Source organism: Centruroides vittatus, unplaced genomic scaffold (genome assembly GCF_030686945.1).
Source record: "Centruroides vittatus isolate TY-2023 unplaced genomic scaffold, ASM3068694v2 scaffold_861, whole genome shotgun sequence".
Lineage (NCBI taxonomy): Eukaryota > Metazoa > Arthropoda > Arachnida > Scorpiones > Buthidae > Centruroides > Centruroides vittatus.
Genome location: NW_027122718.1, coordinates 11,467,655 through 11,744,082, shown reverse-complemented (window position 1 = coordinate 11,744,082; position 276,428 = coordinate 11,467,655). Strand labels below are relative to the sequence as shown.

Genomic DNA, 276,428 nt, shown 5'->3' with positions numbered 1-276,428 from the left:
ATGTCAAGTATATAATTATTACATCTTATTAGAGCTTCAGTTGACGTTCACAGCCTAATTATCATGTAATTAATAAAGTGCTCATTTACATTCATACTGATATTAGCATTCTATATATATACTTTCTGAAATGTGAATATATAGTCAACTGAAATTTTTAAAATTTTTTAGTTATATTTCTAGTCAAATTTGTTGAAAACAAATACTATTTGTTATTAATTGCAAAAATATCAATTTTTTTTAATTCTATATGAATTTTTTTTGTTTGTAGCTTACATAACAAAAACAATAAGAATTCATAACAATCTCAGTAGCAATAGAGAAATAATTTCAATAAATTAGAATTTTTGTCATTTTTACATCTTTAAATACCAACAAAAAAAAATCTAGATATATGTATTTAAATTTAAGTCAGAATTAACAGCTCCATAGTTAATTTATATATATCATAGCATTCAATCCGACATTATAACAAGCACAACAGTGCTTCTTGCATGAATACAAAAGTTTTAAAATGAAACATCTCCATAATTTGAAAGGTTATTAATTTGAGAATTAAAATACAAATTTCCAAAACAATTTGATAATATATGTTGGAAATGGCCAATAAGAATTCAAGTCCTGTACATATACATATTTTAAACTGAATACATCACCACTATCACTTAAAAATTCCAATATTAAAATTTCTGAATTTATTTAAAGAGTAAGTTATCCGCATTCCAAAATAGTTGATTATATTAAAGATTAGATTTTCTTTAGCTATCAAATGTTAGAAAAAATATCTGATTTATAAAATTAAGATTTTCTGTCTTTAAATTTTTATAAACAATGGTGAAAATCAGTTTCTTATTTTTATATAAAATTTACAAGTAAATTCATTTATCAACTAAAAAATTTCAGTTCTTTAAAATATAATCACCATAAATAAGCAACTTAATGAATAATTTGAAGTTTATGATAAAATTTATGTAAAATATTTTAAACAATTTCTACAGAATTAAAACTTATAATTTATTTATAATAATAACCACAATAAAATCTGTATACTTTTAAATATTATATGTAATAAATTAAATTATTGCAGTTTTAAATACAAAATCTTTTTTGAAGACAAATATCAAAAAATTAAAAATATATTACAATTTGTTAACATTTAAAATAAATTTGATGTATAAAACAACATTCATACATAAAAAGAAAATTAAAAAAAACAAGGACAGTAAATATGCTGTGTACTTCATATTAGAATATTTCTGAATATTTTATAATGTTTGTGAAACATGATTAAAGTGTAAGACTAAAAGAATTAATACCTTCAGGCACATTAGGAGAAGTTGGACTAGTGTCTTTGGACCACCATGGATCATGGTGAGAACCATTAGTTAATTTCAGAGGTGTCGGTCTTTGCCAAGTGCGTCGTTTTGTAGTGGTGGTAGTTACTGATGATGGTACTGATGTAGCTGAAATTGCAACTGTAGTGGTAACAGATGTTTCAATTACTGGTGTCGAGTTATCCTTTATTTCATTATGACCATTACATATAGATACAGTAGTTGACATACTTTCAAGCTGCTTAATCTTTATCATATATTCTGTAAAACAGGCAAGCATGCAAAAAAAACAGCTACTTCTACAGATAAGAAATAAGAAATGATAGTTAACATTAAGAACAAAAGAACTGCTATTAAATGAGGAAAGTGTGGAAGAATAAACAAACAAAACATAAGAGCAATATATACATACATATATATATTAAAAAAAAACTTTAAAAAATTATTTAAATAATAAAATATAATTTTTTAATACAAAAATTTATACATACAAAATATTTACATAAACTAAGAAAAGATTTTTGAAGCATTATTTTATTAGCTGATATTTTACTTTATGATTAATTAATGTGTAATGTATATCATTTAAATGTGCAAAGCATTGCCTGAATGTACATAAGAATTGTTAGCACAACCAAATCATAGAAACAACAAATTAGTAAAAGCATATAAAGCAGGATTATAATTTCATTAATATTTATAAATCAAAGACCGCATTAAATATTGGCAAATAAAATTAATAGTCAAGATCAAAGTCAGTATATTTCTTAATCCTTTGATGAGTGAGTTTACCAATGGCTCCCTCTCCTCCCAGAGTTTTTAGAAAGGTAACATTTACCAAAAAAAAAAAAAAAATTAATGTCTTGTAATTCATATTTTTTAATAAACCAACCAATATTTTCTTCTTCCAAATCTTGCAAAAACTATGTGGAAAAATTTTCTAGACCCGTCAATAGATGTCCTCATCTATCTGTAAGATTTAACATTGCCCATAAATATACAAGCATATTACAATGCAACAAACTTGAACATATACAAAGTTTTTCATAAGTCACACACCATATGAGATTATGCAGAGAAACATCAGATGATTGTAGTCAAAGCATCAGGCTATACTACTACTACTACCATTACCACCACTACTACCATTAATTAATGCTAAATTAATTAAGTAATTTGGCACTATAGGCAGGTGTTAGGCACATCTCTTGCTAAATTTAATAATTAATTTAAAAGATCCTGGAAGAAAAGAATTGACTTGAAGTGAAACTTCAACCCACAACTTCCATTTACCATGCAGTCACATTGCCAGTTATGCTATCTGGACCTTTATCTTATTCTCATTTCCAGAACCTAATAACTTAGATAAGTAACCAAGTACTGTTATATCTAAATTAATAGATTCTGGAAGCAAGTAATCGGCAACACGACCACACAGTAAGTGGGAATTGCGAGTTCGAGTTCTGCTTTGAGCTGATTAATTTAGAAGGTTCTGAAAGAAAAGTATTATTAAAATATTAATTTAATTATATAATTAAATTTAGCAGAAGATGGCACTTAATGTCTGTCTCTAGTGCCAAATTACTTAGCATTAATTAATAGTAGTAATAGTAATATATCCCAATATAATTCTGCAATCATAATGATTATATGATGCGTCATTCCAGGCCTGCAATACCGACAAGTAATTGTATAAAATTCGTGTGTGTGATCAAATCACTTTCAACTAATGAAGGCTCAGATGCATAGTTCTATAACTCACAAGTAGGTATGTTGTGAGGAATGAACTTGTTCTATTTAATACACAAAACATTGCTGGTTTTTTATTATTGTTATATTTAATTTTATTTAAATAAAACTAAAAATAATATTAAAAACAAGTAATGTGTCATGCTCTCACTATAATCTGTTTTTTTTTTTTTTTTAATAGTAGATATGCAAAGTTCAATCCTCAACATATCTAGTTGTGAGTTACAGAACTATGCAGCTGGGCCTACATTAGTTGAAAGTGATTTGATCACACACGTGAATTCTGTGCAATTAATTTCAGATTGACAGTATTGCAGACCTGACCAGAATGATATATCATACAAACAGTAAACTACACACTTGCTCCCGACACTTTGCATACAATCACTTGATGATTCTCTGCAGAATTTCCTATAGTGCATAACTTATAAAAAACCCTATGGTGTGTGTGTATGTGTGTGTGTATATATATATATATATATATATGCTTAGTCTGTAGAGCCCACCACATGTATCACACATATTTATAGGAGTACTCATCAAAGGGTTAAATGTTATTATTCAAAATAATTTATGCTGCAGTATTTTTCAAACTTAATTTCTGAGTACATTCAAACAAGTAAAAAAAATGACTAGTCACTCTTTAAATCAGTTTATTTTATTAGTTTGAAAAATACTGTAAAAAAGTAACTTATTCTACTTATTTGATAATGCTGATAAAAAAATTATTTTAATTATCCAAACATAGATTCAAGCTAGACTTTTATCTTAATATTTGAAACATTCAGAAAAATACCAAAGTGAATTAATTAAAACTGAACTTCAAAATAAGTACATTTGAATAAATTTAATTAAATTATAATTTAAGTATTTAATAATTCTACCTTAAAGATTAGATTATTATATATCATATAATTCAGTCAAAAATAAAAAATATATAAATTACAATTTTATTGAAACTGAATCAAAGATATACTAATATTTATCATTCATTTAGAATAATAAATTTATTAAAAATTAAATGAATTTGATATGGTGTAAATAAAAAAAAATTCTTTTTAAGAATGACAACATTAAAATTCTAATGTTCTAATATTTTCAAACAAACTGTTCATCATCAAGAACATAGTTCTGTTATTATGGAAACAAAAGAAACAAATGCAAAAAATTAAACAGAAATCACTATAGCAGTTACATCATCACCTTTATATTAAAGAAATTAACAAAAACTAAATAATAATTATTTAAATACATAATGTTATCATCATAATGAAATTATATTCTCTCTTCTTAGCATTTTACAGCTGATTGATATGCTAATCATTTCCATTTCCATGGGACAAGGAAATCCATACATAGGAAGTCCATATGAAAGATTCTATAGTATCTCTTAGCATATACTCTGATCATGTGTCCAAAAATCATCATGAGAATCAGAACCTAACTGGATATCCTTTAATACCAAAACTAAAAAATTCCTTTCCACTTTGCAACAACCTTGCCAACAAGATTCATACAGCAGTTTAAGAAATGTAACAGTTTCTTGATATGGAAGAAAAGCTATTTTATTTTCAACGTCCTTAGGAATGATAACAATACAATTGATTGAACACAGAAAAAGTCTACAGAGTTCTAATCACTGATAAAATGAGAGGCACAAGTCTAGAATACATAGAAGTAACATCTTTGAGTGTAACAAAAATTAAAAAAAAAAAAAAAATCATCATCATAGATGCATACGGCTTAAAACAGATATTACAGTCTTAACACAAATTATTTTAGGTAGAAATATTAGAATATGGAATCAAGCAGAATTATTAGAAAACCTGAAACCAAAAACAATCTATGATGAAAAATTTTTAAAGATGCAAACATTTTTATGTTAAGTCAGTAGTAGTCAACAGAAGAGATGGACAGAATCTCTCAACCCCACAGAAATGGTTAACATGTTAATCAGCTACAAGAACCTAGGAAGAAGGAATATGATTTCATTGGGCTGCAATTTGAAAAAATTGTAGACCTATAAATTCCCACTGTCATTTGTCCATCTGTCTTTCCTTAATTACGAGAATGAAGTTAGATGAAATCTGAAACCAGATATGGAAACCTTAGGGGCAGGAGGCCCTGATTAACTATACACAAACTTCCAATGCAAACCAGAAGTCATGTTATTTCAATTCAAAAATTTCTCCGAAATGTGTTAGATAGATGACTGGCATGACTATTGTTAAAAGAAAAGTATGACATACAGAGTTAAGCCACTACTAATTTGAGGTGGAGAGCATATATTTTAAATTTAATTAATTAAAAATTACAGCTGGGCATTGCGACAATGTCAAAGTAAATAATTGCTCGTTATTATTAAGTTGTTGTTGCTGTTGTTATTTTGTTAAACAAATCATTTTTATTCATTTCTTTAATTTAAAAATGATATAAAAAACAGAAATCTCTATAGCAGCTATTATTTTTCCCCCTTCACTTCCACAGTAACAAAATTGAGTTTCTGACAACAAACAGTTTATGCTCAAAAATATTAGAACATTAAGAATTTCTGTAATTTATGTTATCATCCCATAAAAGTTTTAAGAGCAAACACAGTAATATTAGTATATTTTTATGCCTAAGTTTTAATAATAATTTTCATATTTTCTTGTTGAGCAATTTTCCATTTAACAACGTCCCTTTTGGAAACTTAAAAATATTTTATGAAAATACTTCAGACTAATATCTTACTATAAGTACTGTGTTGTTGCTTTCGGTAACTAGCTAAGCATATAAAATTTCATGCACTAATAATTTACACACAACTTACTCTAATATCTTATCATCTATAATATTAGCATATGAATTACAATGCAAACTAGTAAATTTTAATATAAAATAATCTAAAACTTTTAGCTTAATTTATCTAAACAAACAAGAACTGCTTGATTAAGATTACCAAAATTGTTTAATATGAAATGTTTATGGCTTCAGTTTGTACCACCTTCAGTCAAATGACAAATAATTAAATAAAATATTTACAAAATTAAATTATATTTTTTAAAATTTACAAATTAGGAATAAAGATAAAACCTACATTTTAAATTCACAAAATACAAAAATTTTGAGTTGAGTATTTTTATTTCTATTTCATAAATTTCAAAAATATATTACAATTTCTTTATTCTTCATTTGATTTACAAATGCTGTGAATAGCCTGCAGTGAGGCTAAAAACATTTCATATTAAATTTCCACAATCTCAATCATGTTTTATTTCTTGAACATTATGATGCCAGGTTTAATTTCCATAACCTCTAAGTAGTTTAGTTCAAAAAAGAAATTAATCAATCAAAATTACAAATTATTTTTAAAAATTTCAAATTTTTCATGCCGACAGTACTGTATTTTATTGTTAAATTATTAATTATAATTTCAATGAAATTAAGCAACTGTTTTAGAAATAGCTAATCAATCATAGCTAAAACTTAAAATTATTAGAAAGCCTATTTTAAATATTTATAAAATTAGAAATTAACTACAGGATATTAAATTGAAATATGCAAAATTAATTCAAAATAGAAATATTTTGATATTCATTTTTAATAAGTAAAAAATCAAAATCAATCTTCACATCAAACTCAATAAATTCTAAAATGGAATCACAGATTTTAATTTTATAATCTAAGATAATAAAAATAATTTAAATAGTGATTGTTTCCTATTTAATTTCATTGTTTCAGTAAGTTAAAATATGCACTAATTATTTTACAATTAAATAATAAAATCAGCGTAAACATTTAAATTTTTATACAGGGTCATCAATAACTTTTGATTCACAGCAATAAACTAACAATAAATTAGACTATTCACAACATAAATTTGGAAAATTTATTTTCCAATTGTGAATAGTTATGTTGCGAATAGTCTAAATTTTTTCTTCTAATGCTTTTGATTTATTTAAGTTAAATTTCATTTACGTTCACTAGCAACATAGTAACTATTACTAAAACAACAAAATAAACAGAAATAGTAAATTTTTATGTAAGAAATACTTCAAACTTTCACAATTCATTTTCAAATCACTTAAAAATAATTTTTTTTTTTTTAATTTAAACTTATCTATCTACATACTTGTAAGGATAAAAATTTAAAGATAAACTGAAAATCTTTCTTAATGGCATTAATTATCCATTTAATTTATGACATTATATTGGTATATATTTTTTTGACAAATTTAGATGATTTGCAAATAAAAAGTTATTTGAGAACTTGGAAATTATGGCATGATTTTACAAAAGATCTTTTCTTCACTTAATCAGTCTTTTAATTATTTTTCAAATTTCATCATCAAACTATCCAGATTTAAAGCATTACTTAACATATATAATTTAACTTAAGCATTTATTGATGGAAACAAATCTAAAATTTCTAGTTCATTTAAATATTAGATAAAAAATATCATCAAAAGGGTTTTATAATAAACATAATTGTACATATATTAATGGCCTTCATAAATCAGTATTAAATTTATTAATTTACTTAATTTATTCATATCTAAATTAAAATTATTTTGCTATCAGAATTAAGAACAAATCACCAAATGTATTAATAAAAGAAAGTTATGCATATTTTTAAATACATAAATAGCAAGTTGGAAATCAAATTTATTATTTGCATTAAAACAATTATTAATTGTTAGATTTTTAAAATATTTAGATTTATTCTGTAATCTTATATGCTATATTCTAGCCTATTTATTTTGTTTCAAACTTGCTTTAAAGATAAAATGCTCCTTTTTCCTCTTGAAAATGTTTTAGTTATAATCTTAATCTTAAATTTAAAAAGATAAATGAGTAAATTTGAACTTTTACTTATATTTTATACAGTAGAACCCAGATTATCTGAGGTAACATGGACTGACACTACTTAAGATAATGGAAAACTCTTAAATGGATCAGCATGACAATTTTAGATTAAAAAGTTTTGAATATAAAAAATTTATGATATATCAATTTTAAGCTTCTTTTTACACTTTGGTGAATTTAATTATATATAGAAATATTTTTTACGTCATTTATTATACAGCTAATACATGTACAATAGTATTAAAAATGAAAATGTGTATTACTATAGTTACATTTTAATATGAATGATTTGTCTCACAATGTAGTTAAATGATAAAAAGTAACAAACAAATTTTGTAAGACATGTTATTATTTTAAACTTTCTTTTTTGAATAGAGTATAAAAAAAAAGTAGTGTATTCACTTACAGGTCTGCTTCAGATAATGCAGAAACTTAATTAATCAGGGTTCTGCTGTATTTGTAAAAATAACCATGCAAAATATTTATATACAGGTATCCCTTTTTTAACGTTGTGCTTAACATGGAATTTGATTAAAGTATGAAATTGATTGTGGCAATCTCTTCATATATGTGGCAGAAATTGTAATTAATGTGGCTTTACCAGCTGTCTGTACTTAGCATAGATACCCTATTTGATTAATGCAATTTTGATAAACATGGTAGCATCAAGAGATTAATAAACTGTGTTAATCAAGAGATACCTGTAGTTAACTAGAATAATGAAATTTTCAATCAATAATCATAGTTTATTAAATAAAGTGCTTTATTACAGTGACCGTTGTTCAAAATTTTATAAGTCCTTGTGCTTTTGAGCTTTACTGTCTCATTTTCAGGCAGTACAAATTCTTTAAACAAAGTATTAGTGTATTATTACTAAATTCCAAAAGAAACTTTTAAACAAAAAAATATTTACAATTTAAATAATTAGATGTAAAATGGATCACATATATATATGTAAGTGGTTTCTTTTGTGTGTTTATATGTTAACTGTTTGAAAATAAAGTGCATCATACTTTTATCTGAATCTAATAGATTGTAGTAACAGTTAGTTCATTATGCTATTTATTTTGGGGCATTTTATTTTGTTAAGGATAGACTATTGCACCTCACCCAAGAAAAATTCAAACTTGCGTTACTATGACAACTGCTGGCTGCAACCTATGATGTCATTGAACCCAGAAACAACATCTAGGGGGAGACTTCCACAGGAAGTTAAAAGAGTGATCTCCCACCCAAAATTGTCATCAAAAGCACAACAAAAACTTATAAGATTAAATGTAAGGGTGATGACACAACTTAAAAGGAAGATTAAACAAATTAACAAGATAAATTAACAATTATATATGTAAATAGGGTCAAGTGGGTGTAATAATGTAACATCCCCACCACACACTATAAGGAGGTGAAACAAACAATCAGGCAAGGTGATGCTAAGGATCAAATGAGATTGACAAAAGGCTTTCAAGTTCCATTGAAGTTCTTGGTGATGGTTAGGCAAATTTGTAAGATTTCTTTCTTAATTTTCAATATATTCTCATATTTTGCTTGTCAGATTTTGTGGAGATACAAATTAAATTATAACTATTTCAGAAGTAAGTCCCCAAGTGTTGGGAAAGTTTTGTACATATTTGTTTTTTGAATTGGATAAATTATCTTTATTATACTTTGCAATTTTTTGCTAACTTTATTTCATTATTGTACATATTTGAGCTAAAACTAATAAATAAATTTTTATTTGTATAATGTATAGTAATTATTATTTGGGTTACTTAATAACGATTTCATTCATTTTTATTGCACGCACAAAGTCCAGGCCTGGCACCCTCATTTACATAACACACCATTAGGGTATTATTTGGGTTCACAATCGAATTAAATAAGATGTTACAAGATCACAAGATTAAACTGAAATATACTGGTTTAAAATAAATAAATAAAAAAAATACTAAACTGTACAACAGAAGTGAATTAAGAGAAAAACGCAATGTCATTGAAACAAATGAAATCACTACCTTCCACTTTTACAATTTGGAAGACTTTTAAAAGTTTCATTATACTGAGATTATTTGATTCAGATACGAATGTTACTAAAGAACATTCACTACAACAGGAACAAGATAGAGTTTAGATACTGGAATAAGGCTGTTTTTTAAATTTAGTTTTTTTTGTGATCTGGTGGTTAACACTCATCAATATGAACATACTTGATAATAAAACAAATGTTGTATAAAGAAAAAACTTAAATCCTGTTAGGCTTATAAAATTTAGTTGTAATGGCAATTTATTGTGTTTAAAGTGCTTGTATCTCTGAAAATGAGCTAGAAAAAGTTGAAAGCACTAAGATTTATGTTTTTTTTTTTAATAATAAATATTTCAATAAATTAGAATAATTTGTTATATTTGGAGTTCAAATTGGACTTGAAGTTTTTGAATATTTATATTAAATATCTATTATATAGAGTAACTTGGTATTTATTTATGTAAACATAAATCATACCAACTAACAATAAATTATAATTACATTACCTAAGAAATCAAGTCTATCTTTAGCCATTAAGAGATTAGTTTTCATCTTATCCTGAAGTCGTTGAGCTCTTTCCCAAACTTGACCTTTAAAAATCAGATATTTCATTAATGATCAATACATATTGAACAACTGAGCAGATATCTGCATTCAAACAATTTACATGAATCAAATAAAATAATTTTTAAATATAAACAATTTTCAAATTACATATTTTATAACCATGAAGTTATAATAAAAGTTAAATTGCAAAATTAAAAATTAACTTTTATTGATTTTTCAAGTGTAGAGTAATTCCATTGAAACTAATAAATTATGTCATATTTTTGATTAAGTAATTATAATAAATTTAATAAAATCAAAAACAATGACAAGACCTAGTAACATAATTAATATCAATAACTTATTTATTGGTATATCTGAATCAGTTATAAAAAACTGATCATTGATAGCATCTATTACAAAACATAAATCAAGATCATCAAAAAACTAATAATAATAATAATAATAATTTTAACACAGAATTATGATATATTGCAAAAAGTAGTGATAATTATATAAGAAACCAAGCCTGTATTATAATAATCAAATAATATTCTAATTTAGTACTTAATTTGTCTACAAGGACCTAATTTTATTACTAGGACTTATTATACTGGTGACTTTGTTCTGCAATTTAAGAAAGCATAAGTCCTAGTAATAAAATTAGGTCCTTGTAGACAAAATTAAGTACTAAACATAAGATAAGGACACAAAGGCATATAATTTAATATTCTAATTTATTTAATTCCAACTACAGGAGCTCCACTACTTATAAACATTCAACTTACAAACTTTCAGACTTATAATTTGATCATACATCTAAAATTTAATTTCATGCAGATTCTAAAGTTCTCTTCCAATTTGTGGGGTGGTGTTGAAGTCAGTCTTTAGCCAGTAATAAATAATGTGGATTTATTTCTATTGTAAATCGTCATTTTTTGTTTTCATGCAAATTCTAGAATTGCTGCTAATGAAGTGGCATCAAAATTGGTAATGTTGGAGTAACAGCATTTTTTTCCTGTTGTTTGTAATTTTTCTAAACTTTTACAATTAGTGCTTCAAAAATACAGCCCAAACATAACAGTAAATCTAACAGTGAAGATAAATGCAAGAAGTGTGGCTCTATTTCCATGGAAACTAAACTTGACATTATAAAATGATGTATGTTAGGTGAAAAAACTGTTTGAAACACCTGCTACTAAGCAATAGCAAGCAGATAAACAAGCATAATGTATTCTATTAAGTACATTGAAGGATCAAACACTCACAATAGATGATTATTCTGTGTACAAATGTATTTTCTAAGTTAGTTTTTGACTTATGATAAAACAACAGGAACTTAACCTATTTGTAAACAGGAGAGCACCCATATTCAATTTAATAGATGGCACCTTAATTGCCTACCTTCATTCCAAATTACATAGCATTTAATTAGCAAAAATTTAGCCCAATAATAAATCAAGCTTGATTATTTGAGAGTAAATGCTGGATCAATTGATGTGATTAAACAAAAACATTAACATTGAAAACATTGAAAATTCAGATTATATTCTACATCTAAAATAATTTGATCTAAAAATAATCAAGTTTACGCATTTTTCTTCATTTCTGATAATTTTCAATAGTACAATTGGCCCAAATATTGATGAATATGTAAGGAAGTATAAACAGATTTATTTTCCTAGTGATTTAAATTACATGATAATTTTGTTATATATATATAATAATATAACAGAATTATCATTTAATTTATGTACAGTGTTTCACAAGTCTTGGCAGGCTGCTATAATGTGCAGTAGCAAGGACAAGTCTATGTTAGTATATAGATTATGTGAATTTAACAAAATTTGAAGGATATCTTGATATGCCAATGTATACTAATTTTAAATACCACAGAGTCCTATTTCTCCTTTAAGAAACATCTCCTGGCCAAGATTCACGAAATGACCTGTACAATTCTTAACTATATATATACAGTATATATACACTTTATAAAAATCATTTTTAAAATTTATATAAATTTGAAGAAAAAACAGTATTTAAAAATTTTTACCTTTTCCAGAAGTACAGTCAACAGCAATTCCCATCTCTAGTTGTTCAATTCCTTTTCTATATAAATCAATTGCATGTTCTTTGTGGCCTGATTAAATAAAGAAAATGCATAAGATATATATAAATATTTATTTATTTAATTTAATTTAATTTAATAATATATAAAGAGGTAACTAAGTTTGGTTGTAACAGGTAATCTCTGAAACTACTCATCCGATTTCAAAAATTCTTTCACCAATATTTAGAATGGACCTTCAGGGTGGACATAGGCTATATATTATTCCGTTAAACATTCATATAAGTTAAAAGATATCATCTAGGATTAAGGCTTTTATGTCCAACAGATGGCGCTAACTCCGACGACCTAAGTTTGCTTTTCTGTGAGGCATTATGCTTTTCTGTGAGGATGGACTAAAGCAGATCATTTTCTATCTATCTATATACAGAAAAATGTAACATTCGTTTGTTCCTACCAATTCCTTTGAAATTTTGACACAACGTTGCATTCGAATAGGCACATGATTTTATATAATATACGTGTCGAAATTCCCCACCCACCGGGGGAGATGGACGGGATTAAGGCTTACCGTAAAGAACTCTGCTTCTATTATGCTATTTTAGATGCGGTTTTTTGCGTTTTAATAGGGTACGTCAACAGAATATACACTAAAAAGGTATTTTCCGATATTCCCCCGCGGGGAGAGGGACAGGAATAAGACTTACTATAAAGAACTCTGCTTCTATTTATACTATTTTAGATGCGGTTTTTTGCGGTTTTGATTGCGTTTTAACAGGGTTCGTCAAGAGAATGTACACTAAGAAGGGATTTTTTAAAATTCCCCCCACGGGGGAAGTTTTATACATTTATAATAAATACATTTTGAGCCACAACAACACGTGGCCAGATCTGCTAGTATTTAATAATTGTCAACTAATTAAATAAAATTATAATTTAAACAGTTCTATTTATATTTGATTATTAAATTCCAATTTTATTACAAAATTTCTTCATATTTTAAACCTATTTCCTAATAAATATTTGATTCCATTTTGATATTTTATTAAAAATAAATTCTGTAACAATTATCATTCAAATATTTCAACATTTTCTCATTATAGGAATCTGATCTTATCTAACAACATACACAGAACCAACAACCAGTGTAAAATAGAAAAAACAAACAAAAAACTAAGGAAAACATTTGCAAACCCCTCCCGAGTTCTTCTTCAGATGTTATAACAATTATTCGGAGGAACATCATAAAAGCTTTCTTTGAAGTATAAAAATTAGAACAAGCATTCGTTATAATGCCTGAAGAATTCGGAAGGGGTGTTAAACATATCCCGGTGTAGTGTGTCGTTATTTACTGATTTCATCTATTCAACCAAACTACGACAAAAACCTTGAATATACAGCCTTTTTTTTTTTTTAATTAACTTTTCAAACGTTTCAGGTTATTTGAATGATCTTCTTCAGGAACAAAACATCGAATATTTCTGATTTCTATAAAAATCAGAATCATTTGATTTTTGTTCCTGAAGGTGGTCATTCAAATGGCTGAAAATGTTTGAAAAGTTAATAAAAAAGGCTGCATATTAAAGGTTTTTGTCGAGGTTTGGTTGTTATTTAAGTGCAGTTAGAGAAGAGTGTTTGTTTATTAGATATTAAAAAATAATGATAGTTTTTGATGTTGCATTAATAATTTTGAATAATTAGATACGATTAAAAATAAGTTGCAATTGTCCAAACAGTAAATATCACAGTTGATTTTTTTACTACATAATTATTTTGAGTTTTTACTCTATAGTTGTTTCTGATTCAGTATATATTTTATGTTTAAAACTTTTTCATTAGAATATAATTTTTCATAAAATATAATGTAAAACAAATATTGAAAATCAATGTTTAGTTTCTAAAACTAGCCTATATAACAATTACATAACTAAAGTAAAGCAAAAAATATTTAAAAAAACATTTGTTCATTTCAAATGAACAATGCAGGAAGAATTTTAGTGTTATATTTTTAAATAAGCAAATTTTTTTAAAAGATTTGATTAAAGAAATTTTCTTTAAACATTTGATTTTTCTTTAAATTCAGAACAAGAAACAATTGAAAAAACAACAGAAATGTCCATAAATATTCAATATAATCAGCAAAACTGTTAAATAAAAAGTAGAAATACAGATGTTTACCAAAGAAACTATTTAGTTTTCTTCAGAACAACGATGATAAATATTCATAAGTGAGTGCATGTGCATTCACACAAGCATGCACACAAAAAAAAACTGGTGAAACCAGCTTGAAAAGCAACTCATCAAAAATATCTAAATAAAGAAAACTTTTGAAAGTTTTGATATAAGAATACTGGAATCAGATTTGACAATAAGATTCAATATGTGAATGAAGTGCACAGTACACAGACTGCTTCATTCAAACTTCCAGTAGTTGTAATGTCACCATGATAATAAATCCGGAAAACAAGCATTGCCACAGAAAAAGACTCAGCTTTACTTTGTGCCTACAATAATTTGGCTAAATATTAGAGCATCCTTGATCAATAGTAGTAAAAAAACTTTAAGGCCTTTTTATAAATACTCAATATTTTTAAATAAAACCTTCAAAAAGTCAAACAGGTGGTGGTCAACTCTTGAACGAGCTATTAAACATATGCATATTCCTCTTCTAGATTGTTCAGTAGCTTGGTGTTTCTATTCTCTCTCATTGTAAATCTAAGTGACAGAATGTTGATTGTGTAAGTCCAAAACAATCCAACAAATTTATTCAAATTTATGATGTTCATAATACTCATCATAAACACAAAATATTTTAAATTTCATTCAGATCTGTTTATGTTTATTGGTCATGAAGATATGTAAACAAATGCTTCAAAAGTGCATTTGGTGACTTTTTGCCTCTCATTCTCCTGATTTTTATTAAATTGGTATTAATGCACTTATATTGCTTTAGTAAAAATGTACTTGCACTAATGGAGATTATTTTGATTAAATTACTTTATATTAATCAAATGTTCAAAGTCAAAAATAAAAAAGTCATTTCCTTTGCAATGACCCAATATTTTCTATTGAAAGAATAGCATTTGAGTGCTATTAAAATAAGAACATGGAATGAATCAAAATCTGTCAGTGTTCGCTATAAGAACTAAATTTAATTTTAATATTATATCATTAATGAAACATTATAAAAAATGTGACTAAATAAATAATTCGCAACATTAAATACAAACAAAACATAAAATAGAAAAACATTCTATTTATTTAAGTACATTCTTAACAGTTTCTGATTTGTATTTGAATTAAAATATTTAATATTAAAAATATCAAGTCGTCCTTTTGAAGTTATATTTAAGTTGTAAGTAAAATGAAGAATTAAGGTAACTATTATATTTGTATTTCATATAAAAATTTATGTATTATTATTATTATTATATATTATTATTATTTTATAAAAGTCAGACATGGATTAACAATAATAAAATAGAATTTTATTGTTTTGTTTTATTAATTATTTAAGCAAAATCTTTAATTGCTGGGCCCATATAGCTCCAGATTTATTTCTGTTTTTGAAAATCATGTTGCATTATTTTCAGACAAATGATTTCCTGTTTGCAGACACCATGTGACTATGAAAGAAAAAAAAATAGAGGACAAGGTCATACAACTAAATCATCTGAATACATACTCTACCTACAATTAAACATATGTGATATTATTCCTCAAAAAAATGATATGATTGTTTTGTATTTTTAAAAAATTTAATTAAACTGAAAATTTATAATTAAAAATAATTTATTTATAAAACATTATTAAACAAAACATTTTCTGGCATAAGATATTTTATTTCAGTTAAATATAGAATAATCCTACGTAGTTACTAACAATTTTCCAACAATTAAATAACCAGTTATTTCACATTTACGTAATCATACCATAAAAAAATTGTGATTGCCGTTATCGCTAAAAGACAAAAAAATGCACACATTTAAAAACATAGCATCAAAAAATTAAAAATTATTTATTATAAATGAATAATTTTAACTAACTATATAACAACACAAAAATTATAATTTTATTATTGTGTATATAAACTATCAGATTCAATTTAGTCACTGAATTTTGTTGTGAAAACTGATTTACATGTTTTTCAATCTATAATTTCTAATTTTTATTACTTTTAAATGCATAAGGTATCTACTGTATATAGCAAAATTTCGAATTAATGATGATGATAAACTATATACAAATAATCCTAAAACATTCTAAATGAAGTAAACACTAATGAAATTTTCTATATATATATATATATATATTCTAGCCAACAGATTTAAGAAGTCTACCAGTAGGTCATGACCTGTTAATATTGTTAGATAATATTGTTAATGTGTCAGTCAGCCATTCCGTACATAAAAAGAGGTCAGTAAATAAAATAAAGAACTGAAACCCTAGTGTAAAATGAATATAGTTAATAGTTCATATCATTGTATTTCAGGATACATATTTTTCTTCTTGTATTCGACAAGTTCTTTAGGTCGTTTTAAATAATGTTTTAAGTAAAACTTATTAAATCTGTATCTAGAAAGTGTCTAAAACAAAGAGCATTAGCAAATACAATTCGGCAAACTACAGAAAAACGAATTTACTTAGACAAAACGTGTTTAATTGTAGTCTCATAATTACACAATGGGGATAATTATAAATGACTTAATATCAAATACATTGCTTTATATATTAATAAAATATTAAAAAGTGCACAGAAGACACGCTTCATATTGGTAGAAAACGTACTTAACGTAATTAGAAGTGATGTATCCTAGGCATAATATGATCCTACAATTTGAAAATAAGGTTTCATCGTTTAGTGAATTTCGATTGTAATATTTGCAATTCCAAATTCTAAAACTGAAATGGAGAAACTGGGTTTAGAGAGAGTCGATTTCAATTATTATTATTTTTTAAATGTTAAGATTTATTATACAACTTTAAATAATTAATTAAAAAAACGTTTAATTTCAGAAGAATAGAATTGGTTAAATTCGAATATTTTTCCAGAATTTTAACAAAATCGAATAAAATACAGTAGAGCGTCGATAAGTGGAACGTCGGTAAGTGGAATGGCCAGAAAGTGGAACGATTTTCAGTCGGACTGTGTCGTGCCAGTGGCGTGCCGTCATTGGAAGCGATGGAAGCGCCGATTCCACCTTCCAATGACCTTCCCTTGTATTTTATAAAATATAAATTTTCATATTTTAACGTACTTTGAATTAATTAAAATGAATATTTTATTATAACTGCATTATGTATCTTTTACAAATTTCTATACTACATGTGAAAAAAAACGATAAGATTGCTATTGTATATTCGAATAATTCGGTGGCAGAAGGAATGTTGAAACCGAGTCAGTTTCTAATCAGCCAGATTATATAGGCATTAGCACATGCGGTTTACAGAGCACCAACCTCACCCGGTTTAGCTGGTAGAAGCGACACACGCGTAAAGAGTTCGCAACTTTATATCACGGAGCAGTTGTGGGCTGTTAGCCGCCTGCTAGATATTCGGCCACCCTCGCCCGATTATGTGAATCATAAGCAGACTAGATCAACGGCGGGCAACCCGCGGGCCAGCTACGGCTGACGAAAAGTTTCTATCCGGCCCGCGAGATCTTTAATAGATTATTAAATTGGAAAAATAACTATTAATTAGTTATTTTTCCAATTCTTTGTAATTTTCGAAAACGATAAAAAAAATAAATGTAGTAATTAACTTTTTATTTATTTCTTTCATATTTGCAGACTAAAAAAATTACGAGTCACAAGAAGGCGTCAATTAACTACTACGGTGCGGAAAAAAACGTAAAATTTATTCTGGCCCATGTTATAAAAAGGGTTGCCCACCCTAGACTAGATTTATAACAACCCAACCGATAGGAGTTTACTGGCACGTTTTTATGATAGTTCTGTATAGTTGACAGGAGTTTAAAAAAACTCCATTAAAATATTTGATATATTTATTCTGCGTTTATTCCACTCTCCCATCTTATATTACTTACGGATTTTGATGTTAAACTTAATAGTCATTCGTTTTAATACCAGGTGTACACGGAAATCAGTTTCCCACTGTACTGAGCGAGTGATTGGTTCTGTTAAGCTTTTGTTGAAGTAAAATTCTGGCTCTTTCAACAGGATTTTATTTATGTCCCCATTCCCTAATCTCTTAATTATTTAGTCACTTCTTAAGTAGAAATAAGTCGAAACCAGTTACTTTGTACCTGAATATCTGTAGTCTTGGGAAAACAGTGGAAAGACAAATTTTTATGACAATGGATATATAAATCGTTAATTTAAGGAAAATAAATTCTAGAGCTTTTTTTTGTACCATTGTATGTACTGTACGTCTCATTCATTAAATTTGGTTGTAAATGATGCTGCCAAAGTAACAGTTAATTTTTTAACACTACTAGAATTGTACACATTTTTTCTGCATCCCCTTACAGATGGGACATACTAAATCGTAATATCACCGGTTTAACATAGTTAGATTTTTACAGCTACGGTGAGAAACGTTTAAAATTTACAACAGCCCTGTGGCATCCTTTGAGATATACTAGTGATGCGACAAAAGAGGCATTTGACATTGACCGGTATCGGCACCCTCGGGATTTGGTACGCACACTCACTACACACCTACCTGGACTGTCACTAGTTCCATCCATTAGCTACTGGTATCAAGATATTTGACTAAGTGGATTGTTTTAAGATTTAAAAAGTAAAGAATATTTTATGTTATTTTTATGTACGTTTCTTTACAAAGCTATATTTTAATTATAATTTTCTTTAAAAGTATATTAATACAATCGAACAATACATTGTACCAGGTATGTATATCCACCGCACATTTTATTTCACCAAGTAAGTTTTTATAATTTATTTTTAATTTTAGCCCTTATATCGTGGCTAGCGATTCAGAATGTAATTGTGATATTAAAAATACATTTAGAGAACAGTTTTTACTGGCTTATCGAACAAATGAATACGAATGGACCCTAGACCAGTGATTCTTAACAGGGGGACCGCGGCCCCTGGGGGTCCATAAGAAGTTTGCCGGGGGCCGCCAAATTATGCAAAATTTCCTTCAGAATATAATAAAAAGAAAATTGATGTATAATCCGAATATCGTATTGAAAAGTGAAATAAGAAAGATAAAGTTTTCCTATTTAGTTTTTATTTATTTATTTTGTATTTCTTCCTACATACAACTTTGTTAGTACAGAAGAAATAAATGTAAATATGCTACTTACACCGCAGTATTTACTTCTTTTATTCCAAAGCAATTTTAAGAAACTATTAATGCTTGGAATTTTAAAAATAATTAGGAAAAATAGTAGGCTTTGAAAATTTAAATATTTTTGCAAAAGATATGCAAAATCCTTACAAGTGGACGTTTTAGTTTTAGTTTAGTTTTAGCATCGACATTGGATCGATTTATCGACATGTTTCTTATTTTATTTTCTGTTAAAAATTAATGAGTTTTCATGTTTAATTGTGAAGTTTGAATGTTATTTAAATAGATAATGAAATAATAAAGTTATGATTTACATTTATTATATAAAAATAAAGCAATAATAAAAAAAATCAATTTATTATAGATAAATTATCAAATTATCAAATATAAATTATTAATAAAAAATGGGGGTCACAAAAAAATTATGAAATATTTGGTGGGCCACGAGTATAAAAAGGTTAAGAACCACTGCCCTAGACCATCACTGACGCGCAATTAACTGATTGCCCCTGGAAGTCGGCTTCTTACAGAAACAGAGCTTCCCTGTCATCAAATGTCACGGCACGCCACTGTGTCGTGCTGAATCGAATGTTTTTGATACTAAATTTACTTCTAAAGTATAATTTTCATGTTTTTTATATTCTTTAATATATTTATTTTGTTTGTACAAAATGCAGAAATAATTTTTAACGATACGATTATACGATAGCCTCGATGATTATTATAAAAATTTTCGTTAGGCTTAAAATCGACGAAAATTCAACACGAAGCGACACGCAACGGAGAAAAATTCAACAGGAAGCCATACGCAACGGAGAAAAATTTGAACATCGGACAGGTTAATGTATTTTTTCGTACAAAGTCGGAAACTGGAACAAATCATTAACTGGAAGGACCCCAGTCCCCAATTGGTTCCACTTATCGACGCTCTACTGTAGTTATTTTAATTAATTTTTAAACTTTTATATATGAATCTGATAGATCGATAGATGAAATTAGCATGTATATGTATAAAAATAAAGTAGTATAAAGCAAGTAACTTTTTTCCTTGAGTTATTTTCATTGAATAACGACATCTGAATATCCAAGTAAAATTTATTTATTAATTCAATAATATAATTTCTATATCATTAATATATTTTTTTTTAAAAATCAGTCGTTTATTAACGTTTCCGTATAAGCAATTATATAAAATACAATTTTGTTTTAAATAAAATCATAAAAATAAATAAATGTATATAACAGCATTCACTCGTGATTTTTAACAGGGAAGAAATTTAAATTTTGGAAACTTCCCAATTCTAGACGATCAATGTCAGGCATTATCAAAAGTTTCAGAAAAAAATAATGAAATAAAACTGATAAAAATCGAATATTGAATATGTCAAAGCACAGATTATAACGCTTGATTAGCTTTTCAAACATTAAAAAAAATCGACATTCATTCATATAATTCATATAAGAGAATATAGTCTTGCATGTTTTTGAGATTCCGAATGTAATAGTATAAATTAATTTATACCGTATTAAAATTCAAGTATAAAACGAGTTTTGTAGAATGTAGTGGAAAAAAAATATATATATATATACTATTTCATGTTATTGAAAAGTTTATCGATGTCTATTCAAAAGATTTATATAAAATTAATTTTAACAATAAATTAAGTAAATCTTATTAACAACTTCAATTTTTTCACTTCGTTAATTCGACCCACACTACATTAAACCATTAGTTATTGTAAACCAGATTTAAATATGAACGAAGCGAATTCGAATGCGCATCTTAGAAAAACCATGTATATTTAAACAGATCGTTCTGGCTTTTCTTTACATCACAAATTGTTTTTAAACTACGGAAACAATCATTGAAAAACTTTCAAGAAAAATTCAAAAAACAAATTCAATAATTTTAGGACTATTTTAAGGAAAAAAAGTTGTCCGTATTCGATGTGAATATGAATGAAAATTTAACTGAAGTATTTATATGTTTACATCTTAGACTACCTGGCTAAACTTAAAATCTCAATCTTAAAAAATAAATCCTCGATATTCCCTTAATGCTAAAGTTCAGAATGTAAATCATTATGAACTCAATATATATTCTCATTTAATACATACATCATATTTTTTTTATAATTATCTACTCATTTATAAACTCAACAAATAGAAATTGAAATTTTAAATTAAGATATACTTGTACTGTGTGTACGAACAGTACATATACATTGCGGCCGGATGGCCGAACGGTCAAGGCGGCAGCCTACTGCTCTGGGGGACCCGGGATCGAATCCGAACGGGTCGAATAATCCCCAGGAATTTTTTGGGGGGTGGTCCGTTCGCCCCCCCGAACGGACCACCCCGTCGGGCCCCGTCCCTCACCACCCGGTCGCCCCATTGTGGGCCTGGCTGAACCCATAATGGGCCTACTAAAAGAGGCCCTCTTAGTGCCCACAGGGCGGAAAGAGTTAAAAAAAAAAAAAAGTACATATACATTTATGTTATAATGCGTCGGAATAAATGCGGAAATCAATTTATTTGTTTTGAGTTTAATTTTAATAAAACAATTGTTTTTGGGGAAGGAAGTATTTAGAGTTTAAAACACATTAGTTTTAAACATTTAAACATATGTTGTTATTTAAATGTAAACTTACCTATCTATAATTAGGCTAATAATAATATTCCGAAAGCGAAATCTATCTATTATCCAAAATATCTTCCTAAGCCTTTACACGTTTCCGGTACCCAAGACGAAAACGATGTTCTATCATTTGAATCTCAAAAGCATTCTATTGTCGTTGCATTCCATTTTCAAAACCTGACGAAGATCTCGGAGGAGATTCGAAAACGTTAGTTGGTTATTAATTTTCGTCTTGGGTACCGGAAACGTAAAGACTTAGGAAGATATTTTGGATTTTATATGTACCGGTATGAGGATTGTTTTCTATCTATTATCGATGACAAAATATTGCAGTGAATAAAAATAAAACAGTATTAAATTTTTACTAATTCTTCTAATTTTATTTCAATCTTTAGTAATATAAAATTAATATAGTCTCGCCTAAACAAAATTTCAACGAAAAGAAAAAGAATGAATATATCCGATATTTTTTATACATCTGTAATATATCACCTTACTAACAGTATTAAATCTAAAATAAAATCGTAAATTTATAACTAATCATCGATGCCTAGATAATCATATCGTATTAAATAATTCCCAAATGCAACTTATCTCGAAATTAAACATAACGCACGGTAGAAATTTAACTATAGCAACTATATACGAGATATGCGTATTTATTGATCTTCCTTCCCCCTTTTTTTACTTCAACTAACTAAATATATATAGATAGAACTATAACAAATATGTATATTTAATTAAATTTTACATCTTTATACCCTAAACTATAAATATTTACCATTGTTTATAAATTATTACAGAAATATAGATTATTTATATAAAAATAAATTGAAATCAAAAGCTTTCGCCATTCGCGTACACGTGAAAGTTAAAATAATCAATTCAATAAATGATAAAAGTCACGAATAAATATTCTATGTAAAGAAAACACAACGCCTACTCTCCAGACAAAAGTTGTTGAAGTCGTTTTAAACTAAAACGACTTCCCACTAAGATATACCATAAATAACTGAAAACAAAACTAAAGCTAAAATATCTAAAATGCGGAAGAATATATAGACATTGACTACTTATGATTATTATTACTAAGTTACTAACAAATAAATTACGTATGAAACACGCCAGTACGTTTATCTTTTTCTATAAGTCAAAAAATAATTTATTGAATAAAAAATACGTAGGATCATCGCACAGATTTCTCCATAACGTCTCAACATAAGAGAACTACTGTCTTGAATTTGAATGTGATACTGATGCAATGCGATTGAAAACAGGTGTACAGTACCATACGTTAAAACTCAAATTATAACAGATTAAAAAGTGTTTAAAATATTTTCAATGCTTCTAAAACTGAAAACAAATTTAACTAATTAATTAATTTTGAAAAACCAATGTTTTAAAATATAACAACTGGTAGGATAAAAACGTACGAAGTACATAAAGCTTTAACACGAGAAACTTAATTATTTATTACTGCAATAATTAATATTTGGTTAGTGTATTTCATGGCTACATTTGATTTGTTAACCGATTTGTATATAATCAGTTTTTAATTTATCGAATGTTCGTATTAATTAATTAATGAGATGATTAATTGCTCTAATAAATCGATTAATATTTTCTGTTAAATTTAGGTAATAATTAACTACGTTGAACCAAACGTTTTTGCATTAGATGTTTAAAATAAGATGACAATAATTTTACATAAAACGGCTTTCAAAAGATTCGAGGATTTAATAAACCTGAAAAATTTAAATTTATAATAAATAAAAGACTCGCTTTTCTTAAAATACTACATTAATTGGCATTAACGATTTTCAAAAAATGTCGCAAAATCTCAAGACAGAAAATTCAGAACTAATTAAAGATTGTCTAGTAGCTAACAACGCGGAAAAATATTTTACGTACAGTACATCTAAAATGCTTTAGCCTGTCGGTTAATTTTAATCGTTTGAACTAGAATGAAACACAGTAATTACTTAAAAAGATCGTAAGACATCATCTTGTTTTGAAATGAAACGATTAGGGTAAAAAAAAATTCAAAATTTCTCAAAACATGAGTATCAATCAAATTCTGGACATTACTTTTTCGTATGTCACATATATTATAGAGTATTGTTACGACTTGTATTATTATACAAAACATCTTATCAATTTACGAACAGAAGGAGTATACAGTATTGTCCAATATACCATATAATCTAGATATGACATCAGATTTCTATCTGTTAATGCCATTCTCAAGCAAAACTTTAAAGATAATAAAGTTACTGAAATATGATGCGGCACGGTTTCAATAGACACCAGTAACATTGTACTGAGGGGGAAAAAAACCATTTGTGTTCAGATGGCAAATGTCCATAGAAAAAAAAAAAAGGATTTGTGAATAAGATATGAGACTATTCTTACACTAAATTTCATGTTTTTTTTCGATTATTTTATTCGAGGGATAAAGCATTTTGAGTTACTGTATTAAGAGGCTTCTTTTCTGCATAATCAGTTATAACAATTATACAGATATATAATTTATGTATATAATCTATAGGGAAGAAAATTGTTTATATTATGTTTCCTGTTTAACGCGTTTTATTATAAAATAGATAAATATAACAAAGCAAAGAATAAACAAAAATTTATAAACAAAATTTAATATTTTATCGAAAAAGCCCACTACTGCTACAGAAACAAACATTTCTTTGATAATCTTATAAAGTAACATTGCATTTGTCAGATAAGGAATGTTTCTTAGATCTTTCTGTAATCTAACAATGAAACAGTAACTTTTAATCATATTATCTAACGTAGAAGCCAAAGGGAATAACGTGACAAAACTGTCTACTTTGTTCTAATGTCCTATATTGAATCTATGTCAGAACCATTAAAAAAACGCAACCTGATCCTAATTATTGAATTTTGTGTGTTTAACTATATCGCAATTTCTGACTTGAAAAATTTATGTTTAAAGTAATTCCATAAAATGCAATATATCTCGTCCATTTTCATTTTAAAAAATTAACATTTCACTTCGTTTCGTTTATTTGTTGCTGTAAAAATTATTCGTCTTGTTTTATCCAAAACGAAATTTAATATAAATCATTCCAACAAAAGATTTCGCTTTTATCAATGATGTAAGATAAAAATGAACAATTTTATTTATTATTTATTATATATACTATTTAATATTTTTATATTAAGGCTTATTTCTCTTAATATAATATGGATTATATATTAATTATAATTCATATTAAAATTATTAACGTAATTTTAATCAGAGAAATTTTTATATACAAATGCAAGACAATTTGAATTTGATATATATATATAGTAACAAAATTATAACTAAGTCAAAATATGAATAATTTAATAAGTTAAAAAAAATGACTAAAACATTTTTTTATTCTCAAATAAATTATATTTAATGTACGATGCAGAATCGCTATTAAGTCTTTAAATTCTATTATTTTAAATTAGGTTGCTTAATGTGACCAACAACTCCGTTAATCTTTAATTTGTAAATATATACCCATTACATATATTTAGTGTAAATTAAAAAAATGTAGGTTAACAAATCAGAAAAGAAACAAAATCACAAAAATTAATGAAAATAAAATAATTCATTGCGAACAAAATTTATTTACTTGCGATATTTAAACAACATTGATAAATCGGATCTGAAGAAACTAAGAATATAAATCTTCATTTTTATTTTAAAGTGTAAAGATGAATCATAAAATTAAATTGATGAGTTTATTCAAACGATAAAGTGATTTAAATCCCACTTAAAACCGAACAAATCCCATTTATGGTAATTTTCTGTTTTATTTTTATACATTATATAATTGAAATATTGTACGCCTTTTCATAAACTTTTAAAACCTACAATTTACTAACTAAAAAAAATTAATTGATTAATGAATAAAAATTAAAACAAGTACGCATAAGGCATTGTCCACGCAGCGCCTACTAATATTTCTAATATCTATTTACTCTTTCCTCAATCTTACTTTCGAATTCAAGTCCCAAAATCTACCAACAGATAACTTATAGAAAGAATTAGCAATTTTGTGTTACTGATCATATTATTTTTAATAATATTTTTTACATAAAATAATAACAAAAACAAATATTTACTACATATAATATATTTATCTAATTTTAATACAGAAAAGTTTAATATATTATAAGTAACATATATCAATTAATGGAAACAAAATTAATACTGTAATTTAAAAAATAATAATTCTATTATCTAAAAAAAAAATCTTTATTCATTTTGTTGTTATACTAGTTTCTTTTCAAAGATAAATTTCAGCATATATTATTACATTATTCAAAAATTTTAAACTTATAAAACTCTTATTAGCCTGAGAGATACATTCCTAGATTACAGTGTTCATCGATAAATACACATTCAAGAAAAAAGTACTTATATATAAGACGTTTAAATAATTCTATTAATAAAGGTAAGACTTATTATTTGTAAACTTATTTATATATAATAAGAACAATTCGCGAATAACCATAAAAATACAAAATTTCTTATATCTATATTTAATTAATTCAACAATTAAACACGAGCATTGACGAATGCTTTTAATACTTTTGAAAGCAAAAATACTTTAACTGTAACGGTATTAATTTAATGGATCAGGAAAATTCTTTCCGGTCTACATGATACATATCAAGCCGGAAAACACGTCACGTGTTGAGTCCGTAAAACGCTGTTGTAACAACTATTAATGGAATAATTTCCGTTTTCGTTTAAAAGAGGTAACAAGAAATGAGTTTCTAATATAAAGAAACAATTTGTATTTAATTAAACAAACCTAAATAAGAAAGTGTAGGATGAATAGTTTTGAGACAGTAATTCCATCTTGTATTTGTTTTCATACCAGAATAAAAGACAGTAAATTCGACAACAGGGACAAGCCGAAAATCATAACGATTTAATAAATAAATAAGGAAAAAACGAAAAGCTATGGTGAATTACTGTAATGGACTGCGCAATTGATTTTTCAATTATTTAAATTTTCATTTTCTTTATTTTCCACCATTACTGTTATGCGCACTCAACGTAAGAACGTGAGTAATAAATTTAGATTAATCAGAATCATATTTGCTGGAATCCAAGCTTTCAAACTGATAAAATAATTTTTAACAGTATTAATTCATCACAAGTTCGCTACAACTTTTCATCCACGTATACTTGCTATCAGAGACGTCTCTGCGTTAGTATTAATTCGAAAATAATTTTCGAATTAATTACTTTAACTCGTTTCATTTATTTTTAAACAATTACAGGTTAATTTTTACTAAAAAAATTAACAATATTTTTATTTTCATAAAGTATTACAGTACTAACATTTGATTATTTTCTATCATTTAAAGACAAACCGTTACAATTATTAATCTTATTTCTCTTCTTAAACTTTTCAGTTATTTTAATAAAAAAAATAAATAAATTTTCAAAGTATCCAAAATACTTGGTGTTTTCTTATCATTGATTGTTTGAAGTAATGATGATGATGATAAATAATCATAGGAGATTCTCGTTTTACTACGAGATTCGTCGAGGGAAAAATGACGGACGACCCGCATAACAAGCGTCCTATCAATATGCGTTCCGGCTTTCAGTCAATTAGTAGAATATATCATTTTAGTTCTTTACTTTGTTATAGAACACCACAAAGCAAATTGGGTCGGGTTTATACACGATATATAAAATATTTGCAATGGGATATATTGACAGTTTGAAAATCCATTTGCAGTAAATACAAATTGATATTGATCGCCGATTCAGATTTGGAACAATTATTTAGTTCACGAATTTTATAATTATATTACATATACTGTAAAGATTATTTATGAAATAATTAAAAGGGTTTATCAAGTCGATGCATGTGTGTTTGTTTTTACTGTTGCATGTAAATTTCTCATATAAATGGTTATTTAACGAAGACCTTCACATTTCGGTTAATTTTAATAGATTTTGATATCGCGATTAAATGTTTCACGTCATCAAAACTTCATAGCAATTATTTCAAGTAATTTTTTTCTAAATCATAGTGAAACCACAAGCATATATTTTTTATATTACTTTTATTAGCGAGGTTGAGGCCGAAGTTTTAAACGCGAAAACGTATATGTCGGACGTTCAGCGCTGCCTTCCTGTAAGCCTAGAAGTTTGACAATGGCGTTTGGAAAGTCAGTGGAACCATGCTCGACATTCCAAACGCCATTGTCAAACTTCTAGGCTTACAGGAAGGCAGCGCTGAACGTCCGACATACACGTTTTCGCGTTTAAAACTTCGGCCTCAACCTCGCTAATATTTTTAAATAGTAATTTTTTTAAAATCATATATGCTGAATAAAAAAAATTAATATTTAATAACTACTATGAAGTTCATAATTCGTGAAAATGGAAGAGAACGTCTCTCTTCTGTTTTCTATTATTCTCTTCGAATAAGAGTTCATACTTCACACAAGAACGAAAGAGAATTTCGCATGTATTTTCGGTATTTGCAGTTCAAAATGAATGGTTGAAAGCGTAGCGAAAGTAAACTCGGAGTTGTAAGTTTCTTTTAAAAAATAAACAAATTAAGAGTATATGCGGTTAATTCGAGAAAAGAAAACTATTAAAACCTTATAAAAGAAATTAAGAAAGATTATCCCGAATTTTCGATATTTTTGTAAGTCTTTTAAACTTACAGGCCTATGTGAAGATATCTATTTTGATATATTCAACTTAAAACATATAACTTAAATGATAAATCGAAAACAATTCTGCTCTAATTCTAGTCATTTTAATTTTATCAGGCTCCACGTTGAATGCGTAGTGTTGCGCACAAAACCTATTTAATGTCATTTTCTCTTCTCTTTTCCATTCTCACAAAGTATGAATCGGCGTTATATATTACTCTGTTCATTAGCGTTAGTAAAGGAAAAAAAACCACACTCAAACAACAGTATATTAAATTTTTCATTAGCATAATTTTTTCTTTAAATTTGGCACAAGAAACAACATACGATCGATAATTGCATTAAAAATGTTTGGAAAAAATTAAATAGATTACCTAAAATTATGTATTTAAAATGCTGTCGCGCATTTACTTTATGTGATTTCGAAATAACGAGATCTCCTTCTAAAACATGTTTTGTAGTTAAATAATTTCCTGATATTCGTAAAAATTAGAACAGCACTGAATCGTCGTCCTTCATGCAGCTTGTATATATGTATACGTATGTAGAAATCAATTTTTATACGTGTGTAACTCAAGATATCATGAGTTAAATCATATCGCAATGAGTAATATCCACGGGATATCCCTTTTTTCCATGTTTACTGTGCTTATTTGAATTATTCAACTGAATATTATCTATAAAGAAAATAATTTATAACATATAACAAAACTTTATATCTATTGTGAATTTCATTTTTCTTACGATAGTTATTATAAAATCATCACGAAGATAAACTATTGTAAAATTAAGGGATTTAAGCCAAAAACATGTCAGCAAATAACTGTCCCCCGCAGAACTGTACTTGTATAATTTAATGAATTTCTGTGAACTTAACTGGTAGTAATTTGAGTGAACCTTTCAGATACACCTTTCTCAGAACCCTTCAGAAACTCAATCCCTGCGTAAATGGCGACAGCACTGTATACAGTAATAATTAACGTTAAGATGATCGCAAATCCAAGACAACTGATTCAAGCTATACTCATGAAAAGTTAAGCATGGATCACAAAAAGCTAAATAAAAGCCTAAACAGCATGAAAGCTTAATGAAAATTAGTGTATAGGTATAACTTAGTATGAGAACTAACATTTACCCCCTTAAATTATGCAAAGTATACGTAAATACACAAACGAATAACACTGGGAAAATATCGGCATCTTCCCAGAGAGCGCTATTTTTGCTGAAAGGGTACTATAGACAATAAAAAACAGAAAACAAGATTGTTGCGGTACAAACAGAATCATGTTCCAAGAACACGTTTACAGAATTCAAAAAGATGGAGAGTGTTGAAAGATTGGAGGCTGATCAATCAATTACCGAAGTGAAGAGATTCTTTAATGTTCATCATTCTATTATCTCAAGTCTTTGGAGACAATTCGAAACAACAGGAACCATTATGAAAGACCTCTTTCAGGTCTAGTAACACTAGTAATAACATCTCGGGATGATCATTATATACGGTTCTTAGCCAAAAGAATCAGCAGGGCGTCTGCATCATCTCTGTGTGCTAGCCTCGTTTCATTCATAAAACGGTGAGTATCTGTTCCAACTGTTATCAGAAGGCTTCACAAGACTAGACTCTACGCCCGTCAACCGGCAGTATTTGTGCCTTTAACCTTCAGGCATAGACAGGCTCGCCAGAAGTCCGGCATATAGGCCGGACTTGAGAACAATGGGCTCGTGTCCTTTTCACAGATGAGTCTAGTTTCTCCCTGGAATCTGACAGCAGGCGTATATTGACTGGAGGGACATGGTAACCCGTTATAAATCACATAACATAGCGAAAAGACGTGCTTTTAGTGGTGGTGAAGAGACTATTTGGGTTGAATTTTCATTAGGCGGACGCACCTCCATGTGTTGGATGGAGATGCCATTACAGATTTACAAATACAAGTATCTCATCCCGATACCTGTAGTTCTCACAGGTATCGTGATGAAATACTGAACCACTAGGTCAAACCTTATGCTGGTGAAATCGGAGATGATTTCATTTAAATGGACGATAATGAATGCTCGTTCATATCGAGCAAGACTGGTCGACCAATACCTTTATGAAGAGGGAATAGAAAGAATGCATTGGTCCGCATATTCTGCAGATCTTAATCCCATAGAACATCTATGGGAATCTCTAGGGTGTTTCAGCTGTCATACCCCTCCACAAGCCCTTGGTGACCTCCAAACCACTGCTTTGCGTTAATGGCAATTGCTGCCCTCTCAGTTTTTGCAATTTCTTATTTAAAGGAAAGAATCCACGCTGTCAAGCTTGCATTAATGCTAGAGGAAGTCACATTCCATATTGACCTAAACATTTGTATTTAAACCTCTTTTTTTGTATTCATATTTATTGTTACTTGCATTCATCCTTTATTTTTTCTGTTAACATTCACTCATTTTCTCCAAATGTATGCAGTGTATAGGCCTACCTACTGCATGCATGTACGCATATGAAAGTTTTATAAATTTGTTTAAGTGGTTTTGAAAATATTGTCGTTTTTGTAATCCGTGCTTAACTTTTGACGGTCAGTGTATATCCAGCTTAGTTTAATTTTTACATTTATTTTTCAGTAACAGTTAAGATTACAGGAATTTCAATATTAACAAAGGATAACACTATCTTAACTTCATTTACAAGAAATAAAATTTTAAAATGATGATAAATTTAAGACGTACAGAAAATTTAACATGCAAATATAGATAAACGACAATTTAATTTTCTGTTTAGTAATAAATAAAATCCGTTATAATGTTTAAAAGGCATTCCGACGAATTTCACGCAAATTAATGTAGAACTTGAACGTTTATACTTAAGAAGTTAAAATACGAATTAATTTAAACTATAATCAAGCTAGAAATTATAACTTAAATAATTTATCCACATTTATTTGTTTTTATATACAGGTAATATTGTTCAAATCCGATGAAAAAAGTTGAATTTTTAAAATATCTTGAAAGTAAGACTTTATGTATGTAGTTTTAACGTAATTTTTATTAATTTTTGTATAGATTAATAAAAATTTTAGAAACAGGCACTAGGTTACATTCAACTAACAAATAAGATGAACTTGAAAACGATTTCCTTAAACGATAAGAACACAAACATATTGAATTATTAAATATTTCGTTTCTAAATTTAACGCTAGCACGTGATTTTATCACACATACCAATCTTCGATTTTTGAATCAATCAGTTTTTTTTAAATAATAAGAAACGATCAAGTAAAAATAATTATATAAAAATTCTCAGCTTTCCAAAAGTTAAATATATTATTACAGAAATAAAAATAAAAGTATCAAAATGTTTAATTGAATATGGGGAAAAAAATCTGCAATCTTCTTGATGTAGTTACAGTGACTTTTTTGGTGACGTCAGTAGATGTTATTAATGACTGAAATACTTGGATTAATAATCTTATAATTCGTTAACAAAAATTATTTTTATAATTCTGTCATAAAACATTATACATATATTATTAAATTGAAACAATTATGATGGTTTTTATTGACTTATCTCGTAATATCCGGAAGAAATAAAATGAAGATAACATGTTTTTTAAGGCTTTGTATTAACAATTTGAGTTCACATAATACACGTAAATTCATTTTGTGTTATGAATACAATACTCTTACGTTATACATGTAAGAATATTTTCTGTTTAAATAAAATTTATCTTTTTGCGACACAAAAATTTCAATAGGATTATTTTACATTAATCCTTAATAGAGTACAGTACATATAATTTGATTTTCGTATTAAATTCAGAATACGCTATATACATCAGGGGTGCATGTCCATTGAGGCACGGGGATGCTGCCGCCATCTCCGTATCGATTGCCCTTTTCCTGATCTCCAAGAAGGCCCCAACCAACAGAACATTCGTGACTTCTAGTCTATTCTGCAAGTATAAAAGAAACTAATGAACGATATTTGTCCATTGACTCATGCAACTTTGTCGTATGTTGACCAAAACCCCATTCCTTGTTTTCGAGGCCAAGTTAGCCCCGGTGCAATCAGTGCAACCTTGTGGGAGCACTGATCCGACGTTGAATCAGAGTTTGAAGCTCCTTGCATAATCTATGATGTCCTTTTTGTATATTGTGCTCACTTTTTCACAGTCTGCGGGCGCCGCTGATATACATAGTATACAGACAATAAAAGCCATTCTAAACAGTACTTAAAAATTTTACTAAACACTTACACATCAGAAATACTGATGAAATATTTTATGATTCGACACACATGAAAATGTGTATACAGTGTAAAATTATAAACTAGAAAAATACTTCTGAAAGTGTCATTAAAAATATCAATATTAATAAATATTAACTTATACGTAAAGAAAAATCGATGTAAGTAATTTTTTCACGTATACGTCAATTATCTTCGTAGATACATACTAACAGCATTAAGTTCTTCGATTTTGAAAATTGTCGATAAGATACTAAGCAAGACATTTTCCTAAATCATTAAAAACTTAAATATCAATCATATAGTAACAACAGTAGATACAAAAAAATCACTTTTAAAAAATGAAATTTTATAAAATTCCGAATCTGGTGAATAAATAATTTCACTGCTATCAAAATACCAAAACTAAATAAACCAGAAACGAGTTGCTCAACTTTCCCGGCAACATTTAAAATTTTGGTAGCACCGTCTGCCAAAGTTTTTAATAAAATATGATTATTTTATTAATAACTTTTTTATATTTTTGACTCATAAAATGGCAAAAAGCTTAATTTTGAGCGTAGGGGTGGGTTTTATAAAACATTGTAAATGCTGATAACGAGTAAAATCGCCATCAAGTTTAACCCTACTGAAGATACACACGACCCCCTTCATCTCCCCACCACTTTGACCTTTAATCACCGAAATTTAATAGCATTAATCCCCTAATAAACAAACCTCCCTGCAAAATTTCAGACAAAAAGCACAGGAGTTAATAAGACTTTTTATAAGTTCCCCTCCTCGAAGATTTTTCAATTAAATTACATTCTAAAACTTTTAGGTTTTTTATTCAAACTTGATCAAATTTCGTCAGCTTCAGGCTGGATATCAGAATAAATTTAGGTTTAAATAAATTATTCGTAAATATTTATTTTAGGAATATCTTGGGATCTACTGTATTATATCGATTCGGGACGGGTAAACTAAACAACTTTTGATTCTATAAGTTGTTTAAAATGGGTATTTACCAGTACTGTATAATACGCTAAAAGTGGTTCTCAAATGTCCCTTAGTAAGAGATGAGACTCATTCCCCGGGCCAAAGAAATAATTACAATTTTCTTAAGAATTTAATATTCTATTCATTAATACTATTATATTGTAAGTTATCATTGTGGTTAATCTTATACTATGTTTTCGTAATATTCTATAAATGTTATCCTGTATCAATAAGTCTCAAACTTTTTGAAAGGACGTTCTTCTGTAAAAAAGTTTTTTCTTGTATTCAGTATACTTTTCGTAAAAACACTGGCCTTTAACTTTTAACTACAACAACATATAAAAACTTTAATTTAAAATTTACTGACCCAATGTCATTGTAAAGGAAGGTCCTGAAAAATGATGCATGCTAGAAACAGTAGAACTTGACAGGAGAGAGGGAGAAGAAAACACAGAATATAAATTGTTAGAGAAAATACAAAGATTATCAGGAAAAGTTTGAAAATCTTTAAAATACAAGTGATTTGTCCTATTCTGTAAATTGATTATTAAATAAAAATTTAAAATTTATTTTAAAAAACTTTCAATTTTTTTATATATTATATTATATTGCAATATGAGAGAAATTAAAATTTGGTAATGAATAAAAATTAGTAAGTTTATTGAAATAAAAAGTTCTTAGGAAAATATGTGAAAAACTTGAAACTCTGAAATAAAAACATTGAATTTATATACTCTAATTGTTGATTTTATTTTTTATTTTGTATTTATTGAATTCAATAAAGTTTCTATTCATTGATAACTATAATAAAATATATATTTTTAAAAAAACAGAAGCATAATTTTTAAAGAAGTCTGCTTTTTTCTGATTGTCTTGTAAACTGAAGTTCAAAACTTTGATCTTTCATTAAATGTTCAGATGTAAAAAAAGGTATAAAGCTGCATTGGGTTTGATGAAATTACTATTATTGTTGTTGTTATTTTAGGATGAGTACAATTCATTGACTAGAAGTCTTATAAGACATTTGATGAATTAGAGGAAAAATATATAAAACTACATATAAACTCACTTATTGTGGAGATTTAATAGAAAATAAGCAAAAATCTTTACAAGAAAAATATAGCTACATGTATACAAAGTTCTTAATAGAGTATAAGATATCAGTGTCAATGTGGGTAAATATGAGACAGTTGTGAAATTTGACTTAATCTATGTCCGATCTGTCCTGTACTAATACAAAATAAAGTTTATTTAGTGCTTTTTAACATATAACTTTTCTGAATGAAAATGACTATGGTTTCATTGAGTCTTTTTAATTTTTAAGAAACACTACAAAAATAGGTGCAAAAACTTTTTTGTCAGTTCAACTAACTTTTGCTCTGTATATGTCTGCAAAAGACATGAATAGTTAATTCGAATTTTGTATGTAGTATATAAACATAGCTTTCAGCTGCTAGTTGTTTTTATTGCATATATCATTAGGGTGGTGCTTAGAACAAGGGAAAAATAAATCGCTTACTTTTTTGTGGTACTACCCTCCAGAACTATTCCAACTGATCTCAAATTACTACAGAAGAAATTTGAACTTGATATATGAATATTTAGAGGTAGCTCAATGACCACAAAGTTTATAAAAAGAGCAATTTATGACAAATGAAAACATACAAGACCTGTTTTGGTAAACCAGACTTGTTTCACTTTTTTGGACAATTACAGACAAATTAAATAGTCATGTAGACTCTACAATATTCAAAAACTTGATGGATTACAAACCAAAAATGCAACAAAAAAATTTTTAAACACCACAATTCACAAAATTTGAAATTTTCAGTACTACATTCAATGTAACTTCTTCAGTTTATTTTGGTAAAGGCTGAGAATCTCTTTCTTGCTGTATGGATAATCTGCCTCCAACTACTCCCTCACTAGTTACTTTGTCTCCTTTACAGCTTGCATCTTCTTCTTCAGTATTTGTGCTGCTACTTGAGATATTAGTTCTGCTATTTCTTCACCACTTCTCTTCAAGTCTTCCATTCTATGTTTTCTGTTAAGCATCTGTTCCTGTCTTTGTGCTGGTCTTTCTCCTTCGCAGCTAATTTTGCATCCACACCTACCATTGATCCTTTATGTCTTTTCTCACACTGAGCTAATAAGAACTCATGATCCTCTGGAATTTTTATCATTTCAATGCTCTAAGATGAGAAATGTCAAAAAGTTCATCTAGTTTACTAACAAATTCAGCCTCATTTGTTTGCTGTGTTACAGATTGTCACCTCTTGTTTTTCTTAGCAAACACCATTCTTCAAATGTTTGTTCTAGTTTAGTTATGCAGTTTCTTGGATCCATCATTGTGATCCTGGTCATTTCATAAAATATTGCCAGTTTGTAAAACTGTAGTTTTACAAACTGTTGTACTAAAATGGATACATTGTGGTTGAAGTTTGTGATTGCCATACACTCATCTTTACTATTTGGAACCTATAAAAAAAACTTCAGTGACATTGAGCTACCAGTAAATATTCACCAATGGAGTAGATTTTTGGCACAAATGTTTTCTATATATATTGGAACAGAAATAGATGATAGGTGGTTCACATTTACAAATTGTAAAAATAAGCTCAACTCTAATATATCATCTTTTGTCTGAGTTTTGTACATTTCAAAATGAGATAAAAAATGAGACACCAGATTTTATTCACCAGTTATTACTTTCTGTGAAACCTTTTACTTTAGTTGTGCTGTATCATAGTAAAAATATTTCTTTGTTCTTATAGGTGTGAGTTTTCAATGAAATAATAAAGATACCAAACAATTATCAGAGAAAAACTAAAAAGTAGGGTCAGTGTGGATAAATATGAAACAATTTTGAAAACTGATGAATATTTAATCTTATCTACTTACTTCTAAATATCATGGAGCAATGTTTCATACAAAAATGTCTTGCATTTAACTTGTAATATCTCATTATTAACCTCCCTGTTGGCATAGGCAAGTCCTTATGGGTGTCTCATTTTTCATCTCCCAGTGTCTCATATTTTACCTTCAAAAGGTAAAGGAAAAATAATTTTTTACTCAACATTTCTCATACATACAGAAAAAATGAATACTCCATTAAATTTTAACACCATCTGTAGACCTTGCCATATATTTCTCTTTATAAAATACTGATCTTAACAAATGCTATTATAAAAGTTTTGAAAAGTGTCTCATATTGACCCTAAATTTAGATTGGTAATAAAAGCTAACAGTTTTGTATTCTATTCAAGATTATTTTAAAACAGTTCCAATAACAAAGAGAATTCAAACAAAATATTTATAATTTTAAAAAATTTTATATTTATATTTTAACATAACATGCACTTATGGTGCTCTTCCAATTGGTTTTTACCTTTATGTATGTTAAGGGACATGCGCGTCAGTTTTACATGTTTACAAAAAAAATATTTAATTTAAAATTTATACTTGTTCTTAAAAGGTTTTGTTCCAAAATGGCTAATGTTGTTAATTTTTTAAAATTTTAAATATTTCATTTGAATTCTCTTTGTTATTCAAACTGCCTGAGGACAACATGCGTAAATTACGTCAAAAGCGCTTGCACAAATAAAATATTTCTTTTAATTACTTTAATGCCTCCTTATCTGAAGTTTTTAATTGTTAATACAACTGTTGGCGTGACAGCCAATCTAAATATTTAGTATATCAAACAGATCCAGAATATAGCAAAACAAAATTTTATTTTATCAGATTTTATTTACATTATACAACTTGTATGTACAGTACATTATTATGTATTGCATACTAAAAAAGTACGAAGTATTATACTACAAAATTTTCTTAAGTCTATTAAAATAATAATAATAAAATATATTAAACATAATGTATTATTAACAAAAATAGATATCATCACAATTTCACAATGTACATTTTGTAATTAAATATTAATTGTATAGAAGCTGCTGTCAACTTTTTTAAGAAGTTAAATGACGACAACAGGTTTTTTGTGTATTTTAGAAAGCCTGTGGCTAATTTCTATATATCTAATATTAATGTTATGAGACTTGAAACAGTATCATTTTATATTTTTCATTTAAATTTCAAATATAAATGTGAAATTAACCTAAACATTGTTATAACAGATTTGTAATATATAAACTTTAAAATTTAGTTTCCATAAAAGTTTGTATTTGTTGATTTCTGAAGACCAAAGTTTGTTCAAAAATCAACAACAGTTAAAATGTCTCTAACGTCTATTAAATTTAATACAACTTCAAAACAAAATTTATTGAATTTATATTTCTTTACAATTTTTCACAAGATTCACAAATTCAGCACTAATAACTAGAAAGAATTCATTATGACTTTAAAGTGAAAATAAGAGAATAGTGAAAGCATTATTTTAACAAGTCTTTTGCATCAAGCAGAGATGCAGAATGTTTGATCATGTGAACAAGGTTCAAGTGAAATTAAAGTAGTCTTTGGGAAATTTGCAGGAAAAAATTATGACAACAGCTACAAATAATGTAGTAGTGTCTTGACTATGTCTATAGGTATTATAATTGGGAAAATTTGCCAAAATACAGGGATCTTGTTTTTTAAAAGTGAAATTGAAACATTGTTTACTTTGTTTTTGATTGGTTCAGTCACCTTGTCATATCACTGCCCTACTCACCTGGTTCTGGACTCATACTGAGTAAGTCCATAATATTCCAATTTTTACAAAAAACTGAAACTAAGCTTTTAAAAAGAACTGAAATATAAAATCTGTTTTCATTTCAAAATTCTTTTCATCATCATTTAATGGGTGAAATTTCACGTCAGCATGAATTTTAAAAAAATATTCACTTGTTCCCTACATGGAAAATTTGCAAATCAATAAACTCCATTTAAAATCTTTCAATGCTGTCATTAGGGTATCTGTACCCATGTGAGAATCCTATTTTGAAAAAAATACTCTCGTGGTATATTTGCATTAATTTGTGTGGTCCTGTTTTTGATCACCATCAAAACTCCTTTCAATCAAGTCTGGATGGTATGAATGTCTGGAAATCTTGTTAAATACTATTCTATACAAATTATTCCTCATCAGGCAAGAAACCACCAGGACCACTTAGTGTACACTTGATTGTGCAATACTATATATACATGTAAATATATAATGCACGCATTAACACTTGGAACGTTAGAGGTAATTTTGCTTTTTGAATGTAATGTTTTGTTCCATTTTTGTCATTTTATAATTCAAATCAGGCACTTAATTAGAAATGTCTTTTGATCCCCCTTTGATGACAGCACCCTAAAACCATTTTATGCCCTAAAACAATTTTATGAATTGTCTCAATTAAATAGCTAAATAGAAGCTTTATCATCATTTTGTAAACAGTAATTTCTTTTATTTTTCATATTTTATCATAGATTTTATTATAAAATTTAAAATAGTCATATAAATATGGTCATATTTTCAAATAATAATAATAATAAAGTCAATCAAAAACTAAAAAAGTTTATATTTTTGCAAATTATTAGTGCATTTCTTAAATAATTTTTCAGAAAAAAACTGTATGACTAGTGCCATTTGTTCCCTTTGATGATTTTCATACCCATTATGAAAGCTCTGATATACTTTCAGAACTTAACATCCTCCTCCTCTAGATCTTCAAATAAGTGATGAAACTCCCATAAACTGTCTCTACTAACAATGTCGTACACCTAGCACCTTTTCTTTCATTTTAACACCAAACTTAATGAAAGAAGATATGGGTTGTCCATTTCATCATTTCAATATAATTGATACGCTATAAATTATAAATTTGGTTTACAGAGATGCATATTTATCACTGCCATAATATCACAATGGAATTTATAGTGTCTGGTGTGTACCACCTTTATATATCAAGTTTGAAATTCAAACTTAATTTACTGTAAAAATTAATATTTCCAAGCACACTAATAACAAATACAATAATATATGTTTTTAATCATGTTTTATAATAATATTTTCTTTTTAAAAACAGTACATTAAAAGAAATTCCAGGATATTTTTATGCAAACACAATCATTTTCGATCTGCACAGGAAACAGAAAAGGTTTGTGTTTGCATAAAAATATCCTGGAATTTCTTTTAAGGTTCAGATGTGTACTGTTTTTATGTTAATATGTATTATTCCAGGTTTACAGTGTTGGAGCTATTCTCTTTGTAAACATAAAATCAATAGTGATATAATATATTAATTTATAATCAAAATAAACTTAAGTTAATAAAAAAAAAAGAAAAATTTATATTTTAATTTTTTTATCATCATCTTTTGAACCATGAGACTGATTCACTCTCTCCAATTTCATCTGCAAGTTAAATCAGTATACTAAGTCTTATTAATATAATTATAGTCATAGCAGACTAATATTAATAAAATAATACTTAAAGGATTAGAAACATTAAATAATATAAATTTTTCTTTTAATTAGACAACATTAATTATAACAGTAAATTAAATGATCAAATGATAAAGTTGGATTAACTACTGCACTAAAACTTGGTTAATTAATTACACAGACATGTAATTTGGACTAAAGGCAAGCAGTTTTCAATAAAATTAAATAAAAATGTACACAAATGTAAAAAAAGAAAGTCTAATTGTTTTTATATTTTTAATAAAATATTTTTATTGGTCAATTTTTATTACTAAGTATCTCCCTCCATGATTTGAATTCTTTATTGAGTAAATAGATCTACAAATGATTTATAGAAAAATCTTAGCATGAAAACCAACAACACTAAAATGTCATATATAAACATAAGAAAATTTAAAATTTTTTAATAAAATATTAAATTTATGCAATTTTATAGCAAAAATTTCTTGTTGCACTTAAATATTTGAATTTAAATAATTAATTTATGAATAACCATGTTTAAGTATAAATATTAGTTTCTGATAGTATTAATATATGAACAATCAGATATCTCTCAAAAAACTATAATGTTTTTTTATATACTTGGCATAAATTCTAGCTTAACCATTTTTGATAAGATTCTTCTACAGATTATGTATCAGGCTCTAGAAATATTGCTGTCAGTTCCAGTCTGGTATGTAAAAATGATTTTATTACAAGACAATTTAACATTTAACAGTGTGACACTTAACTTATCTGGTGTAGTTTAAATATATATATATAAAAAACCAAAACCTGTTTAAAACAGAAACCTACCAAAATGAAAAAAATAATTTGATGCAATATGATTCTAGTTATGATTACACAGATTTTACTGTAATACAAGTAATTGACATTATTAGTCTGTTTTATGTTTAATATGTTAAGAAATATGTAAATACTGTATATAAATTTTTCTTGAAATTGAAAAGCTATATTGAAAGCTAAACTTCATTCATAGCTAGTCTAAAAATTATTACAAAACAAATATTTTTTGTTAATTGAATACAAAATTTTAATAATTGCCATCTACAATTAAAAATTTAACCTATAGTTTAAATGAAATTTAAATATAAGGACTAGGTTTCTCAAATGGGATCTTGGATCCTGGCTGTTTTTTTAACCCAGGAAATATTCCAGGAAATTCTTCTCTTTCCGGGAAATCCCGCAAATTTCTTAAAAGTTCACTTTATTTTTTTTGTGTTAAGGTTGAGGAAATTTTGCAAATAAAGTATAATTAACTCAAACTGTCAGAATACATTTGTATTTATTAATTTTAAGCCTGCTTATTAATTTTTTTAAGTTTTTGCTTGTTATGACATCTCACAGATTGTCAATAATCAATATGTATTTGTGGCAAAACTCTGAAAATTCTTTACTTGTCAGAACCTGTAATATCTTGAATAATTGTGCTGATGCTGTCCTGATTTTAATTATGCCCAGTAACTTCAATAACTGCATTACGCCAGGTTGTGCAAATTGGGCAAGGATAGAAACGAGTACGAAGTCTGCAAGTACGAAGTCGAAAAATTTCCATTTTTAACCCCCTACATACAGGAAAGACCCAGGCTTGAAATTATTCAGTCTCTTGAGATCTCTATTCTTTATTCTACAGAAACAACACTTATGTTATAAGATTGTATATTGTGTCATATGTATGTACAGTACATACTGACAGAAACTATAAATCCTGTAAGCACAAAAAGAAGCAAATTATATATGCTCACTAGCATTTCATTTGAGTTTGTAATTTTTTAAAAAACTCATCCATCTAGGTTTGTTTTGATGCCCCTTTTCTGCCTATTAAATACCACTTGATAATAGCAATGTCATGTACTGTACAGCCTGTTCATTTATGCTAAAACTTGTCAGAAAGATCTTCATGGCTTTGAAAGACTATGGCCTTGTTAAATTTCAGCACTATACTTGGACCAATGTCAGAATGTTCACTAGGAAGATTCTCCTCAATCATATCAGCCTGTTGACTCTCTTCACACAATTCTTCAATTGTACATATCCCAGATGTAACAAGTGAATCATCAAAGTCTACGAACTCCCAGAAATACCCAGATATTAATTAAATTTTGAAAAAAATGCAAAGTTCACGTGATACAAACATGATACATGAGCAATCTGCTGAGGAGGATGCATCCTGGAAAGACTTTTACGCAAAACTTGCCCCAATTTAAGTGTTACTAATGCAAAAAAAAAACAAAAACCCAGAAAACTCCATCTGGTCAGTCTGTTGGCCATGCGCAAACCCACAACCAACTACCAGTGTTTGGTGGTTTTATCCACTTGGTTACTGGAGGATACTTATTGGGCTACAATTTTTCAAATTAAATAAATTCCCACTGTCGTCTGTCCGTTCTGTCCTTCCTTAATCTCGATAATGGAGTTAGATAGATGAAAGCTGAGACCAGACATAGAAATTGTAAGCAAAAACAGGACCAGATATATGAACTTTCCATTTGTACCACAAGTCATGTTATTTCAATTCAAAAATTTTTCCCTAAACAAAGTTAGATAAATAACTAGCATGATTATTGCTAACAGGAAAAGTATGATGTACAGTACAGGGGCAAAACACTACTACACTCCACATAAGCAAGTGCTATGTGCTACCTGTTGCAGTAATGGCTTAATGGCACATCTATTTTGTACTATATCATTGTCACAGTAATTCAGTGAATATAATATATATTTTATAAGAATTATACTTAGTTAATTATTTTATTAAATTTTTTTCCAATTGATGGCACTACATGTAAAGCCAGCAATCAAATGTAGACGGCAATTAATTGATATACAGAAATCCAATTAATAATTTGAGGTGGAATGTATGACATGATCTAAGTTAGAAGTATTTGAATGTAACTGCTGAGTTTCATAGCAATCGGTCAAACGATCCAGGTGTATACAGCCAACAAACAAACATCCTCATTTATATATATAGATAAACTAAGACCAAGATTAAAACAATTCACTTTATTTGCCTATTTAACTATGCATTTCAATAGGAGGAGTTGACTTTTCTTTGGAGGCTTCTCACCTGCCTCAATATGTAAAACATTATAAAATTTCTCTGGTGATGGCACAATTATATATATATATGTATGCAGTGGCATAGCTAGGATTCTCCGGGCCCGGTGCAGAACCAGATTTGTGGGCCCCCGAAAATTTTTCGGGTCTTTTTTTTTTGTGATTTTGGGGCCCACATGGGCCTATCATTTTCCAGGGGCCCGGTGCGGACCGCACCTACCGCACCCCCTAGCTACACCACTGTATGTATGTATGTATGTATTTAATAAAATGGCCAGGACAATAAGTATACACTTAGAACAAACAATTATTTATTGTGACATCATTACAATGCCAAGCTAAAAATTTCAGCTTGGCATTGTAATGATGATGTAATTTGAACCACTTCAAATTAGTTCTGTAGTGTCTTGTACAATACATCATACTTTTCCATTAGCAATGAAATAGTGCTAGTCATCTATTAACTGCTTTCAGAGGAAAAGTTTTCAATTGAAATAACATAACTTCTGATTTGCATCAGGAGTTCATATATAGTTAATTGTTACCTTCTGCCCCTAAGGTTTCCATATCTGGTCTTGTCTTTCATCTATCTAACTCTGTTCTTGAGATTAAGGAAAGACAGACTGACAGACAGTTACAGTGAGAATTTATAGACCTATAATTTTTTCAAATTGCAGCCCAATAAATAGTTGTAAATTTTCTAAGTATACCTCCAAGGCAAAGGAATACCTATCAGAAGCCTCATTTCTGTCACACCACGAGAACTGATAATTCAACAACTAGAAAACAACATTCTTCCTTCTTTTGAAAAACATACAACTTTATATTACAGATATGTAAATGTAATGTAAGAGTATTACAGATATGTAATACTCTTATCATCTGACACCACAAAATCTATCCTTCAGCATTTCCCAAACCCCATTAATTCTAACTCTTCTGGCCTTCACCTGTCTACGGAGCAGAAAAATTTATCTGTATGTTTCCCAGACATCAACATCACTTATCCATGGTGGCCATATCTCTACCTTAGTTTACAGGAAACTTAGTTTACATTTAAAATAGCTATGTTTGGAGCCCTTGTCAGAAGAGCATTTATGCACATATCCAATAATTAAAAACTAAACTATATCATACACATCATAGCACAGTATTGCTACCCTTCCAGGATGATTAAGGGACTAATTAACAAATACTCTTCCTATACTATATTCAATATCATGGAAGATAGGCCATACATGTCAGTAAGACACAACCTATTGAAACAAACCATCAAAAAAATAGCAATGACCAATAATGTATCCATCACATTTAGATGAAACCCCTCCATATATTTCTTGCTAAGGAATTCTAAGACCTTATGAAGATCTCCATCTCCCACTATTCTAATTAAAACAAAACAGTCAGCCAACTATTGGAATATCTCAAAGCCATTGGCCTGCCCACTCAAACAACGGTTGAAGGAACATCAATAAAAAAAGGGACACAACACCACCACTGCATTAGCCATCCTAACCATGGAACACCAGATTCAAATGTACCTAGATAAAGCCTGACTTCAACATCCTTCCAGGGACCTCATACATCTCAAACGCCTAGAGAAACTGAAGGTCTATAAAGTAAGAAAAATGTGATTGTCAATTATCAGGACAATAACACCCTATACCAAGTATATGGAGATCCTTATACAAAGTTCTAAAATGATCTCCACCTATGAACACTGCAACACCATCATATAATAAGATGACATTTCCTTCTTTTAAAAACATGGCATTCAAATTCTATTGGTAACCTGAAGATGATTGGTTAATGCAATCGAAAACATTTGTTTTTCATTAAATTTTTGACATTTTGCCGGAGTTTTGATTTTTTTTTTGTTTGTGTTTCTTTAAATGAATATATAGTTATTGTTCTATAGATCATGTTTACTGCATACTATAGTATTACATTAAACACTTAAGTGTTTAATGTAAGTATGATTCATTGATTGATTGTACTCAAAAATAATTTTTAATACGTTAGTTTCAGTCATTATAAATACAGATGGCCAAAACTAATGGTTTGTAAATCAGCAGTTAATAAGTCAAAAACTGACTGTACTTTTATTAGACAGATTTACATACATAGCAAGTAGGGAAAAAATCTCTTTCCACACATTGATATAGTTAGAAATGGCAACAGGAACATAACTGCTTTATCTGCCAATAAGAAATATTCATTTTTAAAAATAAAAATTAATAATTTATTCTTGAAATTTATCTTTAATTAAAAATCACAGGATATTTTTATTCTCTACACTTAAGATATTTATTGAATTTGTTTATTTTGTAAAAAAATTACCATATACAAATATTCACCAGTACATACAATGTAACTATCTGTAAAAGTATTTTTAACAAAAGTTAGCTTAATCACCATATCATTGGAAAGTTTGTTCTAGGAGCAAATCATGATAATAATTATGGATTGTTGTCATTAATAACTATATACAATATTTACACTAATTATCTAATTATCAACACTATCAACAATAACAATTATGGATTGCTACTCGACAATAACTAATTTGTTAATGAACTAGTTGATGTTATGAGTACCAAGTGCTGTTTCTCTAATGCTAATTATACGGTTATATTCAATGTTACGTGGCAATATATGATTAGTTAATATTATGCCAGAATTATATAATAATAGATCTGCAATTTTACCATTATATTCATATGGCTGAAGTGGGTTTTTGTGACCAAAATATATACCAGTAATAAAAGTTGCTTATCAAACGTCAAGGTGTCATTGTGATGTTCCTAATAACAAGTGTGTTAATTAAACTTTCCAATTCTATTCCGTTTTTCAAATATCAATATGTAACCAGAGTTCAAACTCCGTTATTCTCTAGGAATTATCACATCCACAGACTCCAAAAATAATAACCAATCAACAACTTTATTTTATGTGAATGACATTACGTATATATAGCTACCACATCTGACATTGAGAACTTTATTTTACCCAGATGCATTTCTGAAATTACAAAATTTCCCTCTTCAGTGGGCTTTCTTCCAAACAAGGCAAATGAAGCACATACATTTTTTTTGATACTCTTACCATTTTCAATCATTTTTTTCTATTTCCATAATAAAATCATTTTTTTTTTATGGTTAAAGAAAAGAACACAGGATTCAAATCTGGATTGAATAAAATCTATATATAGAAGTTTGAACTAGAATTTTCTCCCTTATTTCCAACATGCCATTACAACCATCGTAAGCATGTTTGAATATACGGAATGTTACCGAACATCTCTTCAAGTCAATTAACGATAGAAAGACTATAATCAAGTTTAATTCAAAAAAGAAAAAAAAAAATCTAATCACTGATAAATAAATATTGTAATAATGTAAAATTGATAATTCTGTCAATAATCATATACTGATAATTTGGTAGAAAAAAAGAATTTTGCAAAGTTTATCTAAGTAGATAAAATTCATATGATCATAATTCATAGTTTTGTACTGGATCATCTTTCAAGTACGTATTTAATTAGTATGATAATCATTTAAAACAAAACAATTTTTAAGAATCTTTTGGAATAATGCATAACTAAATTGTACTTATATCAACATAAATTTGTAAACAGATATAACTTCATATTATAATAGTGTGATCAGTCATAAATGGGTTAATCAAAACAATGATGTCAAAACAAATAATTAGTATGTAACCAACTTATGTATTCATATTTTTTTATTATTTTATTTAATGGGTCAGTTTGTCACATATTTTAATTAATAATATCTACAATTACAAACAACAGCTTTTTCTGAAACAAGAACCTACCTTTACATTTTTTTGAATAATTAAATATAAAACTAGCTTAAGTTACACATAATAATTCACTCTATCGTCCAAAATAACCTCTTTCGGAGATTTTATTTTATATTAATAAAGTAAGGTAAAAGTTTTTAAGCAATACACCATTTCTTTTTCCCTTAATTTCTTTTTAAAAGAAACATATATACACCTATAGTAGTAATAATAATAAATGATTGAATTTGTTGATTATTTCTAAAATACACATTAAGATAAGCAAACAACCTTCAAAAACTGTGTTTAAAGTTAGAAAATTGATAAAATATTAGCTAATTTCATTAAATCATAAGACTAAAAGTAAAAATGAAAAAGTTTGAATGAGGTGAAACTGACAAATTTACATACAGCATGAAGTTTGGATTAATTTCATATTTCATCAATTACATATTTTAACAGTTGAAGGTGTTTTAATTGAAATTGGCCAGATTAACAGAAGAAAATTGGGAAAATTCGAATCGTCTGCTTGGAATTTTAAAAATATTAATAAAACAAATAATAAATGATATTATTTGAGACTTACCTTCGTTTTCTTCGTCAATTTTAAGCGCTCTGGATATATATTCGAAAGCTTTTCGGTGATGTTGTCTCTGTTTAATGAGAGAAGGACTTTTTTCTGGTTCTCTGCTGGTCATCGTGGTATCGACAACAGCGCGACGGAATGCAAGACGGCTTAAGTAACAACAAAAATAGTAAAGTTGATATAACAAACACAAAATAGTTCTGAAGAGCAATATCACAGGGTACGATATAATGTATAAGTTCTTTTGATGTACGGAACATCCTTTGGATTGTTTAGCGACGATAGTTTCACTTTGGGGCGATATCGTACAATTTTTCCGCAGCATCCGTGCGCCATTACTGTTTTGCGAACGGCCTCACGGGAGATAAGGTAGATCGTTCTGACGTCACTACATTTAAACGACTAATATTGACCAATGGTGTCGAATACGTCGCGTTTCAAACGGAATTAATAAATACGTGTAAATTGCGCTCGGTTATTTTAATAAAATTATATTTGCCATCTTATTTATTGCAATTGCGTAACTTAATACCTTTCACTCGTAGCAAAAACGATTCTTCAATTATCTTTTTCTGTTCTACGTTGTCATCTGATAACGAGCTTGAACAGAGTGTCAAACGTAAAAGGTTATAAAGATTCCGATACTTTCTAATAAGAACATCTAATTATACCATGATATTGAGGAAAGGAAGTCGACATATTTGAGCCAATCATAAAATTTCCTTCAGAGCTAATTCGAATCCGAATCCTTCAGAATGTTTGAAACATAAAGCCTCCACGAGTAGAACTTATGTTCTAATGTGATGCAATTTTTAAATTTATTTTCCTAGGCTGTAGCCCAATGTTTTTTAATTTCACCCTACGGACACTAAAACTCTTTAATTTAATTTTTTTGGGGGTCTATCGTGTATTCGGCCTGGTCCACAATGGGGCAGCCGGGTAGTGAGAAACGTGCCCATAAGTCAACATGGCCAGGGAGAGCTGGGAATTTTCCCCATCCCAGAGAAAACGTATAACTCCATAGACATTACTACCACTATAAAATTAACGTTACTTTTACCAAGAAAATATAATCTTTAAGACTAATTTTTATTAAAATATAAAAATATATTTATTTTATTTGTTTTAAAAAAAAAACATTAAAGGGCCTGCCAAAAGGCAAACAGGGTCTTTCGTCTGACTCCATACAAACTCTCAACGACCTGATCATAGCTATAGTTCGTTATGATGTACTGTACATGGTTGCTTTCAATTTTTCTGAAGTAAATCATCTAACTGGTTTTTGGCGTGTTCAAAATCTCCCAATACTTCTCAGTAGACAGACAGCTTTCCTCAAGCTTAATAACTGAACTGCACAAGAACTTGTATGAATGAACAACGCACAGTTTATTTAACACGGCTTCTTGTATCAGCAGACTTGAGTTTCATTGCGGCCGCTGGAGACATTTTGTGCAGTTTCTCAATGAATGCTCATGTGGGTGAGAAATTTTCGGCATAAAAATAAGCTACTCGAATCCATGTACCCAGCGATAAACTGGTCGGATATGATTTTGAGTCTCTCAGCAGCAGGAGTATCGACCCATTTTACTGACTAGTTGTCAGATATTAATACACCAAAAAAGTAAGATAAAATAAAAAATGAAAGGGAAGATAAAATAAAACAAACTGAAAAGTATTCGTATAATCAATAACCAATATTTATATATATAATTGGGCTGCACTTTAAAAAAACTATAGACTTATAAGTTTCCACTGTTGTCTGTCTTTCCTTAACCTCGAGAAATGAGTTCGACAGATGAAAGACGAGACCAGATATGGAAACCATAGGACCTGGAGGATTCGATTAACTATACACAAACTTCCGGTTCGCATTGAAAACCATGTTATTTCAATTCAAAAGTTTTTACCTGAAAAGAGTTACATAGTTGACCGGCACGACTCTATTGGTAACAGAAAAAGTATGATGTACAGGGGCAAGACACTACTAATTTGAGGTGAAGAGCATAAATTTTAAATTAAGAACTTATTTAAAATATGATTAAAATAAATATCACAATAAATAATCGCTCGTTTACATTTTACATTTAAATATAACTAATAAATAATACTTAAAACTTTCGACAACCAGTACTTTTACGTAAACAGTACTAGCCCATTTTGGCACTTGCTTTTCTGACATTTGCCAGAACTGCCATACAGTCAGTCCGCACCTGCATGTGCTCTATCTGGTTATTGCAGGGTATTTTGGCAGTTGCAAGTTAGTTATCTCTTTGCATTGAAATGCATTCGCACGACATTTAATAAAGCCTTTGTCACTTCTAAAATGAAACTGAAATCGTCGGCCGAAGCAAATTCTGTCTTGCTTCGCATAATCTATTAAAGCAATGGGCAAAAGCATTTTGTACATCAATTTGAGCATTTTATCAATCAGTCTAAAAAATATAGTAGTTAGCAGTCACGAAAAGTATGAAAAAGACGCGCCTTATAATCGAGAATATATAGTAGTATCTAACAAGCAAAACTTCCGAAAATTTAGTAGCTCTCTAGTGGAGAAAAAGACACGAATATCAATGAGAATGCGATACGTACTGTACATTATTGAGTTTATATCGTTTCAATGATCCGCTATTAAGAATTATGATGTACTAAAATTTGTCACAGAAAAAATTATATGCCAGACCCAAAACTGTTGTCAAGTGCATACAGAATAAAACCGTGGGTAAAGGACACTTCTAAATAACACACACCTTTACTTTTTTTTTTTGCTTGTTTTGTAACTCTTTCCGCCCTGTGGGCACTAAGTGGGCCTCATATAGCAAGCCCATTATGGGTTCGACCAGGCCCACAATGGGGCGGCCGGATGGTGAGGGACGGGGACCGACATATCCGGAAGGACCACCCCCGGAAAAATTCCTGGGAATTTTTCGACCCATCCGGATTCGATCCCGGGTCCCCCAGGGCTGCTAACCTCGACCGCTCGGCCAGCCGGCCTACACACCTTTACTTAACGAGCAGTTTATATTACGTCACAAAACGTTTACGGATACGAAATTAAAAAGCTTTCGATGGTTTGAGCTTAAATTACATTGAGTATCTATAGTAATATGTATTTTTAACATTTTTACAACATAAAAATATCAGTTTAATGAAGATTTATAAAGAAATGATACACGTACTCTATTACTTTTAGATTATTTTATGTAAATTTCACTAATTGTATTGAAATTAACACAGATTAGAGTTCAATTATCAATTGCTGCTAATGGTAAAAATTGGACTTCTACATCGTCACGACATCTGGCGTATACTCGAGTAAGCTTAACCACTTCGCCAACGTCCTCATCTTACACCACGACTCGAGATAGTAAAATTGTTGCCAACTGTTAAAATAATATTTGGTTGAAAATTTATATTCCAAATAAAGCGAAAAATAAATTAATTTTTGTTAAAAAATGTATTAGGTATATTTTTATAAAATAAAATTACATTTAATTAATACATTCACAAAATTTTATTTGAAATAACTGGCAACGTGTCAGTCACCAGAAACGTGCTTTTAGACAAAAATTGTTGTGGTTACTTCTATGAATTCTTTATGTTTATAATGATTAAATGTCTACTGTATTACGTATATTTACACGTGACATAAGAAATTAATACTGATTTAATTGATTTTTAACTTTAGACTGATACTTTCATAACTGAAAGAGAAATATAAAATGACATCTAATTCAAATCGATTCTCAATTGTTAATGGAAGTGGAATCGGCGAACAAGATCAAGATGCTAATTCTGCTTTAACTGAATTAGATAAAGGTTTCTCAAACTTTATTTTTATTAAATAAGTTTACAATGTATAGAATAATACATAAAATTTTAAATTTCCACTAGTAAAAGTAGGCTTGTCAGTTTCCAGTCATATTTTCTCATAGGTTTTACATATAATATGTCTGTATATCTCATAAATTTTTATATTTTAAAATTTTATACCTTTAGAAATTAATCCAAATGATTGTTGCAATTTGCTACACTCCATTTAATTTTTGGTATAATAAGTTTTCAATTGTCTGTAAATTTGAAAGATAGAATACTATATAGAACATGTATCAGTCTACTGCCTATTCTATACGCTTCGCGTGCAGACGTGCGCCTCGGTGAGGCGAGCCCCCACACTCCCCTAAAACCATATAACGTTGAGTACTTCACAGTCAAGTGGGTTACTCGAAGCTGGCATAGTCATGTGGCCTAAATACAGGTACTCCTCACTTTACGACCGAGTTCCGTTCCAACGATTACGTCGTTAAGCAAATTGGTCGATAAGTGAGGAGCTTGCATCAGGAATAAAGGATCGTTGTAAAATTAAACCCATTTGCTGGAAAAGTGAATGGTTTTGATTTTATAAAGTTAAAGATCGACAATTTAATAGACGTTAATTTATATAGATTATTATAATTTTGTGTCTGTTGTTCGTACGTATATGATAGTCGTTTTGTCAGTTTGTCATTAGTTGTTCGTATGTATACAATAAATATGAATGACTAATGAGAAGAGATTTATTCTAAAAAGAAATTTGATTCAGAATATGAAATGAATAGCTTTTGAATATTATCAACAGATTATATTTATTATTGAATTTTACTAGTAAAAAAATGACAGATTCTTAGGTTATACAGAAGTACAAGACATCATATAAGTAATGATGATTGTTATAAAAAAAAACTAAATGTTCACTTCAGTATTATGTAACTAGGATGACTGCACATGGATTCAAAGCTAAGATTCTGCACATGGAAGTGAATGTTGAAGATTAATAACTGAAAGTTAATTTATTTAGAAAATATTTATATAACCATTACAACTATAAATCAGTTTATAGAGAAGGATTAAAGAAGGCTTTGGAAATGAAAAAGACACTATTTATATTTTGAAGCACAAACATTTTTGGATTTTTTTCACTTTCAGGTACACTCATTAAATTTTTATTAAAATAGAGAAAAAGAACAGTTTAAAAGTTGATTAAAAACATCATTCAGTTTTGTGCAAAGGAAGAATTATTAAGCTGTTTAGTGGAATAAACTTGTAGCACATCAAATACTGTAATTGGAGACAATTATATCCTTGTACATAAAGATGATAGAGAAACTTTGTGATCTGAAAAAAAGAGTTTATTACCATCAAAAAATTGATACACTTTTTAGACCCTTGGATATGGGCCTCTAGCAAACTAGAAAACTAATTAGACTGTTTCAATGTTATGTAATATTTAAATTTTATTTAAAACTATGGTAAAAACTAAAACAATATGCAACTATTGTTAATTTAAGAACTTATCATTTTCATTGGACAGTTTAATAATTCTTCCATTGTATAAAACCAAATATTATTAAGCAACTCCTGAACTATTTCTTTGCTGACTTAAACAGAATGCATTTGAAACCGAGAAAACTAAAGACATTTACGCTTCAAGTAAACCCTTTACTTCTTAGTTATCATAGCCATTATGTACTTAAATATTTAAGTATGGAATTGCTTTCAAATATATTACTTCTTACTAATAATTAAAGGAAGGTAGTTTTTATGCAACAGCAAATATTCTAAGTTATAAAAGAACTGAATAGAAATAATGGCTCTTAACCAAACAAATTACTATTCAAATGTGATTTAAAAACTCGAATATCCTTATTATAGAGTCAAAATTTTTAAATAATAAATAAGTAGCAATTACAGTAGAGCATCGATTATCCGACTTAATTGGGGACTGGGATTGGTCGGATAATTGAAAAGTCGGATAACCGAAAAGTATGAAAAAATACATTATTAGTATAGTGTATTAGGCCTGGTTTAAATACTAGCCTCCCTTTCATGGTCGAGCCAGTGCTGCCAGCTAAAACATGCAAAAATTTAACAAAAATAATATTAAAGTAGCCAAGACCGATAAGTCGGTTAATCGGGGGTTGGATAATCGATGCTCTACTGTATATTGTTAAACAGTTTTTTTCAAAAATTAATTTATTAAAAAATATATATATATATTTGTATAATTAAAATTTTATATATGATAAATAAATTTTGATGATATAAACTCGAGAATACATCATTTATTTATTTTATAGGTTTACGTTCTGTTAAAGTTGGTGAGCAATGTGAAGCAATTGTCAGATTTCCTCGTCTTTTTGAAAGATATCCATTTCCTATTTTAATTAATTCTGCTTGTCTAAAACTTGGTGATGTTTTTCGTTATGGGTACGTATGAGTATATGTTTATTTTTTTTAATTCCAATTTTTGAAGGTAAATAAATAAATTATTTGATAAAATGCAATTTTTAGAGCATATTAATTTGAGGTATCCTTAGAAACTTGTCTTTGTTTTATATTTTATATAAGTTTTATGTTTAGAATACCAAACATAGTAATGTAAAAAAATTTAGGGATTGCAGTTTGCTTTAATATTAAAATCTGAAAACTACATTAGTTTAGAGCAATACTTAATCCTGCTAAATTTGACTTTATGACATCATCTTTGCACTCTTCTCATTAGTCTGAGTTTATTGTAGCCTAATATGTAGATCATTATTCAGTCATGGCAACAGTTTTTGTGCAGGCAAATGCATTGTTATACAAACATTTTAAAATACACATATGAAAAGACACAATGTACTATACCAATAATTTCTGATAGATGGGTTACTCGGAAAGACATGAGAGGAAAAGCAAAAACAGAACTGGAATTAGTTGTTTCATTTATTGCATATACCTTATAATGTTGATGCACAGTGCCTGGTCAATACCTGTTTCTGTCGTCAACTTCTGCAGAGATCATTGTCTTGTTGTCCTCTAAACATTAAGCAATCACAGCATGAGCAACGTTGGTATGAACAGTCCTAGGGCATCTAGTAAGAGGCATATTGGCAATTGCTACTCTTCCATGTTCGAAAGCTGCTACCCACCTTGCAACAGATTTTTATGGGAGAGCATGCTCACCGACAGCTTCTATGAGATATGCATGACGTTCCCTTGGGTTTTACCTGCAAAGCACTGCAATTTTTACGTACAAAGGCTGTTCCAGTCGACTCATTTCCATACTGAATGATGGTCGAAAACCAACTGACTTTGCACTCTGCTTCTGTCGACATTCTGGAACATTCACACCATCTAGCAGTGTCATTGTGCAACAATACATCTCAATGTCATAGCTGTACATTGGAAAATGTGGATTCTGCAGAAAAAAAATGTTGCCATGACTTAGTAAGTGACCCACGTAGAATTTTTTATTTAAGGTAAGTTAATTCAAGAAATTTATTAAAATTTGGAATGAATAAAGTTACTTAAAGCATATTTCTAAGTTAACATTGATGTTCAATTGGTCTAGTCTGAGTTATGCATTATGTCAAGTTTGACTATGGCATCATCTTCATGCTGATTGATCTGAAGTGCTGATTTACTTTTGCTATCAGCTGTACATGAAATGTCACTAGAGCACATAACAATTTGATAGTTAATATTAAACAATAGAATTTTTGAAGTAGTTTATACTACTTCAAAAATTCTATTAAAAATTCTATTAAAAATAACAGGATTTTGATAGTTTAAAATCAATATTACTGCTATTTATATACAGTCAGCTCTCATTAATATGAGAAAATATTTTTTTGGTGCCAAAAGAGTAAAAAACAAGCCAAAATTGGTACAAAGTAACGAAACTTGGCATCACTATGCACTCTCTGATATGCAAACTAGCACGTGTTTACCCGGGACCTAACCAATTTAAAGGGATGGGTGCCTTTAAACTTTAACCCCTATTTTCTGAGTACAACAGAAGGATCCACTAAAACTAGATATTTGACCCTACAATCAGAGGTCAAACCCATTTTTGATGAGACTATGTTTTGTCTATAAAACTGCACTGCTGTTAATGACTGGACATCTTAGAGGTATGAAGGCGTACATGTCAGGAGTTGCAATTTGGCACAGAGTATTTGGTGCCCAAATCATGCACACATAAAAAAACAACTTGTAGGTAGTCGGGACCGAGAACAGAGTCAAAATAAAATACAAAATGATCGCCATTTTGTATTTTATTTTGACTCTGTTCTCGGTCCCGACTACCTACAAGTTGTTTTTTTATGTGTGCATGATTTGGGCACCAAATACTCTGTGCTCTTTCTACAAAGACAGGCGCTAGTGCAAGATTTGCACATGCGTTGCTTGTTGGAAATTTCGAAATGCAAACATTGTGAAATTGAATTTTGACAAATGTGTGTCACACGTTACACGTGTATTCTCTTGCTCTCATCATTTTGCAGGATGGCAAAATGATGAGAGCAACATTGGGACAATTTGGGTACAAATATCTTCCCATGTATCATAGCCAAGAACAGGCCCATGACAACGCAATCCGTTGTAACCATGGTGGCAACAAAGCCCGCCATAATCTACGCCAGGACCCAAGTTCTGGTGTCGGCTTTTCCTCATTGGTTAGTGCTCATTTTTTTTCTTTTCCTTAGAAAACAGTGCGCAGTTGAGCCCTGAGTCTCCGAGACAGTCTTGTCCCAAAAATGGCCTTGCCATTTTACTTGATGCTTACTAAGAGAAGAAAATCTGTTCTACTCAAAATGGAACATTTATTACAGTACTGCTTTTTATTGTTTGCATTGTAAAGTTTATAAAGCAACCATTATTAGAAACAGGATTATTTCTTGGGGGCTGTGAAAGTAATTTACAGTTCAGTTTAATGAATTCTGATAAAATTTTTGTTTGCTTTACCATGTGAAAATTAATATTGTGATAATAGAATTTTGTCAAGATAATGGCAAAATTCACTTTAATCAGTGTTCGTTTTAAGAAGAGTTGACTGTATTTATTTTTAAAATTAATTTAAAAGTTTCATTAAAATATTTTATAACACTAATTGTTATATTGTAGTATATTTTTTATGTTTGTGAATTATTTACATTTAAAATTAATAAAAAGAATGCAAGTAAATTAAATCTGAATTTAGATAATATATGGCAGGTGGTATAACTTTTAAACTACCTGCCGTAGAACCAAGGAAGTAATTGGCACGTATAGGAAAGTGATCATGCAAAATTCATAAAGGTCAATTTTAGCAACTCTCCTGGCAAAAAATGGAATGAAAGAAAATTAACTCAGAAACTAACAGAGCTATGAAAAAAGTCCAATTACAGAATGAAAGGGTATTGTTTAATTAATACAAAATGATACTTTGTTCAGCAGAAACTCTTACAGGAAAGAGCATAAAAGACTAAGAAAATGTTAGTGAAAAACCAATTTTTGACATTTTGCAACAGTTATTGGGTAGAGTGGTTGTACAGAATATCTGCTATGGTTACCTGACATAACATCAATGAACTCTTTCTTTTGGAGATACTTAAAAGATTAAATGTACACTAAGGAACATTCCACCATAACAAATTTAAAGGAATGTATTTTCAATGCCTGTCATACTTTAATCCCTGCAATGTTGCATGCTGTTTGAGATGCACTTCTGACTTGTGTTCAGACATGCATCATCAATGATTGTGTCCCTTTGAACACTGTACAATAGACTACTTGGCAGGTTATTTGCACCTGTGCTGCACACACTTTACATATTATATCTGTGTTGTTTTGTGCATAAATGCTTACTATGTTCTTAGTCTTTTCTGCTTTTTCCTGTAAATGTTTCTGCTGAATGAAGTATCAATTTGTAATTGGATTTTTTGCCTAGCTCTATTAGTTTCTGAATTATCCAAATTAGTTTCTGAATTTTTTAGCAAATTAAAGAAAATTTCATTTAATGGATAGCATATGGTCATTTTCCTATTGTTGCTAATTACTTCTGTGGTGCTAGGCAGATGGTTTAAAAGTTATAGGGGATGTATAGACTTTCCTTTGAACTCTGTATAAATATTTTAAAAACTAAATAAAACAAATGTTTCCAAATTTGAAATTTGTTAATGTGCATATGTGGAATTCCTAGAAAAAACAATTCTTTACTAAAAGAATTAATATAACTATTTTTACTTATTAAATAAGAATTGAAAATAATGATATTGATGCATCCAGTTATAAAATATTCTTCTATTAAATAATTCTTTTATTTATAAAATAAACTTTTTTATCAAGATTTTAATAATATGAAAATATATAAATTACATATTATCTTACTTTTATATTACTTTTCAAATGTTAGATATTTACAGATTTAACATAAAAATATATTTGTTAATGATAGAAAGAACATTTAATCCTACATATTTTAATATAAAAATGTATTGAACTTCATACACTTTTTTCATCTGTTCATAAAAATTAAAAACGATTAACTAAAATTTAAATTGTAAATATTGCTAAGTTTAAACGTGATCAATTGAAATGTAATCATCCAGACTTACAATCTATTTTCTATAAATACAGATATTTCTTGAATAGAGAACAATTTATTTATTTATTTATTTTTTTGGGTAATGCAGACAACATAATACTGGACATAAAGCGTTCAGAATTTTTATTTTACACATTAACTATTTGAAAATAAATTAATAATAATTGAGCCACTCACTTGCCAAATCGATTAACTCCACAAAACAAAAAGTATAAAAATTGAGAATATATTTTTTAAAATTGAGAAATTATTTTTTAAAGTTCTTATTAAACTTTAAATTTAAATAAACATTGCAGAATGTATTATTATATATTGTTATGTGAAAAATTTGAAAATAATAACGATTGTATTAAGGATTTACAAATGGAGTTAATCAATTTGGCTTGTGAACGGCTCAATTAACAGATGAATAGCTATTGTATACAGATACTTCTCATTTGCATTCAAACTTACATAAGTCTGTTATAGAATGAAGGTGATTGAAAGTAATTTACTCATCAAAATCATTTATTAACAAATTATTTTTAATTTCTTTTACAAATATTTGATAATTTATCATTTTTAAACTTAGAAAAGTTTGAAAATTTATCAAAATATAATTCTTTTTTATAGATCAAATTTTTTGAGAGTTCTTATATTTAAAGTAATGCAGCAAAGTCAAAAACATTTAGATAAGATATTAAATATTGATGAATTCGTTCGAAGAATTTATTCTGTTATTCATAGTAATGATCCAGTTGCAAGAGCGATGACTTTGAGGTAAGATATCTATTGAAATTCATATAAATGTCTAAATTATTAAGATATATATATTTTTTTAATTTACATATTTTTCCTATTATTTTATGTTTAAGCACTTTGAATTAAAACTAAAAAATTGCTAATTATTTTTTTTAAACATGACACATTGCTTTTCACATTAAATAAGCTTTTCTTAAATATTTTAAAAGCTAACTAAAGAAAATTGTTAAAATAAGTAAATTTAGTCTAAAAAAATTACATATTAAAAGTTACACGAATGACAAGAGACATTCTAAAATCTGTGATGCTTTTTACTTAACTAAACAATTTAAAATACAGTCTATAGGTAGGATTATTACATAATCAAAATATAGTTTTCTTTTATTAGAATCAGTGCAAGTGTTCGGTTGAATGTTATTCTTGAAGAAAGTCTCAAGTGTCATTCTCACGTGGGTATTGTCATTGAACTGTATATTGGCAATATCATTCTGTAGGGCACAAAATAGATGGTAGTCAGTTGGTGCCAAGTCTTGGTTGTAATGTGGATGAGGCAGAACTTACCATCCCAGACTTGCCAGTTTCTCTAAGGTCATCTTTTTTCTGTGTGTTAAAACACTGTGGTTGTGTTGGTTGTCAATTTTTGGAGTGTATGGGAACACTCAAGCTGTGCTAATTCTCTGGTGGTCAACTATGAATTGTTGTCTATCAGTTGCAGGAGAATGTCATCAATACTGAAATTGCTGGTTAGAGGGGTTATTCTTGAAGTGAGAAATTTCCATCCTTGAACTTCTTGAACCAATTGTAGCAGGTTTGCCTGTTGACTGTCCTTGCCAAATGCCTTGCAGACAAGATAGTGAGCATTTGTTGTGTTGTGGCCACTTTTGAAGTGATAGAGCAACAGCACGTGAATGTGTTCTTTCAAAAGTTTCATATTGTTATACATTACTGATGCATCTATTCCCAATGAAATATGTGATGAAATGTTCTCTATTTACTCTACCTATATACTCTGGAAAAAGTTCTAGAACATTAAATAAGTCATTTCTAGAGAAAAGATCAAATGTCTAAATTTGATCTTTACAACCTGATGTAAAAATGATTAATTTTATAATGTCAACTATAATTCAGAACTTAAGTTTGACATTACAATATATTTGTTTTTTACCAGTTATAATCCAAAGAAGTTACATTTATTCATTGTTTCGTATATATCGGGTGGGCAAGCAAGAGTTCAGTGGGAGCTGAAATGTAGGTTTTGCAAAATGCATGGGAGCCGCAGTTTTGTATTTTTTTATTCTGTACCGTCATTTTATTATATAATATAAATATAATATAAAACAAATAATGAATTTTTTTAATAAACATATTTTCACAAAATTGTGGAAATAAAATAGTAAAAATAATAATAAAAAGCAGAAATTAACACTTTCAGCAAGAGCTGCATGTAACTCAAAAAGAGCTGCATGCGGCTCTGAGAGCCGCATTTGCCCATGTCTGGTATATATATTCACAGGTGTTTACAACTTATTACAAAATTAACATATTTAATACAATATAAATTATTGTAACTCAAAAAAATTTTTCATTACAAGGTCACAGGCACCTAAGAAATATAAACTTTGGCATGGGCATCTTCAGTAACACATTATTCAATATTCAATCTATAATTGATTTGCCAAGTGTTTCACAGTATATTTTGAGAGACCAAAGACATATCATTACTATCTGGTGTTTCTGTTTTGCACTGTTAATAACCTTTTCTGGATAAACACTCTTTTGATGATCAAGTGGTAAAGGTGACAGTGTACTGCTCTAGGGATCTGGGATTGAATCTGGACAGATAAAAAAAATTCAAGAATTTTCCAGGAAGTGGTCCATCCAGATTTGTTGGGTTGGATTACTCATTACCCCAGCTGTCTCATTGTGGGCCTGGTCAAACTCATAATGAGCTTGCTAAAGAGACCCTCTAGTGTCCACAGGGCAGAAAGAGTTAAAAATAAAATCCCTGTTATTTATGTATTCCCACAAAAAGTTCATAGTTGTGAGATCTGGGAATGAGGAAGTGATAGAATAGGACTATTGTGACCTATTTTATCAACTAGGAAATTTACTGTCTAATACTGCATTTGCACACAATCCATGACTTACTTTAACCGCTTGCCGTCCGGACCCGAGTTAACTCGGGCAAGTTTCATAGCGTTACAAACAAAACGGTACTTTTGGCCCGGAAAATTTTTTTTTTTTTTTTTGCATCTTTGGAATGTTTTCTAAGTCTCCAAATTTTTTGAAAAATTTTTACCCGCGCGAAAAAATTTTATTGCGATTTTAATTAACCTTTAATGACGCACGATTAACGCTCAATTGTTTTTTTATGGGATTTTTTTATAAAACTTCATTCATCCTTCTAAAGTTCTAGAGCGCCGATTTTACTTCGGTAAAGTTATTTAAAGCTATTTTCTGTTGTCAAAAACAACATCCAATAGTTTTTAATTTTTTTAATTAATAGATTTTATTATATATACGTTTAATTAAGTCGGGGGGGTCGGAAATTTCAATTAAAATCGTAATTTTAAAAAAATATTTAGAAATATACCGCCATCTAGTATTCACCCTACTTTTTACCCTTCTCCTCCTGAGAGTTTCATGAGAATGTCCCGCGAAAGAGGACACCAGCTGTTCTCAAGGTCATCCAGCTGTGTAAACAATGACTCATCGGTGTCAGATTTCGCGCTAAGGCGAGAAAAAGGAAATTGTACTTTGAAGCTTTTTCTTCAAAATTAACACATTTCTTTCGTTTTTTTTCAGTTTTAAGTATTTTTTTATTGATTTTTATATAGAGTTCTAATTAATTAATACATTAAGAGGTTAATCTCTATTTACCCACAATCTCAATTGCAACTGTTGCCAGTCAAACGTCGAGCTGTTCACACAGGCAGTTCACTTGAGAAGAACCCAGCTATTGCACACAATGATAAAACTAACATGACTACTCAATAAGTCACAAACACCAACAAACAAAATGGAAGTTTTGGTTAGAAATAAATACTTTTTCTTGCCATATATCTAATAATAGCAGGCCTCGGAGTCACCCACTTTTTTGAAGTATCCTCACTTTTCTCATCTTTCAGGTCATTTCCACATGCTTAGTTAAGATGTGGGACTAATCAAATATAATTTTAAATCCAAACAATCTGCTGAATTATCAGACTATCGGACAAGAATTTTCTGGAAAAAATACTCAGCCCTGAGTGGGACTCAAAACCGCAACTTTCACTTAGTGTTATTAGGTTATAGAAAACAAAAATTCCTTTCATGTATGTAACAACATTTACTACTATTTTGCTGAATTTTCCTTCCATGTTTTCACTTTGTTTTGTCACTATTGCACTCACTTTTTACTCAGTTTCTGTATTTCAATTCACTTTTCTCACTTTTTCGGAGGGAAAATGGCACTCTCAGACAGGCCTGTAATAGCCAGATCTCATTGTCTCTTCAAATATCTTTTTTATTTCTCTGTTGATAGCCCGACACTTGTTCCATAGCGATCTTGTTTCTTCTTGCGAGTGTGGGATTGTGGGAACTCTCTTATGACTGGATCTAGTTTGAAAAACTCTTTTGTGTCGATTGCGATTGAACCTTGTTTCAGTTGAGTTTGAAATGGTTGAGAGAGGTCACACATAAAGCACAGTCACTGATCTTATCACAATCTAGATTGAAATGTTCAGTGTGAACAGGATATAAGAATTTGCACACACATAATCCCCAATGTGGTAATGCTCAATCTTGCTAGGAAAATTCACCATTTACATTTTTTCCACCTGAGGGATACCAACAATTCCAACCTGTCATAGTTATTGAAGATTAGTTTTTCAAAGCCATAATATTCATGTTGCTTTCTAGTTAATGGTTGTTATTTTGCAGCAGTGCTTATCGAGAATGGTATTGTCAACTATAGCATAAACTTTTTAAGTTACTGTATTCAATGCAAAAAAAACTGTCTCACAGTATCTAGTTAATTCTGTCTCTGTTCTGGTTAATTTTTTATTAACTCTTTAAAAATCATGTTTATTATACTGTAACAATATCTAATGTAACACACAATATATAACAAAAAAATTGTAAGCAGGCAAAATAATTAAAAAATTATTGTACATGTAATTATTATAATTTAGTTTATTTAAATATCTTAATTTATTTAAAAAAAGTAAGCTAATTGCACAAGTTGGTATAGGTGCAGACTAAACTATGAATCAAGCCTTCTTATAACCATACATTGCTATGACGTGCTTTAGTTCTAGTCTGTCTGCAAAGTTGGTATAATGAGTAAATGCCCTTTTAGTCAAAGCTCTGAATAAGCTATTTTGTATATATATGGGTCACCTGAATTTGCTGGAATGAAAAATGTTATATGATCTGGTTTGTAGTATATGCAAGGCCATTCTTTACAAGGATGTTAAGATCCAAAAAAGAACCCCATGTTATTTACAGATTGAAAACATTTGTCCACATAATTTCTTATAAAGTTAATTGCCAGGGTTATATATGATTCTTTTTGTATGTTATGTTATATTTCAGTTAAAGTCTGTGTAGTATGTTTATTTATTTATTATTTAAGTACATTTTATATGTTTATTTTTCATCAAAAAAATTTAATTAATTGGAAATTTGTTATATATAATTTATATTTTTTGAAGAACACTTGGAAGTATTGCTAGTGTGGTTGCCGAAAAGAAAGATATTCATCATAGCATTCGAAACAGTTTAGATTCTCACGATGCAGTGGAATTGGAAGCAGCAATTTATGCATCTGGTCGTTTTGCAGCCCAATCAAAGTGAGGATTAAATTTTGAATTAATTTAACATTTATTTTGGATTTTTAAAACTTTTTTATTCATTTTTTTGTGAATGAATTATTCTATAAAAAATAGAAAATTTTATGATTTTTTTAGGTTTAATATTTTATTTATAAAATGATACTTGAACCTTAGATGATGATAATATTTTTTAAAAGACTTGAATCTTTTTAATCTAAAAAATATTTTTGAAAATTAAAGGTTTGTTTTTTCATTATCTCTAATAGGGTTTTCCTATCCATACTTAAAAAGTCAATTATTACTAAAGTTTGGATGCACAAAAAGTGTTAATGACACTGAAAAATGCTTGTAAAATGCCAGTGATAATATTTTTTGAAATAATTTCTGTAGAAGTTAAAGCAAATTATTTATGAGTTTTTCAATTCACATATCAAAAATGAAGAAATGAAAAATGTTAGAATTAAAAGCATTTTGTTTTAAAAATTCCTTACCCCTCCTCTCATTTTTCCTTTCTATACAAATATTAAAATAATTTTAATATAATATTTGTTCATTTATGCACTTATAAATAACCAATTATTTCAAACTTTCATAAAAAAATAAATATATATTTCATTAATGTAATAGAATACATAAACACTCAAAACAAACCTAACAGCAATTATTATTAACATAATGAAATTTATAGAATGTTAATATATTTCTTAATTTATAAAAATGTGAAACTTTATTATTTTTAAAATATCTGACTTATTATGATTGTATTTAATACATTACTAGATCAATTATCTGTCTTCCAGAAATCTGGAATTACAAGAAAACTGGCTAGTTGTGAATTAGGTGGGCTGTATACACAGTAGTACAGCTATAGTTTGCTTATGTGACCATTTCGTTTTGGGGTTCTGTGGCAAGTGAGATGCCAGTTTCATTTTCAAATGCCATGTGATGCCAGTTTCATTTTCAAATTAGCAATAATTTCTTGCTAACAGGCACATAAGAATAAAAGAGCTGGCATTGGAATTAAACTTTGGAGAAGCAAGTAAGTGCAGGATAATGGAGGAGTTGGGATTTTCAATGGCATGTAACAGATGGTTGCTTCATCAGTTGACAGAAAATCATAAAGATCAACTCAAATTGATTTCTTATGAACCGTTGGCATGCTTGAGGTCAAAGGAGATGGCTTTCTATCATGAATAGTGTTGGGTGATGAAACATGGCTTCACCATTTCAGTCCATAAACCAAATGACAGTCATTGGAGTGGCATTATGCAAATTCTTCTTCAACAAAGAAGTCCAAAATGAATCCATCTGCCAACAAAGTAGTGACAACAGTGTTTTGGGACATGGAAGCAGTGGTGTGTTGAAATTGGTTTACATGAGCTGGTTGTTAAAATTCTCGATGAACGGAGGATGATATGAAGGATAAATGATCTTTTATATATTAAAAGCTCTGATTGGGCTGCAGCTTGAAACAATTGTAGACCTATAAATTCCCACTGTGTTTGTCTCTCCGTCCTTCCTTAATCTCGAGAACGGAGTTAGGTAGATGAAAGCCAAGACCAGATATGGAAACCCTAGGGGCAGGTGGCCCTGATTAACTATACATAAAGTTCTGATGCAAACCAGAAGTCATTTATTTCAATTCAAAAATTTTCTCCTGTAAGGAGTTAGATAGACGACCAGCACGACTCAATTGCTAACAGAAAAAGCATAATGTACAGGGGCAAGACACTACTAATTTGAGATGGAAAGCATATATTTTAAATAAATTAAAAATATAGTTAAAATTGCAGCTGGCATTATGATGATGCCACAATAACTAATTGCTTGTTTCTGTTTATGTTTTTGAAATCAATAAAAATACAATCTCAGTTTTCTGAATTGTAACTTTATGAAACACCCACACATTTAATATTTTTATCTCTTTTTACAAAACTAAATTTATGAAAATTCTTCTTAATCTTTTTCTCTTGAATGAAGAAAATATATTTAAAAATAAATTCCAGTGTAAGTTTATTGACTGTTGATTGGTCAAACTATTTGATTTATTAGATGAATACATCTAATATGGTGCTTTTGGAGTTCCTTTCATACAAATTTTGAGAATTTACAAGATATCAATATTACTGTCAATCAGTTTAGCTATATAAAAAATAGGGTTTGTCAGTTTTTAAAACCCAGTTTTAAAAAACCAGTTTTTTGAAAAAATTTATATAATTTGAAAACCAGGTTTTCCCAACTAAAAAACCAGTTTTTGAGCCTAGACTTAAAAGATAAAAATTAATTAATTATTTGATTTATCGACACAAAATCATCTCTGTCATAAAACAGGAATATTGTTAAATAATAAGTTTCATAAAATTGTATGAAGAAGAATGGAAAAAATTTTCTATAACTTTAGATGAATGGACTAGCAAGAGAAATTGCAGATATTTGAATATCAGCATACACCATTTTGAAAAAAATTTTAATTTAGGATTAATTTTCATAGCTAGTTCTTGTGATGCTAAAACAACATTAAAACTAGTTGCTGAGAGGCTACAAATTTTTAACTTGGATCTAGCAACCGATATAGTTGCAGCAACAAATGATGGTGCTGCTGTTATGAAAAAATTTGGCCAAATATCACTCATAATTAATCAGCTATGCTATTCACATGCTATACACTTAGCAGTTACTGATGTATTATATAAAAGTAAAAAACTTGCTGAAACTGATGTAAATGTTACAAGTGAGGAATCAGAAAATGACGAGCCTGAGGATTTTGAGGATGACTTTGATAAGTTAAGTTCTCTTGATCTTGATGATTGTAGATTATCTGTGTTATCAGACAAATATAAACAATCGATTTACCAAATTGGAAAAATTTGCAAATTTTTTAGAAAATCTCCTGTAAGAAATAGCATTCTCTAGAATTATGTAAAATGGAAAAACAGGAATGAATCAAATCTAGTTCTTGACTGCCAAACGAGATGGAATAGTTTAGAGGCCACGATAAAAAGATTTGTACACTTAAAAGAATGTGTTGTTTTAGCTTTGAATGACATTGGTGCTTCTCACATGTGAAATGAAGTAGAGTATTGTAAAATTGTAGAGCTCCTTAAAGTTTTAGGACCAATATGTTTAGCAGCTGAGGCTTTAGGACAACAAGATGAAAATTTATTAACAAGTGAAGGCATATTTGAATTTCTGTTATGTGAATTAAAAAATTTGAAAACTGAAATTAGTTCCAAGTTGTTTCACGCTTTAGAGGCTATTACAGGCCTCTAAAGCGTGAAACAACTTGGAACTAATTTCAGTTTTCAAATTTTTTAATTCACATAACAGAAATTCAAATATGCCTTCACTTGTTAATAAATTTTCATCTTGTTGTCCTAAAGCCTCAGCTGCTAAACATATTGGTCCTAAAACTTTAAGGAGCTCTACAATTTTACAATACTCTGCTTAATACTCTGCTAATAGCTCGGCAAGAACTCAATTTGTACATTTGCATGTTGCAACTCTATTGGATCACTTGGTGAAGAATAAATTCAAGAAAAAAAAAGACAAATGGGATTAGTAAACACTTCTCCTTTATTTACAAAATCCACAGAATGTTTGGACAAAGTCGTCTAGCATATGTCTTCAACTAGCTGCAAAATCTGATATCATTAAATTATCTGGACAAATATTATCGAGATTATATCCAAATTATTCTACAGAAGATGACTGCAATAAAGAAAAAAGTGACAAAGAAGAAAATCAAGCCATAGCTTTAAAAAATGTTATGGAAAAATCAATACATAAATATCTTCGAGAACTTGAAGAAGTGACTTCGTCCAGCTCTAAGACACTATAAAAGGAGTTTTTAGTATTAGAGGGTACAAACAAAATAACGAAAAATTTAGATTTATTATTTAATGCTTCAAAGACGATTAAACCTAGCTCAGTAGCAAGTGAGAGAGTTTTTTCTATTTCTGGCAATTTTGTGTGCAAAATAAGGACACGGTAGAGCAATAGATCTATAGATGTTCTTTGCTTTCTAAAATCATATTTTCTTATAAATCATCATTGAAAAGTTTAGATTCAAAAACTGGTTTTTTAAAAAGTCAGTTTTTGTATAAACCCTAATAAAAAATTTGTGGTTATGTTCTGATATTGATCATGTCTTTTTATTCAAATGTTCTTTATGTGTGACTTTTTTCTGATTCAAATTATGCTGAATAGTATAATTTTTCAATCATAGAATATATTTATAAAATTTATTGTATTTGTTGAATTTTAGGATCTTTGCTTCAAATATCTGTCCAAAGATAGGCGATATGATACAAGGTCTAGCAACTCCTGTAGAAATTAAATTGAAATTACTGATTGTATTTCAACAAATGCATCATGATGCTCAAACTACATCTATGGTAATTATTTATAAAATTTAAATATATTTAATATTATATACAACAAAAATTTTCTATAAATTTCATTAATATGTTTTTATTTTCAGATAAGAAATCTTTGTATTGAACTTTTACCTAGTTATTCTTGCTGGTTATTCACAGTTGCAACATTGCATACATTAACACAACTGGCGGCAGATTCTATAATTGATATTTCTGAACAGGTATTAATTTTAATAATTTAATTAATAATCAGATCTAATTTTTGATGTATAGCAATTTGGTTTATGGTAAACTGTGAATTCATATAGCTAATAAAGCCAAATGTATTTTGAGTTATAAGCTGTTCCTAAGTCAATATTAAAAATTGAAATTTCTTTATATTTAATTCTATAAATCATTATTAGATATTTTCAAGCATTGGCATCAAATATACATTTTTAATGTTGTTATGAAATCATTTAAATTTGTGGACTATTATTGAATTCAATAGTTAATTCAGTATTGATATGATTTCCTTAAAGTCTGATCTGTCATCAATAATTACTATTTTTTTCTTTTTTATCAATAACGATTTGATTTTGTTTTATGTAAGGTAGCAAGGTATCAAATACACTCATCTCTCGATTTACATGGTAGATACATTCCTAGAAAAATCATGCAAGCCGAAACCGTGTAAAATGAGATACCGAATTCATACAAAATAGAAGAATATGTTCAATTAAACTGTAAACTGTGTAAATCAATCTAAAGAAGGCAAGGGAAAGTCGAGGATATGTTCTTTATAACCGTGTAAAATGAGATAAGGATTAAAGGAAAAAAAGGATGAATTCATTAATTTCTAAAGGCAATTTAATGCTTAAATGTACAGTACTTTTTCAATTTTTTGAAAATCAAAAACACAAACATTAATTAACACTGAATGTCTAAGCCCTTCAGAAATTACTTTTCCAGCAAATTTTGCAGTTGCATTGTTGTCATCAGAACTGCTATCTTTAGTATTTTTGGGAACTTGATGTAATACTAAGCCCACAAGATCCGCATCTGAAATTTCCTCAAGTAACTCTTCAATATCTGGAATATCGAAATCATTAAATCCCTCACCTCCAATAGAATGAGCTATATCTATGATATTGGCATAAACATTTTCAGTTGAACTCACATTTCTTTCGACTATTACTTCAGGCCATATGACTTTCCAGCAAGATTTTAATGTTGACATTTTTATTTCGGCAATGGCTGGTGCGACATTTGTTACAAAATTTTAAATTGTAAAATTTTTCCACACTTCAGGTAGAGTAAGTGAAGGATTTTCATCCAATTTTTTCAAAACATTTGCAAAGGTTCATCTAATGTAGTAAGCCTTAAATGCAAAAATTATTCCTTGATCTTGAGGTTGAATTAACGAAGTTGTATTGGGAGGCAAGAACTCAATTTGTACATTTGCATGTTGCAAGTCTATTGGATGACTTGGTGAATTGTCTAGGAGAAACAGAACTTTGAACTCAAGGTTTTTTCTTGTAAATAACTTTTCACTTCAGGTACAAAACAATTATAGAACCAATCTTCAAATATTGTGCATGTCATCCAGGGTTTTTTGTTGAAATGCCAATACACAGGTAGTTTTTCCAAATCCTTTCCTTTCATTGCAAGTGGTCTTTGAGATCTATTAATCAATAAAGGTTTCAAAACACGATCACCTGACGTGTCACTACAAAAAAGTAAAATTACCCTATTCTTGGCTGCTTTAAACTCCCCAGCTGATCTCTCAGATTTTGACAAATAAGTTCTTCTGGGCATTTTCTTCCAGAATAAGCCAGTCTCGTCGGCATTAAATACCTGGTCAGGAATGTAAGAGTTTTCTTCAATAATTTTTTCAGTTTTGCTGGATATTCTTTTGCTGATTTTTCATCACTGGAAGCAGTTTCACCTTTAAGTTGAATTTTATGTAGATTGTGTCTTTTTTTGAAGTTTTTGAACCATCCTTTGCTTGCATTAAATTCTGTAGTGGATGGAGTTTGTTGCTTTTCTTTTAGAGAGCTAAAAAGATTAATCACTTTGTGTCTTATCGAATTAGAATCCACTGGTACTTTTTTATTTTACTATTATCCTCTATCCAAATTACTAAAGCTTTTTCTACTGCTTCTATTAAAACATCTCGTTTATATGTAGAAAATTTTGCGCTTACTGGCTACACTCTTTCAAATAGAATCTTCCATTTGTTTTATTGTCCTAACCCTTTCAGAACTTTTTTATCCAGTAAAGTACGATATTTAGATGCAGGAACAAATGTTTTTGACACTCTATCAAGTTCTGTATCAGGTTCGATATTGCAATGTTGTTCCAACTGCTTTATTGTCTTAACTGTCATCTCATTCATTCCATATTCTTTTGTTATGGATGTTGAACCTTGTCTAGATTTTAGTTTGTCTAAAATTTCAATTTTCTTTTCCAAACTAATTGTTTGTCTTTGCTTGGGAATCTTTTATCTTTCTGTTGACATTATAGGGCTATAAAAATATTAAAACAGTACTACGAAATAAATTATTAAAAATACAAACTCTTTTCATCTGTTATTAGAATTCACTTTGGCATTTTCTTTCTTATTCTTCTTAACAGGAACTGTCCGGACCCGAGATAACTCAGGCTAATTTAAATAATCATACGTAACATTTCGTTGCTTGAAATAATTCAAACAATGCTTATTTACATTCTGTTGGATGTTGTTTATGACCTCAGCAAGTATCATAATTTTACACCCAATAGAAGTTTGTTTTGGACCATTTTTTTGGTCCCTGTTTATAGAGATAGTGTATTGGATCGAAAAAATCGTGATGTATTTGAGTATTTACGGTAACTGATGCATATCTGTCTAGAAGCCTGTCTTCCCCTGAGATTTGTATGAGAATAACCCATGAACAGCTACCAACAGCTGTCTCAAAAACTTTTTTGTTTTCATTTAAAAACCGTGTAAAAGTGAAACTGTACAAATTGAGTATCATGCAAATTGAGGGATAGGTGTATAAATGAAAAAATACAGATAAAAAGTTAAAATTTTTAATTTAAATGTTTTTAAAACTCTTTATTTCTTTATCTTTAAATACTGTATCTTGATGAATCGATAAGAAGCTTTAAAAAATCTTATATTAACTTTTGTTTGAATTATTATTTATAAAGAAATCATATTTAGTACTTGAGAAACATTAGACATAATTTATTTTCTGGTTTTTTTTTTAATTACCTAGGTTTTCCATAAACCAATTTGAAAATTTTAATAAGTTATTTATGATTCTAATGTATGAATTATGAGATTTATACATAAAAATCATAAATAACTTATTCTAAACTAATAGAAATTCCTAGCTCAATAGAAAACTATATTATTGAAAAAAATGTATAGTGTTTATGTTGATGATAATACAAAATGTTTCATAATCAGTTATAAGCTACGACTATGCTAGTCATAAGGGGAAAATAGATTTGTTTTAATGCTAGAATGTTTTTTATTGATTATTTCTTAAGTAGTTATGTTGATATTTGTATTTTCATTTTGTTAACTTTATTAACATGTTCATTGCCCCCTTAGGGAGTGCTGTCCCTAGTCATGTGCCAAAAAGTTTTTTTTTTTTTTTACATTTTGTTTATTTATATGTATGTTAAAAAATCAAAAAATTATATAAAATATGATATATTCTTAAAAGTATACAATAAACAATAAAAAACTTTTTTCTTCAAAACAAATAATAAAATTTTCTGAGCAAGAAGCAGATTTGAAAAATGATTTATTGAAAACTAACGAAATATACAAGTGTACAGATATGACAAGTGCAGAAACAAAAGTGAGGTATATACAAATGGGTAGTATAAATCAAATCGTCACATGAGGACCCGTGACATGAGAGACCCACACCAAGCCTGCTAGTACAGTGAAGAGAGGGAAATGTCACAAGACATGGGCTCAAAGCCAGCTTTCGCGTGTTGGTGGTGGGTGGTCGGTGGTCAGTGGTCAGAGTGTCTCTGAGCTGATAATTACTGGTAGTGCCCTGGAGACTGATGTCGGTGTCAATGTGAAGGAGGTTGCCGCTGGGGAGTCTGGGCCTGGTGTTGATCGGAAGGATGATGATCATGATGCCATTGTTGTTGATGGATTGGTGGCTGATGCTGACCATGCTGGTGTAGTTGTTGATGCACGTGATGTAGGTGCTGCTGACTGGTTGAAGAGTGGTATTGGTGGTCAGTTGGATAGTGATGGTTGAGGGATTGGCCACGGTTGAGGTGGTTGATGTAAATTTTGCAGCTCCACAGTATACAGTCACTTACCATTAGTCTTATCATGGTTTGAGTATACTTACTGTTAATGCCCAGGTGCTGAATAACTGCTGCATTGCCTGGGTCATAACTGCCAAGTGAGCCCACAATGAAAGCATTACAGAAGGTATCAAACCCCTGCTGCCTGAAATGCTGGGTCAGTGATCTGTATTTCTCAATCTTGTTAGCCCTCGCCACGTTGAAAGCATCATGGCCATTCTCGAAGGGGATGGCCACGTCTATGATTGTTGCAGTCTTTGCAGTGTCACTAATGGCAACCAGGTCCGGGTGGCACTGTTCGTTGAAGTTAGGGATCCATTGATTGCAGTAGACTGTGAGGCCTTGGCTGTCCATTGCATGGTGAAGCCGGTCCAGTACTGCATTATACCGCAGAGTGGTGAACTGGAGGTTGGCGGACAGTGGTTGAGAACATGAGCGAGTGTCTCCTTGAGATGATTACAGTGATGACACTTGGTTGAAGCATGGCCAAAACAACAGTGGCCGTGGAGAAGCACGCCGCTCAGTCGGGACCGGTGAATGAACCTCCAGTCCGCAAAAGCAGTGTAGCATCCTTCATGTACGAAGTGGTTGCTAGCTGGATGTAGCACAGTCAGTTTGAAAGCTTTCTTCTGGTCAGGCTTATGAAGAAGGCGGTCAAGGAGGGCAGATTTGATCAGGGAAGTTAATGTCTTGGAGCAAGTCTGCCGTCGGATCAGGAAGTCTCCCTTCATGAGTATGATGGTGTCCTCACAGGCTATCCAGGCAATGTTGATGCATTTACGTAGCTGATGTGTAGCCATCCAGAGCCGGGTCCATGTGGATGTAATATCAGTCGAGTCTGAACTGAAACCGCTGTCCATGGACCTATTCAGATAGGTACAGAGGTCGTTGATGGTTGGCTAGCGGCGAATCCTTTTTCTTATGATGTTATGGAGTAGTTTGAGGGCCAGGGATCAAACCATGGAGTCACGGGAAGTGAAGATGTGAATTGCATGGGTGATCTGGCATATGTCTGCCAGTATGCTGCACGAGATGTTGGCCCCTCTTTGATCAATTGGGAGATAAATGATTTCCACACTTGCCCATTGCAGAAGGTTCATCCAACGCTTGGCACACCTCTTGGATGTCACGGTCAAGGTCGTGGAGTTTTTTTTTTTTTGGCGTGGACCCTAGTAGGAGGTGGAACATGAGTCTTGGCAGAAGCAAGGTGTTGACATGTTGATCTTCTGCCAAGGGGCAAGCTTGGATTAGTGAAGGCACTGGATATCGTTGGTGAGATTGGTCACGATGTCATCACTGGTGTGCTGTATACTTTTATGATGCTCATGGGGTCGTCAGCACATGTAGTGTTTGGTATAGACCACTCCAACATGTCACCAAAAATGAACATGTTATCTCTTTGAGTACAATTATTGCAGCACTTTTTACATGAAAAGCCTGGTTCATTACAAGTTTGTTTATGAATAAAAATTCAATAACAAGGAGTCTTTCCTTGACATTCTTTGTAGCCTATGTGACACTTTGAGATGAAAACAATTTCATTTCTGCAAGCAAAAAACACTGGGTTCTCTATTATGACAGCACTCTGGTGTATCATGATCTCTTAGGTAGTTAATATCTGGCATTTTGTGCTTCCATAGTTTCCTCACTCATCTGATCTTGTTTCTGCAGACTTTCATGTCTTCACCAAAATGAAGGCTATACTGAAGAGTTGCAGATTCAAATTTAGCAGAAGAGATAAGTTCTGCAACATAATTGCACCAGATAATGCAAGATGGCCTCTAGACTTAATAATGGTACAAATTTTGACAAAAATATTTACAGAAGGTGTTTAAAATCCATCTTAAAAAACAAAGCGTTGATAAATATATCACACTAACCTTATGAGGCTTTGCAAAATTTTAACTTATCACGAACGTTTTAGGTCCCCTTAGGACCTTCTTCAGGTGGAATTCTAGTATTTATTTTGAAGGTGGTCTTCTGTAAATACTTGTTTTGTTGTTATGTTGCTACGAAACGTATTGGATGAACTGTAAAAGACCTTTTTTTATTAAGTTATATTAAAAGTTTGGTTTATTTTTGACTATATCAAGTATATCACGATACAGTGTGTGATCGGTTAACGAACATAATTGTTTCAAGACTTTGTTTGCTATCCGAATTGTTCATTAACTGATTATTGATTTACCATAAGTTTTTATGGGAATTTGATTAATTCATTCTGGAGACCCCAAAAAGTAAAAAATATATACAGGTAACCCCCGTATAACACAGCACTTCTGTAGCATGGATTCACTCTAACATGGTTCAAGAATTAGGAACATCCCTGTATAATATGGTCAGGGTTCCTACGCACCTGGAAAGTCAGGGAAAATCAGGGAAAGTCAGGGATTTTCATTAGTTTTGGAAAAAGTCATGGAAAGTCAGGGAATTTGTCGAAAATTGTCAAAAAGTCAGGGAATTTGTCGAAAACTGTCAAAAAGTGAGGGAATTTGTCTCCTTAACTGCCTTGATTTCGTTTGCTGAATATGGCTGACTAAGCGTAGCCATCTGCAGGCGGCAAGAAGTAATGCCGCAATCTTTAATAAGAAAATATACCAGAATCCGTTTTGAATCTGAAATGGCTCTTTTCACCGTTCTAAAGCCATATAATTTTACAGTTGTGGATTAATAACAGGATAAACTATTATTATGTAATAGTGTTTAATTTTTAATTTTAATAATTCAGCGATTATAGAAAGATGAATTTGTTAATTAGAATAAAAAATAACTAATTAAAAATTAGTTTACAAACTTTTAAAACTTGAAATCGTAATTTATTAGATTGTTCACTTCAAAATAGCTAAATAGATCAGTAAAAAATCGTGATTTAGTTGTTTTTCACGTTTAAAACATTACTATACATCATAAAAAATTATAAATAGCTACCCGACATTTACAGTAAAATGCTGGTGCCGACTAGTAGTTTTTTACATGTGTTGTTACAACTTTCCTTGAAAAGAACTGTACTGCAAGCGTATTTTTCCCCCTCTCCCGTTAATTTCCGCAACTTCGATACATAGTTTAATAATTAGTTTAACAGAAATAATGTTGGGTAACAAATATCCACTGATTTTGGCAAATTTAGGCATCACACTTGTAATAGATATACTGTAGTTATCGTTTTGAAAATCATCTAGGTAATCCGATAGTTTAATCAATGTTAACTTGCTAATAATTAATTATAAATTTAAAAAGCTGGTAAATTTTTAAAAAATTAATTAAATTACTAAAAAATTAAAATAAATTTGATTATCTTTTGTGCGAAACAACAACAAAACAATTTTTATAGTTATGTTGCAAAAGAAAAAGATTTGTAGTTATGATTCTATGTGCTGAACTTCTATATTTTATTAACATATAATTGTAATTTCGTTTGATGTTTATTTCTGTACACTCAAACCTGTTTTTGTGCGGTATATGAAAATTTCAATCAAATTGGAACATAATTGACTTCTGTAAAATTTTTTAAAACTCTATTGGATGTTTTCTATGACATCAAGTTTTTTGATTTTTTATTAAGTAAAATTTTTTTCTGTTACCTTTTTTTCGGTCCCCTCGTATTTTAATAGCATAAAAATCAGAAATATTGTGTTAAATGTAGACTGCAGGTGTGAAATTTCACGCCTTGTTAAATGAAAGAATAACACTTCCTGCAGCTATATTTATCAAATAAAAGTATTTTTTAACGATTACTTTTAACTTTTTATATAGTTTTTCTGTAAAACCACTTTTTGGGAGGGTGTTTATTTCGCGGGAATTATTTCCCGGCAAATTTTTTAAATGTTAGATTCGTATTTAAGTGGAAATAATTAATATAAAAAATAAACTTCTTAGAGGATTTTTCCCCCATTAGGGATTGCAGAAAAAGGCCCAAGGAGTTAAAGAAGCAATTCCTAGTTATTTCGTACGATTTTGAGTTATTTTTCACGTGAGACTTTTTTTATGCGGTCCCTATTCACCGCATAAAAAAAATACTTTTTGTGTTGCGAAAACTATTTTTTATAGCTACTCGTGCATTTTTTTTTATGCGTTTTCTTTTATGGGTCCTTATCCACCGCACAAAAACAGGTTTGGGTGCATTTATTTTATTTTATTTAAATTCTATACATTTTAAGAATCCTAATTTTCGTAATACTATGACATCATAGAAATACAAGTCTCACTAAAATAGAAAAACGTAAAAAAATTAAATTATTAGATGAAAAAAAAGGAATGAGTAAAAATTTTTTTATAGAAACTTGAGAAATAGTCAAGACAGTGCAGCTCTCAAGATCGATCATTTGGATTGGAGTTGAATTTTCCATTGTTTGAAAAGACAATGAATACTTCTGTGAACTCTGATTCTTCGATTGACGTAAGTAAATCGGAGAATCCATTAGATCCCCATCATAAAGCGTGGGTGATGATCTGAAACTAATCCAGGAAACGATTGAGGGCTACCTTTTCCTTCCACAAATTAACAGTTGCCTTTCAAAAGGAGGACTTTTCTAACTCAGGAAAAACACGAGTGATATATGTTAGTGCTAGACATCAAACAGAAATCAAATGAACTTTCCTTTCCGGATTGTTCACTGAACATTGCTCCGGATTCCACTACCACCACTATGAACTTAAGACGAGAAATGAAGACAACTTCAGCTATATTGTAAGCATATTTTTACAATAAACGGGTTAAATGGTAAAGAGGTGTCTTCGTCCGTCTGTACCATGTTTCCCACAACTTATTAGTCCCTTGACTTTCCTTACGTTGGGAGAATTAACTTTATCCCTTTTATTTTCCCAAAGGGAAAGAGTCATCATATCTCACAAGTGAAACGTGAAGTTTCAAATCTTATGTTCTAATTGACGTTTGAAATTATGTTAAACCTGAGGAAGGCTATTTAAGATTGCTGAAAACATTAGTTCATTTATTAAAATTTGCTATAAAAGTGAGAAAGACGGTTTGTGATATGATTTGCAATAATTATAAGATTTGTAATTAAGGGTTAAAATAGATAAATTTTGTCTGCATTCTTAAGAAAATTTTATGCAAAGACAAAATTTAATGCGAAATTAAATAATAAATAAAAATTATTAAAAATAATTATTAAAACTCTGGCCTTTACACCAAAACCAAAATCAAAATGGCGGCAACGAAACATTTTTTTTCTTTTAATGAGTTGCCAATTCAGCTAATTTTTTGCTAGATTTAGTGGATTTGTTAGAGAAGCTATAGTAAAAACTTACACCTATCCCTCTTTATATACAATCTATTTTTACGCCATTTTGAAATAATGTGGTTGACAAAAGAAAACTATTTCTTTTTTTACATAATCGATTTTTTTATGAGGGAACAAATGCTTTATTTGAAAATTTTTAAATTTAACTTTTTGTTAAAATTATGTTGCTGTTTAAAAAAAGTTACTGTTTTTGTTGAAAGATTTTAAAATTATGTGTTTCTAAGTCAAGAGTTCATTTTAAGTACAGTACAGTACTATTTGTATATCAAAGCATAAAATCAACAAACAGTATTCTATCTTGTATTTACTAGATTTACATACAAATAATATTGATAAATAATGATAAAATAAAAAGCTCATGTTTCATTTGTAAATTGCTTATTTTTTCATTACATTGAAGTTGTGGATTCTATCATACATTTTTCTACAGGATGTATGCATACTGTATTTTTTTAATGTGGCAGTCTTTGAAACATACAACTAGGCAAAAAGAGGGATAGATATACTCAATGTTCGCAGTAAATAAAATGCTGTTTTATTATGTCGATATTCCATACCATAAGAAATGTGAGGGTCAGGGAATTTGGACAAAGTTGGTCAGGGAAAATCAGGGAAAGTCAGGGAATTCAAAACAAAAATTTGAGTAGGAACCCTGTATGGTGCTTTTATAGCATGGATTCACTCTAACATGATTCAAGAATTGGGTAAAACCCTCGTACACCATGAAATGAAAAACTATTAAAAGTGAACTTTATCTAATTTGAAAATAGGGAAATCCCCATAAAACAGTTCAGTAAATGTGATTGTAACACAGCTTTTAAGTGCGAAAGATACCTCATTTTGACATTTTTCATTCAAGCACATATGTACTATCAGATTTTCCTGCTAATTTTCGTTAACTATCACATTGTTAACTATTAGTACTTAAGTACAGTATGCAAATTTTCTTTTTCCGCCTTCTGTCGATATACATGGTCCTTCTCGAAACTTGTTTCAGTGTTGCCAGATCTCGACGCTTCTGCTTTTGATGTTGCCAGATGTTTTTCCCTTATTCCATACTTGCTTTATTCAGTCACTGGTTTATAGGCATTGAACCGTGCCTCTGACCATTGGGACAATCCACACCTTTACAAGTATACTTTAAGACTTTAATCGTCTTATTTTTGGTTACGTAGATTAAAATTTTCAGTTAATAGTGCTCAGTGATGACAAAGAAAACATTGTTTAATTTTTATTAATATGCTTCACTTCTTAAGAAAATTTTAATAAAGATATATATCTTATTTATGAAAATATAATAGCATGTTTTTTAATTTTTGGAACCTAACCCCCCTTTTTGTACTTGTTGTTTGTTTCATATAATGCAGATTTGCATAACATGGCAATTTTTTGGAACATAACTTTCGTGTTATACGGGAGTTACCCGTACTTTCTTACTACGTTTATTTACAGTATATGTAATAATAAAAATACATCAATAAAAATGCGAGACTGTGTATATGTCATGTTTTTTTCCATTTGTGGGGGTTAAAGAATCTGTCTAATGTCGATTGCTTTTCTCTCTTCTTCAGGATTTTTCAGAAGTAATTAATAGCATTGTAATTGTAGAGATCTCTAAGCCACCTGGTTTGGATGCCATTCTAAGACTTGTTCTGACATCCTACCACTTCTTCAAAAGATGTTTAATAGCAGATATCGGCATTAATCTTCTTTTTCAGAAGGAAGCATATCTTGCCGAGTTTCTTGGTGTTCTTCATTCAAGAGTTCTTGGCGTTCTTCTGTCGTCAGATCAGTTTCAGGTTTTATTATGAGCTCTTCAATGTTCTTTATTTCTCAGATGTGATTTTTGTTACTCCTTCAGCTGCTTGAGTCTTCTTGATTATACTGTAAATTTCTTAGATATGGTTGAACTGCGACCTACTGTAGACCTGTTGAAGCCATACTGCCCTGTAACATCAGACATCTGTCCGCTCTCTATCTTTGCTATTATACTCTCACCTTTCAAAAATAAAAACTGACGTAAAACTTAACGATTGCTTACTCGATGATCTCTTAAATACTATAAAAGAATTTTTTCTGTCAGAAAAATAAAAGACTGGAATTACAAGGGGGAGTTTCAAAGTTCGGAGGAATATTATCTGATCGGTATATACCGGGTTGAGCGTCAATGTCGACATCTTCGGTGCTCTGAAAAGTTTTAATTGTTGCCTAAAGACAAGGGAAGAAGACCAATCGGTATTCAATATTTTACGTCGCTTCTTCTTGTGTTTGTTCTGTGAGATGTTCGTTGTCCAAACATAAAAATCTTTCGCGAAAGTGTTCGTTATCCGATCACCCACTGTATATTATAATCTTAACATTAAAACTATTAACATAATTAATTTTACTATATATGAAAATTAATATTTTAGGTAGAATTATTGTTGAAATATCTTCACGAGGATCCTCGTCAAGATGTTAAGTTTCATGCTTTACAAGATTTAATGCAATTAGCAGAAAAAGGTTCACATCTTTGGTTACCAAAACATTTAGAGGTGACAAAAACTTTTTAATTGTGCCATAGATAAAACATTCATTATTAATAGCTAATTTATATTTATATTTACAGAAAGTTGTGGAATTTGCACTAGAAACTCCATATTTAGAACTAAAATGCAAAGCAATAAAAGTATTAGTTATATTATCTTCATCATATGCTGTTGATAAATTTGAGATTTCTCCTGGTAAGATAGATAAATTCTTATATTTACCTTTTATTGAAAAATAATTTATAATTCATTTATTATGCAATTTTGAAGAGAGGTTTTAGATTTATATTAGTTTCTGTATTGTTTAAGACCGTATGCATAAGTCAGACATGCACAATATAGTTTTGATGGTAACCTTTTAAAACATATACAACTATGTATTTTACATGGTTATTCCCAGCTGAAACAAAGAAAATGTGTCAGTCTTTAAAATAATAATATATCTCTTCCTCCTCGTCACCTTCCACATTTGCCATTAACTTTCCAAAGTTACAGGTCAAGTGAGAATAAATTTTTATTCATTTCATTTATTTATTGTGATTAGGTTTTTTGATTTATGCATGTAAACTTCATGTTAAATTTGTGTTAAATTGTAGTTAAAATGCCTTAAAAGTGTATTTTTGGAGGTCTGGAACAGATTAATCTAATTTACATTATTCCTTTTGAAAAGATTTGTTTGGTACCTGACCAGACCAATGCTTGTACAGCCTTCTGGAATACTGAGGTGTTACTGTACATAATTCATTATTCTTTTCTTTTGTTTTCATTGTTATGTTAATAGTCTTTGATAAATTTTTAATGGAATATTTATGGAATGGAATGGAACTAAATCATTTCTTTATACAGTATCTAGTTTTTGATAATTAATTTCAAATTATATTCTAAATTATTATATTTTTTTATATATTTCCACTATTTTGCAATAATAGATTATTAGTAAAGTTCACTTTTTTTATTTTAATAGTCAAAGAAAAAATAAATATCTAGCCTGCACTCATCACTCTAAAAACAGAAGTTACAATTATTCAAAAAGAAATAACAAGTTGATCTAATTATTATAAGATCAGATATATCATGCTTCTTATTCAAAATAATATAATATAATTTTGTAGAATTCCTATCCTATTATTTTGAATAAGAAGCATGATATATCTGATCTTATAATAATTAGATCAACTTGTTATTTCTTTTTGAATAATTGTAACTTCTGTTTTTAGAGTGATGAGTGCAGGCTAGATATTTATTTTTTCTTTGAAATTTTTAATTTAGCAGTTTTATATCTTCCTAATTCATTGGTTTTCTGTCTTGCAGTAAAAGACAGGAATACTTGCCTTTCTTGTGATCTGTCAGGATGATGCAAGAGGTTGGGATTGTATAAGGAAGGGGTGGTGAAATGTGCCCAAAGTGCCACGTATGGAGAAATTATTTGGCACGTAACATATCATATGATTTCAATTTATCATCTGTCTTTTTCAGTCATCCTCTCGGTTTATCACCTGATCATCCTTTATTTCAATCAGCTTTTTTTACATTTATTCTAATTAAAGCATATTCCTTTAATTTATTTAAATATTGTTATTTGAAGTCTAAAACTTTGGTATGCATAAACATCTTTAAAGCTAAGTATGCTTACTATATAGCTTGTGGGCTCAAAAAGATTTGCCACCCCTGGTATAGTATTTCTAGTTTCAAAATATACAGCAGAATTTTGAAGTTTAAAAAAAATTTCTAAAAAATTCTTGATTAGACAATACATACAATATGTGTCTTTTCATTCAATTCTTTCAAATGCGTTTGAGGAAATAACAATTCTACAGCGAAGTCAATCTTTTATTTGAGGCTTGTCATCTGCCTCTAAATGTAAAAAAGTTACGAATATCCATTTGGTAGTGGCACAATCATAAAAATTAAATACAATTTATAAAAACTTAACCAGGACGAATTATATTGTCTAATCAAGAATTTTTTAGAAATTTTTTGTAAATATAATTTGTCCTGGATAATTTTTTTATAAAGAATTTTGAAGTTTTTATTTTATATTTAATCTATCAGATTAAGTACAAAATAATCTGTTAATTCTATTATGTGTAATTTACTTATTAAAGAACTTTTCATTTAGCAAATATTTTTTAATATAGATTGTAAAGTATTGCAATTGTGTGAAGAATGCATTTATCATATAAATGCTGAACTTGCTTCTGTTTCAATAGAATTCCTAACATATCTTGCAATATATGTTTATCAAGGTAAGTTAATAATAATAATAATAATAATGAAAAATTATTAATTTTAGATTAAACAGTGCAAATAGAGAATTAATTATTCTCATTTCTTAATGATGTGTTAGCTAAAATACTTTACATTATTTAATATGAATATTTCAGAGGATGTTATTTTAGAAGGCATAGATTTATCGCAAGAAGTTTCCAGTGCAATTGAATCATTATTGTTGATAATTTCTAGTGGGAATGGTGGTTCCCAATCTGATGATAAAGCACTTCAAGTAAGAAATACTATATTCAGAAATGGTAAAATAAAAGGGAAAAGGCATAGAATGTAATTAAATTCCTTTCTAATAGAGATGTCTTCGATGCTCTGTAAAATTATGTGAAGTAAATCCCGATCTCTGTACTCAGTTTGTTGATACAATTGGATCTCTTATTGGGAATTGTATTGGTGAGATTTTTAAAACTAAATTTTACTTTTAATTTAATCTCTTTTTAGTTAAAAAATTACATTAATAATTTTAATATACAGTAGATCCCTCTTTAACACGGTAGATACGTTCCATGTTATATGAATTCCGTGTTGTATGAGTCACTTAGATTTTACAAATACATGAGCCGTTCACAGCCTGGCACTTGTGCAGTTTAGGGGTATGGCTGTTTGAAAGGTTTTCTTCCATAAAATGAATTGATTCTAGACTAATTTGACTCAAACATTTCCAAAACACGTATAATTTTTTAGGAATAATCCATATAAACTCTGCTATAAACAAAAAATTGTAGGAATACTTACTGAGTGTGCACCGTTCGAAGACACCATTGCTTAAGCTTGTTTTCGTTGTGGAGCGGCTCATCGAACGGCGAACGTGTTTCCTGATAAGTTAAAAGAAGTCAAAGTTCAGCAAATTTTTCGCAGAAAGCGAAAACTTTGCTGAACTTTGGAGACATCATTAATAGAAATATAATTCTTATGGCTGTTGAATAATAAATGTGTTTTGGTAGGTCTGCTGCTCGTTTAAACTAAACAGTTTGTGCAATGTCCACTATTGGTCCAGATTCAACCAATCCTGTTGAGAAACGAGTTGGCCATGACAATCTGTCTCATTCTTTTACCATGTTATACGAGCCTCTTTTAGCGTGTTATATGAACACGATTGCAATTTTTCCGCCGTGTTATACGAATCTGTCTTATATGAGCCCGTGTTATAGGGAGGTCAACTGTATTAGGTTTATAACAAACTTCAATAGTTCTTGAAATTTATAACAAATTTCTGAATAACTATGTTATATTTCTTAAGTAATAATGATATATGGAATTAAAATTTATTTTAAAAATTTATTAAAGAAGAAAATTATTCAAAATGTATAAATTTTAAGAGAAAAATTTGTATTTTTATGTTGTTCATGATGATACTTTAAGAATTTTAACTTATCAAAAACTGTAATAATACTTTTTATTTTTAGATGATTGTGTAATACCAATTTGTGAAACACTCTGTGCTCTTGGTAACAAAAGAGCTGGTGTTATGATGTATTTACAACCGGAATTAGTTAATATTATTACACAATACACCAAACCATCTAAACTGAATAATAAGAAAACTCAAGCATTGGTAAGGTTTTATGTACAGTTTGTTTTTTAATCTAAAATATATTTATTTTAAAATAACAGAAGCTTAAAATTTTTAAATATTGGATGTTTGGAATAGACATGGAACATTGCTGGTGTAATTGGTCGACAATAACATTTACATATTTCTAATTCACTAAGATCTGTAAAAGTTTATTCATGCGTTATTTCATCTATTTCATTGTTTAATTTCTTTAAAATAAAAAGGAATGCTTAATCTTCTTAATCAAGAAAACATATCTTAAAATACACTCATGTCAAATTTAGTTTTCATTCTTAAAATGATTAAAATGCTAATTAAAATGGTTAATTTGCATAAAAATTGCATAAAAGATTTAATTATAAACTAAATTATATTGGAAGATAATTTAATATAAAGTTTTATTGATAAACTATGTATAGTCTATTTCCAAGGAAATGAGAAGCAACATTACTTTGTTTCCTCAGAATTTAAATGCTAATTTAATCATAAGATTTTTGATCCTTTAATATGGGATTTTTAATACTAAAATAATTTAATAAATGAATATATATTAATGGTTTGAAGAATTTTATAAATGAACTAGACTACCTGTGACCTGTTGTCACTTATTACTTAAAATTTATAAAGAATAGAAGATACTGTAATAGGTAATAGTGGCATTTTATAAATGTGTCACACCTCCAAAAATCATGTTTTATAGATTTTTTTCTTCAAAATAAACCTCAGACACTTGAACCTCAGTCCTGTGGGGCAAAGTGAAAAACAATGCCATAATGTATAGTACGGATAGTACATAACGTATAGTTTTTTTTGAAATACAGGCCGAGTGACACTACAAACTTGAAGCATGTGTGATGGGATAATGCTCTTACTTGACTATTGTTATTTGTTCCTATGTATTTTTATATTTTCATTTATTCATAACTTCAAAAGTCCAACTATCAACATTTGAAATATTTATTCTAGAATGTTTTAAATTTTTTGTTCTATTCAAATGCAATCAACATTCAGTTTGTATTTTTCCCTGAGAAAGGGTGGTAAAATATGTGCGCTTATTGGTCAAAGGAGTTAGAAGTGTACAGAGGACAGACAGACGACCATTTTATGTATAAATAATAAATTAAAATAATTATAGATAGATAATGTGAGTTCTAACTCATACAGAAACCTCAGTACTTACTCCAGCAGTCAATTTACTAATCACACAAATGTTTTTGGTCCCATTTAGAAGTCTTCATCGGGTAGTACAACCATTCCATCAAACCCAACATATACAGAATAAATTAAAAATAAAAAGTGTTCTATGGGAACAATCAAACAGTAGATTGATGTAAATATTTAAATCAAATGTTTCCATGTGGATTTTAAAACATGAAATTAACTAGGTTTGCCCAGGTGGACCAGACACATAGTTCTGTTGAACTTTGATGGATCTTTTCAATTACATTAAAATACATTGATTTCTCTCGGGTTTTTCTTATTTTGATTTATAATAAACAAATTTCTAAAACTTTGTTGATTTATATTTTGTAATATATTTAAATATCCCTAGAGACTTTTTAAATTAAAATTTAGGCTAAATTTGAATTACCACAAGGTATCCCTTGATTTCAAGTAGTAAATTTTGGCACTCAATTTTGAAAACAATGTAATCAGTAATTTTAAAAAGTAATGTTGCACAGAATGATGTCATCAGCAGAATAACAATGATAACTGTAATTTGTTTCCCAATTTTAACAAAACTTGGTTTTATTTTTTTTCTATTGTCATTTGGAGTCTAAGATTCTTAAAAATATGGTTGTTTTTTCTGTATTTAATTATAATTAAACAAACTCAGAATTTTAATAGTGTATAGATTAATAACAAATTATATAGCTTAATTATAAATATGCTATTTAAACAAATTATATGTTTATAGTGGTGTTGGTGGAGTGTATCCTATATGATATATGTATGTACTGGTGCGTAGCACTGCAAGACCAAGGTGGAGGCATAACTATAGGAAAAATGTTTTGTTTACATGCGTTCACATACATAAACCATGTTTAAGAATTTCCTGAATGTGTGACATATTTAATATGGCAGCCTTGTGTAATGTAATATATATGCTGTTTAAAGTCCTAATGTTTCTAGACTTTTGTGTAATTTATACGATATGATGCATGTACAATAAAAAACTACCGGCACATAAGTACCCTATCCATTCTCCACAGGAACTTTATTTTGTTGGTGAATTTTGAGTATTTATTTATTTTTTTACTATGGTACAGCTGTGCTATGATGTATGTGATTTTGTTTTGTTTGTCAGTGAATGTGATGTCTGATCTGTGATGAATTATTTGTCTGTGATTATGGCTTGGTCATAGTATATTATTGTGTGTTTTATTATCTATAACTGTCTAAGATGTTGAGAATTATACTTTCCAAAAACAAAAACAAGAAAAAAGAATAAATGCAATGAAATATGTAATTAAAAATTTTTTTTTAAGGTAATGATGTGTACTCTACTATTTCAAGCAAGCGTTGATTATTCTCGAAAAGGTCAAGAGTCTCAATTAATAATGAAAGCTATTAATAGTTGTGATCTTTGGTCAGCATACAGAGTTGCAAGACAAGCAACAAGATATGGACATCATGAAGTGGCTGCACAGATTTTTTCACTGTTGTGTAATAGAGTAAGATAATGAAAAATGATAAAATCTTTTTATATATATTTTAGCTTATAATTTACTAATTTTAATTATTACTAATAGGTTAGTTCTGAACATTTTCATTTCTGGTTAATGTCATTATGGGAAATCAGTGAAGCTGAAAATTGTCTTCAAAGATGTAAAACCGGTACCAGTTTTCATGAATCATTATCTCAAGCTATCACACACTATTCTAAAGCTGTTTCAGGACTTAAGGTAACTATACATAATAATGAAATATAAAACTTTATATGAATATTTTCGTCTGTGACCCAAAATCAGTTAGGTCAAAAAGATTTGTCATTTGAATTTGAACAAATGTCAGTCCAATTTAGTAATTTAGTGAAATTACTAAATTGGACTTTACTCTCTTTTTTTGGAAAGACTTCATCCAATGATCAGTTCATAATTATTTGTTATTTAAACATGATTCATAGACATTCTGATGTTTGCCTGTAAAATTTTTAATTTATTTTCATTTATTTGAAAGATTTGGCAATCTTAACTGAAGTATTGTTTATTAATAGGATTATAGTTGCATGTATACATGTAACATAGGTACATCATCAAATTTTTGGCAACTGATGGTCCAGTACCTTCTTTAATTTGGACAAAATTATGAGAGGGAATTTGAAATTCCCATGGCTATCAAACTAGTTTGCTGGGGGCTAGGTGCTGTATAGGGCATGCTTATTTACATTATTTACACTTCATTTGTTAGTGGCAGTACTACAATTCTGTGATATTCTTAGTTTATTTTGCTTAAATTCAATTCTAGCTATGACACATCTCACAAAACCTCACTAGGGTCCAGTAACAGATTTAAAACATTCATTAATGTTTTAAATATGTCACTGGAACTCTAGTAAGGCTTTGAGAAGTGAAGTGTTATACATTAAGTCTAGTTGGAGGGTGAAAGAACTATCCTAGCTATGGCTTCTAGGAGAGATAAGAGTATCAGTGATGATGTCAAATGTTATTTACATTTAATATTTATTTAATAATAGGTAAAACCTCCATCAACTTGAGGTTGGTGGAGATTTTAATTAAGTTTTCCAGCTCAAATTTGAAGAATTATTTTGTAATAATTATTTAATTTAAGATTCTAGTAGTTCATTGTGTACTTTAAACACGGAGGTTTATTGAGGAATTATTATTATGTGTGACCATGGTTGGTCTGGCAAAATGGTTACTCCAGCAAGGCTTTGGAACCAAGGATGCCAGATATTCAGTGGTATACCTATATTAGTATAATATAAAATTTTATTTTGATTTTAATATATTATCTAAGATTACTATCAATCATTCAAGTATACACTATTGAATAATTGCAAGATATAATAAATGATGAATTATAACAACATTAAATTTAAAAATTTAAAAAAAATTTGAATTAGAACTGTGGGAATCCAAAAGTTTAATTTCTAGACTTTATTATATGATTTAATGAAATTTGTTTTAAGCTTACACCCTTTCTCACACTTTCTATTGTTATCAATAATGTGATAGAGCAGCATCATGTCATATTTTTTCTTATCTAACAAGGAATCATTAATAAAATTCTAAGATTGATTACCCACACCAAAAATCACCTTTTATTGGTTTAATTTACAATTTCAGTTCCATTTTGACAAAGTGAGTCAGTTGCCAGTCAGAAATTCATTACTATCATTTTTGTAATTTTTCCTCAAAGTGATCAGTTGGTAAATCTTTTACAACAATTCCCTCAGTCTACATTCACATCAATCATAGTCAATCAAGAAATCAGATGAGATAATTTGTAATTCCCCCTTCCTTACATGCAATGAATATAAAATGTCAGAAGTCAAGACTAAAATATAAAGATTTTATGAAGATTGTTGGAAGAGTAAAATGTTGAGTTACTAGAATAAGTTATTTCATACTTCTGTAAAAGTGTTGTCACTTTCTGTCACCATCTATGTGACACTTTGACTTTGACTAAGGTGTGTCACATAGTCCAGTGCTGGGGTTTACAACATCTGCTGCTTGGGCTGGCAGTTATTATTAAGGATGCACTGATTAATCGGTAAGTAATCGGTAATCGGCCATATCCCCGATTAATCGGTTTCAATAATCGGCCAATTTTGCTAATTAATATTTTTGTTAGAATGTTGCGTATAAGGCTAGTAATAAAAAATAAATTTCTGTTATATATTTATTATTTATTGCATGACAAACTGAATATTAAAAAAGTTTTTCAACTCAAATTATTCACACCAGTGATAATAAGCACATTATAATAATGTGCTTATTATTATTATAATGTGATTATGTGCTTATTATCACATAATAATAACAATAATAATAATAATCACTGGTATGATAAGTCCTTATTATTTACCTGACATCAGTAGATTTTTAATTAATTTAATTATACCAATGGCAAAAAGCAATTTCTTTATACCAAATTATTCCTTTTATCAATACATATTATAAGATGTAATATAACCTATTGAAAACTATCTCTTTTATTGGTTAAAGTTTACCTAGGGAACCCCAATGGCCGCGCTTCCGGTCGCCATTTTGTTTGCTGTACTACGCACGCGTACTACGTTCAGGAAATTATGCAAATTAGTTAGTATGTATAATTTTTTGAAAAAATAATAATTACATTAATAAAAAATAAATGTTTTAAGATTGTTTTATATTTCATAGCTAGCTGAACTTGCAAAATAAACTGTTACTCACGTGTTTGACGCTCTGTCATACATTTCCTTTCCGTTTTTTCTCGCTTTTCCTTGATTTGCGATCCCTATCGCTGATGTTTCTCTTTTTACTTGATATTTTTACACGTTTTTTAGTTTCGCCACACGAATGTGCCTTACTTTTTTTTCCCTTCTTACACTCGTCGCTTTGTGGAGCAGCTGGAACGGACTCCGGTTCTTTCCATTTCGGCTTGATTCCGGCACGTTGCATCACGAAAAGTAGACGGAATAAAAACTTACCTATTTACTATTAAAAATAGCAGAAAGTAGCATTTTTTCTTCAAAAATGTTTAACTGGTGAAAAAAAACCACTCGCAGCAGTCGAGCCGTCACGAAAAACAAAAAATTTGCATACGATAGCGTTATTTAAAAATTGCGCCACCTACACCGAATTTCTAACATCACCTGCCGTCGAGATTACCGGAAGCGCGGCCATTGGGGTTCCCTAGGTAAACTTTAACCCTTTTATTTAAAGTTTAAACTTTAAATATATAAAAAAAATAATAATTTAATATTCAAACTTTAAAACCCTTAAATTGTAATGCAAAAACATGAGAATTTCACCATTTTCAGGACAGCCTATTTCTTGTCGGCTCATAAATGTTACCTCCAGTGCTGAAAATTCTTTCTCTTTCAATGGAAGATGCTGAGGCACTTAGATATTTCATAGCTATTTTGCTCAAATTAAGAAAAAGTTCTTTTGAACTTTTCCACCACAAAAATGGGTCACTGTGTCTTTGTATAAGAGGAAAATGTAAATATTTTTCTAAATCTTGATTGAAACGTTTTTTTCATTTCTTTCTTTTTTAAAAACATGCTCTTATTCATTCTTTTGTTTACCAGAAGCTAATTCATCAAATAAGTTAGAAAAACTTAGAAAGTATCCTCCATCTTGATCATCTCCGGAAGTAGAAGCTTCGGAATTTAATTCTTCTTGAGATTTTGAATTATCATCATCATCATCATCTAAGCTATCGATTGTCCATATTTTTATTTTCTCTACCATATCTTTTTTTGAATTGTGTTTTTTTAATAAGTGAAAATTAAAATTAATATAGACTAGTCCAGAACAGTATAAAGCAGATTGGAAGTGAAATGAATTAATAATAAAGTAGTGATTTTGATTAATCAATTCAAAAGTTTAAAATTTCAATTGAAAAATTTATTTTGAATCTTGGATGACAACCATAATAAAGACTTGTTTTCTATATATGCTGAAAATCTTTTTTTTTATTGAATTTTCTAGTCCTATTGTGGTATTAATGCCACTAAAGGAACTACTGCTCTTTGCTTTTGATAATAAGAATAATTTCAGAGTCTGTATTATGGTTCTATTAACTGTGACTACAGTTTTCACATCGTATTGAGAAAATATGTATTCATTTAGTGCCAACTGCAGTGTATGTGTAAAGCATGATAACGCCCTCTAAGTTGCAGTTCCTGATTCCAACTACCATATTTGCTCCAGAATCTCTCAGTACTAAGAATATCTTATGACTTTTGTCAACTTATACTGTTCAAGAACAATGTTTATCTGTTCACTGATTCGTGTAGCTGTGTGGGAACTTTCAAGGGGAACAATTTGCAAACAGCTCTTTTTTGCTGAAAATCATCCTTCAACCAGTGGAGCTGTTACACTTAAAAAAGAATTGTTTGTAATTACTGTCCAAATATCAGCAGTTAAAGAAATATATTTTGCATCATTAATAGCTTTCTGAATTTTTGAACTGAACTTTTTGAAATATATCAGAGATGATATTTTCAGAAAAATATTTTCTGCTGGGAATATTTTAATTAGGAACGATTTTTTTTTTAGTAATCTTTGATATCCTAAATCTGATACAACAGAGTATGGCTGTACATCTACTCTTATCATTTAGTCAATCAAATAATGAACTTCATTGATCATTTATATACCACAATTTTTTCTTCTCTATTAATTGGGTTAAAGTAGCTTGTCTTTGGATGTGAGTTTCCATTATTACTGATGAACATCCAGCTTCTTTTGTTTCGGAACTTTTTCTTTTCATCTTTTAAATTTATTTTAAAAAGTTTTCATGGTGACATTTTTCCAGATGGTTTATTATGTTTTTGGTAATGAAAGTTTTAGCATTTTTTTCACCTCTCGACATAGAAGACTTGCACAAATTGCATTTGAAAAACTTCTCGTTTTTATCTTTCTTAAAAAATTTCCAAGCAATACTGGAAGCCATGAAGGGTTTGGATTTAGATATTACTTAAAATTAAAAAGTTTATCAAAATAATAATTTATCATTTTAATTTAATACATGAATTTGAAAAACAAAAAATTAGCTTCATATTGAAAATTGTTTTTGTAACAAATTGTTATAAAATTATTTTTATCGTATGAAATTTTATATTTTTATTAAGAATACATAATTTCATGTGATAATAATCATAATATAATTTGACGTTTTCAACTTTGAAAACGGGAAATCTGAACATCCATATGAAGCTATATAACTCAATTACCGTATTTTACGGACTATAAGATGCACCTTAATTCTAAGCAATTTTTTCAAAAAATATCTATAAGATGCTACGGACTATAAGACGCACCTGAATTTTGGAGGCAATTTTTTGAAGAAAAAAGTGCATCTTATAGTCCGTAAAATACGGTATTAATCCCATTATATATTATGCTAGTCCAGTCTGGGGTCTCGATTACCTGTATAAACTGGAATCTTTCCATATTTATTTTCTTTGCAAACTTCTCCATTTAGAAAGATCCATCCCTGGCTATGCTATACGTCACAAAACCAACCATATATGCTCCTTCCCCTTTTCTTTTAAAAGAATAATAAAATTCTACTACCATCTAAAATTTAAAAGTGATAATTTCCAGATGTAAAAAAGTTAAATTATTATCAAAAAAAGTAAAAATCCAAGATCAGACCAGCTTTGGCAAACTAAGTTTTAAAAATTTTAAATTCATTTGGTGTATCTGACCTGCTATTTAAAGATTATCTGCAAAATTGGAAATATGATTATACATCATTAATCGAATCAGCAATATCTCAGTCTATTAACAAGGACCAAACAAGTCTAAATCAGAGTAAATATCACCCTGGTATATTAATCTACTTCATATTCCATCTTCACAACCATATATAACTAAACCAATTAACTTCAATATAAAAAGATTAATAGCACAAATACATCTTAATAAGTATTCTGTTTATATCAATAATAGTTATATTAATTTTGTAAATACTTAATGTCTTTGGTGCAACTTCGAGAAGCTCTCGCTTTATCATCTGTTACAGGACTGTCAAGGTTTAGCAAGTTTGTGTGATTCATTTGATATTAAACAAACAATTCAATGTGGTTCATTCCTTGAATTTAGAATGAATATAAGTAAGGATAGTAAAAAGTTTTATATAAAACATATAACTACTTCATCAAGATCACAGAAATGTTAAAAAATCTAACTTAACAGTTCCACCGTTTATTATTACTTTATAAATATTATTTTTTCTGTACTATTTACCTTGATGTTTTGATTGTTATTATTTGGTATGGGTTTACTTGCAATTGATGTTATTAAGTTTATATATTTAACATTTATATATTTATAACATTACTATATTTACATTTGTAACCTGTTCTAACTTTTTTTAATTTTTTTCTTTGTCAAATGTATCCCCTATAACAGGGAATTTTTCCTTTTTTGTGAATAAATGTTTATTATAATAATTCATAAAATGTTTATTTTGATAGGCAGCAACCTCTCCTCTTCATTCTCTGCTTTTTCAATGTGAATACATAAAATTAAGAAGTGAAGTTTTACAAGCTCATCTTCAACTGTTAGATTCATCCTCATGCATTAAGACTTCCCCTCCACCGGCAATAGCCGCTGCGGTTGCTATCGCCGCAAGAGACGAGCTACAAAAATCTGGTCGTGTGGTCACTCAGGTATGTTATTTTTTTATTTATTAAAATTTATAAGTATTTAATATAATTGATGTAATAATTTATCAAATGTATGTTTAGTTAAGAAAATGTGCCAAAGAATTTAGAGGTCTTGCAGAACAGTATGGTGTAATTTATCAGTCAGTATTTGATGCTGATCCCAAAACACTCAGCAATATCCAAATGTATCCTTTCCTTATATAACAGTCCTGAGCTTAGAAGGAGCTGTATGGTAGATATTCTAGAAACTACAGAAAGCACATTTTAAAGGACATAGCATCTAAGATGACATTTGTATGAATTGCCACATTATGCGCAAAACTATACAACACATCATATCAGCTTACAAATTTTTAACACAAATTGACTACTTACATTGACATAACCAAATAGCAAATATATCAAAAGCTTGCATACAAACACAAACTACTACACACTCAGGAACCATACTACAAATACACCTCAGATGGTCATAAAAACCAACACACACAAAACATACTATGACTAGTCGTAGTATATTTTGTATCCACAGACAAAACAATGTGAATTTTCTTTACAGAAGAGAATATGTTTAAATTATACTAATTAACTTGAACATTTAAACATTTAATTTATCAAATTTATTAACATATTGTTTTTTCTCACTGATAATACAAATAAATTAATAATTACTTAATATACAATGTGATTCATTCGTGGTGTTCAGTAGTTTTTTTCTCAGAGATCATTAGAGATAAGAAGATGGAACTAATAACCAAGTTTATAGAGCAGACGGACAATTTTGGTGACCTTGGATGACCTTGAAAATTAATTTTTTGAGATGCAGAAGAAAATACAATTTTTTTGTAAATTATAAGGGGGATACTTTTGAGCCATTAGTATGCAACAGAATAAATACCTTCTGTAATAGGTCAGATTTTCTTAAATCTAACAGTTTTCAAGATATTTTTTTTAAGACCATTTTTTCCTAAAAATATGATTTCTCTTTTTCTTGAAAGTTTTTATGCTGGGAACTAAGTTTATCAATTTATTTATAAAATTATTTCCCCTGTTTGCTCTATATACTTCGTTATTAGTTCCATCTTCTTATCTCTAATGATTTCTGAGAAAAACTACATGATAGTAACAAGCAGTTATTTATTGTGACATCATCCCAATGCTGGGCTGCAATTTTTAATCATAATTTTAATTTATTTAATTTAAAATATATGCTCGCTTCAAATTAGTAGTGGCTTGCCCCCACATCATACTTTTCCTTTAACAATAGAGTCATGTCAGTCATCTATCTAACTCTTTTCAGAAGAAAATTTTTGAATTGGAATAACGTGACTTCTAATTTGCACCAGAAGTTTGTGTATAGTTAATCAGGGCCTCGTTCATCTGGTCTCCATATCTGGTTTTGTCTTTCATCTCTCTAACTCCGTTCTAGAGATTAAGGAAAGACAGATGGATGACAGTGGGAATTTATAGATCTACAATTTTTTCAAATTGCAGCTCAATGAAAGTACATTTCAAAGTTTACTTAAATTAGATAATGAAAATGTCTACCTTCTTGGTGTATACAGCAATTTATTCTTCTAGGGAAGGCATTTAATACATTTCATACATTTCATAATTTACATCTACTAATTTAATAAGAACTTTCCTGAATTCTGATTTTTGTTTTTTTGTAGAATGATGCTGAAAGTAAACCATTTCTTTAATTGTTCTTCATGAAGACTGGCATAAAGATTTGCAGTCTGTGAATAATTTTGGTGAAATGCACCTAAATCCATTGACATATCAAATGCTTCTCCATTTGAATAACCCATTTTAATGAAACAGAGAAAACAAGTAAATACACAAAAATGAAAAAGATCACTCCAAAAAAAGACATTCCTTCATGCCTTTGAAAAACTAGCAATTCAATTTATTCAAAGCCTGCTTGTTCAACTATCTGATACAATAAGAGAAAGAATGGAAACTGATAAACTTAGTTCCCAGCATAGAAATTAGATTTTTAGAAGAAATTGGTCAATATCTTGAAAACCATTAGGTTTAAGAAAGTGTGACATATTATAAAAGGTGTTTATTTTGTTGCACAATATCCATATAATGGCTCAAAAGCATTTCTTAAAATTTAAAGTTACTCTATTTTGTTCTGTATTTCAAAACTATTGATTTTCAAGGTCACCGAAGGTCGCCAAAATTATCCCCGTCTGTTCTGTAAACTTGATTAAAAGTCCCATCTTCCTATCTCTAATGGTTTCCAAGAAAAACTACTGAATGCCACCACTGAATCACCCTGTATTATCTTATATATTTATGAAAATAATTATTTTGATTTTAGCAATTAATTAAAATATGAAACAGAATTTAAAATTTATATTTCTTGTATTTGTGATTGAGAAATTAATTTTCTTCTTATTTCTGAAAATCCATTTTAAATATATAATGAAATTAATCATTTTATATAAAGGCTTATTTATTTAACATTTTAAATCAGATTGCAACAAAGTTGTCTTTTATCTGCTCAAGCAATAGAAAGATTAGTTCAACATAATCATGGATTAAGGTATAGTATTATTGTTTTTACAGAAACTTTTCTATTATTATTGATATTGGTATTTTTAAATTTAAATAATGTTTTACCGACAATGATAATAGATAACAGATTTAATGTTGTTCTATACTATATTATCATCACAAAATTATTTCCTGCTGTACAGAAACTAAACACCATTGTCTGCATAGCAAAATTATCGATCAATTTTTATTAGCAAAGAGGGAAAACCCTGTTGCACAGGGGCAGTAACATATTTCAAGTAACATTCAATACACATGCATTAATTAATTTCTAACAGATTCTTGGACTTTTTCAACAATTTTTTTTATCACAATTACTCCAATAAATATATTGAAAGTAAGCATACAGGTTTTATAATACCACCTCAAATAACTTATTTTGGTTGTCTCTGAATTATTTATATTATTTCTTGCAACAATACTGCATTACAAATTTATACATTACTTACATTAAAGACAATTATATAAATAGTGGAGATCCTTTTTTTTAAGATTATTTAGAATGATTGTAAAATTGTGAGGTGCGGTGTACAGTATGTTTCACGCATATCCAAAAGTCCTTGACAATCCTGCAGCAGGTGTGACACTGAAAAGTCTTTTGAACCACACCAACAACACTGTGTACCTGAAAACCAATAAATAAATATTTTCTGTTAAGTTGTATGAATGATGGTAAGATTTTATTAAATTTAGTTTGCCATAGTTGGGCAGACTTTAATTTTCTACTTCACCTAATTATTTTATGATGTAGAAAAGATATATTATCGTCACTCTTGAATTTTAATTGGTAGTAGAATTTATTATTCATTTTAAAAAGAAAGGAAAAACTAAATACCCGGTTTCATGACAGATGGCATAAATCAGTACTGTTCTTTCTAATTGAAGTAATCTTCGAAGAAAATAAACACGAAACTGCTCCAATCTGTATAAATAGTCCAATCCCCAGACTGGGCCTGCATAATAAATAATTGGATTTATCAACAACTTGTATAATTTCATATGTAAGTGTGGATATTTTTAAAGTCGAACATAAATATAGCAGGTTATCAATTGCTATATTCACTTGATTATTTAATTTGGAAACATGTTATTTAAAACTACTATTCCAGTCAAAGGTCACTCCTAAATAGCTAATTTCCTTAACTTTTTGGAGAGGTGTATTGTCAAGATATATTTCAGATTCTTTTTGTGATACTTTACTATTATTGTGATAAATAATTAAATAAAATAATTATTGTTAGGATTTATTGTTAGGTGAAATAATTTGAGATATGAATTTAACTGATTAATTTTTCTTTGCAAGGAAACTTTGGTTGGTGCCACGATAGTTAGATTGTCCACAAATAGAATATAATGAAAAACTATTACCAATTTCAATTAAGTAATAATTAAATAAATATGGCGAGAGTGGATCACCTTGAAGAATTCCTCATGATAAGCTGAAGAAAGGGGATATTGTATTTCCTTGTATAATTTTTATATTATATTCTGAGAATAATTTTGACACCAATGAAAAAAATTTTTCTCCTGCTTCCCTAGCTCTTAAGTTGTACACTAGTAAAGCTTTTTGAAGGCTTTTTGAATGTTTATGAAAGCTGTGGATAATTTTCTATGCTTTTTAGTTAGATGTAATTGTATTAATAACAGTAACAAAATAGTTGCTGATTTTGTGCTTCTATTTCTTGTATATGTGTATTGAAATTTTGATTCTAAGCTCATTTTCCATTGCTGAAATTTTTGTCATTATTACCGTGAAGCATTTTTTGAGTTGAAAGAAGAGCTATTAGTATGTAATTATTAGGGGATAATTTATTTTTCCTTTTGAATAACATAACAAGTCAGACTGAGTTTCATGAAATTGGGTATGAGGTTGCATTATACATTGAATTAAATAAATCTAGTAGTTCCTTTCTTGCCAAATAAGGAAGTAGTTTAAGAAATTTGGTTGGAATATTATCACTACCCGGTGATGATTTAATTTGCATTTTGTCAGTTGAGTCTTGTAGCTCTTCTATTGTGATTTTAAATGTCCAAATGGTTGTTATGGGTAGCAATATTAATTAAGAATGGTTGGATAGGTGTAATTATGGGAAAATGCTGATATTAACCCTTTCCCTGCCGTTTGCCACGCCCCCTTATTTTGTAAAACGGCCAAGGTCAAAATAGGTAAATCAGGCAATATTATTTTAAAAATTCACCAAAAATTAAATTATTATTTGATTCATATGAAAAAAATCACATATATTTATCAATATAGTTAGTTTTAAATACGACATTTTTCAATAAAGTTTGTTTGAAAAATTTATGAGAAAAAAAAAATAATATATGATAATTGACATTCAAACTTGAAAATTTGTTACTTTTTGTCAAAATTAACATTGTCTGGTTACTTTATTCTTATTGTCACTGAGCCAGAATGAGGTAGAATATTGTTCTGTACAATTTGATATTACATTTATGCACGTACGTTTATTCGTTGTGAAATTATCGCACATTATATCAAACATTTGTTTGAAATCTGAACTTTATTCTGCTTTCATCTAATATAATTAACAAATATACTTTATTCATTTCATATCAAACAAGACTATATATTTTTGTAATAAACATATGATTACCAATAGCAATAGATGTAACATTTGCTAATATTTTAGATTTAAAAAAAATTAAAAATTAAAAATTAAAAAAAATATATAAAATATCAGAACTGAAGGTCATAACTTAAATATTTACGATATATTAACATATTATAGCTGAATAAACTTATTATAGTAATATTATTATTGCATGAATATGCTAAAAATAAAATAAAAAATTATCAGAAAATGAAAAATTAAGAAAAAATAACCGATAATTAAAATTTTTTAAGTCGACAAAACACCACCTGGACAAAAATATGTAGAATGAACGATAAACAAGACGATGCCGTCAAGTGCTGACATCTGTTGTCGATAAATTTTATAAAAATCGATTGTTAACAGGGTAACGATCAATCGGTACCCTGGCCGTTTTGCTAAACGAATAGGGTAACGATAGATCGGTACCCTGGCCGGGAAAGGGTTAACTTTGACACAAGGAAAAACTTCTAACTGGAGAACTATTGCCAAAATCTATTTTAAAATGAAATTTACATGTTGTCCAGAATAATTTGCTGTTCCTACACTCATTGATCAAAGCAGATTCCAGATTTCTGAAATGTCTTTTCTTTTCGGCTTCAAGCAAGTACTGTAAGTTTGTTTAACTTTCATATAATTCATAAAATTAGTATTATTTGAGTCCTTTCTGAATAATTTTAGGTTTTGCTGTTCTAATAATTTCATCTTGTAGCAAGCAAAATGAAACCATGGTTTCTGGAACTTATGATGAGAAATTTTTGCTTTATTCTTTATTTGTATATAAACATTCATTAATTGTCCCATGGCTATATAAATTTCACCACAGAACCATTTATTTCAGGGAGGTGATTAAATTGGTTCTCTAGTCTGCTCAACTATCTTAAAAATCAGTTTCTCTTTTGGTAACTATTATTAAGCTTGTTTATCCTTTTTTGAGTATACATGAATTTTGCTATGGAAGAAAAATGATCAGAGGCATCATAAGTTGTTATAGTAAATTCCATACACAAATCCAACAGGAACTCAGTGCATATTGTAAAGTTGATTGTAGATTTCCCATTGCACTATGCAGGACAGTCATGTTTAATATTTCCATTTATTAAGTACATTTCATGATCTATTGTTGAGTTTATTAAATTTTGGCCTAGTCTGTTGGTGTGTATGTCTTTTAAGTATCAAATATTTTGTATTAGTTAGTTGTTTGGACCATTACAATAAGAAATCATTCATTTCAGCTATACAAGAGTTAAAGTCTCCCAATAAAAGGGTCTACAGTGTGATGGGCTGCCATGACTATTGATTTAAAAACTCCTTTTAGTATATCTAAATGATCTGGAGGAATATAAGCAACCAACACAATAATGAGTTTCCTTAGATTCTCAAATTCTGTGTTAATCACTAAAATTAATAGCATTATAAAGTTATTGGGTTTGTTAATTTGAAAAAGTTTGCATAAATTCTTTTTTATTAGGATACATATGCCTCCTTTTGGTCGACTTGGCCTGTTGACATCAGGGCCGGAATGCTTTCTATTAAATAGTCTTTAAATCAAATCAAACATAAATAAATGTTTGATTTGTAAAACAATTCCAAGATTATCCACGTTTCATTAAAATGACAATATCTGCTTTAAGAATAAATTGGAAGGAATTATACAATATTTTATTTTTTAGACTCTGGCAATTCAAGTTTAATACTGAGAGCATTTGATTTTTTTGTAGTTACTATTCTTGAGAAGGCATTCTGTGGTTGATTGTTTATCAGCTTGAGTGCTTTGGTAGGAGGTAGGATATCTCCACATTAACCAACTGCTTTGTCCTAACCTATCAGTATAAAACCATTATGTAGTTTAATTTGTTGATTTTGTTTTTTCATTTTGATACGAATTGGTAGAAGATTGTTTTATCTAACTCTGGAACTCTTTATGAGGTCTGCCAAAATTTGCAAGCTTTGCTAATCATCAAGCAATTTTTGTTGTTTTTTTTTCTTAATAAAGGCAGTAAAAAATTGATCCCAAACTTGATTATTTTTAAATGTAAGTCCTATGATTGGGTTGGTTGTCTTGGTTAATTGAACTACAACCAGAATGTCCTCCATTGACTCTAGGCCCAGAGTTAGCATCATAAAATTTTGAATTTCTAATTTAGAAATACTTTTTGAAGGGAAGTAGTTATGTTCTATTAAATTATTTTGATGAAAACGATTAATAAGAGAGTCAATTTTAAATTGCATGAATTCCTTTTGCATCTTTTGAAATTGTTAGTTAGATTCTCAAGTACAGTACATTCATGTATCAAGTCAACGTTGTTTTTTATAGAAAGTGTGAGATTGGGAGGGTTCCAGGTTTACTCTCGCTCACTATCAGTATTAATAAAGACCGGTAAAATCCTTCCTCTCATCAAGGTCCTGACACCAGTTAAACTAATTCACGTCCTAACTTGCAATTGAATTAAATAAATTTCCGAGTGGTCTGAAATCCTTTCAAGAATGACCGGAACTTAGGAGGGTATACTTAACAGGTTTCCATGGGGAAGACGATGGAGTTTGGCATTTAGACAAATTTGAATATAACGAGAAATATTTATTTAAACATTAAATAATTATATACATAACGATAAACTTAAATGAACTAATCAAAGGAATAACTATACAAAAATAGATAGAGAGGTTCTACAATGTAACCTCTAAACCAAGGGTGGCCCACAAGTCGATTGCAAAGCCAATTTTGGTCGATTGCTTGTGATGTCTTTACTTTATGTGTTACACTTGTAACCAAACACAACGCCTGAACGTAACACGCAAACGCAACAGTATGCATGCAGTTATGACTCGACTCATAGAAAAACACAGCCATTTAGCTTGAATATTTGGTACTGTCATACAGGTAGCTTCTTTTCTTTAGTACATGTATTAACAATATTGTTATTAAGGTAATAAAATAAATTCCAAATCTGTCTTTATCTGTAGCCAATTTGAATTAATAAATATTGTTAATAATTACTCATATTGTTTTAATTTCCCTGGATGTGAGTTTTTTGGCCTGTTAAATAATTATGTTGTTTTTTACGTAGGTAGATATACAGGGTGTTTCAATACAATGTGCACGCCCATGATTGATAGATTAACAAAGAATAAGTCTAAAAATCTTATATCATTCTTCCATGATAAATATTCCTGGCCCACGAAAAAATTGCGAAAGAAATCTTAAAATCAAATTATCAGCCATACTGTGCATTTTTATAACAACTTTTTCATATTTATGAACAAATAGTACCACAATTGATAAAAAAATTAAATTATATTTTAAGTTATTAAAAATCTATCTTGAAAGATTTTTTTACGTACCGCCTGTACGGAATGAACTCGTAGCTGCAAATATCAAAAGTTGGGTCTGGAAATTTATGAGCCTTATATCGTGAAAACTTAAGTGATTTAAAAAATAAAAAGAATAGTTTTGAATATATTTTGCTTATCTACTCATAGCTCGCAGGAGTGCACCTTGTACTGAAGCACAGTGTATAAACATATTTCACACCTCCCTCTATCCACTTAGACTATGCCTATGAAAACAAGTTGATCGTGACACATTTTTAAGATAAAAGTAGATCTTATGTACACAAAAGTTGGCTACCCCTGCTCTAAACTACAGGTATACCTCGAGTTACGTCGTTCCCAATTATATGTCGTTTGTCAAAAAAGTATATGGAAAAATAAAAATCAAGTTTAATTAAGTCATTTTATTCAACTTTACATCCGTCTGCCACAATTATTGAAGTCGTAATATGACTAGAAAAGCGTTAAAAGCACATAAAATCATATTAAAATATGTATATTTACAGTAAATGTTAATATAATCATCATAAATCCTAGAGAACGAAACATGAAAACATCTGTGTTTCTGTGTTGTCGTCTTATTTAGCGGTCTTTAAGTGCTCATTATTGGCGTTTTCTCCATTATTGGCGTTTAGTTATGATGTAAGTCGAAACTACGACTTACGTCGTAACTACACAAGTAAATTTGACTTACATCGCCTCTCCTGGAACAATTACTGACGTAAGACGAGGTGTACCTGTATTCAATAACTTGATATAACTCAATTAGAGAGAGTATACAATAATTATCAATTTGTTACCTGTTTATATACATCCAAGATGATGAAGATGTCGAAAACATTAACAACCTCTAGAGTTGGAGAGTAGGGAGTTCGTTAGATTGATGATTCGGCACTCGGCCAGAGTGCCAAATAAGAGCAAGAACTATGGCTAATGCACGACTTAAGCATGTGGCTAAACGGTGACTAAAGCACGATGAAAGTGCTGTTTGAAGGTGACCCTTCACCTTATACACTCATTGATCCACCAGTAGTATAGTTTGAGTATCACACCGTATTTCCGATGTGAGGAGGAAGTCAGGCATTTTTGGACCGATAGTTGAGTTCAATGCCTCATTCCACTATCAGTTTTGAAGGAACTACATTGCTTCTCTCTATGATTTAGAGGAAGTACGTCCTTTAACAATGACAGATAATTTTTCTTTCTTGATTTAAAATTACATTTAAAACATTAAAATATCCCTTCTTAACTCCAGGTTCTCACAAAAGCATTTGTTTAGATAATCTATCAATAGATAATCTAATCTATTAATTAAATCTTTAATTTTATTCCATAAATCTGTCATAGAAGTGTTTGTCGATTCACTCGAATTTGTTAACGAAGTAGAACACAAATCCTTTTGCTCACCTGATAGTTTTTGTGGGCTCTGTAGATCTTTTTCTCTTCAAGAGTTAGTAGCAGCTGTAGACAAATTGAAATTTATTAGTTTGGTATTGGCTGGGATGGTTTGGTCCTTTCTGTTACATGATTTAGTTTAACTTGTTGGAGGTCTTCCACATTTTACTGGTGAATGCTGCATAGGACTAAGATTAGGTATCACTCTGTAAATTAATGAAATAATTAATATTAAAGTAATACTTTTTTTGCCTTTATTAATTTAAATGAGTTTGTAAATCAATGGTTTACTGATTTTCTTCTTATTATTTAAGCTCAAAGTGAAAACCACCAGTCACAGTAGTTGTGACACACCCCTCTCATAGCAAAAATATTTTAATCATAAATTGCTTTAATGGAGCTGTTTATAATTACTTTATTTGATTATGTAGAGCTTTGTTGTTTTTCAAAAAAATATGGTTTATGTAATCTGAGTTGAATAATTTACTCATGATATTGCTAGTGGTAAGAACTGTTTATAAACTTTTTTAAATAAGTCTAATGCTTACAGTGTGTATAATTCTGGAAATAATACAAATAATTAAGATACTGATAACCTTTACTATCTTGTTCATATCTTGTGATTTTTTAATATGCATTATCTGAAATTGTTAATATTGGAAGTCCATATCAACAAAATGTATTATGTAATACTTTTTATTTATCTTTCCTGCTATGATGAATTTTCTTCTCTATGAATATTACTATTTTCAGTGTAATTTGTTTAAATCTTATTAGCACATCAAGGCTACATTTTAAAGTATAGCTATTTTAGTTCTGTCAAAATTAAAGTAGGATTAATATTAATACTTATCCACTATAAGATATAAGTTATAATAATTAATTTTTTTTCTATTTAATATTTTCTATACATTATTTATACATTATTATATCTGATACTGTTGTATAAAGTTAAAGGGATAGTTTGAAGCAAAACAAAGACCTCTGAAATACATTTAATGTTTGTATGTATAACTATTTCTATACTGTTATAGATTTAATTTTGTTTATTAATACATTTAATTATTTGAAAAAGTAAATTGTAGCAATAAAATATGTACAATATGAAGATTGCTGATTTCTAGTTTTCTATTTTATCACTATTTCATAAAGCAAAAGTTATTTTTGTTGCTCTTAATCCTCATATTCTCTCAATTTTTTTTTTTGTATATTTCTTGTTTACAACTGCTTTTATTGCATATTGTTTGTGATGATTTTGTGTCACATATTGACAGATATAGTTGCCATTTCAGAATAATCTACATAACTATCGTGAATTTTATTTTACAAAATTTCACAAATGTGAAGAACTTACACAATAAAGAAATAGTTATGTTAAAGTTTATGCTTATGAAGTCCTCTCACTCTCTCTTTTCCAGAAAAAACAGAGTATTAATCTTCTTATAGATATTTAATAAACCATTTAATATATGATAGTAATATAAAATAACTAAACTGATATAAGGCATAGTCAAATTTATAGTTTTTATCATTATCAGATTTGATTTAACAACATAGATGTTTGTCTTATCTGTTATACTTTTAAAAATTTAACAGTTTATCAACGGGCTTAACAAACGAAGATATTTTAAATATAGAATGCACTCAACAAACCTTAGAAAACCAAAAAATTTTAGATGCTTGTCGCCGTTCTTCTGTTTATATACGAGAGATTGGTTTTCAAGGAGATTATAGAATTATTGGCAGAAAGGTAATAATTATTTAAAATGATAAAGTGATTAGTAATTATTTGAAATTATTATTTTTAATTATGATTAATTTAATTTTAAAATCTTTTTAGGAAATTGATAATCTTTTACGTGTAAGCCACGAGTTAGCTCTTGTTCCTCTGTGTTTGCCTCGTTTATTTTTCCAAACTCTCCAATCCACTAGTATCAAAGTAAGTTTATATATAACAGATCAGACTAAAGTTAAATAAATGTACTGTACATATATACATATCATTTTTATTCTGATAATTTTGTATTTTTCGATAAGTTTAAACTAATATAAATAAATTACTTTTAGCTGGCCATATCTCCTCAACCTAAAGTAGCTGGAGATCCAATTTATATTTTAAATACTGCACATTTGGCAATTAAAGTGGAAGGAGTAGTTCAGCATGGAACACAACCGGGACTTTATCGCAAGGTTTCAAAAGTTACTCTGTTTGTCTCTTCTGTCCTTCAGTCGAGATCAATAGCAACTTCGGATATTAAAGTAAGTTTATATGTTATTAAAATATAAATAAAATATTGACAAGAGTCAAATTTTTAAAGAATAATTTAATTTCTTCTGATGCTCTAAATGTTCTTCAATATACTAAACATTCTATCTTCAGAAGGTTCTTTTTCTGTTTTTGTGAATGAAGTGCTTTGAATTATTGTAAAATTTAAATTGTTTTATTCATTTATCCTAATCCAAAAAATTCAGAGTTTGAAGTTTTGAAGCAAATCTCAAACTTGGTGCTGCCATTAAATTTGCCAGTAGTTGCTGAAGAATTGTATATTCCATACTCTATAATATATATTTACTAATGTGTTTGGAAACAGTAAATAACTTATCATTTTTTCATAACTCATAAGATAACGACAACTGGTTACATCTGGGTATTGTAAATTTGCATTACTGATACAAAGTATTAAACTAAGAAGATAAACTATACATTAATGTACTCGTAAAATATTACTTTGAAGTGAAAAACCATATAATATGTGCATGTAGGAAAACATTTAAGCACACATATTAATATGTGTGCTTAAATATGTTTTTCTACATGCAGTGTGTGCATTGATTCTCCATTATCACTTCCACAATTTTAGTAAACAAAACTGGCCTTTGAAAAACAATTGTGTATTGTAATAGATAAGATATCATTTTATACCATCACACAGTTGTGCATTGCATCGAAGACAGTCCATTTCTTTGTCCTTCAAGGGAACATTATTTGGAATCTCTTGTACCAAAAAATGTACAAGCTGTTGTCTGTAACTTTTTAAAATGCAATTATGTCTTGATCCAGAGACTATAAGATGCTTATTGGGTCTGGTGGGAGGAAGAACATTCTATTTGGCAAATTCAAGCCAATAATATGAGAAGAAACAGTATCCGATAGAAAGCAAAATGTTCCTGTTTTGAGCTGTCATTTTTCATTGCAGCATCTCAGTAATTCATAAAAAAATTTATTCTGTCATTCATGAATTTACATTGCTCATATTATACAGGGTCTGAAAATTATCTGTACAACTTTATCCTGTAATAAAATTTATGATGGCACATGTAGGATTATTGAACAAGAATTTTTAGAATCTGTAGTTTTAGAATCTCCGGAGATTAATGAATCACAAAATATCTGGTCACTACTCCATGTATGCTGCAACATTTCTTAATCAATTCATTCAATAGCAGTTGTGATTCTTGCTTTTAAATTGTCTGCATATTGTCGCAAGATCTTTGACAAATCCCCAAAGAAAGAAATCAGAGGGTGTGATGTTGGGAGATCTAGCCGGCCAATGAATTATACCTCCACAGCCAAGACAAACATTAAGTTTTTTCTGTATAAAGATTTTTAAGTTTCTCTGTAATATGACACATGGGAATTTTTAGATTTGATTGATTGTCTACTAGTAAAGACAGAAGTTGTACAGATAATTTTTGGACATTGTATACTTATACATCATAAATAGGCTTCATTTATTTGCAAGGCAATTGACAAACACTTCAAATTTTAACAAGTTTCATCCATTTTGGATCATGAATTTTGCTATTAACCAGTGGAAATAATTTTTTGCTTCTGTTACCGTTGAAGCAAAACAATACTGTTACTCTGCCTTATTTTGTTTTATGTCATAGCATGATTTTCCTTGTATTTACAACAGTTCTCTCTCATCTGCATTAAAAATATTGTTTTCAGTATACACCTCAAAGGTTGGTTTCATCATCTCCAACCTGAATGTTTATCAATCCTAATTTTCCAACAATGCAGCAAAAGTAAATGGAAAACTGGTCTTTGAATTGCTGTAAGTAACTGATTACTTGAAATTTGATATGCTTTTTCTCTCGGCAGTGAGCCACTCATTAGCATGTTATTACTTCTATTATAGAGCCACTCTCTCTAAAATTCTTCTTCAACATCTTTGTACCTCACTCTATGAACTGTTGTTTACTTTTGAGCCCTATTTTGCAGTTTTCATTTTGTCACTGTTTTTAACCATGTGGATAATGTCGAGGCTGACACTTCAAATTATTTTGCTTCTCTACTTCTCAGGTTGCAGCAAGTTTTGTTGAAATTGAAAGTTTATTTTGCTTTCTTTTTGCTGTCATATTTACAATTTGCATTTCTAAAAAAGTGAAGTATATAATATTTAATGTAAATTCGCTTTTTTTTAATGGTGTAGAATGGTTGGCATCATCAGTAACCAAATGATGAAATAATATAGTGTTTTGTTAGAATATAATGAATTATACACTTGATCTGATGAATACAATTACATTCTAAGTAACCAATGTTTGAATTGAAACCAACTGAATAAGCAATAGTGACTGTTATATTTAAATTTCAGTTGTATTTGAATATTACATGTTAAAATAATTTAAAAACAGAATTAAATTATTCATGCATAGGTTCAATAACTAACAAGCAGGAAGTATCTGTCAAAAAAAAAATTGGTGGTTAAACTATGTTCAAGTAAAAGAGTACAACAATTTTGACTCAAACTCAAATTAACATGTAAATCCCTATACCAGACTAACTGAGAATGCAAATGGCTCTGACTTATCATAGTTCAACATAAATATATTTATACAGTGGAATTTTGTTACGTATTAAAACTACAGCTTCTTGACACTTAAAAATTTAATCCAAAAGAAAAAGTTGTTTTGTTTTATAGTAAAATATAACAAGATAGATAAAAACATGTAGTAAAATATGAGACTAAAATTTTTAGTTTTGTGTAATTTTTTAAAAATATTCATGCATTTAATTTATTTCAAGTTTGAACAATAGAAGAGACAGTGTAAATAATGAGTGTTATACAAGTTTATGAAGAGCGTCTAACACTCTTCATAAATTTGTGTAACACTCAAGACAAGAAAACAACCGAAATAAATTCCAGCCAAAATGTTTAACACAATCGACTAATGTTTTCTGCCACATTAATAGGGCAGCTTCGGGTCAGATGACAAACCCGTAGAGTTTAACGTTTGACATTAGAACGTTTAGGTGTTCTATAATTTTATGTTACAAATTTTATTGGTTTATGTTATTTGACCCGAAGCCGGGCTATTAATGGGGCCAAAAATGTTTATCGATTGCATTAAATGTTTATTACTGCCGGAATTTATTATAGTTGTCTTCTGGTATTATAATAAAAATTTTGTATTATTAATACTAACATACAAGTAATGTTAATTCTATTAATTTATAATTGCAATCTGATCCAATATAATCTATATATCAGTTTTAAAGCTCACATTTTTTTAAAATTTAAACAATCTTATAATAATTAACATGTTTTAATATGATTTATTTAATATCCATGATTAACTTTATTTGATGACCTTAATAGATACCAAAATAAACTATTTAATTATAGTTAACATAAATTTTAAATGAATAATTTTTGGTTTCGCTTGCAGGTGACCCAAGAAACAAGTAATTCTATGACGCAAACGGTCACACCCCACAACGATTATTTTCAAGCTCAGTTTTTGTTAGCATTTTCTGTACCTGGATTACATTTAGTCACGGTGGAAGCGACGGTTATCGACGAGACGGAAGCACAATGGAAAACTGGTCCAAAAATGACACTTACCATCAAATCGCACGATGATAACAGCAATCAGAAAGCATCTAGAAGCACATTTGGAACAAGATTTTAGAACAATCATTTTATAAGTTTTGTATGTTTATACATGTACATAAATGAAATAAATATACAATACAATACATATTTTTTATTTTTCAACAAATTACTCTGTACTATGTATATGCTAATATGTTTAATGTTTTATTAATGATATTATTGAATAAAATCTTTGAAATTTTTTAAATCAGAGATTTAAAAATTTCAAAGGTTTTAATATCATTAATAAAAAATTATAATACAATACTATTGTATTCTCTAAGTTTACATAATGTTTTGATTGTTTTCAGAAAACTATAACACAGTAGTATTTCAATTATCCAAATTTAATACATTCTGCAGGAAATTCAGATAAGTGGAGTAATACGTAAAGAACTAAATTACAGGATAGCAGCACAGTATTGTACACCGATACATGTATGTTTATTCATCAATGTGTGAATAGCATCTTACCGATCATTTGGATCTGCCACAACAAATTGACGTCTCCGACCGTGCAGTTGCACGACGTAAGAGAATTGTAGTGTGGCATCAGTGGGAGAGTGATAGAGGATGACAAATGGTGGTTTGAATAATTGGACATTTGGTTAATCAGAGTTCTGCCATAGACAGACTAGATATTGAATGTTTTTGAATTCTCATTTTCTTAATCTGAAGTAGGTGAGAGTACGAATGATTATAGAAAGTCCTCACTTAACGTCACTTCTTTATAACCTTGTTGATGAAAGATAGATTTGTAGTCATTTACAATTATTGTTGTCGAATTTTCATTTTAAACAGTAAAATTGATTCTACAAGGTGGAAAATAAAGTTGCAAGGTTGGTCGAGATGGAAGGTTGCAACATGATCCAGTAAGAATAATAATAACCTAATTAAATCTTGTTTATTTATGGTATTTATATTCTTCATTTAACTTTATAGTAAAATTGGTTTAAGGTTGCTTTAAAGAAATTGACATTTTTTTTTTAAATTCCAAAGATGGAGTATTTACAGACAAAAGACCAACTCGAGAGCATTTAGAACAAATAGGTATATTTAGCTGCTTTAGCGTATAAAACCTACTTCGAGATCCCCACGTTGACGTGGCGAGCGGGCTTCGTGCCTCGATATCCTGCGAACTACGTTGGCGGCAGCTTTACTATGGACGGGGATACCCATACCGAACAAGTCAGAGGACAGGGGCCAGACTAAGGCCAGATCACCGGTCCTCTGTGTTGGGGTTGCATATGGAGCTAACATCCCCATCGTGTAAAAACTTTCTCCCGTTAAAAGAAGGCAAAAGGAAAGATAGGCAGGGGATGAGGCTTCTGACATTGAGAGTTCCCTATCACCCAGGAAGCGATGTATGTTAGCATATAAAAAATATAGCAAATGACCATCTTGATTTTATCTGTATAGAATAAATTTTCCACATTGATTTACTGCATCTACCCGATCATTTTTCTCTTTGGTAGCCTACTCTACTACTCACGGGTGGATCTAGATTTTTCGGGGCCTAGGGCTTATTGAAGTTCAATGGAGCCCCATTTTTGTTAGATTAAGAAATCAATTGATCACAATAAAACAAATATTAATAATAATAGTAATTTATAGTATTATTAACTGTTCTTTACTATATGATAAGTGCTCATTGTTAATGAAAAACTATTAAAAATTATGATGATCAATTTTTGTGGGCCCTTGACACTTGGGGACCCAGGGTTTAAGCCCTATTAGTCTCTATGTAGATCCACTCCTGACTACTCATACTTACAAACTTATTCAATGACTAATCTTTTAGTTACAAAAGACACACTCGTAAACTCAAAGTATTATTCATCCCACGCCCTTTATTTAGCAAATAAAAAAAATCTTTTTACAGACTGCTGGCTTATGCAACGAATCCATAGAAAATAATGTTTTAAAATATACAAGCAATAATTTATTGTGACATCGTCACAATGCCGGGCTGCAATTTTTAATCATATTTTAAATTTACTTAATTTAAAATATATGCTCTACACCTCAAATTAGTAGTATCTTGCCCCTGTACATCATACTTTTCCTTAAAACAAAGCATTTTATAGTATTTTGAAACGATAAACTTTACAATTTATATCATCAAAAGTTTTTAATCAAAAGGATTTGCATATTTAATATAAATGTTGTGAAATGTTTTAATTTTCAACACTAGATTTATTTTTAACAAAATTACTGACAAATTTCTGTTTCATTATACACAATATAGCCTATTACAAAAGACTTCGTTATGCAACAAACGATGTAACGGTAAATCATTAATTTCGGCTTATTTTATCACTGTGAATAATTTGTTTTATAAAGTATTTGTACTTTATATAATTGTAAAACTCCCAATCTGAATTGGTAGAACATCAAAGTGGTATCATGTTGGCATTTCTGTTTCTCGTCTTTTGTATTCATCCTTTCAATTTTGATCAAGGTATGATATTTTATTGGATAATTTATGTTGTAATTGTGATTTTATTGAGACATAACTAAAAGAACATAGAGGACCGCTAGATGCAGGGTTCCTACGAACCTGGAAAGTCAGAGATTTTCACTATTGTTCGGAAAAAGTCATGGAAAGTCGGGAAATTTGTTTCCTTGATTGCCTTGCTGATTTTGTTTTTCTGACAGTATGACTGACCAAGTATAGCAGGCAACAAGAAGTATTGTGGTACAATGCAACATATGAAAAGGGGGTGCAGAATATTTTCAGGATCCAAAATTTCACCCAAACATACACAAAATTTCCCCAAAATTACAGCGCACAAAATATACAAGCATACAACAATATCAATTGTTATTTTTAAATTTTAAAAGTGCTGTATTAATTATGCAGTATTAAAAGTTTGAGAGCAAAATCTAATACTCATAATAATCTAAGGTCGATAAAACTTCTTTGAAATATTTTAACTCTGTCTCTCTCTCTCTCGCGCACAATTTACACTTTCAGTTTGAGGGCAGGTGTTAATGAACTGATGGAAAAAAATGATAAGTTATTTATTATTTTTGGTTCTTTGTTAATATTAATTCAAATGGTATTAGTGTATTTACTCGAATATAAGACGACCTTGCATGTAGGACGAGGTGTGACTTTAAAGATCAAAATAAAGAAAATTAGATTTATTAATACAATTCTAATTTTATTTCGTTTAATCACAAATAAAATATCAAATGCACGTAAACGCACACATTGTCCCACAAAAATTACTGGCATTTTAAACCAAGGAAAAATCTTGTAAAATCGACAACGTAATTTGTTCGTGTAAAGCTGGACAATCGGGAACCGTTTTTGCCAATTCTTAACAGTCGAATTCACTCTCCGTCGATTACACTTACGAGTTTCTTCGAATTATGATATCCGAATAATCATCTGCTTTCACGTGGGAATGAATTAAAATATATCGGGTTCCCATGTGATTTTGGAATTCAATTCAAAAGCTTTGCTTTTCCTATTGCTATTCTTCTTAACTCCTGACAATACGCAAGAACTATTCAAACGATCCAGATAAAACACTTGTTTTTGAACACCAGTAGGTGAGAATCCGGTAAAAAATGCGAATACACAGTTTACAAAAATTAGACAAAAACGAAAAGAATCCTTCGCTCGCACGTATAGGATGACCTAGGTTTTTGAAGCAGTGAAAAATGGATAAAAACCTCGTCTTATATTGCGAGTAAATACGGTATTTATCATTTTAATAATTTTGATCTCATAACAAAAACAATTTCTTTATGAAACTTTTTCCCAGTTTATTAATATTTTATAAAGTTTGGAAAATTTATTAAGGGACAAATTTAATAAATTTATACTATTGTACATGGATTATACAGAATTTAATAATAAAGACTTTTTTTTTTTTAAAGCTATGAAGTTTTACAATTATGAGTTAATAGCGAGGTTGAGGCCGAAGTTTTAAACGCGAAAACGTGTACGTCGAACGTTCGGCGCCGCTTTCCTGTAAGCCTAGAAGTTTGACAATGGCGTTTGGAATGTCGAGCACGATTCCACTGACTTTCCAAACGCCATTTTCAAACTTCTAGGCTTACAGGAAAGCGGCGCCGAACGTTCGACGTACACGTTTTCGCGTTGAAAACTTCGGCCTCAACCTCGCTAATAACAGGATAAATTATTTTTATTTAATGAAACGTTTTAATTTTATGTAGAAAAGACATGCCATAATTCTGTATTATTTTATTTTTAATTTTACTAATTCATCTAATTCATTAACTTGTATACTAGGTATATGGAACATTGATGTTATTAAATTATGGCGATTAAGGGTTGCGGGTGGAGGAAAATAGAGGGGTCATATGTCGTCTCGAGCAGTGTCAAACTTAATAAAATTTTACTTCATGAAATTTAATGAAATTTTACTTCAGTGTCAAACTTAATGAAACTTCTTTTAATCGTTACCGCCATTTACAATACTGTATTTTTTAAAATCCATTTTTACCCTCAAAATTAAGCCTTTTGGTGATAATTAATAATATATAAGTTATTTTTTTAATAACATCTCGTAACAGATGGCACAACACGCTATTTTAACTTTGAGCTAGTGTCATAGCAGAGTCGCTAGATATGCTGGTCCTTGCGCTGCCAATAGCTCTAATGCTACAATAGTGGCGTAAACAATATTTCCGCTACTTCGAGTGCTGCAATCGTTTCACGGTGTAAGTTTGGCTGGAGCATAGGGAGAGTCAGCTGTAAACATTCGAAATTCTTTTAATATATGAAATTTTCTCGTTTTTAACTCAGATATTGCTTTTGTCTTTTTTAAAGGACTACTTATAAATACTATTTTATCAGGTTATGAACATTATTTTGTCGTAAATGTCGTTAATATTCATATTTCTATTAACTGTCACTTTCATAATTTTAGATTTTAAATTGATTAGACTGTTTGTTTTGTGCTTACAATTTGTGTTCATTTTTAAATACTTTTGGGAGTTTTCGTTAAGGGTAAGAAAAGGTAGTCAAAAAATTTATAGTTAAGTCTTTATATGCATTATTAGTATAGGATTCCTTCGGGATTCCCAAGAACTCTGAATCAGGAAGAAAAGGGGTCGATTGAGAATTATAAACGTTTAATTATGGAAATGTATAGAAATGATAAACCATGTGTTAAGATAGGATAGATTTAATGTGTTACAAAAAAGATTTAGGATGGCTTTGGAATTTATCAAAGTTAAGCCCATATCTTTTTATTTATTTATTAACATTAGGTGAATTATTGTAGTCAGTAGATTTAATTCTTGGATTTCAAATATAGACTGTTAAAGGTAAAGGAAATTCCAACTATTTAGACAACATATTTACAGACACATTATAACTGATGAGTTAGAGGTTGATAAATAACATAGGTAAATGTAGGATTGACAAGATATTGTGTTTGTTTATTAAGTTACAGCAACGCAACACTTGGGCAGTCTACCTGAAGGATGCTTTCCGGGAGGTTTTTTTAAGGGTAATTGGCCCCTATTTAGGCGTTACAGACGTGGAGAAAACCCAGAAAACTCCACGTGACCAGCCTGTTCTGGCGAGGTGCGAACCCACGACCGAACTCCCAATGTTCAGGGAACGGAACCACTTGGCCACTGGTGGGCCAATAGCGATAGTGATTAGTGATGACATGGAGTCTAAAAGAAAGACATGTTAATGATGTTTTAGGCCTATATAAACAAAGGACAGGTGTAGTAGGCCATCAATAAATCTTCATTCATATTCTACTTTTGATAGTGCAGAATATTATATATTGATAAATTACCAAAATATATAGAGCCAATGCGAGTGTAATTTCTCATGTCAAAAATACAAAACTATTTCATCCCAAATACTATTTCTCACTATACTATATCAAGTAAAATTGTATAGCACACTTTATGTAGTGTTAAAGTTAAAGACAAACTATTCTTTAAATAATTTATTATGATTTAATTTTTATGGCTATTTACATGTATCAGAGGATAAGCTATGGTTTTCCTAATTATCATGTATTGTCATACACATGTAATAAAATAAAACAGAAAAATGCAAATGTATTTACTTATTTTACCATTACCTGTGTATTGAACAGATATTTTATACTCAGAACATTATGTACAAAACTTTCATTTACAACATGTAGTAATATAACAGTTTTAAACAGATCTCTATTTAAAACCTGGATAAATTAAATCGAAAATATAATTATTTTCGATTTATCCAGATCCTCATCTGTAATTTAAAATTATCATATTATTAATTTTTTACAAATCAAATATACTTTTTTTTCTTTATACATGATATAAAATTAAAAAATGTAATTACGAATAAGATTTTTTTGACAGAACAGCAGAAAAAAGTTACAAAAATGCTTGAAAACGGTAAAACTACCTACTAACCAAATCGATAAACAAACTTCTTCTAGCCGTAGAGCGATTCTAACGCCAGCTATCGGAAATCTGACACATTAACTCTATTTGAGAGCCTAGCGCAAAAATCAGTAATCTATTGACTCTGGTTATACCAGTCGATAGACATACTGGTTTCTCAGCTATGCTCTAGAATTAACGTGTCAGGTTGACGATAGCGAGCGCTCGAGTCGCTTTATCCCTTTGGTTAGTAGGTAGTTTTGCCATTTTCAAGCATTTTTATAAGTTTTTTCTACGAGAAAAAGAAACAAGAGAGTGCCGAATAAGTGTCTGCTGACGGCTGTAAATCTGGCTACTGCAGATCTGGTGAGAAGTGGCATATTTTTACACCACTTTCGAAACAGTTAGATAAGTGGAAAACGTATAATTCCTCGAAAAGATTTACAACTCACAAGAATATCGCGGAAGAGGATGGCCAAAACAACTCATTAATAAGGGTCAATTAATAGTTGAAAAGTGATCCGTGTTGGATGGGTTGTGGTGGACCCACACGTGATTGAAGTTGCTAACCTTAACGTCGGAAAGACTTCGTATGACTGGTTTAAATAAAAAAAAATCTTGTAAAAATGCTAGAATAAGTGATAATAAATTTTTTATATTTTGGCAACAGCTTGTATAAACTATGCGGAAAGTGTCGTAAATATTGCGTTTATGAAAAAATTATTGGGCCGCAATTTGAATAAATGGTAAAGCTATAAATTCCCAGTGTCGTCACCTATCTGTCTTTCCTTCCTTGATCTCGAGAAAGGAGTTAGATAGATGAAAGTCGAAACTAGATATGGAAAGATTAGGGCAGGGGACCCAGATTAACTATATACGAACTTCCGGTTTACAGCGGAAGTAACGTTACTTTGATTCAAAATTTTTCCCAGACGGAGTTAGATGTATGACTGACACGACTCTATTGCTAACAGGAAAAATATGATGTACAGGGCAGCACAGTACTATGAACGTCGAGCATGATTCCAATGACGTTCCAAACGCCATTGTCAAACTTCTAGGCTTACAAGATGGCGGCGCTCAACGTTCGACTTTCACGTTTTAGAGATGAAAACTTCGGCCTGAATCTCTCTATTAATAGCTGAGAGACCAGTATATGTACTGACTCTGGTATAACTGAAATTTGCGAGACTTTCTAATGGTTCTTTTAACGCCCTGTTCGAGTGTCGGGAAACTCGAGCAAGAGCCCTTGCCAGCCTTTTTATATTTATTAATTATTACAAAATAGCGAAACATTTTTGTAAATTTAAAAAAAATTGTTTTTGATCAGTTTTCAAATTTTTCAGTCTGTCCACCTCACCAACATTATACAGAATGTGGCGTTTCTTGTCAACCTTATTGTGAAAATGGAACAGCGGTTTATCCAGTTTGTCCACAGTACTGCATAGTCGGTTCTAATTTGTCTGAGGGCTGCATCTGCGACACGGGATACGTTAGAAAAATAAATAATCTCTCTTCGTCTTGTGTCCGTGTGAAGAAATGTCCCTGAACACTGTCATACGAGAAATGAAACTGTAATTAAGTAATAAATAATTCATAACAAATTTTTGTAGACGTAACATTCATTTATTCAAAATCTTGTATAATTAATTTATCTTTCATCTGTTTTTAATTTCGTCTTATTTTGCTGTTTATTCAATTGTTTCGTACTTATTTGTATGTTTTAACGAGTTATATCGTTCTATTGAACGGGAGGTAGCAGTTTTGAGATTTTGGCTATATTACTTTTTTAAATATAATAAAATCATACCAGACCCAGAAATAGAAGCTATTTAAATGCAGAATTTTATAGCACATTCGTAAAACGGGGAATCTATTGTATTGGTGTGTGCATGGAAGAGGTATAACAAATGTTTTTCGAGAAAAAGTATAATGAAATATTTTTGTTTATGAAATAACTCAAATACTTTACTGTTCGAAAAAAGCTAGTATTTTTCTACTTGATAGCCTCCATCATCAATAGAGAGGTTGCGGCCGAAGTTCAAACGTTAAACTTGTACGGCAAGCAGAAGTACATGTTTGAAGTTTGAACTCCAAGTAAAACACGTTGCGCTACACGTTCACGTCGTGCACTGACTCATGGGATATTGTTGAAAAATGGCGGTACACGTTTAACAACGACGAATGTTACTAGCGAAGGTAAATAAATAAATTAAACTATTTTAAAGTATTTATAGGATGTTTAATAACACTAAATAAATATTTTTAATTAGCGTCGTGGCTCCTACCGTACGATAGGACGACCTCATACTTTTGTCGAGGGAAGTGGTGGCTTATGTAACTCCGAAAGCAGCTCGGGAAATTATTTATAGAAAATTTACAAACCTATTATGCTGTTGACGGTAGAAGATGCCATGGAAGAACAAACCTACTCCTACAGAATTATGATAAGTTATTATGAACACAAATATATGTAAATCCTATAGGCACTTCGCATCATTTGCAAAAAAAATTGAATAGCGAGGTTGAGGCCAAAGTTTTCAACGCGAAAACGTATACGTCGGACGTTCAGCGCCGCTTTCCTGTATGCCTAGAAGTTTGACAATGGCGTTTGGAATGTCGAGCATGATTCCACTGACTTTCCAAACGCCATTGTCAAACTTCTAGGCATACAAGAAAGCGGCGCTGAACGTCTGACGTATACGTTTTCGCGTTTAAAACTTCGGCCTCAACCTCGCTAATAATTAAATAATTTCTGGATTAAAATCGTCTGTTTCTTTACAATATTATTCATAAATGCTTAATTAATCATTATTTAAAAAATACATTATAATTTTAACCCCAAACACAAAAATTAAGAAGTTTAGGCCGAACTTTTACTCGCCATGCTAGACGTAGCGAACGCCATCATCCTTCTAGAATTGCCAGATGACGGCGCTCAACGTCCGACGTTCACGTTTTGGGCTGAAAACGTCGGCCGCAACCTCTCTAATAATTGGATAATGTACAACTGAACGTTTCTCACTCCAGTTCTAAAATCCTTGACCTTTCCATAGGTAATATAAAAAAAACTATATTATTTATCTGCCAAATTCAAGCTTTTTATCCGCTGAATAATTTGAAAAATTTTTAATTTTTATATTCAAGTCCATTATATTTATATGCATCATCAAATAAAACATCCAGTATACAAATTCTATCGTTTTAACTACAGTAGTGTGTCGTTTATCCGAATCAATTGGAAACTGGGGTTGTTCGGATAACTGATTTTTCGGATAACCGATTGTGTATAAAAAAATATATTAATCTATCCGATGTTGAAATTTTTCTCTGTTGCGTGTCACTTCGTGTTGAATTTTTGTCGATTTTAAGCCTAACGAAAATTTTTATAATAATAATCAAGGCTATTGTATCGTTAAAAATTATTTCTTTATTTTGTACAAAATAAATATATTAAAAAATATAAAAACAAAAAAATTATACTTTAGAAGTTAATTTAGTATCAAAAACGTTCGATTCAGCACGACACAGTCCGACTGGAAAGCGTTCGGATAACCGGTGTTCGGATAAACGACTCTCTACTGTATTATTTATTACGTGTGATTTATTTCTTAATATTATAATACCGGAAACCAGAATGTAATGCCAGACAATATATATATATAAATGGACGTGTGTGCGCCTATATCTCACTCTGCAGCCAAAACTATACATCGCACATGAATGGTGTTTGTGTGTGGTAGTAGCCCCAAGTCTCCCATCGTGCACTATGGTGGTTGCGTCTCGATAGCTATAAGGGTGTGGGAGATATGGGGGTTGAAAGTGGTTGACATTGAAAATGTGTGACGCTTCAATGAGAATGTTCCAGTTTTTTCTAGAAAGTTCCAGAACCTAGAGATGAAATTTGGTACACAGTTAAGGTACGTCATTAAAATGCACACTAAGAAGGGATTTTTCGAAATTCTCCCTGTAGGGGGAGAGGGAGAGCATTAAGCCTGAAGAACGGCTTCTACTGTACTATTTTAGATGCGATTTTTTGTTTTTAATTACTTTTAGTCTTCATTGAGTACTTAGGGGTATTAAATTGATAACATTTCAGACATTGTTATAAATATTTTTATATATTTCGATTTTTTAACCAAATGTTTGAACCGTTTTAAATTCGAATTTCTTTTTGCATATTGGTTCGATTATAGAACGATTGTAAACGTTCCAGAAAACTTATCAAATTAAAAACAGTTGGTTTGATTCTCAGCAATTCTCATCATCCTAAGCGGTAGGTGTTAAATAACAATTACTATGGTTTTTTTTTTTTTTTTTTACTCTTTCCGCCCTGTGGGCACTAAGAGGTTGTTGAAATATTGAATGCAAATAGGTTTGCTTGCAAAATCTGCGCGAGCGAAGCCGCGGGTAACAGCTAGTCTTCAAATAAAATACAGCATTCGCCATTTTTTTTTGTTGGACTAGCAAAACCTATTACTTGTACTTTACGACATCATTCTTAACTTAAATAATTAACTGAACGGGTGAACATATTTTCAACTAAACAATTGCAAGTCATCAATGTTTAATTTTGAAGTTATATCGAACGAATTCCTGAAATCATATTTGAATTTTTTTTTAATGTAACTGCGTAACAATTCGATATGGCGACACTCTAAAGCCTGGTACTCGCATGCCGAAACAGACTACGGAACTACAAAAATTAGACAAATAGGAAAGCCGTTTTGCAATGTCGTCATAAAGATCACGTGGGACGATAGCATTCGATGAGCAAGACTAAAAAGCTTCATTTATACACCAATACGTTAATATATTTCATTTATACACCAATACGTTAATATATTTCATTTATACGCTATATTACTATCCGATTTAAATATTAATGTCAAATATACATACTGCGTAACGTATTCGGAATGGCGTAATGGTAATTCGGATACGAAAGTATTCGATATTCCTAACTTTCGACGATTTAGAATATTTTTCCTATCGAAATTCTTCGTTTTTGTGCTTTATTTTTTTATTTGCGACAAGATCGTAGGCAAACTTAGAAAGTTTAATCGATATAACGAAGCAATCCCGGTCGACGCCATTTTCGACTACTAGCACGTGGCCTACGTACTGCAGTAGCTGCTCATACTTACGGCTGGCAGATGGCGCGCGTTTCAATTGTATGGGAATTTCCGTGTGAGTACGCACGACACGGAAAGACGGCACGGCAAGTTTTAGCCTACCGTTTCCTCAAGTGCGCACCAGGCTTTAAGTATTTTTAAAACTAGCGAAAGAGTAGACACGAGTCAGCTTGAACTGGAAAGTCTATGTTGGATGAAAGGATGGGAGAGAATTCGCATGTCTCCTTCCATCCCTTTCATCTGACATAGCCCTTCCTGCTGGGGCTGATTCGTATCTACTCTTTCGCTTCGCGGACTATGGTAGTCTAAGAATGCTTTGTGACGCATGGTTTTAAAAATTAAAATTTGTTTTAAATGTAATTATTTAAACACACAAAATAAAAATGGAAGAGTTCATTATCATCACTAAATTCTTTATGGCATTATGCTTAAAGCCTCTGAAAATTTGAGCATATCAATAGTTTGGTACAATTATCACCTTCTCGTTCTTAGGTTGTTATATCTAAGTAATTTAGGATTGAATATTTTTCACCAATGACAACTTTATCCGTTAAGCCCTTTCCATCCAAACATTACAGTCAATTAAATAGTAAAGATGGTTCAAGAGAGCACCATACGGCATCGAGAGAGACACCATAAGCATTCTCCTGAACTGCTTCTAGCGCCGAAACAATGCACTTGAAGCGCTGGCTGTTTACAAAACATTTTTGAATCCCATAGGCTTTTATGTAAAAATATTGCCACTATCTCACGGAACACCCTTCATTATTTATACTGATTAGGGTTTCTCAAACGGGACCACGGTTGTTGTTCTAATTATTTTAACCCGAGAAATCCCGCAAATCTCTTAAAAGTTCACTTTTTCTTATTTTGTGTTAAGATTGAGGAAATTTTGCAAATAGAAAGTAGAATCTCAAACTGTCAGAATTGCTTTTTTTTAGATTTTAAACCTACTTATTAGATTTTTAAATTTTTGCTCGTTATGGCATGTCACAAATGGTCAATACGTAGATTTGTGGCAGGACACTGAAAATTCTTTGTCAGAACCTGTAATATCTGGAATAATTGTGCTTATGCCGTCTTAATTTTTAACCATGCCTAGTAGCTTCAATAACTGCATTATACCAGGTTGTGCAAATTGGGCAAGGATACAAACGAGTACGAAGTTTTTCTTCATAAACCTGATTATTAAAGACAAACGAACTGCCAAATTATTGGGCTATAAGCTTGAAGTTTCTAGCAGCCGAGATAGACAATAGAGAGCAAAATAAGTACAGTACTACAATCTCGAAAACGAACTAGAAATCATCCAGGCTATAGGTGAAAAAACACATAACATCCGTCTTCTCTTAAATGCATTAAACACGATTCCTCTCACATCGATTGGAATCGAAAAGGGCATTCTCGGTAGCAGGATTTTTCATTACTAAAATAAGAATCAGATTGAATGTTCTGAGTATTGACCATCTTTGCTTTTTAAAATCTTAATACAAAATATTGTAAATTTTTATATGTTTTATTTAAAAAAAAAAAACGAAAATTACCTTTTAAGTTCCTATTTTCAAATTTTCAACTCAATTCAAAGCATTTTTGTTGTTGTTGTATGCAGTTTCCAGCAAACTTTAATAAAATGTTTTCTATCTGTGAAAATTTCTACAAAATTCAAAGGTAATTTTTAATATACATCTTATACAGCATTATCATGATTTTGGAGGTTACAGAACGTATGAAATTACTTTAAAAAACGAAAAATAATTATATCATTTCAAGATATTTTGTATATCTTAAAAATAATTAATTCTATCCCGGGATAAGCAAAAGGCTGGGAAATGAGAAACCCTAATACTGATATATTTCTTGGGTTAATGTTACCTTAGGTAGCCAAGATGGCGGCTCGTCTGTAATTCCAGCAAGGAAACAGATAATTTGGTTGCTAATAATTATGGTAATTTATTAGAATAGGTTAGGTAAGTTAGAACGTGCGTCCCATTGTTTCCTTGCTGGAATTACAGACGAGCCGCCATCTTGGCTACCTAGGTAACATTAACCTTTTCTTGATTTCTATTTAACCTCATTTCTTTACAACCACTAGAATCGTATTGCATTGTAATTCCATTACTGGAATAGAGAAGAGTTTTTCTTACGTATTCTCGAATAGTACGTATGGTGACAAAAAATTTATCATTTCGTAAATTATGCAATATATAACTGCAACCGAAACTGAGAAAGTCATTATTAATGGAACAATTTAATTACTCACAAACGATGGTCTAAAAATTCATTTTTCATTCTATTAACGGGATGTAATCATTTACTCAGAGGCGAATTTATCGATTCGCGCACTTGGTTAAGTGAGAACTCTGAAAAAACTCTTCCTTAAACTTTGTCAAATCACAAAAATATTTTGAGAGTGAGTTAAAATAAGGCTCATTTATTTTATACTAAGAAATGAAAGGAGTAAGCTGGTTTCAGTGAAAAAAATCAATGTTGTTTTAATTTGTTTAAAGTTTATTACGGTTCTAAGTTGTTTTGATTAGCAAAAAGTATTTTTATAAAGGAAATTTTACGATTCCAGATTGTATATTGTCTTTTCACAAAAGTACCACTATTGGCAGGTCTCCCACAACTTGAATTTGTCATTGCGTTTGGGTGTAGGTAACAAGCAACCCTATGATAGTCCATTTTGTATAAAGCAATGTCACTGGCCTGCTCACTTAACCGCTTGCCAACTAGACACAACCTACACCTTTTACAATTCATGAACCTTATTCGATTTGATTTGTCACAACTCTTTGCAAATTCAGATATTCAAATATCAAATATTTGGATCGTGGCTAAGAATTTTGATTCGCATTCCGCTATAAAATTTACATATATCGTGCTACTCGCAACTTGTTTTCGAATTAATTTAATTCATTAATAGAATCTAAACGTTTTGAGAAGGAATTTCGATTCATTTTCATTAAAAACTAAGCGAATCACTACTTACTTCCATCCGGAAATCCCATTTGTATTATTTAACTGTTTATTATATAATACATCACGTTTTTGATATAAGATGTTGGTACGGAAAAGTTTAAATATAATATATATATATCATATATAATTTGTTTATTATTATATTGCAGATTACTAATATCTTTATTGATGATCTTTGCATATATGGTACATTAATGTAGTTAAGAAAATAGTAATCTGAGTAGTTAAAAATATATTTGAAATAATCAACACTGGAAACAATTCATGTCAAATTGTGGATCTGATATATTCGAGATTCAAATAATATACTCCCGGAGGGAATTATATTTGAACACGTGCAAACACATTTTTATCACTTCTACAGAATCCACGAATTTTTTAAAAACAGAAAATGAATTATTTGATTAACGGTGTGTAGGGTCAACAAATGAGCTAAGGAGAATCATAAACGGATTTTTATTAAGGCATCCTGAAAGGGAAAAAATTTCAAGTGACAAAATAAATATGTAATGAAAGCAGCTGTTGGCTAATTTGATTAATAATAGTAATGTTACATCATAAAACTATACACAGAAACTAAAGGGATACATGTAAAATTTTGAGAAATAAGAAAGCTCGTTTTTTTTTCTGTAATTATAATTTTTTTTTGATGTGAATCTTGATTAAGGATCTGTTCGAAATGTTGCTGATTCTCACGAAAACTGTGAAAATTTCGACAAAGGTAGAATATATCATCGTAGATCATTTTTTTCGTGTTCCCTTATACCTAAGATCTTCGAAGCTGCGATGTGCATGTGCAAAAATGGGAGGGATTTAAAGAAACAAAATCAAACATTCATGAACTAAAGAGTGAATTATCCTGAGTTTCTGGCACACCAGAACATACATGGTTTGTATAAAATGTTATAAATAACTAGGAGACGTCACTGGCAATAGTAAACACGAAGACAGCTAAAAATCACATGAGGAACAGGACTGGTCATTATGCAGGTTTCTTCATTTTCAAGGAATGAAAGATTACAGTATATGATTTAACTGATGGTCACGTCTTCACTTGTTTCATCTTCTATTCCTGTTGAATTGTCAATTAGATAAAACAATGACAAAATTAAATTTCTAAGTGCACTAGTTGATGAAATGATTTGCGCACTTTAAAATTATACATAATATTTTTCTTTCTATTGCAACATTATTGAAATTGTTATTTACAGAATTTTTTTTCATAATTAAGTTTGGATTGTAAGCGAGACTTATTTGATAAATTCAAACAGGAAGGATCAGAGAAAACAAGTGTGGTTGCAGATCACAATGACTTTGCTTTGTTCTTGGCAACACCAACAAACTTTGAATGTTAACAATCAGGCACCACTGTTTTAGTTGCAATCTTTTCTTCTGTTTTTTTTCTCTGGATTTTTTTTTAATTCACAGCAACGTTATTGCCGTTTAAATAATGTGCTGTTGGTAGTGCCAAAACAGTTGACTAAGAATGAAAACACACTTCACAAACAGACATGGATTAGATTGCCCAGTACCATACGAACCGACCGTAGCTTTCTTTGGTCAGTTTACAGCTTGCATGGCTGCCGTGTTCCATCCTACAGTCATTTGGGATACCCTGTTATCCCCGTGATATTTTAATACTATCAAGATGTCGCATATCCCAAACCGTGTATTATTTTCAATAACTGTGAAGTGGTGTGCAAGTAAATACATCTTGCAATTTTATATAACCACTGATGGCCCAATTGAGCATGTTGTAAAGTGGGACACAAGCAGACACAGCAGTGTTTGCATCAATTTCAATCCATGATAACGATGGTATCTTGATGACCAGCATTTGGCGGATTCACGATACAATCTCCACTGACTGCCATCTGGTCGTGAGGAATTTTCAGATTCAATTTTTTACACGGGCGACGAGCTGCTCGACGAAGCTCCGCTGTTGTCAGTTGTCTTCTCATTTTCCTGAAAACGTGCAAAATGCCAAATATTAAATTTTAAAATCACATTTAATAATAATCAAGACAAAAAAAAATAGACAATATAAATGGATAAATTAATTTTTCCTTCATTTTCATTATTTCCAATTAAATATACTAAAATAGTAAAAAGAAAAATTGATGTCTTAAAATAATCAATAATTTTAATTATGTCTTGTAATAGTAATTCTACTTTTATTACTTTTAAGCAAATAAAAAACAAAAATAAAAAAATTTAGGTATTGTTTTAAAAATAAATTCTGTGCTAATGTTATTGTCATTTGTATCCATAGCATAGCATACACATTGACTAAAAATAGAATTAAGCACACACTTAAAATGTACTACCGAATATATTTTCCACTTTTTAAAGCTATATTGTGTGTTTATATCATTCTTTATGAAACGTTTTTGAAAAATTCAAATATGTTTGAGATTCCTGTGCTAAAACAAAATACAAAATATCTCAATCAGATAATTAAAAACATATACCAGGGATGGCGAACCTGTGGCAAGTCAGCAGAAATCATCTAGCACGTAACATTTCATACAATTTCGGTTAATCACTAAACTTTTTCAAATATACTTTTGGTTTATCATCTAGTCATCCTTTTTCAATCTTTTTTACATTTATTCTAATAAAAGCATTTTCACTCCATTTCTTTACACATTGTTACTCGAAGTCTAAAATTTCGGCATGCATAAATATTTTTAAACACAATTATGCTCAATATATGACACGCAGACACAAAAAGGTTTGCCATCCATGGAAAACTGTCAAGAGTTAACAATTATTAAATTTGAAATTTTTAATAATTTTTTTTACTAAAAACTTTAAATTTATATATATTCCTTCTACATTATTATTATTATTTTGCTTTTTTACAAAAATGAATTCATATAAAGTCAATTTTTCTTTTTTTGTGTTTGTTTAATAAAAAGTAATGTTTAATTCTATTTTATTTTATTTTTATGTAAGTTGATATATTAAATATATTTAAACTTGTAGTAATTCACATAATTCTGAATTTAAGATGTCTTTTACAAGCCAATAACACCTTAATTCAGAACAGCAGTACCAAAAAGTTTTCTAACACGCTATAATTTTAACATTTTTGTTCTTTCTAATCCTTTTTATGTTGATGATGGAATCAAATTTTAAACGACTCTCATATTTTTCCCATATATAAAATCATCAATACCGTGGTAGAAAATGTATATTTACACAACATTCCAGAATCTTAGTAGTACTGTATTCTCTGTACCCATCAATATTTTAACAAGAACAAAACAAAATTCCAAGCAATGTCATAACTGATAAGTTGTCATCAGCAAAATACTACTATTTATTTATAAAAACTAAATCCTTTTTATATCCATCCATAAACATATTTCAAGATTTTTTAAACTGAAATTTGCACTTTCCATTTTCTGCTTCAATTCAAAAAGTAGTGTTTGATATCTTATCATTGGTGTAAATTCTTTTTGGATTTGTAGAAAAACTGAAGTAATGCAATTGCAAAAGGTTTGCTTCCAGTTTTTCTACCAATCTAAATAGAATTTGCACCAATGATAAAATACTAATCATTACTTTTTATTCCTATAACAATAAACACGTCCTGCAATTTTATATAGTTATATAATGAGATTATTGGGATTACATTTTATAAAATAACTATTATTGTAAATACACAAATACTGAAAATTTCTTACAGCATTATTATTATTATTATAATTCAACATTATGAAATCTTTTATTTAAGTTTAATTACTTCACATCTTGAAAAAACAGAGTAAATATTTTCGTTTATTTTATTTTAACAAATTTTTATCACTTGAAAAAATAATTCAATAATGAAATTTCAGTTTGCAAATGCTTTCTTTGCAGTAGAATCCACTTAATGTAACCACTGACATTATTACTGCCATATAATGAGTATCAATGTCAAAATTAGAACATCCCAAAATATTGATAAATTAAAATATACAACGTTGCTTATTTTAATCTGCTTCAGTTATAGGTAGCATTATCTTCAAGTAAACAGACATTTTAAAACTGTTTTCTCAAGCTATCAGTCTCAACATATGGCTGAAAACACACAATTGATCAGTCTTAATTAAGGCCGCGACTCCACTAGCCGTAAAACCCCTCACCGTAAAAGCTTTTAATCACGTGACCATGATATTTTACGCCTGAGCAGGTCGTAAAACCAACGTAAAAGCGAGTTGAGCAGTGTTCAACTTCGCTTTTACGTTGGTTTTACGACCTGCTCAGGCGTAAAATATCATGGTCACGTGATTAAAAGCTTTTACGGTGAGGGGTTTTACGGCCCTTTTACGGCTAGTGGAGTCGCGGCCTAAGACTTTAAACAGTGAATGTTGTTTACTGGAAGTACTGTACAGTCATTTAAACTGCTAGAAGTTCTTCATGAAGTTTCCGTGATAGCTGTTGTTAAGGACAGTATTGCAAACAACATTGAATGAATTACTATTTAATAATAATAATAAATCTTTAAGTTACACTTTTTAAAATTATTTTAATATGTCTTTTTGATTTCTATTTCTGTCAAAATTTCTAATTGTAGTTTCTAGTGTTCGACTGTATATTTAGTATTTGGCTGAACAATCTCATTTTAGTTTGGGGTGAGAAAGAGAGAGAAAAGGAAGAAAGAAAAAGATACAACACAAAATAGAATGAAAATAACATTTAAAATCTCAGATATTTAAAAATGTTGACATTTCTCTGTCTCAAAAAAATATGATTTTAATAAATGTTCTTGAGCAAATATTATTTATTAAGATCATAGTTCAAGACTGATAAATTGTACTGAAAAACATTAATGCTTCTGCATTCATGGAAAATAAGTGATTTTGTTGGTCATCATAAATACTTCCAGCTTTGCCAAATATACTGTACAATCACTAAATATACTACTTGGTGGAGCTGCCAAAATAATGATGGACTTCAAAGGTAAGATTTCATTTTTTACTTTTCATTACATAATAATAATTTTTTTTAAATAAAACCATATATAATCTTTATTATTGAATAGATGATGTTGCCCCTCTACCTTATTCTAAGGCTTAGAGTCCAGCCTTATGTTTCAGGCAGTTCCAAATAAATCGGCTGATATTTAGCCAAATATTTGACATTTGATAATCAAAAAGGCAAGAATATTGGGTCCATATTTAATAGTCTCATTTATCTACACTGCTTATTGTTATCAATTCATCTATCAATTAGTATTGGCAAATCCCAAATGATGATAATAAACAAATTCATTGTATCTGTTTAAATTATAAAATTTAAGACTAAAAACATTTAATTTAATCAACATTAAATGTAAAGAGGCTAAAGATGGTAAGGTTGTATTAAAAGTTTAATTTTATTTACAAATTCAGATAATCAAAATGTTATGAAATTGGCTGTCTAAGATGATAGAAAACAAACGTGAAAAATCTTCATCTAAAATTCTTCGAAATGTTTTATAATACATTTTGCTACATTCAAACTAAAGCAGAATTATATTTCAAAGATAAAGTCATGAGAATTGTAAGAATTAGAAGCAATATAATTTAATTTAAATCAATAAACAATCAATATTAAACTGAGACAATACAATTATAATATTAAACATACATGTAAAAATAAAATCAAAATTAAAAGTTTGAAAACTTTTTAAACAGATCACAAAAATTTTCTTAAAGTATATGATTTAATGTAAAATCATTTGTTTCATTTCATTTTTTATAAGTTAAAACCTGTGCCATTCACATATTAATTTATCATCATCTGAACTGTGATTAAATTATAATTTTACTGAAATGATTAAATCAATTATATCTAATATCAGCTGGATATTAAGTATTTTATTAAGTAACACATTGGTGATATACAGATATACATACTGTACACAAACATTATACATTTAGGGCTTTCCAAGGGATAATGGAGATATGAGGCAAAATATATATTACAGTAAATTAAACAAAAAACCATTACATAAGAGCCCCTAATTCCTAAGAGACCAGGACAATTTGCTCCTTTTTCTCCCCTCTGGGAGTTCCTGTATATATTATAATATACTGTACAACTAATAAATATAACAAATCTTCCAACCAAGTATAAATATCCATTTGAATGAAAACAGTTCTAATGATTAATATTAATGTAAAATTTTAATATAGAAGAATTTTCATAAAGTTTTATTATTACTCTTTTATGCAACTATTTTCTTTTTTAACATCAAAACTTATTTTTAGGGAATATAAAACTTTAAATTTAGATTTTATATATTTGTAAGTTTCGAATCAAAGCAACTACTGAATGAACTAATCAAATCCACATATGAAATTTCAATAAATTTTATTAATATGGATAAAAGTCAGCAAAAAAAAATTAATTATTTTATCAAAATAACAATATAACTTCATCTTTATAGGCAAATGTTTATTTTGTAAAATACTATGTTATTTGAATAGTAATATTAAGAGTTCAATCAATAAAAAAAAATTTTTTTTTTTAATTTTCAACTACATTTACATTTAAAATTAAACACTTGTTCACTAATTCACATACATAGCATGCATGGGAAAGTATTATTATATTTGAACATTTATAACACAGAAATACAAAACAAAGTATCAGAAAAAAAAGAACAAAGTTTGAAGTTTTACTACAAAAAGAACAGAACTGAGAGAGAATAGTTTCAACAAAAAAGTCCCAGATCCTTTTTTTCTTCATCTAATACCATCTAGCAACATGAAAAAACTGTAAACTGTTTTACAAATTCAGGAAATAAATGCAGAAGCTATTTTTCTGAGACTAACTATTGCTGCATTGAAATTTATCCCTTTATTCATATCTAGACGTATTTTTTTTGTATAATGAATTATAACAGGCAGGTTTATGTAGTTCCCTAATCCTAAAACTTGATGCCAAGAGATATTTCTTTCTTCAGAGATATATAGGGTTTACCACAAATAACTGTCCAAAGGAGAACAATGCTGGAAAGTTTGTGCATATGAGCAGGAGTTAGATTTTGTTGCATAAAGTGGGAATGTTTCCTCTGTTCACACAACAAAAGTCATCCCTACAAGAACTTCTCAGCATTGCTCTCCTATGGATAGTTATTTGTGGCACACCCTGTATAAAGAACAAAGTATACTATAGTTGTAAGCTTTTTGCCTCTAATAAATTAAATAATTATCTCAAATAACCAATTGGTACAGATATATGAGTCTTATCAAACTGTAATGGAGCCAAGTTATCGAGATCACATCAGGAAAATGTGATCTCAATTACTTGGCTCCATTACAGTTTGATAAGCCTCGTATATCTGTACCAATTGGTTATTTGAGATAATTATTTAATATAACAAAGTATACTGCTAACAGGTCATATCTTTATTAAATATAATGACTGTATTGTTGATATTCTGTAATCCTGATATATGTTGAAATTCTTTCTTCAAGCATTTCACGAATCCAATCAGAGAATGATTTTTAATATCACCAAATTCAAGTCTTTTCAGGAATTTAACTCAATTTTAACTTGAATCATAATTATATGATACAAGTTAACATTGAAAAAACTGAAGGACAAGTTTAAGAGCATTAACATGTTGAAAAGAAAAAAAAATGTTTGGAATTATTGTTCTACTTAATGAAACAGCACTCTCCTAATTCTACTCATTTTCTCAATAAAATGTTTTCAATATTTCTAATGAATGTTACATATCAATTCATTTAATATGTCAAATGATACAAGAGAGAAAATTATTAAACTTTTGGATAATAATAATTTTATATACTATTATATAGTTATGTATGTTTTCTTTAACTTATCTCACCTTTTTTTGAGTACTTGAAAACTAATTAATGTACATTTGGACCACACATCAATTTAATTAAACTGATATTAAAAAAAATATTATCATCTTGGAGTATATATATTATTTTCATAATTACAACCTAATGTTAAAAATTTAGGCAATATTAATTAATGTAGAAATTCATCCAAACTATCAAAATGATGATGATAAAAATAGTAATAATTATTGTAAGGTAATAATTTTCAATACTTGCAAATATAATAATAAAAAAATTTTCTAAAGTAAGATTTTATGTAATTAACATCATATAAAAATGTATGAAGAATATCCCTGCAAAACTTTTTGATATTTAACTGATCTCAGAATTAACTTGTGATTAGGAAATAAGCTCTTTCTAAACAGTATAATAATTCATTTTAGATACATTTAAACTCTCAGCAATAATTTTATATAGATTCTCATGAAAAAAATACTCAAAATAAGTAGAAAAATACATGGAAATAAGCTTTAAAATATAATTTAAACACCAACAAATATTTAACAAATTAAATGATGATTAAATTTGTTACTGGGTGTTCAGATATGTATGGTAGCATATTCTTGAAATTTCAAATGAAAATAACAATGAAAACATTTACTTTTTCACTCTGATTATTTGACTAATTTTGACCGTATTTTCCAAAAATCTATAATAAATATTTATAAGAAAAATAAAATATTAAATTACCTTGTTGGTTCTACTGCTACAAAATATACATCATCAGGAGCATCTACCCAACTAATCATCTGTTTTCGGCCACCAACACGAGTTATTGTTGCTACTTTAGCTCGACCGTTCACAGGTGTCAATATAGTTGTCCTTGGTAATGCTCCCATATTATAGATATCTGGAGAAGTATTTGTACTACCATTACCTATAACACGTCTTTTAATTGATGGTCCTGGAGGAAAATACATATATAAATAAAACATCCATTTACAATTTACATCTCTGATAATATTGATTAAAGAATCATTAGTAATTGAATAAACATTATAATTAACTGATCCAGCAAAAAGATTTATTAAAATATTATCCCCTATTTGTTAGAATGTGGATTTGAATCCTCTTCATACATGGATGTTTGATGGTATCTATTTTTAATAGGAATATATTATTGAAGAGAATTTAGATAATACTTTAGAACTATAAAGAGGCTATTTACAATGAAATTCATTCTAAATAAAAAATAATCATCAAATGACAGTTTTTACCTTGTCTCAAATGCAAATAAGGATAGCAGAATAAATTGTTATTCTGTCGCTCCAATACACTGTAACAGTTATAACTTATTTTCATAGCTGCTATCAAAATTTTGAGAATAAGCCTGGTTACTTTCTTCATTCAAACATCTAATTGTTCATTTTTTACCTTTGATATTTTCATATGCTTTTATATTTAAAATGTGTAGAATATCATAGCTATCATGTTTGATAACAGCAATATGAGTTTAATGAGAACTACTAAAATATAAATACAACATGTCATAATGAGTTAGTTCAATACATTTTCAAATATTTATACAAGTATTTCACTGCAACAGTTTTGTATCTTCATGTTCCATTCAGAACTATTATATTACACACTAATCAGCTCCTATATATATATATATATGCACACACATACATACTTCAAACAAATACAGTTGAAAGTCTTTAGTCTAGTATTGTATGGCTTGTTGATTTCTACATGAAGCATATTTTATGCCTGTTGTCAATAGTCTGCAGAACAGCCATCAGAGAGGCATCAGTTTTATATCCATAGTAAAGCATTTTGGTTATAATTTTAAAAAATCATTATCTCTTCTAAGATTTTAAAGCTGTTGATGTCTTCTTTATAATATACATAAAAAATATTTGTAAATTTTACTGAGTCACCACAGTTATATATATTTTTTAGTTCATATTTTAACATGGTATGAATTTTTCTTTAAAGTTATCTAATCTAATATTTTTTTTTTTTTTTTTATAAATCCTGCTTCTCTTTTCAGTGTTTTGATCTGGTTTTATAGTGATTCCAAAATGAATTACAACCATCCATTTGAAACATAGACATCTGTTATAAAATTTGTCCCGTGTGAAGTCTCAAAGGTGTGAAACTAAAAAGTTTCAACCTCAGTTTAAAAGTTATCACTTTCTACGGTAAAGCAAAAGTAAATTTGTTAATTATTGCCAATTTTGTTGTGCACATTTTTACAAAATTATCATATTGTAATAAATTTAATTTAACAAATTTTTAACAATAATTTGTAATAGGAGTAATTCATTTATAATAGCTACTGCAATGCAAATTAGAACACTCACTCTATATTAAACACTAGCAGACCCGGCCACGCGTTGTTGTGGCTCAAAATGTATTTATTATAAATGTATAAAACTTCCCCCGTGGGGGGAATTTTAAAAAATTCCTTCTTAGTGTACATTCTCTTGACGAACCCTATTAAAACGCAATCAAAACCGCAAAAAACCGCATCTAAAATAGTATAAATAGAAGCAGAGTTCTTTACGGTAAGCCTTAATCCCGTCCATCTCCCCCGGTGGGTGGGGAATTTCGACACGTATATTATATAAAAACACGTGCGTATTTGAATGCAATGTTGCGTCAAAATTTCAAAGTAATTGGTAGGAACAAACGAACGTTATATTTTATTTATATAGATAGATAGAAAATGATCTGCTTTAGTCCATTCTCACAGAAAGGCATAATGCCTCTCAGAAAAGCAAACTTAAGTCGTCGAAGTTAGCGCCATCTGTTGGACATAAAAGCCTTAATCCTAGATGATATCTTTTAATTTATATGAATGTTTAACGGAATAATATATAGCCTATGTCCACCCTGAAGGTCCATTCTAAATATTGGTGAAAGAATTTTTGAAATCGGATGAGTAGATTCGGAGATTACCTGTTACAACGAAACTTAGTTACCTCTTTATATATTAGTATAGATATAGATTAATGATATAAGAAAACAAGATAATTTTCTATTCTAAATATGAAAATATTTCAATCATCCATACTATATCACCTAAACAAAAAGCTAAAATTGTAAAAAGTTTTAATATGCAGAATAAAAAAAAAAAATAATAATAATTTAAAATATTTTTTATTTATTAAATTTTATATTTTTAACCAATTTTCAAATTATTCTTATTTTTCTGATATAGATAACTGCTTAAGTACTATAAAAAATGAAATTTTTAAAATATTCAAATCTGAGGATTTCATTATAAACTTTATCGAAATTATATATATTAAGATTCATTTAATTGTTAAAGAATAAAATAATAATTTTTAAAATATATTTAGTTTTTTAAAATTTAGTATAATTGAAACTCTAATTTTAAAAATGCATTTTTTCGTATTGTAGACTTATTTATTTGTACTGTGTTCAAAATGTATATTTGTCAACAGTTATAAAGAACATAGAAATTTCTTGAAAAATTACAATTTAGTCTAAAGAACTAATGTAAAATTTAAAAGAATACATAATAGATTCTCAAATAATTATAATCAGTATACAGGCAGGGTGAGAAAAAGTCATCTAACAAACCTGCTACAGAATATAGAATGAACCCAAAGTTAATTCACTGTCAAGAACACATTAAACCAGTGTTTTTCAACTGGGGTGCTATAGGGTGTTGCAAAGTTTAAGACCTTTAGGCATTTCCTTGGAAATTTACTTAAGTGTAGTTCAAGATACAGTGGAACCTCGGTATACGTCTGCTTTAGAATACGTCTTGTTTGGACAAAACAAATTTTGCTCGGTATACAACTTTTGTTCGGTATACGACTTAATTCAATTACACGCGCCATCTATGAACAAGTAGCACTATCGGTGTACTAGATCAGACTAGATGTTCGCGGTCACACAGTGTATAACTTTGTTAAATTTCTTCTGATTTTAATTTGTAAGTAAAATTTTATTATTTTTATTAATCATGAATTGCAAAAAGGCAAATGAAACGCAATAGAAAACTAAAAATATGACTAGAATCACAATGGAACTAAAAAAAGAGATTGTTGAGAAATATGAAGGTGGCATGGGTGTTCGAGATTTAACTGTTGCATACCGTATTCCGAAAATGACGATATCGACAATCGTGAAAAATAAAGACATTATTAAATCTGCTAACGTTGCAAAAGGTGTTTAATCAATTTCTAAACAGATTATTAGTATTAAGGAGAGTTTGATTTGATTTGATTTTGATTTAATGATTTAAATAATATAATACAATATACTGTAATAACTTTAAAAATCCGTAATAAATTTTATTTTTCTATTAATGTGCTCAAACAGTGTTTAAATTATTTTACAACCCCATTAATATATCATATCAAGAGGGGTTTTTTTTACATGAGAACAGATTAATCATTTTTACATTACTTCTTATGGGAAAGGTTGGTTTGGTATACGTCCTATTCGGTATAAGTCCAAACATCAGGAATAGATTAAGGTCGTATACCGAGGTTCCACTGTAACTCATTGTCAGTATTTCGACAAAATTCAATGGACTTAAATTTTTATTTTGAACACGTAGAAACACTATTTTTGCATTAAAATGCTACTTAAAACTGTCAATTTTTAAAATTTTTCTTCCTGGGGAGGGAGTCCCCACCCCAGCATTGCGCATAATATTCGTTTTCGCAAAAAATTCATCTGCCCCATTAGCCACCCTTATTCAGATTCTAGATCCACCACCAGTCAAGGGTGCCATGATTTTTTATTTTTCAATCAGGGGTGCCACTCAATGAAAAAGGTTGAAAAAAACTGCATTAGACCAAGGGATAAACAGACCGATGTGACGACTGCCCAAATCTTGATGGTGACCACATTGAATGCAACTCTGAAACTGTTAATGGGAAGGGGGTCAACTTGGCACATCATTTAGGGTCAGAATTACACAAGGAATCGATTGCTGAAAGATTTTATTGAACCACCTCAAGCAGTTAAGCCTGGACTCCACATTACTGGAATCTATGACAAAATCATAAAACTAAAAGCCAAACTGACAAAACTTTCAGTTTTGGAATGTTTAGTTGGACAGAAACAAGACTGAAAGCAGAGTTAACAATTGCAGTGGAACCTCACTTAACAAGCATAATTCATACCAGAGTCTTACTCATAGTGTGAAACACTCATTAAGTGAAACAATTTTTCCCATAGAAATTAATGTAAAATACGATAATGCATTCCATGCCAAAAAATATACTCAAATATTTTATGTATAATGTTTATTCAAAGAAAATTATACAATAAACATTGTTAAGAAGCGTGAATCATCTTCGTCATTTCTTCTAGCGTGAAACGAACCAACCTGAAATGCGAATTCCATTTGCAGAAAAAAAAAAAAAAAAATCACAGATAATATGTTTGATAAACACACCAAATGATATACCAAATTCATGGACTATGTAAAGGCTATACTTAAATAATAGAAATTAATTAATTTGACTACAGGTAGGCAGTTATGCTTCCATCTTGTATTAAATTTAATAATTATAAATAGTTAATTTTTAATTCAGACGTTTCTAATATTTAATTTGGAATTGGTCATTAAATTTAATACAAGATGGAAATTAATTAATTTGACTAGAAGTAGGCATAACTGCCTAATTCTAGTCAAATTAAGTAATTTCTAATATTTAATTATAGCCTTTACGTAGCCCAAGAATTTGGCATATCGTTTGGCATGTTTATTATATAACGGGCTAAGGTTGTTGATGTTTATATGTAATATGTGTTGGAAAAAGTATGGAAAAATGTGTGATCACAAGTGACACTAAGATGCTAGCTGAACGAGTGCTAGATGGAGCACGTGCACATTTTGGAACTTTCCCTCTCCTAGCCACTCATTATGCGAAACACTTGTTATGCAAGGTGCTTGTTAAGCGAGGTTCCACTGTATTTAACTTTTCAGTTTTTATTCCGCATTTCTGTCATGCTGCAACCAATAAAAATGCAAAAATTTGTGATGCATAGTCATATGTAGTTTGATTGTTGTAATGGCGGAAAGTGTAACAAAAGGATAAGAAAACAACTAGATTTGGAATTATCCGTTGAAGAAGTTAAAAAATACAGATGTCTGTACAACAAAAAATGTAAAGAATTCAAAGATTATTAATGATTTCATTGTTAATAAATGCATAGAAAGCATGGCAAAATCTGTAGTGTTGTCCATGTTTAACTCTTTATGACAATTACAGAACTTATGAAAAGGTGGCGCATTTCCAAGTAATGTTCATTTCAGTGCTAGTGGAGTCAAGTTAAAATGAAAAAATAACTGAAACAAAAACTCCAAGTTTCAGTTCTGTTTCTGAGTTTCTGTTTTCAGGTAATACGAAGTCCAGACTTTAGAGAGTAATGCATGTTAAATAATGTGCTCGATGTACATTCTATATTCTGTAGCAGGGTGTTAAGTGACTTTCTTTCAGACTGTGTACTTAGTATTTATAATAATGGACAGTGGAATTGTACTACATAAATTACATAAAAAAAAGGTAAAAGTTTCTTTTTTAAATTAATTTAAAATCATTAAACAATTTATTTTGTATTAAAATATTAGTAATATTGATATTAAAAAAATGGTTAATTAAGGTAATATTTTTCTTCTTTATATTAATTCATTTAATGTTTTAATAAAATTATATTAGATTATTATTTAGAGTCAACAGAAATAGAAATATGGTTTATATTTTGTTCAATAATATGAACCCAATTTAACTCAATTCAATTAATAAAGAGTTTGATAATAAAAACATATATAAAACAATTTGTAAAATACTAATATACTAAATTAGTCTTTCATTCTGTAAGTATACCTTCATGTAGATCACTCTTGCACAAAGTTGTAACATATAAAAAATCAAATAGTTTTAACTGGAGTTAATTTTGTGAGTTTATATTTTACCTAACCATAGGTTAAATCATAAGCTGAAATTCAAGTCATTCTATACTAAAATAGTTTGTGAATGTTTCAAGAAATGCAATAAAAGACAGTTAATGTAACAAATGCTTTTCAGAAGTGATGAGTTGAGATTTAAACTAAACAAACAGATCATAATATTATAAAAGCTTTTGATAAGCTGCTAATTTTATTTTCATTGAAATCTATGGCTACACATCTTAAAGCATAGTTAAAATTGATGAGAAATTTTTTAAAAAATACTCTGTACTTTAAACATTCATCCAACAGCTAAAAAAAGATTCTTTCCATTGGAAGACACTTTTTAGCAGTTGGATAAATGTTCTAATAAATAAAATAAAATTGTCATCTCCTAATATTGAAAAATTTTGCTTGGGAATTTCAGTTAATATTCTTAATTTACTCAATTGTTATTGACAAATAAATGAATTCTTGAGTTTGAAAAAGCATCATAAATAATACTTTGTAGCCCTTGCAAAAGAATAATATAAGATTGTGAAATGAATTATTAAAAAATCAATTGAAATCTAAGGTGAATAAATACTAACAAACTGATTAATAAACAAACAGAACAGCATCCCATAAACTAATACATAAAACATATATTCATCCACTAAAACAAGTATCTAAAATAAAAATTTTGTTCCTTAAAATCATTTAGTTTAATGTTGAAATTTATAAGTTTTCAATTAAAATAAATTTTATTTTATTCACTTAGGTATAATTATGAACTTCCAAAATAATTATTTTATCTTCAATCAATCGTGTATATATATATCACAAAAATTTCATTTATCATCATCTTAATGTAAATATTTGTAATTTTGTGTTAACACAAAGCAATTTTCAATCAGTCATTAAGAAAAAATTATAGAAAGTAAAAATTAAACTGATATATCTCTTTCAAATGATATGCTAATAATAAAAACTAAGTTCTAAGGAGCTTTTCTTATTTATTCTAATTTTATCAAATAGACTAGTAACTTTTTATATTCCTATACTAATATATATACTGTATGTGCAATTTTTTTTTTGTTTGGATACATATTATTGAAAATATTAATTTTTAAATTTGATTTAATATTTTTATAGGGCTGAAAATTATATTCTAACAACATTCTACTAGTGCCGGAAGAAAATGATGAAAATTAGTCGATAGTTATACTACTATGCACTATTTTAAATAAAACTAAAATAGATAACACCAGTATAATCTATTTGATTTTTTAATATCTTTCATCCACTGTCAAGTAGCTTTAATGTTTTGTAAAGTTTCTGGATCTTCACGTGTGTTGTTGATCCTATACAATTTAAATTAGCAGGAATAAGAAGTATGTATGATATATGGGGCTTTTAATTTATCTAACAATAATAAAGATTTACTTTCATTAAGAAAAACTGAAAATTGGTATAAAAAAAAATTTTTTTTTTAATATAATATTAAAATATGACAAAAATTATTTCTATATAAATAATCATCTGCATATATTTGAATAAACTTCAAAATAAAAATTGTAATTTAATATTATTTTTTAAATTTGTTGCTAAATAAAATAGTAAAATTGAATTTTTGAATATAAAAACTTCTGACAACCATATCTTTATAATTTATAAATAATTTAAGTATTGTGAAATTTATATAAGTAAAAAAAGTCATGAAAAATTATAAAAATCAGATACACCCAGTTAACAACATATTAAAAATTCTAGTAGGAATGTTAAAAATAACCATCAGACACAGGATTGAAATCATTGGAAAATTAATTCAATACTGTATGATTTGTTACTACCATGTTCAATACCTTAAATAAATAAAAACTGTTTATAATTTAAATCTGATTTTTATTTCATTCAAAAATAAGTTTAGATAAGGATCATATGTTCTAGTAAGAAATTTATACATTAAAATACAAAGAACTCTGAAAAAAACTTGAATAATAAATAGAAATAATTCCAATTTTTTGGTTACTATGAAACACAAATTTGTCCAACAATTCATTTCGTTGGTTGAATTTGGTGTTTTGTGGCACAAGGGCCTAGGTAGACCAAAAGCGCCAGGTCTAGCCAGCTATGTTGCTGTATGCCTTCTTGAGCCTTTTTCTATGTCATAGTTCTTTTGTATGTCCTAGAGTTCTGTATATAAATTTATTGCCTTCAGATATGCCACTGTAAAATGAATTTGCCCATTCTCATCATTTTGCTATTATGTACTAATCAAAGTTATATTATAGCAATAAAATTTTAAAATATTTTTTTCATATTTCTCAATAAAAGGAATCATCAAGCTAAGGCTAAATGACTTATTTTTTTACTTTCATTTAATATTCATAATGTGAACATGATAAACAATCCATAATAATATAGTGATATTCACTTTTTAATAAAAACTTGGTTTTGTCACATCATCTTTGTACCAATTCAGAAACAAAAATAATCTGTAAAAAAATGTATTGCAATTTCTTTGTATAGTAATGAAGATACAATAAAATGTTTGTTTACGAAACTGTACACCAACTTTAAAAATTAACTTATTCTTCAACCTATGGTGATTTCTTTTTCAATTTCCCTTTATAGTAATAAATGACTTAAAACAACTAAATATACAGTTTATAATTATTAATTTTGTAAAAGTTAATAATTAATAAAATTACAACTCAAATAAGATAGCAATTGATAATCAATTCTTTCTGTATAATATAAAATTGTAAGATCAAAATTCATTTAGCCATGTAGTCAAAACAGCCAATAAAATAACACATCCTAATTTGATGTTAAAGCAATAGTGATGGTAATTCATGTATGTAATCAAGTTCCTTATCACTTTCATAGACCAAACATTTTTAAAAGGAATCATTTTAAAAATTTCCAAAGCTTAGCATTTATTCTATAAATATATTAATCAAAATAATCAAGAACTTATTATTGAAGAAAAGTAATTTTAAGTAGTTTTGTGGTCACTATTAACTATTAAAGTTTTCTAAAATAATAAAATAAAGATTAAATTATACATTTTTGGAAAAACTTTTTGTTGTGGAGAAAATTTATTCTTTAATGAAGATACACAATGTAATGCGTATGTTTGATATATAATTACATAATTATACATCAAATATAATATGATTCTCACAATTTATTTCTGACAAGTTATTACATCAGATAAGACATTCTATTACAGTTATCTGTCGTATCTAAGGCCAAACAGTTAATCAACTATAGTCATTGAATCATCATCAAAGTTTGATGGCTTCGATTTAATTTTTCATTTACTATTAATAAATTTCAATGCCAACAATTCAAATTTTTTGATTTATATTTCTATTGAGCACTATTCAATGAAGGATAATTTTACAAACCTTTGTTGCAATATAGAAACAAAGATAATATAACATTTGAAAATAATATTGAGAATTTTAAACAATGTATGTAATTTTTGTCTGCCTCAGACAATAACAAATCAATAACTGAAGATGAACAGATATTTTAATCAAAAATTAATATCCTGCAAACTTTATCAGTAAATTTCTGTTACTTTGACATATACTTTGGTTTTATTAATATATAGAAGTATAAGCAATGAAAAATTTTACAGATTATAAATTTAAAATTCTTTGTGAAAAATGCTGTTATTCTTTTTCAAATTAGTGTTAGAAAAAATTTAAAAAGAGTATGAAACACAAATAAAAATTACAGTAAATATTAAAAATTAAATGTATTATTATAATCCAAAAAACTTGGCATCATGTTCAATGAAACAACTTCATTACCTGTTAAAACAGACCACTGACTAATTGCTTAAAAGATCGTGTAAGCATTGCCTTGATATTGCTAGATGATTTATTTTATCAAGTGGTTTTGGTTTTATTTTGTACTTTGATTTATTTTGACTCTTAATTTAAAAATGAAACACTTTAAAAATAAATATGCAAGCAAAGATCATTAAATTCAAAAATATTCTGAAGTATATTCCAATTTGTATTCTATTCTGCAAAAATTGTTGATGACAACTTATACTGAGTTGAAAATGTTTTAGAAGATGGAAAAAGCTAGTTTATATCCTCAATTTTAGCAGGTAACAGATGTGTTTCAGGAATGTACTATATTTTCAAAAGAAATATTATTGTTTATATTGATATGTACTTACATAAACTTGATTATATAACTTTTTATAATGCAGAGAAAGCATTTTCAACTTAAAAATAAGACAATCATCAGAGTTTTAAATTTAATAGCTTTTTAATAATTAAAATTATTTGATCAAATAATTCAAATATTCCTGAATTTTTTAAACAGATTTTTAATTATAGTTTTAGATGTTTCTGTATATTTAATTGGACAATTCAATGAGATATAATATTAAACAATTACACTTTGTTACACTAAATATACGAGTAATTAATTTATTTTTAATACTTAAATTAAATTAATTAATAAAAGTATACTGCAAATATAATTCTGGCAAAATTCCTTATCTCAAAAAATAAAATAAAATAATTACATTATTATATATTTCTTGCTGTATTTAAAGAAATTATTGTTAAAAAAACTAATGGCATTGATATTTTCATTTGTGTACATTGAACCAAAACACATTAAAAATAAATAAAATCATTTAGAGAATCAGTTTCAAAATTTAATCCATAATTCAAGATGCAATTTAGAATCAATAATTAATCTTAAAAATGTCAAAGAAAATGTAATGCTTTATAATTAAATATTACAGAACTGGCCAACAAATCAATTGTGGAGTTATTTTTAGTCAGAGTCAGCCAAACTACCAAAATCTTATTCATTTTATTAATGTTAACTTGTGGTTAGTCAAACTGGATGAAAATTCATTATTTTCTTTCTGCGAGTTTATCATCTTTTCACATTCTGAACTGAGATCTCCTTTATAATTTTCTAAGTTTGTCTACTGTTTTAGTAAATGCTGAAATTGTGAAGAAAAATAAGCAATTGCCATAAATATATATATTTTTTGTACTTGGAATGTAATTTCCTGCTGAATAAGCACTCTTGTAAACTATTTTTTTCTTGTTTGGTCGTCATTTAATGATTGTTAGTGATCACTGCAGTCAACATGCCATTAAACAGTAATATCTAATTACAGATTAATTACAATAAATTTACTTAGAGTAAGATAAATGCAATAATATATTCTTTCAAAACCAAGAAACTCAATATGATCACAAACCTACTTCATAATTTCATTTGCTATACAAAAACTACCTAGTCATTGCTAATTACCTTGCAAAGAAACTTTCTGTCCCTACACATACAAAGAGACAAAATATTTTTTAGAAAGTTAAAAGTCTAACTGATTAGAGATGTTCGAGAAATGTAGCAAATTAATTTTAACAAAAGTTGACAATTAGAAAAAAGTTAAAAATATATATATATATATATATGTGTGTGTATGTATCAACTATGGAAAAGAACAATTGGCAGGAATTCTCCAGACTTGTGTTGAAATCATGCACAGAATACAATTTCCATCTCCATAAAATACCTTCTCTATAACAACTGGCTGTTACAAACTTCTGAAATATAGTTGACAATGTATAGGAGTAAATTTTTTTTTTTTTTTACAATTTTCAAATTTGTCATTTTAACTTTTTAATTCATCTAGCAACACACTGGTTGTATTATCTGAAAAATATAAAAGTTGTTGACTTGGTTTTTTTTATGATTTTATATTCTTAGAAATTTTTCTTGACTAATCTGATGCACATCACCATTGTGAGACTGCAGATTTTAAAGGGGGAATTTTTAAATGAAAGGAAACTTTCTTTTTTTTTGTTGTTTGAAATTCTTGTAAACACTCCCGTTAGAAAAACTCAAGGAATATCGGAGCAGAGATCTTTTCCAACTATCAACAGTTAGGTGGGAAAGTTGACACTTAGTTGTCAAGAATTGCAAGTCATTGTCAACAACGGACCGCTTTCCCACACTAATGCTATAAAAGCGCAAGTTACCGGAAGCTCCGTGCGCATCCACACACAGAAGTTATCTTTGCACTTCTGCCAGTCGATCTCCATGCAAAGGACTTGGATCCCGTTGGAGAAGACATTCAACAGCTGCAGACTCTTCCATACTGCCGGCATCTGCCATACTTCAGTGTATACCGCCCATTCTTGCATAGAGGTATTATTTGTTAGCACTCTGTGAACTCTCTCTCTCCCCAGAAATGGGATTAGACGTAGTTAACAGCTGCCCTTTGTACAATTTGCATTTAACTTGCATTTAACCACATTTAATCGAGTAGTCTTGTAATGATCTTGTATGTTAACCTTAGCTAACCAATAAATGTTTTATTTGTTAACCTGTTGACGTGTCGATCTCTTTTTCTGAAACCGCATCTCCTGTCCACGTACCGACACACTCCCCACTCACTTCTTGCCCTCCTAAGCCATCCGACAACTCCGAGGGCTTTACCAGCCCGTGCAGATTAAGTGGTCAGAAGGGATTAACCTCTGGCCCCTTACTTATCTCACACCATCATAAAAATTTAATTATTTTGGAGTCAGGTTCTTAGAATTTTTCTTTTTGTTTATTAATTGCTACACATTTTCTCTTATTTTTTATTCAGTTTAAAATTATCACTCATTAATAGCAAGTGAAGTGTTTACAAACACAACATAGTCATTTGATATAATTAATATCATAAAAATAAGTCATATTAAAACAATATTACTGCTGATAGAACAAGACCATAGAATGAATCTTTTTCAATGCCATACATTTTAACAATGTAACATAATCATTAAGAAAAGATTTGGAACTTGGACTTATAATTAATGTATAAAGCTAAAAACAATATGAAGTAATGCTTTAAAAATTTAATAAATTATGAATAGTAGAAACAGATATAATTAAAGTTTAGTATAAAATTATTAGACTTATATCCTAAATTAAACATAAATATAATTAGCACTAAGATTTACAAATAATTACTTAACTACTTGTCAGAAACATAATTTTATTAATTCAAAAATTTAATAAGAGTTTTCAGTTGTTTATAACTTCCAACAACCCTCCAAGATTTTAAATTAGTATATAATCTGTATTTTACACATTATATAAAATTCAATATTATATAACATTATATAATTTCCACTGTTCTGATGACAATGTTTTTAATCAGAATTGTTTATTATATGTTTAACATTTAAAGTTTATTAAATTTTTCATCAATTTATGATTAAAAGAAATCAAGAATTTTAACTTATGATTATTGATTTTATTTATAATTTATCAATTCTTAACATTGACATTTATGCAGCATGTAACTTTAATTGTACTCCAATATAAAGATTTTGAACATACTTAAGTTGTTTTTATTTTTATTTAAAAATTACAGAGAAACAAGAAATAATTTACTATTTAATTTACTGTATTTTATTTTATAAATTTCATCAAAATCTTTTCAATCAAAATCTATCAATGAAATCTACACAACGTGAAATTTTAATATGGTATATTCAACTACTATGTAAAATAATTTAATTTTAATATAGTTACAATTAGTTATATAATTATAATTACATTTTAATAGCGAGGAGATTTTTTAAATCCCAATATAAAATCAGCAATTTTATATTTACCATCAACTCCATTTTGTTCGTAAGGTCGTTTCCGAAGTAAACTAGAAGAAACACTATTTATTGTTGCAGGCAATCTAGTTATAGGTTCTTCTACTTCAATAGGTCGAGGAATAATTAACTGACCATCTAAAATACACAAAAATTAATAAATATTCCATACACACACAAACACACATATGTATATAAAAATTAATTTCAACTATTGACAGCAATAAATATTAATGTTCTAATATATTAGTCAAAATAACAATTTTCTTGTCTGATGTTTGTATGATATTCAATAACACATCAATATTATCATAGTATTTGTAATCTACAAGACAAATTTCATAATAAATATTACATAGCTGTAGTAAACTTTTACTAATTTAATTTCTAATGGATCTGAAAATAATTCTTCTTTCCAAAATTTGAATTATTAAGACTAACAAAATAATTAAAATTAAGGAAAAAATATAACTGTTTATAAGTAAAGAGAAAGAAACTGCATCATATTTATTGAATAATAATAATAAAACATAAAAATATTACATTTAAACATATTTATCAAGTTTATTAAAACAAAATGAAAATGTAAAATGATAAGAGCTTTAATAGAATGGCAATTCAGTATTTCAGGGAAATTTCATTAAAGATTAAAAAAAAAAAAATATATATGCAATAAGATGTAACTTTTATGACAAAGAAAAAGTTGTAGTCACTGGCATGATATGTACAAAATATTATGCACACTTTTTTCACAATTTAAGCCATTGTAAATTTTGGAATGTGCCAAAGGCATGGTGGGGGGAATGCAGAAACACTTTTAAGCAAGCACAGCGACCCAGAAAAGCAAGAATACATCATCATATTTTTAAAAGCCCAATTATGTCAAAAAATGTAAAAATTAGAGACAACAACAGAAAGTACATTTTTTTATAAGTACTGTATTGCAATGAAAATATTATAAAAGCAATTCATGAATAGCTGTGTAATAGGTCACGACTTTTCAATCGGAAAGGGGCAAAACTGTGAATACCGAGAGTAACTGGCGCTCAATTTTTACTGCATACAGCTTTTTTAAACATTTTCCAGCTTCTTTTTACCTTGCATACCAGCTGACAAGCCTTCAACAGGACAATATGCATGACAAATTCTAGTTTAATTTATATAAAAGTGATATCTTTACACAAGAATGAAAGAATGAAAGAAACAACTTGAATCAAAATAATAATAATAAATGCCATTTTTAGTTTCAATTTTTAGCAAAATAACAGAAAGTAATGCTGTTGTGCATAAACAAAATTAAATATTATAATCATGCTAGGGCTATCATTTTCAGTGTATTTGATTATTTTTAATCATCAAAATTTACTTTATAGTAGTAATAAGATCGGTGAGTTAATAGCTTATTAGGATGATAATTATTTTGTCATGTGTCTTAATTATCAAAGTTCTCTATAATGATAGCATAATTCAGATAGAGATAATTACCAGAAATTTATCAGCTTTTAAGATATCAATTCAAATAAGAGTATTTAATAATATCAATTAAAGAAAATGAATAAGAAAAAACTAAAGAAGTGTGAATATACATGTCTTTGGTGGTTTGGAAAACACTGCAATGACAGACACGTTTGTGACATACAAAAGATTTTTCATGTTTTCTAAAGACTCTTAGTGACTTCATACGAAAAAAAACAAAAACAAAAAACTGTTTGGTAAATTCATAACTGCAATTTAAAACAGGCATATAACCTGCGCCTTCTTTCAAATTATCGTTTAAAACAGATAATCTGTGGGTTATCCACTTGAAATTACAGTATACTCTAACATCACTGTCAATTTGTAAAAAAAAGCACAAAATGACAAAAAATATAATAAATGCAACAAATAAATAAAAATAATTCAAGAATCAGTTTACATAGAAGCTTAAATAAAAAGTAATGTTATACAATTGCTGTGAAAAGATAATGAATACTTTATTAAATTAGTTCAAATAGAGTATAAAAATAAGTGATATGACTCAAAGAATAGAAACAAGTTTGGCTTTCAAAAGCAAATATATTTGTTGTTCTTCATAATGAACCATTTTCAAACAGTTTTATATCTATTACTTTTATAGGAATTAATTTGGTAATTTCTTAAAATTCTACCACATTTCTATTTATTACTAATGAAAAAAGTATTAAATTATGAACTACTACTGAAAAAGTCATTAATTACAGTTGTTTGGATAAATATACAGTTGCATTGTAGCAATAATACATTTTCACATTCTCTCAGAATTTTAGTTGTTTATTGCAGATAATTTATTACTTTCTTTTTTTAAATACTTTTTTTTTATATATTCTAGAAAACAATATAAATTGAAAAAATTTAATGATAATGTAATAATTAAATATCAATAATAAAAAATAAAATCGGAAAAATAAAAAACAAAAAAAAACAACGTTAATATACTATATATTTTACAGTATATTAACATTGTTGATACATTAATGTTTATTTTAATATATATATTTAATAGCTTCATCTTATTTATTTTTAATACCATAAAATTCTAAAACATATCCTATCAAACAAATACTCTTCTCTTAAAACTTCAAAGAGAGATTCTGTCAAGAATTTGAAAAACTGTCTTTGTATAATTTCAGTTGTTATATCTTCCAAAAGCAAAAACTAACAACAGTTTGCAAGTCATGATTTCAATTCATGTAAATTTGCCAAGTCTAAATTTTTATTTAAAATTCACATTCACAAAACTGATTATTATTAAGCCAAATGACTGCCATATTTTAATCAGGCTACTTTACTGCTACTATTAATTTGGTGCTATAGTCTCACTTCAGGCTGATTCTTTTCTTCCAGAATATTTCTAAATTATTTAATAAATATTAATCTAATTATAATTATTAAATTTTATAAGAGATGGCACCTAACACCTACCTCTAGTATCGAATTTCTCAGAATTTAATTATTAATAGTAGTGGTAAAGTATCCTGATTAAAATATGGTAATCGTTTAGATTATTATTAACTTTGGGCTTTGAGATGTTGATATCTGATTATTATTTTTGAATTAACACAAAATATCTTTATAAAGAATAACTAAAAATAATATTAAACTAATCAGTTACCATTACATGATAAATTATAAAATATCACATATTCAATGAAAAATAATCATCAGTTTAAAATATGGCAATTCCATTTTATCTTATTTTATTTTTATGATTAATAAAAACCAACTTGTTATTAAATGATATAATCAATCTTTACACAATCTGACAGATTCTTCGCAAGAACTATGTAGTAAATAATATTTGAGTGTCTAACTTTTTCAATTTTTTTTAATAATAATTTTTATCAATGTAGAACTAATTTATTTCAGTTATCGAAATATGAAACTGTGCCTATAAATAAGACTTTTAGGACCCTGCACACATAATAATGTTCATATTGTTTTTGGTACAAATTCTATTAAAATTCATACAACTAATACAATATGTATTTAATTTCCCTTCCTTTTGTCAAGAAACTGACAATATTTGACAGTTCTCAAAGATGAAAGGTTATTTATTTATTTTTCTGCAACTGCTGTCTTGTGAAAATTAAGAGGGACTTTTAGAATTCATTACAGGTTTAAAAAGATTAATTAATAAAAATAAAGTTTTACATCAAAAATTTAAATCTTTGATGCAAAACTATATTTTAGATTAATTTTATATACCGTATATTTCCGCAGATAAGACAAGGTATAAATTTTTGTCAAAGTTTTATAGTTTTAGCATATATCTGTCCTATAAGATGACCCCCCAAACTATCAATGGCCTATGAATTTAGTTTAGATCAGCAATCATTATCTGGATAATAATACTGTATAGCGTATACAGAATTATGTCCTTTTGTAATTTTTCGAATAAACAAATTTTATTTTCTGCCTTGCTATTGTTGCAAATGTTTGCACTGATTCAGGCATTTGGGTAATGACCTTGACTATTCACAAAAACGTCATATGGGCTAATCTATTTTGTGGACATGCCCTGCTCTCTACTAGTAAATAATTACGGTTTGTCCATTTTACTATAATGGTTTTAATTTATATAAATTTCAATCTAATTTTTTTGTATCTGTCCTATAAGACGAGCCCAGATTTTGGGGGCCTTTTTTAATGATTCAACTATCGTCTTATCTGCTGAGATACACGGTAACTGTTTTATTATTATATTCTTATATATTTGTAAACTTTTAAATAATATTATAAGCACCACTAATATTTATATATCAAATTTAATTTAATCTCACAAAACTATGGATTAGGTTATAATATCAATTAATCCAAAAATACTTCATAAATTTAGAAAACTAAATAATGTATTTTTAAATTTCCAATATAAACAGCCAAATTTCTTCCAAATGACAAAGACTAAGCAGACAAGGATATCATCCAATATATTTTATTGCAATTCTTAATGTAAATGCATTTCAGGCTGTAGCCCCTCTTCAGTGCATGCTACAATGATACAATTAAGTTTAAGAAAAGAAGATTACAGCACATCAGGTACCAATTAAAATCTAGTTTAAAAAGAACACCATTAAATAGTAAATGTAATAATTGAGATAATTGTAAATGATCGGATAGATATAAGATAGCAACAGAGAAATTTAAATACCCAACCAAAATATAAAAAGTGTCATGGGAAGAAAATTTGGTGGTTAATAAATCATATATAGCCATACCTGAATATGTTAAACAATTTTTGATATCAGGTTTTGATTTTTAGAAATGATGCATTAAAAATGATGGCGAATATAAATTTGGTGTTGTGAAGACTACCAGTTGATAAAAATAAAAGGGAATAACTTACAGGAGACATAATTGAAAACTTAAAATAGCATGTTAAAAGCAAATAAAGGTAGACCACAGTGTAGAAGTACACAATTTTATAAGAAATTGAAGCAGGTACAATCATTTCTAAGTAAAAACAATCTTAAAATAGTTAAAATGAATAAATCTAAACAAGTGGTTGCTAAAAAATTATGATTAGAAAATAAAATATTAGAACAAGTCACAAGAACAGATTACATAAAATTAGATGATAATCCATTTAAAATAGTTTTAAAAAAAATTGGAAAAAGGATGAGGTATTTATATAAAGATAAGAAAATATCAGTTAAAGAAAAAAATAAAATTTTAGATTTTAATGCATGTAGATCCTTTTAAATCCATTTAAATCCTAGGGTTGTTGATAGAACCATTGCAACAACCCTAGGATTTAAAAAGTCAATAGTCGAAAACCTAATAAAATCTTACATAACACCTACTAAAAAGAAACCAAAGGGAATTCAAATGGAGAAATAACTAAATTCACGTACAGAGAAAGATTGTCCATGATAATGAAGGAAATAGCCAAATGTAAGAATGCAAAGCTGATTTACAAGCGGGCACCCACCATCTACAGTGCTCTCAGGAACAACAAAGATAGCACAAAAGTGGATCAATGCTCTGGGGTCTATAAAATACCATACAAAAATGATCAATTGGACCTGAATAAAGAATACATAGGAGTCACTAACAGAGGCTTAAACAAAAGACTAAAAGAACATATGTATGACATCAGTAAAGTACACTGCACTACCACCTTATCAAGAATGGCACAAACGGAAGGATCAGTAATTAATTGGAATGAAGCCAAAGTTATCAAACAAGTACGCTCACCATCGTCAGCATTAACCATGGAAAAATTTGAAATATACAGATCAGGGACAACAGGTAGATGTTTGAACTATAAAGATGCAACGAATTTGCCAACTGCGTGGAAATTCATTATTGACAAACACCCCATTTAATCAAGCATACAGCATATCCTCATCCCGTATAAAATATAGATATATATTATGTCAGCTTACATCCCTTATTATTTAGCGGATCAATACGTTTATTTAATTAATTTTATTAATGTTTTTATTATTGTTTATATTTTATATTTTACATGTAATGTTCCAACGGTTTTTAAAATTTGAAATATCTTGCGTATATACATTTGAACCTGCACGAGATAACATTCCAAAAGTAAAAATTGCTTGAAGATGACCTGTGGAACAGGTGGAAAACATTTGCAATATTAAATTAATAATTTCTCAGAGATATAAGGTGTCTGAGTAGTAATATTTTAAAACTCTGAGCATTTATTCAAGTGTATATGTAGAGAAAAGTGAATGTAGGTTAAAGAGTATGAAGTGGCAATAAAATTAAAGAATGAAATTCACACATTGAAGAAAATGGTTGTGATATAGATAAACAGAACATTAAAATATTACATAAAGAAATGGACAATTACAAAAGGAAATTTTTGGAATTATAAAATATAAAAATAATATAAAGTTAAATAATGGTTTATACATAATGATGTCTGGAGTGGCCTTTTATAATGGACGTCTCTTACATAGCACATCTGTTCCTGCACAGCTCGAGTATCGTAAAATTCTTGAAATTTACAAAGCAACTAAGAAAGGTTTTACTGTTAATTTTAAGGACACACATTCAGTATCGCATGCATGAAAAGCTATGAATATTTGTAATCTTACTTATATTTTTAGTTATTTTGATTTTTCTTTTTATATTTGCTATTTTTATTTGTAGCTATACCTAATATATATACAGGTATTCCTCACTTTACAATTGAGTTCCATTCTGACGACTACACTGTTAAGCAAATTGGTCGATAAGTGAGAAGCTTGCACCGGGAATATAGGATCATTATAAAATTATAAAAATTATGCAATAAACTTCAAACTTATTCATAAAAAGGCATGCATATGTACATATTATCATCTGTTTATTTGGTTATCTGGAGCTGCAGAGGGTCCAGGTAAGGGAGATGACGACGATGAAATAGAAGTTGTACCTTCAAGGGTGGAGGTCCTGGATGTAACAGTTGAAAACAAACTTGTAAGTGTGGTTTGCTTTGTAATCATCTTTTTTTTCTTGATAAATTTCTCTATAGCACTTCAAAAGCTCACTCATCCCACGTTCAACTTTATTAAAATGTTCAGTATTTGGATCCATAGCCTCAAGTTCCAACATAGCTGCATTAATTTTGAAGAACACACCACCTAACCCATGTTTGCTTGTTTGGTAAGTTATGGCAATGCAACACTTGAGCAATCTGCCTAGGGAATGCCTTCCAGAAGGTCTTTTTAAGGGAAACTGGCCCCTATTTAGGCATTACAGACATGAAGAAAACTTGGAAAACTCCATGTGGCCAGCCCATCCAAGCGAGGTGCAAACCCATGACCGAACCCCCAGTGTTCGGGGTACAAAGACTGCTTGGCCACTGGTGGGTGCTAACCCATGTACCGTGAATTTCTTTTTCACTTCTTTCCTCTTCCAAATGCTGCATTACTTCTAAATCTATTAAATCCTCATTTGTTAGCTCTCCATTGGCATAATTCTCTAATTCAGCAATGTCTTCCACTTTAACATCTAAATTAAGCACATTGACAAAGCCCACAATTGTTTGAATTACATCAGTTTGTTCAAGATTGTCAAACAATTCGATATTTTTCACGAAACATTTTATGCATTTTTTCCATATGTCTTGCATACACTTATCTGTCACTTCATCCCAAGCCGATTTAATGTTCTTAATGCAATCTAAAATACTGTACAATTTCCAAAAATCACAAGGGTTACTACATCATTTTCTGTTGCTGCTACAGCTTGGGAAAAAGTCGTGCACAAATAAAACACTTTGAGCATAGCTGTAGTGCCTAGATCCATTGATCAAGGACAGCAGTTGTTTTTAGGAAGATACACTACCTTTCCGTCTGGGTGTAGATCATCAAGATGCTAGGGGTGGCCTGAAGCATTATCAAGAAGAAGAATAATTTTAAAAAGAACTCCCATTTTCAAACAATAATGCTGGATTGAGGGCATGAAGCAGTTCAAAAATCAATCTTCAAATAAAGGTTGCATCATCCAAGCCTTTTTTATTTGCATGATAGTAAATGGGCAGACTGTTTTTACTAATGTTCTTTAATGCATGTGGGTTTTCAGAGAGATAGATCAGGAAAGGCTTTAACTTGAATGTTCATTACAATTATTAAAATTAAATAATATAATCTTATAATATAGTTATTTAAATTTTAGAATATTTTTTATGTTTGAAATAAAATCGGAAAATCTTTCTAATTAATACGTCAAAATAATCATTATGAACTTTTAATTATTCAAATCTCTTGTTTATGAATGTCAACGTTGTATACCAAATTATATAGAAAAACACTATACATCCACATTGACTATCTGTTTTGGGCAGTAGCTGCCTTTTTTAATTATTCCATCCAATTCATCAACAAATTTTTCTGCTGCTTCTACATCCGAGCTGCCACATTACCATTGATTCTCCGATTATGCAGGGTGAATCTCCACTTAACCATTGAAACCATCCATGGCTTGCTGTAAATGATTCTGTTGATTTTTTGCCTTCACATGCCTTCAAAGTCTCAAAGATACTGCGTGTCCTAGCTTGAATTATTAAAAGGCTTATCGACATATTATTTTGCATCTGGTTGTCAAACAAGACCACCAATAATTTCTCTATCTCATGAATAAGACCTTTTCGCTGCCTGGTTATTATGGTTTTAAATCCTGTCAATGATTTGACCGCCTCTTTCACTCTAACTTTATCCTTTAAAATCCTCGAAATTGTCAAATGTGCCAATTTCAAGTCACATGCTATTTCTTTAGCCGTTTTACTAGCTTTGTAGACTTGTATGATTTTTTATTTTCATTTCAAGGTCGATAGCTTTCCTTTGTACAATTTCTTCAGATGATTCCATACTTTTTCTTTTCGTAGACATCTGTACTATTTTGGGGTTACAAATATGTTAAAAAAAAAAAAAAAAGGTTACACAGCAACTGCTTGTCAGAATGAAACTGACTGAAAAAGTGCATAGCAAGCCTATAGTAAGCTCAGAATGCATGTCACCATTCACCACTGATTGACACTCAAGCTGAGAAAGGGGATTCTCTGAATTGCAAGTTGAAACTCGATTGGTCGTTAAGCATAGGTCATAAAGTGAGTAATTGTACTTTATTTAATCCATTATATTATTTTGAATTTTATTTTTCTTCAACATTCTTTTAAGCATGAAACCCCCAGCACAAATTTAACAAGTTCTATTTTATTTAAATTTTGTTCTTTATATTATTCCATAATTTGAAGATGGCTGTTAAATGTAGTTAAAAACATTTGTTATTATAATAAATTTGTTCATTTTAACTAGATTACAGGTGTTAGTTGATGCTTTTCTTGTAATCTCATTCAGTTTTGCAACATCTTTTCAATTTCAACAATTTCAAAAAAAATAAAATAAAATAAAATAATAATAATAAAACTTATTACTAAACTAAAATATATTCAAATAATTAACAAAAACTGTATACAACAGTTGTACAGTTCATTACAATTTTGCAATATTTTTAGTTTAATTTGTCTGAAAAATTTAAAAATTAGTCAATTAATATCTTATCTAACTTTCAATTTAAACTTAAAGACAGGCAAAGAAATGATTATAATATATAGAAATTATTTATTTAAGAAACTTTTAGAAAATATACCTTCTCCTCTGGGTGGAGGAGGAAATGCAATTCTTTCTGGTTTTGGTATTTTATCTAAAGGGGTTGGATCTAACCATTCTGGACGAGGAATATTTGGAGTACCAAGACGATGAGAAACATCAACAACCAGACCTCGTTCACGTGGTTTAGGTTTTGGCATTACTGCAGTTTCTGTTAATTTTGTCTGACCTTAAAAATTAATAAAAATATTTTACAGATATAATTCTATGTAATTTCAATTACAGTTAAATATTCAATACTTACATTCCTGTTTAATGGCTATAACATTAATTGACTGAAAAGGATTTCGAGCTGCATGTCTTGGACGAAGAATATGAGTACATAGTCTTCTTGCTATTCGTGTTAAAGGAGTAGTATGTAAATAAAAGGCTGCTCGAGTTTTCATGGTTGGTCTGGGACTACCTGAACGTAATGCGAGTCCATGTGCAGTAGCACAATGACGTGCTAAATGAGCTTTTAACTTAAATTCCTATATAAGAAGTGAATTTAATAAATTAATCAATTTAAATTAGTTCATTTAAAATTGAAAATAAATATATTTTGCAATATAAAATATTAGAGGCACTGTCATATTTTAATCATATGTGATTTATATAGATATAATACAATACCATATTGGCCCAAATGTTTTTTCTATCTCAAAATGGAAAATCGCTCAACCTACATTCAAGTCTGATTAAAGTTTTCTTTGATTTCAACAATTGCCTGATACTCATCTTACAGAGTTAAACTGATGCTAATATTCAGTGTGTCATTGTTTATCAATGCTAAATACCTGTCATGGATGCAGCCTACAAACTATGTTAAACAGTGATTGTTATGTTTAAGGTATATTATTATTATTACTAATTTGTTTTACTTAATTTAAATTACAAAGTTTACTTTGTAATCTCTATAATTTTATTTTATATATAGATTAAATAATTGTAAATAATATAAAAAGCTAATATCATTTACAAAGAATCACACATTATAAAAAACACAGACTGTTGCAAAGTAACAATATATATAGTCAGAGACAGCCTCTAATATCTTATTAAAATGTGATTATAATTAAATTATAATCTCATCATGAATTATTACATACCTTACCACAACCAGTAATTGAACATCTGTAGGGTCTATGAGCAGCCATATGAGCTGCAATCCTCTCTGAAAATGATCCTGACATCAAATCTACAGTTTCTGCAAAAACATAAATAATTTTGTAAGATCATATATTAGCAATGTTTATTTTCATCATTACATATTTATAATTACTATGCTATGTGATTAAAGTAACAAAAGTTCATAAAGTTTAAAAATAAATATGTCTAATAATATAATATACATCTGTGGTTCTATACATGTGATGTCTTAAAAGCTACAAAGTATGAACCTAAGATAGAAAATTATCATCAAATAAACAACAGCATATTTTCTATCAAATAAAATACTTGTTTCCATTACAATCACATTATTATTTTCTTTTCACTTATAAGGTTGCCATTACTACTCTACACAAACCTTTTTATTGTAGAATGTTTGAATGGCATACAGAAAGTAAAGAATGTTTGGCTATAAACAACGAAAAAACAGTAATGATAGGAAAAATGTTTTATTAACTAATAAGTATAAGACCAGTTATTTTTCTACATAATCATCATTTCAATTAGAGCACTTGCAGCGCAACACTAGTTTTTGTATTCCTTTGTCATAGACTTCCACCAGCAGTTCCTTCAGCCAGTTAGTGACAGCTTTCACCTCATCATTCATTCTAAAACATTTCAAATCCATCCAAAAACTCTTTCAGCTTGGGAAAGAGATGAAAGTCACTAGGATCAAGTTGGGACTGTATGGTGGGTGGTCAAAAATGTTCCAGCAAATTTCTGAAGCACAGCTTGAGTGGCTACAATAGAGTAGTCACATGTTATCTTGTTTCATTAAACATTAAATACCATTTTCTCATACTTAGTTCATATGTAATGTGATTGCCATACATTGTCTTGATTTCTTTCTATGGGACAAATTTTCTTCCCATTTAGAAAATGAATAACACTTTGCATTTGGCAGGATCTTTGATTTTTGTACATATTTTAACCCTACACAAACAGTAACAATAAGCCTGCCTTTATTGAAACTCCACATGCTAAGATAATAGTAGTAGTGGTTTAGGCCATACTGATCACAAATCTTAATCAAATTAATTTTATTTTAACAATAAGTTTAATATACTCCTTTTAATTATCGAATTTATTACTATAAAATTAAGCTGTGCTAATTTGCAATAATAATTTTTTTTAAATAAAAATTTGTTCTAATATCAGAGTAACTTAAAACACAATAATTTGAATGGTTTGAAAATAATATATCAAAACGAATTTATTTTGAAATTTCTTTTTTATTTTTCATTACATTAATACATGTAAGTAATTTTATTTAAGCTTTTTCATTCAGTTTATCTAAAACATGACACATTTCTGCAAGTAAGCAGAGTAATAAATTTTGATGATTGTTGACAATACACTTAAACCTGTTTTTGTGCGATCTTTTTTTTGTGCGATTTTTTTTGTGTGATTTTTTGTGCGTGGTATATGAATTTCAATCAAATTGGTATATTGCACAAAAATAATTGCACAAAACACATTGCACACATAAAAAAAATTGCACAAAAAAAGACTGCACAAAAACAGGTTTGAGTGTATATTCCAGGTCTAATTTCTGATATTTTAAAAACGTGATACCAAGAAAGTTGACTTTGGAAATCGTCAATAAATTGCTGGTCAAGTATTTGATAACGAGAAACAAAATTCCAGTTTAGATAATCTTTTAATACGCATAAATTTATAGTTTTTAATCATTGGTGTTTTAAATTTTTCTTTTCATATCTAACTTATGCACTTATCACCTAATAAAATTTTCCGAATGAATTTGAAAATTTGGCAATTTTATTCCAATCAAGATATTTCAAAAAGTTGGGCAAACTAAATCCCATTTTTGCATATGTAATATGTTTTTCAATAAATGAAATAGTGAATATGTAATTTTTCCACACAAATTCCCAATTTTAACTTATCAGTGAATCCCGAAATGGACGTGAGAGGTAAAAACGTTTCATTGATTGATTCTTGGTATCACATTTTAAAATATCAGAAATTAGACCTGGAATATATTGTCAACAATCATCAAAATTTATTACTCTGCTTACTTGCAGAAATGTGTCATGTTTTAGATAAACTGAATGGAAAAGCTTAAATAAAATTATTTACATGTATTAATGTAATGAAAAATAAAAAAAGAAATTTCAAAATAAATTCGTTTTGATATATTATTTTCAAACCATTCAAATTATTGTGTTTTAATTTACTCTGATATTAGAACAAATTTTTATTTAAAAAAATTACTACTGCAAATTAGCACAGCTTAATTTTATAATAATAAATTTGATAATTAAAAGGAGTATATTAAACATATTGTTAAAATAAAATTAATTTGATTGAGATTTGTGATTATAAAATTAATTTAATTAAGATCTGTGGTCAGTATGGTCCAAACCACTACTACTGATAACACATCAGAGAACAAATTGACCTTGGATTGATGGCAGTAATTTACCTATGCAGAGTGTAACATGCAAACATTCTTTGCTTTCTGGACATCCTTCATACATTTCTACATTGCATTCAAATTTTTCTTTCAAGGAACTCTTTTTACTATCCACTTGCAAATTTAATTAAACCAATTGTACTAAATACAACATTTTTTTGCTAATTAATTTGATATATTACTAAACAGCTGATTGAAATTTAGTATAAAATTTGATTTTAAGTTAATTAAATAACTAAAATATCTGAAATATACCAATAGACAACATAATACATATTTGCCTGGCATTTAACCATAGGCTTGTGAAATTACTTTATTTTTCCACAGAAAATTAACAGACTTAATTTTTTTTATTTTGTATATTTAATATTTGCTATTATTAATAATGTTTTACATTGTTGAATTGGTTTTCATCTGCTTTCATGTCCCACAAAGTTGTTCGCTATTTGGCAGATTTCAAAAATTTGAAAACCATTAGCAAAAAAATACAAATAAAACCAGTTATAAGTAACATTCCTCTCTCATACTCATTACAAATAAAGTCCTAAATATCTTAAATGAGAACACAAGCAATTGAAAAACATATTTATTCAAAAGGATCTTTCCATAAAAAATTGCTCAAAATAAAGATGTTTGATAACAGCAAATAAGCAAAAAATTTTGGCAGTTCATTTCACACACATCCTCCATACCAAATAAACCAGCAACAAGTTGCTAAACTTTCCTGGCAACATTTAAAATTTTTGTGGTGCCATTTGTTATATTTTATATTACTGCCAATTTGAATATACAAAGAAAATTCATTATTAAAGTCAGAAAGAAAAACTTTGTATATTACTAAAAACTTTGATATATTACTAAACAGCTGATTGAAATTTAGTATAAAATTTGATTTTAAGTTAATTAAATAACAAAAATATCTGAAATATACCAATAGACAACATAATACATATTTGCCTGGCATTTAACATTTTTGAAACCCAAAATTTTATCAAATTATTCATAAATTTAAATAATAATAACCAAATGTAATTTTTTCTTTGAAATTACTACATTATTGTGTAAGTTTAAACTTGGCAAAAACTGAAAGTACTTAAACAAGAACATATATATATTATATATACATACACCATAACCAGCTATATAAGATCAATGTATCTTCAGGTTACATAAGTTTAATGCAGAACTGAATACTAAATCAAACAACGAAACAAGGTTCAAACTGAACATTTATTTTATATTCATAAAAACTTGATAAATAAATTAACCATCAACTCAATATTAACCCTTAGCCTGCCGTTTGCCACGCCCCCTTATTTTGTAAAACGGCCAAGGTCAAAATAGGTGAATCAGGCAATATTATTTTAAAAATTCACTAAAAATTAAATTATTATTTTATTCATATGAAAAAAATTACATATATTTATCAATATAGTTAGTTTTAAATACGACATATTTCAATAAAGTTTGTTTGAAACATTTATGAGAAAAAAATAATAATATATGATAACTGACATTCAGACTTGAAAATTTGTTACTATTTGTCAAAATTAACATTGCCTGCTTACTTCATTCTTATTGTCACTGAGCCAATACGACGTAGAATATTGTTCTGTACAATTTGATATAACATTTATGCATGTACGTTTATTCGTTGTGAAATTATCGCACATTATATCAAACATATGTTTAAAATTTGAACTTTATTCTGCTTTCAACTAATATAATGAACTAATATACTTTATTCATTTTATATCAAACAAGATTATATATTTTCGTAATAAACATATGATTACCAGTAGCAATAGATGTAACATTTTCGGATATTTTAAATTTAAAAAATAATTAAAAATTAAAAATTAAAAAAATATATAAAATATCAGAACTGAAGGTCATAACTTGAATATTTATGATGCATTAACATATTATAGCTGAATAAACTTATTATAGCATTAATGAACTTATTATAGTAATATTATTGCATAGATATGCTAAAAATAAAATAAAAAATAATCAGAAAATGAAAAATTAAGGAAAAACTATCGATAATTAAAAGTTTTTTTAATCGACAGAACACCACCTGGACAAAAATATGTAAAACAGACGATAAACAAGACGATACCATCAAGTGCTGACATCTGTTGTTGATAAATTTAATAAAAATCGATTTTTAACAGGGTAACGATGAATTGGTACCCTGGCCGTTTTGCGAAACAATTAGGGTAACGATAGATCGGTACCCTGGCCGGGAAAGGGTTAAAATCTTTCACTTCATGTAAAATATTATTACATGTAAAAAACACTCACCTAAGCGTGTTGGATACATAAAACCACCATATTTTTTCCAATATAGCCAGCAGGAATGGCACAATCTACATTGAGTATGAGCAGGTCCCCAAGCATACCATTGGCTAGCAGTCAATGCTGTAAAAACAATAAATTTTAAGATTTGCAATTTTTTTGAATAATTCAAAAATGATTTCTTATTTAAATAAAACTTTTTGAGATTATTTCAAAGACAAGGCTTTAACCTGTCCAGTGTTATTCCCAAGATATCTTGGGTCACGACCTGATGACCTTGATCAGTTGACCCAAGATATCTTGTTTCAGCATCGGAACATTTTTGAAACTAGATGTCGCTAGTCGTTATAATTTTTGTATTAAACTAATTTCTGAAATATAATTTTTTTTTTATTTTTACATTTATTAATATATTTATTTCGTTTGTGCAAACTAAAAAAATAATTTCAGACGATACAATAGCCACGATTATTTTTTCAAAAATGTGCAATTTTCATTAGGCTTAACATCAACAAAAATTCAATATGGGCCACACACAACGGAGAAAAATGAACATCGGATAGGTTAAAATATAACAATAAAAATGCTAAATATAATGATCAAAATTTCTAACTTATAAATTTGCCATGTCAAACTACTATATTCTAAAGTTATTTTTCAATCTATTTGATGCAACAAAGCAATAGTTTTATTTAAAAAATTCTTGTTGAACTTTTACTTAACTAAAAGCTAAACAACAGTTTATTTTTTAATGTGTTATTTTGTGCATATCAGTGTTAATTGAAAAGTTCCAGTTTATTAACTAACTTTATGTGTTATTTATTTTTTTATTAAAATAAGTATGCATTATTCTTGTTAAATATTTACATGAAAGAAAATATTTAGTTTTATTATTTTGGAAAAATATTCCTTTTAGACAATCATTTTATTCATAACAACAAATACAACTTAAGGCTGCAAAGTAAAAGTATCATTGTACTGAATCCAACTGTTTAAATTCAATATAATTTCTTAACTTGAGTAATTTGGAATGAGTAAAAATATGCACACTTCAGTAATTAATATAAAAATCAAATTATTTATTTACTTTATGTATATTTTCACATTTAATCAATTAAATCATTGTCAGAAATATAGAATCTGAATATATAGATGTTTTAAAAATTTCATTTAAAATAATTCAGACATATTCAAAAGTAGAGTAAAATTTTAAAATTATAACGAGCAATTATTTATTGTGACCTAGTCACAATGCCAGGCTGCAATTTTTAATCATATTTTTAAATTTATTTAATTTAAAATATATGCTCTCCACCTCAAATTAATAGTAGCTTGTCCCTGTACATCATACTTTTTCCTTTAACAATAGAGTCATGCTAGTCATCCACATAACACCATTCAGGGGGAAATTTTTGAATTGATATAACATGATTTCCAGTTTGCATCATAAATTTGTGTATAGTTTATTGGGACCTCCTGCCTTAAAGTCTCCATATCTGGTCACGTCTTTCATCTGTCTAACTCCGTTCTCAAGGTTAATAAAAAACAGACAGACAGTGAACAACAGTGGAAATTTATAAGTCTACAATTTTTTCAAATTATTTTTCTACATAAGTGAAATATAGTTATTATTCTTACGTAAAATAACAACAGAGTGTGATAATATGTAAGTGTAAATTTTTACAATAAATTTTAATGTAATGTTAGAAGTAAATAAATCTAAAAATTTAGAATACATAATCATTTAATAAATTTTACATTATTTTAAAATAAATATATACTTACTGTAACAACTTTCACATGGACGACCAGCAGCTGAAGGGCTATCTCCAGCACTACTCCCATTCAAAATTCCTGGTTTATTATTGCTATAAAATTTGAAAATATTCCATTATTTAAATAAATACATTAAGTAGTTTAATCTTTAACTAGCTTAAATTCTAAATATTTTTACATTTTCAAATTGTTGTTGTTATTATTAACATTAATCCATACCTAATACATTCTATAAATACATCATGAATAATTTTCTTCGAGAGAATTATTTGTAGAAAGTATAATGTATTAAATATAAGATTAAAGGCTAATTAAACTAAGATTAATCCAATTATAATTTCTTGCTAAATCTAAGCAAATAAATTGTCAATTAATTTATACAAAATAAAAATAGGCAATAATACATTAGTTTACTAAAATCAATAATTTTCCAATATAGCCATCTATAACAGATAATGATCCTAAAAGAATTTATTTAATAAAAGAAATTTTCACAACCAAAGTATATTTTACAATATAAATTTTTAAAGTAAAATTTGATTTTTTTTGTCTAATATTTTTACATAGAGAAAAAAGTATTAAAAACTTACTAATTAGGAATGTAGACCTGCTTTAATTTGCTCTCAGCTTCCACAGCCTTTACTCTCTTTTGTTGAACATAACGGTCTGTAGTTTTCCACATATAATAGTATTCAATAATATTGTTAAGGCTTTTCCAAGGAAGCTAAAATAAAATGTCAAATAATTCAAAAATCAACAAATGCAATTCAAAAACTTAAATATTTATTCAATTTTTAAAATAGTCTTTTTATATTTTATATTAAAGAATTTTATGATAATTTAATAATTATAAAAAAGTTTTTTCATGTCATTTATCTTATCAATATCCATCATCTAGAGCAGTAGTCGTCAACCTTTCTGACCTCACTAAACTCACAATTTTGAATCTCATGGACCACTATCATAAATTTTTTAAATGATACAAACATCTATAGAATAATGATCATAAAAGTTCCATTTTACTTTATTAATATGAAATACATTTTTTTAATTATAACAAGTTTGTTGCTACTTGTTTGAAATAAGTTTATGGATGCTTGGCTGTTTTCCATAAAGAATGACAATCACACTCACAAAATACGGTATGTATTTTACGGACTATAAGACGCACTTTTTCCTTCGAAAAATTGCCTCCAAAATTCAGGTGCGTCTTATAGTCCGTAGCATCTTATAGGTATTTTTTTTTAAAAATTGCTTAAAAATTACGGTGCATCTTATAGTCTGTAGCGTCTTATAGTCCGTAAAATACGGTAATTTATAGTTATTTATTAATTTATTGACATTATTATTTATTGATAACTAGGGTTTCTCATTTCCCGGTCTTTCGCTTGTCCCGGGATTCTGGGATAAAGGTGAACTTTCCCGGGATAGAATTAATTATTTTTAAGATATAAAATAAATCTTGAAATCGAATGATATAATTATTTTTCATTTTTAAAAGTAATTTAATATGTTCTGCAACCTCCAAAATCATAATATTAATAATGCTGTGTAAAATATATATTAAAATTACCTTTGAATTACACAGAAATTTTCACAAATAGAAAAAAATTTATTAGTTTGTTGGAAACTGCTTACAAAAAAAAAAAGCCTTTGAATTGAGTTGAAAATTTAAAGAAAAAATGAACTTAGATCAAACTTCTAATTTAGAAGGTAATTTTCATTTTTTAAATAAAACATAATACAAAATATTATTGTAAATTTTTATAATAAGATTTTAAAAAGCAAAGATGGTCAATACTCCCATTACTCAATCTGATTCTTATTTCAGTAATGAAAAGTCCTGCTACCAAGAATGTTCTTTCTGATTCAATTGATATGAGTGGAATCACGTTTAATGCATTTAAGAGAAAACAGATGTTATGTGTTTTTTCACCCGTAGCCAGGAAGATTTCTAGTTCGTTTTCTACATTTGTACTTCTTTGCTCTCTACTATTCTTGATTTGTCTGCCTCGACTGCTTTAATAATGGCATCAAGCCGATAATTATAGCCCGATAATTCGGCAATTCGTTTGGCTTTAATAATTAGGTTTATGAAGAAAACCTTGAGACTTGCAGACTTCATACTCATTTCTATCCTTTCCCAATTTGCACAACCTGGCATTATGCAGTTATTGAAGCTACTGGAAATGGTTAAAAATTAAGACAGCATAAGCACAATTATTTCAGATATTACAGGTTCTGACAAGTAAAGAATTTTCAGAGTGCTGCCACAAATAAGCTTCATACTGATTATTGACCATTTGTGACATGCCATAACATAGAAAAATTTAAAAAAAACTAATAAGTAGGTTTAAAATTAATAAAATACAAATGTATTCTGACAGTTTATGAGTTCATTATTTCTATTAACAAAATTTCACAAAATTTCAACCTTAACATAAAATAAGAAAAAAGTGAACTTTTAAGAAATTTGCAGAATTTCCTGGGATATTTCTTGGGTTAAAAAAACAACCAAGATCCTGTTTGAGAAACCCTAATTGATAACAGTCATTTCATTTTGGTTTTAGAATTGAGTAAAAAAAATCTCAATGAGTGAGAAAAAGCAACCAAACATTTTGATTACCTTCAGTTCATCAATGTATGTCCAAATTTCTCCACAAACCCCCGAGTGTTGACTAAATGATCTAGAGCAGTAGTTCTCAAAGTATAGTTTATGATCCTGTCTAAGGACCTAGTCATTTTTATAAAATGAAATTTTATTTAGCCAGAAGAAAATACTTTTAAGCACAAGCTTTATTTTTACATTAGGTTACTAAATAGGCAAAATTTTTTGGCATTCACCTAAGATGATTTTTTAGAATAGAAAGTAGATAGAGCATAGGTGGTCCACCACATCTGTGACTTAGTTCAAGTGGTTATTAGAATGTATAAATTTGATAACTATTGAACTAGAGAAGAACATTAATATCTAATTATATTTCGTAAGTATGCATACATAAGAAAAACTATTATTTTTATGATTAATTCCTTACAACAAAATAAACTATACTATGTATTAACTGAACACTTAATTTTTGAAAGGGGAATTTATTAATGGCTTTTGAACTAAATTTGATTTGTGAACAAATCAAATTTAGTTCAAAAGCCATTAATAAATTTTAAAATATAAGAAAAAAACAAAATGATAAAATATAATGAATAAATTGTATTATCAAAATTTTCAGACTATTTTTTAATACATTTAAAAAGTATTATTAAAAACTATATTGTAATAACTCTAAAACTGAATTGAAGTAAATGGTAACATCTAAGTTATTAAAGTTTGGATTTTCAAAACATTACTTTAATATATATTCTTAATAATACAGACTGCTTAATTTTTAAATTCATTAAAAATAAATCAGTGTTAATTTTCTAAATAAATGTTTAGAAAATATTTTATAGATATCTGCTTGTATTTAACATAGTTTTATTTAATTTAAAAAATAAGCTTTAAATATACTACAAAAATAAAAAGTTATATCTTATTTTTTTATAAGATAAAACTTTTTATTTACATAATTACAAACAGAATTAGACATCAAATCTATAGTTTTTCTAATAAATTTCAAAAAATTCAATATTCTCATCAGTTTAAATCCTCAGCTTTAAAACAAAAATATGTTTCCAAAAAACTGAAATGTAATTTGAATTATTTTCAAATTACATTGTATATAAAATTCAAAAGATATAAATATATATTGTATTTTCTTGATTCTAATGCATACCATTTTTTGAATTCAAAAATTAATGTGTTTGTTAGTATTAGGCACAAGATCAACTTAATGCAGTATCATTTTCACATCTTTCGTGCTTCACTCCACTTGGATATTCACATATATTACATCATCAGTATAGATATGGTAAATGTCCATCTCACTACTAGTTTTAATTTTGGAATGGCTTGGTGGTCTTTTGAACTGTAGCAAGCTAAGTAAACAATATCCAGCAGACAAATCTCATAAAGCTGTGTTTAAGCAGAGAGTTATCTACTATGATGAAGAACATGTGTTTGGCTGTTTCAATATGATACAACCTATCTGGTAAATGTCATACTTGTGCATACTGGTATGAAATTTCACTATTAAAACATTGATCATATGATAATTTTGAGTGATTTTGTACTGGTCTGCAGATCTTCTGTATCTGATAATGGTGTCATAAATAAATACATTAAAAAATATGGACATTATAGAGCAATGTAAGAAAATTTTTTTCAAAAGATGTTTGTTACTTTAGTATGTAAAATGTCTACAAGGACTTATTTTGTTAACAAGACTTATTATACTGGTGACTTGTTCAGCAAGATTTAAGAAAAACTACTCAGAAAACAACAGATTCAAAAAAGAACAGTACTTAAATATAACAACAGAAAGGAAAGATGATAAATTAATATATAAGAAATATGTTAAGCCAATGCAGATACCCAAAGTAATTAACTATAAATCAATCATCCCAATAAGCATGAAATTTAATATATTTAAAATGTATGTTAATAAAATTAAAAACAGAACAAGTAATATAGAAACTCAGGAAAAAAAAATAGAAGAAATAGTTAAAATGTTCACATTAAACGATTACCCGAAAATCAAAGTGGAAAAATGGATACAAAAATAGAAAATGATAAATGACCAAAAGACAATATGATAAAGAAAAAAATTTTGTAAAATTAATGTATATATCAAAAATATTTGAAAGAATTATAAAAGTAATAGGTAATAAAATAAATTTAATACCCCAAAAAATAGTTACATTACAGAAATGATAAAAAAATATGAAATTACAGAAGAAAAAGGTGTAGTATATTTGTTTGATTGCAATTGTGAACATAAAAAAACATATATAGGAGAAACAAAACAAAAATTGAAAATAAGGTTAAAAGAACATATTCGTGACATAAGTAGTAATTATGCAAATTCAGCAGTAGCAGAGCATTGTAACACAACAGGATGCAAACTAGATTTGAACACTGTTAAAATAAAGAAAAAAGAGAGAAATAATTATAAAAGACAATTATATGAACATGTTTATGTAACAAGACAAAAGAACAGAATGAATAACAATATGGGAAGAGAAATCCACCAATCATGGAAAGGTATCACCAATAGAGGAAATGATGGGTATATAAGGGAAACAACATAGTAATAAGATAATTGTTCAAGTTCTAGTTGGTGTGGAATATGCAAGTTTTACAAATATTTACCTTATCTTTTTAAATAAAATGGCTTATACTTATTGTTATTAAATGCAGGAATATTGGAAATATGCTTGGATTTATCCTGTTAATAATTTTTAATTTTGATGTAATTGATAAACAAGATACTGTAAGTTATTTTATTTCATTTTAATGTCAGTTTTATGGTAAAAATTACTATAATTTATAAATTTTTAATATTTTGATTTTAGAAATTTTTGGATGTAAATCTGCTGATGAGGGACAAACAGGTCCGAAACACAATTATATCTTGTAAAAAGTGTTCAGGTGAAAAATAAAGACGGTTGTTTTTTGATTAGTTTTTCTTAAATTTTGCTGAACCAGGTCACCAGTCCTGTTAATAAAATAAGTCCTTGTAGACATTTTACATAATAATCTATACAATAAGGACACAGAGGCATATGAATTGATGTTTGTTACTGATTAAATGTATTAAATTTTTGTGGCTGCATTTTTCATATAGGGTGTGCATTACACTTTTGTAAGCTAACTTTTTGGAGAGGTTGTGACATCTCAAGAATCAAGAATTTGATGGAATATTAGAATCAAGATACACAGTATACTTTTTAACTTTGTTGTTAAACTGTTCTACATATTGTAGGATAAGCACTTAAAAAATTATACTAAAATATTTTGTAATACTTTAACTTAACATTTTTATTAAAAAAAACAAGATGACTATGTATTCATATATTTTTTATTATGATAAAATTTTTGTAATTAATTGCATCGTAAAAATTATAGCATTTTATTCATAAAAACAATCTAATTTAAACTGAAATTAAACATGATAAGGCGATCAAAATGAGAGAATATCAACATATACAAGATAATAATACAAATTTAGATAAACAATTCATTAAATAGAAAAAGAAAAGATCTGTTTTTCTGAGGTAACATCATGATTGCACACAGCTAATGTTATCAAACCATTCAATACCAGTACAATCAGATTCTGTTGTAACATTCACTGAATACTTGGCAAACTGTCATTTGCAATTATATTGAATAATCTAACTAAGCAAGAATGATTTTCACAGACAAGGTAACCTAAAAATATACTCCAATTACTTTAAAACTAAAATTTTATATTACCATAATTGGATATTTGATTATCATTTTATAAATCTTGTTTGAAAATAAATAATACTTACAAAATCTTGCCGAATGTCATTAAAATCTTTCCCATACTTTTCAAGAGCTTCTTCAAATAAACTAGCTTCAGATGCAGACCATTCTTCCATTTCATCACGACACAAAACTGGACCACCAGCAGGGACTAGGCTGGAGATTGCACTTGTTACATCATAATTATGTTTATGAAGTACATCCATAGCATGGAACTGTAAATATTATAAATATAAAATAATTAACTTGAAATTCATGAATCAAATAAAACAAATAATGATAAATGCACAGTTCTTAATCCAGAATATCAGTAAAAAGCTACATGCAATAAGTTCATTGGCTATATGTTTATATGACAACACACACATGTTGATCTAGTTCATTTACCCAAGACAGTTTAAACTCTGCATGCCGAAAGTTCCTTGAAAAAACTATAGCAAGCAGCTAATTAAGCAAATGCTACAATAGCATAATGCATTTCATATACAACAGATCATACCATTGATTTTGCTTATATAGCTGCTTACCATCTAGTGAAAAACAATCAAAGTCACTAAGTTGGCTATTGAAAATTTAAAAACACCAATTTAAACTCTATAGAAAGTTCTTTGAAAAAACTATAGTAAGCAGCTAATTAAGCAAATGCTGCAATAGCATAATGCATTTCATATACAACAGATCATACCATTGATTTTGCTTATTTAGCTGCTTACCATCTAGTGAAAAACAATCAGTCACCAAGTTGGCTATTAAAAATTTAAAAACACTATCTTTTATAATTTAGCTAGTTGCTATTTCTTGGACTATATGAACTTATATTTGGCAGTATATTGGGCTAATAAAATTCTTATGTTTGTTTATCATCATTTATTTAAAAATTTGAACATAACTACACTATGCCTTGTGATAGGTGGTCTCTGATTGTGTTTGTTCAAAATTACTTCTGGTGTATTGCTTCAAATATTGGTAAATTTTTATTAAATAAACACATCCTTTAGCTTACCCAAGAAGAAGTAATCAAGAAAATTAAGATTAGGAGAGCACGTGCCACATCTCCCAATCTATATAACAATGCTATAAAAATACAACCTTGAAAACTCCACTGACACTAAACACTGTGTATTCCATAATTACAATATTAGTAAAGATTCGTTAAAAATATTAAAAACCAAAACAAATACTACTAAACACAAATTATACAAACATTTAGAAATTATCAAAATCCATGATAATGTAAGAATAAACAAAAACACAAGGGTACAACTAGATCCCATCTGGAACCCTTACTTAAACATCTGAAACTTATTAGACAGCAAGTAATACTTATATCACCAAAACCAGAAACCACTCTATAGTAACGTTGCTTCTGTACTAGAGAACATTGTTTGTACAAGCTGACTCTGAAAAACGTAAATAACCTTTCTTAAAACAGCTCTTACTTTTGTAACTGTAATCTTGTTTATAACTTTGTATTACATTTGTTTACCATAGTATTTATTTTACAATTAATTTCATTAAGCAACAATTTTAATCTCTAGTTGCTATTTGTATGGAAAACATAATATAATGTCTTGTGAAAAGTCCCAAAAGTGAAGTCATCCACACATCAGCAACAAAATAAAATATACCTTTTAAGTATGCACAAAAATGTAATTTTGAACTATTTTAATCATAAACCCAAATGTTTGTAACGAAAAACCGCTTGTATTTTTGTAGACACCTCTAAACCCACCCAAACTGTAATAAATATGGCTGAAGAGGGACAGACAACATGTCCGAAATTCATACTATCAACCTAATAATCCTGTGTCTATCCACTTCTGTGTGATTACTCTGATAACATCAAAGTGTGTGATAAGTTCTCCATACAGCATATCATACTACAGCACTAAGCTGAACAGTTTGAAAATCTGTTTCTTAGATCTTAACACGTAGAGTGCAATAATGATTTATACCTAGAGTGCAATAATGATTTTATTCATGTAACAGTTTAGTTGATAAAATGGAATACATTTATTTGAATGCAAGTTTTTAAGCACTGACCACTTTTTACTCATAACAACTAAAAAATTATAGCATACTCTAACTTTCAGGCAATGAAACATTCTTTTCAAAACAGAAAAAAAGGGAATTTATCATAAGTTTCAATTAAAATGTAATCAAATATTTAAATAATTACTTACAAGTGTAATGTCTCTTGATGCAGCAGCTGCACTCATATGTAAACTTGGCTGTTTCACAGAACTAGAACAGTCTAATGCCCGAGCAAAAGTTCCTACTGACCTTTAAAAAAGAAAAGTTAATCGTTATTTTATTTATTGCAATTTTATCTATATTTAAAATTCAAAATAATTATAAAATAATAAACAACGATGTTCATATAGCCATTAATGGAAATGAGTAATATATTCATATTCTTAAAAGATTTTAAGTCATCAAAACATTAACTATTTTATAATAAAAATGGAGTATAAAAAATGTACTGATACAAAAGTAACAAACATTTTTTTTTTTAATTTCAAGTATTTATCTCTACCATATAAATGTTAGCATATTTAATCAACTAGTCTAACACAACTGGATGATTGAGATAATGAAGGCATTAGCCTAATGCTCTGGGAACTCAAGACGGAATCTGAAAGGACAACTCCACAGAGATTTTTCACGGACAGTCTGTCCCAGATATGTATCCTTAGATATGAGTCCCATCTCTTTACCATCTACCCACCCATATTATGGGCTTCTCTAACTCAGGATGAGTATTAAATAAGTCCTCTTATTTCCTACAGAGCACAGAGAGTAAAACTATGAGGTTTTTTTCATTAAAGTAGCAAAAATAGTCATATTTTAATCAATATTTTGAATGAAAAAGTAGATATTTTGTAAGTTCAATAAGTTCATTCATAAAGATTTGAAACAGCAATAGAACACTGGATGAAACTAAAACTGAATTTTAAAATTTTTCTACACTGATTAGAATGATGATAACAAATATGTTGAAAACTGGGAAATAATTTCAATTATGACTTCACTTCACAGAACCAAAAAAGGAATTTGTAAATAAGTATAAGATTTCTATTTCTAACAAATTGTGAGGCAGTTTCTTTTCTTCCCATTTTTAATACACTCCAAAATAACTCCTTTTTTGTTTCTTGAAAATATCATTTTATTAATAACAATGTAAGTTCTACTTATGTAAAAATTATTATTATTATTAATTTTTGTGTTCAGTGATCTTATAACTTCATTTTTCAATATCTGATACATAATCAATAATCTCTAAGTAATATAGCAAAATCTGTCTAAGTGAATACCAACTAGAATTTTCAATTTCTGACTTTAAGTTTCTGTCTTATAAGGGGTTATTTTTTTAAGCAGAAAAAGAAAAAAGTTGAAAAGTGCTAAAACTCATATTTAGAACTTTTTCTCCTCCTATCCAAATTTTTTGTTTCAAGTGTACATTGAAGACAAATATGTAGTGGATAGAGAAAAAATCCATATAAAAATCCAGTAACCACAGAATGTGGAAATATCATTCATATAGTCAGCTCTTAATTCATTAAGAACTTGTATAACTAATATGGAGAGTGAAAGTATTTCATCCTGAAACATTTTGCCAAAATCTTTTCATAACTTTCATACATTAAATTAATTTTATTTTTAATAATTACTTTTTCAGATTTTAAAGCTTGTGTAATTTCCTCATAAATATCATATTTTTTTTTAAATATTCATTACTTCTAGGGAATGAGTGCATTCTTCTAGAGACATGAGAAGAAACAGCTATGTCATAAACAAAACAAATTATAATAAAAAAGAAAAAAATATCATTCTAAAGTCAACTGTGATCTAATTAATGCTACCTGTGGTTCACACAGGTAGCATTAATTATAATTTTTAAAAATTAGTTGCAGTTAAGCAGAAAAATTCTGCTTTACAAGTTACATTATGCAATTAGTATCTAAATAGACTTTCATTTCCATAATTGACAGGTTTCCTGCTTATTAAAGTATTTTAGGTAGCAATACACATACACTATAATCTGTATTTTAGCATATATCAATGACATTTTAAAATATTTTAATGACTTAATTTTATAAAACTTTCGTTTCTAATTACAATAACATATTAATGAAATATAGAAAGATAAAAACTGATCAGCCAAAATTAAGTATAGAGTAAATTCACATGAAAAAATTTAATTATTACACTCAAACAGTAATTAAAACTATGATACACAGTTTTGATAGCATCTCAATATATCATCATCAGAATCTTTAAAACCTAAAAAAATTTTTATAGTGCACATTATAATAATATGCACATAATCTGTTAAATTCAATGACTACAGCATTGCCATTTAACAAATTAAAAAATAATTTTACAACAAAACAAATGAGCCAAAATTAAGTTATTTTCTTGAGTTTTTCAAATACTTTATTTAATGAATTAAAATCAGTATAAAAATTTTATTTGAAATTTTTGAAGTTTGAAATAAATACATTAATTACACTGAAATAATTAATTTGAAATTTAAATGGAAAATAAATTATTTTAATCATTCTGTTATAATCAATTATTTTTGTGACGCAAGCACTTCAATTTATATTCATACCTACAAATGATGAGAAACTGATCTATTTGTTTATCGTTTAGATTATGGCTTGGTGTGTATGCTAATGTTTCTAAATCTTCTAGTCTTCTGTCATCTTCACTGACTGAAATTAAGCAAATTTTTCATATTAAACTCTTGTATAATAACATTTACTTAACTTTAACAATACTTCTAAACTCTTTACTTGTATTAATTAATTATTAACTGTGTATTATTAACTAATAACAAAGATTATTTTAATCCAGTAAAATTTCAAAATTCCAAATCATCGTATAAAATAGATACATTTTAACATATTATATTAAAAAAATTATTAAAACAAAGAAAACACTTTCTATTTTATTTTATAAATCTTAAAAGATTTATAAAATACAGATGTATTACTTTTAAAAAAATTACAAAATATCAAAATTGTTATAAAAAAGTTTTTTACCAATATTTTTATAAGTTTGCATGATTTAAGCTCTTAAATTAACTAAATATGCACCTTTTTAAAATTTTGATGTTACTAAAATTAATAAAATTCTTCTTGCTTGCTCAAATTGTCAGATAATGGTTAATGTTATCAGAAATATCAGATAAATAGAAATGGAGAGCAGAGCTGTTTGTAGAAATAGACATTGGAGTCTATTGTGAAAAATGAAATAATTTCTTTACAGAATGTAATAAAATTTATAATTCCATTTAATGTTGTTATATACTTTCAACACAAAATTTTTAAAGACTTATCTTGAACTATTATACATAAAAATTCCAAATCTTTAACCAAAAAAAAAAAAAAAAAAATTCACAAATTTATTTATTTAAATATCATTAAAACTTGACTAACACATCAATTATAAATAGTTTAACAAATCTTTGTTATATTTAATACCTAACACTGTCTAAAAAGCCTTATTATATTTAAGATTTATTATATTATCCTACTGTTATTGAAAAATTAATATTTTAGTAATAGAAATACAGTAGAGCATCGGTTATCTGAATACCAATCAACTGAAAACATTCCACTTGGCAAATTCAAATTTCCACTAGCGATGTGGCACTGCAATATTTGGCTATGTCTTGGGCTACTCCAATATTATTTTTGTTGGTGTAAGTGTTTTAGCTGGCAGCACAGATGCGACCATGAGAGGGTACTTAAAGACGCACCAGTATTTGAACTAAGTTTTTTCCCCATCATTAGTGGTGAGTTTTGCTTGTTTTGTGGGTGTTTTTCTGAAGACTGAGTGTGGAACATGTGTCGTGCTGAATCGGAAGGTTTTTGATACTAGATTAATTTCTGAAATATAATTTCTTTTTGTTTTTATATTTTTCAATATATTTATTTTGTTTGTGCAAAATATAAAAATAATTTTTAACAATACAATAGCCATGATTATTATTTTTATAAAAAATTTTCATCAGACTTAACATCGACAAAAATTCAACGCAAAGCAACACGCAATGGAGAAAAATTTCAACATGGGATAGGTTAATATATTTTTTTGTATATGATCAGTTATCCAAACAACCCCAGTCCCAAATTATTTTGGATAATCGATGCTCTACTGTATATAATAAAATAAAGAATTTGCTGCAAATAATTAACACACACCACACACACACACACACACACACACACACATATATATATATATATAATAATACTCTTACCATCAGGTAGTAATGGTGGAATATCTGCTTGATATCTTGGTCCAACACGAATTTCTCCCTTGTCAGCTAAAAGTGTTTTTTGTTGAGGATCATAAACCAAAGAATAAAAGAATGTATCCTGTAAAAAAAATTTTTTAATTGTTATTAAATTTATGTTATTTATTAATAAATCATGAATACAAAATCAATTTTAAATATGCTTACTGTATTAAAAATAAAATATCAATAATTTCAAATTAACATTATATTTAAAATCCTATTCCTTAATTTACAATGAAAAAAATCTCATAACTATAAATCATAATAATGACTGCATTAATATTTTATTATACTCAATAAAGTTACAGTTTTGAATATAAATATTTTATTACTGTTAAGACAATTTCAGTTATAGTTTTAGATTTTCAAATTAATATTTAAAATTGTTCAAATATTTCAAATTGGTCTAAAAGAAATATTTTTGGTTACAAATCATTAAATATACTTAATGAAAAAGAATTAAATATACTATTCAAAGATGCAAAAATCAAGCATATTAATAAAGTTTTAAATACCATACACACCAAATATTAATAGATAAAGGTAACATATACCACAATACTCAAACACCAAAACACTTGCTGAGCTTACTGCTATCTATAATTTCTAACGTTTTCAACCTAATTTTTATAGGTCATCTTCAGGAAAAATTTATTACATTTCCACATTCGAACATAAAGCTTTCGAATGCTCGCGACATTTAAAATTTTTCGAATCTTTCAAAAATTTTTAAAGATTCGAAAAATTTTAAATGTCGCGAGCATTCGAAAGCTTTATGTTCGAATGTGGAAATGTAATAAATTTTTCCTGAAGATGACCTATAAAAATTAGGTTGAAAACGTTAGAAATTAAAGATAGCAGTAAGCTCAGCAAGTGTTTTGGTGTTTGAGTATTGTTGTAAGTAATCTGCTGAGGGAGTGAAGATTGTAACATATACCACTGACTATCAGCGTTACATAAAAATAATTTATTTTGCGACTACTTTTGACAATATATAATTGTCCTCTTCAAGAAAAACCATTCATAGAGAACAAAACATTTGAATTCAAGAGAAAGAACCCAAAAATCAACCAAAGTTTTTTCAAAGTGTTTGTCCCACACATGCATGAAAAATTAAAATTACACATATGCAATTTACAAAATTATATAACAATATAAAAATAGGCCTCATAGCAGCACTAACGCTGCTATAAGGTGTTTTATTGAAAACCATGTGATTACAACTTCAGAAGATTAAACAATGCTATCTACAAATCCGGTATATCTAGCATGGGAGAACTGCATGGTGACATTGCTGAGACATAAAGGGATTCCCATATGAATGTTTTTCAATCCCCAGACCATTTTGGAAGGAAGTTTGTGACCAAACCAAAGTTACTCTCTATTGCTTTTTTAGCTATCTATGTTGTACATTTGCTATATACTACATCATCACAACATTCTGCAAGATAGAGGCAGAGCATTCTAACAGTTGCTCCAATACATGATAGTTTCAATCCAGTTAGGGGATTTTGTAAGGTTATAGCATATACTCCATACTTTTCATAGAGTGTAACCTCATCTCTATCATTACAAAGTATCTGACATAACGTGCTAGTGGCAAAATAAAGCCAAATTTGTTGAAAACTCAACAAATATGTAATAAAGGAGGAACCCAGGTATGGATGGCCAGTGTTACAAAAACCAAATCCTTCTTATGATACAAAGTGGATGGTGGATATAACATGCCTTTGATCCGGTTGGCTAGATGTTTGAACTAGGCTAAAGAATACCCAGTGCTGCAAACTGTAAATTTTAAAAAGAGAAAGTTTCTCATCTACAAGCAATTGGGAGAAAGACTATAAGAATGCCCTGTGTATCAGCACTATAATAGCCGAGTTTTTGCACCTGGAGGGCTGAAAATCCGTAGAAGGAATGATGTAAGGAGGTTTGCCAAATTTATGATACAGAGAAAATAAGATGCCATTGTGAGATCTATATACAAGTAGATCCAAAAAGAAGATCTTTGCATCTTTCTCTTCCTCTCTAGTAAAGGAAATAGTCAGGAAAATAGAGTGATTATATAAACTCCAGTAACTCTTTATGAGTGATGCAAGTAGAATATCATCTACATACCTCAAATATAGAAGGGGATAACATATGGTAAGAGGGGATCTAAAAACTTTGAACTCAATGGCTCTCATGACTAACTCTGCCAAAATGGCCAACAGAGGAAAACCCATAGGCATTCCTTGCTTTTGCAAGAAAATGATACCATTAAAACAGAAATAGTTGTTTTCAGTAACCAGTAATCACCTACCACCTCTCTCAAGTCTAGTATTTGTGAAATGAACAACCATAAGCTTCTAATATTTTTGTTAATTTTTTAAATTTCTGTTTAATAACTGTATAAATATGTACATTCTTCTTTTGATTAATGTATATCAATAGCAGAAATAAATAATTTTCAAAATATAGAAAATATAAATAAAATTTCAGTGACCTTAAACTTTTTTCTCACACCTTTATGATATATAATTTAATGTAAACAGCCATAAAATTTATACTCAAATAATAATTCAATAGTTTAATGATTTTTTAATAATTGTGTTAACTATTTTTTAAATATTGCAAGCTAATAACAATTTTAAAATAATCTAAAATAATTTGTCACTTAAACCATTTAATAGGAATTCTCAAAAATGTTAATACGAAATAAAAAAAAAAAACTTATTTATTACATAATTAGTTTTATTAATAAGATGATTTAAGTTAGAGCTCTACGACCAGTGTGCTGGGAGATGATGCTAGGTGTACTACAGCACAATGCTTCCAAGAAGAGGAAAAGCATGAGTTTATGGTGAACATATGGCTATGATGAATACATGTTGATTCAAAACGGACAATGATTTGCCTACATGTTTATTGTCACTGACATTTGTGACAGAAGGAATTCTAACAAGCTTCAAACCTTTACACTTTTGCAATCATATTTCACAAAACATGTGCATGCATTTACTCACAAACATCTTTAAACAGTGAGTCATATTTCACAGAATCTGTGCACATGTAAATTTGGCATGTTGCATGTCAGTTACCACCTCAATTTTTATGAAGTGACAAGTAGATAATGTTTCTGTTGCATGCACCTATGACCATGGAGTCAAGACCCAATCACGTACTTCTCACATTAAAACTGCACAACACTTCATCCAGAGTGGTTTCTAGGTTGTTAATAAATAAAATTGAAATAAGAAAATTGATTATAAACCAATTTCAAATATTTTCATATCATCATAATTAAAAAACAGTAAATCAGTATTTTTTTGTATGTACTTTGTAATTCCTATAATTTTTTTTTTTTTTTTTTTTTTTTTGTATATTTTTATTTGTGGTATGCCAAGGAATTCTGGGAAGTACCTAGGATGCCATGTGCAAGAAAATTGATTTAAGTGATATTCAAACATTTAACAATTTACTCAACAAGTTATACAATGCACAATACACCAAATTTCAAACAAGTTCATTAATTCTGTCATTTAACAACAAATTTTTAACAATCAAAACATGAAAATTCAGAATTTAAACACTATATTCAATTATCTAAATTGTCTAAACAACAATGGCATAACAGCTCAGGTTAATTACCACAATTTAACTGTTTGTTGCAATTGGTTAAGCTTAAAGTTATTACACATGATAAACTTTCCTTGAATTTAAACAGAAATTATTGAACATATGTAACTTACCTCCTTATTGAGGTAGGATGCCAGAGACTCTGTTTCATTTAAAAGAGTAACTGAACATTTTCCCCGAATATGGGTTGCAGGAAGTGTCTCTACTTGACGAGACAAAAACAATTCCCTATGCTTTAATTGATGCCTTTCTTTTTCAGCCAATAGCTCAGCCTCTCGCTCTTGTTCTTCCTCTAAGGCACCTACAATTAAATATTAAAATTTCTTGATTAAAAGTTTCACCTTATACAATAAAAACTTTTACCATCTATCTTATATTTAACAAGGAGAAAGATTTATATAATTATAAATTAAAGAACACGAATACCAAATTATGTTAATATCAAATTAAACGGTGGCAAATTATAATGTAATTACGAACACCTTTAACTTAAAGCAAATTTACTTAGTCTCATATAATGTGAATTAATCAATCATTCAACTAAAGAATGCATTTTTGATGTACGACTTAGTATTTTTAAACTTTTTTCTTCTTTTGTATTTCAATGAATGAATTAAATGTATTTTAAGATAATTTATCAGTTTCTGTTGGATTTATAAATTTAATAATGATAATTTTGGATAGTACAATAATACAAAGCATTCTTTTAATAAATTAGCTTAGCAGGATAAAATTTAATTTAAGAATGATACAAGATTATAACCAATTAGTAATTTAAATTCAAATACAATTAAAAAATTATTTAAAACCTTAAATTATATTTTTCTTATATATTCCACAATACAACTTATAGTACTTTGTTTCACTCCTGCACATTGCATTGCACGTCACATTCTAATGTTATATTGTGATATGTTATGTCACAAGCAGTCTCATTATGGAACAATGCAGCCTAAATGGATCAGGATTTCAAATGAGGAAAGTAAAGTGCGCAAAAGGTAAGAACAAAAATGTGAATTTTTTGATTAAAATTTAAAAAAAGTTATTTAGACCTTACTCTCAGAATTAATTATTATTAGAAAAAATTGTTATTGAAAATGACCTGTCATTTGCTGTTAGTAAGCTCATCATTTCAGCTTTTTGTGCTATGTATACTGTTGATGAATTTGTTGTATTTGTTCGGTATTTGATTATGAATGAAGATTCTACAGTAATAAGACTTTATTTTTACTTTCTCTTTTTCAAAAAAGTAATAAAACAAATTTGAGAGCATTAACAGCCCAGATGGATTTTCAACAGAGCAATTTGTAGGTGTGATTTTGGTGTGTGAACTAATTCATAGAAGCTCAGATAAAAGGTTAGCTATTCTTTTAGTTTTGAGTTTCAAAGAGTTGAAGAACTGTTGTAATTAAAATCTGCAGGCAAATTTTATATATAAATTGCTAAATAAACTTAGAACAGCAAGCGGAATACCACAAAATTGTCATTCTAGCAATATTAATTAAATATTTTAACATGCTTTTGAATAGCATGCTTTAATGTACAGAAAGTAACAAAAAAGGAATTAATTGTAACAATTAAATCAATTCCTATTAGTTATATTCAATCAAATTTTCTTTTGAATTTTCAAATATTGAGCTATTTAAACTTTTCCATAAAATGCTGTGCAACCTGGGAATGCAGCATGAAATACACAAGAACATAAAATTACCCAATTTATATACACAGAACTTTCTTCCATTCACAAGATGATGTACATTAAACTTGAATTTGAGTTTTGACAAACCAAATAATCTTTATTAAAGCATTTGTCTTTAAATTTTTTTTAACCAGATTCTACTATTTCTCATTCTCAACAAAATTTTCAAGAAAGATTTAAAGTACTTTTACAAAATAACAATAATATATTGTGTTTAATATTAAAAACATCATGAGAATTTCTTCAGTGATATTAATTATCAACAAGTTTCTATCAGTGAAAAAGTCCACGAGTTCCTTTAAGTTACCAAAAAATTTTAATTTTCTATCTGAATCAGTGCCTGTTATATTATTAAAGAAAAGTTATTTATATTCATATTTTCATAATTTATTCACATAAAATTTTAAGTAATTTCCAAATTATTTAGATTAGAGAGATAATATAATATCAGAATAATATAATCTTAAATTTTTGATCTTCTTTCCCTTGTAATGCAATAACGCACATACAAATAAATCTGACTAAGCATAATACAAACTGAATTAGTAATTAACTGTGCCTACTATTTGTAAAGATAAAATATTAAGCATTTTGTCTGTATTTAAATAATTACCTGATATTTAAGATTTACTCTTGGATTATTTATTTATTTTTAAAGTCTTTTGTACATTTCGCATTTAATCAATCATCATATGGATATGGAAAATAATTCAAGTTGAAAAAAAGAAGTCATTCTGTTGTCAGTTAATCAATTTAATGTAGATAATGGCTTACTGAAAATCAAAGATATCAATAATCCAAACAACTTTTAATTAATGAAACTTGGCAAATACCAAAGGACTAAATATAGTAATAGTAGAAACCTGTATCTAGAAAGAACCTGAAAAGAGATAATGCAATGCATATAATGATAATGCAAATAATAAAATTAATAGTGTCACTTCTTAACTCTTGATTCATTATAATACAAAAGTGAAGTTCTTCTGACAACATGAATGACTTTTTATTACTAACAGTTGTTATATCAATAATCTGCAAGATCACAATTTTACAATAATTTATGATAAATTGTAAATGAATTGCACGTTTAACACTTTTTAAATTTGAGGTTAGCACATGCAAATGCCCATGCAGATGGAGTTTCTGGTTATTTTCAAAAAAATTTGTAAAAAAATACACCAACAATATTTATGTCATAATATCTTGGTATTTGTTACTTTGTACTTTTGTTAACATTAAAGAATTAACAGAATGATCATTAAAAATAAACATCGTACTAAACCCAACAACATTAAGCCAATACATCCCCACCTGCCGTAAATAATCGGCCTAACTTTTGGATATAAATGATTAAAGATTATAAATTAATTTGGCACTTGAGGTAGGCATTAGGCACCATCTCTTATTAAAATTAATAATTATAATAATTTTTAAATAATTTAGATTAATTAATAAATTAAAAATGATTATAATTATTAATTTTAATAAGAGATGGTGCCTAACACCTACCTCAAGTACCAAATTTATTTATAATCTTTAATCATTTATATCCAAAAGTTAGCTCGATTATTTACGGCAGGTGGCAATGTATTCATCATTAAAAAGACAAAATAAGTTTTAAAAAACTGTAATAAAATGTCCTTTTTCTTAAATTTGAAAAAGTTTGACATGTATCACACCAAGTTTAAAAAAAAAGCTTCAAACAGTTTATTTGTACTTATCTCTATGTTTCTATATATTTTTGACCTAGAATTATTTATAAATTCTAAAGCTTTATCAACTGATAACTTTCTGCCCATAGCCATTTTAGAAAACATTGAAATATTATACAACGTATGCCACTTAGGAGTGGAAACAATAGTTTTTTTCATTAAATGTACTTCCTGGGTCAACTATAGATTAGTCTAAGCCATCCAGTCCTGTAGAATAACCAGTAAAACGGAGAAACAGTAAGACTCATCCATAGATGGGAAAGTGTTAATAGTAAATTATCTGATTACATAATGATAATGATCATTAAATAATTAATTTATAAATTTCATCTGTTTTTAAATAACTATTTCAACTAATAAATTTAAGAAATAGAATAAAATATTGATTTCATTTTTTATTAATGAAATGAAAATTTAAACTTTCAACTATTCATTTGAAACAGTCTTAAACTTAGCTAACAGAATATCTCAAGTTGAAAATGTCTAAAATGATTCTTTAATTAATTACTTCAACATTTCTCTTAGGACTATCCATTAATTATGTACACAGTTAATAGAGAGAGAGGAGTTGTAAAAAGTACCTCCTTGTACAGTACACAATGGGGAGAGAGGGGTGAATTATTTTTTTTACTAGAAATTCTCCCATCAAGTATGACAGAATATTTTTTATGAGAAAGTAGATTGAAGAATTGAGAAGAGTTTCAGTAAAGCTTGAAGTGATGCTGTTTCTGTAGCCCTTGACAAAGCTGTTCTTACTCAATGTTGCTCAAGTCAGACTTCATGGCCTTCAGAGGTCTCAGCTGTTCTTATTCTTTTAGATCTAGAATTTACCTGACAGATTTTATTCTTACACTTTCTCCTAGGCATTTTTTCCAACAAAATAGCAAGTCTTTTTAAGTTCACATTGACAAAACAAAGATGAATTGTTCATACTGTAGGTTAATTAAATGAGCAATAACACTTTCTAAATAATGAGTTCATTACATCATTACTTCCAGTTGGATAATAGAACATTATGTGGTCACTAAGGAAAGATTTTTTTAAAAATTTGTAATAGAAGTGACACAATGTAGCTATCATTTTCAAAGTTTAAATTTAATGAAGTAAGTTTAAAATACGCCATTTGCCAAAATATGTAAAAATGCAACTTAAGGGAAATTTCCTTGTTGAGCTTGAACATCACATGGTCACTGACATCACTGCAATGTAAATGCAATCACTAACCTGAAATTCATAAAACATTTATTCTGTAGCTAATATTTCTGCAAAAAGTAGCCTATACTTTCTGACAGAACATAAAACAAATATAACCAAAATTTCATCTTGATTGGACAAAAGTTGCAGGAGTTATAAGGAATTCACACACACACACACACACACACACAATGGCTTTTATATTAGTAATGTGGACATTTTAATGGCATAAGAATTTGTCCTTGTAAGCCTACTTACTAGTCGTGAAAATAAATTTACCAATTAAAAAATATTTGCTGAACCTTTTTTTAAGTCATTTCTTCAATATTGAGGGATTTGTAAACTATTGAACACATAATTAAAGGGGAAGTGATTTTCCAAAAGTACATTATTGTACATAATAGTGAGGATGGGGTCAAAAGTGACTTGAAAATTGCATATGTAATTAATGGATTGCCCCTTAATATAAACTTATTTTGATTAAGAAATACAATTTCTTATTTATATAGAATTATTCTTTTGCATGAAGATTGGCAAAAGCTAATTTTAACATTCTCTCAAAAAACACAATATATATGATATAACAAACACACAACCAATTTCCGGTGTGTATGAACAAAAAGCGATCTCTGCACAAACATTTTCTAACTCCTTCTGAGTTCTTCAGGTGTGACAGAATGATTATCTGATGGAACATCCTTCAGAACAAACATGAGTTTATAAAAGAATATAATTCAAACGACCATTTGGAGTATAAATATGAACTTAAAGCTGCACATGTGTTGTCTTGCTCATAACGATTAATCAACTAATAACTATACCATCATGTCAAGTAGAGCCTACCATTGACAACACCATTTCCTCTTTAAAATTTATACAAGATGACACAAAGTTAGCTTTAAAAATTTCTATGGCCTCCAACCATCTGAGGTGTTCTGTGTGTGATGATGTGAGAAGTTTTGGCAGGCTCTGCTTGACACAATGGTGTAGTCATTAGTTGATTGATTGTTATGTGCAGGACAACTCGTGCAGCTTTAAGTTCATATCTATAGTCCAAATGGTTGTTCAAATTATGTTCTTTTAAAAACTTTTATCAACTCATGTTTGTTCCAAAGGACATTCCATCAAATAACTGTTCTATTGCACCTGAAGAAGAACTTGAAAGTTAGAAAACATTTGTGCAGAGATTGATTTTTGTTTATACACACCAGAAATTGGTTCTGTGTTTATTATTACATATATCCCAATGTGGTGTGATGTAATATATGATATAATTAAGAGTGAAAAATAAATTTGAGTGAAAAAAATTCAACAGTTCATTTAACTTTGATAGAAAATGAGAAGATTCTTAGAAATAAATATGAAGGCAAACACAATCAAGTTACTAGTATAGTAATTTAAGCAAAGAAAGACTGAATGAAATGACTGCATTAGGGAATTATGACAGATAAAAAAAAATGCTATTAGAATAATTTCAAACTCACTAATGAAAAAAAGAAAATACTCACTTATTAACATAGGAACATAAAATTTTTGATTAAAAAATATTTAATCAGAAAAATATTCAATTATTAAGCTAAATTGAAAGATTAAATAAATATTTAAGACAAAATAAATCAATTATGAGCAAATAACTGTAAAAGTTTTGAAAAATAGAAAGTGGTAGGGTTTTAAAAAATAGGAATTTATCATTACTATCTAAATAACAGTTTAATTGTTAATTACTGTTAAATTTTATACAAGGCAGTTAATGTAAAAACTTAGAATTTTTTTTATGTAAGAGCAAAATTAAATATTCAATTTAATGATAACTTTTAATTAGTTCATTAAAAATATTCTTTATTTATAAAAGGATGGCATAAATTTATGAATTATACAGATGAATTTATAATCGTTTTAATATTTCTTCCTGATCTTTAAAATTTTGATAATAGATTAAAATAAATAAATAAATAAATAAAACATTACAGTTATCATCATCATCAATCTTTATTAAAAGGCTGGAAGCCCTGTTACTCAAGGGTTAAGTAATTACAATTATGAAAAAGAAAATATACATTTTACAAACAATAAATTGAAAATTTACATCAATTATTATTTTTTTTACAAGTTCTTAGATTTTATCTATTATTTGGTAGTTACATCTTCCTTCACAATTTTAATTACAAAGTTATACAAGTTGTACAGCTCCTTCTTTGAAAGGTTATTTAGGTTTTCTCTAAAGTCTTGAGTTGAACTTTGCTGTATTATGTAAGATATTCCAAATAACTTTTGTATTTGAGTAAACTTCTCGTCTTTCAGTAAAAACGTTACAGTTATTAAAAAGCTAAACTTCCAATCATGTTGGCATTGTTTCTTCAACAAATATAAGTTCAAAGAATTAAACAATAACTTTAATTGCTGTTTTATGCAAGTTATTATGTACTGCATAAACTCAATTTATACATATTCTAATTAAATAATGATACCAGTAAATTTATTAATGAATGAACAAATCTGTCACTACTATGTAGTTAATTTCAGAAAAATCTGGTAAACAAATTGTTTTGAATAAGAATTACAAAAATTTTTCACTTTCATAAATTTTACTGATCTTCCCTCTATACTGTAACAAAAATGATAAAGTTAAGACATTTGACTGTTGCAACACTCATTTCCTTCAGAATTTTCATGTTATAAAGTAAATTTTAAATTTTAGTTACAAATTTATTTTGAAACTTTTTATTAGTAAAAAAAAATTATTAATATATTATAATTATCTAAAAAATTATTTTGTTGTTTATTAATAGCATTTCTACTCTCTATTATATAATTATAAGCCTTGTTATTTCCATCATATTGTATGATATAACTATTAGTGATATATTAGTGATCATAAGAAATATTTGTATCTTTTTATTTTTATATACATCACCAGTGTTGATGACTTCAGTTGATTGATTCAAACTCAAGTCAGACTTACGTTTCCAAAGACTTGAAAATTTTTATTGAAACGATTTAATGGAAAAAACCTAATACTGTTTAAAATAGGATTTCTCTAACAAAATCCCAGCTGTTTTTTAACCCGGGAGATTCTTCTCATTCCAGGAAATCCTGCAAATTTCTTAAAAGTTCACTTTTTTCTTATTTTGTGTTAAGGTTCAGGAAATTTTGAAAATACAAAGTATAATTAACCCATAAACTGTCAGAATACATTTGTATTCATTAATTTTAAGCCTGCTTATTAATTTTTTAAATTTTTGCTTATTATGGCACATCACAGATTGTCAATAATCAATATGTAGCCTATTTGTGACAGGACTCAGAAAATTCTTTACTTGTCAGAACCTGTAATATCTGGAATAATTGTGTTTATGCTGTCTTAATTTTTAACCATGCCCAGTAGCTTCAATAACTGCATTGTCAGGTTGTGCAAATTGGGCAAGGTTATAAATGAGTATGAAGTAAGCAAATATGAAGTTGTTCTTCATAAACCTAATTATTAAAGCCAAACAAACTACCGAATTCTCAGGCTATAAGCTTGAGGTTTCTATTAAAGCAGCCAAGGTAGACAAATCAAGAATAATAGAGAGCAAAAGAAGTACTGCAGTGCATCTCAAAAACAAACTAGAAATCTTCAAGGCTACAGGTGAAAAAAAACATAACATCTGTCTTCTCTTAAATGCATTAAAGATGATTCCACCCATATTAATTAAATCAGAAAAGACATTCTCGGTAGCAGGACTTTTCTAGTAAACTAAGAATCAAATTGAGTGATTGGATTATTGACCATCTTTGCTTTTTAAAATCTTATTATAAAAATTTACAATACAGTAGGAGCATCAATTATCCGATTCCCGATCAACCATCACATCGGTTAACCGACCACATTCTAGTTGGCAAATTCAAATGTCCGCTAGTGATGTGGCGCTACAATATTTGGCTATGTCTTGGCTACTTTAATATTATTTTTGTTAAATTTTTGTACGTTTTAGCTGGAAACACTGGCTCGACCATGAAAGAAAGGCCAGTATTTAAACCAGGCTTAATTTTCTATTTTTTCTTTATTTCTGTATTTATTTTGTGCAAAATAAAGAAATAATTTAACAATAATTATTATTTTAGAAAAAATTTGTTAGGCTTAACTTTGATGAAAATTCAACGCGAAGTAGGTTAATAGCAGATATACTAATATGCTTATTACATGAGATATACTAATATACTAATACACTATACTAATAATGTATTTTTTCACAGTTTTCGGTTATCCGTTTTTTCAGTTATCCGACCAACCTCAGTCCCCAATTGAGTCGGATAATCGATGCTCTACTGTAATATTTTGTATTATGTTTATTTAAAAAATGAAAATTACCTAAGTTCATTTTTTTCTTTAAATTTTCGACTCAATTCAAAGGCTTTTTTTTACGTAAACAGTTTCCAACAAACTTTAATAAATTTCTTTTATTTGTGAAAATTTCTACGTAATTCAAAGGTAATTTTTAATACATATTTTACACAGCATTATTATTATTATTTTGAAGGTTGCAGGATGTATTAAATTACTTAAAAATGAGAAGTAATAATATCAAACAATTTCAAGAATTATTTTATATCTTAAAAATAATTAATTATATCCTGGGATCCTGGAAAACAGATCACTTTTTTCACAAAATCCTGGGACAAGCAAAGGGCCGGAAATAAGAAACCCTAGTTTAAAAGTATTTTGTTTGATTTTTCATTTTCTGCATTTTTGATTATAAAAATAATGAATTTAGAAAGCAGTGGTAGACACTAATGGGATATTTGTATTTGCAATGATTAGACTACTGTAATACTATGACAGTAAATGTTTCACCAATAAATTTTTGCAAAAGATAAGTATGTCCTGAGATTTTAAGAACAAGATTAGTAAATCCTGTTCTTAAAAATAAAACAGATCATCTGCAATAATTTTCAAAATTAGTGCACTAATCGTATCTAATCTTAAAATAATGGATCATAAAAATGCTAATCACAGATTTAAAACTCATTAATTCTGTAATTTGTTTAATCATTTGTTTGTGAAATAGGTCTAAATATTTTTCCAAAAAATGATTTAACTGAAATGACTTGAAACTTGTAACTTTCAAATTGAAAACAAGATCGTATATCCCTGATACTATTTTTACTTTAACTTGTAAGTAAAGATTTGAAATCTACAAGTTTAAATTTTCATAACATCTAAACAAACTTTGTAAAATTGGAACATTTATTGAAGTTTATTTATTCATTACAGAAATAACATACATTCAACACCAAAAAAATTAGCACATCAACGGGTTGTCATATCGCTACAAAATCTGGCAGGCAGATAAGTCTCAAGCAGACATGGAACAGATTAGAGTTACATGATGCTCATTGCATAATGCCAGCAGAGAGCATTAAAGTGTCTCCCCTTGGCCTATAAAAAAAGCATGCAAAGGAATCCTTGTCTGTAGTTTACCTGTTGCAGCGGGACACTGTAGCACTAGAGATGTCTTTACATCACAATCAAAGACCATATAAACAGTTAACCAAGTGTAAAGGAAGAAGGATCATCGAGGTGAGAGAAGCTGGATGGTCATTTCACCAAATAGCCTGCCATCTAGGCTGTTCAAACAACACTGTGAAGAGTGTTGAGACCAGTGGACAAGAGAGAACTCGCACACACAGCACCCAGGCTCAGGATGCCCTCAATAGACCACTAGACAAGACAACTGTCTGGACCTCTGACAAGTGTGCACACAGCCAACCAAGCGCACACACAACCAATTTATTTTTCAAATCTTTCTAAAAAAGATTTGAGGATAGAAAACATCGAAACTGGAAATTTGAAAATTAAAATAAAACCAGAAAATATTTATAGAACACCTGAAGAAAACCCTAAAAAGTGGGTCAAAAACATTAATGATACATTCTGAGTTTTTACCTGCAAAGCTATACAAGGTTAGTGAGATGTTTTAGTAACCTTACACAGCAAGTGTCACAGAACTGCCTCTGCCACACTGTCACACTTCCCTGACCTGTCTGGTCCCTTAATTTGTCATTGATTGAACATGTCTGGAATCACCTGAGATACCACGTTAAACAGCCTAGGAGTTTGACCAAACTAGAGGAGTGCTTGCAACTGTGAACCAAGATGCCACAGGATACCATGAGGCATCTGTATGCCTGCCCATATCACATTATGCATTCACACTATATGTGGCCCAACAGGGTACGATAACAGTCTTTCATTTTGTAATCACTTACTTATATCACTGTTACACTCATACATGTACAATTTTGTTTGATTCTGACAACTCCTTCTTGGTGTGCTAATTTTTATGGCAATGAGAGTATTTCCACAACATTTCATCAATATACAGAATGATTTGAATTAAAAAACAACTGAATAAACTGATTTTTGGTTAAAGCTAAAAAATTGTTGAATTATTGAGCTATGATTGGCCTACATTAATAATTAAATATTAAGTTATTTGTCTTAGCCTAATCATAGCCTGATAATTTGGCAGCTCTAGCTTTGATTAAAATTAAATTTACTCTATTAAGCACCCTCTGCCAAGAGAATCAATGAACAAAACTTTGTTTAGTTTGTACACATTTCAGACCATGGGGAATGCTTTATGGAAAAATATAATAGTTCCAAAAATTGCTAATAAGGGTGCTTTATAAAGTCCACAATAGTTAGATTTACAAAAACACTTACAGTCAATCATAATTAACTTATTCATGAATCATCATAATCATCATCACTGTCCACGAGACCAGTGCTCATTGAAGCCTGATGCCAATTTTACCATCCTTTTCCACCTCTCTTCATCTAGGACAGGAATGGGCAACCCATGGCCTGCATTAATATTTTTTGTGGCCCGCATCGCATAAAATATGAATAAATATATCAATTTCCCAGGTTAAGGAAGTATGCAGCAAAAATTCAAATGTTATTTCTACAACTTATGTATGTGGATAGTTTTTCCACAATGAATTTAGTAAAAATTAAAACAAGAAACCGGCTAACAGACACATCGAAACTAATTTAAAACTAGCAGTGACTAATATTTAACCAAATATTTCCAATATATTACGTTTACATCAGTTCCATAAGCTAAATTAAGTATACATATGCTAATTTATAATTATAATTATAAATAAATAATTGTGATTTACCAGCATTTTTTTTCTCTTTTCTGTTGTATGCAGCCAGTGTCAGTTCAGAGTTTTAAAATATGGCCCTTACATAGAAAAAGGTTGCCCATCCCTGGTCTAGGGCACAGTGAACCAGGCCTGATGTAATAAAAGAATAGTGAAAAAATAGTATTCATATTTTTTCACTATTCTTTTATTACATCAGGCCTGGCCAACCCACGGCCTGTCAGGTTAAATTGTGTGGCCCACTAAGCAATATTATATATCTATTAAAACTTTTGTTTCCCATTATGTGTATATCAAAACAATTAAATAAATGAAAATTTGCATGTCTCATTGTTATAATGCGCAAGTGCGAGTACGAATTCTTGGTATAACAATAAAATGTTATTCATTTTGTATTTGTTTTAATTTCTTAAAAGCATGTTTGCCTAAATTGTGGCCCACCGTAATGTTACGCATGATCAAAGTGGCCCGTGAAACAATTTGGATTGGCCAGGCCTGTTTTACATCATCCATCCATTCCCTATGTGGCCTGCCTCTTTTATTTGTTCCCTCCATGATTCCAAGTGTTAGTTTTAATTGATTCTTGTCACTCATTCTATAGATGTGACCAAAGAGACAGAGTTTCCTTTTCATGCATAAACAAACATTAAATTACTAAAATTTTAATGGCAATTATAATGACTGGCAATCAGGTAAATAAAAAAAATACTATTGAGTATTCAAATATTTTATTTAAAATTTTTATATAAAAAGTTGTACTAAAATTTATGTTAAGAATTAAAAAAAAATGGATATAACGAATTTACCTTGGAAAAACTTTTGAGTACGTAAAGAAATATACATCTTAATCAGCCAAAAAAAAATTAAACTTTTATTAGTTAATTATCAAAAATTGATTTAAATTTAATCATTTTAAAGAAAAAAAATCAAATACAATAAATGCAAAAAATAATGATTTGATAAATGATGTAACAAATTGGTCTGTAAAATAGTTTTTCCTGCTCCAGCTACTATGATTCTCATAGCTAATTTTCTACCAACAGTTGACTAAACTCAAGTGTATAGCAGAATTTTAAAATACAAATTTTGGAAAAAATATGTTATCTTGAATCAATGTGCACAATCATACCATGAGAAATTAATCCAGTGAATAATAAGATGGAACAATATTATAAATAACTTTTGCAATTTTCTCTTCTTTCAGTTTAGGCACTCAGATTCTGATCTTGGTTTTATTTCTTCTGTTGTTTTTCTATTGACTGTTTTAAGACCAAATTATGTTATAGAAGCAATGATAAATAGTTATAAATAACTCACAACCAATAGAAAGACAGTGAAAAATTAGTCAAAAATAATTGATTTTCAAAGAAAAATATTGAAGATATAAAAAATATTGTACCAAGTAAAAATTATGGATCCTGAAATAAGTCAAAAAAAAATTTTTTTTTTTTGGGGGAATTTCTCTTTGGTAAAGATAAGCTTGGTGCTTTGAAGTAATATCATAAACTTTACATTATTGTCTCTGCACTTTGCATTCTTGCTTTAGCAACATGGTGACTTGATGAAACTTTCAACAACAAATTTCGAAGACAATTTGTGTTTTGAAATTTAATGGTTATTAAGCTTCTATATTAGCTTCTAGTTTGAGGACTTATCACACCTTTTGGGTAATGTTTTCACTTGGATACTAAGATTTTGTTTTTGGCTGTTCTATTTTATTAAATATGCATTTCAGACAGTTATGTTCCTCTTCAGTTTAAAGTAAATGCTTTTTGGGTTTCTTGTACAAATTCACTAAAGACTAAGCATTAAATGTAAATTTTTTCTTTATTATTTTTATTACTACTACTACTACTACTACTACATATAAAAATTTCAATCACCATAATTGACAAAAAATGTGAAAAAGTAAAAAGGTGAAAAAGACACAAGATAACAGATATGGTAATTGTATGACAGAATAAACATCCAAAGAATAGTTTTTAACCAACATCATTGTCAGGTGTCAGTGCATTAAAAATTGTTGTTTATGCTAATTACGATCATAAAGAGCATGTGGCTTCCTACGGACTGATGCAAACAGTCACTAAATAAATTCCTATTATTGCAAGTTAGCCAACATGGAAATTTTACATCATAATAAAATTATGTAGTCAATAACAGTTCAACAGGAAATACAGTATTGATTATTTTTTGAACAAATTTGACTTCTAATGCAGAAACTCCAAAAAAGTCAACTTCATAAAAATCTACTGTGTTCATTAGAGGTTGTGACACCAACTATTGTACACTTTGTGTGTGTACGTGTGTGTGTAATGAAGAATGCTTAAGGTTAAGCACAAACTAGTCAATATTGCAGTAAACTGCATCTGATGTCAAACTAAATTTGTATAATCACTGAATGGTCAAACTGACCATTGACTGCAAAATCATCAATTCAACATCACTCTATGTCACACCATTCAACAGACTCTATGTAAATCTCTTTAACAACTCTCATATCCAACATGCTGCATGTTTCATGTGATGGTCATAAAATTTTCATGCCTAGTGAAATATTTGTCACTTGAAATTTCAACTTGAAATCACAGTTTGTGATTTTAAGTTGAAACATTTTTTGAATGATTATTATATATACAGTCAAACCTGTTTTTATGCGGTGGATAGGGACCGCATTTAAAAAAAAAAAAAAAAAATCGCACAAAACTTCACGAATGGCTGTAAAAAATAGTTTTCGCAACACAATTAAAAAAATATTTTTTTATGCGGTCAATAGGGACCGCATAAAAAAAAGTCTCACATAGAAAATAACTCAAAACCGTACGAAATAGAATTTATTGACAACAGATGTCAGCACTTGACTGCATCGTCTGGTCTATCGTCTGTTTTACATATTTTTGTCCAGGTGGTGTTTTGTTGACTTAAAAAGTAAATTATTTCATTTTTCGCATATTCATGCAATAATATTACTATAATAAGTGCATTTATGCTATAATAAGTTTATTTAGCTATAATAAGTCAACGTGAGACATGACGAATCGCACGAGACTAGTCGCCAACTATACCGCACAAATTAAAAATTCGCATTAAAAAAATCGCACATAAAAAGAGCGCATAAAAACAGGTTTGACTGTATATAAAAACATCATAATTAATTCATTATATCTTTGAAACTATAAAATATACATCACTAAATATATTTTATATATTGCTTATTAATTAACATATTGTCAATAAAAAAACACACAAGTTGTAACTTGTGTTTTTTTTTTATTGACAACGTGTTAATTAATAAGCAATATATAAAATGTGACAATGTGATAAGTAAGGCATTATAATCACTGATTATTGTTATTTTATAAAGAAACTCTTCTTGATAATAGTTTGTAGGGGTAGAGGAAATGTTTATTGCTTCTAAAGAGAACTATGTCACAAGTAATATCGCAATCCTCAATATCACAAGACTGTTGAAGGAAAACAGTCACATGGCTACAGAAATTTCATCTGATGCAAGTTATGTCAAATTCAATGGCATCAACTAGTTTGCATTTATACATTTATAAATAATCCATAAACCTGATTTTTAAGTAATGCCAAATGATCTGCTGTATTATCAGGCTATAACATAAGGCTAATTAAATACAGTAGAGCATCGTTTATCTGAAAGCCGGTCAACCAAAACGTTGGTTAACCGAAAGCTTTCCAGTCAAACCGTATCGTGCTGAATCGAATGTTTTTGATACTAGATTAACTTCTGAAGTATAATTTTTTTGTTTTTATATTTTTTAATATATTTATTTTGTTTGTACAAAATAAAGAAATAATTTTTAACGATACAATAGCCTTAATTATTATTATAAAAATTTTCGTTAGGCTTAAAATCGACAAAAATTCAACACGAAGTGACACGCAACGGAGAAAAATTTCAACGTCGGACAGGTTAATATATTTTTTCGTACATAATCAGTTATCCGAACAACCCCAGTCTCCAATTGATTCGGATAAACAATGCTCTACTGTAATTAAATGTAACATAATTTGACTAGAGGTAGACAGTTAAGCTGTAATCTCATGATAATTTTAATTATAATATTAACAAACTTGACAAATATGTTAATCATTCATTCACACATATTCAACATTATCCAATGTCAATTTTACCAATTGATCTAATCTTACATATCTATTATGACTACAAAAAACACATTAATCTATTCTCCACTACTCCTAAATGATCATCAATTAATGATCACTATTAATTCTAATATTAATCAGTATAACATATGATTTCAGGTTAATTCCTTTAAGTTATAAAAATCAAGAAATGGTCAAGAAATGTTTACTTTTTATGCAAATACTGTTATCAATCTTTCGATGATTCTATCTTATATTACATATTAATCATGGGCAATGAATTTCCAACATCAACTGATATACTCCATTTATATAAATGACTCATAATCACTGTATTCAATTTGTAAAACATCCTAATCACTTTCTGTTTAAATCCAATAAAATAATTATATCAACAAAAAAATGAATATATTTTCAATGAATTACGGATTAAAAAACAAGTTTTTTTACATACATAATCATGTTTAAGAATACAAGGCATGTTATGTGCTTATTCTGCTATATTAAAACTGAACATAAAATAATTGAATGTTATGAATTATTTTTAATCTGAAATAATTATAAAAATTATTAAGATTATAATTTTGTGGTGTGTTATCTTAAAATCATTTCAGATTAAAAAATCAACAATAAAATACACACATTCATACCACTTATTAGATAAACTATTATTTAGATTTTATAATTACTGTAATTTTATGCAGATAACCCGTAGGTTTGTTTGAAAGATAATTTGAAAGGGGCTGTGATGTGCCAATTTTAAATTCTAATCAAAAAACAATATGATTCACACTATAATTAGTTTGTTTAATTTTTTCAAACTTTATTTTATTATATTACCAGGCAAAGGAAACTAGCCATAAAATAAAAACAATAAATCATATTTATTTATTATTGTAAGGCTAGGTACTGTACCATACATGACGAATCTTCAAATGCACATTAGTGAAGACAATACACAAGTGAATGCTTGTGTGTGTATGTGATTGTACTAAGCTATTGTTAACACATGCTTGGACTGAAAGTTAGTTAATATTTTAAATTTTATACAAATGGTAGATTAATTAATGTAAAACAACATTCTACATTATAGAGTTTAAAAAATAAAGCAAAAAGGTAATGTCATCTTTAGTTTATGTTAGTATAAGGCAGTGGTCTAACTGTCCATCTTTAGAAAAAATTATTTTATATCAATTATTAGTAGTTAGCCAAACTATAGTCTGAATAATGGTCTACTATATTTCAGTTCAAGAAAAACTTTCTCCATTAATTCACCATTATCATTTGACATTAATGTTACTTAATGTCAAGTTATTGTAACAACAATGTGTAAAAATGAGTTGTCACAAAACACAATAAAATAGATCAGATCGAATCTCTAGTATAGTATTAATCAGCATATTAAAATTTTAAAACATTCTGTGACTTTAAAAATGCTGTTAGGCAAAATTATAAATTTGAGAAAACTAATAATTTTATATCAGTAAAATTTATTTTCAAAATATTTTAGTTCTTTCCAAACCCCTCACACTCTTCATATCCACAGTCTGATGGCATATGTTAATGAACTAATCTAAAACTGAAAACAAAGTGCGAAAAATTATTTGCAACTTAAATGATACTCTTATCCTTTTTCATTTTTTGTTTCAATATTTCATTGTGTACCAAAATATTGGAGTTAATTTTCGATTAAATTTTCTTCCAGTTATTTTTTGATATAAAATTTTGGAAAATTATTAAGGAATGAATTTAATAAATTTATATTTTTGTAACAAATTACATAGTTTATTAATAAAAATAGTTAAAAATACTGTGATTTTTTTCTCCTTGTAGAAGTAATACAGTTTTAATGTTGCAAATTAATAACAGAATAATTTATTTTTACATAATAAAATGTTTTATTTTAAATCTTAATAATTCGGTGATTCTAAAAAGATAAAATTGATAATTAGAAAAAATATAACTAATTAAAAACTTTAGTTTACAAAATGTATCAGATAATCATTAATTAATAAATACCATTTCCTGTAAACATGGAGAATGACTCATTATTTCACATTGCTTTTACAAGAACATTGATAGTAAGTAACATTAGTGTCAAATAATAATAACAAACTACTGGAGAAAGTTTTTTTCACAACGAAATGTACAATACCATTGGAATAATCTAGATATTAATACAATTATTACAGAATATTCATAACTGGTTGTTTAGGTATATCTACAATAATTTGTTAACAGAAATTAAACAGAAAAAGCAAAATTTTAATGCTTGAGAAGGCAACTTCTAAATTGCATACTGGTAATTATCTTGTTTTCAACAGCCATCCTAAAGGTGGCTGTTGAAAGCATGGGATTTATGATATGGTAGGTTATGAGGTTTTATTTTCATTTTTGCAATTTTTTGTGAGCATACATCAACATGGATTATCTGCACAAAACTACAATACTTTATTTCTAATTAGATTTAGTTCAATATTAATTATACTTACTTTGATGCTTGTCTGCCAACATAATAAGAGTTCCAGATATATCTCTTCTTCTATAAAAACACATTACTTTTGCTTCTACATTTCCACTAGGAGTCTGAAATTTGGAGGAAATATTTTGTTAAAATTAATAAAATTAATTTTTAAAAATTAAAGGATTAGATAATAAATAAAATATTGTTTAGGATATCAGAATTATATTAAAAGTTTTTTGTTGTCTTTCCCAATACAGACTAGATCACATGTATAAGATTTATAGCTTCCAAAAATATTTGACACAGAACAATTGATAAACAGAATCTATATAACTATAATTTTTTTCAAATAAGTTGGTACCTAATGTAGACAAAATGGTAACCACCATTTGTATATTAAAAAAAAAAAAAAACACATTTTAATTTTAGATTTTTAAAATAAATTTGATATTTTTAAGAAATATAATTTATAAAATATAGAAAAATGAACACCTATAAATGTTGAGAAAATTCAAAACAATTCAAATATAAAATTTGTGAAATACTAAAAATTTTCAGAGTATACAATCATTACTAGCCTCTTGGTAATCAAGATATTATGTTCTAAAATTATCCTAAAATTACAAATACAGTGAAACCTCGCTTAATGAGTATTTCGCATAATGGGCAAAACAAATTGTAAAATAATTGAAAGTGATGTTTCGCACAATGAGTGACAAGGAAAGGGGAAGTCCCGGATTGTACGCATGCCTCATCAGTCTGTGTTTAGCACTGTTCTGCTAGCATCTTACTGTCGCTTGTGATCACATATTTTTCCAAACTTGTGTTCACACATATTACATATCAACATCAACAACCATAGTCAGTTATATAATAAACACACCAAACGATATGCCAAATTCTTGGGTTATGTAAAGGCTATAATTAAATAGTAGAAAGTAATTAATTTGACTAAAGGTAGGCAGTTATGCTGCCATCTCGTAATAAATTTAATGACCAATTCCAAATTAAATTTTAGAAATGTCTAAATTAAAAATTATTTATTTATAATTATTACATTTAATATGAGATGACAGCATAACTGCCTACCTCTAGTCAAATTAATTACTTTCTACTATTTAATTAAAGCCTTTACATAGCCCAAGAATTTGGCATATCATTTAGCATGTTTATCAGACATATTATCTGTGATTTTTTTTCGTTTTCTGCAAATTGAATTCACATTTCAGGCCGGTTCATTCCGCACTGGAAAAAATGATGATGATGATTCTTGCTTCTTAATAATGTATATTGTGTAATTTTCTTTGAATAAATGTTATACATAAAATATTTGAGTATTTTTTTGGCATGGAATGCATTATCATATTTTACATTAATTTCTATGGGAAAAATTGTTTTGCTTAATGAGTGTTTCACATTATGAGTAAGATTTTGGAATGAATTATGCTTGTTAAGTGAGGTTCACTGTAATAATAATTGCCAATTTTAACTGCTAAAAAATATAAATATTTGGTTAGCCAATAAGTCTATGTGCCTTTCTTAAGTGAAAATAAAAATTTTATTCAATAATATATTCACTGTTTTTATCATGTACCATTTGCCATCTAAAATATGACTCACATAAGCCATTAACTGGTGTGAACTGCAATTAACTCTTGCATAACAAACATTTTCATAACCCCTTCTGGCTCTTCTTCAGGCTTTTTTTCAATTCAAAACAAGCTCGATCTCAAAATTCAAAAATAAAATCGAATGGTAATTGTAATTCACACCGGTTAATAATTGATGAGTCTTATTTTATATTCATCCCAGTGTGCTGTGCAGTTACATTTGCCATCTTTCAGGGAGCTTCATAATACCTTCAAAAAACTTCATTTTTATTTTTGGCAAAAATCTATTCCAAGTGTTGTTTTATGTCATTATTGGAAATGAAGTGCTGTTCGTTTAAAGAAATCTGCAGAAAATGGAACAAGTGGTAATCAGAAGGAGCAAAGTCAGGTGAATATGGAGAATGAGGTATGACATCTCAATCAAGCTCCAACAATTTTTACCAGGTTTGCAATGACACATGTGGCCAAGCATTATCGAAGTAGAAGACAATGCTCTTTTTGATTCAATTCTGGACACTTCTCCTGAATTGCTTTGCTACATTTAATTTGTCCAGCTGGACACATTATATGTCAGAATTGATTGTTTTGTTCTTCAGAAACAACTTGTAAAACAAAACACCCTTCCAATCCCATCAGATTGCAAGCATGACTTTGTTTTGATGAAGTCCAAATTTTGAAGTGGTTCGGATCAATTTGCCATACTTTGCCATGATCTTTTGAGCTTCATGTTGATGTAAACAATCGATTTTTCTTCCCCCATCACTATTCACTTCAAAAATGAGTCATATTCCTCACGTTTTTTGAGTGAATCATAGATGGAAATGTGAGTGATGTGATTGGCTTCACTAAATTCGTGTGGAACCCAAACATCAAGCTTGCTGACATAACCAAGTTGACACAGATGATTTTTCACACTCGATTTCAATATCTGAATATCTGCAATTTCCCATGTTGTATGGCATGGATTACTGTCAACTAATTCTTTTATTTGATAGCTGTCAATCTCAACTGACTAAATTGACTGTGGTGCATGCATCTTGAATGAAAAAAATCTCTGGAATGAAATCTGGCAAACCACTTCTGGTCCACACATTCTTTCATGCCATCCTTTTACCATACACCTCTCATATTTTTTTGGATGTTTGCACCACAAGTTTGCCTTTTTTAAAATAAAAAAGCATAACGTGTTGTAATGTGTTGATAATGCATATTTTGTTCACTCATCTTTTGAATAGTGACAAATACACAAAATGAAACTAATTGTCAAGCTTTATTTTTGACAAATGACAGTTGTCAATGACAATGTCACTTGTCAAACAATCGCATGTTTTCAAGATTAAAACTACTAATAACTGTTTTTCAGAGTATCTAACTTTATCTACTGGCAAAAACTGCATGGACTTATTGGCCAATCCAATAAAAATGTTAGACAGAAGACAAAGTTCCAAAAATATCCATTTTTATAAACTATTTGCAGCAATCCTTGACAATTTCTCTCTCTCTCTCTCTCCTTCTGTCAGGAAATTCAGCATGAATTTGAAGTTCTCTTACTGCTCATAGGATAGCATTAAAGTCAGTCTTTGGCAGTAAATAATAAATTTTTAATAAATAATTAATATGGGTTGATGATGGGTTTATTTCTATTGTGTATCATTTGCTCCTGCACAAATTCTGAGGTTCCACTATCACTTATGAAGTGGTGCTGAAGTTGGTAACATTGGAGTAAGATGTTTTTTGCTATTTTCAATTTTTATAAACTTTTTATGGATAGGGATTCAAAAATACCTCCAAAATGTAATAGTGAATCTAGCAGTGGTATGATTCAATATTATGTTCTTTGTACAAATGTGCTTTTTAGATTAGTTTTCAACTTATAACAAAATCTGGGGTGTGAGTTGGTTGTTGAAGGTGTTGGTGAACTTTTCGCAGAGCTTAACAATTGTATTATAATGTACCAGGAAATTATAAGTAACCGTATTTTGGTCGATTGAAGGATGTGGATATTCATTAATAGATTGATTTTGGAATTAATCATATGCCTATTATTAATTGCTGGAATAGAACCTAATCCAGGTCCTCTTTCCCATTCTCCCCAACGTTTGAGTCAAATGGACATGCAAAAGAGGGGGCATGGTAGGCCACACAAGCAAAATTTTAAAGAAACAGTTAAAGAAAATCAAGTGAAAGATCTATTGAATGAAGAATACCTTCAAATTGATGAAGAGGAGTACGGTGGAGGTAGTCTTGAAACCACAAGATCTACGAAAATACCTGAATATTTCCAAGCATTAAGAGATAAGGATCTCCTGGTACAGGATGAATCACAATACACACTAAAATCAATATATGAACTACTACAAAGTAACTTTTCACAGCTTAAGAGAGAAATTCAAGGAATCAAGATAGAACTTAATTTAATGAAGGAAGAAAAAAAGCATTTTCAAGAAGAACTGGTAAAAGTGTCACAGAAAATGGAAGAAATAGAAGCATTATCTAAGAACAATAGCCATTTTAAAGGCATGTTCGAATTTGAACTAGATAAATTAACAAATGAGAGAACTAATAGAAATATCATAATCATAAATTTTCCATTTACTTTGACCGATTATGCTAACGAAATCAATCAGTTTATTAAAGAGGATTTGAGAATTAAAAATAGCTCTATAGAAAGCTTAATCAGGATAAATTATAATGGAACTAACTCTATTGTGAAGATTGTATTAGATTCCTTATATAATAGAAACTTGATATTGAAAGAATTTTGGAAATTAAAAGCTAAAGTTAATAGCGAAGAAAGGAGAAAAAATAAAACAAATTTTACAGCCAATTTATGTAAAAGATCCAGATTAAGAAGGAAAAAATTACAAACGATAATTAAACAAGAAAGGTTAAAAGGAAACAAATTAATTATCAGAGATGACTGTATATCATAGATAATAAAATATTCACGTACGACATTAATTTAGATAAAGTGATACAATTAAATAATTTTTAGGAAGAAATTGATTAAATTCCTCCATTGAGGGATCGGAATAGTGATTCGAATATTTATAATGTTACAACAATAAACACAGGAAAGTTCGAACTGGATAAGAGGAAAATTGGAAATACAGATATTCAAATAGTTATTGAATAATTTAACAGCAAATTTTCCTTCTATAAATACAAATTGTAATAATGATGATAAACGTCTAATAGGTTCTGGAACTTCCAAGTCTGTAAGGAAAATTTCATAGTGTTGCCTAAGGTAATATGAAATTTCACTCCATCATTGGTTTAACATTGACATGGTTATCTGAAATGCGTAGAAACGAAGGATTTTTACAACGAAAGCATACATTGGCAAAGGGCGGTGTACTAGTGGATTGGGCATCTATCTGGTGACCTATTGCTACTGGCCAAGGAATAAAGATGGACAAGTTATATCTTTTTCCGACGCAACTAATACTAAGAGGGAATTCTGAAATAGTAAATATAGTAGTTACCTATGTTTCACCTATACCAAATTATGGAGATGAGAGAAAAGTTCATTTGACAGTGATTTCTAGCAGAGTTTGGAACAATATTATCGGCATATTATCACATGAGGAAATTAAAATCTTATAAGAACTAGGACAATTTAAAGGCGGTACTATATTTGTATCATTTTACAAGTGTAAAAAGAATATGACAGTTAAATTCATACAAGGTTGATATGATATTGTCATGGATGTAGGGATCTTTCCCAATTTATATGTTTTGTTCTTGTAAAAAAGCATTAGTAATGAAATGGATATTACTTCCGTGTGTTGTATATGATTATCAATGTAAATAGCAGTACAAATTTCTTCTCATACAACAGAATTATAACTAATTATATAAGTTATTCAATTTGTTAAAATTTTTGTAATTAAGTTATATAGCATGTTATTTAAAAGTTTCATTTTTCATTAATGAATGTGTGTCAATGTTAAACTAAATAGTTAAGATATATTATATGGAACTAATATGTTGTTATATGATTGTGATTGGTTAATAATTGAAACACCCCATGTAACAAATTCAATCCTACTACAATAAACATTACTTACTACTACTATAACAAAATCTTAGAAATTTAACCTGCCTGTAAGTAAAGGAGCACCTGTAAATATACTATTTCTCTAATAATTGCATTTTATTATTTAAATACAATTGGCAATTTTTATTTATAAAAATAATATTGTAATTTAAAAGTGCAATTTTCATCAATGAGGAAAGATTTAGATGAATTTGTATAATATATATGTATAGTAAATGTGTTGAAAGTCCTCTGAAGAAAATTTAGCTTTATACAGGTAAATAAAATTTATATTTATACAGCAAATGTTCCTACATCCTATCCTTTAGAACAAAATTATATGGAACTATGTTACATGAAGAAATCAGTAGCACATTTGGCTGTCTTTTAAGTTAGCCCAATTAGAAAACTCAGTTAGAGTTGTTTTACAGTCCAATGGCAGCATGCTGCAATAGCAAAGTTTGAGTTCCTCTACCTTCACAATCATCCATCCTGCTAGATGTAAACTACAAATGTACACTTCTGGTTAACATACACAGACAAATTGGCAATGATCAAATCTGATGACAGAAATTATAATTAAAAGATTTATTTAGAATTTATTTCATGAATAATCACAATTTTCTTGTAATTTAATTTATTTGATTGTAAAGATTATATATAATATAAAATGCATGTGAAATATTGTGTTTCATTAATAAATAATATAGTACATAAAGATGACAGAAATGACTACTACTGTCATCATCATTATTATTATTATTATTAAGTTATTAATTTTTAAAATTTAAAAACTTTAGTTTTTTTCAAATTAAAATTTTGCACTGTTATATTTTTAATACATAAAATTTGATTGGAAGAAAGCCTACATATAAAACAAAAAAAAAATTGTTAATTTACTTTTTTCCTGCTTAAATGTATTTATAAAAGCTACAATTTTGAATTTAAATACATTTGAAAGTGGAATATTCCAAAATCTATACATACCAGTTACTTTTAAACATTTTGATTTAATTAAGGTATCAGAAACAATGAATGGACATTAATTACTTTTCCCGTTTTATATCTGGTCTGTGTCAAGTTTGGAATTTGCAATGATTATATAAATATTGGTTTGTAAATTTTTCATGCAATATTGTATTATTTTTTACACTTGAGAAAAATAATTTCTTAAATGAACAAATTTTGTTTTATAAACATAATTGAAAATATCATTGAAGAAAGAAGATAAGAAGCTAATAATGCCTGAACAATTAATTACAAAACTCCTATAATCTGGAATATCTCTGCTCCTGATGATGTCAGATTAAAGGTATTCTATATATTACTTTCAAAATAATTTTTGTCCTCAAATTGACCATTAACAAGTTGTCACAAACTGCTTCTCGTCTAATGACACAATTGCTGTTTGATGTTCCTAGTACTATCATCTAACAGCAATATTGAACATTGTTCAACTTTACTGTTTGATGACAGCACCACATCATGCTAAGTTAGCCACTTGATAGCACCATAAAAGATGAATTCCTATACAAAAACCAAACTGGAACTACAGACCACTCCAAAAATTAAACACCACCTTTCATTTCAAACATAACAGTTTTAATCAAAATTTACTAACATTTTCAACCTAATTCATCAGATTGGTGATTTGCTTTTTGTCGTTATATTAGATTTTGGGAATACGAGCACTAAGGTTTAACTCTACGAAAGAATTATCACACACTATTGACGTTTGTCGAAGTAATCAAATAATAACAGGTGAACACAGTTTTTTATAACTACAGTATACATTTCGAAAAGCTGTCTGTCCATCATTAGCCATGCTTGTTACAATTTGGAGGGTTTATAGAACTTTATATCCAAAACCTAATTCATCAGGCCACATCTTACGAAAAATACATTTGAAAATGGAATATTCCAAATAGAACACTTTCAAAAATTATTGTAAACTGAATTCCTTCAAATTTAAATATTCAAAATACATTCTACACTTACACTAGAACAACATATATAAATATAAACATTTCAATGAAAATAATACAATATAATACAGAGAAAATAAAATAAAACTTGGAACATCTGTTGAGAATTTTTATTCCATATACATTTGAATCTACAATCTGATGCTGGCTTAAGAGAAAAACATTCCTTGCATACTAATAGTTGACAAAATGGGACTAGGATTCACTGAATGTAAATACATAATTGTTTTATTTTCAAATTACTATGATTTTCTACCTATAATATGCAGATTATATTAAAAAAACATTCTGACTTCAAATGTGTAAATTACAGGCTGTTGCATGTAATCTGTAACAATTTTGCTACATCATTAAAAAAAATCACTCTAAAGTTATTTTAGATTTTGTTACATTAAGAAGTCTTCTTAATATGATAAAATGTGATGAAATGTCTTTCTTTTTGGGGTGGAGGCAAAAGACAAAGATATTGATGGCCAATCCATTCACTTCTACTTATGAATGGAATAGTATTATTCAGACATCTGTCAATTCTCCATTAAATATCTCCCAGCTAATCTTTGTTTAATTATATTTTAAGCTCAGTTTAAATAATAATAATAGTAGTATCTGATCTGACATTTCAACCAAGAAGACAAAGACATAACAAGAGTTTCTTGATATAATTTGTCAAGAAACTCTTCAAAATTTGTCTTCAGTTTTCTTCATTATGATATAGGAAGAAAGTTTGTTCCAAGAAGTTCTTATACAGATGCAATTTAATCATATTTTATTAATATAAAAATTCACTGAAACACCAGCAAGACAAACTTGCTTGTATCAATCAAAAATTATACAAGCAAGTATAGCCATCACCTGTATGGAATCAATTTTATTTTTATTGTTAATTTTTATTTATTATTAATTAATTTGCCTTTATGATAAATTTGTGAGTAGCAGTGACGTTCGATGACATTTGATGATAGGGAAGCTATGCCGACCCTGGATCGAATCATTGGAAGTGTTATATGATATTTTGGTGTGTAGCATCCACAAGCTAAACTGTCAAAGGTTAGTGCTCTGTAAAGCACATGCATAAATGTGTGTAATCCGGCTGCTTTACACCATTCAGATATTTCGGCCAAGGAAGTTGTCCTGTATTCAACAATACAGCACTTCCATTGGGATGTCAAATTACACAAATTATATTTATTGCTAATGTGCCAAAAGAGCAATAAATGATAATACAAACTAGTGCAAATTAAATGATGATATTTTTTTGTCAACAAAAACTTACTCACATGGATTACACACTGCTGCAGATTATATGATATTAAACTTTTTTGTTAATAAAAAATTGCACCTGTGAATTATATGCTGCTGCAGATAATAACAGAAAATTACAGAAATATTTTAATTTAGTAAACTTGCAAGCAATCATAAACTAAAACTATATGCTGAAGAATATGACAGAGTAATAATATGAAGAATAATATTTATGTTTAATAAAGAAAATTCTGACTTTCAGTGTTAAGTTAATAGCAAGGTTGAGGCCGAAGTTTTAAACATGAAAATGTATACGTTGGATGTTCAGCGCCGCTTTCCTGTAAGTGTAAAAGTTTGACAATGGCATTTGGAAAGTCAGTGGAATCATGCTCAACATTCCAAATGCCATTGTCAAACTTCTAGGCTTACAGGAAAGCGGCGCTGAACGTCCGATGTACATGTTTTTGTGTTTAAAACTTTGGCCTCAACCTTGCTAATATATTTTAAAAACAAACAATAAAATCATAAAAATTTGCAAAAATTTTTGACAATAATCATTTCTGTCGTCTTCAGGCACATAATTCAAACATCAAATGGTTTTAGAAATCACAGCAGTTGAATTTGAACAGAATTTAAATTCAAATAACCTGATTCTGTTCAAATTAAATTGTTTCAGCTTAAAAAACTATTCAATATTTAACCTCTATATGCCCAAAGATGACAGAAAAGTCTGTCAAAAGTTCTTGTTTTTGTAAGTTTGTCATTTTTTAAAATATATTAACATTGAAAGTCAGAATTTTCTTTATTTATCCTCTTTAGTGTATGGTGCAATTTAAATTCTCATTTCGATATGTCCATTATTTATTACTTCAAATTCAATTACAGTAGAGTCGTTAATCAGAACACTGGTAATCAGAATCGCCGGTAATCAGCACGATTTTCAGTCAGACTGTGTCGTGCTGAATCGAACGTTTTTGATACTAAATTTACTTCTAAAGTATAATTTTCATGTTTTTATATTCTTCAATATATTTATTTTGTTTGTACAAAATGCAGAAATAATTTTTAACGATACGATAGCCTCAATTATTATTATAAAAATTTTCGTTAGGCTTAAAATCGACGAGAAATTCAACACGAAGCGACACGCAACGGAGAAAAATTTGAACATCGGACAGGTTAATGTATTTTTTCGTACATAATGGGTAATCGGAACAACCCCAGTCCCCAACTGATTCCGATTTTCGACTCTCTACTGTATCCTTAATATACTATATACACATTTCAGTATTCTGTAATACTTTTATCAATAAAACTCATACAATCTTCTGCTTTATTATGCCATTGCAATGTTAACTGCACCTAAAATTACAGGATACACTAAATACTTCATAATGATTTTGATAGTAATTTAAATTACATAATGTACATATAATATATAAAACAAGATATTATTCAACCATATATTTTATTCACTTTAATAAAAAGAAATACAGGGAAGAGACAAATTTATCTTCTTAAAATAATTCTAACTATGTCAAGTATTATTAGATAAATATATATGTGCATTAAGGAAAGTCAACTTCTGTTCTACAAAAGTATTAGTTTTGGCTTAAAAACATTGTATACTCCACCATAAGTCTAATAGTAACTTATGTGCATTAAATATTTTTTTATTTTGTTTAAATAAGCAAAATGTATCTATTTAATTCATAAATTAAATAAAATAGCATAAACAAAACTTTATAAAAAATTTACAAAAATTCAGAGAATGGCAGTTTTAATATTAATTGAAAAATGAACGTAGTCTGACAAAATAGTTGCCTTTTTTATTTACTGTATACCTTATTACTCCATGTACACCTCCAAATAGTGTACATGGATGGAAGTAATAGTATTGAAGCTACTTTTGCTTTATTATTTATATTTTAACAATTTTTCTAATAATTCAGTGAGAAGTGTATTTAAATTTCAGGCTATAGTACAGTTTTTCAAAGATAAAAAAATTAATCTCTAATAGAGAAACATCATTGATAATAATTACAAGTGTCTTTTCATTAAGTTATGAAAATGTTTGATACACTGTTTTAAATTCCTAAAAGGATTTATGTGAATGTTAACTTTACAAATATAAACAACTTTACGAAATCCAATACACTACATTAAAGCTACAACTGTGATAAAAATGTGACTGTTAACTTTAAATAGTAAATAAATTCAATGGAAATATAAAATAAAATAAAATAAAACATACAAGTATACATCGCTCAATATGTAAATTAGAGTAACATTAATATAGCTTGAGATAACTGGAAATTGTTTGACTTTAATCTAAAAATTGGGTGTATAGACATTTACATTTGTAACTACATAAAAGTATTGAATACAAAACTAAAAAAACTATAACAAATAAATTTATGAGAAACAGAATAATCCAGTATATTTTGTTACTTATATTTAATATCTGGCATATTTTTTAAAAATGATAAATAAATCAGTTATAAATAAATTTACTTAAATAATAGTCATTTACTTGTCTTGTAAACAAAAACACTCTTCCTGATTTTAAGTCAGTCAAATTACAATATTATTTTTTTACTGTACTTGGAAAAATGTTTTCTTTAATGTTTAATTAACAAGTAATTTTGTTAGATCTGATTAATTTTATATTTTAGTTGCAGTTTAACCGGCATGCCAGTAACCCTAGGTTTCCGGCATGCTGGTCTCCCCCATGCAGCATGCTAGTCATTCCGTAAAATACAGTAGAAAAAAAAGACTAAAAAGTTTTTTAAAAAGTATTTTCATCTACACGGAGTGGTGAGCTGTGACTACTATCACCAGTAATCCAAGCTCTTCCATTGATGTTGGTTGGCCTTGAGAATGCTAAATTACCATCCTGGGATACCAGAAGTAAAGTTGAAAAAAGTTATCAAGAGACAGGACCAGTGGGAGGAGCATCATAATACTATAGAACAGGTAGGCACAAATCACCTGCAGATGGATCCAGAAAATACTTACTGTACTGATGACTTTTGTGTAAAATACCAAATTTTAAATGAACACATTGATTTAATTTTGATTGAATAAAATTGCTTTTTATTTAAGTAAAGAGATCATTTTACATCCTTGGAGTACTTAACTCTGAAGTAAAAATGTTAGAAGACAAGTAAATATTGAATAATAGCTTGAATGCGTATAAACAATGTTCATTTTTCAAATTAAATATTTTTTAAATTTGAATATAATTTACAATTTTTGATTAATAAACATAACATTTTCAAGAACTATCATAAATAAAAAATCTGCAAAATTACTATTTTTTTTCTTCAAATTAACTTATTGTGGTTACTGGCTCTCTTCTTAATAAAATTAATTAAAAATTAATGAAATTTAATGTAACTTTTAAATATTTTTATATTTTCAATAACAAACAGACCATAAAATTTTAAACCCTTTAAATATTCTGCAATTTTTTTTTCAAATTAATGAAACTTCTAAATATTAACTTCAAAAATTTATGGTTATCTAAATATATAAAATTACTTTTCCTGACTGAGTGATTGACTGATTGATTCATCATCGCCCAGAGCAAACCGCTGAACCTAAAGAGGTGAAATTTGGTACGCAGTTAGGGTATGTCATGAAAACGCACACTAAGAAGGGATTTTTTGAAATTCCCCTGCAGGGGGGAGAGGGAGAGCATTAAGGCTTAACCTGAAGAATGGCTTCTACTGTACTATTTTAGATGCAATTTTTTTTTTCAACTACATTTAGTCTTCATTGAGTACTTAGGTGTATTAAATTGATAACATTTCAGACATTGTTATAAATATTTTTATATATTTTGATTTTTTAACCAAATGTTTAAACCATTTTAAATTCAAATTTGTTATTGCATATTGGTTCGATTATAGAATGATTGTAAACGTTCTAAAAAATTGATCAAATCGAAAACAATTTGATTATCCGCAATTTTCATCATTCTTAGCAGTAGGTGTTATATAACAATTACTATGGTTGTTGAAATACTGAATATAAATGGTGTTTACTTGCAAAATCCACAAGAGTGAAGTCACAAGTAACAGCTAGTTTTATCATAAACAGTTAATGCTAATCATTTACCTTTATAAGCTCTTCAATTCTTCTGATTTGGTATGGAGCAGTAGAAGAAGTCTCAAAAAAGACATAATCTGTAAAATAAACAATCATAATAATTAATTAATTAACTATAAATGTGAAACATAATTGTTTATATTCATTATTCACTCCTCTACTTTCAATAAATTGATCATTCCTAACATATACAACAGAAATTTTTAAATTTACCTCTCAGACAACTCTATACATTTATGAATCTATATATATATATATATATATATGTATATATATATATATCGAGACGATTGATAATAATAATAATAATAATAAGACGGAAGGATTTATGATTGCCATACAGGATCAGGTCATAAATACTAAAAACTACAGAAAACACATACTCAAAGATGCAACACTCACAAATGACACATGCAGAAAATGTCACATCATGCCAGAAACTATACAACACATCACCTCTGGTTGCAAGCTCTTGGCACAGACAGATTATTTACACAGACATAATCAAGTAGCAAATATAATACACCAAGAGCTTGCAAAGAAACACAAATTAGTAGACATCCACGAACCATACTACAAATACATTCCACAGACAGTATTGGAAAACAACACGCACAAAATGTACTACGACAGAGCCATAATCACAGATAAAACAATTTACCACAACAGACCAGACATCACACTCATTGACAAACACAATAAAATCACATACATTATAGACATATCCATTCCAAACACTCACAATATACAAAACGCATGCACTGAAAAAATTAGCAAGTACACAGAACTCGCCCAGGAAATAAGGCATTTGTGGAGGATGGATAGGGTGCTTATTGTACCTGTCATTCTCTCCTTACAGGTGTCATACCAGATACACAACACAAAAGCCTAGGCACATTAGAATTGAATAGAAACACATACATCACACTACAGAAGGCCACTATATTGAATACATGTCATATTGTGAGAAAATTCCTGAATACAGACACACACTGATACACTTCTTTAATTTCTGTTTTGGTTACTATGCCTTGACTTTGGTCCGGCATAGTACACAGCCACCGGTGTTAACCACGTATATCTCACTTAACCCAACATAATAATAATAATGCTGTATAAAATATATATTAAAAATTACCTTTGAATTAAGTAAAAATTTTCACAAATAGAAAAAACTTATTAAAGTTTGCTGGAAACTGCATACAGCAACAACAACAACAAAAAAGAATGCTTTGAATTGAGTTGAAAATGTTTAAAAAATCAACTTAGATCAAACTTCTAACTTAAAAAGTAATTTTGTTTTTTAAATAGAACATAATACAAAATATTATTGTAAACTTTTATAATAAGATTTTAAAAAGCAAAGATGGTCAATACTCAGAACACTCAATCTGATTCTTATTAACCAAGAAAAGTCCTGCTACTGAGAATGTCCTTTCTGATTTATTTGATATGGATGGAATCACCTTCAATGCATTTAAGAGAAGACAGATGTTATGTGTTTTTTCACCTGTAGCCTTGAAGATTTCTAGTTTGTTTTTGAGATGCACTGCAGTACTTCTTTTGCTCTCTATTATTCTTGATTTGTCTACCTCGGATGCTTTAATAGAAACATCAAGCTTATAGCCCAAAAATTCGGCAGTTTGTTTGGCTTTAATAATTAGGTTTATGAAGAACAACTTCATATTTGCTTACTTCATACTCGTTTGTAACCTTGCCCAATTTGCACAACCTGACAATGCAGTTATTGAAGCTACTGGGCATGGTTAAAAATTAAGACAGCATAAGCACAATTATTCCAGTTATTACAGGTTCTGACAAGTAAAGAATTTTTAGAGTCCTCTCACAAATAGGCTACATATTGATTATTGAAAATCTGTGACATGCCATAATAAGCAAAAATTTTAAAAAATTAATAAGCAGGCTTAAAATTAATGAATACGAATGTATTCTGACAGTTTATGGGTTAATTATATTTTCTATTTGCAAAATTTCCTCAACTTTAACTCAAAATAAGAAAAAAGTGAATTTTTAATAAATTTGCGGGATTTCCCGGGTTAAAAAACAGCCAGGATCGCATTGTAGAAACCCTAACTCTAACAGAGCACTAAATGTTTATAAGATACCTCTAAGACAACGTTTCCCAACCGCCGGTCCGTGAAAACTTTAAAAATATATATTTAAATAAGTCAGGAGATAGAAAAACTGCACATGTGTGTGTGTATGTGTGATTGGTATGACACAGGGATAGATTGGTGTTTGTCAAGTTCAAGTAGCGATATCTATGTTGAAAAAGAATGCATTATATATATTTAGATAAATTTTTAATTCAATAGAAGCCGCACCAACACACGTTTACTTATAATTCTCATATCACGTGTTGATAATTGCTGAATTTTTAACCATCAGTATTGTTATGCTGTGTGAACCTCTGAATGTGTTTCAGTGAATTTCGTATGCATATGTATTCCTGCTTTGTTTTTCTCTGATACCGAATGTGTATTTGTATTGTTATCTGCTACATTTAAACGATAAAATTTAATTAAAATATCAATAACAATAATTGTTAAAATGCCATTTTTTTCAGCCCTTGCATAATAATGAGTAAGAAGAAAGTGCTAAAAACTCTGATTGATTTTTAAAAAAAATCAAGTGCAGATACTAGTACTAGCACAAGTAATATTAATGATCAAGAAACTTGTTCACCTGAAACAAAACAAAAGTGTACATTTGTACATTACTATAATGTGGTTTATTTAAAATTTGGCTTTATTATTTGGCCAGAATCTGAAGAAAATGTGCAAAAACCACAGTGTGTTGTTTGTAAAGACATTCAGTCAAATGAATGCATAAAACCAGCTAAACTTTTACACAATTTAAAATCTAAACTTCCACAACTGGAAAACATGCCAATTACTTTTTTGAACAAAAAAGTCTTGAATTAAAACAACAAGTATCTTCTTTTTAAAAATGCTTTTCGGTTGAAAAATCAATTGTGAAAGCTTCATATTTATGTAGCTTTACGAGTTGCAAAATGCAAAAAGCCTTACTCAATTGCCGAGGATTTAGTAAAGCCATGGCTTAATTGATATGTGTTCAGAATTGCTAGGCCCTGTAGCTGTTGATAAAATGAAAACTCTTTCTTTATCTAATGACACAATTCAATGCAGAATTTCCAAATTATCAGCTGATGTAGAATATCAACTAATTCAAAAATTAAAAAAATCAATATTGTTTGCAATTCAAATGGACGAATCAATTGATGTGTCAAATAATGCCGTTCTTCTTTGCTATGTCCGTTACATTGATTATGAAGTCAACGATGTAAAAGAAGAATTACTTTGTTGTCTGGAATTAGAAAGTCATACAACTAGTACTGAAATATACAAAGCTGTTAATAACTACATCAAAAATAATTCCCTTGTATGGAAAAATTGTGTTGGTGTATGTACCGATGGAGCAGCATGTATGACAGGTTAACATTCTGGAGTTATAATAAAAATAAAAGCAGTAGCTGCAGATGGGATGATATTTACTCACTGTTTTATACATCGGGAGTATTTGGCAGCAAAAAAATATCTTCCCAACTAAATGACGTACTTACCCAATGTGTAAGAACTGTAAACTTTATTAGGTGTAACGCATTGAATTTGAGATTGTTTGCAATTTTGTGTAAAGAAATGGAATCCGAGCATGAACATTTGTTACTTCATGCAGAAGTGCAGTGGTTGTCGCAAGGTAGAGTTTTTGAAAAGCTTGTTTGAATTAAGAGAGGAAGTTCAATCTTTTCTATATCAAAAAAACTCTGAATTATCCAAAATTTCCCGCGACAATAATTGGGTTGCGAAACTGTCATACTTATTGGATATATTTTCCCTTATTAATGAATTAAATTTAAGCCTTCAGGGAAATAACACTACCATTTTTAACTTGTACAATAAAATTGATGCATTTAAAAAGAAGTTAACACTGTAGAATAAACGAATACAAGAAGACAACTATGATATGTTCCATTCTTTATCAGATTTTATTAATTCAAGCGATCTGGATATAAAATACATAAATCATATGGTTTGTGAACATCTGCAAGCACTTTCTTGTGCATTCAATGAATGTTATCCACCTGAAAAAGATTGACAAATAGGAAATATGTGGATTATTAATCCATTTATTGATCAGCAAACTAATAGATTGAACGACTTTGAACAGGAAAAACTAATCAAATTAAGTTCAGACTAGGTATTAAAAACATTGAATCAATGCCCAGAACAGTTTTGGATTAAAGTTAAAATTGAACATCCAGTTTTACATGAAAAGGCAGTTAGGATGTTACTACCTTTTTCAACAACGTACTTATGTGAATCAATGTTTTCAGCAATGGCAATGATAAAATCGAAACAACGAAATCGTTTGAGTGTTAGTTCTGCCTTACGCCTTGCAGTTACAACTAGGGATTGCAATACCGGTATACCGGGATATCAAATACTGGGATTTTGAGTCATTTGTACAATTTTGTAATACCGGTATTCACAAGTTTAAATACCATTTTTTCGGTATTTACTAGAAATTTTTTAAATTGTCTCAACTATATGTTCAGGGGTCGCCAATATAGCAAAATAGTATATGTTTTTGTTTTTATGTCTCCCTAACAGGCGAAATGAATTAGACTGTGAATACAAAGTTGCATCACACAGTCTAGAGAAGTGATCAATATGTAAATCACCCAAGGAGGCAGGCCAAAACTGTCCTATTACAGCTCAGAGCGATACTGCACACGCGCAGGATTCGTAGTCTGATATTTGTATCTGTGAAAACAAGGTTGTAATTGTGAAGAAAGTGCGTATTATTTCGAAAAATTTCGATATATTTTTAAAATTGGTGAGTTCGTTATTCACATTGTATTTGCATATCATACTTTAGGGTTCAAAATATTTTTCAGATTTATTATATACTCATAATTAATAAACCCATAATAATGAATAAGAATAACTTTAAAGAACATAAAAAATCTGTTGATAATACTTTGGTTTGGTTTCATTATTTATATGATGAAAAGAATATGATGGCACAATGTAAAAAATGTTCAAGAGTTATTAAAGTGAATGGAGGAAGTACAAGCGGAGTCCATACACATTTAAAAACGAAACATAATACAAATTTGTTAAAGAGGAAAGAATCTAATTGCGATGAAGATACAAATTTAAGCACAGTTTCTAAGCCCAAGCCATCAGGGATTTTAGATTATTTTGAAAAAAAAGATAATTTGGATGAAATTATAAGTAAAATGACAGCATTAGATGGTTTGCCATTTCGAGTGTTTTGCACTTCTACTGAATTAAGAAAATCACTATCCGCCAGAGGTTTTAAAAATCTACCAACATCGATTAATACTATAAGAAGAACTGTTATAAACTACAGTAACGGTGTTCGCAATTCTTTGAAACACGAGTTAATGCAATTAAAAGTAAATGGTGAAAAATTTAGTCTTACATTTGATGAATGGACAAGTGTAAGAAATAGACGCTATTTAAATATAAATATTCATTCTGAAAAAAAATTTGGAATATAGGACTTACACATGTCTCGGGAAGTATGCCAGCCGAAAAATGTGTGGAAGTGCTTAAATCTAAATTAGGGAAACATGGATTATCCCTGAAAGAAGATATTGTATCCATAACGACTGATGGAGCAACGGTTATGAAAAAAGTTGGAAAGTTGATTGGTGCAAATCAGCAATTGTTCTATGCTCATGGAATTCAATTAGGAGTAATAGATGTATTATACCAAAAAAATAAAGAACAGAAGAACCCAAATACTGTGGATATAGAAACTTCTGATTCCGACTTTGAAGAGAGTGGGGGTGATACTGACAATGAAGATAATGACAATGTAATTGTTGAAGAAGATATTGCTAATGAGGATGAAATATTAACTCATCAAGAATTGTTACCTATAATTAAAAAAGTTTGAAAAATTGTTAAGATATTTAAACGTTCCCCTACAAAAAATGCCTTATTACAAAAATATATACTAACTGAAAATAAAACAGAACATATGTTAATATTAGATTCTAAAACACGTTGGAACAGTTTACTCCTAATGATGCAACAATTTTTGAAACTGAAAAATCCAATCCAAAAAGCAATAATCGACTTAAACCTGCAAATTAATTTTTCCAATAGCGAATTCGACTTAATATCCAAAACTGTATCAGCTCTACTTCCAATAAAACTGGCTGTGGAGGAATTACGTCGGAGAAATTCTAATTTATTAACAGCTAATGCAACAATAAATTTCATGTTGCAGTCACTGAAAGAACAGCGCACATCACTATCTGAAGAATTATATATTACATTGAAAAATCGCACAGAAGAAAGGCATACCGAAATAGAAAATGTCTTACAGTATTTACATAATTATAATTATTTTAAAAATGAAAATAAAAAAGGAGAAAAGAGACTAACCAATTCAAATTTGATCAAGTTTATAGTAAATTTTCTTAAAATTTTTTACCCACAAACCTATCCATATTCAGAAGAATTTGGCAGAGTTATCGAAGATGATGATGATGACACTAATGTCGATAGTGAAAAGGAATTGTCTCTTGAACAAAAATTAGAATTAGCGATAACTAAAAAAATTTCAACAAACCAAAATACAATACAGAAATCAGTTATATCCAAAACCATCCAATGAGAAATCGATTTATTTGAAGATGAGGGATTTAGAGGTAAATACTTGGAAAAAGTATATCGCGCATTGCTAACAGTACCACCAACTAGCGTAGGCTGAAAGGGTGTTTTCGACAGCTGGTAATTTTTGCACAAAATTGCATTCCAGGCTTAATGACAGTACAATTGATGCATTATGTTTTTTAAGATCACATTTCAAAAATTTGTAATAATACCACAGACTGAATAGTGATATTTACACTTTTTTGTGATTTAAATAAATAAGATGTTCCTTGTTCTTTTACTTTTTGTGATTCTTTATATACTATTATAATTTATAAGTTACAAATGATTTTTTGTGATATTTATTCTCTCTAATAAAACTGGCAAATAAAACAAAAAAACACCTGTGTTTTCTTTCTTTTTTAAAAATTCCTACCACCGGTATTAAAACCGATATTCTGGTATTAAGATCTAAAAAATACCGAATACCGGTATTGAACTTTTGGTCCGACATTGCAATCCCTAGTTACAACCTTATATCCAAGAATTGATGATCTTACTAGCAAAAATGAAAACCAGCAATCACATTGATTTGTATACTAATGTACTGGGAAATAAGAAATATTTCTTGCTCAATGTAGTTTGCAGTTTTTTTTACAACAGAGAATTTTTTAAAATTAAAAATAATATTGTCACCGGTCCACATAAAAAAAGCAAATATTTTCCAGCTGGCGATGAGTTTTGGGTTGAGAAACAAGGCCCTAAGAGATGAACAGTTTCAGAGAAACTTAATCTATGTAGGTTCTACCAAGAGATGTCTCAGAAAGTGCATAACAGAGCTGAAAGCTGATATAGATAGAGGGAGGCAAATCACTGCTCTCTCAATATATGTGAATGACAGTGGAATTTGACATAATTTACAACAAGCTACATTGATTAGAACAGTGGCAAACGTAGACCAACTGAAGAAACTGGAGTTGCTTGAGATTTTTAAAGCAGACATGCAAGGCAATGTATAAACTTTAAAGAAGAGAATCAGATTTCATAAGCATGGTAGGCACTATTTGATATGTCATTATAAAAGCAGTTTACACCATCTATGCTAGGGCACATCCTATTGGTCAATCTTTTGTTTTAAATTTGGATTTTCTCAGACTTCTTCTGCATGTTCCATTTTCAAACATTAAAGCCTACAGCAAATTGTAACCTGAAACACGTCTCAGATGTCGACCGAAAATGTTTGTTTTTTTCTGGACTTTCGTCAGTCTGCTGAGTGAATTTCAAGGTTAGTAGGCCTATGTGTTTTTAAAAATGAAATATATGAGACTATCTCCTAAGCTTCATACTTACAAGTCAGAGGAGGAGGATATAAAATTGTGTGAATTATGAGGCAGTTTTATTTCTATTCTAGCAATTTTTTGCGAGATGTATGCCAAAAGGGTTATCTATACAAAATTACAGTAACTGGTACTGGTAAATTACAAGGTTACTAGTTACAGCAGAATATGATAAGCTTTTGTTATTTTTTAGAATTTCAAAACTTGTATATTGCTATTATTATTATGAATAAATAAGCAATTGGTCTTATAAGCAGTTTTTGACCAAAAAGGAATATCATTGTATCTCAGTACAATTCTCTGTATGCTTTGCATTAGTCTACCTAAGTGGTTCCCAAACTTTTTGGATTCTAGGCACTCTTGCTAAATGCAGATTTTCCCAAGGCACCCTATGTCAAATTCTAACAAGTACATTATAAAAATTTTATAACATTTCATGGCACCCGTGAGGAAACCGCGTCACACACTTTGGGAACCACTGGTCTACCTGATTATTTTTTTTTTATCTAACATAAATTGATGCTTTTCACATTGGCATATGAAGCACTATGAAGTACATACTAACTGCCAGTTTGTCTCCATTCAACGACCTTTTGACCAGTTTGTTAGATGTTGAAAATATCTCAACTTTTGCTGAATTTTAGAATTGTGTTATTTTTACCTTAAATTAAGTATATTTGCTGTTTTAAGTTTATGAAAATAGGTATTGTTTAGGTCTGGGAATGAATTAATTCACTTTCCATTATTTCTAGTTGGAAAAATTGATTTGGACTTTGAACAGTCTCCTAGAATAAATTAAATTTGAAATATGAGCACCACAGTAATTTAAAATTATAATCTCAATCAAAATATGGTAAGAAACTAGTGCTGGTAAATAATAATAAACGCTATAAAAAAATTTAAAAAATGAATCTCTCTCATAATGAACCATTTAGGAAGTTAATTACAACAATTTTTTGGCAATTTATTTGCATATAAGCAATCTTAGATAACAGGTCTATCAAATTATCATCATCAAAATTTTACAAAACTGTCAAATTCTTTTGAGAGATTTTTAAATTAAGAAGTAACCTGTTTAGAGTTGCCAACTCTCCCAAAATTGGCAAAAATTTTTAAATTCTTGAACTTCTGAATGGAGGCATATTCTTATCATATTTACTTCACAAGATAATCATCTTTCGTGTATATATTAAAACAGACTAAAGACTAGATGACAGCATTCTGATATTACTGAAAGTAAAAACTGTCAAAACTCCCAGAATCAACTCTGGGGAGTTGGCAAGCTTAGTTCTGTTCATTTCATCTATATGAAAACAATGTAGTTAGTATCAATAATCTCTCAATTATATTCCTACTTCAGAAATTACAGTTCACAAATTTCAATTAATTATATTAAAAAGAGCTAAATAATTATATTTCATTAAAAAAAAAGAAAAAATGAGTGATTTATCAAACTCCAAATTCTCAATTTTGACAAATTTGAACTTTAAATTACTATAATCCTGTTTTTGAAAATTTTTAAATACTTCATTATTTATTTATATTTTAATTACATCTAGTCCACTCCAAATAAGTTTCCATACCTTTCAAGCTGACAAAGTCAACAGTTAAAGATCATTTGTAGGATGTGGAAATAATCAATAAAGTATCAAATAATGAAATAGCTTAATCCAATTCTGAACAAATGCAGAAAAAATAAAGGTACGCACTGAAAACAACAGAAAAAAAACACTTGTCTCTAAGAATCTGACTATGAATTTTTGTGTTTTAATTTTATAAAATACAAAAATTATTTTCTTTATGATGATGATTATTGACAAAAATCATCTTAAATTTTTTCATAATTTATAACAAAATTAGTGCGCTACCATAAATATCAACTAGACTAAATCATTAATGAATGAAATAAAATTATACCCTTTTCAAATACAACCATTATTTTAGAATAAATGCACTGTTCATTTTTAAATAAATGTAATATCTAAGAATGATTAAAAGCTATCAACCAAAATAAAATGCTGCAAAAAAAATTCTTATTAAGTAGAGCAAATATACTTTAAAAATATGAATCATCTAATATAACTGTACAAACTTAAGAATTTTATAAATACTGCTTAATGGAGATCTCACGTCACAGAAATTAAAGATATCTGTATATGTAAAGAGTGTTTAATATGCTTTTTCCATATGGATATGGCTTACTATTAGCCATGTTTTTGATATACATGTGTTTTTGATATACATTACTGCCTCCTCCAACTTCTTTAGAAAGTTGGAGGAGGCAGTAATTCCAAGGTTCAGCAAAAGCATCCTGTTATATAGAAGATATGTGGATGACGTCTTAATATTATGGAGGAAAGATGCGGACGTCAGTTCATTCCTACAACAGATGAATGACAATAGGTACGGCCTTACTATAGAGTTGGAACAACACAGCAATAAAGCAGTGCATTTTCTGGACATAGACATTCAAATAACGAGTAACGGGTTGCACACGAAAGTATACAGGAAGACCACAGGCAGTGCGAATTATATAACAGCGGATTCATGTGACCCGTTTCTGTATAAAAGAGCAGCATTCAGGTCCATGGTTAAAAGGGCGCACACCCATAGCACCACCCAGGAAGCTGTACGAAAAGAAATCGAATATTTGAGTGAGGTGGCAAAAAGGCACGGCTACGGCAGGTTGGTACCACAACTAGAAAAAGATTACGTAAATGCCAGCAATCAGAATCCACCTGAGAATAGGAATAAGGAAAAGAATATCGTACCAATTTTGTACAACCCGTGCTTGGCACAGTTATATAGAAGGATTGTGAAAAGGCAAGGGTTAGGCATAGCATACAGGAGATGCCCCTCTATGATGCAAATACTAAGGAATGACAAGGATAGACCGGATAAGGACAAACTTCCGGGGGTATACGCTATTCCATTAGCCGATAATCGATGTAATAGAGAATTGGTATACATCGGATCCACCAAAAGGGCTATGGAAGTTCGAATAAGAGAACACCAGAAGGACGTTGAGAATGGGAGAAATACCACCTCCTTGACGGTTTACGCATCGGATCCGGAAATCATCCCGGACTTTAAAGCTGCAAAATTGCTGGCCACCACCATTCATACGGAGCATATTAGATGGTTAGAACAGATAGAAATTTGTAAAGCGTTCCAGTCGTCACTGCCAATAAACGCAAAGGATGAAATGAGGTTATCGATGGCTTGGCAGGCCCTGTTGCAAAAAGACGAGACGGAATGAATGAATGGGAAGTTTAACGAAGTAACGGAGGGGCAGTTTGGTGAAAGTGATAAAATGTTAGAAAAAGAATGTAGATGGCATCGTAATAAAAGGGATGGCAAGATACTTTTAGAGGAATGATGGAGCGGTCTTAATTAGCATAGGATTGGTTATACGATTAAAGCGTTAGGATTTGGAAGTTTTACGGAAGTTTTTAAACGCTTTGAATCAGAATTGTTCGATTTTTTCGATTTAATCGGGTGGCACGTGCATAACGGAAAATTTTAAAGGTTCGATTGTTCGAAAATCGTTTTGAAAAGATCGTGTAAGAAGAAATATAGGCTTGAGGAAGGTCTCAGTGGAGGGACCGAAAACATTAGCCAGAAATATAAGTGTTTTACACCGGTTATTAGGTTTGGAATGGAAGAAATCCTCACCACATTAGAAACCAATTTGACATATAGCTAAAATAGTGTAGTGACAGTAAAGTTGAGAAGATGACTGACAAAAACCTCCTGCTTGCACATGCCATACAAGGATAATGATTGAAAAATGTCAATGTTTCCATTAATGACTTCTGTCTTCTATAAACAGTTTAAACCATCTTGCTACTAAATAATAAGAAAGAGTACTTTCATCTATAGCCTTTACCAATTTTTAATAACACTCCTGTTGTTACTATCTGCTTAGCAACAATTTTCACAAAACACTTATGCTCCAAATCCAACAAACAACTATGGTAAGATACTTTAAATGGCTATGTTTCTAACATCATTATACTGATAATGCTATGTAAGGGTTAGGCTTCATAGTGCCAAAATCACCACTTGGCTTTATTTTTATTAAAGTGGTGATAAAAATATAATACTGGCGATTAAAACACTAGTCCGCTTATTTTGACATTCAGAGTAAAATTGAATTATAAAGTAAGCTTAAGCTAAAGCAAAAAATTTTATGACAAAACCTATGAAATACTGTTTAAGCACTGATCAAATGTGTTATTTTGGAATTATTCATAAAAAAATTATTGAAAAATGATTCCCACTTCTGAGTGACTGCTTATCTGTTTCTTTTGTTTCCCAGACTCCAAATTGATAAGGCTATCAGCACCTGCATTAATTAGTAAGTAAAACTGGTGGTGATAAATAATTTGAAGTGATGGAAAAACCTTAATAACTGGCTAAATGGTTGGTGATTTTTCAGATTTAAAAATTTTTTAGAGTGACCCTGACTATGTATACAATTACAAAAATATTATCAAATAATAACTGACTGAGGGTTAAAAAGAGCATTAAATATTCCAGATATGCATCATGTAATTTTAATGACAAAAAAGGCCACTGTTGCCACTATTTATCAACCCTGGTGGCCAAGGAAATTGCAAGAACCTAGAATATATACTAAAAAAAGATGTGCAACAGATATATAAAGTAGTTTGCAATTGTAATGCATTTTAGCTACAATTGCAATTTATAACAACAAAATGTGTAGCATAGGTTGCGCTGCATAGCGCCAAAATACAAAATTGCCACTTGGCAATATTTTTATTAAAGTAGTAATAAAATTATAATACTGGCAATTGCAAGTGAGGATAAAAACCCTAGTCTGCTTGTTTCAACATTCAGCATAAAATTGAATCACAAATCACATTTGGAGAAAAACAGCAAAATGTCAAGCTTCTGTACAATGGGAGTCCCATATGCCACACACCTAGGATTAGTGTTGCCACCTTTACAAAACTGCCGACCCAGACGGCAGGTCAGGTTTGTTCGAACAGAAGTTCCTGACACATGTGCAATGTCATTTTACAATGCAAAGAATAATGTGCATGCTGGTTCTAAATCAGTTACAGTTAGGGACTAGGGACTTGTGTAGGAGTAATATACAAGCAAACAAAAAAAAACCGAGAGGCAGGTTGCACATCACATGTCAGCATAAACAGAATAACATGGCGGAATGGCAGATGAGTTTCAGTGAGTGAGGTCTTTCGTTGTTCAAATGGTGTAAATTTATAAAAATATTTGCAAGAACTTTGTTTCATCATAATTTCACAATTTCTACAAAATTCCCGGACAAAATTAATAGTTCACTCAGATAGTGAGTCAATTCCCAGACTGTCCGATGAAAACCAGACGGGTGGTAACACTACCTAGGATGCATATATTTTTTGAATCAAACTGATTCAAGAATATCTTTGTATAATAGGGCTGGCAGAGATACAGTATTAACAACATTAAAAGACGTAAACAGATACTAAAAATATCTTCTCTACTCGCCACGTCCAATAACCAAGAACAAACTATTCTCCACATCAGAGATGACCTTTCTTTAGAGGCTATGTCTCTGCCAAATTATGTAAAACAGTCTAAAATGTCCACAGGTGACAATCCCATCACAATTAAAAAGATAGTATTTTTTTGTAAAATAGGGCTGGTCTACCCTTTACAAAAGTGCAATTTATTACATGTAATTTCACACCATAGCCTCACCAATATTGCTAATGAACACTGTTGCAAAAACTTTCATTCACAATTATGAAAGGAAAAAATTTACAGCATAATTAGGCCTGAAAAACACCTTTCTCTCTCTCTCTCTCTCTCTCTCATTGAATGAGATCCTAATAATTCATAGGATCATCTCAAGCTTTGCAGCACTCTGGTACAGAGTGGACAAGTTTCTGCAAGTATCCTACATTAAACTCTTCTAACACACTCATCACAATTGCTGTTTATTTTCAGTCCTCTTCTCTACAATTTTCATGTCTGTAATATCCCAACAATTCTCTAAAATGGTGAAAATCTCTCGTTTTTATCTTTCACTATTCAAACTTGTTATATCCCAGAGAACCCTTTTTTTTTTTAACTGATTCTGTCAAAAACAATAAAGACTTATTATTTCTTGATTATTGTAAATATAAGCAACAATGCAAGAATGTTTCACATGTAAATATAATTTTAATGCGTAAATTTTTGATCATGTAGGAAGAGGCTCATTTTTCCATATAGGAATTGCCTAGTATACTTTTTTGTAGAAAAAACTTACCTTAGTAGCTTAGGCATCTGATATGGACCTCGTAGGAATTTTTTACCTAAACAACAACTTTTAATAAATTAAGAGAAATCGAGCGTAGGGTTTTCTACTCCCCTCTTGCCATCAGTTATCCATCACTATACCTGCACTATGTCGATGATATTTTAATAAATTTGCTAACAAACTGTAGAGAAAGAATTCTATTTTACTCACCATCCTAATTTGGAACAAGGCTCAGTCATCCTGGAAGGTATAGTCACGTCACAAAATTGTTTCTTGATTGTTTGGATAAGCATGATATATAAAATATTTTGTAGCACTTTGTATTCACAGGCCCAATAGTCTGCCAGAACTTTTATTAGTTATACATTCCCACACCATTTGACTCACTAGAAACTTTACTGTCTGCTTCAAACAATCCCTTGCCTGTCCCATGCCTAACACAGGATTTGTCATTATATCCATGCAGATTGAATTTGGATTGATCTAAAAACATAACAGAATTCTACTTATCAACACTTCAATCTGTATGCTGTTTAGCCTAGATAAGCCATTATCAGTGCACTTTAATCATCAGCAATGGCTTCTTACATGGGCAGTAAACTTTTAATTCCATGTCACACTGAAATTGTTACACAGTTCTCACTTTACTTTCAGTTTGAAAGAACTAGCAGTAAGTTCTCATAGGCTGAGATGCTTCAGAGTCCTATCCTGGCATAGTGTACTCATTTGTATACCATCTAATCCACTTTTTCTTTCAATGTTGCCATGTTCATGACTCCTTTTGTAACAAATACACAATTATTGAGTGATAACAATGTATTCTCTGCACTATTTTATGAGATGATAATCCTTCAAAATAACAATTACAGACTTTTTACATAATATTAACTGTTGAAACCTACCATTTTGCTTATAAAAGTGCATCACCTTTATATGGATTTTTATACCAATCAATGATACAATCACTGCAAACATTACTGCAGTAAACTTTGTTAACCAATGTGAAGTTTTTTCGTGTTTATGATGTCATGGATAATGCAAACTTACAGTTTCTTGCAGGTCTACATGAAACTGATACACTAATTTAAAAAACACACATTTTTACAGAATTTGATGAGTGATGACCACTACTATATATAAGGACAATTTTCAGCTTCTGGTTACTTGTGAGCTAACAAGAGAGGACCAGACATTCGAGTCTCCAATTCAAATGAAACTTGGTTAGCACAAAGCCCTAAACACAAGTAGCTCCTTGTCCAAGTAATAAGATCCACTTCTCAAACATTTCTGAAAAACAGACCTCTGAAAACAGTGTGTTTAGCTTATATTTTTGACAGTTTCTCTTTTCTTTGTAATGGTGATAGCCAAGTGAATAAAATGCTAGGCACTAAAACTACATGATGTAGGTTCAAGCCTTCACTAATTTAGTTTTTTTCCTATATTATTACTATTATTATCCCTCATGTTTAGAGGTTATAAAACAAGAGATTTAAAAAGCATGATATCACTTCTTGTTTAGCAAAAACAAAGCCTCTGTAAGTTAAACTCGTGTATGTTGTTAAATAAAATTTTTATTTCTTCATATTAATTTTCAGATATGATGACATTGTTATATTTGAAGTGTAACAAACATGAGCTCACGAGGAAATTGTCCATAACATTAACAATTAAAAAAACACTGCAACTATACTACCCTATTTTCATATCATAATTGTCTTTTTTGTCCATCCATAGTAATGTCTGAAGTTTATTCATGTTTATTGACATAGTATGTAACAGAGGCTTGTTGCCTGACGATGCCCATTTAACACAGGTGAAAATGTTCACACTTTGTTTATAATTTTCTTGATGTTTGTTAGGATTTTGCAGTGTTTATTATTGTCTAATATTAATCAGTTGTAAAGTAGTTGTTAATTCTCTTAAATTTCAAATGTTCTGTCACATGCATTGTACACTGACAAAATTAAGTTCTTTAAAATGGGACTTAATATACCATTTGAACTGGCATCATATTCATTCTTTAAAAATGAAGTAGGATGAAATTCCATCTTTAGTAAGGTGACCAGATTTTAACATTGGTAAAGCAGGACAAAATTCACGAGGAGGGGGAGGGGTTGTCTTGTTTAAAAAAAATTGTTCTAGAGCAACAAAATTTTATCATAAAAAAACGCATAAATTGTATTGCATTTTTTAAAATTTCAACATATGTAAAATTTACAAATATAATAAACATATATACTATTATAAATTTTTAAAAACTCTTTATTCTTTTACATATTTCTCATTTGAGTGAATTTTTTTAAATAAATTGCTGTGGTTGTTTAAAATGTCATAAAATTTTTCACAAGAATTTGTTAAATTATATTTTACACATAATATTGCTTTTATAGTCTCAACACTTAATTGTGATTTGTCGGATGTCCACAAATTACCATTTGTTCTCTGTTGAGATTTTTGCTGATGCCCAAGATTTAACCTTTTCCTTATCAATATATTTTTTTTAATACTGATACTTCATTAAAAAGATCATTTTTGGAAATATTGCTATCTGGAAAATGTTGACTAATGTGATCGAATGATTTTTGCACATCTTCCCAATTAAGTTCTTGTTTTAACATGACCCAATGAAAATGTTCAATATCATTGTAATATCTCAGCAAAGAATACCTGTTGTTCACAGACACAGCCCTCAGGGTCACATTCCTCTCTTTTGTTCTAAAGAGATTAGTTACCACCACCCAAGTAGGAAGGGTTGGAACGGAAATTTCTACAAGGGACCAACAATAGACGAAAGAAAGGAAAATATACAAAAATTAGAACAAAATATATATCTAATATGGCGTACCCCACAATACAAAACGATCTTTACCGAATCTTAAATATAAGACGCAAGATTATGACACATAATTGACAAAAATTTAATCCTTCCAAAAAGTCGGGACTTTTTTAGAACACTGCGGGACGTGGGACAAATTGTTAAAAATCGGGACTGTCCCGCCAAAAGCAGGACGTCTGGTCACCTTAACCTTTGGCTTTCACTGTCTCATACACAAGTTTACTGGCTACTAATGACTCTTCCCTCATATTTTCTATTAGATATTCTGAGTTGATGGAAAATCCTCATTTAAAATTCACATTTCTACAAGGAACAATAAGAACTTTTTGCACAAAGCCAACAATTTTCACTGCTTTTATTTTCTTCAAAATATCACAAATAATCTATTTCAAAATTGCAATATATCTATGAGCATTCTTATGTACCTTCTTTATTACTGCCCTTGCAGAGAAACCAATGTTAATATCCTGAGGAGGCATGAGAGAGTTGTTGTCATCCTGATTTAAGATTGTACTTTAGTAAGCATCACACTGTCAGGTGCTATCAATGGAAGCAAATGTAAAAGATCTGCATCAATGAATAAACTGAAAGACATGTTTGGCTGTTCATATGGTACCATGTGAAAGGATGTCCATGAGTGTTTGGATTTCCATGACATAAGTTTCCAGACAGTAGGTCCTCAGGCAGCTTTCTGCAGATCAAAAGTACTTGCAAATGAGTTTGTCTTGGAACACTTGTGCCATTATGCAAAAGAGGGAGTAGAATTTTGAAGTTTCATTGTCACTAGAGATGAAGCCTGGATTAGTCATTTCCAATCTGAAACCAAGAAGGAATATGTGACATGGAACCATCTGGCATCCCTTGTCAACAGGAAATTCAAGATGTCAGAAAATGCTGGGAAAAGTTTTGGTGACTGTTGTTTGGGACATTTTGGGGTGTTTACACATGGAGTTTTTACCATTTTGATAAGAAAGTGATAGTGAATGCCAATGCTTATCAGGAAACAGTTACTTATTTGAAGGAGAACAACTGTCACAAGCGGCCAGGTCTTTTATTCCTTGGTATTATACTTCTGCACAACAATGCAAAAACATAGTTGTATTGCTGTGAAAGTGTAGGATTTTGGCCCGTCTTTCCTACAGTCCAGGCTTAGCTCTTCAGACTTTCCACCTTTTCACAAACTCAAGAAGCATATTGTGGAAACATTAACTGTCACATGACAAAGTAAAAGTTGGATGGTTGGTTAGCTTTTTATAAAAGGAACTTTCACACAACTTCTGTGTTGATTTAGCTTTTTATGCCACATGGCCTCTTGGACCAAACTGTGCCAACTACACAGTTATGGAGTCAGTTAGGAAAGAGAGCTTTAGTTTATAAAGGGAGCTATATAATCATGTTCTAAAAGTATATTAAAATGACAAAAGATAAAAACATAAAATTGCAACAAAACCATGATCCAGATCTATATAACCAAACAATAAATTAATCATGATAAGACAAAAGCCAAAGTCTGGAAATGGCTATACCAATCATCAGAATCAAGTGTTTTCTACATAGCACAGAACAACATGGCATGGAACAACTCAGCTACTCAGATGACATTGGAATAAATTCTTCTGAAAGAATGGTAACTATGTTGAAAAATAAAAACAAACAGCTGTTTTGAAAGTGCCATGACATTGAATTGTACTAAATTCATGTTAATATTAATAAATAAAAAAATTTGAATTTTTTTTTTCTATTTGCATATATGGATGTATCAAAAATTAACTTTAATTTCCCAATTTTATATTCTTGTGTAGTTGACCTTATTTAATTTTAAATACAGTAAAATCTATGACTTAAGAAAATTCGTCATCTTAAGGGATGGACTTTTCAAAAGGTGATGAAAAGATAATGGATAGATTTTATGTAGTACTATATCCAATTGTAATATTACATAATATACATAGTATTCTAATGTAACACTATACAGACTAGTGTAGGCAATACAGAAGCTATTCAAAAATGTCTATGTATTGATTTACAATACTGCAAGAAAATTTTTTAAGACATCACTTGTACATCTGTGTACTGTACGTACATGAAAAAGCCCAATAGTTGAGTGGATTAAAACCACTGAAAACTACTGTAGTAGCTGGTTGTGGGTTTGTATCTCACCAATGGGCTGGTGACATGGTTTTCTGGGTTTTTTCGTGCATATCTAAACAGGGGCTAGTTTCCCACAGAAAAGCCTTCAGGAAAGCATTCTCCCTTGGAATTTTACCCATAATCATATCCCACTAAACTAACCTGTATATGAAAATGTAATGCACACAATCTTAAATGTTTGATTTAAAGTAATCTGAAATAGACATTTGCTTTCTCTATTTTAACTTTTCTGATAAGATAATATCTTAAGTATTTCTTTTCTATTTGGTCAAACAAACCCCTCTTTCATGTCAAATTCCAAAAACTATCAAATCCTAGCCAAATTTGTTGTAATCAATTACCATTTCATCAAAGCCAAACAAACTATCAGATTATCAGGCTAATATTAATAATATATTATTAAGGCTAATTTTAATAATTATAAAATAATTGTTGATAAGCCTTAACATAGCCCAATAATCTTATAGTTAGTTAAGTTTTAATTAAAAATCAAATTAATGAACTGAATGTTTATATACCATTTTATCTATCCTTGTTAATGAAAAGATTAAATTCATTGGCTTTGTTACATTTGGTTTAATAAGAATAAAAAGAACATAAGAATAAAGCATAGGCTAACTTGTCGAGGCTATTAACAACAAATTAGGAACAGTAGACCCCCCCTATAACACGGGTTCATATAAAACGGATTCGTATAACACAGCAGAAAAATTGTGATCGTGTTCGTATAACACACTAAAAGAGGCTCGTATAACACGGTAAAAGAATGAGACAGATTGTCATAGCCGACTCGTGTCTCGACAGGATTGGTTGAATCTGGACCAATAGTGGACGAGCAGCGGACCTACTTGAGAGCTACCAGCATAGCAAGGACATTGATTGGATGACCACCGTCCAGCGGTACGTGTATATATGGACAGTTTAGGCAAGAAAGTTGTTTTCGTGTGGAAAAAAAAAACATTTATTATTCAACGGCCATAAAAATTGTTGTCATGTAGTGCCTTAAGCCTGATTACTAAAGAAAGTTATTTTAAATATAACAATTAAGTTAATCGCTTTGGGCTGTGAACGACTCGTGTATTTTTAAAATCTAAGTAACTCGTACAACATGGAATCATATAACACGGAACGTATCTACTGTGTTATAAGGGGGTCTGCAATATATTCTCCATAAGACAAAATAGAAAAAAAAGAAGACATTGAAGTTGGAAAAAAGATTGAGATAAATTTTTATACCTAATGCAACAGCATAACATGTCCAACAATGTACATGTCCATGATTTCAATTTCATCATCCCATTCAAGATGATGTGTCTCAAAGAGAATATTTTATACAAAGGGATTATGAGTCCAGAGGGTTATTAACAGGTAAAGAGATGGTTAGCTTAAGAAAGATTAAAAATAATGAGTCCTATGAAATAAAAATTCTGTTCCAAGAAAATCTGGTCATCTAACAGAGTGGTTAGCTTATTGAATATTAGTATTATTGAATCAGAATATTGTAAACTAAGCATTTACATACAGGCAGTCTCCAACTTTTGATCATAATATATAAAATATATATGAAAATCAAATGTCTAAAAATTAAACAGTAGAGGTGATGTTTTAAAAGAAGTTCCATTCCACAATCCAAAAAAAAAAAAAAAATGTAAAACTATAAAAAACTTCTTACTTAAACCAAATAATCGGAGTAAATTGTTTCTTAGGTGCAAACGTTTTTGACACCCCTTCTGGGCTCTTCTTCAGGCATTCCAAATGAAGAAGCTTTAAAATTTAAGGAACAGCTAGCAACGGATTTGGAATGCCTAAAGAAGAGCCCAGAAGGGGCGTCAAAAACATTTGCACCTAAGAAACGGATTAACAACCCGGTGTATTCAGTAGTTGAAATGTAAAACTCTTATTAAAGTAGAAAAATTAAAATCAGAGCCAGTGGCGTAGCGTAGTGGGGGCAGCAGGGGCGGCCCGCCCCGGGCGGCACTTATAGGGGGCGGCAAAATTTCACAATAAATAATAATATCTTGTAAAAATACCTAAATAAGGGGGCAGCGAAATTTTTCTCCGCCCCAGGCAGCTGACACCCACGCTACGCCACTGATCAGAACACAAACAGAAAATAGACAATAAAAATTAATGTTCAACTTTGATGTTTTCAAAACCAAAATTGACAGAAAATGTCTCTGTATGATAGCTTGAAATATTTATTTGTTAGCTGCAAATGTACAAAAGTTTGAATTTAGCACATGAAAACTGACTTTGGCATATCAATGTATTGAGTATGAAAGAGCATATTGTCAGAAAGTCAAGGACTATCTGTATTGCTTTCAGAAACATACATACTTCTAATATACTGACATGTAAATGTTATTGCCATGAATATGACATACTTCATTTTCTATGAACATATACATTTTCATTGCTACTATATTTATTTAGAAATAGTGTTTATGCATTATTTTACCATTTTATCAGAATATATAAAACAAATACCACTAAAAACTTCATTAAAACCTATTATTTTAAACTTATTTTGTCTTATCACATGAACAGAGATGTGAATAACAAGCTTTAATAAATAGCCTAACCCTAGATCAGTGGTTCTCAAAGTACAGTCCATGGACCACTGGCAGTCCACACGCATGCACCAGGTGGTCCACAACTGACCTAGTTATTTTTCCAGAATGAAATTCTACGCTGTTTAGCCAAAGAATGTTTTCATGAATCACGTATCTATTAGATTAGGTTACAAAACAGATTGTGTGTCAAAATATTTTATCATTATCTAAGGTGATATTTACAGGATAAGAAATGGATGGGGGCATAGATGCTCTGCAGTTTGTGATTCAGTTTTAGTGGTCTGTGGATTGATAAGTTTGATAACCACTGTTCTAGATAATACTAACTGTTATTAGAAATATGAGATTATTACAGATATAGTTGTCTTACACACATTTATACATTTTCATTATTCCAAGAATAAACAATATCCTTAAGTGTCATTAATTTTTTATACTAGTTAATTTATAATGAAACAGACAGATATATATAAAATTTTATATAAGTCAAATTTTTATATTTTATAATTCAGTTGTTAAGATTTTTCAGTTATAACGTACAAAATTCAGTAAAAATTAATTATTCATATTTTTTTTTAATAATATCTAATAAATATTAATCTAATTAATCCAGCCAGCATATAAAGAATATTTTTCATTAACACATCATAACATTTGATAATTTAATACTTTCTTTAAATTAAAAATGACCCTTTTGATAACTATGCAATTGAATACAAATTAAGAGTTTTATTATATGAATAAGCATATTGTTAAATTCATTCAAAAATAAGTTTTCTAATAATTTGAAATTAAAATTAATAATTGAGTGATGTAAATCTAATTTGTTTAACTAACTATATTTTTATTTATTTACTTTTCAATTTAGAACAAACTTCCAATATTTTAAAGCAAAGCAAAAAAATTTATCATACTGAAAAATGTTGTATAAATACAATTTATAATAATTAGAAAAATTATTTGGTTATACTAATTGTAATTGTTTATTATACTGTCTCACATACTGGATAATCAACAAATTAAAGTTAGGCCTTGATAAATTCTCACATTTAAAAATTTTGTTTCTCTAAATTAAATTTTTAAAGCAAAATTTACAATAATTGCTTTTTTTTTGTTTTTTTGAAAATCTAGGGAGTCAGTATATCAAGAATTAAATAATAGACTAAAGTCTTTTATTGACTGAATAATAGCAATTAATCCAGTTATTAAAAATTTTTTATCTATTGTCTTTTACTATGTTTTGAACAATGTTTTAATTTACAATTGATAGTTTTAATATCATGTAAGATAATGTTTATGTATATGTGCAATTTGGTTCCCAAGAAATTTTTGTGAAACATTTCCTATAAAAAATATAGTATGTGTTTTTCCTGTGTTTTAAATTTCTTTTTATGCATATTTTATAATTGATAAATATATTTTAATACTAAACATTATAAATTCAATAGCAAATATTTATATAATCAAGTTTTATTAAATATTTTAATTATTTCTTTAAATTCAGTGATAATGAGAATGATAACTCATTAAAAAAATTATTTGGCTTTAATTATAGTAGTCAAAAAATATGTAGCAATAACTAAAGAATATTCAAGCTTTAACCTTAAATTTGTTATATAAAATGTAAATTTATATAACAAATTTATTCTACATTTTTGCACTTATTGTTGTTGCTATTTTGCATTTAATCCAAGAATTTGTTACAGGGTAATTCTCTCTTGTCATTTAGAACATTACCTGTATTATTTAACAAATAAATGAATAAATTCATTCATTGTATTTTCTACTTGAAATATATCAAAAATTATATATGTTTTCAATGTAATTATCATCTTTCTTTAAGAACCCATCTGCTAAAAGTTAAAAGTAGTAATAATAAAATTGAAGAAAAACTCTAATGCATTCTATTTATCATCAATAGATGACTAAAATCACTTTAGTAAATAATTAAAAGTCAATTATAAAATATTTTGTATTCTGAAATTAAATTATACTTTGCAAGCTACTAATGTCAAACAATTTTTAATAATAAGGATTCATATTTGGATCCTTAATATTAATCTACCCTTTCAAGTAAATAATACATAAAGTAATCGTTCATTTTTTTCTTTTTTATCATTTTAAAAATATAATTACAATATTTTGTTCAGAATAAGTTTTAAAATGTTAAACCAATAACACTTTGATTTCTTTAAGAAAGTAAAAATTAGTTTGTTTTTCTTAAAACTGTCATTCATCACAATATTTCATATTTTTCTGAAATATTTGAAAACTGTAATATGTAATTTTATAATTATTATAAAATGATTATTCATAAAGTTTATATATTTCAATTTTCTTCTTTTTCTAATAAAAATTAAGTAATTTTTATTAATATGCATTTTTTCATTCCGAATTTACCCACTTATTAATATCCTACAATAATAGTTACTAATAATCAAAAAATTCATAATGCAGGTAAAAAAATATATAATATATAATCAGAATATATAAATTGCTTCAAATATTAATCTAAAATGTATATGTAAATTTTTTTTATAATACCCAATCACATGAATATTTTTCTATCTTACTTGACAAAATAAATAAATAATTAAATTAATTTAATTAACAGTAATCTAGTTTGTCTAAAGCTAAACAATTGAAAACTTTGAACAGACACGTTCAACAGTTAATCATTAACAATTTATATTAATATAATATATAATTCCTTTAAAATTATGTACTCGTTCCGTCTAAATCTAAAAACCCGAAGAAACGAGAAACACACTAAAAATATACAAGACAATTTTAAATCATATTAAATATACTAAAACAATCTGTGCTCAAAAAAAAATAAAAAAACAAAAAATTAATTTGTTCACAAATAAGTATTTCTATAATAATTTTTTTTATTAGTAAATCAAGCAAATTTTTAACAACAAATAATTAATAATGCAAACTTTTATCATCATAATTGAATTAATATAAGTTAATAGATTTAATTTAAACTTCCAGTTTTTAATTATATATATATGTATATATATATTATATAAATCATAAGCTGTATTCATTTTTAAATGACAAATTTAATATTAAATAAGTAATAAATTAAAATGGTTAAACTGAAAGACAAAACTCAATTTATTATATAGCCCAACACAGTATAATTTCTTTTTTTTTTAATTTATGATGCCTTATTTATTTAGAAAGAAAGAAAAATGCATAAATTTAATTAATGTGGTACAAAATCGAATATATTTGTAGAGTGAATAGACGATCTTCCACCAAAGGGTTTCGTTTTTATTATTATTTATTTTTTAATCCGGGGTGACGATCCGAATCAGTGTTTCTCTTCTAGTAATTATTATATTTTAAAAATTTAAAAATTGAAGAGTTTTTTAAAACGTTTAAAAATCCTAATCGACGACGGAGAAGAAAAAGAAGAAAGATGTTTTTTTGCGTTGAATCACAACAGTCGAATTGATAAAATAAAAACCGTTTCCGGTATAAACTCATGTAGAGTCCAAACATTGGACTTTCTTTCTTTCGGGATGCTTTTTCTATGAGAGTTAAGCCTAACGTGGTCAACATCGATAAACAACACTCGGAAAATAAAAATGTTCTTACCGCCAACTCTGTACATATTCGCAGTCATGACTTCGGTGCTGAATGGCTGAGTTGTCTATCGGCTAACGAATAACTGTACGGAACCGCTTCGACTCGTTTGCTCGTCAACATCACAAACAAGACGCCATTTTTCTTTGGACTTCTTGTCTTGTGACGTCATCCGGCATGACTCGGTGACGTCACCAATCCCTCGGACATCATCCCGAAGATGTCCGAATGACCCTGATCAAGGAATCACTACCGGTTCGGACTCGATAGAAATTTTCTATACTCGACTTCGGAAAGAGATCGGCTAAATTCGGAAATGACGCACCAAAAAAAAAACGGCTAATAAAAATACGTTCGTTAATGGTATTGGACGGACGAACGTTGTAATTAGTCCGACATGGCTAACGTAGAGACGGAAAGTTTTTACAGCATATAATATCCAAATTATGGATTTTATTTTGTCTTAATTGCCATTAATCTTCTCGTTAAATATTACCATTCGAATTTATACACATTGGGAATGTTTCTGAGCGTGAATATCTCCTGTATATAAGCTTCCACTGTGTGATGTTGAAGTCAATAACCTATATTCAGTTCCCTTTTTTTTTTTTTTTTTTTAATTGCTTTCATTTATAGTTGGGACATTCCATTCGAGAATATATTATGTTAAAAAATCTCATTAGATGTCTGTCGAATAAATTTTCTATACATAATTCGGTTTAAACTCATTTTAAAAAAAATTAAAGTATTCTTTTAAAGTCAGTAAGAGAATTAAATATATTTTTTTATTATTTAATGTAGAATAAATATAAATTCATAATTTTTACATATATAAAGTTTTTTTACATTAAAAATAAAGACTTTAATTATTTTAAATCGGATTTAATCTTATATTAAAGGTGTAATTCTTTATAAAATAATTTCTTATAAATAAACTCATAATAAAATTTTACAAGTAAATATTTAATTACATAAAGTTTTATTTAAAAAAAAAATTAATAAAAATTAAGTTAAGAATAATTAATAACTTTATTTATTATAAAGTATCATTAATTTTCAAATATATTAGTAACTAATAATAGGAATCAATTTAGATTTAATTTTCTAATCTAATTATAAATTTGTGAATGCAATATTTTACTGAAAACAAGAGTTTTTATATCCGATTTAAAAATACAAATTTATTTAATAAAAAGAAAACTTATAATTTAAAGAAAATCCATAAAATTAAGTGCATGTTTAAATGTTCCATTTAAGAATCATATAAAATAATTAAGCGCGCTTCATAATTTACATAAACTTTGAATTATTTTGCTTCAATCTATGCTTTATTTTTTCGTGACGATGTAAATTAACTATTACCTCATCGTTTTATTAATCTGAAGTCTGCAATATGTTTGAAATGATTAAATTTTTAAAATTTAAATACATTTTAAAGATTTTCCGCTAGACCCCATGCGTTATGGTATATATTTACCAGAATGATGGTTCGGGTTCGGATTTGACTCAAATTCTTGTGATTTCTCGTAATCCCGAATCGATATATCATTCTTTCTTGCATATGGTGGTCGTGATCCCGTTACCGGTCGGATCGCTGATGAGCAAAAATACATTTGCTGGCTTGTCTTATGTTAACGAGCTTGTCAAAGGATTCTATCTAGACATTTAAAAAAAAATGTATTCACGAGTTTATGATAAAAAGTACAATACATAATAAATGAATTCCGCTAGTATTACACGATATAGAAAACCTTAAAACGTATAATGGTAGAGGGAGCGGTAAACAAAACCACACCCCTGCTCGTCCGGAAATTACACACTTTAACGTCAATTTCACGTCCATTCTTCGGTTTTACAATAGACAAGTTTAAGAAAGACGTCAAATTGACGTAAAAATGTATATTTTATGGGTGAAAGCCTTGGATCTTGAGAACAGACATGTGCGCTAACTTGTTTCCTAGCGGCGACGATATTTCCGAAGGCCAGTGACGCAGACATTTTACGGCAGCAGAGTCAGCTAAGTCTCAATTCATTTCTTGGTAGATCCGCTGGAAATTTAGTATATAAAGTAATTTAAAACTGAATACACTAATCTACAGAATTAGATCTGGCAACTATTATATTTCGTATTCAATTGAATCTCCGAAAATCTAGTTACCTTATCCGAAAACAACTTATCAGACGTTCAAAGAATACAACCAAGAAAACAAAAAAATTGATTTCTACGTGATTTTTAAAAACTCTACTGGTTCATAGAAATCAATAAACTATAAAAGACCTATTTTCTCAAACCTAAGAATAATTAAAGATGTAAACAGAAAATCTATTGGTGTAATCCTGGGGAGAGCTCTAACTTGATCCTTTTGCTGTTTTATAGAAAATACACCACAATAGTCAAAAACACATAAGCATATAGTATCTCTGTGTGTTTGCTCTCCCTAGTAATCAGGTCTTTCCACTCTCCCCCACTCAAGATCTTTAACTGGTTTATTATCGATTCAAAAATAAATAAGAGGCTTTATCCATATTTTATTTCAATCTGATTAAAGAAATCTTAGTTAGCATGAATAAATACAATAGGCCTATTTTTTTAACTACGGTTTGTGAATGGAGCCAAGTCCTATTTGCTCTTAGTATCAATCCTACAATTGAAAACACCTTTTCACTTTGGATATTTGTCTCAGGGAATGCATAATATTTTACTTGCTGGATTAGTAAGTCGAGGACTGAAGATTGCTGTATCCTTCCAGGAAAAAAGGATGGACAGATTTCTCATAGCCGTAGAAGAAAGAATGCAACCTTGTAAAAAGTGACATTCTGCAGCTATTTCACTTTCCAAACTTGAAGAATATGCAATAGAATATTGATGCGAGTCATTAGGAAGAAACAGTTGAGCGATACTAATCCTTTATCATCTTTATGTAATCTTCCATTTGCACCTTCTTGTATGCCAGAATCTATGACATATTTTATAACTGTCACAAAGTAGCTCAGGCTTAGTTATGTTCTTGGTGAATAAATAACTTTCAATGCCACTGATATTCTACGAAACGAGGACCTAACAGTGTAGCAAGAATTATCAGATCATTCAATGAAAACCTGCTTTCATTTCTTACAGATGCAGACTCTTCGTCGTTTACTTTTAATGATTATATCTCTCGCCTGAAAATTAATGCAAGATTTATTGTTAATTTCTTGTCTGATTATCTGGTTTTGAGAATAGGTACACAGTAATTTTAAACTACATCAGACAGTCAAAGTTTATACAGACGTTTCCATTTGTAACTTCAAATCATATTTTCCAAATCTTTCAAGTAGTTTTTCTGTTAGCTTTCAAGCTACTTAATTAACATTTCGAAGTCATTATGCTGGTGTAACTTCCTTAGAGTTTGCGATCCATGATTTCTGTTACTTGTTTCAATTTTGTGCAGAGCCGATTTACAAATAGGCACAGTAGCGGCTCGGGCCTACAGCAGCAGATTTTGAGGTGTAGCAAAATTGGCTAGCATATTATAAGAATTTCACAAATTAATAAAGTAAATAATTCCAAATATTACAATATTTATAATTAACGTTAATTATTAAGCCGTTTACATAAATAAAGAGATTAATTATTTAAATAATCTAATTACATCAGATAGATAGCTTTGACCGGTTAGAATGTAAACATACAACACTACTGTTAAGTAAAATGTATCACTTTCATACTTAAAAAGCTTGTATTAATGGTTTATGGTAGAAAGCAACATGGCGTCGTCCACGGCTCAAATAGTTTCGTTTCCGTGTCCGTTAGGTGGTCGTATGAATGAAAATGTACAGGTTGTGAAATCGCACGTTAAAGCACGTGGGGATGTGTCATCTCGATTTTTTTTTTTTTTTTTTTTTTTTTTTTTTGAATGGTAGCCCGCATTCTAATTTTTTCATGGCTAATTTGAATGCTCCGTCGGCAAGACAATCTATTTTATGGTTATATTTTACAATTGAGACCCTTCTTTTTTACATTTTGTCGCCAAAAAACGCATATATTAAAATTATAGTTTCCACGATACAGTCGATAGACGGGAGGCCGGATGGCCGAGCGGTCAAGGTGGCAGCATACCGCTCTGCGGGACCCGGGCTCGAATCCCGACAGGTCGAAAAATCCCCAGGAATTTTTCGGGGAATGGTCCGTCCGGATATGGCGGGCCCCCTCCCTCACCACCCGGTTGCCCCATTGTGGGCCTGGCCGAACCCATAATGGCCTACAAAAAGAGGCCCTCTTAATGCCCACAGGGCGGAAAAAGTTAAAAAAAAAAGTCGATAGACGGGCGCCGCCATCTTTTTCTTTCTTTCATCGTCATTCCCAAATACCTACAAACAACAGCGCACGCCCGTGTTAGTGGAGCGATCGCTATTAATGAATGCACCCTAATAGGTGGCAGCCTACCGCTCTGGGGGACCGGGATCGAATCCGAACGGGTCGAGAAATCCCCAGAAATTTTTCGGGGGTGGTCCGTTCGGATATGTCGGGCCCCGTCCCTCACCACCCGGTCGCCCCATTGTGGGCCTGGCCGAACCCATAATGGGCCTACTAAAAGAGGCCCTCTTAGTGCCCACAGGGCGGAAAGAGAAAAAAAACCAACGCATTGCATGTTGCGACTGGTTAGGAGTGCATATACTTTTCATTTTATACGAATCGATCCGTAAAATCGGATCAGTCCTTGTCATGTGATACAGATAGCTTCTGCCATAGCAGAAAGTATACAAGTCGGATCGAAGATGGCGGCAAACATTTGTTACTTAATAATAGTCTCTGCTTGTCAGTTAACATATACTGAATTTTAAAAATATTATACGTATAATATCTTTGAAATTCTCTATATGTTAACTAACAAGGATCAATTAATTAAATTAAAATAATCCATTTTATCCCTCGATATTAAAACTGTAGTTAGTACTAAACGACGTACGCTGTTATGAATTATCGTTTATTTGACAAAATTGTTTGTACTCATTCATACGAATTTTTAAATCGTATTACTCTGTGAATAAAATTGTTTTCCACAAAATAAAATTTAAATACAAATTTCACAAAATTAAAAAATAAAACTTGCAGAAAAGATGAAAGTGCACGCCATACATTCTTGCGGTACAATCTAGCAAAATTATCTCTAAATACTTATTTTTTCATCTCAGTTTATCGGATATTTTAATAATGATGTTTTTACTTGTCATTTATAAGTTTAAATAAGTTTCCTTGTCAACAATTAAACGTGTTTCTTCGTTATTTACTGTAAGCCTAACTTCAATCATGGAAGCAGCCATCTTTAATCTCTTTTATCTGATCCGAACGATCCTACCCTCCGCTCGGATTAAATTGATCGCGATCCAGTTGATCCTAGATGGCGTTTGTATACGCAAATAGAGATTGATCGGATCGCAGTAGTTCCTCTGTATACACGATTTAAACGATCGAAGTGATCTTGGATCAGTTTGAACCCAAAAGTATATGCACCCTAGGTGTTTGAATTCTCGTCCGTTGCAGCGTAAATTTCTTCCGGTTGTTTTACAGTATGAAATTTTATAGCGTAAAAGCGAATTATGACCGAAAAAAAGGATCAAAATACTGTATCATCCGGGACTGCAGAGCAATAATACATAATTTGTATATACCGAAGTAGGATATACTATAGATTACTCCCTATGGAATTTCGTGTGTTTGGGTATATATCTGAACTCAGGGGACCGACACGAGTTCAACGATACTTTACTTTTGGACCGGAGACGAAAAATAAAAAAGTTATCATACTTTTTTCCGGCGATCGCGCGATGATAGGGAGTCGCTAAGTCGGCCTCGCTATCGCAATCGGGAGTCGCGTGGCTTGCCGTTAAAATTGCCTTTAGTAGACGTTTCCCCCCTTTTTTTACTTTGTTCAAGAACTACCGTGAATCGATCACTAGTTTAGCACATGGCGGCGTGTGGTAACGCCCATACGAGAGGTCAGTCGGGCTGCCATGTTTGCTGCCATAAGTAACATTAACCGAAATGGCGATCGCGCGATGATCGGAAGTCGCGTCGCTCTCTCCGCTCTCGTATCGCGTGTTTAACGCTCCGGGAGATGACCGTAGTCCGACGTCACGGTTTGCAGACTTTACCGCAAGATGGCAATACTAGCAACTACGGTGCCGTCTGCATGAGAGCATTAAAGAAGTATGGTAACTTAAAAAGTGTGATAACTTTTTATTTTTTGTCTCCGGTCCAAAAATAGGGTACCGTTGAACTCGTCTCGGTCCCCTGAGTTCAAATATATAATCAAAGTCCTGAAATTCCATAGGGAGTAATCTATAGTACACCCCGAAGGATTTAAATAAAGTAATTTTTACTTTTAGTTGCTGTATTTTATTTAACAGATTTAGTTTATTATTATAGATTATATTACATTTTTTGTAAGTTAGTTCCTAAAGTTTTGACCACTACTATATATATTGTATTCTTACATTTCTGTACGTCTGATTATATACAGTATGTATTCTGCTGATGCATTTTTAAGATCAGAAATACATTGTGGTCCTTCCTGTGTTTGTAAACCATAATAATAATAACAAATTCAGTGGGACATACGTAAAATAAAAAAAAATCTAAAACTTTTGTGTATTTTCTACAGTAAAACTGTATAAGTTTACAATACACAAAATTATTTAATTTTTTTAAATAAAAGAAAATTAAATGGTCGATCTTAACCTGGAGGTGCAAAGAGGACGCTTGAAAGGAAACATCCGAAAGAACGGTGACGTCATCTCCCCGGTTAACTGTCACCCCAGCAGCTTGGGTCCATTCCGATGCGGTGGACCAGTTTTGAAGCATAGGGACTGTCCAATCCATGACTTCATGAATTGGACAGTCTTTTGAATTACTCCATGGCTCTACATTTAACAAGCAAATAATGTATCACTGGCACTGTAACAGAGGAAAAACATGGAGATGGGTCAAAAAATGACCCTCTCTGATGTTTATATTTTTACAGTCAGATACAATTATCTAACAGCATTATTTTACATTCAATTTTTCTTATGAAATGAAGAAATTGATGCTCTTTCTGCATTCATCTATAACTAGTTAAGTAACGCTGTATCAGCGTGTAGTCGGAGCGAGGCTGCTCGCACCTTCATTTTCTAGATTATGACGGAAAAAAGAGACAAAGAATCATTCGTTCTCAACAATATATTTGATTTCTATTGGATCATTTAAAGGTACAAATATATGGTCAGAATAAGCCATTAATTAATTGCTATGCCAACGTCTCATAAAATTCTGTCCATCACTATGGGCCTTGGACTTACAGATTGACTCGTAGCGATCTTTATTGTAACTCTTTAAAAATACTATGTCAGTTATTTTTTTCACTCGACTCAATGCAACATAGGTAAGACCGCTAGCTATCTCTTTTTTACCTATATCTATTTAGACTTTTGGAAGAGTTAATCCCTGTGATTTATGTATAGTCATCGAGTATGCTAAGGTAAAGGGAAACTGTCTACGAGAACGCAATATACTGCCATTGTTCGAAGAGCGTGTTATGGAGATTATTGGAAACAGATTACCATAGATGAAAGTTCCCTGATAGCTATCGAATTCCACTAAAATAAACAGAAGAAGAGCTGGAAGGCGAGCATTAGGAACATGTATAATATAGCGTATAGTTCCTAGTGAACAATTGACGAGACCTCCTTGCACCCATAAGTTGGGTCTCAGCATGATTCTGGCATTAACTGAGAGATTCAAATACTTGGAGATACCAGGAGCTGAGTCATCTTTGGACGAAGGCAGGGCAATAGCTGGAGTGTTTTCAGATGCTATATAAGCAACAGGGCACCCAGTTGACTGCAAGTAGTCTTCGTTGCTTTGTTTACTTGATCGTTTGTTGGATATAGCTGTACTGCTGTTTGGAACTGGATAAATAGGCTCGATTTCTTCTCGTCAGAATGTTCAGATCTGTATCAGCGAAATCACCCGAAGCTAGATGTTGTAAGACATCTGTGAAGGAACTATCTGCGCTATTTTGTCTATGAGAATTACTAAATTCAATGAGCTCAAAAGAATCAAATGCGAATCTACCTTGTTGGGACATTACATCGTAAAAAACACTCGAGTAGAGAGGAGTATCTTTAACAGGAGGAAGCTGACGAAAATCACCAAACAAAGAATCCACCAAAAGGCTCATCTTTCTCGGGGTTTATCTCCCTCAATCTTCTCTCGATCACGTGAAGCATTCTTGCACCAATCATTGACATTTTATCGATGATGATGAATTTGAGCGACTTCATCTCATTCTGGAATCTCTGTGCAGCTTCTCCATTTAGAGATCGAAGTTTCGTACTAACGATAGGAAGACGAAGAAGAGAATGGATCGTAAAGCCATCAATATTGATCGCTGCTGCTCCAGTCGGGGCACAAACCTTTATAGCATCAGGGGACCTATTCTGAGTAGTATCGTTAAACTAACAAATACGATAAAAACCAGTTTCTATCGGAACCACGTGATTCACGTTTAATCAATCGTGAAAATGCTATTCTACGGAGCCGTACAGTACGTTTCGTTTTCGGTTCCGATAGCCACGTGCGATAACTAAGCTTTTGTTATCGGTCACTCTCGAGCTGCCGTTAGGAACGTAACGAAAGTGAAAACAGCATGGCGTCTTTTGTTGTAAGAATGATTTTACTTCACGAGCAATTGGAGAGAGAGTTAATAAACTATGTTATTGTATTGCTTAAAAATAATTACTTTAACTATTTATGAATATTGTATGAATAATGTAATTGCTTTCTTGTTAAAATTTAAATGAAGTAGCTATAGCATGAACATTATTTCTGAAATAGGTTTCATTCGCATATGTATAAATTAAAATGATAGCTTTGAATATAAATATATGACTGATATATATTTATATTCAAAGCTATCATTAGCTCGTAGCACTAAGAGTGGATAAGATGTCCAAACCCCATACAATCGCCGAAAACCTCATATTGCCTGCTGCAATTGATATGGTCAGTGTTTTAACAGGCGTGGAAGAACAGAAAAATTGAAAAACATTCCGCTTTCTAACGACACAATATCAAGGCGAATCGATGACACGGCTGCCGATGTTCGCGATCAGATAATTCAGCAAGTGAGTTCGAGTGAATTTTTTAGTATTTAATTTGATGAATCAACAGATGTAGCAAACGTGTCTCAGTTCTTATGTTTTGTGAGGTATGAATGCGATAGGGACACATTAATCAAAGAAAATATGTTGTTTTGCAAAACAGTACCGGGTCATGCAACGGGACACTGTCTTTTTGATGTTTTTTTTATCAAGCTACGAGAAACTATACTAACATAGATTGGACAAAATGTATTGCAGTATGTAGTGATGGTGCAAAGGCGATAACGGGAAAGAACAGTGGATTAATGAAAATATTAAGAGATCGTCTTATACCAAGGGCGGTCTTATACTGCTTCCTTCACAGACACGCTCTTGTCACAAAAAATATGCCGGAAGATCTCAATCAAATTCTTTGTGAAGCTGTAAAGTTAGTTAATTTTATTAAAAGCCGACGTTACAGAACAGGCTGTTTGCTAAACTATGCGATGAAATGGGCGAAAATAAAAAATCTCTTCTTTACCATACAGAAGTTAGATGGTTATCGCCAGGGAAAGTGTTAACCCGGGTATTGGAATTGCGAGATGAATTAATAATATTTTTCGAGGATAAACAAACGTCATTCTCATTGTTTTTACAGAATAATGAGTGTATGTTGTTTTTGGCTTAGTTAGCCGATGTATTTTCGCATTTAAACGACTCGAATGTGAATTTACAAGGACGTGATAAAAACATGTTATTAATGACAGACAGAGTTCATGCGTTCATTAAGAAGCTTGACGTCTGGATTATTCGCCTTCAAAGCAAAACTTTGGATATGTTCCCACTCACTTCGGATTATATTGAGAAAAATTTGAATGAACAAGACACTATTATTCACCACAGTTTGGATTGCACGAAGATGCATTTGCGTGAGCTACAAACTCAGTTGACGGAGTATTTCCCGGAAGATAAAAATGATTTATCGAACAGATGGGTACTGAATCCGTTTAGTGAAAATGTTGTTGCCGCTGCTAAGTTACCAGTTGAGATTCACGACCAGCTCATTGAAATGTCTGCCGACAAAACGCTACAACTGCAATTTATCGATACATCTGAAGATTTAAATACGTTTTGGCTCGCTCGTCGACATGAATATGGAAATTTAATCACAGAAGCATCGAAAATATTAATCCCTTTCGCTACGTCTTACCTCTGTGAAAAGGGTTTTTCGTCTATGGTTGCGCTAAAAACTACAGGAATCGTCTTTTATCACTCGAAAACAATTTGCCTTTGTGTGTTTCTAACGTAGATCCACGTATGAAGAAAATTTTAAATGAAAAACAAATGAAACCATCACATTAATTTCTTTTCTTTACATGTGTACTTATTGTAAATAAAATGTTTATAAGTTTATAATAAATAATTTTTTCTCATAAAATGATTTCATTATTGTTTCGCGACCCCCCAGGTTGAGAAACGCTGATATAGATAATAATATATAAAAGTTAATTTTTAATAAACATCTAATAATAGATGGTACCACGCACAATTTTAACCTTGTACTGATGTTTCGTAGTGTTTCTTAAACAAATATTCTTCGCTAAAAGTTGCGTAACTTGTTTTTTCCGTGACGGAAAACAGTGACGAGACGAATTTAATCTATTTTATATAAAATTTATTATAATTAGCCTATCAGAATTACATTAGTACAAGAAATTTCATAATTGCTAAGAGTTTTATTCAAGCAATTGATAATTTTTAAAATATTTTGCACACCGTTAGACAATTTTTAAAAACAAAGTCAAAGAGAATGGGAGAACAGAATCGATGCTATCAGATCATTTCAAGGTTGATGACATCATTTAAAATAAGCCAACCTTCAAAATTTGATCCTTTTCTCGAAGCTGAACCATTGACTAAAAATATAGGCTGTCATCTTAAAATTATAGTGTTAACGTGCAATTCGAACATGATTTAAAATACAGTATTGTAGTAAATTATATATAATTACAGACATTCCCAAAGCAAAATATATTTTAGACAAAACACTAAAATCACTTGAAAAACTTGTGTGTGTTAGAAGCAAAAAAATTTCATGTTTCCTTCTCTTTCCCAGCAAAGGCAGAAAATTCTCTGCACTATGTAGAGTTGAACACAGGAATTCATTTTGGTTGAGGATTTCTTCCACGCTTTCAATTCAAAGATTTGATGATATTGTCTAAATTTTTATTTTTAGCAGAAAGCCAGAACTGACAAAGTTCCATCTGGACTCTTAGGATTAAGATCAGAATAAAGATAAAAATAATTTCCTTGCATCTACTTTCTGGATCACGTTTCAGAGAGAAATGGATTAGTGCAACACATGCGAGAACTGAAGTCACATTTCAGATGCTGGTGTTGAACATAACATGGCGTTGAGTTATGAATGTGGTGTGTGCCACGACGAGAAGACCTAACTCTTCACTTGTTTTAAACGAATAATAATAGCAAACGACACACTATATATTCTAGCCACTGTACCAAAAGTATTAGATGATGATAAATGAATCGCGTCGTATCCGTGATTCATTTATCATTTAATATATATATATTTTTAAAAATTATTAGGATTAAATATTAAATTTTTTTAACATTTAAAAATATCGATTCGTTATATATTTAATACAAACGTTATAAACTAATATCATTATCCCACGAGAGGACGCTTTTCTTGGGGTCGTGTTTTAGTGTTGCCAGGAATGTCAGATTGGAGCAGAAACGTCCCATTTCTTGGTATTAATTAATTACGTCTTAATTTTTGTTAGTAACTATTTTTGAAACCAGTAAATGTAATAGTTTAATATAAATAATTCAAACTTTATGGGACAATTTCCCATAGAAGGGCATCCCTTCTCGACGCCTTTCTACGGGAAATTGTATGCGACAGCGCGATCGCCCACGTGCATACAAATTAAATAAAACAAAAGTATTTTACAATACTTTTCTGAGCGGCCGGATGGCCGAGCGGTGATAGGTGGCAGACTACCGCTCTGGGGGACCCGGGATCGAATCCGAACGGGTCGAGAAATCCCCAGGAATTTTTCGGGGGGTGGTCCGTTCGGATATGTCGGGCCCCGTCCCTCACCACCCGGTCGCCCCATTGTGGGCCTGGCCGAACCCATAATGGGCCTACTAAAAGAGGCCCTCTTAGTGCCCACAGGGCGGAAAGAGTTAAAAAAATAATAATAATAATACTTTTCTGAATTAACGTCACACAACTAAGCAAAAACGACGTATTTTAGTTAAAACGTAACAATATTTACGTAATTGTTAGAGATTTCTCTGTTTACAATAATAGAAATTTCTGTAAAAATTAAAAGGCAAATATGGTGACAATAAACGAAGACGTTGAACTCGGAACTCGCTCCTGTGTGTCAATAAGGATGTCACCGAGAATGCAAAGAGAAAGAGGAGCAAGGAGCCATCCCAAGCGACCGATGTCTTCCTTCCTTTTTTATTACGTCGACAATCTTCCGGGACTTAGAGCAGTGGGAGTAAGGCGAGTGACAAAAGCGGCAAAGATATTAGGGAAAAGATGGGGACAACTGGAATTCCAAGCTAAGAAGTTTTACATCGAAAGATCAAAAACAGAATGGGAAAGATACAAAAGAGAAAAGTCTCTTCTAAGTTCCTTTCTAATATCTGAAAATGTTTTCAGATGCCATTGCATGTGTCAAAATTTCCCCTTTAATCCGGACGAAGAAACTCGTGCAGGAGCGAGAATGAAAAATATTCCCGAATCGAAAACGTTGGTTACATCCAGAAAGACCCGGGTGTTCAGATTACCAAGAAAACGAAGACATGGTAATAACAAAAGAGATTGAGACAGATGTTGAAACGATTAACAGAAAGAGATGTGCTGACGACGCAGAAAATTGCGAGCCGGAAAGCAAGGAAAGAAAGATCGAAGAAGAGGAACGGGCAAGAGAATTCACTGAAAGAGAAGAATCGTCTTACAACGGCGATCCTTTCCTCCCGTTTTTAACTTTAGCAATGGTTGTATCTGCCCTTTTCGGCGTTTAAATCAAAACGAAACAAAGAATTTAGATACAGTTTAGGCACACGAAATCAAAAGTTTATCAAGAAACAAAATTAAACTGTTACATCAAAATAGCTGAATATTTCGGATAATCATTATTTCATTGAATAAAATTCATTTATTTATTTTTTAAAAATTAATACTAGTTTGCTCTGACTATAGTCTATTAATAGAACTTATTATACTGATGAAATTAGAGATTGGGACGCGTTTGGAAATTGTAACCGGTGTTACCGGTAACTCCGGTTACAATTTTCAAACGCGCCCTGAATCAGCCTCTTGGTTCAACAGAATAAACTTTTAGTTGCAACTGCATTTAGACATTTTTATAACAAGAGATGCATTATAAATGTAGGTTTTGCAAAATGCATGGGAGCCGCAGTTCTGTACTGTCGTGGCGGATAGTATGATAAGGCGCGCAATTTTATTATATAATATTAATATAAAACAAATATTCAATTTTTTTAATAAACATATTTTCAAAAAATTATAAATATAAAATTGTAAAAATAATAATAAAAAACAGAAATTAACACTTTCGGCAAGAGCCGCATTTGCCCATGTCTGGCATATGATATAAAACCGACGCCATCGACTATCGCACAGCAGTAGCGTTCATAGTATCAGCAATCACGTTCCGCTGCACCTCGCAATGGGCGCGTTTTTTTATGCAGCGCTCGAGAAGCGCTTTACAGCTAATCCTCTGAAACCCGTTTCTAAATGGCCAACGCTGCTCGTGACGTCATTTCGCTACACGTTCGCTGCATAAAAAACGCGCCCAATGTTGTAACGGACTGTCTCATCTCGTACAAATATAAAATGGAAAATAGTCAAGCCATCAAGGGCGTCGCCGGGGGACAGAGGGGCAGCTGCCTTCCCCTAGAAATTTTTTTAACTCTTTCCGCCCTGTGGGCACTAAGAGGGCCTCTTTTAGTAGGCCCATTATGGGTTCGGCCAGGCCCACAATGGGGCGACCGGGTGGTGAGGGACGGGGCCCGACATATCCGAACGGACCACCCCCCGAAAAATTCCTGGGGATTATTCTACCCGTTCGGATTCGATCCCGGGTCCCCCAGAGCGGTAGGCTGCCATCTTTACCGCTAGGCCATCCGGCCGTCAGCTGCCTTCCCCTAGAAAAAATTATTTAAATGCTAAGTTTTAATTAAAATAATCTTCTTAGACTTCTTGTAAGTTAAAAAAATGTTTTAATTAAGAGATTTCTTTTCCGGTACATAGTAAATGATTAAAACTATGAATCGTTTTTATTTTACCTACAAACAATTCATATCCTCTATCAATTTACATCATCTTGCCCCCCTGGCCCATTGGCTGGTGTCGTCCTCGCAAGCCATCGATAATAAACTGTTAATAAATGCTGTAAAAAATCATCCAATTTTTTGTACGGCAACATTACTTTTTAGACTCAATGCAAAATTTAAAAATTCTACTTAAAGAGAAAAATAGCAAACTCTTTCCTAAATAGGTAAGAATTAGCCTAAATGTATAAAACAGGTCTAACTCGAACAATTTTTTATCATATCGACCTTATGGCATCCTTTACTAGATCAAAAACGATATCAGCTAATTTCGAACAATGTAATTTATATTTATTGTATTGTACAGTACATTGTGGAGTACGTTTGTTTTTGTCATGTGCAAACAAGTGTTGAGACTCCAATGAATTCATAACCGTCAATCCTCACAGAATAAAGAACAAAGCCGCGTTATTTGATTGCGTATTTCTATCATAAAATCAGCTGATTTATGCCAAAATACTGCACTTTTGGATAATCCTGGTAGAGCTGATTATCCAAAGCTGTCAGTGTTTTCGAGATTTATTGTTTGATTCAAATTCTAAAGATTTTATGTTATTTTAATTGTACGATTTGGAAAGTCTTAATCAGAAATTGTCAAATTGTTGCTTCTTGGCTGCAGAGGCTAAAGACAACAGGCCGGTCAGCCTTGCAGCTTCAACAACTTCTGTGCTTGAGTCGGATTGGCTTCCCTCAGGCATAGACTGACGATATGCGTCTTTCTTTTTGTTCTGTCCCGGCCGCTCCTTCATTTTAGTAAAATTTTCACTTTTGTCCCTTTTTTAAACGAGTCAAAAATCTTAGCTCTAATTTTTGCATTAAACGCATTTGTATATTTGCATTTCGAACACGTGATTTGTCGGAAAGTGCTTATTCTGAGTCGATAAGGGTCATAAATTTGAATCGATGCTACTGAGTAACAAATGGGACGAAATAGTCGAAACTATTCTGTAAGCTACGTTAAGGAACATATCACATGAACAGAAACATGAAATTCGACCAATGGGTAATAATAATAACCAAACACTTGAAAAAACTGAATGAAGAATATTTACTGTAGCTGACAGACGGGTCAAAATATTTAATGAAATGTGTAAAAAAGGACCTTGAATTCCAAGACTTTAATAATTTGATAAAATTAATCCTTTATCAACAACTATAACTTCTGTAGAAAGAATATTTTCACTCATGAATCACAATGGTCAAAAAAAAGTCGAAATTAAATATTAAAGCCACGAAGCAATGTTAATTATAAAGAAAAACTGACACTTACAATCCGATAAGATTGTCAGTGACCAGAACTAAATTTATCTGAAAAATATGCTTGGTTTGACTCTAGAAAAACTGCATCAACCTAATCCTTAAATTTGATATCATATTGCAATAAAAATATCACTGTTTCGTTATTCGAAAATAAAATGTTTTAGAGTAATTTACATATTCTTTCTCTTGCCATCAAAACATTAGTAATAATGTACTAACTAATTGTTAATAATGTCCACGTATATTTATTGACGAAATTTTAATAAGACAGGACCCGTATTTATCAGCTGCGACTCTTCCATCCCGTTTTGGAATCAAGAAATTAGTCGCCCACTAATGCGTGAATATACGTTTAGGACATAACTGCTTGTTTGGCTTGACTTCTAATAGTTTTCCCTTTACGATTAGTTTTGGAACAAGTATTTACCGAAGGCTGTAGTACGTTCGCACTGCCTGTCGCTATTTTCCAAAACACGTGTATCGCTGCTCTCACTGTGAATGGCAAGAATCGTTGACAGCCATTGAATTCTATCGACATACTGTACCATGTACAGTAATCAACAAAATAGGCCTAATGTATGTCACGTGGAAAATATAATGCTAATTCGCATCATCGAGAAAGGATACTGAGGAAAGGATATTTAGTTTCTCAATTCCTATACATCAGCTTTGTTCTTTATCCTGCGTGGAGTATAGGAACTGTTAAACAACTTTCGATTATACGGTAGTACAACGATCTTCAGCATACCTCAATGAAACAACACAACACTCAGTGAAACAAACTGCACGCACCACTAGTTACTTGTTTAATGATGCTGGACAGCTAAATGATAGTGAAATGGAAAAAACACATTTCCGGAATAGCAACCCCAAGGAATTATGGAAGATGCTGAGAAAATAATAATTATTTTTATTATTATTATTAATACTAGATCGAAGTACAAAAGGTCTGGGACCTACACAATTGTTGTAAAGTGTAGAATGATGAACTGCAAGAATGTAAGGAGTTTGAAGCTTAAAGAAAAATAATAAAATAACCATTAAGATACGGTTGTGCTTACTTGAGTGAGAAACGGGCTGGCGACAAATCTTTCGTTGTTTTCAGTCGACCAGCAAAAGTCATTGGTACAGTATAGTTATCAAATACCAAAAAAAAAAAAAATGTTCTGTAAAAATTAAGAATTCGACCATTTGTCATTCTTACCCTTAAGCTTTTGTTCGATTAATCATGTCATGCGGAAAATTCACTGGCTCATATCCATATAGCCCTAATTTCAAATACCTTAAATCCAAGCACTAAAAGAAAAAATTCTATAAATTGTTTTTTGTGTGTGTATATTGTTCATATTTGTGTACTGGAACTTCTGACCATTTATATGGAATTACAGTGGATAATTCATTGAATGCTGGATTGTCTTGAAATGCCTTAAAATTTTGCTACATAATATTACAAACTATGAATTTTATTCTTTTTTGACGTAATGTGAAAATTAACGGCATTTCTTTAGGGGGAAAAACACCGAACATTTCACCTAAAAGATAATGTTAATTTGATCATGGAAACAAAATTGATATTTCATAAAAATCATTTTCCATTAATAATTTATTCTATTAATAGACAACCTAAAAAGATAAACTTAATGCATAAATTAAATGCTATTCACCCAGTTTGGTTTTTTATGTTTTAAAACTCACTTGATATATTAGAATTTATATTAAATAAAAAGTAAATCATATTACCCTATTTGTGAAGTAATAACTGAATAAGTTCATGTTTTATTCATGTACTAAATTCACTTAGTACCCCCCGTTAAAAGAATGGCAACTGATGGGCATTTGGATACTAAATTAAAAAGGACACTAATCTTTATGAATTCTGGCTCCCGGTGAAATTTTATGTTGTTTTTGACTAACTGATAAGAAGTCTCAATGGACCCGAAACTCGAAAATGATTAGTATTTTGTTAGAGCCATTCAAACATGTGAGAGGTATGGAACTAGAGTGTCAACAAGTCTCTCTATGGCCAATTATTGCAAAAAATAATAGGGTAAAATATTTTACTCTAGTTGAAAAAATACGTATTACCCTTTAAGAAATTCCAAAATATCAAGTAGGATCCTGGAACAAACTTGTCAGATATGACAGAAAAGTGTTTCTCTGCACAACACATGTGGAATAACACGGATTACTGCATAACACGAATACAATGCAGAAGTGGTCATATGTAGTTAGCGGTGATATGGTGATTAGGTTAGTGCTGTTTTATTTAAGGCGTTTTAATGTTTACTATTAAATCGTATCATTTTCATATTTATATCATTGTTAACCTAATCGCACATTTAACCATCCCTGCATTGCATTCGTGTTACGGATGCACTGCTACCCCTATGTTATGATAAGTAAACACTTCACTGCACATTTAAAGGCCTGTTCTGGGAGTCTACTTGATATTTCGGAATGCATTGAAAAGGTAATAGTACATTCTTTTTTATCTACAGTAACTGTCTCATCTCTTTCTGGAATAATTGGCCAAGGAGACACTTTTGTTACCATCCTGGTATATAAATCTATATATTCATATAGGTCTAACAAAAAAAAAAAAAACTAGCCATTTTCAAGTTTCCTGTCCAGATCTTTCACCATTTATTACATACTAAAATTTCAGACAATTTTACCAAGAACTAAAATCCATGATGATTGTGCAGGCAGTGCCGTAACTAGAGCGGTGCCCAGGCACAGGGCGTAGACCCTGCAGGGTGCAGAAATGACCTGGACCAAGTTTTGGGTCATAGTCACCTTATGATTACAGATGCTCGCACCGGGTGCATAAAAGGCTAGTCACAGTGCTGTGTGTAGGGTCCTCTAAATTTCAAATTTTCAAAAAATGCTGTAGAATTCACGTTTTTTCAACACCACTTGCTTTAAAAAAGTAAATCCACTTCTCAAAAGGACAACATTTTTCTCCATCATTCTTAGCTTATGGTGCATCCAAGAAATTAAACTTCAGTAAGTTTCCAAAATTGAAATGAAAACTGTTAATAAATATAAAATTATTACATATACAAAAAAGTTAAAAATTTTAATAATAAAAGATATTTTTTTCCTTTAATTTTTGGATATCTGATTTTTTAAAATCTGTATAATGAATAAAAATATTATACAACTGAAAATATTTTCAAAACTTCAGTCAAGAATAAATTTATTGTGTTGTATTATTTTTTTAAAATACACAAATAATTCAAAATAATAGATTTTTCTCCTGAATTAAGATTAATGCATTTTTACAGATTTATGACATTAATATGTATGTACAGAAATAGAATTGGAGTATTAATCATAAATAAAATGCATAAGACCACAGATTTATTGCTACACAATATAATAAAATACTTATGACTAGCATGACAAAAATGAATATATATATATATAATCTAATCTTTCTTGATCCCCTTTCTGTACAAAATTCATGCATTACTGCATAAGTAGACTGAAAATGCATATTTTGCATCCTCTAGTCAACAAATTTACAATTTTCTTAAATTTTATTTTATAATTAAAAGTATATTAACATGTTACTGTACACTTATGTATTTTATCTTTTCATTAAAAATCACTTTCATAACAACAGAATAAACTATTTTAGACAACTTCCAGCACAATATTAGCTAGTGAGGCACTCTGTACTGGAAAGTTCTGTTTACAAAAGGATTCTTAGTCTCTTATTTGTATAGAAAAAGTAATAGAGGTAATTAATTTTTTCCCCATACATACAATTTTAAGCAAATATTGTTTTAATATACTTCATTTATGCTCAGCTACAAAAAAGCTTAATTCAAATTTTTTATATCTGTATCAAATAATTTGAGTTGGATTTAAATTTATTTTGTAACATACAAAGAAGATTGCTTTAAATATTTAAGTATATAAATATATATAGATATTTAAATAGATACAATCAATCTATGCTATATATATATATATATAAATAATTATGTATTTTAGAAATCTAGTTGATTGTTTTGTGTTTGCTCAACTATTTTTGCATTTAACTAACATAAATGAAAAAATGAAATGAAATAAAACAATTTCTTTGATAAACTTTTATTTAGTAGTAATATATTATTATTTAATAGTAATATAATTTGATAATTTTTATTTAGTAGTAAGTATTTGAATATTCAAGAACAAACTTAACATTGTATATATTCTAATTAAGCAAAATTTCAGTTAAACAATTATTTAAATTTCTGGAAATTGGAAATAAAAATTGATAAAGATAAATTATCATTAAATCATTATGAAAAATGCACTTATTTGACTTTTGTACATAACCCCTGGGGTACTGTACATATAACCTTTATATAAAATTGATGTTTAAAAAATGTTTTAAATGAAACAAAAGTGTAAATATGCATTAGAAAAAGAATAGCTGAACTAAAGCTGAACTAAAGTTTGGTTTTCCTTTTTGTATTATTCATAATTTAAACTATCATAAAATTTACATTACTAATTGGAACTGAATAGTTACAATAATTTTCAAATAAGAGAAAGGATGTAGGATAAAAATATATCACTGAAAAGATCCAAATAAGCGTAACATGATTTGCTCAACATTCAAGTAAATGTTATTGACAGACAAAGAGATTAATATTGACATGAACTGCATATATGCAATAATGGCAAAAGTAAATTATTATATTTCCCATATTTTACTACAGTAGTTCTCAACTTGTGTCCTGCAAAACCCACAAATAAAATTAATTTTTGAGCTTTAAAAGTTTAAAATATGTACAAAAAATTTATTTAAATAAAATTTCAAAAATTAATATTCCATAAGAAAAAGGGAATCTATGCAAAGACTAGAGCTCACATCTGGGAAAAATAAAATTCATTGAGTCTAATAGTGGGAGAATTGAATATATTTCATTTTTTCCTGTGTATTCAATTTCTTGTATTCAAAAACAAAAGTCCTATCAGAGAAACTGTTTTACAGGAATTTACCTATCTTTGAATACTTAAGTGTCCATTTAGCAATTTTCAAAACAGTTAAATGCCATTCAATTCTTCCACTAGTTGAACTCCTACCACATTTGTTGATGAAGTCATCTGCAAAAATATATCCTTCATATTAATTAGAAGTTTGAACTAATAAAGATTAATAATTGAAAAAAAATGTTATGTTAAATTGTTTTTTATTTGCTGTATCTTATAATATAATCGAGATGGGTTGATGATGATGATAATAATAATAACAACCACAGACCCCAAATGGTTAGGAGTTGAAAGTTGAAATTTGGTACACAGTTAGGGTATGTCACGAGAATGTACAGTACACTAAGAAGGGATTTTTCAAAATTCCCCCTGCGGGAGAGAGGGAGAGGATTAAGGCTTATCCTAAGAACTCGGCTTCTATTGTACTATTTTAAATGCGGTTTTTTGCATTTTTGACTGAGTTTTAGTAGGGTATACTATGAGAATGCACATTAAGAAGAGATTTTTGGAAATTCAACTCTCCCAGGGAAAAAGAGGAGAGAGTTAGTTTTAGTAAGTATAAAGTGTAAATAATAAAGAAGGAAAGTAAATAGTGGCACATATAGTACACATTTTGGAAATTAATAAATATTTTAATCATTTTCACTGTTCAGGTAACCCAAAAACAATAAATCCAAAATAAACGAATTTGAACAAATATTTGAATTCATTCCAAATTTGAAATATTCAAAATATAATGTTCCAAACAAGTTTTCTTAGATTTTAGAATTTAAAATTAATCATTTTATTCAAGTAAGGTTATCATAGTTCTTGCACCCGATGAAAATGGGTAAGATCGGCTATAATCTAGTAATCTTAATCTTCATTACCGTTACTTTCTGCCCGAGCAATGCCAGGCTCATCTGCTAGTTGTGGCCAGGTGGGCACTCTTCTTAGAGGAATTTCATTATACAGTTGAGCACTGATCTGGGACTAAAATGAGGCACATGGACACTCTACGTCATTATCCTACTGCTGATGTAATGTTGATCAAAGAAAGCAAAGATGGTATCATGGCTAGAATCAAAAATGCACAAAAGGAAAATAGGGAATTAATGGAGATAATTAATAAGATAAATATGGAAAAGGCAAATGGTTATGATGTAAAAAGTGGGATTCTGTACAAGGAAGTAGATGGAGAGTCATTAATAGCGGTTCCCTTACAAATGCAAGCTGATATTACCAGAGTAGCACACAACAAAGGTCACTTTGCCATTAAAAAAACCGAAACGTTACTGAAAAGAGACTATTGGTTCAAAAATATGAAGAGTAAAATCGAAAAGATCATAAGAAATTGCATAAATTGTATCATAGCGGAAAGGAAAAGAGGAAGATCAGAAGGATTTTTGAATTCACTTGACAAAGGTGATCAACCTTTTGATACCTATCACATTGATCATCTGGGTCATTTAACACAGACTAAGAAGCATTATCAGTACATATTTGCAGTTATGGATGCCTTCACCAAGTTTCTGTGGCTCTATCCCACTAAATCAACAGGAGTAGAGGAAGTTATAGGTCAACTGAAAAAACAGGCAATTGTATTTGGTAACCTAAGGCGAATTGTGTCTGACCATGGATTGCCATTTACATCAAGTGCCTTTAAAGATTATTGTGAGAAGAGAACAGCGTGAGAAAAGAATGGGACAACGGTTAGAAAAGGCGAAAAAAGAATGAAACAACGGTTCAAAAGAACGTTATGATCATGGATGGTTTTGAGATGATTGGAAGATTTAGTTGAATGCTGGAAGATTATTGTTATCTCTAGTTCTGTCAATATTCCTACAATTTATTTATAATCAGCAAAAGTTGTCAGGTTTCAAAAAAAAATTTTTTTACCAAGATCAAGTTCTGCAATTAAAATAAGTTGGGAACTGCTGTTTTATTACGTAGGAAATACTGTAAAAAACTTAAAACTATGTCTAATAAATTGCTAATACATAAAACATAGTTTAAGATGTTCCAATTTGTTACAATCAAAATATTGGGTTGTTTGGAAAGTTCATAGTGATTTTTGATAGCTGACAGTTGAGACACTGATTGATGCAAAAATTATTAGAATTGTACAAACCAATGAATATTATGATAAATGACTTTGAGACGTGTCCGTTACAAAAAACCATTAAGATTATTCAAATAGCGTTTAATTTGTCTCATTGCAAAAATGTGCATTATCGACACTTGTTTCTTTTCTTTTTTCATAAAGGCAAAAATGCTGTACAAACAGCAAAAAAGATATGTGATGTTTATGTGGGAGTGCTGTAGCAGAATCAACTGTTCGAAAGTGGTTTGCAAAATTTAAAACAGGTAATTTCAGTCTTGAAGATGCTCCTCACTCAGGAAGACCTCCTGTTATTGAAGAAGACCAGATCAAAGCATTATTGGATGAAAACCCTCACTACACAACTTGAGAGATTGCAGACATAGTAAAGTCATCAAACAGTACTGTATTTCAACATCTAAAGAAGCTCGGATATGTGAATCGTTACGACATTTGGATACCTCACAACTTAACGGAAAAGAACGTACTGGATCACATCTCCATTTGTGATTCTCTTGAAAGACGAAATGAAAATGACCCTTTTCTGAAGCATTTAGTGACAGGTGATGAAAAGTGGATCATTTATAACGTCAGCTGAAAATGACCATGGGGTAAAAAAAATGAACCACCATTAAAACTCCAAAGGCTGGTCTTCATCCAAAGAAGGTCATGTTCACTGTCTGGTGGGATTGGAAAGGAATCCTGTACTACGAGCTGCTTCAACAGAATCAATTGATTCTGATAAGTATTGTTCCCAACTGGATAAGCTGAATATGGCAAAGAAAAACGTCTGGAACTGGCCAATAGAAAAGGCATTGTGCTTCACCAAGATAATGCCAGACTGCACACATCTTTACAAACATGCCAAAAATTATTGGAACTAGGCTGGGATGTTTTACCCCACCCCCTTACTCAACCAACCTTGCCCATCGGACTACCATTTGTTCTGTTCTCTGCAAAATTCCCTTCATGATAAAAACTTTGATAATTTGGAAGCTTGCAAAAACCACATGGATCAGTTTTTCGCGGAAAAAAACTGGAAAGTTCTACGAAGAGGATATCATGAAGCTCCCTCATAGGTGGCAACACGTCGTTAAAAACAATGGTGCATACATAATGGAATAAAAGTATATTTTTAGTTTTAAAACAATTTCTTTTATTTCTCTTAAAAATCACTATGAACTTTCCAAACAAGCCAATAAATGCTATTAATGATTATAATATATACTATTTTATACAAATCACATTAAGTATTTTACTACTTTTACCATACAAGAAAAGAGAAACTCATCGATATATATTGATGAGTTTCTCTTTTCTTGTTACTAGTTTTATCATGTGTAAACTTTGTAAGCTACATGTCTTTCTTTCCAAAACCATCTGTCACTGTCCTTTGTATGTATAAAATTTATTGTGCTGACACTGATAAATAGTAAAAATAAATTCTTTTGTCATTGTTAATTTGTTAATTCAGAGCAAATTATGTTACACTTACTCAGACACTGCAGTGATTATTCATTTGGATTTTGAATTTAGTTTAATTAGACTGTGCTGTAACTGCAGCTAATACAATTATATGAAAGAAAAATAACTAACTAAATTATAATCAGGAAATCATTTATTTTTAGAATTAGTTCTTTAAAATAATAAACCAAATATCTCTTTTTGTGCTGACACTTACTTTAGATAAAATTTTCAAACAAGTGATTTGTCAGATATATTTCCATTTACAAGAAATAATTTTCATATTTTACTACCAATATGCCATTGCTCACATACTAAACCAATGTTTCCCAACCCACGCGTGACGAGAGTGCTTCAGGTATGTTGTGAAAATATTAAAATATTTTTAGAATTTTGAATAAGCTCTTTTATAAAATTTCATTTATCTTTCATATTTTTCTGCCAGCCAATCAAAGGGAGGAGGAGGCATTCACTACAATGTCAACTGCACAAAATTTGTGGCATTGGAATATTCCTCACAAAAGTTGCATGTGTCTATGCATATGCTAGAATACCAATTCTTTGAAGCTTCTATAAATGTTGCAGCTTACCAGCTCTTTATGCATTTCATTCAAACAGTCTTTTTATTTTTTGAGTTTTTGTTTTAGTTAAGTTTAATTTCTGTATTATCAAAATACTTTTCAATCAAGTATAATTTTTTAAATTTTAAATATTTTTTTTTAGATCAACTGTAAAAATTGTTGTAGGAATCTTATTAAATTCAAACTGTGTTACTAATCCAAATAAGTTGAGAAACACTGTACTAAACAATATTGCATTTATGAAAACCAAATTTATATCTTGTATAATGTTTTCAATATAGTTTCTAGATATTAAATGTACTGCTTGATACACCTGTATTTTAACAGTAAAGTACTTTGTTAACTAATCAAATATAATGCTGTTCAAAATAATAGTCAAACACCATCTTTACACAGCAAAAAGATATAATGTTTTTGGACTAATTTATAGATGATCAGAAATCTTCATTAATGGAATAATAAATTTGTCTGACCAAAATTTGAAATGCTCGTAGATGTTCAAACATTTCAAATTTCAATAAACGTTAACATACTAAAAATAATTAGTTAACTTCTAACTCACTCTTGGTCCTCGGTTGTGAATACAGCCATAAATGTTCTGAAAAAACCAAAAGTAGGTGCAGATTTTTTTAAAAATATGAATGTGTAAAATTAATGCATACTACATATTTTAACTTAAATGTACCAAATATACAATTTTTATATTGTATGTATTAAACAGAACACTTAACAGTCTCTTAGAACTGTAATAGCATTTTTGTTTTTAAAATGCATGTTGAAAATTTTAGGAAAAAATAGAATTTTTATTGTTATTTAAATTTAAATAATAAATAAATTAAAAGTAAAAAAAGATTCATTTTATATCTCTTTATAATCCTACTAATCCAAACAACTAACAAACTATACAAACAAACACTAACTAATACAACTAACATACTAAGAAACTAATTCAATAATTAGTTTGGATTAGCAATAATACATTGTATTTGCTTTCAATTCTTACTTTCAAAAGATGACACTCCTACTTTAAATAAGATTTATATGATTGTGTAAGATAACACTGTAATGTTATATTGCTACTAATGGAGATCAAAAAATAAAATATAGCAAAATCATAAAATGATTTTGAAAAAATGTGAAAAACAGCCACATCATCTGGAATTTAATAATTAAAACTATAGGGAACTTTACTGTCAAAATAGGAAATAAATATATATTCACATCATTTCTAAAAATGTGCAAAAAGTACAGTTACAATTGGAGCAAATTTACAAAGCAATCAGTAAGTAATATAAATGAATAAAGAAATTAAAGATGCATTTAACAAACGATAAGCAATTAAATTTTTATAACTAAAACATCAAATTGATTGTATCTATTTTTACTTCTTAATTTGTTCCTAAAGGCATTTTATAATACAACAAATAGTACTGAATTCAGTAATGAAATATCGTTGTAATTATAAAGATATTGCATTTTAATTAAAAAATTAAGATCAAAATGTGAAATTTTTACTAGTTAGTTTCAGACCAACATTGGAAATGTTTATAGTAAATTAAAAAAAAAAAAAAAATTAATGCAATTTTAAACTAAAAAAGAAGAAAAAGAAAATCACAATCAACTTTTACTATGTTAATATATGGGAATATTCTGATTGATATGACAAAATCCCTGAATGAATAAGGTGAAGGCATACATACTTATATGATACATCTTACGAAAATTTGCTATCTGGTTATGCAAACTGTTTCAAAAAATAAAAATTATTTAAAATGTAAAAATTTCACATCTATGCATAACAAACATTTTTTGACATCACTCTAACACTAAAAAATTTCATTTAATCAAAATCTCTTTCAATATTCTAACATGAATATGATTTGGTTTTTGAATACTTAATTATGCATATATAATTTTGCACATGAAACTGGATAATAGATATTTTAAGATAGAGTTACTTCTTCAAATCATGACATACTCTCTATTGAATCAGAAAATAGGTTTCAGGTTTTAAATCCATATTCTGATTCAGTAAGTTTAATAGTTTCTCTCATGAATTGTTTTAAAGATTACTATAGATGCTAATATATAATTTTTTTTTGCAGAATATGTAATCTAATAAAATCAAATTACAGTTTTCTGCAATAAAGGCATCTTCCTACCATTATTGAGCATCTACTATTTTGATTTTTTCCATCAAAAAATATGTAATTTCTATAAACAGCTATGAGAAAATTTACTTTTATATATACATACATACCGCACACTGAAAAATATTGAACTTGGCACTTTCACTAATTATTTTGAATTTCCCCCCCCCCTTATACATTTTAAATAGATTTATTATTAACCCCTTTACTAGATAATTTACAACATAATTTTCCAATTACTAATTAAACATATTTTATATTGTCAAATCCACATGTTCCAATCACTACATTAATATAATAGAAGATGAAAAAATAGTAAGAACTACAATCAATTTCTTTGAATAACTTAAACTGTCATTTTAATACTCAAAAGAGCTATCTGAAAATGTATCAGTAACAGAGCAAAGAACATTATAGTAATACTTGTAATATTATACAATTTAAAAATTACCATATTTTCATGTGTTTAACCCATGCTGGCATATATTCTGCAGAAAATTGTTAGAACAAAAATAAAACCTCTGCATAACCCACCACCATATACTTCACAACTATGTTAGCAGTTGTGCTCCATAAGCAAAATTTTATGCTTGCAATTTAAAATCATCGTATGATTTGATTCATTGCATAACTCACATTCCCTTCAAATTCGCTTTTAAACACAGATAACGTGTGGATTACATACACAAAAATATGGTATCTATCTAAAAATTGCGAAGAATACTGATAAATTTATATTCATAAAATAAGCATTTAAAGTTCTAATCAGTTAATTTTAATCTTATTACCTGTTTTACTTTCATATTAACTATGCAGTTATTAATTTTACATGTTGTAAGTAAAAAATGTTCTTGTTGATTAATAGAAGTGAGAAGCCAATATAAAAATATATAGCTTTTACATTATTGTCAAGTTAAAAATATATCCTCAAGTAATGATCATATTAGAGAAAAATCCATTACTGAATATCACCTCAATTATATATATACACTTGTACATACATATATAAATATGCAAAATTTGAAACTACTCAGTACAGACTATATATCAATGGAACATGATTGCACAGTTTATTACCTGCATGTGATAACTTGAACTCTCAGCAAAATACAGTTATATAGATTCAATCTGTTTAATCTAAGTTCTATTACGACTTAGTCAGGTTAAGCAGATGGCTTTATCCTTGATAGTTTTTAAAATTCATAATGAAGAAAGGAAATAATAATAAGTAAATAGCATTTTTTTAATTATTTTTTTTAATGAACTTTCTTCAAAATAACAAATATTCAAATAAATCAAAGAACTAAAATATTGATATTAACGTAACTCATGCAATGAAATATTTTCTATCAGAAAAAAAATCTCAAAAGGGTAATATCCAAGGGCTCAAGTTACCATACACATTATGTTACAACAAAAAACTAATAATTTATAAATAATTCAAAAATTAAGTCATCTAGTAACAATTATAATATTTAAGTTACTTATCTAGTAAAGAGGTTAATTTAATTGAATTAAATTTTTTAACATTAAATGATTTAATGTTCTGAAATAAATACTGAATTAATCGTTAATTTTAATAATTACAATTATTTTAGAGATGGGATAATTCCAATAAATCAAATGTAGGAATTAATATTAGAAATATTGATTTTTTTTTAAATAAGATTATTACCCAATTTTATTAATCTGAAAAAAGCTACTCGAAAATAATTCATCTACTAAAAATTAATAAAAACAAAAAACTTAATGAAATATTTGAAAGCAATTTTGAAAAAGTAAAATTTTATTACGGAGAAATGGCTAATTTATTTTATATTTTTGATTAAATTTGATTATTTCAGCATTTAACATTAATATAAATTATGAAATTTTATAAAATTAATTTTTTAATTAGATAAATAAATAAATTGTAATATTTGTAACTGAAAATAACTGTTTTAGTACTGAAAATTAAATTGAACATATTACATTTGTGTTTCCAACTTATTTTCTTAACTCTTTTTTTTTTTTTCAAAAATAATAAATAGAATTTAAATTTTGAAGTTAAGGAGTGTTTCAGATGATCATCAATCATCAGTGTTGGTGCGTTTTTTAAGCTCAGTTGTTGCTGATTGTGTTTTAATGAAATTGAATAAAACTGCTGAATTTTCATATTATAAGTCTTATTGCTATTACTATTAATCACTGGAACAGAACTGAATCCAGCCCTTTGTCACATTTGCCAATGAAACAAGGTTGTCCTTTTGACTTGAAGTAACAATGCTACAGAAGTATCTAAGTCAGCCAGTTTAACAACATTGTTTTGTTCACAAACTAAGGATGCTTTAAGTCAGAGATGGGCAACCTTTTTCTATGTAAGAGCCACATTTAAAAACTTTTGAACTGACACAGGCCGCATACAAGATAAAAGATGGGGGGAAAAAAATGCTGGTAAATCACAATTATTTATTCGTATATAATTATAAAATAGAATAGATATACTTAATTTAGCTCCTGGAACTGATGTAAACGTAATATATTGGAAATATTTGGTTAAATATTAGTCACAGCTAGTTTTAAATTAGTTTCGATGTGAGTCTGTTAGCCAGTTTCTTGTTTTAATTTTTACTAAATTCATTGCAGGAAAACTATTCACATACATAAGTTGTAGAATATAACATTTGAATTTTTGCTGCATACTTCCTTAAGCTGGGAAATTGGCATATTTATACATTTTTTATGTGATGCGGGCCACAGAAAATATTAATTCGGAAAGCATGCTGCCCGAGGGCCGCAGGTTGCCCATCCCTGCTTTAAGTGATGATCTGATAGAAGCAAATCAAGATTTAGTGGAGATAAATAAATTTCATAAAATTATGAATTCTTACTTAAATTTGACTGAAAGTGAAGATTACTTTTGTTTTCCCGATAGATATAGCAGCTAATTCAAGCTTTACATGCCTCATTTATGGATCAAATAAGTCAAATAAAAATGGAAATAAGCACAATACACCATGGCTTTAGAGAATTCAAAAATAATCTTGGGCTATTGGAGTAAAAGGTTAGTAATTTAGAATCCAAATTACCAGACTTCAATAGAAAATGGGAATTCCAACAGTTTCAAGTCAATAACATTTTAAATATTATGAATGAAAACAGATTAATGATTTTTAATTATAGGAACCAAGAGGGCTTAGATAATCTCAAGGAAAGTTTATTTTTATTTTTCAAGTTTGTACTAAAAATCACAAATTTGCCATGGAAGAAATTATTGATATACAAGTTATTAAAAAAGAAAAACCCACAATTTTGTAGAAAGAGTTAGTTTCCAACATTAGGAAAACTCAAATTCAAGGTATGAAAAATAAACTATTCACTAGCTACTTGGAAAAAATCATATGATATTACAGAATTAACTGAGACTTGGGTCCTTGAATTGTCAACTAATGCAAAAGACTATATTCAAAAATCATTTAAAATGGCACTAGTTCCAGCTTTAATGGATTCTAGGGTAGGAAGACCTAAGGGAGAATTCTGTTATTAATTATCTATATATACTCTAAAGAAACAGTTTTTAAATCACAAAGTTCATATTTAGTATTTTCACTGAGAAGAATAAATACAGAAAACATCAATAATCTATCTAGTGAATATTTGGCCATAATTATGGTGTATATACCTCCAACTGATAACATACAATATTCTAAATGTAATTCAAGAAGTTCTAGAGAATTGGTTCACTCTACCCCATTTTAGATTATTTTAAGCAACTTTAATGCTAGAATCGGCAATAATGTTGAAGAGATTTGTTTTGGCTATAATACAATAATTTATAATATTAGAAACAGTAAAGACACAATTATTAGTAAAAAAAAAAAAATAGATTATTGTTAAAATTTGCAAAGAATATAATTTATATATTTTCAATGGGCAAACAATTGATGGTTATCCATAGAGAAGCCCTTGTAATAAACTATATCTTTTGTTCAGAATATTTAACAGACTTAAGCTCCAAATTTGAAGTATTGGATATTAATATTTCAGACCATTTTTCACTCAGTTCAAGATTAAGTTCAATATCAATTAAATATTCTTCAGGTAATAAAAGACAAGATGATCAATTGCTGAGTAAGAAATACAGATATGATCACAAACACCTTGAAAAGGAAATAGTGGAGAAGAGTATGTTTATTCAAAATGAAACCTTTCAGAAAGATAAGGTATAGATCTATAAAAAGTACACAAGGTACCAAGTAAATATATAGTTGAAAATAAAGGTCTAAATTTGAATAAAAAGTATTTACAGTTAGTTAATCTAAGTAGGTTTGGATTGATGAGAGTTGTTGTAGAACAAACACATGCAAAATGAAAAGTTTGACTCAATTTCGAAAAAATAGAACAAGGAAGCTTTGGTTAAATACACGGATAATAAAAAGTTATTTAAATCTTTTAAAAGCTAAAAAAAGAAAATATTTTAATCTAAATAAAAACTAATAGAAGCAAAAGATCCAAAAAGTTTTCTGGTCAGAGGTTAAGAAGTTTTGTTGGAAGAGACACAAAATTGGACACATGGCATAATTTCTTTAAAGCAAGGTGTATGTAAAAAATTGCACAGGATTTCAGCTCAGTTGTCAATGATTGACAATTTGGAAGATCTATCTGTTCTGAACACTCAATTCAGTCTGATATCTCAAAGGTAATAAAGAAATGAGTAATAATACAGTCAGTGGTCCGGATCTAATTCTGATACCCTTTTTGAAGCTATTGCCCAACACTTTGTTGGATTTGTTGGCCACTAGTTTCAACTTTATGACCAAAATGTGTACTCGAGCGAGTGGCAACAGGCTTACTTTCATACGATATATAAAAAGGAAGACAAGGTAAATCCTAATTTTTATAGACCAATAGCTGTTCTGTCTGTGCTCAGAAAAGTATTCACTTCTATTTTGGCCATAAGATTTAGCTGATAGATGAATTCAAACTATCTGTAGTCTCCTTATCTATTTGCCTTTGCCAAATAGTGGAATGGAATTAGTGGTCTTTATTCTGACTTCTTTGGTACAGTTGCAGTTATCACAAAAGAGACAAAAAGTTTATGTGGCTTTTTTAGATCTCGAAAAAAGCTTTTGACCATATTTTAATTGAAAAGCTCTGAAAACTAGTAAAGAATAGAGCAGACATGAATTTTATTAAAGCTATTAAATCTTTGTTTGGTCAATATAGTAGTACCATAAAATGCAGTAAGCTTACTTATCAGCCAATACAAATTAACTTTGGCCTATTCCAAGGCAACCCACTTTCACCATACTTATTTATGACATTGACAACTGCTTTGAGAGGGAAGGTAATGGAAGTCATGGGAAATCAGTTGGTTCATTTGATACAATATGCAGACAATTTAGTTATTGTTTCGCCAATGATGATTGGCCTTCAAAGAAATCTAAATTAGGCTTATGCTTATTTTATGCAATTAGGCATGATTATAAACCTGACTAAAACATCCATTACAATTTTTCATAAGGGTGAAAGAATAGCCAAAAAGGACTAACTTTTATCTTAGTACTACCAAATTGAAACTGGTTGATGAAATGGTCTATTTGGGAGTAACTCTTACTCCAACTTGTCCTTTGAAAAACATTTTCTGAATGTGAAAACTAAAACAGACAAGACTATATATTATTCTTTCTACTTATTGAACAAAATGAAAATCAATAAGATTCAGAATCATTTCAAACTGTTCTCTTCAATAATTATGAATTCTGTCTGCTATGCTCTTCCTACCTGGGGTCTTGACTGGATTGATCATTTGAAAATTATTCAAATTAAATATATAAGAAACTTGTTCTGCTTAGACAAGTCTGTTCCTGGTTATGCCAACAGGCATGATGTTAGTAGACTACAGTTAATTATATTAATTAAAAAAGGCATCTTGAAGTTTTTTAAAAGAATTAAAGAAAATGAAAATAATTTAGTTAAGAATATAATGGAGGATCTCAAAAAATTATCTAAATTGAAGAGATCGTACACTAATAATTGGTATATAAAATTTAGTCATATGTTGGGAAGTTACAAAAGTTTTTTTTATCTTTTACCAGACTCCATGGAACAGGATTGATCTTTTGGATTAAATATTTTAAGGAATAATATCTATAATAATTTAATTAATTATGAAAACCAATCCATACAGAAAGCTAAGTTTCATAGTTGGTACTCAAACAACCTATCTTTTCTGCCATCAAATGGATAAGTCTATTCTAATTTGTCATTTAAAGTCAAAAGGTTCTTTATGCAATTAAGATTAAATAGTTTTTATATAATGACTGAATAATTTCAAAAAATTTGATTTTATGTAAAATGTAGAATATGTCAAGAGCAATATCAATCTTTCATATTCTTTGCGAATCCAGAAAATTAGTGGTTATTAGAAAAAAATTTAATTTGTCTTATTTGGGAAACTGTTCTTCAAAGAATGATCTATATCAATTAATTTTTCAAGGTTCCTCAACATGTGTGTTAGAATTCTATAATTACTTTATGAAATATTTTTGTCTTAAGCAGGATAGCTCTCCCACAGTTCAGCAATAGATTTTTTATGATTATTAAAAACTAATAATTATATACTATTAAGTTATTTGTTGTAGTAATTGTAGTAACCTCCTTGTAATGGGTATATCCCATAATATGCAAATAATTTCAAAATCCAAATATTTCTCTAACTGAAATATTTACTGAAGTAATAAAATCAAAATTTTATAATTTATCAATTCATTTAATATTTTTATTTGAATAAATCCTAATTTTTAAAAATTCCTTAAGCTTAGTTTTTTTTTTCCATTATGTTAATATAAGATTTTGTACAGAAAAACATTTCACTTTGTTTTTGCTTGATATTTATCTTACAAAATTTTTAAATATATTTTTATGCTGTATTTAGAGTATTTTAACAATTTACATTAATCTTTTAGAAATGATTTTTTGTAGGGTCTTGAGATTTATAGATACTTGAATTTTTTATAACATTACATATACAGTGAACTTGATGGGACCAGGACTCAGTTGGATAAACAAAGTTTCAGATTATCATAACACAAATAAATTTCTGGATTAAGTGACCAGTATGATAAAGTGAAGGTAGTGCTTCACTTTATCATACTGGTTGTTCCAAAGGGTTTTTTTCTATTGTTCTTACCATAACCAAGCTCACGGTTTTCCCAAATTTTATAATCTTAACTCAGCACTGTCATGTATATTGGGGTGTTTTTCCCCCACATTATGTACCAGGCCGTCAAATTTACAGTACGTTCAAAACTTTTTACATCTATGTTGTTTGTTTTTCCCTTTTGTAAATCATTTCCAATTTAATCATTATTTTAGTTTATACCTGTTAAAATATGGATGGCGATTATTGATTATCTAATGTCACAACTCCTGCATTTCTCATAGTCCATGTAAGTTTCCTAATAATCTTTTACAATTTTGTAACATTACAATAAATTTATGTTAACTTGTATACATTATGCTAACCTGTATGTAATTTTCCCTGTATAGCTGTAACACAAGAGTTGAAAAGGGACATAATTGTCCGAAATGCATACTCAAAGAAATAAAAAGTTTTTCTAAAGCTTGTCCTCCTGTTTATTGATGGCATAATAAGTCTAGTTAAAAAGAAAAGCCACCTTAGCGCTCGTATAATTTATAATATAAAAATTTACAATAATAATTTGTAAGATTTTGGAAACCAAAGATGGTCAATACTCCGATTACTCAAACTGGTTATTATTTTAATAATGAAAAGTCCCGCTACTGAAAATGCCCTTTCCAATTCAATGGATGTGGGTGGAATTGTCTTTAACGCATTCAAGAGAAGACGGATGTTATGTATTTTTTCACCTGTATCCTGGAAGATTTCTAGTTCGTTTTCAAGATTGTAGTACTGTACTTCCTTTGATCTCTAGCATTTTTGATTTGTCTACCTCAGTTGTTTTAATAGCAGCATCATGCTTATAGCCCGATAATTCTTCAGTTCGTTTGGTTTTAATAATCGGGTTTATGAAGAAAAACTTCATATTTGCAGACTTTGTACTCATTTCTATCCTTGCCCAATTTGCACTACCTGGCATAATGCAGTTATTGCAGCTACTGGGCATGGTTAAAAATTAAGACAGCATCAGTGCAATTATTTAAGATATTACAGGTTCTAACAAGTAAAGAATTTTCAGTCTTGCAACAAATAGGCTACATATTTATTATTGACAAATCTGTAGCATGCTATAACAAGCAAACATTTAAAAAACTGATAAGCAGGCTTAAAATTAATAAATACAAATATGTTCTGACAGTTTATGAGTTAATTATACTTTGTATTTGCAAAATTTCCTCAACCTTAACACAAAATAAGAAGAAAGTGAATTTTTAAGAAATTTGCAGGATTTCCTGGGATAAGAATTTCCCAGGTTAAAAAACAGCTGGGATTACCGGGATTCTGTTAGAGAGAGAAACACTAATGTCCAATGTACATCCATGGGTGGTTGTTCGGGAAGTATGAAAAATATTAAATGTATAGATAATTTTAAATATAAAAGTATTGGTTTTAGTTATTTATTTTTTAGTTAAATTTTTTATCATAACATTTTTCAATATATTATTTATTTTTGTCAATATTTAAAACTATGTGCATATTAACAAATACATGTCACATTGTCTATATTCTTGTATGCGAATATAAAATAATATGAACAATAAAAATTTTATTATGTAGTATAGATAAAAATATGGTGGAAATTTAAATGATCCGACTATGTGAACATAATGTATTTATTTTACAATTATCCGTTAATATAAAATTATGATGTAAGCCTGCAGATATGTGATAAAAGTGATAAGCGTAGTTCATCCAGAAATTTTCCAAAATATTATAATTATAAATAACTGAATTAAAAATCAAATGGAAATTGTTTCAATATAAAATTTTATGTTGTTTAACGAAATAAATAAGAATTATCATAATTTGGATGTTTGAACAACTCTCAAATTCAGAATTAACTTAGTTCACTGAACAGTTTATGTTGAAAAGCATTTCAATTATAATAAAATTTATCAACTTTATATAACAACATTGACATTTAATCTTATATTTGTTCATAAAGAAACTTTGATACGTAATTTGACTTGTTAAAATACCTGTTTTAAATATATTTGTTAACTATCCATTTTTTTTTTTAGAATTTGAGTTAACAAATAAAATTGGTAACTTTCACAATCATTTATAAGTATTTTTACAACTCAGTGTAATTGAAACTTGCAATTTTACAATTAAAAATAAAGTTTTTTTTTTAATGGCTACAGTTGATCAATAAATAGCTAAGTAAAAGATCTGATAAAGGAATGTATAAAAATGCATTCATATATAAAAATTTAATTATGAAGAATAAGTTATGTTCCATGAAAATTAATTTTATAATTTAACATAAATCTAGAATCTGTACTAAAACGCAAATCATTTAACATGTTCTCAATATGATTCAAATTAATTCTAAGTTTATTCTACATTTACACTCATTATTAACAATATGAAATTTACTACATTTTCCATAATAATATGCAAGGAGGGAAAAACTAGAAAACCTCAAAATTAAAATTGTTTCCATCTCATTTTTAAAATAAAATATTTATATGTATAGGAATTATATATGAAGAATAATATAGATAAATATTTCATTAAATATTATGAAAACTAATAATTTATCTTTTATTATAAAATATTACTATATATTAATTTTAAAATATTTACAATAATTTTAAATAAAAACTTTCAGATCAAATAAACTTTGAAATAGATAATTTAGTCAAGTAAACAAGTCATTTAAATATTTCACATCATATCAAAATAATGAAAAACTAATGCATAATGGAATAAATATGGCTTTAAATATTTGTTTCATTCAGGGGCAAATCCTGACCAAAATATTTGGTCATGCTGAAAGTTATAATAAGAATAATAGGCCTGTCTCTAAGACTAAACAATAGGCAGAAATGTTATTTGGTGCAAATAAAAAAGTATGGACTATTATAAAGCCCATTATATCTACTCATGAAATATATTATAATGAAAAAGTATTAAAAATTTATGATAATAATTCAAATTTTGTGGGCCCTTGACACTGGAGGCTCAGAGCTTAAGCCCTATTAATCACTTGTAGATCTGCACCTGTACACAATACATGCATGATGACTGGGTACCGCAAGCTTCCGATACAATCTGGCCATGTTAAATTCTTCAAGTGACATCATGCGCATGTACTTGTTTGCTGCGGCAAGCCTCCACACGAGCAAGCGATCGAGTTCCCGCAAGAATCGCACTGACTTAAAACAGCTAGCCGCTAGCTGTCAATGTAAAAGCTAACACAAATGATAAACGAGTTTATGTTAGAATAAATTATTATTGGCATATTTCTTCTCGTATAAAAAGTATATTGACAGTCCAAACTTTCTCTTAAGCATGCGGCACGTGCTAAGCAAGCCCAGAGAATTCGCCCGATTTCATTATGAAGAAGCAGATTCAAGAAATCAACATAAAATTTGTCCTATGTGATAAAATTTAATTATTTTATGGTTCCAATTAAATTTATTAATTTTTGAAATTATTATAAAACCTTATTGCTTTAATAATTAAACTAATAGTGCAGCTTTAATGTAATGAATAACTATATTAATAAAGAAATACCAGAAAACTTAGATTTTATAAATTTTTTTAAATGATTAACAAGACAGACAACATGGTCCTTGAGGATTTCAACAGTATTGTTTGTGTAAATAAGCCTTGATATCAACTTTTATTGAGAAAGAGGAAGAAACATTCTGCTCAAACATTTTCAAAACAAATTTAAGTTTATACCAAGACTTATTTACACAATTATTATTATTGAAATCCTAAAGGACCATGTCACAACTTCCTATTGTAAAATAAATATACTTGTTAGCTAGATTATTATAAATTTATCAAAATATTCACAGATTAATAAAGTATCTGTATTTTATAATATTTAATAATTTCTTTGTGATAGCAGCTTTATAGATGAGTTTATTATATAGCCAAAAACTTATAGTCCATAAATAATCCAGTTTTATGTTTACAAGAGGGCAACTTAAGCATTGTTTTTAAGGTCAAATCATGCAATCTGATTATTTGTGAGCTATAACTGTGATAAATATTAAATAATCGGTTTTAGATCTTTTTCTAACTGAATATTGGGATATAGTTTGTGTTTGTATATGTTAGTAAACAGCTGAATAAACCATTAATTATTTCATATATTTATACAGTATAAATTGATATAATTCGCATTTAGCATTTTTAAAGCTTAATAGCATTTCTGTTTAGAAAAGACATTTATCAGTTTAATTTCCAGTCTACATTCAGATATGTAATAATAAATTTAAAAAATATATTTATTGGTAAAAAATTGCAGTTAATTACTTTTGTTTGTAATTCATACAATTTAAATTCTAGTCTTACTTTTTCTTTCTATCAGACTTAAGTAATTAATAAATTTGTATTCATACTATACAAGACTGCACCATTAAATAAATCTAATGTAGTACAATATGCAATAGCCCAATTTGTAGTGTCATCACACAAAGTTAATTAGAAAAGAATCTGTTAATAAAATGGAAACACTATTCTATTTTATGGTGTATAAAATAAAGAATATAAAGTTTATGAACAATATCTGTGCTGTATTTATGTAAGTATAATGAATAAATTACTTAAATTACATTCTACTATTCTTTAGTCACTTATTTGTATTATATATGAAACAGGTTATTGTTTAATTTTAATTAGATCCATTTCTGTTTATATTTCAACTAAACTGTTCAATTATTACTGAATTTTATAAATATGACTGAAACAAATATAAAAATATGATTTTAATAGTTTGTCTTAATTTATTAAAATTATCTTAATTAAAAATTAAATGAATTAATAATAAAATAATTGAGCATATTATTGAATTTTAAAAATTAAAAATTTAATAAATAGATTATACCACCATTCAAACTGCTATTGTTATCAAATAAAAATTAGAACTGTCCCATCTCTAATCTTAAAATTATTGTTTTTTTTTTTTCAGTATTTAGAAATAATAAATATTCATTCCTCAAGATAAAAGAAAACAATTTACAAATATATAGAAATTTTTATGACAGTATCTATACATTTATTTTAAATTGAAAGCTTGGCTTTATATTATTCAAGTACACTTTCAAAAAGATAACTGCATATATTGAATGACTGAATACAAAATTAAAATTTTATTTATTCATTCATTACTAAATATATTTTTTAAATATATATTAAACGTACTAAAAAAGACAATGTCAAACAGGTAATGAGTAATAACCAGATTTTTGATTTGTTGGCTTCAAAATAATAAACACGATTTATAAATGATCTATAAAATATTATTTCACTATATATTCTGAAGATAACTTGCAAAGCATGTGATAGACTTTCTATTGCTATAATTACATTTGACA

General features: G+C 29.1%; 4 protein-coding genes and 1 long non-coding RNA gene across 6 annotated transcripts; 3 read left to right on the top strand and 2 right to left on the bottom strand.

Annotated features, from left to right (window-relative positions):
* Positions 1-1,316: 1,316 nt before the first annotated feature.
* LOC136990192 (spastin-like) lies at positions 1,317-48,811 on the bottom strand (the record flags this gene model as incomplete). Its single annotated transcript, XM_067288561.1, is given in 4 exon segments — positions 1,317-1,595; positions 10,458-10,541; positions 12,551-12,637; positions 48,251-48,811. Coding segments are annotated over 4 exon segments (775 nt in total), but the record flags the coding sequence as incomplete, so codon positions are not given.
* A 3,009-nt stretch (positions 48,812-51,820) lies between these two features.
* Positions 51,821-109,740, top strand: defl (Integrator complex subunit 7). Its single transcript, XM_067288618.1, has 21 exons — positions 51,821-52,066; positions 54,364-54,493; positions 59,247-59,393; positions 64,070-64,207; positions 68,454-68,583; positions 68,670-68,786; positions 80,543-80,665; positions 80,740-80,854; positions 82,798-82,905; positions 83,044-83,162; positions 83,239-83,335; positions 84,349-84,497; positions 86,987-87,172; positions 87,251-87,403; positions 93,655-93,849; positions 93,928-94,031; positions 96,332-96,400; positions 105,351-105,504; positions 105,595-105,693; positions 105,822-106,013; positions 109,431-109,740. The coding sequence occupies exons 1-21, from the start codon at positions 51,970-51,972 to the stop codon at positions 109,671-109,673; spliced, it is 2,865 nt and encodes a 954-aa protein (XP_067144719.1). The 5' UTR covers positions 51,821-51,969; the 3' UTR covers positions 109,674-109,740.
* A 2,278-nt stretch (positions 109,741-112,018) lies between these two features.
* LOC136990087 (uncharacterized) lies at positions 112,019-117,620 on the top strand. The gene is made up of 2 exons (XR_010883002.1): positions 112,019-112,097; positions 117,361-117,620. It is a non-coding gene; the product is annotated as an uncharacterized lncRNA (long non-coding RNA).
* Positions 117,621-124,567: 6,947 nt separating this feature from the next.
* MTA1-like (metastasis associated 1-like) lies at positions 124,568-237,185 on the bottom strand. Of its 2 annotated transcripts, XM_067288430.1 has the most exons (17): positions 236,899-237,183; positions 211,457-211,524; positions 198,487-198,580; positions 180,217-180,404; positions 176,450-176,567; positions 174,794-174,896; positions 172,362-172,461; positions 170,205-170,393; positions 164,384-164,517; positions 163,803-163,885; positions 162,024-162,140; positions 157,219-157,316; positions 156,375-156,600; positions 156,111-156,299; positions 146,505-146,630; positions 132,669-132,882; positions 124,568-126,093 (listed from the first exon to the last, which is right to left on the bottom strand). In XM_067288430.1, the coding sequence occupies exons 1-17, from the start codon at positions 236,924-236,926 to the stop codon at positions 125,928-125,930; spliced, it is 2,241 nt and encodes a 746-aa protein (XP_067144531.1). In that variant the 5' UTR covers positions 236,927-237,183; the 3' UTR covers positions 124,568-125,927. The 2 variants fall into 2 exon arrangements, with proteins under 2 accessions (XP_067144531.1, XP_067144532.1); XM_067288431.1 differs by lacking the exons at positions 124,568-126,093; positions 132,669-132,882 and adding an exon at positions 139,980-140,204 and having other exon boundaries at positions 236,899-237,185.
* Positions 237,186-246,499: 9,314 nt separating this feature from the next.
* LOC136990177 (zinc finger BED domain-containing protein 5-like) lies at positions 246,500-247,297 on the top strand. The gene is made up of 2 exons (XM_067288543.1): positions 246,500-246,574; positions 246,677-247,297. Exons 1-2 carry the CDS (start codon positions 246,500-246,502, stop codon positions 247,295-247,297), a joined length of 696 nt encoding a protein of 231 aa, XP_067144644.1.
* Positions 247,298-276,428: the final 29,131 nt, after the last annotated feature.

Excerpts from the sequence above, each read along its gene's own strand:
- defl (XM_067288618.1), top strand. The coding sequence starts at position 51,970 with ATGACATCTAATTCAAATCGATTCTCAATTGTTAATGGAAGTGGAATC. Across the intron at positions 52,067-54,363 it reads TTTAACTGAATTAGATAAAG|GTTTACGTTCTGTTAAAGTT; the intron begins GTTTCTCAAACT and ends TTTATTTTATAG. Across the intron at positions 94,032-96,331 it reads ACACTCAGCAATATCCAAAT|ATTGCAACAAAGTTGTCTTT; the intron begins GTATCCTTTCCT and ends ATTTTAAATCAG.
- MTA1-like (XM_067288430.1), bottom strand. The coding sequence starts at position 236,926 with ATGACTGCGAATATGTACAGAGTTGGCG. Across the intron at positions 176,568-180,216 it reads CATCCTACCTCAATAAGGAG|GATACATTCTTTTATTCTTT; the intron begins GTAAGTTACATA and ends TTTTTTTTACAG. Across the intron at positions 156,300-156,374 it reads TATAGCCATTAAACAGGAAT|GTCAGACAAAATTAACAGAA; the intron begins GTAAGTATTGAA and ends TTAATTTTTAAG.
- LOC136990177 (XM_067288543.1), top strand. The coding sequence starts at position 246,500 with ATGGGCGAAAATAAAAAATCTCTTCTTTACCATACAGAAGTTAGATGG. Across the intron at positions 246,575-246,676 it reads CAGGGAAAGTGTTAACCCGG|TTAGCCGATGTATTTTCGCA; the intron begins GTATTGGAATTG and ends TTTTTGGCTTAG.